Raw genomic sequence first — 224,149 nt, forward strand, 5'->3', positions numbered from 1 at the left:
GCGCAGCGGGGGCACCGCCGCCGCCCCCCCCCGCCCCTCCCCAGCCCCGCGCCGAGCCGTGCCCGCCCGCTCCGCATTGCAGCACCGCGGGACCCGCCGCCGCGGAGCCGGGCGGGGGGGGGCTGGGGGGGGGGGAGGCGGCCCCCGCTGGGTGCCCCCCACCCCAGCGGGGCCGTCGGGGGGGGGGGCCTCGTGGGTAGCCCCCCGCAGCCCCGCCCGCAGGCATCCGGTGCGGATCGGCGCCGAGGGGGGGCTGCCGGCCTTGCGGGGGGAGCAGGGCACGGGCAGGATCAGGCCCCCGGCCCCCCCGCCCGGCGGGGCTGTGCTAGCCGGGCTCCCCCAGCCCCTCTGCACCTCCGCGGGGACCGCCCGGCGGGTCCCGGGGGGGTCTCAGGGGGAGGGGTCCGGGGAGGTCCCAGGGGGGTCCTAGGGGGATCCTAGGGGGCTCCTAGGGGGTCCCAGGGGCCCCAGGGGGGGGGGGTCTCAGGAGGGTCCCGGGGAGGTCCTAGGGGGGGGGGTCCCAGGGGGGGGGGGGTCCAGGAGGGTCCCGGGGGTCCTAGGGGGGTCCCCCAGGGGGTCCCAGGGGCCCCAGGGGGGGTCTCAGGAGGGTCCCGGGGAGGTCCTAGGGGAGTCCCAGGGGGTCCCGGGGGGGTCCCAGGGGGGTCCTGGGCGGGTCCCAGCACACCTAGGCGGGAAGGCACCAGGTGAACAGAGGCCACCAGAGCTCTGTGCCATGGGGACGAGCAGCTGGGGACGCTGCGGGGCTGCACCAGGGCAGGATCCGGCCCCAGGGATCTGTGCCCAGAGGTGCTGAGGCCCCGCAGCGAGCTGCGCGAGGTGCCCAGCTCCAGCCCTTGCCCGTGCCACCGCAGCACCGGTGCAGCAAGGCCATGCTGCTGGCCCGTCTGTGGCTCAGAGCCCCCCAAACGGACTTCAGATGTTTAAAAATACAGAACTAGTTGTGTTAAGGTTATACCGAACACTACAGCTTCCCACGGAAGGACTTTATCATGTTCAAAAATATTTAATCCCAGCAATTTTCACATTGTTCTTATAAAAACAGACATGTATGAAGGGAAATGAAATGCTTAGTACATTTTTGGCACATTTTTTTTTGTTGTTTTTCTTTTTCTTTTTTTTTTTTTTTTAACCTTTACAAATTACAAACACACATTCATCGTTTTTAAAGGAAAAAAACTAAGTCTCGGCTGTACACTGCAGAGATGCACTAACCATCCCTAGCCTAAAACAGACTCCCGAACACTGTCGTGGTCACACTTGCCGTTCTACAAGGACAAAAAAAAAGACACCGGCAGCCCAGGACGTGCCAGGGACACCCAGCTCTGGCTGGGGCAAACGCCCCCATGTCTGCAGTGACGGAGCACGGGGATGCCGAGGCCCCAAGAGCGGCTGTTGCAGGGTTCATTCACGGTCGGAGTGGTGCCGAGGGGCTGATTCTGCCCCCTCTGCCCCCGGGTTGGTTTCCCGTGCCGGAGCCCAGCCCTGCTGCCTGCTTTCTTCCTCCAGCGGACCTCCACCTCCATCCATCCCCTGCCTCTTTCTGCTGCCCGGGCTCTGCCCAGCTGCCAGCCCGGGAGCCACGTGCGAACCTCGAGGGCATCGTGGCAGAGCTCCGGGAGGAGCGTGGAGGCACGGAGGCTCCGCTGCTGCCCCACCGCTGCCCAGCGCCGTGCCTGCACCCCGGGGCAGGCAGCGGCCCCTCTGCCCCTCGTGGGGGCGGCGGTGGGGAGCCCGGTCCGTCGCGCTTACCCTGAGATACTGCCGCGGGGCGAAGGGCCGACCGCAGCCTGCAGCCGGGCTTGGGCTTTCCCGGTGATGGCCACGCAGTGTTTCTGATGAGAAGCAGGGAGCAGAGGTGCTCTGGTGCCCGGGGAGCGCTCCTGCAGCTCCCGGAGGAGCTGGGCCGGGCTGTGGAGAGGCTGCGGGCTGGTGCTTCTCTGCAGAGCTGTGAGTCCTGCTCGTGTCCTCCACGTCATCCAAAGCGAAGGGGCAGATGGAAGCGGCATGTCCCCCGCAGGTGCCGGGCCGTGCCCTGCTCCCCAGGTGTTGTGAGCGGGGCTCCACACCTGGATGCTTTCCTGAGACGTGTCCCGCTCCCCGGCACGGGGACGGTCCCCTCGCCCGGTGCCCGCTGCCACGGGGGGCATGGGACGGGGCCGGCGGGACCCTGCGGCAAACCCTGCGCCTAAGACGGCTCTGAGCAATCAATTGCAGGCTCTTGCAATGGAGACGTTTTTAATTTTTAACAACAAAAGTACTGCAAAACCCCTCTGTGCGTGCATGGCCGGTGCGGGGGGGGGTGCGGCGCACGGGGCTCGGCCCCCCTCTGCCGCTGCTGCCTGCACCGGGGTCCAGGCAGACCCCGGGGCTCTGCAGCACACCTATCGCAGTTTAAATAGAATAAATACAGTGAAGAAAACAGTAAAATCTTCAATAAAGAGGCAAAAGGAAAGACAACAGCAGGTCCAGGGGTCCAACCAAACTCCACGTAGTCTCTGGATTAGTTACTGAGGAAGTTCTATGAGAGCACATTAAGTTCGCAGCTGGAGACTCTCGTAGCGCCGTCTTTATATCGAAACTTCGTATTCTCTGGTTTCCTGAAAAGAAGGAAAAGCCGTTTTAGGGCAGCAGCCGCGTTCTGGGATAAGCACCCCATCCCCGGGGGGCAAGAGGCGCTCCAGGGGTCCCTTTGCTCCCCGGGGTGGTCCCCTCCCTGCCCGGCCCAGGGTTTTTGCAAGCCTCCGGGGCCGCTCATGGTTTGTCCGCTCGCTCCCTGAAGTCCTGATGCTGCACGCGCGGCAAACCCTTTGAAACCCTTTGCTCCCAGCCAGCGGAGCAGCCCCCAGGGGGCGAGGGGCCCAGCAGCACTCACCCCTGTCTCATAGATCGGGTTGTCGAACTCCGTTTCTACCGTGATCTGGCTGTAGGGGTGCGAGTACATGAGGGGCAGGCGGAGGCTGGAGTAGTACCGGCACCTGCGGGGCGATGCCAGAGTCACCCGGCTGCACGGCGCCGGGCAAACCCCAGCCCGCACCCACCCCGTCCTCCCGCGGGACCCCAGGTGACGCTCGACAGCCCCGGGTGGTCCCCGGGGGGGGCCCTGCAGGGCCCTACCTGGTGATGTAGATGTACGCTCCCCCCAGCAGCAGGGAGATGATCAGCACCGGGATGAAGATGGCTAAGGCCATGTTTCCCCCCTCGAGCGATGTCTCCGCAGCAGCTTCTGCTACTAAAAGGATGAGATCTCGCACGCGGGTTTTTGCCCAGCACCCGGTGCCCCCCCTCTGCCTCCGCTCCTGCCCTCGCTCCTCGCCCAGGTGACGTCTGCCTGGGCTGGAGGCACCCGCAGGAGCCCGCTGCTCCTCCCCAGGCAGTCTCGGCGCTTTTTTTGTTTGTTTGTTTTTTTTAATTGGTGGGAACAGAAGTGCTGGGGTACTAATAGGCCACCTCCTGTTCTTACCCCGTCATCAGAGGGGTTCCAAAGAATGTTTATCAATATGCTGATAGGCACCTTATAAATATAAATATAAATATGGATATAAATATGGATGAGATATAGATATAAATATATAGATATAGATATAGATATATAGATATATAGATATATAGATATAGATATAGATATAGATATAGATATAGATATAGATATAGATATAGATATATAGATATAGATATAGATATAGATATAGATATAAATATAAATATAAATATAAATATAAATATAAATATAAATATAAATATAAATATAAATATAAATATAAATATAAATATAAATATAAATATAAATATAAATATAAATGTTCTGCAGGGTTGCACCAGTCCTCCCAGGAGCTCAAGGTGCCAGACAGCCCCCCTCACCAAACGGGGCTGAGGGCACACACCGGGGCGCACTGCTCAGGTCCTTCGGTGCCCCCCACGTGCACGCAGCGCTTACTGCACCGGTTTCAGCCCAAGCACCTCTGCTGGGGTGCCGTGGGGTTTTAGGCTGGGGAGCACCTGGGGGTGCCAGGCGGTTGGAGGGGGGGGCTCAGCTCCCTGCAGGGAGAGCTCTGCACGCTGAGCTGTGCAAGGGGCTCATCCAGCAGGTGTCACTCACCTTCCAGAGCGTGCTCAAAGCTGTCCTGGTTCACTGGAAGAGAAATGGGGAGTTACTGGTAGGGAACTGGGCTTGCACTGCCTGCTGGCTGCTTTCGGTGTTCTACCTGCTGAGGATTCACTGCCCCAGCCTGTGGCTGCCGTGGAAGTTAGAGCCGGGAAAGCACGGGCCTGAGCTCCCCATACCCCGTGGGTCCCAAACTGCTGCAGGCGTTCAGCTTTTAACAAGCAGTCAGTCTGTGTAAGTGCACGCACGGCGACTGAGCAGGCTGTGCAAAAAGACAGCAGCAGGATGGCTCTGCCTGGGCTGCTCTACCCTCCGGAGTGCCACTGCTTGAGAGCATTTCCATGTAATTAGGAATTAAGCAGGAATTAAGAACAACCCATCCCTGCAGCTTAGTGGCAACAGGAGGGCCCTCCACGTCCAGAAGGCACACTGCAACCGGAGCCCGCTCAGACCGGAGCCGAGGGTAGCTCCCAGGGCCGACCTCTCACACCTCAGCCCACGTGGACACCCGGGGGAAGCGTCGCTGCTCAGCCTGGGCAAACGGCTCCGGGGAGAGCAGCACGAGGAAAGCAAGCAGACAGCCCAGTGCACCCCACGTGGTGGCCACGGGCTGGGCTCCCCCTCCCCGGGCCAGCCGAGGGTGCCCGGCACAGACGCAGGTTGCCCCCGCGCCCCCGCTGTGCCGCTACCTTTGCAGATGGGCAGGGGGCCGCTCCAGTGCGACGGCTGGCCCAGGATGCACTTGATGGTGACCTCCCCCATGAGCTCGAAGCCCTCGTAGCACATGAAGGTCAGGGACTCGCCGGGCAGGTAGAGGCGCTTGTAGAGTATTTGGTAGCCGTTTTCCGGCAGTCCCGGGTTGTCGCACGCCAGCGACTCCTCGGCTGGGAGGGAACGACACACCCCGGGTGAGCCCAAGGGCTGGGGAGGCAGCTCCTGAGATCGCACCCAGCCTGCCTGCCAGGTGAAACCCTGCACCACTGCAGGTGGCTGGGCACGGTCTTGGGGCAGGGAAGGTCCCAGAGCCCCTAGGAGTGGAGGAGCCGAGTGGCAAGGCAGGAGGAGAAGCTGCCCCACCGCAGCGGACTTACAGACGCAGTGTGGGAGCCGCGAGGTCCAGATGGGCGTCCCCGTCTCGCGGCTGTAGCAGGTCAGCAGCGAGCTGCCCTCCAGCACGAAGCCGGGATTGCAGGTGTACTGGATGGTGGTCCCCACCAGCAGCACCGGGTCAGAGATGAGGCGGGTCGAGTGCTCCACCTCCCCCGGGTCCGTGCAGTACATAACTGGGGAAAAGAAGCGTCGGGGTCATGAGCTCGGGGCTGCGACCCGGCAGCCGCTGCAAAGGGGACAAGGTGTGGGTCCTGGGGACGTGGTGGGGGTCCTGGGGACGTGGTGCGGGTCCTGGGGACGTGGTGGGGGTCCTGGGGACGTGGTGGGGGTCCTGGGGATGTGGTCGGGATCCTGGGGACGCGGTGGGGACGGCCAGCACATCGCTCAGGGCCGGCGGAGCAGGGCAGGGCAGTGCAAGGGGCACTTACTCTTTTCGCAGAAGGGGGGGTCGCTGCTCCAGCTGAGGTCCCACTGGCAGGTGAGGGTGTCGCTCCCCACGATGTCGTACCCCGGGTCGCACTGGTAGGTGATCTTGGCCCCTCGCACCAGCTCCGTGTGCGACGTGGTCTTCCAGCCGTTCTGGATCTCAGGCAGGTCGGAGCAGGAGTCGTTGCGGGACACCTCTGCAGGCGGACGGAGGTGCCGGCTGCCACCCCTGGAGCTGCTGCCCAGGCTCCTTGCTGGGTGTGCAGCCCTCCCTACAGCTCTGCGGCCCCGTGCACTGCAAGCAGCCCAGCCGGCAGCCCAGGCTGTGCGGGGTATCCTCTGGGCAGGGGGAAGGGGCAGCTGGGGGGGGGGTCTTTGAGTCTCCCCAGCCTCTGACCCTCAAGCCAGGCCAGGGCTGTGCTGATGAAGGCAGTGCCTTCCCTGGGGTCTGTACGAAAAGAGCAACCTGGGAACACCCAGCTCTGTTCTGACTGCAGGCGCATGACACCAGCGGTGCAGCTGCTGCTGGTGAGCTGGGCTGCTCCGGGGAGGGTCTCCTGCAGGCAGAGCCTGGCCAAGCGCTGCAGCGGGGACCCGGGGCCGTGCAGGTGACGCGCGCTGCAGCTCGCTCTGTTTGCTCTAACTGGGGCTGTTGGCAGCAGAAAGGGAACGTGCTTGGAAGAAGCCTGCCGGGGGAAGACAGGTGGGGAGGGAGGCAGGCAGCGAGACTGCAGGCAGCCGGGGCAGGAGAGCCCTTCCAGTCCTTGTCCCTTCCTCGGGCACCCGCTCTGGCAGATGTGGCTGTGCCAAAGGACGAGGTGAACAGACGTCTCCAGGTGTCGTGCAAGCCGTGGCCAGAGCAAGGAGGTGGGGACATCTGGAGCCCACATAGGGACAGGCTTTAGAGACCTCCCCTGGACGGTGCGTCACTGCAGTGCCTCGGTGCCATCGGCTCTGTGCCCGACAGAGTGTGTGTGTGTGTGTGTGTGTGTGCAGGAGTCCTGCACCCCTATTCCCTGCGGTTTTTCTCTCCCTGTTCTGCTCTGCAGTTGCACTGGGCCCAAAATGCCACTGCCCTCTTGCAGAACCAGCCTGGAGCAGCTGCACGTTGCGGTGCCCTGTGCCCACCGCCCCCCTCACCCCTTACCTATGTAGTTCATGATGAATCCTTGCCCCTTCCCGAAGATGAGCCCAGCGGGGTCCGAGTGGAACTGGATGGTGAGGTCGGGGCTGGACGAGTAGAGCTTCTGGGGGCCGCTGCTGCCGACGTACTGCCCCAGGATGCGGGCGGTGAGCTCGTCCCCGTCGTAAATGGTGAGGATGTCGCTGTTGGTGAGGTTCAGGCTGGAAAGCAGAGCTCGGTCAGCTTGGGCAGGCGGTCAGCCGCACGCCGTGGTGCAGGACCGAGGGGCGGCGAGGTGACCTGCTGCCCCAGCGCCACCCACACCCCTTCCTAGGGCTCGGCCCTAGGGCTGCCTGTCCCCAGGGGGTCAGCACCGCTCCTCCAGCGGCAGCCCCACCGCCAGCCCCGGCCCCAGCTCCCTGCTGCGGCTGCTGAGGAGGGTCTGAGCATCCAGCCTCCCAGCATCCCTGGGCCAGCATCCCCAGGGGAGCAGCACCGGCTCCGTGGGGCTGGGGGGACCCCCGCCGTGCCCCAGCCGCAGCAGGGAGCGGTGCGGGGCCGCCCATGGAGCTGGGGGGCTGGGGGCGGCGGGGAGGGCACGGGGGGAGGACAGAGAGGGAGAGAAGGCAGGGAGGGAGGGCAGGGAGGGCACAGAGAGAGGGCAGGGAGGGAGGACAGGCAGGCAGCAAGCCCTGCTCCTGAGCCAGCAGCGCAGCGCCGGCCGCATTCCCCGTCCACCCCGCTTGCAACACGGATGGGGCTGTCCCCAGCTGCCCCCCAAGCAGGAGGGGACAAAAGGCACTGGCAGGGACAGAAGGGCTCTCGCCTCTCTCCCCAGCAAAGGGCACACGAGTCCCCTGCTCCTCGCCATCCTGCCCAGTCCTGCCGGCCAGCAGGGCTCACCAGCACCGGGAGCACACCCAGCGCCCAGCTCACAGAGGGACAGGGGCTGGGCCACCGCGTCCTCCCCTTCCCCGTGGGCAGGGCACAGCACCAGGGTGCTCCGGCCCCACAGGAGACGTCTCCGCCAGGTTTGAGGCTGAAGCAACCTCCCCTGCTAAGCCCGGGCTCCTGCCCATGGATGTCCTGTGCAATGGCTCAAGCAAGCATCCTCGTAGCACCCTGGGGCCAGAGCTGGTGCTGCCCTCACCCAGCCCCGTGCAGGATGGTGCTGGGGTGCTGCAGCCAGGCTCCCGGCAGGATCCGGCCACCTGCATCTGCTCAGTACCCATGGGCCCGGGACGTGTTCGGTCGCCGCAGGACCCCTGCCCTGCACATCCGTCCGTCTAATTCGGCCTTGTTTGGAGACGCCTGAGCTGATCCCCAAACATTTTATTAAGAATGTTCTTGGAAGGCGCCCAGTTAATCCCCATGGCAAGCTGACATTTGTAGTAAATCTCTGCTTTCTGTCAAACATGATTTTCTCGGTGACATTTATGTTTGATGACTTCAAATCGCCTGGCCTCCAGTTCTGCTCAGCCCGAGCGCCCACAAATCCTGAAGAGCTGCGCTGGGAGCTCCGACTTGTGATTTTTACAGAAAGCCTTAAAACCTTTATGACTCTAAGCCCATACTTGAAAAAACGCCCTCCCTCTTGAAAACCCAAAACAGCCCTGGAGGAGATTCCCTTTGCTTGGGCAGCCTTATCACGCCAAAGGCTCCCCCCCGGTGCCAAAACCCACTGCCCTCCGAGCACCCAGAGGTGCGGCGAGGACGCGGTGCCTGCCCCCGCCTGGGCAGAGGCGGCTGGGGGCTGCCCCAACACGAGGAGCTCCTGAGGGGAGGCAGGCAGTCGGAGGGGAACTGGTGCGTTTGGTGAAGCGATGCAGGTCTCACAGGAGCGAGAAGGCAGCACAGGGGAGCTGGGCAGAGCCTCGCCTGCCTCCTCACCCCCCCGTTTGCCTCCCCGCGCCGCCTGCATCACATCAGCCCAGGCACCCAGCTGAGGTTTCCTCCTCGTGGATCTCCCCAGGCTTTCCCAGCCCCGGATGAACCAGCTCACGATGAGGCTGTGCTTTGCTCTGAGCTGCGCGTGGCTGCGTCCTGCTGTGGCGCTGCTCCCACAGGCTTTGCTGGGGAAAGGCCCAGGAGCCATCTCAGGAGCAATTAACTATGGATGGGTGCTGCAAGGCGATGGGTGCTGCGAGGCAATGGGTACTGCAATGTGATGGGTGCTGCAACGCGATGGGTGCTGCAAGGCAATGGAAGCTGCAAGGCGATGGAAGCTGCAAAAGCACTTTGAATTTCTGGAGCAGCACTTGGTGCCTCCCTCTGGGTGCTGAGCACACTGCAGGGGATTAGAGAAGCACCGAGGGGGGAGAACAGAAGCAGAGCTGGCCCCTGGGCGGGGGGATGCTGCAGCGGAGCGGGCTGGGCCGGGCAGCGGCAGGGCAGGGCCATGCAGCGGTGCCCGGGAACTACTCACAGCTGGATGTCCAGGAACAGCCGCTTCTCCTCGCCCACGTGCACCCTCCAGATGCAGTCCTCTCCCTCCGCGTAGGGCTCCGGCCAGTTGGGGGACAGGATCACCCCGGCCACGGCCGTCAGCTCCCCCCCGCACGTGGCTGCAGGAGAGGCAGGCAGGGTCAGACGGTGCCCGTGGCATCGGTGCAGGGCCCGGCGTCGCCCCGTGGCGGGTCACTCACCGCGGCACAGCGGCTCCGTGTCGTTCCAGTAGGGGTCCCGCATGTTGACGCACTCGATGACGGCGGGGCCCTGCTCCAGGGAGTGCCCGGGGTCGCAGGTGAACTCCACGGTGGTGCCCAGGTTGTAGGTGGGGTCGGAGGTGGTGAAGTTCCCGTTCTGAATGTAGGGCTCGTAGCAGTGGCCCCGTTCGAAGGCTGTGAGAGAAACCCCCCGGTAGTGGTGCGGGCACGGAGCCGGCTGGGGACGGCACTGCCTCCCAGCGCCTCGACCCTCCCCGCTCCTGGCTTCGGGGGTGCTGGAGGAGCCCCGGGGCTCTGCCAGGAACCTGGAACCTGTCCCTCTGTCCCCACCACGCACAGCCACGCTGCCACACGAATGGTCTCTCCCACAGTGTACTTCAGGATTAACAACCACTTATCTGTCCTGAGCCACGCAGGCTTAACCAGACCCCGCTTCTTCCTCTGGGAAGGAGTGAGGGCGCTGGGTCCTACCCCCCCGACGCTGAGAGGGCTGTGGGTGGCAGGCACGAGGGGGCCAGCATGGTTTGACGGCTTGCCAGGAGCTTTTGGAAGTGTAAAAGTATAGCTGTTAACTCTGGGCACAGATCATTACACTTCAGAAATGTGGGACTTAAATAACAGCCGGGCGACTCAAACAGCACAAGGAAAGGATTTCGCAGGAGCCATCACAAGAGCTTTTGACACCCAGCGTGACGGATGCGGTGACCACGGGAGGGCAGGCGACGTGCACAGGGCAGGGGTCAGGACAAGCCCGGCCCTGCGTGGCACCAAGGGACGGGGACAGATGGGGCCTTTGGCCGTGGGGGCTGCGCACCTCCCACAGCCTGCCGGCATTTTCGGGTCGGGTTCGGAGGAGCCCTGTGCCAGGCACACAGACACCTCCCACAGGCACTACGCTTACCAACACGGCCCTCTGTTGGAGCAAATGGGATTTCACTATTCCTGTTTCTTGCTAGGGGAACACACTCCCCAAAGCTGCCGCAGCCACAGGAGGTTCGCAGAGCCCTGCGTGCCCAGCGCCACGGGGACGGCAGCGCACGGAGCACGGGGGCTGGGACCCCTCCTGCAGCCCCCACCGCCCGCTGCCCTCGGGTCTGCCGCGACGGGGGGGTCACCTTCGAAGCGGATGTTGAAGGCGGTGGCGGCGGCGGGCTCCTCGGCGAGGAAGTCGATCCGGATGGAGGAGCCGTCGCTGATCACCCCCTCGAAGGGCACGCTGTCGGCTCGCAGCGAGTCGTAGAGCACGGCGGAGCGGTTGGAGTCCCCGCTGTACACCACCATCCTGCGCCAGGACACACGGCGCGTTATGGGGGGGAGATCTGCCAGGTCCCTGCGGGGACAGCACCGCTTCCCTGGCCAGCCCCGGACCTGGCTCCCGGCCCCTGGGACCCGCTCCCAGGGAGGGAGGCACTGGGGGACGCGGTGCCTGCTGGGGATGGGGACACACGGGGCTGCAGGGGACCCAGCCCTTCCTCCTCGCACCAGCGCCTGCTCCCCGGTGCGCCCAGAACACGGCATTTTAAAGAAATCATGCAAACAAAACTTCACCAACCAGAAAAGTCTCTTTTACTGTGCCATAAACAGGAGCTTTATCCTTTGGCTTTACTACAAGCCATAAACCTGCTTTACTGCCTGTTGCCAGACCGGATTCTAACGCTCTTTAAACACAAGCGTCAGTGCCATAAGCATGCGCTTTCTGTTACGGATGCTGACGGCCCGGGACCTGCAGCTTCTCGTGCCCTGGTGAAGAGCCGTGCTGGGCACGGGGTGGTCGGGGGGAGGAGAGGCCGAGCGTGACCCCGCACGCTGCAGCACCCTGCACGTGGCGAGGGCAGGACACCTGCATGACCCCCCAGCACCAGAAGCACGTCCTCAGGACAGCAAGCAGCCCTTTGTGCTCAGAGACCTTGCCTCCTGAGTGCTTGAATGCCTCAGCCAGGACCCTCTTCTCCTGCACCGGGACCTTCCTCTGCCCCTTCCTCACCAGGTCTCCTCCCGGAGCTGCCCCTGGGACACCCACAGCCCTGGCACCAGGAGGGCAGGGGGTGGGGCTGAGCCCAGCCGGGGCTTCCAAGCTTTGGTGATACTTGGGCAGCACCCAAAAAACTCTCTGCTCCTCACCCCAAGCAGAACAAAGCTTGGCACAGACCCCACCGCGGGCTCCCAGCACCTCACCTGTCCTTCTCGGTCAGCAGCAGCTTCTCGAAGTGCAGGTGCAGCTTCTGGCCCGGGGGGGCCCCGATGGTCCACACGCAGTACATGCTGCTCGACTGGTTGCCCGTGTAGCTGGGCGAGAGGACGCGGCCGATGGTGGCGTTGTGCACGGTGCCGCCGCAGGGCGCTGCCAACGCAGAGCACGGGCGAGGTGAGGGCAGGGGCGCGGGGCCGTGCGCTTATTTATGGGGGGGGCTTCTGCACCGCAGAGGGGGGAGACGCCCCGCTGAGCTCAGCGGGGAGCCGACACCCCCCCCAGCCAGCAAGGCTCGCACCTGAGCAGATCGGTTCTGGGCTGCTCCAGTGAGGCCGGGAGGCGTTGATGCACGTGAGCACCTTGGGGCCCTGCAGCTCGTAGCCCAGGTGGCAGTGAAAGTGGGCGATCCCCCCCGAGTGCAGGTCCATGACGGTGACCTCTCCGAAGTCGGGTCTCCGTGGGAAGCTGCAGCTCAGCATGAACACTGGAACGACACCGCACGGCTCGAGGCTGGGCTGCTCCGAGGCACCCCGTGGCCAGGGCTGAGCACCGAGGGCGTGCTGGATGCGCCCGCGGTGCCACGGGCAGCGCCCGCTGCGGGGCCGGCTGCACCCCGCCGCTGCTTTTCCACCTGTTACTGCTTTTGGGCAGACCCAGTTTCTATTTTAGAATAAATTTGCTTGAACACATGCATTTTTTATGGCTTCTCAAGGAAAAAATAGACATTTAGTCAGAGTCTGTGCAGCAAGAGCTGCCGAATGGGGACAGCAATGGGGCGAGGAGCACAACCACCGCGGCGCATGTCAGACCCTCTGCTCCAGGGCACCACGGAGGCTGCTGCTCGCTCCTGCCCTGGCTGGTGCACGGCCTCGGGGGGCAGAGCCCAGCACGTTCCCACCCCGCGGGGCCGAGGAGCCAGCGGGGGGCACCTACCCTGGTAGTGGAGCTGGAAGGTGCCCACCGCCTCGTCCTGGAAGGTGCGGAAGTAGACGGAGATGGTGTTGGTGGGGCTGCGGATCACCTGGCCCTCCACCAGCAGCGTCTGGTTGGCCAGCACCACCAGGCTGTCGTCGTCCACGCCGCGGATGGAGAGCACCTCGCCGTCCGACAGGTTCACGCTCTTCACCTGGTGGGAGCAGAGAGCTGTGAGGCTGCGGGGGCGAAGGCGGCCGTCCCGGGGGGCCGGGAGCACGGCCACGTCCCAGCCCCAGGCACACACAGCTGCCGCGTGTCGTGCTTGCTTGATACGCTTTTTGAGGTCGGATGCACTTGTGCAGCACAAGTGCCACCAGAGCAGGGCTCTTCTGTCGGGCCCAGGGCTTGCCTGCACTCACACCAGGAACCCTCCCCGGGGTCCCGCACCCGGAGCGGGTGGGGAGTCACAGCAAACGTGCCTAAAGAGCAGTCCCCAAAGGCTTTAATTATTATTTGGAAAAAGCTGAAGAAGTAACCTCACATTTGCATTTCACGTCCATTTAGCTTAATAAATGGGCTCACATTTCAGCAGAAAGATGCTCATCAGATCATTTGTTTCCTTAAGTGTGCGAGGACCAGGGCTCTATATTTAGCGCACACCGCAGCCTCAGCCTGTAATTGCACACCCTCCCGGCGATGTTGTGACTGGGAGGGTTTGTTGCTGTTGTCACCAGCGTGCCCGTCTCCCCACCCCGCTGCACGCAGCGCAGATGTGCGGCTGCCGCATGAGCATGGCGCCAGGGCGCTTTGGCGGCGCGTGGCAGGAGCTGCGTGGAGCCGTCCCATGTGCAGCCCCCCCGATCTGCGGGCAGAAGCAAGGCTTCCTCGGGAGGAACGGCACCGAGCCTGCCCCGCTGCTCCCTCCCTGCCCCTGAGCACTACGCGGTGCCAGGAACAGCCCCGGCCTCACCTCGTTGGCTTTGCTGGAGTTGGTGCTGCAGCACAGGGCTGAGCAGGGACAGAGCCAGCCCGGGTCCAGCCTGGGCTGTGCTTCCAACCCAGGAGCTGCCTTTTTTTTTTTTTTTTCAGCAGAGCGCCTCCAGAGTGCAGGCAGAAGACTCGCCCCGGCAGAGGAGGGCAGCCCCGGACCCGACAGCCGCACGCGAGTTCCTCGCCTCCGGGTTTTGTGCTGGGAGCGTGGCTTGCCTGGCACGCCGTGCGCACGCATCACACCTGGCTCAGATGTGCTCGCTAACAAGCGGGGTGAATTATCCATCGCCGGGGATGAGTTATTTGGAGTTTGGGATCCAAGAGCAGCTAAGTGGCTCCGCACCGCGCTAATGACTTCCCTCCAGCTCTCGCTGGGGCAGTTTTGCTTCCTGAGCCTGGTCTGAATCACCGCACAGCCGTTTCCAGGGTTTCTAACACATTTTGTTCTGAAATCAAAGACAAACCTGTTCCCCAGCTAGCTTCCTCCCGTGACGGCTGGCATCAGACAGGCTGCCCAGCTCCGAGCCGCTCCAGCACATCAGGAAGCGGACACTGCGGGGTGCCACCAGAGCACAGCAGCTGGGGACTCCCGGGCAGCTCGGCTCTGCCACCACCTCCTTGCCTCCCTCAACCAGCTCTGCCTTTGGGGAGGGGGGACATGGGGCAGACGGAGCCCAGAGGAGCGGAGGAAGGCGCAGCGTTCCCCTGGAGCCGCGGTGTCCCCAGCCCCTTTGCGGGTGCCACGGGGCGCAGGCACCGCTCCGCCGCCCGCCCAGCCCTGCTCAGCCAGGCTGGGGCATGGGGACATCACGGAGAGAGAGGTGGCAGGGCTGGGTCGCGGACACCCCCAGGGGACCCCTTCCTTTCCGGAGCAGCCGGCAGCTCCAGACGAAGGCGGTGGCCGCGCGCCAGGGACCGTCAGCCGCTGCGAAAGGCTCCATATGCGCCGCTTCCTGCCAGGGGCTGCGGAGGAAAAGTTCCTGCTCCGATCGGAGACGGAACCCGTGTCAGCTCCTGAAAAGTCTGCTGGGAAGCCAGGAGGGATCCTTAACTCAGACTGGCAGGCTTGCTCACCCACTAGAAAATCTCTTTAGGGAAATTCTATTTCCTGCCAAGAAAATTCAAGATTTAAATAAATAAATAAATAAATACAATTTCACAAAATATTCTTGGAGCTGGCAGCTCTGCCACTCGAGCTGCTGCAGGGCCCTGGCCTGGGCAGGGATGGAGCTCGGCGGGGCCCTGCAGGATGCTGTGAGCACCAGTGCAGCGCAGGGATGCTGGCGGTGCTGGGGACACTGCCTGCAACGGCCCTGGCAGCCCCAGCACCGCGCTGACACCCCGCGGGACAGCCAGGCTTTGTGCCCGCTCGTCACCAAAGGCAGATCTCAGCCGTACTCCAGAGGGTTCAGGATCTGCCCTCAGGGAAGCAGAGGGGCCTCGTGCACTGCTCCCAGCGCAGCCGAGGAGCAGCCCAGGGTCGTTCCCAGCCTGCCTCCACGCAGGGCTGCGATGCTGCGGCTGCTTGCGCCAGCACCAGGCTCTCCAGTCCCAGGAGCCCCGTGGCTCCCTGGTGCCCCGCTCCGGGCCGGAGAGCCCTGCCCCACGCCTCCCGCCCTGCACGGCCTCCCCTGCTCATCTCCACTACAGGGGCTGGGAATTTAATCAAAATCACTTAAACATTAACCAGTTATCCCCGGCACTGTGAGGCAGCCGAGGAAGTTGCACCGTGTTACTTCAGCACCTGCCCGATGTAATTAGCCTCGGAGCCGCTGAAGCTCACGGTACGTGGATGTGTAAAGAACCGAAAAGTGATGCAGGAGTCCGGCGGTGCCAGGCGAGGCACGGGCAGCACCAGGGGTGTGGGGGCTGTCTCTGCCGGTGCTGCCCCCCAGCTAGGGATGGGCAGTGGTGCCGACTGCCCTCCAGCCCCTCCAGCCCACCCTTCTAGTGGGAAATAAGGAGTAATTAGGACCACCGACTGCCAGCATGCCCACACTAATTACTCCCCAAAGTGCAAGCAGGAGACGGGCACAGAGCGAGTCCATCCCCCCTGGTACCAGGCAGGAAACTGAGGCAGGGTGTAGGGGTTGTCCCCGGCCCCATCCCCTGCCGTTACCAGCACCGAGCATGGCGTGGGCAGGGCTCGCTCCAGGCAGGCTGTGCCCAGGCAGTGCAGACCCGCTTCCGTGATTTCATTTGTCTGGAAGCCTCAGAAGCAGCAGCAAAACAAAATGTGAGGCTCGGGGGGCGGGGAGGCTAATTTTACGCTCCATTAGAATCTCAGCTTACAACGGGAGCAAGGTCAGGAGCGGTGTCACCCGGTGGGTTATGGACAGCAGCGAGTTTACAGCGGCGCAGGCTGTCCCTAGCACCCTGAGGATTTGGGGAGGCAGGGTTACTGCCACGGGGAAGTGGCTGAGACATGCACAAATGGCAGTGCCTGGCCCCATGCCACCACCATCGCTGCACCGTGCCGCTGGGACCTGGGTAATGTCCCCACTGGGGCTCGACCCGTGGCCACGGCCGCACCACGAGGTCAGCCCCTCGCGTGTGCCAGCCGAGGGGGCGGCACGGACCAGCTCGCTGGAACTGCCGCTCTTTTTAACGCCCGTGCTTGGCTACACAGATTAAAAGTTAATGCATTTTAATTGGATACAAATTGTGACATGGGGAGAACACAGGAACAACAAAAGACGGCAGAGCAGAGCACAGAGCCTGAACCAACGGTGTCTGAAACGTGCCGAGGGTGCTTGGCGGCTTCCCCTGCCCCTCCACGCTGCTCCCCAGCACCCCCCCAGCCTCCTCCAGGCTTTAAGGCATTTGCACAGCGCCTGCTGGGGGGGCCTTGCTGATGGTGTGCCGCAGCTGCATGCTCTGCACTCCCCCGAAAACCAGCCCGTAGCATTTACAGACCCCTTCCCAAGTAAACGTAGCCCTGGTTCCCCAGCTCAGCACGCAGTCTGCACGGTGTGCAACGCCTGCTTGCATGGTGTGCAACGCCCATTTGCACGGTGTGCAATGCCCGTTTGCATGGTGTGCAACGCCTGTTTGCATGGTGTGCAATGCCCGTTTGCATGGTGTGCAACGCCCGTTTGCATGGTGTGCGATGCCTGCTTGCACACGTGGTTTCACTGCCAGCCATCAGGCACGTGGCCCCGCACCAGGGCAGGAGTTTCTCAGAGCCTGTCTGAGCAATGCTGGCTGGGGAGGGGACGTGTCGGCCGCGCTGCTTCGCCCCTTCCCACGAGGGCTGAGCGTCTCTTTTGCAGATCGCCTGGCAGCACCTCATTGCTAAATTAATTGTATGGCATTTTAGCGCTTTGATCATAGCTGACGTTCAGGATGTACCAGTTCCCTCGTACAGTTTATTTATTACAGAGCCTAAGAAAACTATCTATTTTTTTCTCCAGGATGGGCACTTTTAGCAAGCACAGGAGCCCAGGGTGGCTGTGCCTGCTCCTGCCCACAGCCCGCTGAGCCTTTCCTGCCCTGGTGCAGGGGGGCCGAGCCGTGGTGACCCCCCCCCCCCGACGCACTTCTCACCTGCAGCTCCACGCCGTAGCCCGTGTAGACGGTGACGTTGTAGGTGCACTCCAGGTAGCTGTGCAGGGGCAGCGGGGGGTAGTCGGTGGAGTCGATGTAGCCCTCGGGGTCATAGAAGCTCACGCTGCAGCGGACTGGGGGGGGGGGACGCGCGTCAGACACTGCCCTGGGGGCCAGGCTGGCCCCGCCAGCAGCATGCACCCACCCCACCTCTTTTTGAGTGGAAAACCACTGCTAAGGAAGCAACCCTTCTCACCGGAGGCGCTCGGGCACTTCTGCAGGGCAGCTTTTGGGGAAACCCACGCCCCCGAAGCGCGGAAGGTTCCAGGTGGCCCCAGGACGCCAGTGAGCAGAGCTGCCCCCCGCCGCTGCTGGAACCCCCCCGAACCCCCAGCACAGCTTCCCCGTGCCAGTTTACCCGGGGTGGGCTCCGTGGTTATGACGGTGGTGGTGATGATGGTGGAGGTGGTGGTTTCTTGGCTCTCCTCCAGCGTGGAGCCGTTCCCCTCGCTCTCCGCGCTGTCCGTGCGGCCAACAGCAGCCCCCGTGGGAGCCGCGGTCGGGGCCGTGCCGGCATCACTGGGGCCGCTGGGGAAGGGACGAGCGGCCGCCGGCGGCAGGGTGGACGGGGAGATCTGCAGCACGGGGCGGCTGGTCGGGTCCCGGCCCCCCCAGGGCAGCTCGGGAGGGCTCAGCCTCGGTGCGTCCCCCCCAGCCGCTGCCTCTGCCGGCTCCTGGGAGGAAACGGGGAGCCTGGAGCCTGGCACGCTCACAGCCTTGGGGGGCCCCGGCAGGGTGGGCTTGGGCTTCAGGTGCTTCCTGGCTGCGTTTGCTTGCTTTGGAGCCGGCAGCTTTTTCTTGACAGTTTGTTTTGCATCAGCCCCGGGGGCGGCAGCGGGTGCCGGGGGGACGTGGCTCCGCGTGGGCAGCGTGGGTGCCTCTGCCGCCGGCTCAGCGCCGTCCTCCGCCGGGGGCAGCAGGTTGAGGGCTGCGCCGTGCCCCGGCCCCCCGGCGCTGCCCACCGCCTCGTCCGCCGGCTGCTCCGCGCCTGGGGGGTCAGGGCTGGCGGGGAGCAGCGCTGCCTCCGGCCTGCCGTCTGCAAAAGAGGGGGGGGAAAGTGGGAATTCGGCGATTCTGGGCATGAAATTACAGCTGTGCCTGCGGCACAAAATCAGCCCCCCAGAGAGCGGCGGCTGATTGAAAGCCCGCTGCTCTCCCAAACGTGCTTATTACGGGGAAGCAGTAATGAACCTGTGCTGATTCCCTGAAAGCTGGCTTTCTGCTGGGACTTGGTGGCCTTATCGTGCCGTTTCAGAGCTGCTATTTGGTCTCTTTATCTAGAGGTCAGCTGTTCAGAGAGGTTTGCTCGCTCACGCTGAGTTTGTTTCTCTGCCTGGCCGCTACGAAAAGCCTTTATTTTTGCAATTGCCATCAGCAAATACGGTTATTTCAGAGCCTGATTAGCCCGCGGCTCTTCCCTATTGTCTTCCCCCCGCCGCTGCCTGATGGAGGACAGACACGACCGCCTTCCTCCAGCCCCCCACACCAAAGCACCGTCCGGGCCTGCGAAGCCGCTCCTCGGGCAGGGGCAAAGCCGCGTGCGGGAGGTGAGGGCAGGCAGAGCCGTGCCACCGCCGCTGCCTGGCCGGGGAGCTAACTGCCTGAAACGCGGACGTCTGCCCCACCGGTGGGTCTGGCTGGGCTGCAGCCCACAGTGGGAAATAAGCTCTGAGCAGCACCGTGGCTCCGCGAGGTGCTGCAGGAAGCCAGCAGAAGCCGAGCGGCGACATTTCCCATGGAAACTGCAGTTGCCAGGGGATGCGCGCAACGCGATGGGGAGGATGTGCTCGGGCTCCTGAGGGCAGCGCCAAGGGGACACGGGGGCAGCGAGGCTCCGGAGCCCAAAGGGGCAGCGAGTGCAAACCCAGGGAGGTCAAACCCCAGCAGCGGGGCCGCCCGGGGACGTGCAGCCTGGGGTGTAAGCGGGGGTGAAGGTTCTGCCCCCACAGCCCCGTGCCCTGCCCCAGCTGTCCTCCGGGAAGGCACGGTGATCCTCTGGCTCACCCCGGGCATTTCGTCGCAATTGCTATTGCAGTGTCTTCAGACAAAAGCACAACACTTACGTTTAAATTTAACCTGATTTTCTGCATTTCAGGTTCCAGCAATTAGGGTAGGACCGGCATGGAAAGGAAGAAAGGAGCTTTTTGGTGTGAGACCAAGAATGTGGGGACACTTCAGGGTTATTACCACGGGTGGGTGCAGTTTCCCCAGAGTTCAGCCACCATTAACATCGCCTGGTGACTTTAATGCCTTTGAAAGTTTGCTTCTGATGTGTTAGGGCTGCTGGTGCTGTGCTGGCAGCACCAGCACCGGGGCAGAGCAGGACAGCGCGGTCCTGCCGGCTGGTGGCAGTGCTGGCAGCGTGGAGCACCGCGGGGCACCATCGGCGTCTCGTGGCAGCCGGTGGCATGGGCACCAGGACAGGATCAGCACCAGGACCAGGCACCAGGACAGGATCAGCAGAGCACGGGGAAGCCGGCGGGTGCCGACGAGCCTCAGCCCGGCTCTGGGCAGGGCTTGCCCGCAGTGCTGCCCGGGCTGCAGGAGCCTGAGCTGCTCCTGCCCGTGCCACGATGCCTGGAGCACAAGCCCCGCCAGCCTTGCTCCTCCCTGCCCGCCCCGAGGATTTCACCAGGAGGACGCCTGACGGGGAAGAAAGTTGCAGGGACCTTAAACCCGCCGCGGCGGTGACGCTGCAGAGCGCGCGGCGGAGCTGCTTGTTATGCTGTTCATGATCCTCCGGCTGCTCTGCAGCTCCCCCAGCCTGTTTGTTCCAGCCATCTGTTGCCTCTCATTATATATTTAAGTGCTGATCCTGGAAACACTCGGGTACCCGCTCTGCTTTCCGCAGAGGTGCGCGCTCACGCAGAGGTGACTTGCATGTGGAAAGCTCAGTCCCTACTTCCCTGGACTTGCTGGATCGGGGCCTTTGCAGGGCTCGGGCTCATGCACTGCAAGGTGTCAGCACCCACCCGGCTGGACCAGGGACACCAGGCATTGTCACCTGCACACAGGCCAAGGAGAAAAGGGACCCGCAGCGGCAATGGGGTGGCAGGGTCTGGCCCTGAACATCCCAGTGGTCCCTGCCACCCCCCTTTGCCACCAAGCAATCGTTTCTCTTGCTGAGGCTTGCGCAGGGGTAAGCAGCAGGTAGGTGGTCAGCGGGATGCTCTGCGGCAAGAGCAGCCCGGTGCCAGCAGGGGAGGCACCGTGCAGCGGGGGGAACATCCCCAGCTGTGTAACGGGGCGGCTGGGGCCTGCGGGGCAGGCACGCAGACACGGGCAGCTTGGGCAGGGGCAAATGGCCCATGGAAAGTTGACTTTGCTTGGTCTTCTGCTAACCAAAGCAGTTTGTGGTGAGAGCCAAGGGTCCAAAGGTAAGAGAACACAACAAAGAACAGCAAGGGCTGGGAGAGCTATCCTGAAGGATGGAGTTTCTGAAATCCAGCCTTGAAAGGCAGGAGAGGTGCTTCTGAGGTGCAGTGAGCTAACAGCAGCAGCCAGGGGCGTTCCCCACCACAGCCCATGGGCTCCCTGCTCACCTGGCAGGGGCAGGCGCTCCCCAGGGCACTGCCCCCATGGCCCCCAGGCCACTCCTGCCCCCAGGGGGTGCAGAGCCCCTTGCAGGGGCTGCTGGTGCTGCCCCGGGACGGGGGGGGGGTGCCAGTGCCTGCCCCAAGCCCCAAGCCCCAGCCACACCGCAGCCGGCCCCAGCCACCGAGAGCTTTCTCCCCGCTCCTGTTATGCTTTCCACGACTTAAAATATTAATTCCTTAATTAGCAGTGGTTCAGCAAATTCATTAGCCAATTCCCTTAGCACATTAGGAGACATTTCACACACGTCGTCTGCAGCCACTGACTTGTGTCAGCTCTGAATCACGCCCCGTCTCCCCCGGGGCTGGGTGCCACGGTCCCCATGGGCGCTGCTGGGCCCTGCACCCTCCCCTCGCTGCTCCGTGCTCCCCTCCTCATCCCGTTACGGGCTGGTGTTGGTGTCAGGGCGAGACGGGCACCCTGCAGCTGCTCTGCCCTGGCAGCTCTGCCGGGCTCTCCTCTGCTTCCAGCGTCCCCCCCTGGTCCATGGATGGGACTCGCTGCTGGTGGCTGCTCCGGCCGCGGCTCTGCCCGGTGGCCCGTGCTCGGCAGCGGGTTCTCCTTTACGGGACAGGATGGGGTTGTCAGACAAGGAAGAGGCCGCTGGCCCCAGGACGCAGATGGAGGGGGCCTCTGGCAGGGGGACACGGCGGGACAGCCGCGGTGTTCCCGCAGGAACCTGCACCCTTGAAGTCGCCGCGTTAGCAGAAGCAGCAGGAAGCGTCCCCAGGTTATTTGCCGTGTGCTCTTCGATTCTTAATGGATGTCGCCGTTAAGCCGTATTTTATGCTTTCAGAAAGTTGACTAATTTCTTATTAGATCCTTTGCCAGGATGCATTTAAACAGTTCTGTCCTTAACAAAGCATGAAATAAAACACTCTGTGTAGCAGCTCCGTAATGAGATACTTAACAGGCTTTAGTTTGTAAAGGGCAAATGCGTATTTCAGGGAAGCAAATGCCGGCCGGGCTGAAGGGGGGAGATGAAGATGTGGGGGGGCTCTGGAGTCCCTGACGAATTAGGGCATCCTCCTCACTACAAGAAAGAGCAGTAACTAACGATGCCAACTCCTGAGCGCATAGCCTCCAAGCCAGCGCCGCGCTCCGGCACGTCCCCGGGGTGCAGGGGCCAGCTGGGCACGGGGCACAGGTTGGCCTGGGCATCCCCACACCTCATTCCCACCGGCATCTCCGGGTTTGCTGCCTGCAGAAGCCCCCCCTGGGGGCAAGAAGCACGGCTCTGAGCCCTGCCAGCCCCGCCAGCTCTGTCTGGGGTGTCCTGGGCCACATGGGCTCAATGTCTGACTGCTGGTGCAGCACATCTCCTCTGCCCTTGCAGGGCCCTGCGACAGTTTCCACCTGAACTCCGCATTACAGCCTTTTAGATGATGTGTTTGAGCAAGTATTTACAGGAAAAAAAAATATTAAGCTTGCAACTTATGCAAGAAATCTGCTTTTCCCCTTGTGCTTTCGGTCTCTGCAGCCACCACCAGCACGGGCTGAGGCTGTCTGATGTCCCCTGGGTGCTGCAGGATGCCCGTGCCCCTTGCCAGCTGGGAGGCCGGGCTGCGGAGGGGAGGAGCAGCAGGAACCTGCCCGGCTGCCGAAATCCCTTCAGCTCTGCACAATCGATCCGGAGATACCGAGCTGGTGGAAGAGACATGATCGTGTTTGACCTTGATCTAATCTGCTAAACCAGCTCTGCAGAAAGCAGAGCTATCGCAGCGTACAAGGGTTTATGTTGTCACCGGCTCAGTAACGCCCCGGAGGTGGCTGGAGGCTGGGAGGGATGCTCGGAGCCCCGGCAGCGCTTGCAGACGGCCCCGGCAGCCTCCCTGCCCTGGGCACCCTGCTCGCAGGGCACCAGCCGCCTGCCCAGCCAGGGCGGTTTTGTCTCGCGCTTTTGAAGACGTTTGTTTTTCCTGCTGCTCAGAAATAAACCTGCTTTCTGTGCACACGCAGCGACAGATTTCAGGTCGTGGCCTTGGAATTTGCTTTGATGGCCCAAATGAGTGAAATGTCACGTATTAAGCAAAGCAGTGAATGAGATTGTAAGTCCTGGCAACTGAAAAAAACCTAATTAAATGCGAGCCAAAGCTCTCCCCTTTGCCACGATTTCATTTACTACCAGCTCTCGCTCTCCATAAAAGTGAAGCAGCCCTTTCAGCGCTCCCTCACGAAGAGCAGCCTGCACGTGCTGTTCACAAACCAAGGACACATGGATCCCCCGTGTCCCAGCCGGGGTGGCAGGTCCGTGTCCCGCGGCCGGCGGTGGCACGCGCCTGTGCGCTGCTGGAGCCGCGCCGCGCCGCAGAGAGCGGGGAAATCTGATTGCTGCCAGGATCTCAGCTGGAGGGGCTTAGAGGAATTAGGGAACTGCAAAAGCTTGATAAAAGGATGCTGAAATAATCATAAGGCACTCATTTTGCTGCTGTGCTCCTGAAAGAGCTAAACCGTGAGTAGCTGTATCGCCGGGTTCCCATTACTAATACTGATGCTATCGCTGCCTGGCTGCGCGCGCCCCTTCCCAGGCTGCCAGAGGACTGCGGCTTGATTGCTCGAGTTCAGGAGCTGTCGTCCTCAAGGTTTTAGTGAGCTGATTATACCAGAAGCCCTGAGAAGCTTACACGGATGCTGTTAACGATGCTGCTCAGACCCCACGCTCTGTGCGCCGGGCTGGGGGATTGATGGGGCGCTCAGTCTGCAGGCAGCGGGTCTGCACAGGGTGTCCTGCACAAGCCCGTGCCCAAGTGCCAGGAATGGTCCTGCACCCCAGTGCACCCCAGTGCACCCCAGCACTCCCCAGTGAACCCCAGCATACCTCAGTGCACCCCGGCCTCTGCATGCCCCAGCCCCTGCAGAGCTCCCCGGGAAGCAGCCGAGTCCCCCCAGGAGGGGAGGATCGCCGGGCCCTGTGGCTGGGGACGGAGGGGGAAGGTGGCTGCAGCTCCCGCGGGGAAAAGCCAGCCCTTGCCCTTGCCCTTGCCCTTCCCAGCTTTCCGGCTTTTTCTTGAGGGGTTCCTTGGCTTTGCCCAGCAAGGACCACGCTCTGAGCACTGCCAGCACCATTCTCACTCACACGGTCAGATTTCCTGTGCATTGCAATGCTTCAGACGCACACACTGCTGATTAAATCCCAAATATCCTTCTTCCACAAGTTCATGTAGGGCTGGTCCTTATCTCAAATGGAAGCGGGGCATCGAGGAGCATCCCCTGATGCAACCCCTTGCCCGTGTTGCTGGAGGGCAGCACGGGTGGGAAGGAGCACGTTGTGATCCTGGGGGCTGCCACCCCGTGCCCACCTCCAGCGAGCACCGCGGAGGTTTCACCGTCACAGAGAAGAGAAAAAGACAGCTTGAGTGTGAAGCAGGGATCTGAAAAAAAGCAGGTGGGGTCCATCAAAACACGCCGGTGTGATGGCTTGGAAACGTTTTGGTTTGGTTTCAAGTCTTAAAACATTTTTGCCTTAAATCTTGAAGAGCAGAAAAAGCTGAATCAAAACAGTCTTTCATTTTCAAAATGTCAAAACTGAATGATACCGCCTGGATATCCAACAGGAAATGTGAAACCTGCTCTCTCCCGCAGTTACTATTTCAGCAAATTAAGTTTTCCAGTGGAAAAAGAAGTTTCCTTAGCATCCTGACAGTTCAACTTATAAGCAAATAAAATAGTAGCAATCTAATCATCAGTGAGTCATACATGTGGGAGCGCAGATAACTCAGCCAGAGGAGTATCTGCCCCTCGCATCGTGTGGTTCTGATCCAGCGTCATGCGCAAAGGCTATTTTGTGCGGCAGCGAGCCGGTGAGCAGGGACGGGAAGGCTTCGAGATGGGCTTCATCCAAATGTTCATATCGCAATCAGAGAAAATAGAAAATAATTCTCCTATGGCTTGATCTACAGCCAAGAAATGAGCTGCGGCACAGCCGGGGGCTCGGAGCGAGCCGCGGGGTGCCGGAGGTCAGGATTCGCTGCGGTTATCGGGAGTCGGGACAACAAAACCCCCCGACCTGCAGCCCCCCGGGCGGGTGCTGAGGCTGGTGCAGCACCTCTGCTGCCCGACGTGCTGCCACCCCGCAGCTCGGGGCTGTGCTGGCCCTGCCGGCTGCCAGACAGGGCCGTGGTCCCCCGGGGACCGCCGCACGCCACCGGGGCTCGGGTGGCCCCGAGGGGCTTCGGAGCGGCTTTAGGTTGATGGTGAATTAGCCATGCGCAGGGGCTTATTTATGCTCGTAGCACTGTGGTCTGAATATTTCATTTTAAAATTTACATCTGTGTCACTAGCAACGCTCAAATAAGGTTGCCATGGAAACCGCTCATTACAGGCAGAGGATGCTGGCGGCGCGGGGCGGTGGCAGAGCGCCGTGGCCAGGGAGGGCACGAGGACACGGACCTGGCTTCCCTGTGCCGTGGCAGCTCCGTGCTGCCGGTCTGTCCTGCGACCACAGGTGAAATGCAACGTGCAGGGAAAGCAGCACGTTGGGAAGGCAGGGCTCGGCGGGGTGCTGGGGTCCTCCGTGTCCGCAGAGGTGCTGAGCTGGTCCCTACAGACTCCTGTGCCCGTGTCCCTGGGACATCACGTCCCCACGTCCCTGGGACACCACATCCCCAAAACCCTGGGACACCACGTCCCCACGTCCCTGGGACATCACGTCCCCACATACCTGGGACACCACATCCCCAAAACCCTGGGACACCACGTCCCCACGTCCCTGGGACACCACGTCCCCACAGCAGGGAGCGAGCGGCAGAGCTGACCCCAGCTCCTCACCCAAGAGGGGCTGCGGCCGCATCCAGTGGCGGGGCAGGGAAGTGAGGGAGGGCTGGGAGGCTGCAGCTCTTCGGGTCAGAAAGCTGCAGAGCCAGATAAACGGCACCTGAGAAGCGTCAAGAAGAAAATGGGGTGGTGGCAGGAGGATGCTACTGGACGAGGTGCTGGAGAGCTGATGCTGGGGATGAGGGGGGCCGCGGGGGCACCGGCATTGTTCGGGTGCTCCAAGCAGGGAACAGGAGCAGGTGAAGGATGCTGCGGCCACGCGCAGGCTGACAGCTGCAAGAAATCCCGTTCTGAAAGCACTTGGCCTCAGCTCCGGGCTGAAAGGGGCCGAAAAGCCCCGAGGCCTGGCCGTGGGCGAGCAGGGGTTGTGGCAGGGGTTGCTCAGGGGGTGGGGAACATTTTGGCAATGAAACGCTCGTCCAAAAACCCGCTTTAACAGGGGCTATGTACTGCTTGTGCCTGATTTGCTTTACCGCAACAAATACACGAATTAAACTTGCAAACCTCTCCCCCCATGCTCCGGAGAAGCTTGTAACTGCTCTAACGATCCGCGGCCGCCTGACAGATGCCTGGAAATTATACACTTCTCCCAGCTATGAGGAAAATGGATTTTCCTCCCCAGTGCTGCTTCATGGAGCTGGAATCGATACGACTTTGACTCGCAGGCATTTGTTTTGGCCACGCCAGCTCCCGCGGCTCCGGGGGCACTTTGTGACGCTGCAGCCGCTGCCTGCGGTCCCCGTGTCCCCGCGGACCAGCCACGGGCACCCCTCGCCCGTGGTGGCAGGGTGGTGGCACGGAGAATTTCCCCTTCCTAGGGCCGGGCCTCACCCGGTGCAACCAGAAGGCTCCCCGCAGGGTCACCCTGCCCACAAAACCTCCACGCTCAGAGGTGTGCCCCAGGCTGGCCCCTTGCAGCCCCACCACCATGGGACGGGACCTGCCCGGCCCCACACGACCCCCCCCGTGTCACTGCCCCCCTGCGCCCCCAGGTCGCTCACGCAGGGCAGGGGGCGAGGGCAGCGCGATGCGGTGCCGGGGTGCTGGTTCCCCAGCGCCGGCCCGCAGGGATGAAATGGAGCATTCTGGCAGCCTTTCAGGCTACAAATTGAACTGGGGGAAGAGAAGCTCCTTCTTTCTCAACTAATCATCCAGCCTAGTCATCTATATCAGGGTATAAAATTAAATGGGTTCCTAAAGAGAGAGTATATTTAGATACAAAAAGCCCATTCTAGTCAGCTATCTGAGACTAAAATAATTAATCTTCCATCACTATTAAGATGTGCTGTAGCAGATCCTGGGAAGCGAGTGCTGCGATTAACCCTTCGGGAGCAGGTCAGCCCTGCTGAACCACAGCTCAGCTTGCCCCAGCCACGCTCAGCTTCACCCCCGCACAGGGCACACCGGTCCTCTGCCCCTGCAGCCCCTACCGCAGAGCCGTGGTGGTCCTGGGACCCTCCTGAGCTGCCCCACACCGGGAAGGGTCCATACAGCACAGCCAGAAGGGCTTTGCCCCAAAAGCTCTGATGTCCCCAAGGCGCTGGGAGCAGGGTGCCAGACAGGGGCTGTCCATGTGTCCCTTGGCATCCCTCTGTTCAGAGCACCCACGGTGCTGGGCAGTGACCTGGTGGCCACCTTCCCCTGTCCCCTGCTCCCCCCACCGTTGCTTGTGTCCCCTGTCAGCCTCATCCTGGCCCTGGCACGCGTGGCACTGGGCACAGCAGCGCTGCACCGACAACCCTCTGGGTTAGCTGAACCCGCCTGTGTCCGGGCACTGCTGGGAAACAATCACAAACACACAGCCCTAAAACAGCTGGGACACAAAGTTTAGTCTAATTATAACAAATGACTATTTCTCTGCGTAGTTATAAATCATTCATGCTCTCACTCCCAGGCGGTCACATCCGCGGATTATCCGACTATTCAGAATCTCCTGATTTTGTTCTACCTGTCTGGAGCGCGTTCGCTGCTTGGTTTGATTTGATTTCCACTCCGGAAAAGAAAATACGAAATGACAACGCAGCGTTAGGGACCCAGGTGAGCAGAACCGCCCCACGCTCCTCGCCGCAACACCGCAGCCTCGCGAAGGGCTCCTGCCGGAGCTGAGGGCACAGCTCCGTGCGCCGCAGGGCGCGGGGTACAGCCGAGCTGCCTTGGCCAGAGCTGCCTGGCAAGATTTGTATTTCTTTCGCAGCACGGAACAGGAATCCAAATGTGGATCCCGTCCAAGCTGCCGAGAGCAGAACAGACAGGCGGCAACCTCGGGGGGCTCAGGTGGCTCAGGGGGCTGCTGGCAGCGCTGTGTGCCTGCCCGTGGGGGGCTCGGGGCACCCCGAGGCAGCTCTGCTGGGCAGGGCAAGCAGGGGCTGGCCGGGGGAAGGCTGCAGGGGGGTGGCCCTGGGGTGCGGGGGCTTCTCCCACCCCCAGGCTGTGCCCACCTGCATGCCCCTGCCTCCCTGGGGACAAAGCGGGGCTCTGCTCCATCACTTTTCTGGGTGTCGAGGTGGCTCTGTCCCGCTGCACAGGGGTGCTTGTGTCGTCCCCCCCCTTACCTGCCCCTGGGGCACAAACTTTCCCCGAGAAATGCCGTTGTTTGCGTTCCCTCCCCTCTCAGAGGCCGTGCAGAACCTCCCCGCCTGCTGGCTGTCACTGCCTGCTGCCCTTGAAAAGACCCCTGGTGCACTCCTCCGAAATTACGCGGCTCTGGCGCCTAATGATTCCTGACAGATTGCGAACAGTCCCGCTGCTCGCAGTCAGGAAGGCAGGAAAAGTGTTGGGTTACTGATGGCTGTGGTTATCGCAGTTATTGGGCCGCATCGATTACGGGGCTGCCGGAGCTCCGGAGGCCGCCAGCACCGGGGCAGGGCCCAGCACCCCCAGCCCCGTGCCGGTGCCAGGCCCGGCACAGCAGCGGCATCGCCGGCACGAGGCGGCCCACGGGGCAGGGACAGGGCACGTGCTGCTCCCAAACACTGTTTGTCAGCTTGAAACCCCACGGGGGAGACGTGATGCACTTTGTTAGAGTCACCTCCTTCGCCACTTGGCATTTTCCCTCAGAGGAAAGCAACAAAGCACGTCAGCTGCCTGTTCCTCGCCGTGTCACGGCAGTTTGGGATCTGGCTGCACCCCTGTTCCCTCGTCTCATCCAGCACAGCGCGGCTCAGCTCACAGCAGCACCGCAGCACCCGGAGCGCCCAGCACCACTGTGCCACGGATGGGGCCGTGCCCCGCGAGCTGCCTGGGTAGCTGTCCCGGCAAAGCCCCAACCTCCAGAAACGAGCCTGTCTTTAGAAAAGGTTTGGCTAAAGAAATCTAAATTTCAATCTTTTTATTTTGCTTTTTTTCCCGTAAAAAGGCATTCCTCCTGCTGGAGGCAGAGCAGCAGCTCTGGGCTGGCAGGGGGGGCTTCACCCTGCCCTGCCCCGCACGGGGACGGGGCCCCCAGCCCACCCCGGGGCCACCACACCGGGCAGGCGGGCGGCAGCTGCTGCTGCTCCCCACCTTCCTTCACTTCAGTGGCACTGCTTCTTATAAAATTAATTGTCAGCTGTATCAGTCATCGGTGAGCTGTGTTTTAAGTACGGCCTGGCAGAACTAATTCCATTTCTGCACTGTGTCTTGCTGGATGATGATAACCTATGTACGGCTTCTCCCACAGAGCCTAACGACGAGCCGTTGCACTTTATTTTAATTAATACGGATAGCAAAGATATTTCCATTAGCCGTCGCAGCGTCAGCCAAGAAGCAGGGTCCTCCTGCGTGGTGGCAGAGTGGCGGTACCCTCCCCGCCGGAGGCGCAGTGCAGCCCCACGGCACGGCCCCACAGCAAGGCTGCACCCTGACCCAGCCCTGCCCTGCCCGGCAGAGGCATCGGTGCAGCTCCGGGGCGCAGCGTGGCGAGGGCAGCACCGCATCCCTTCTGAGTGAGGAGAGGGGATGCGGCAGCCCTGGGCGCTGCGCCCTGCCCTGCAGAATTCAGCCTGTGCCCGGGGCTCAGCAGCTGGGTGGCACTTGGGAGGCTGGCCCAAGAGTGCTCCCGTCCCAGCCCTTCCGCTCCCAACACCGGTCTGTGGGTCCGTGCTGAATTGCCATGGCACAGAGAAGCTGCTTGCGCCTGCACAGTCGCGGTCCCAGTGGCAGTCAAGCCGTGCTGGACGAGCCCCTGCCCAGCCCCGCTGCCCCAGCAGTGAGGCAGCCTCAGGGGAGCCGCACTGCGGTGCAATGCTGCACCACACCGCACGGCACCGCATGGCACCGCACCCCATCACGCCACGCCGCACGCCTCTTGCACCTTTGCAAACGCACCACAAGCCTTCGGGTGACCTTGGTGCAAAGAGCCATGCCGGGGCAGGCCATGGCGGCCATCCGCTGGGTCCCCCACTTCCCAGGGACAGCTCCGTGTCCTGCCAGCCTGGCTCTTCGGGGAGGGGGCTGCTGCAAGCTCCGCACCCACACGCGCTCAGAGTTTCCTACCAGCCCGGTACCGGTGACATTACCCGTCAGATCTTGGTAAATATTAATCTAGGCATGCTGCTCCATAGGAGCAGCCCCCAGGGCTGTGGGGGAGTGCGGAGGCTGCGGGGCTCCCTCGGTGCCCACCAGGTGAGTTCTGTGGGGCCGGCCTTGGGGCCAGGCAGCGAGCGTGCTCTGAAACAAAGGACTTCTCGGTGGCCTCCTCCCTCCGATACAGGAGGACATGCAATTATAAGGCATGATAGTAATTTCTGAGATTTGGAACAATTAAACTGGCTCCCTGGTATTTCTGACGAAAGCAGTCCCTTATTCCCCAAGGAAGTAAAAGCCTTCCTTGACCTCTGCTCTATTATTCCGTCTGATTGATCTTAATTATAACAGAAAGGATAATGATAGCCTTTGTGGGGGTGCAAGTACATCGGGAACAAAGATGACAAGCTCTTTGTTGAGAGCGCGAGCGCACCAGGGCATAGATGGCAGGCACGGCCGCTCGGAGCAGCCCCTGCGCCCTGCTGACGAGCCTCCCCCTGCTAACGAGCCTCCCGGAGCTCAGCAGCTCCACGTGCCCCGCGAGCCATCACGCAAGACCAGCGCCTGGCCCTCCGCTCGCGGTGCTGCTGCCAGGCCTCTGCTCGCCCCCAGGAGCCCCCATGCTCCCCCGGAATGCCAAGCTGGGGCGAGAAGGCTCTCGTAAAGGGGCAAAGCAGACTTGGTGCTCCCCGGTGGCAGAGAGCAGAGCCCTTCCCTCCGGCAGCACCCACAGCAGCACACCTTGCCCTGCCCGTGCCGTGCGCCCCCGCGCCCCCATCCCACCCAGGTGAGCAGTCCGGGGGGCTCGGGAACGCATCTCCCTCCCTCTCCCCCAGCAGCTCCATACACAGAAGATCAGGAAACAAAATACGTAAACAATTGCTTGTTTTGTTCATTAATCACAGCTGGATTGATTTAAGTGTGAAAGCTCTTATATGCTGGCCCTCGAGGTTGCTCCCAAAGCCATGCCTTGTGCGAGCAGTGCCTGGTGTGTTGGGGGGTGCAGCAGGAGCAGGGCTGGCCCCTGGGTCCCTGCAGGAGGGCAGCGTGGGGGCTCCTCAGGGGCAGCTTTCCAGCTTGCAGCTTTTCTGCTCCCTTCGAAACGAGGATTTGGCAGGTGCCTGACACCGCAGGTTGCTTTACTGCTCCTGTTCTGGGAGAGACCACCACCAACCGAGCCCATCCGCAAATGCTTTGATACCTGAATCGACATGCAGAGGGGGCTTCGTCAGATGTTCCTCGTGTTTTCCTGCATGACACGTATGTCGTATCGCTTGTGCATGTTTCCTGGCTATATCGTTATTTTTGACACACCCTGCTGACTGGGAAACGCAGTGAGAAAATACCTGACTCTGTTCTTCCCAGCAGGTAACAAATCAGCGAATTATAAAAAACCAGTGTGTGGTCCAGCCTGAGTACGTTTCTTTCCTACTACTGCTATTGTTTATGTTCCTACAGGGTAATAGTTGCTTTTAATGTACTTTTGATAGCAGAATAGTATGATTAAGATTGATTTCACAGATACATCTATCTGTTTTTAAGGGTTGTCTCTGACACACGATTGGGAATGCTCAAGGGATGACCGGCAGCTGCCGAAGTGGATCTGGGCCGCCCCTATGTGAGGACAGCCCTCAGGTGCCGCTCTTCACGCTGGCAGCACTGTGTTTAACCCAGGCAGCTGATACCAGGACTCAGAGCCCACCGTCTGCCCCCCGCAAGGCGCTCAGTGTCTCCCCAGCCCTCACCCCCTGGGGACGGTCGCATCCTGCACCCGCCGCTGCAGGAGAGCCGCAGCCCAGGCAGGGTTCCTGGAGCAGCAGCCGGTGAGGGGCAGCGGGGCTGAGCGCAGCGGGCCGGGGCTGGTGCTGGCTGTGCACGTGAAACCCAGCAGCTGACTTCGTGGGAGCAGCAACCGGAGCAGGAAGAGCGGCAGTAGGTTCAACACAGACTCATAACTTGTGCTTTCTGCCGGCAAACGCTCTGGACTGCAGCTGGGAACGGTGCCAGGGGGACTCAGGAAGGAATCTTTCAGAGCTGAATGTCTTTTTCAGAGCAGACTCTAACTCTGGGCTCATAATCCTGAATTCAAGCAGACTGTTGCCTTTGCTATTCTTTCAGGCTCTTTGTTTTGATCAAAGAGGCAATGCTGTATAATTTAAGAAAGACTTTGCTTGCGAGGCCGGTTTGATGCATGTGGAGCAGCAATGTGGAAAAATACAGCCCTTGCCCGTGGAAGCCAGCTTGGATAATTTGAGTCACTTGAGGAGATGTTATTTGCCGTGACTCAATTCGATTTGTGCGGCTGGGTGACAATGTACCGACGCGCGGTAATGAAGTGCAGCCCCCCTGCTCCGCACCCTGATGCCGGAGCAGCTTCCACGGCACGGCCCCAATGCCTGGGGAGGGCTGGGGGGCATGGAAACCTCTGCCTCCGGGGCAGGAGCAGGCAGCAGAAGGCTGAAAGCAGCCAGCACTTGGTGATGCCCAGCAGAGCTGCTCTGGTTGCACCAGGCGGGTCCCTGCCAGGAGACGTGGTGGCCTCTGCCCGCGATGCTGGGGAGCAGCTGCGGCGTGACGGGGGGCTGCAGCCTGCCTCGCGCTGCAGACACTCTAGAAAAGCCCCGGCTAGAGGGATGGGAACGCTTCTGAATGTAGATGCTGCAGAAGACATTTTGCACTGGAAAAAAAACGAAAGGATGTGCCTCTGGGGGGAACAGGCTAATCCTCCCATGTGTCACTGTCAGGAGAACATTAGGCTGTAGCTGTAAGGGCTCCTGTTTTGTTGCACCCTTCCCTCCCTACCTTTCCTAATGAATTCCAAGAAAGCTTCAATGCATTCTTAAATGGGAAACGCCGCGCTATGTCCTTCACAGCCGTCTACACAATAAAGACAGCCATTTCACCGCTGGCAGGCATGGGCTCCTCTGTGGGCTGGAAACAAAAGCTGAAAAGAAGCCTTTATATTTTTTTTTGATCAGATAGCTTGAAAAGTTTGCTTTTAATTGAAATTGCCTCACTGATTTCATCTAAAAGTCTGCTATAAACCCCCTTCTGGGAGAGCAGCTCCAGCTCCTCACCAACGAGATGGCTGCACGGATCCTGCGCCGCCTCCCGCGGGAGGAGCGGCTCCGAGGGCCCAGGAGCAGCAGTAACCCTCGTCCTTCAGGATGCGGCGCTCAGTTTGGAGACCCGAAGCAGGTTTCTCTCTCCACGCAGTGAGCAGTGCTGTTGCCCATCACGCTGGTGAATGGCAGGGAGGCAGGGCTCTGCCTGCAGCATCCCGCCGAGCCCCTGTCCCCCCGCATCCATCCTTGTACAACTGTGCCAAGGAGGGTCAGATTCGGTGCCGGGCCGCGGACACCCGTGCAGCATGCCAACCGGCCCCACGGGACCCGCAGCACCCACGGGCACCTCGTGCCCGCCGATGCGGTGGCTGCGGTGCTGCTCCTTGCGTCTCCTCTGCCCGCTCCGGGCATGTGCGCGAAGAAACTACTTTGAATTTCCTTTTTGAAGGAACGAATGAGGAAGAAAAACTATCAGGGGAAATTTATTTTGGGACAACTCTGAATACAGCACAAAGACAAATTGAAATATTTCCCTGTAACAGCGCAGGCTGGGGACGGAGTCTCGGATAAAAATAAAGTGGGATGCAACAGCACCTTTCCAATGGCATTAGCCCCATTCATCTCCCGGACGATGCCGCAGCCGTTTCGCTGGCAGCGTACAAAGGCATTAGGAGTTACGTTTTCCTTCGCTATTTCTCAACTATATTTATGCTGTGAGATGTTTGTGGAGGTACATTGTGTGCCTCGGGCAGAGGATTAATTCCAAACTGTCACCTCGCTTTTTGATGGGTTTGTAAATTCTGCTCTGTTGATTTGTGCTCTCAGTAAATTGATAAAATCCTCTTCCTACAACCTAATACACCATTTAGAGCTCGCCGGGGCTTTAGACCCCATGGGCTAACGTGTTTATGTAAATATAGTGTCCAACAGCAATTTTGTAAGTGCTGCGTGGATAATCTGGATGGGTGATAAGGGGCAAAGGGAACGAAGCTTTTGGTCAGGGTTTGGTGCGCTTTGGCAAGCCGGGCTCCCACCCCACACCCTTGGGTGCCGGCTGCCCAGGGGTGCAGCAGCAGCGTGGTGCAAGCCGAGGGGCTCCCGTGTCCCACGGCCACCCGGGACAGGTGTCTGCTCCCAGCAGCAACGCAGACCCTGCCTCACCTGCAGCTTTTGGCTACGGGCAAGGAAAAGCTCTGGGAAGGAGGTGCTGGGGGCCGGGGTTTGGGGTGGCTTTGCAGACAGGTGGCTGCTTCAGGGATCTGACCCTCTGCACCAGAGCTGACCAGCCTTGGTGGTGCTGGGAACCATCTGGTGGTGCTGGGGCATGGTCTGGCGGTGCTGGGAACCATCTGACATCTCGGGATGCTCTTGGGGTTGAGAGCAGAGCTCTGCGTCCCACCCCAGGGGACCCACAGAGCAGGAGCACGTCTCAGCAGAGGGGCAGGCAAGCTAATGCCCTGGGACAAGGGATCAGATCTGTAACCACTGCTAGCATCATTTACCTGATTTTAATTCCTTCCCCTGTTTCTACCCGGTGTAAAGGGGGAAAAACTGGAGGTGTGTCCAAGTGGCGATCTGACAAGCTGCACTCGCAGAGCTCCTCGTTGCAGTCAGGATGATGCTGACGTGCTGGGAACTCGGGGAGGCCTTTAGGGATGGCACAAGAGCGGTCTTTCCATTTAGGGACTCGGTATCTTGGCAAATGGAAGTTTATGGCTGTCAGGAATAGTCCGTTTTTTACTGAAATTGACTTTAAATCATCATCAGAAAACGCAAGCCCAATGCCTGTGCATTGTCAGGGAGCCCCATTGTCAGGGGGAAGAGCTGTAGGGCTGCAGGAGTGCGGTGGAAGGGATATCAGAAATGATTTTCTCCTGTATTGTCCCCCAGCCGCCGATCTACTAGAGATGAAGGATCTCATCCACCAAATGTTGACATGCTCCATTAATCCACCCTAAAAAGTCAGATGGAGATTCTCCCTTGAATTTTAAATATTTTCCGCCATTCTGACTAGCTCTGAAATCACCCCGAATTACCTTATTTCCTGAATGTTCTTTCACTGCCCCCGCGTTATTCCCATTCCATTATGCCTGGATGCTCGGACTAATTTACTGCCTTTATCAGCTCACTGCATTGCTCGCAGAACTACGCCAGCCCCAACAGCGACTGCTGCGAGACCTTTGGGGAGCCCCCCCCTGCCGCCCCCTCTCCTTCCTCGCCCTGGGGCTCCTGCAGCAGACTCACCCCGGTGCCCCGATGTGCCCAGCCCCGCGGCAGCCCCCCAGTCACGGCGGCACCGAGCACTTCCCAGCGCCCCGACCGTCCCCTCCCGGTCCCGGGCCCTGCTCCTGGCCCAGGACGTGCGCTCGTGCGAGACGGGCAGACGTGGCAGCCCTTTTGCTGCGCGGATCGCACGGCTCCAGGATCAGCCCCGCACATTTTCCTTCTGTCACAGTTTGAATTTTTGGATGCTTTCGCATTTGGCACCGAATTTCCTTTCTAGACGAAAGCTTTGCATTTCGAATCACACCTCCAGGGCTGCCTGTCCTGGCCAGGCTGCCTGCGCGCTGCCTCCTGCTGCCAGGAGCCGGCTTTCGGCTGCATAAGGCTCCATCGAACCTTCCTCGCGCAGCCATCTGGCTGGGTTTCATCCTGCCCTTTTCCTTTCTGTGCTCCTTGCTCTTCCGGAGAAGCTGCGGAGCCAAGCCCCCGACCTGACTTGCTGACATCGTTCGGCCTTTCCAGGGGCTGAGCGGAAGCCTGGCTCCCGGCCAGAGCCTTTCTACTGCAGACGGTGGGAGTGTGAGGTCAGGAAAATGGAGAAAAGTCTGGACGAACCTGTGCTCGTCCCTGCCCCGCGCAGAGCTGGGAGCTCTGGGCAGAATCTCCTTGCTTTGAACCAGAAAAGCTCCAGGCTCAGGCAGCACTCGGGTCCCATGGGGTCAGCCGCTGTTACGGCCCATAACCAGTGAAAGGAGGAGGAAAAGAAAAAAAAAATAAAATTGCTGTGTCTGGGCTCTGCTCTGTCCGCTGCAGGCCAGGGTTTGGGCCGCCTGGCGAGATTCTTGCTTCTGCAAACCAGTGCAACTCCGCCGGCTTTAGCGGCGTGATGTTAATTCACAGCAACACGCATCGGAGGATTTGCTATCCCACATCCACGTCAGTTAAGGAAGACGCTGGACCAGAAATAGTCTCCTCTGGAAATAGCAGGAGGAACGTCCCCTCCCTTCCTGCGCCAGCCACAGCCCCCCATACCTGAAAGTCCTGCAGTTTCGTGCTGATCGCCCTCACCCCTTTCCCAGGGCCCCTTGGAGGACCCCCCCCCCAGCAATTTGGGAGGGGTGCAGGCACGGACCGGGGCTGTGCAGTCAGCACGGAGCCCGGCTGCTGATGCCAGTGGGAGGTGAGCAGTGCCCATTGCAATGCCCGCAGGGAGCAGAGGGACCGGGAGCTGCAGACCCTGGGGACAAGAGGCCAAGCTGGGACCATCGGGGAACATGAAGCAAGTCAGGGACTGGTGGCGAGGACCTCCCCTAATTTGTGAAATCCCCACGGCTGAAGTCTGTGAGGGAAGGGAGCCGGGCTGCCCAGGGGTCGCTGCATGGCTCAGAAGTTCGGTGTTTCTCTTCTCCACCCTCCCAGCGGCACAGCTCCTGCAGCAACCCCGCCGACGAAGCAGCAGCATGGGGGCAGCCCACGAGCAGCGCTGCTGTCTTTGCAAGAGCAGCAGAAATGTGGGGCTGGGCTGCTGGAGCTGCCCCAGCTCTGCTCCCGGCCCGGTGAGGCTGCAGGAGGCAGGAGGCACAGCGTCACCGGGGCATGACAGGGCTGCTCCCCTGGGCCCTGCACCACCAGCCTTAACATCCTTAACAACCGGGCTATTAGCAAGCTGCAACACCAGACAGGCATCCGGCAGCCTCTCCTGGAAATAAAGGACACTTTCCGTTAGCATCTCGGTGGAAAAGGGCTGCTGCTGCAAAGCCTTTCTCCCTCCTTTCATCCCGGCTGATGCAGGCTGGGGTGGGCTCAGGGCTGCAGAGTGAGCAGCTGAGGGCCGGCACCGTACGGGTGTCCCCAGTGCACCTGGTCCGTGCGTCACCACGTGCTCGCCAGCACGAACACTGAGCTTGGGAAGCAGGCTCTTCTGGGAAGGGCCCTGGAAAGCCACGTAAGGTGGCTGCGAGCAGCAGCTGAACCGCGCGAACCTGAGTCAGAGCGACACGAAATCCCCCCTGGCCCCACGGCAGCCTGCCCAGCGCCATCATCCCTTCGCTTCTTCCTTCCCACCACCTCCGCTCTCCAGGTGCAGCGAATAACCGAGCTCTCCACGCCACCAGGACCCCGCGCTAAGAGCCTCAGCACCCCCTTCCACTGGTGCTCCTGCTGTCCCGAGCACCACGTGCCTGGCGGCCCCAGCGCTACAGACGCAGCACCAGCTCAGCACTGAATTCAGCAATTTCATACTCCTGACAAGAGGGCAAATGCATCCTGATGGACTGGAAAATTGGAAAGCTACTGCTCATGCTTTATTTTCTATAGGCATCTACCCAAACTCCCGCAAGATACATTTATTGGCAGGCTCCAGTTCCAGCCATGTAACTGCGTGTTATGCTAATTAAAATATAGCCTGTGTTTTGTAACAGGATTTCCTTGGAGCATACTTTACTGTTCAGTAATCACTCTCAAATATTTGAAAAATAAAATCCCATCAAGTAAATAACTTTTGGATGGCTCACGGTAGGTTCCTTGTTTTCCAGAACCCCACTGGAACTGGCAGTGCTCATCACCATGACAGAGGATGTAAAACACGCTGATCTGTAAGGCTGCTTGTAGTCTAGATCAAAAGCTGCATGGTATTTAATCATACAGAGCACATTTCATTAAAAAAGAAAATCTGTTTGTACCAAAGGGGATAGAAAAGTGGCACGGAGCTCAGTTCTGTCCCTGAATATCCCCACTGACCAGCTCTGCCCCTACAGAAGGAGGTGGCATTGTCCCCCCATCCATTTTTAACACCCGTGTATAACATAAACACAGTGATGCCTTGCCACACCTCGTGTGTACTGGCTCATCCGTATCTTAGTGTCTATTAATTCCTGAACCTAGCAGAAGCTGACTTACAGCCACAGTGGCTGGGTTACGCACTGATATGCTCTGCACTTCCCTTTTTACAGCGTTTGCTTTTATGAGACCTATACGAGGCATTCTGTACGGCAGGTGAGCACACTTTGCTGAATTAATCCACAGACTGCATCTTCGGGCCCTAATACTTCCATCACATTCCTCACTCAATGAGGAATGCATAGAAAAAGTCATTCGTAACGCTGTAAAATCCAGAGAGTGCACATTTTACGTAGCATCTTTATGCGTTCATGGTAGCTAAAACACGGGAGAAGTAGAGGGCTGAGATGTTAATTCGATTGTATTGCTGCCGCTCCAGACTCTCCCTGTTCTTTCTGTTAAGCAGCAGAGAAGAAAGAAGAGGCAATGACTATGGCCGCTGACACCTCCCCGTGCCTCCACTCCCGCTCTCTGCGGCCCCGCAGCCCGCGGCAGGCTGGGCGCACGCTGTTATCTCCTTCCTTGCGACGGCGCCGCTTGGGGTGCTGCTGGTTGCAGAGGGAGCACGCCGCGAACTTGTTGCAGACCGCGCTCGGCGCTTCTCGCCGCCGGACATGCCGATTTCTGGGCGCATCCTCCCGCAGCGCTGCCCTCGTCCCGCGGCCGGGAGCCGCCGTGCCCTGCCGCTCTGCCGCGACAGCCGTGCACGAACGGGCTGAAGGGGATGAGGAGGGCAAGTGGGGGGGGGGGCACAGCGGAGCCTGGCACTCAGCGCCCCCCCCCCGGTGCTCAGCACCTCCCTCCAGTGCTCAGCACCCCCCTTCTGGTGCTTCTGCTCAGGATCCACGGGTTCTGCTGTGGTCCACCGGGGGTTTTGCTGCTCTGCTTGTGGCCTCTGCGTCACCAGCATCACCTGCGCCACGGTGCTGGGGGTCCCCTGGGGGCCCCACAGGACGGAGCAGCAGCATTCCTGGCCCCCAGCTCCCCCAAACCTCAACCCCTGGCTGCACTGCTCGGGCTGCAGGTGGGCGAGGAGCGATGCTGCCAGGAGCTGCTTCCCCAGCTCCTCGCTGTTGGCCGAGGTGACTCCACAAGTGCCGGGCACCGAAAAGGCACCGGCAGAGCGAGCGATGGGTGCGCGGCGTGTGGCACCGGCGGCTTCTTCAGAGAAGGAGCCGAAAGGTCAGGCAGATGGAGGGCAAGGAACGGTCCCCTGGCAGGGTCCGGTGCTGCCCCCCACCCGCTCACAGCACACAAAGGGTTCCGTTCGGAGCTGGGGCCACGGCCCCGGCAGGCAGCAGGACCCCCCCCGGGGCTGGCGCTGCCTGCGCGGAGCTGGGGCTTGCAGCGGTGACTCACTGAGCCTCGCAAGGGGTCAGCTCTTTATCAGCTCCCTCTCTGCCAACACCGGAGGAGTTCAGTACGCCGCGTTCTCCTACCCTGAGATTGATGACAGATCGTGCTTGCCATAAGGGCCAAATCCTGCTCCTGAGAAGCCGGGCTGTGCCGCTGTTCCCACTGGGAGCTGCCGAGGGGCAGGGGGCCTTCTGCCCCCGGCTGCTGTAAGGCTGGTAGCACCCTGATTGCCCCCGGTTGGCAGCACCCGGACCCCTGGTCCCCCCCAGCCCCCCTGGGCCCCCAGCCGGCGGCTGCCCGGGCACGGCTCCCAGCACAGCTCGCCAGCTGCCTGGGCGAGAGCGTTTGTAGCACGGCGGAGAAACGGGTCCTTCTGTGTGTCCCTGGGCTGAAACAGGATGTCGTCAACTGTGGACAGACCCCAGGTCTGATTCCTTAGCACGTACATGCACGGTCATACAGGGAGCACAAACACATCCAGGTGAGAGGGAAAATGCCACAACCTACACTCATTTCTATTTCGTTACCCAGAAAGAAGGACAGATTCTGTAAACAAAATCTGTGTGGAAGACAGGGTTTCAGACTGAAAAGTCAAAGTCTTTTAGCACAATCTGGAGACGAGAACAGAAATGAAAGCAAGGCAGGAAGCACTGCACGGCACTCCCAACACCGGGAGCTGTTAATCTCTGCTAAAACCATACCGCCAGCCCTGGAGGTCAGCCTCCTGGGCCCTGCACAAGCGCTGCAGCACAGACAGGCACCGGCCTCCCCAGCTCTCCCTCTGCCCGACCCGCGCTGGGAGCAGGAGCCAGCAGCACAGACCCCGCCGCCCTGTCCCCGCAGCCTCCCCGCTACCAGCGACCGGAGCAGGCACCGGATTCGCAATCTGGAGGCTCCGCGCCAGTTTGCAGTGACTTTGTCAAGTCACCCGCGCACGGGTCCCGGAGCCTATTCTTAGGTCTGTCATCGCAGCGGTGGGAGAGGCAGAGGGAGCCGGTTTGTGTGGAAACGGCAAACACGTGGAAAGCACACGCAGCCCCGCAGTAAGCCACCGCCGCCCCACGGCCACCCCCTCCGCGCCCCGGCCAGCGGGACGGGAACACCCGCCGGGCACCCCGGGGTGGCTGGGACCCGACACCGGGACAGGGGGCAGCGGGGGCCCTCCTTGTGGGGGGGAAGCAGAAGCAGGGGGGTCCCCCCACCTCCCACTGCGCTGCTGTGCCCTGGGCCCGCTCCGGAGAGACCACCCCGGGAATGCCAGCCCTGCACCCTGCCCTGCACCGCGCACCCCCGCCGTGGCCCCGCTGCCTCCTGGGGGGGTCTCGGCTCCCGGGGGGGTCCCGGCTCCCGGGGGTTTTCTGGCTCTGGGGGGCCCGGCTCTGGGAGATGTCTCTGCTCCCGGGGGTGTTCCCGGCTCCCGGGGGGGTCCCGGCTCCCCAGGCACAGCCGCCGCTGGGGCCCGGCCCCCCGGCAGGACGCGGCTCCCGACGGCCCCCGGCTGCCCCCCCCCGGGGCTCCCCGCGGCGTCCCGGGAGCTGTCCGCAGGCGCCGTGCTGAGCCGCCGGGACGGGCCGGGCCGGGACGGGACGGGACGGGACGGGACGGGACGGGCCGGGCCGGGACGGGGCCAGGTCCGTGCGCTCCCAGCCGTGCCAGAAGTTTCCTCCCGGCCGGGGAGCAGCAGAAGCGGGGTGGGGGGGTCCCGAGGACCCCGGGCACGGGGGGTCCTGGCCGGTTCCTGCAGCCCCCTCCCCTCTTCGCCCGTCCCCATGCACCCCCCGTCCCCCGTCCCCACGCACATCCCGCGGGGGGCGCAGGGCCCCGCACCCCGGCCGTGCCCCGGGAGCCCCGCTCGGTGCTGCAGCCCCGGCCCGGCCCGGCCCGGCCCGGCCCGGCCCGGCCCGCTTACCTGGGCGCGGGGCCGCGGGGCCGCCCAGCAGCAGGGCGAGCAGGCACAGCCCGCGGGGCCCCGGCATCGTGCGGCGGCGGCGGGCGCGGCGGAGCCTCCGCGCTGCTGCTGCTGCTGCTGCGAGCCGTGCCGAGCCGAGCCGTGCCGAGCCGAGCCGAGCCGGGCCGGGGGCGGGGGGCCGGGGGCTGGGGCTGCCGCTGGTGCCGGTGCCGGCGCGGGGGAGCGAGGAGCGGAGCGAGGAGCGGAGCGGAGCCGAGCCGAGCCGAGCCGAGCGGCGGGGGAGGGCGCCGGCGGCCGCCCCGGCCCCCGCGCAGCGCCGTGCGCTTCGGCCCCGCCCGCGGCTCCCCGGCCCCCCCCCGCCCGTCCTCCCCCGGCTCCCCCCGGCCCCAGCGCTCTGTCCCCTGCCCCCGGCTCCCCGCAGCCCCCCTGCGGCTCCCCCCGGCCGCAGGAGCCTCGGTGCCCCCCAGCCTGGGCAGCGCTCCCACCCCCCCAGCCCGCAGGCTCCATCCCTGCCCGCCCCAGCCTCGCTGCCCCTTGTCCCCAAGCCCCCCCCCAGCACCCCAGGCCCCTCTCACAGCCCTGCTGATGCCCAGCCTTGCCCCCTTCCCTCCCTCAAATGCCGGCCTTGGGGAGGGCAGCGGTGCTAGGGGGGGTGATACGTGCCCCAGTGCCCCCCTTGGGAGCAGTGCTGGAGCCGGGGAAGCTGGGCTGGAAGAGGTCAGTGCAGTAGGACGATGGGCTCCGGCTGCACGGGGGTTGTTTGTGGAAGCAGAGCCCCTTATTGTGGGGCTGGCACGTCGGCCGTGGCTGGGCACTGGCATCCCCTCAGCTCTGCAGCAAAAAAAAAATAACCCACGGGAAGTCCCTGCCGAGCACCCAGCCCCTGGGCCCCGCGACCTCGCTGCTCGCGGGCAGCATCAGGGGCTGGCTGCTGCCGGGACGCCCCTGCCCACCCCATCCCACCCCATCCCACCCGGCCACCGCCAGCGGGGGCAAGCTGGGTGCTCTCAGCAGGCCTCTCCTGCGCCTGCCGGAGCCAGTGGCGGAATTACGCCGGCTTTGGTAGGAACAGAAAGGGAGGCTTCGTTCCCTTGAAGCCACAGATCCAGCCCTGAGATGTTTGCTGTAAGTCACCTTGCAGGGAGAGCTGCCTCGTCCTCCCGGCCCCTTCTGCCTGTCAAACCCAACAGCCAGAACAGTGCCACGAAGAATGACACGCGTGTCAAGTATCACAGGATCAAGGCCAGCCGTTCCCCAGCGTATCTCCTTTGGTGATGCTGCCGCCTGACAAGCCCCTGCTACCTTTCAGAGAGCAATTACACCGATTTGGTTACCTCAGCAACAATAACTGCAACCCGGCATCACCACGAACGCCAGCACGCAGCACGCATCATGCCACGAAACCCTCCAAAACCAGGCTCTGACCCCGCTGCCTCCCCCCCGGGTTGCACGGAGCTGCTTTGCGGGGCGCTGGTGGGGCAGGGGCTGCAGCAGCACGGAGGGAGCAGGCTGCAGGACAGCAGGGCTCTGCATTCCCTCTCACTGCCGGCTGCCGCCAGCTGGGAGCACTTGGGCAGCCGGCGAGAGAAGGACAAAATAAGAACAGCCGAGAAATCACCGAGAGGTGCGGTATATTATTTAACACTGTCATTTTCATATACAACGTGGGATTCGCCTGCCCAGAGGTTTAATTTGGTATAACAACGCTATCCGCAGCAGAGCGAGAGCTGATCCCTCTCTGCTCCAGCCCCGGCCTCCCTCCCGACACGCAGTTATTAAAGATAAAAGTTGTCGCTCGTTTAGCAGTTTTCCTTGAGTGATTTTTATTGTGTTCATTTGCTTTGTAGTAAACTCCTAAGATAGCCAGATAATAACATCAGCGCCATGGTAACAGAGAGGGGAAAAAAAAATAGGTGTATTTATAATGCAAAACTGCCCACTAAGTGGCAAAAGTTGTTGGTGCTGGAGAGAGCCGGCAGTGAGCTCCAGCCCCCCCGAGCAGCTCGCGGCTCCCCAGGGCCCGGGGGTCCCCTGCTGCCTCCCCCGGGACCCGGGGCCGGGACCCAGCCCAGGAGCTGCGAGCGGCCGGGGGCAGCGCTGCTGGGCGCAGCCGGGGTGCCAGGGAGGGCAGAGCCCCAGAGGGGCAAGAAAAGGGAAAATTGTTATTGCTCCTTTGGCAGTGCTCAGGGCTGGAAATGTTTCATGGTCAGGAAACTGGGAATTGGAAAAGAAATAAAGAGGAGCATCTCCTGGGGCCATTTTAGTGGGCATCGCTCTAATTAGCACCGCGCTCATTGGCAGTTACCTCAGACCTTTGATTAACAGTGAAGAAAATCAATAAGCACACTAAAAATTCGGATAAGTTTCACAGCTAATTTTAATTTCACATTTTAATCGCGTATTAATGTCAATCTTAATTACCATAATTAAGTCAGATGTGACTTAGCAAGAGCAGCTGGGAGATAAGGCGTTACGAGAAGGACGGCGCCTGCCCGCGAGGCAGCGAGCGGTGCTCCCCAGGCTTTGGGACGCGGCGGGCGAAGGCGTGGAGCGAGCCACCCTGCCCCGCTGTCCCCAGCCTGGCCTGGCTCCTGCTGGCAGAGTGTCCCCAGCAGTGCCAACAGCAGCACGAGGCCTCCGACCATCTCTGCCCCTGTTTCGGGCTGCCCAGGTCCCCAGCCACCCCATCGCTTCGTCTCCTGGGTGCGCAGCAGCGCAGGGGGGGCTCAGCCCCTCCGTGTCGGCGGTGCCTGCGCTCCGGCTGCCGCAGCCGGTGAGGTCTGCGGGAGCAGCATGGATTCCAAACCGCTCGGAAAATCAATCTCTCATTTATTTTCACGATGGTGATGCAAGAGCCCGGCGATGCTGCGTTTGCTCTGCTGTTGCACCTATCGATCGCAGCCCCCCCCAGCCTCCCGGACCTGGTGGGGCAGGAGCGGCGTGGCTGAGGGCAGGCTTTGTGCTGCCGAGCTCGTGCACCGCCCAAGGAGCCCTTGGACACGTCCGCCCCGCAGAAAGCTTCCTGCAGCCCAGCAGCATCAGCTTCGCGGTGGTTCAGGACCAAATGCAGCCATCAGAGCCCCCCTTCATCCTCAGGCTGCTGTGGCCACACCACTGGCAGGGATGCAGCTGGCGCATGGCACGGACGTGGCTGCGGCCCCGTGGCTCCCACTGGCCGCGCTGAGCCCCGCATGCAGGAACAGGCAGGGCTCAGAGCTGGGGTCTGTGTCTGTGTGCCCCGGGTACGGGCAGGGTGCTGCGGGAGAGTCACCCGCGGTGTCTGCTGCTGCGTGGCACCGTGTGGGCAGGCTGCGGGGGGCTCAGGGTGCCGGCAGACCTTGCTGCCGCCTAATCACGGCACGAACCGCGCCGGGTGCCCAGCCGGGAGGAGCGCTAGCAGGCTGACTCACTGGGTTTGAAGCTTGAGCTGATGCTGAAACCCTTGGCTGCCCCTGGTGAGTTTATGGACAGTGACACATCCCTGCGCGCCTGTCCCCAGCCCTGAAGGCATTGCCTGCAAGGACAGCCAGGGCCTCCCGAGCCCAGGCTGAAGCATCGCTGATGGCTGCTGGGCAGGGTGATGCAGCTGGGGGGGGGGAGCAGAGAGCAAATTGGGGAGCAGAGAGCAAGTTGGGGAGCAGAGAGCAAAGCAGGGAGCAGAGAGCGAAGCAGGGAGCAGAGAGCAAAGGGGGGAGCAGAGAGCAAAGGGGGGAGCAGAGAGCGAAGCAGGGAGCAGAGAGCAAACCCACAGAGGGGCTGGGTAGGGGGCAGCTGTGATGCCAGAGTCTGTGTGCAGCAGTTTCTCCCAGTTTGCTCAGATCTCCGCTTTCTGCTACCAGAAACCTCACTGGAGAGTGTCTCAGGCCTTCAGCGCAAGTTCGGTGCCGCCGCCTCCTGCCAGCACCAGCGCAAAGAGGGCTCCGGTGCCAGGCTCCGGCCCGAGCCCTTGCTGTGCGCATGGGGCCAGCCTCGTCCCTGTGGCTTCCTCGGGAAGCTTCCTCCTCCTCCGCTGTGTGGTGCCCAGGAGGGGCCTTCAATGGCAGGAGGAAGCAAAAAATAACCTCGGCTTCAGATTTGGAAGCTGCTGTCTCCCATAACGACGCTGAATCATGGCTCTGGGGACCGGTCTGCGGGCTTTGCTGACGGGGGGACATCTCTGGTGAGTGGCAATATTGTCCCAGGGCAGAAAAGGCCTTTGTCCCTCAGAAAGAGCAGAGCCACTCCAGCCTTTGGCTTCGGAGTGGGCTGCATCCCTGCTCTGCCTTACAAACACGGGTGCTGAATGGGGGGTTTCAGTCCGAGGCCAGGCTCGGTTCCAGCCCCTTTTAGCGCGTGCCCGCGGGCGCAGCTGGGGGCCCTTTCAGGAGGGAAGTCCTTGTTCCTCGTCGACAGAAGAAGACTTTGCCCAGCTCAAAAATAGGCTCTCTGTTGGTGCTCGGAGGGGGCTGAGAGGAACAAAGCGCCGTGGGGAAGGGGGCAGCGTGGCGGGGGGGACAGGGCTGCTCGGAGGCTCTGTGGCAGCAGCATCACCCCCACCCCGCACGGCCCCCGCGCGGGTGGCAGCGGGGGCCTGGTGCTGCTGCGGTTCCACAGCTGTACCTCGCCGTGTGCCACCGTCCCTGCGTGTCTGAAGGCTTCGTCGCTGCCATTTCCAGTCTCCGGTCCCAGCAGGGCTTGAATTGAGCCCGAGCTCCAGGTCTGAGCTCTTCACTTCCCAGTCTCAAAGGTCTCTCAGTACAGCCCTGCGTCGACAGCGTGCATTCGTTTCAGACCCTGTTTTCTCGAAGCCCCCTCTTTCTCCTGCACCAAGACAAAGCCTCCCACCGCCCTGCAAGGGCAGGCTCCAGGGCTCTGCTCCGAGAGCTGCAGGGCTGGGTCCGTGCGGGGCCAGGCAGTGCTGCGCCACTCCTAGTTCTTGCTGGATGCCGGCCAGCCACGCACCGGCCCTCTCCACGGGTGTGCAAAGAAAGCTGCCTTCTGCGCAGTGCCCACCGACAGCAGATACACGCTCCATTAAGGCTGTCCTGTCTGGGCCTCCTTCCCTCTATTTATTTCAAAATTGGTATTCGTGCCAGGACGCTGCTGGTATTTGCTCATTGCCTGCCATATAAATTGCAAGATAAGTTACTCTGCACCAGATACTGCTACTGACACAGAAAACTAAATCTGTAAATTCATGAGCGCACAGAACTGATGTTGTCCTATCTAGCAATTTTTCCTTAAGAAATAAGAAGAAGTTTTCCTGGAAGTTTTTTGAACAGAGGCAAAATGCAGCAGGTCCGTAGCACCGTGCTCTCAGCCTGCAAGAGATGAGTGACCTCTTTGCCCCTGTGTTATTCCGCAATACTGCATCTAGCCATTACTTCTTCCCAGGAGGGTGTCCCAGACTCCTCGCTCACTCTGGTGTCTCCCCAGGAGGCACAGCACCATCGCTCAGCACCACCAGCAGGCAGGGATGTGCCAGGAGGGCTCAAGGTGCTGGGAGCACAGCACCTTGGGATGGGATGGGATGGGGTGGGGTGGGATGGGATGGGATGGGATGGGATGGGATGGGGATGGGTCCTGCCTGCTCGGCTCAGCCCTCAGCACTGAGCAGAGGACAGCATTCTCAATGCTGCTGCCCCAAATAATTTCCCCACGGGAATCCTAAAAGCGCGCTCTGAGAAGCAGGGCAGGCAGCAGCCCTCCGTGGTGCCGGCTGTGCGTATCCCTGGGTGCCAGAGCGGGGGGACCTGGCCAGCTCTGACACGGCACCAGCATTAGAAGCAGGTGAGTGGAACGGTTTGGCAACGCAGGCTGGCTCGTGGGGAAATTAGAAGACATAGGGAAGTAAAGGAAACAGGAAAAAAAGGAGGAAAGAACAGATTAAAGTTGTCACCAGTAACCATGGCGTTATGAAAAGCAGATTTTGTCAAACAGCTGATTGTGATCTTTGAAGAGAATATAAATATGATGGAGGGAGCGATGCGAGTAGCTGTTACAGGTTGCTGCAGTGTATTTGATGTGGTATCAAGCAGTACTATCGTGAAAAGCAGCGAGACGCAGTATCAGAGCAGTGCATCTCAAGTGGGTTAAGAACAGGCTCATTGACGGATCTCCAAAAACGGCAATGAGGAATCAGCTTCAAATGAAGGAATTATTAATGAATCCTTTAAGAACTGGTGCTTAGCTCTGTCGCTGCTTCACATTTCCGTTTATGATCTGCAGGTAAATATAAAACCGCGGGTGATTACGCTTACAAGGAGGAGATCAGCAGGACAGGGAGCTTGGGCTGAGCCGCGCAGCCACGCAGCGTGACCTGGGTCGCAGTGCAGGATGAATTATTCAGACCGGTGTGTTTGAGAGTGTCCAATGCTAAACTCTGTGCCATGAAACAGGGGGTGCCTGGATGGGGGAGCTGTGCTCTGGGAAGCAGCTGAAAGGTCTCAGAGAGCTGAAGGACTGGCTGATCCTTCAGCAATGGCCAGAAAGGGCCAGCATCTGTACTGAGCCCGGCACACATCGGCACCGCCTTGCCCTGGCTTGCTGCAGACCTCTCCTTCTTCCTTTCCCCTGCTCTCTCGAGGGTTTCAGCACGTTCTCAAGCCTCTCCTCTCCAGTCAGCCCCAGCTCAAGCACTGCGGGGACCCTGCCAGGTGCAGGGCCCCGTTGGGCTCTGGAAGGGAGCTGCACCCCAGGAAATGCCCAGGCAGCAGAGCACGGCGCCTGCAGAGCTGCTCCCACGGGGCCAGCCTGGGGGGCAGCACCCGGCATGGGGCACGATAGCGACAGCACCTCCTGCAGCTCCTGCAGGCGCTGGGAACTTTTCTCCAAAGGGAGCAAGAAGGGGAATAGTTTCCTATTTCAACCAGGGCATCGCAAAGAGGCAGTGGGAACCTTTACGCCCAGCCAGCTCCTGATGGGGCTGTGCCACAGACTGATGGGGACGTTCCTGCTCCTCCCGTTCCTCGGGCGTCACACCAGGAGCCAGCACCCACGAGCTCAGGGGGCAGGGTGGTGGCAATGACCACTGCGAGCAGCTCACAGGGGCCGTGCCTTGCTGGGAGGCTGCAGCCACCTCCCAGCCCTGCCGTGGGGCAGCGGCAGCGGTCGTGGGGCTGCCCCGTGGGTACTCCCCGGTGCCCCGGGGCTGGTTTCTCAGTAGGGGATGTTTGCTCTCTTTGTGGGGGAAAGGGGGACTTGTTCCAAAGCTCTTTTCATGAAAAAAAAAAAATCCATAGTGTTTTGCTTTGCTCTGACCCGTCTCCCAAGCTTTGATGGTTTAATTGATTAGCTTGTAAGAGCTTGGCAGCTGAGCCTGCGCTTTGCTGGTAGCGTTCCTGCAGCTCCTGCAGGTGGGAAGCCATTAACTGCCCCCGGGCTCCTCCCTCCGCCCACAAAGAGCTCTTTGGGCAGGATGCTCTGTGGCTGCTTTTGGAGAAAATCTCCTAAAACACGCCGTCCTTACACTGCAGTCGGGTCAGCCCCCGCGATCCGCCCCGACGGGCGCGGGTCCCACGCACGGCGCTGCCGCGGGTGCCGCCGGTGCCCGCTGTATGCGCACGCTGCACGTCCCGCAGTGCTGGAACGTTACACCGGTACGGGTCTATTTATTACCAGAGATCTTAGCAAAATAATAACATTTCACTTGCACAGAGCTATTATCACGGCTCGCTCTAACTTTATGTTGCTCAGCGTGTCAGGATGATGAGGGGTTGGTACTAAACCTACCAGCAGTCACTAAGTGCTGCCGTATAAATGTCTCTTCTGAAATCACAGTACTTTAACTTGCCGGCACCTGGTTGGAGTCCTGTGAAGAGGGATGTGCTGAAGTTGCAATGTCCAGTGCCGGTTGCCCCATATCGGGTATGGGATCTGGTTTGGGACCCAAGCAGCCCTTCCCCGGTGTCCCTCGGTGCCAGACCCATGGCTCCGTGCCCACTGCAGGGCTGGCAGGATGCGGCCACGGATCCCTGCAGGGATTGCTCTGGGCGACTCAGAAGGGTGGGCTGTGAGCCCTGCTCTGTGCCTGCGGTGGCCGTGGCACGCTGACGAGGGAGCTGGGGGGCGAAGGCAGCGGGTGCCCGGCCCCCAGGGCTGCCTGCACAGGGTGCCAGTGCCTGGGGGACGTGGCGGGGATCCAGGCACACTGCAGGGAGGCGGGAGGGAGGTGCTGCAGGAGGACAGGCAGGCAGGCTGGAGACAACATGTGGGGGGCCCTGGCAGGGCTTCAGCATCGCAGCGTGTGTGCGTGTGCATTCGCACGATGGGAGATGTTGCGCAAGCTGAAATGAGATTAGCTAATGTACTGCAAACACAAACCATCTAGTAAGGAAATCTCGCTCGCCAACAAATGCAAATCTTTATGCCTAGTTTACTGCGTAATGTTCCCCATTAACCCCTGTGCTCTGCCTGCTGGCAAGGAGAGGGAAGGGAGGCAGGAGGCTTTTGGTGAATGTTCGTGCAGCGTAAAGGTCCCTCGGCTGCAGGCAGCCGGGGGGTTCCTGCCGCTCTGACCCGCCACCAGCAGCACGTGAGCTCCGAAGGGAGCTGCCCTCGCCGCCTCTTCACAGCACCCGGGGCCCAGGAGCCGCTGGCTGGCCCCCAGTGCCTCCGTTATCGCCAGCGCGAAGCCACGTGTCTTCAGGTGATGCTCTCGCTGGGCTCAGAGACACTTGGCAGAGAGAAGCAGCGGTGATGGGAGGGGGCTGGTGGGTGCTGCCGGGCTCTTAGCCCCTCGCCGAGAGCAGAGGCGCCTCTTCAGACATGCAGCTGTGCTTGGAGCGTGGGTGAGGGTGGCAACTGCAAAAGGAGGGACTTCTTTCTCTCCCATATACACGTGTGTCCCACAGGAGGACAAGCTCTTGGCAGTGAGCAGTGTGAGCTCCTCCACGCTACGTCGCTGCAAGGCAAGGGGACGGGGCATTGCTGCGGGGCCGGGACGCTCGCCCAGCCAACACACAGAGCCAGCTCCGGGGGAGCCCAGCAGCGGGTTTTAGTCTCAGCTGTCTACGTGAATAATCGCTCCCTGCTGATGTCCGTGTGGCACCACCGCGTCTCTGCCCTGAAGCACAGCCCTGGCTGAGCACTCCTCTCACTGCACACGTCGGGCTGCCCGTAAGCCCTGTGCAGCCCCACGGGGGGCGGGCAGCAGCCCTGCACACCCGCAGGACATGGGGCACAGTGGACATGGCCCATCCGAGCTCCGTGAGTTAACAGGGCTGTGGGGGATTTCAAATGGGAGAAGTCTCCTGACAGCCCACCAGTAGGGCTAATAATTTATTATAACTGCTTTTATGGCAGACAGTAAAAATCCAAAATAAGGCTGGGAATTGTAAGAGAAACCCACATGGAGCTGAATTTCTGCATAACCACAATTTTTTAGGCTCCAGTGCCTTCCTCTGGAAAGCCTGAGCACCCGGGTGTGCCCTGCCCCATGCCGGGACAGTCCCTGCCCTGTGCCCAGACAGTCCCTGCCCTGTGCCCGCCTGCAGATTTTGCTCCAGCAAGTGAAGTTGTGCATCAGCGCTGATGCCCAAACCCCAAGATGTTATATTGGATATTCAGACATTGCTAGTGAGGGCGTTGATTAATGGGGTTACTAATGGGGCCGGAGCTGATCTCAAGAGGCCTCGTCCAACCCGAATTACTCTGTGATTCAGATGCTGCTCGAGGTCTCTGTGTCGGATTTGGGGACCGCAGCCCCGGCCCCTTCGCTGCAGCTCCCCCGCTGCCCTCCTGCAGCCCCAGCCCACGCTGGTCCTGGCACCGTGCCCCTTGGGGGGAGATTGTCTGTCCCCGGAGGGTGACATTAAACACAGAAGTAATTCCGTCTCCTACTGCTCACCCTGAGCAGTCGTTACTGCAATTACCCTGAGTGCCACTGGATGATACTTGGTAATTACAAGGCTCTTTCATCTGGGGATCTCTGAGCACTTACTGATCAATTCATTAAGCTCTGCAGCAGGCTGTAGCCGTAGTGCAGGATGCCACCGATCGATAGCTCTCTCCTGAGATGTGGGGCAGCCACGAGCGTGGGGCTCAGCACCAGGGCTGGGGGCAGGAGAGGGATGGGGGACAGGGAGGAGGGACAGGGAGGGACATCAGCAGCAGCCACAGCCGCGTGCCCCAGCACAGAGTCCTTTCAGGGATGTGTACACCAAGGCTTGGCTTTGGGAGGAGCTGTAGATGCTTGCAGGAAGGATGGGAAGGACGGTGGCTCCGGCACGTGAGCTGCAGGCTGCCCAGGGCTGCCACCAGCTGTGGCAGGACATCTCCACCGTGCCTGTCCGTAGCACTGCTGCTTCCCAGGGGAGGGGAGAGGATGAGGCTGTGAAAAGCTGGTGAGGGAGACGTTCCCCAGGGAGCAGGTCAAGTCCCTGCCTTTGTTCCCAGGCAGGAAGGAAAAAGATTGGAGTTTTGTTGGCTCTTCGACTGCTTGGGCAGCAGCTGCAAGCATCCCCTGACCCTGCAGCACGGTCCTGCCTCGCCGTGCAGCACCACCACTGCAGATCAACCTCTGGACACGTGGCATCGGCTGCTCTGCTGCCTGTGGTCCCCCAGGAGAGGCAGCACCAGCCGGGGGGCCGGGGGGGAGACGGGCAGTGCCGCCCACATCGCCCTCGTGCCCCGAGAGGAGCTGCTTCCTTCGAAGCTTTGGGCACGGCACGAACCTCCGCTGCTCGGAGGAGCCCTGGCAGGAGCCTTGCCATTAGCACCGGCTGTAAATCTCCTTCTAACAAGGAGCCTGGCTGGGCCCAGGCAAGATTTATAAATATGAATGCGATTGAAAGCAGCAATTCCCCTCAGAGCACACAGGACCGCAGACGGTGTGTTCTCCTGCCTGAAAACACACGCTCGCATCAATTACGGGCAGGAGGAGAACACTCCCCTGGCTGGGGGTGCTCGGGGACTGGGGGGGACCTGTTATCCGTGCCGTGGTGCTCGCCCTCCGGGCACTCCGACCACGCAGCCCCCGTCCTGGCAGCCCCGACACGCGGCTGGGGGCCATAAGGACGGGGGCTGCTGGTGGAGAGGCTCCGCAGATGCCTCCCCCCAGGGCTGGGGGTCTCTGGAGGGGAGGACGGCTGCCAGCTCCATCACCCTGGCAACCCCCTCCCTCACCCCGGCGGTAATTAAAAGGACGGCTCTGCAGGGGAGGCGCTGGGCCAGGTGGATAACAGCTTCCTGGGCTCTCGGAGCCAGCTGAGGACAAGGCACGCTGACAAGCCCCCAGAGCTTTTTCCTTCTTACTGCAACGACCTTTTCCTCCCAAAGCTGTCCTCTGATGAGCCAGACAACGGTGGGTTTCTCTCTCCTTAGAAGGATTTTCCCTTGCCTTGCTGCACTGTCAACTCTTCAAAAAGGCAAGCGTGAAAAATAAAGTGAAATGGGTACGGGGGTGATCTCCACGGGGGGGGTGTCAAAGCCGTTTGACACCTTGGATCCAAATTCAAGAACTGCAGCCAGTCCTCGCCGGGGGAGCTGCACGTTGGACCCCTCCCATCTGGAGTCGTTGCCCAAAATCACCAGCTACAGGCTGAGAAACGCGTCCCACCCTGCGGCAGCCGGGGTGCTCTCGCTCCCCTCCTGTTACAGGACAAATACGACGCATCGCCTCTCAGCCCGAGTCCTTCCCTGGCTGCCCTCGGTGGCAGCATCCTCCCCGCTGCGAGGCACAGGGGCTGCCCGGCCACCCCCCCAGCACCACGCTGCCCCCCCAGCTCGTGCCAGCCCCCTCGGGCCCCATGGGGCCGGCACCACGTGCGCAGGGAGCGCGGTGCCGCGGCGGGTGCCCGGCTGGCAGCGGGACTGGTGTCGGTGGTGCCGGCAGGACGCCGTGCGCTTGGCTTGGCCGTCCTTCCTTCCCAGGCAACCTTTCAGCCCAGATGGGAGCGCCATAAGGAGTTTTGTTTCCTTCCCAAAACACACGGCGCACGCTCTGCCTAACGAGGTGTCTGCACAGGGCTCCCCTAAGCACAAGGCGCGACCGCCCGCGCCCCTTTGCCCCGGTCCCTGGGGGCAGCTGGGGGGGAGCTACCTGCCCTGGTGGGCTTTGTGCTCGGCTGCAGCAGAGCTGCACCTTGATGCCCTCTGGTCCTCGTGACATCGCATCCCTGTGCAAAAGGGCTGATGTGATACATGCCAAAATGGAAGAGAAGGTGCAGGCAAGCGCTGCTCTTCAAGCCCCCTGCTATAAAAGCCGAGTTTTGCACCAACACCTTCAATATCCTCGTTGCCCCTCTTGCTGTGCTGGAGCTCGTGTGCTGCCCTGGGCTAGCTCAGGGCTCAGGGGGGCTACGTGCGTTGTCTGCAGTGAGTGCACAGCTCACGTGTGGCTCCAGGGGTTGCTGGGGTTGTTCCGTCTGCATGCAGAGATCATCCCGGAGCATGTCTGTGCTGCTGCCCCCAAAAAGCCCTGGGGATGGGGCAGGGGGGGTCTGTGCACAAGCACAGGAAGGGGACAGCTGTGGCACAGGGATGTGCTGCCTCCGGCCCCGTGGGACGCAGTGAGGAGCTGCCAGCCTGGCTTTCTCAGTGTTTAAAACCTGCCTTCACGTTGTCTGCTATGAAACACAGCCATGGTTTTTGCTTTACAAGTGTGATTGCCTATAACAGCATGAAATTACAGCCAGAACTGATCAGCCTGGCAGCAGATAAGGGAAGCTGTCAAGTGTGGCAGCGTGTTATTACACAGGGGGATCAGAAGGAGGGAGCTGCCAGCCCCAGGCTGAGCCGCCGCTCCAGAAGCAGGAGGGACGTGGGGGTGCTCCCGGGGGGGCGATGGCTCCGCTCGCCCCTGCACGACCAGACCTGGCAGCGAGGGAGATGGGAGGGTCTAGAGGGGGCCGAGCAGGTTGTGTGCTCAGAAGGGCTCAAACATGGTGTAAACCGCCTGCAGAGGCACAAATGAGGCGCATGCAGACCCAGGAGAGCAGCGCTAGAATACAAGCACTGTGTGAGCACGGGCACCACACGTGCCCCATTGCATCCGAACTCGTGCAGCACGCCCCGGCTGCTTGCTGGGCCTGCCCTGGCAGGTCACACATCAGGCTGCGTGTACATGGGTGGGATGGGGCGGTCACTGGGCATGGTATTGCAAAAATTCAGGGCTGCATGTGCCGTTTTCTGGGTCTGAGGATGACGAGACAATGAGCTGCGTGAGCCAAGGGTTTGAGCACACAGAACCCGACGTGCCACTTCTGCAGCCACAGCGATTTTTCTCTTACGGTTCTTCAGAAATGACTTTTGGTGAAGGCTTTGCATTTGTTTCCTGCTCTGTACGTGTGGTGGCAGATTTGTGCAGTGTATGTGCCCCTGCTTAGTGCTGCCTCTTCTGCTCCTGCAAAGCCCTCCATCATCACCAGAGCTCCCCTGGATGTGGTGCTCACCACCACCCTTGCAGAACCCTTCTGTCCGAGGCTCCAGCACCCTGCTCTCTTTCTTCCTGGAGCCCATAAAACACCAGGGGTGGAGGGGAGGCTGGGGGGGTTCCTGCCCTGGGTGCTCAGCTCTGAGCAGGCACAGGAGGGGTCTGCACCCCCCTGCCCCGGCCAGCTCCTAGTGCGCCCAGTTCTGCTTGCCTTCTGGTGCGCTTCCCTGCTTGCAAAGGGGTAACTCGGGGGGGGGGGCACAAAGCCTGGATAGCACCAAGAGGACCCCTTAACCTGGTCCATGGCTCCACAATGCAAGCAGTGTGGGTCCTGCCATAGCCTGCTGGGCTGGGACATGCCCAGGGGCTAGTTCAGGGGCTGAGCAGGGCTGGGCATGGTGGGGCAGGGGCTGCAGCTCCGTGCCTGGGGATGATTCCTGCGAGGCTGCCCCTGCCCGCCCTGGCACGGCCAGGAGCTGCTGTGCGCTCAGCAGCAAACACGCGCCGAACAAATCTCTTTGGGATTACTGAGCCCGTGTTTGAAGGCAGCCGTGGAGGGATCCTTGCATGCTGTCACAAATTGCTATTTACGCACAACCTTGTAATGCCGTGTGCTCCCCGCGGCCGCTCTCGGTGCGGTGGCAGTGCCAGGCTCCCCGCCGGAGAATCCCGCTGGTACCGACACGGCTCCGTGCAAGCTTCCTCCCGGCTCACTGCTGTGTCCCACGCCTCCCTAAAACCAGTCATCCCTGACTCTTCCTGCTTCTGTAAGCTCTTTTCCTCTCTAGAGGAAAGGTCTCAACTTACTCATCGCTGCTCTAAGTCCAGCTGCAGACTGTGGGTGCAGCTCGGGGGTGGGTGAGCAGAGCCCGAGGTCACTGCTGGCAGAAACCCTTGTGTGGTGTCTGCGGGGCCGAATCGAGCACAGAAGAGGAAAGTGGAAGGCTCTGACCAGAGCAGGGGCAAGCCAGAACCCAAGGCAGTGCTGCCCACGCAGCCCCCGAGATGCAGAACGGCACCGGGGCACGCAGGGAGCCCACGGGCTTGGTGCGAGCGGTGTGGGGCAGGGTGAGCGAGTGCTGCCTCACTGTGCTGGGGAGCTGCTCAGGGTCACCTCATACCTGGGTGTTCACAGGGTGCATGGCTGGCCAGCTGATGGTCCCACACACGAGCAGGAGGTATCTTGATTTTCTCCCTGGGATTAAGTTTATTTTCTTGGCACTCTGCAGGAATGGCTGCTGGAGGGGTAGGCAGGGCGAGCAGGCTGTGCTGCTGGGCCTTGAAGCACGGTTAAAGGGAAACGAGAGCCTGAGCAAGGAAAGGTTCTTGGGCACGTTAGAAGGAAGATTTTCCTGTCTCCAGCTGGCTGCTGGATCGAGGACTGCATTAGCATTGACCTCAGGTATGTCGAGCAGCAGAAATTTCCTAACTCAGCACCAGATCATGCTTGACTCTAAATCTCGCCTAGCACTGGGTGCGTCAATAGCACCTGTCTTGCAGGAGTGTTTAGGGGCTAGATTAATCAATGTCTGCAAAAACACATTCATATCCAGAGATGGATGATGCTCCCTCAGCATGAAGCACTATTGTGCTTGCTAATTGTGCGCCGTGTACAAACGTGGCATCTGTAATCATCTCAGGCGGAACAAATGCCCTGCCGAGCAGGATCCCATCCCCTCCGCTCTGAGCCCTGTGAGGGAAGGAGAAGCTCAGGGCCAGGACAGGGGGGAAGAAAGCTGGCCAGCCCCTCAGCCGGGCAGCAGGGGTGCAGCAGGGAAGGAGCAGTGCCGGGCAGCACCTCCCTGCCCTCCCTGCAGCGCTCCCTCGGGCAGCGGCTCGGTGCCCTGGGGTGGGCTGGGACCCTGGGGCTGTGCGGGGCACGTGAGTTGCAAAGTCAAGTTCCTGCCACTTGCAGGAATTAATAACACAGGACAAAAGCAGGCTCTTCCCCTCTGCAGGCTCCCGCACTGCTTTGGCCTTGAGATGCTTTTTCTGCACGTGAGCAAGAGCCAAAATGAACACGAAATCGGAACCGTCCTCTCCCAGGAATTCTTCTTCAGGCTTCACTTGGTGTTATAATGATCCAATCCATCTCAGGAGGCTTCAAATACTTATTAATTAATGCAATGATTGGGTGATTTGGCCATCATTACAGCTGTCTTTCACAGGGAGAAAGAAAAGCATGTTTCTTCCTTGTTTTTCCGATGCCTGGCATTCTGCTGGCATGCTGCTCCTCCGCCGCGGAACACAATGTGAAAGCAGGGTGACTCACAGTCAAGGATTTGTATTCAATATCAGCTCGGATTACATTAGCTTTGCCTAATGCCTTAGCAATAAAGTGACTCTTCATCGTATAGCTGCAATTTATTTCAGCTCCTGGCCTGGTGAAGAACAAACACCAGTCACGCCGCAGCATGTGTGCCCCGCACCGGCAGCGGCTGGGGCAGGGTGCTGGGCCCCGGTGCCACCCAGGAGCGAGCTGGGGGCAGGACCGTGCCTGCTGCTGTGGTACCCGGGGAGCGGAGACACCTGAGTCCCAAACCCTGCTCTCCTGGGTGCAGCAGAGCTGCAGGACCTTGGAGCTGATGGCGGCGAGAACACAGCCTGAATGCCAAGCGCTGTTTGCTGCTGCTGCTCCCCCTCGCCTGGGGATGCCTTCCTCACTGGTGCTGCTCCCCACCTGCAGGAGCCTTTGCGGAGTAAAAGGCAGGCAGAAAGAAGCAGGCAAGGCTGCACAGGCCTGTCTCTGCACTTGGGGAAGGTTTCTCGTGCTGGGGGTATGTGGGCGATGCCCACAAAGTCCGTGTCTGAGGAGTTAGGAGCTCGCTGGTGCCCTGGCAGGGACGAGGACAGGAGGTGTCCCCCCCCCAGGGACACCAACGTGCCCGTCTGCGATGGGAGCTGTGCACAGCTTGCTGCTGTTGGAGATGAGCCTGATGCTTCGGGTAGCACACCCTTGTTCTTCTCACTGCTTTACTGATCTGGGTTACTTGGTAAATTAGGTGCCAGCCAGGAAAAATACATTTTAATACAGTTCAAGGCACTGTAATCTAGAGGCAGAAAATATAGGCCACGCTTACAAACTGGGAGGCCGTGTCCCAGAAAGCATCAGATGTGAAAGTAGTGTTGAGGCTGTAGGAATAAAGCAACCCAACGTGCGCCCATGGAGCTGCGTGGGGCCCTGTGGTTGTGACACCCCCCCCTTGCACTGGGAGGAAGCCTTTCGTGGGCCCTTTAACCCGACAAAAGAATAATGAGAGCTAATGACTGGAAGCTGGAGCTAGGCACATTTAAACGGGAACAAAGGACACGTTTCTAATAGTGAGGGTAATTAATCGCTGGAACAAATTATCAAGGGGACGTGGTGCTTTCTCCAGCTCCTGGAGTCTACAGATTAAGACGGGAAGCTTCTCTTGAGAGGCTTTGCTCAAACACAAATTACTGGGCTCTGCCCAGCAGTAGGACAGGAGGAGTCGAATCGCCTGTGCTGGACAGGCGTCCCGGGCCCTGCAGCATCCCTCTGGCCTTAAAATCAGCGTAGCTGCATTTGGATGAGGGTGGCTGAAGCCTTAGGGCCGGACCCTGTCCATCTGGCTGCCCGGTGCTGTAGAGGACGAGGTCCCAGCCCCGTGCCCAACGAAGCCGGGGGTCCTGGTCCTCCTGTGTCTCGCTGCACCTGAGGGGCCTTCACTTTGCCTTTTGCTCACTGGTGCCCTGTACAACAGTAACTTCTCCTGGGGCTGGGGCACCTCGCTGATGGGCGCTGTGGCAGGGCTGTGTCAGTACAGGCAGCACGGTCAGCACTGGCACGGTTGCAGAGGCCGTGCCTGATGCAAAGCAGTCCCCGGGTGTTTGGGGTCAAACTGCTCAGCCCTCTGCATGAGCTGGGGCTGAGCTGGGCAGCAAAGTCAACCACGGCGCTGCTCCATAAAGCTGTAGTCCTGTAATTGCTGCGTGATTAAATACAGAAGTAATTCCTTCCACACCTCCACACTCCTGCTTTATTGCAGGAGAGCCCACGCAACAAATTAATGTTTAAATAATGGCTTTCCTCCCCAGGCTCCAGATAGGAGTTTCCCGGTGATCTGTATCCGCCTGCCTTCTCTGAGCGTGGCCGAGCGATTTGCTGCGGGCAGAGCTCGTCCCACCGCCCCCTGCACCGTGCACCGCGCACATCGGCACCGCCGCACCCAGCGCCCGGGGCTGGCCCTGCTGCCAGCTGAGCTTGGAGGCGGCCTGGTGCTTTTTGCACTTCAGCTGTAAGTTTTGCAAACAGAGGAATGCGGGGAATTTCAGCACCGATTTTCAAAGTTTTCCATCTCTGTTTATCAGCAGGTTCCAGCTGAGCGTGCCTTTTAACGAACAGTCTCTCCACGCGAAGGGCTGCGCTGTCTGCAACCTCGTTATTAAACAGCACAGTGCCGTGCGATAGCGGCGATGAAGAAAAGCCCCGGTACGTGGGACTCGCCGGTTCCCGAGCCGCCGATCTCCTTGGTTACAGCAGCTCCCCACATCCCACAACGCAGCCGCGGTGCCTGAGCTCAGGCTGCCAGCAGCAGCTCCTCAGCTGGAGAGCTCGGATCCCGGCTTTGAGGGAAGCTCCCCGCCTCGCCGCGAGCAGCTCCCGCTGTCTGGCACCGCCTCGCAGGGCTCCAGGGACGCGTGGCGGCACGGGAAGGCTGCCGTGCGCAGGCAGGTCTCCTGCAGGTGCTCGCACCCGTTTTGCGGAGGCGTCACTTGGCAGCTGCAGCGTTAGCACCGCTGTCGGGGCAGCGCTGACGAGTGCGGCGCGATCCCAATTACCGCGAGCCGTTGTGGCAGGGTGCTGAGCCAGGTCCACTTCGTGCCGCGTCAGGGACGAGGACGGCTTTGGGCAGCCGGCTGTTCTTGCACGCCCGTGCAGAGCCAGCCCCAGGGGTGCCAGCAGGGTGGCTGGGGGGCCGTGGGCTCGGCTCCCAGCCCCGGCAGGGCTGCAGCACCGTGCCTGCACGGCGAGGCTCCTGTGGGGCCCTGCGGCTGCCGGGGCACGGGCAGAGGAACCCGACAGCCTCCCCTGCACACAGCCCGGCCGCAGCAACCCAAACTCCCAGCTCTGTGTGCCAAACCTCGCTTTGTTTCTCCCCCCTTCGCTTCCTGGAGGGTGAAGTCTCTGCCAGGCAGCAGCAGCTCTGACGAGGAACCTTTACACATCCTGCTTTTGCTGCAAACAAAGGGCTCGTTTCCACGCGCTGTCTGTGTGGGGAGACTTCCCCCAGCAAAACCTGCTCTGGTGTGCAGAAGCTGTGCACAGACTCCTCATCTGTAGGCTGGAGCAGGAGAGGAGGTAGATGCAGCACAAGCCAGGAGGGATTTCAGTGCCGAAGCCCTGAGGCAGAGCTCCTTCCCTCCAGCCTGCGCTGCCGGGAAGGGATTTAGGATAAGCCTGGCAGCAAGAGGAGCCAAGGGCTGTCCTGTGACAATTTCTTCAAGGACTCAACAGCAGCAGGAGGCTGCAGACCTGCAAAGTCAAAGTGGTCACCCCTGCACAGCTGCTGTTAATGCTCCTAATCGCTTGGAAATCCCCGGGATTTGCTGGCTAGGCAGAGCCTGCGTGGTGCCCGTGGGGTCGGAGCAGCACCCATGCAGTCGGGGGGAGCCCCGGCCCAGGCCCCGTGCTGCCCACCCTGTGCTGCCCACCCCGCCAGGGTGCGGGGCCGGCTGCTGCCCCCCTGCTGCTCCGTGCGCCGCGGTCGCTGATGGTCGCATCGCTGCGGCCCAGCAGAAATATCAGCCGGCACAGAGGGCAGGAGGCTGTGGCCGTCAAGGATTTCTGTGCATGCTCCCTGGTTAATCTCTGTAAAAGTGAAAGCCAGGATTCGCTCTCACCCTCCCCTACTCACCCACTCCCCTGCCCCAGTGGTACAGCTGTGTTAGCACTGGTTATGAAATCAGCTTGGGGCTGTGGAAACGCGGCTTGAGCAGCTCCTGCGGCACCTGCACACAGAGCAGGATCCGTCTGGAGCCAGGATCTGTCCCTGCTGGGGCTGGCCATGCCCCTCTCATAGCCTGGGCAGGGACAGATCCCACAGTTGGAGGCTCAGCACCACCCAGGGGGCTGGACGGGGCAGCTGGGTTTTCTAGGAGCATTAGAAGAGGCAGTCGGTCCTGCGCAGGGTGCCCAGGACCTCTGCTGTCCGCTGGCTGGAGGAAGGAGGGGGCGCTTCTGGCAGGCCCTCCCAGCATCATCCCTCCCCAGCAGCATCCCCCCCAGCAGCATCCCCCCCCAGCAGCATCCCCCCCCAGCAGCGAGGGGAGCATCTCGCCCTCCCCGTGTAGCCACGTGCTGGGGGGAGGCAGCCGCGCGCAGCATGGGCGCGCAAGCTCCCCTCCATGTCCCGCGTTTCCACTCACCACACTAATTATAATCACTACATAATTCCTGAGCAACCTCCCCGCTGTGCTGTATTATTCATCGGGAAGCAGACAGGCTCTCGCAGCCCAGACAAGCTGCTCTGTGGTATTAACAAGAAAAGGATTAATTGACTGTTGGGAGCTACCAAAGGCTTCACGGAGGATGCGCTGCCCCTTACGCCTGGCACGGGACCAAGCAGACGGGCACAGGGCTTGATTTGCCTTAGCTCTTGCCCAGCACCTCCCTGTGCAGCACAGGGGCTGCTGCCCCATGCTCCCATACGCTGGGAAGGTGCAGCTGCAGCAGGCCCGTGCCAAACCAGTGCTGTGCAAACCAGCCACTTCTCTGCTCTGCCCCCTCCGAGGCTGTGCGGGGCTGGGCACGCTCTTGCTGAGCACCCAGACCAGCGGCTCCCATCCTGTCCCCACATCTCAGTGCGGCCACGGCAGCACCTGCTGGCTGGGAAGCGAGCGTGGGTCCTGGGTTCCCCCAGCCCCTTCCTAAGAACAGCCCCGACGAGAGGGGAGAGCAGCAGGCTGGGGCACCAGGCACAGCTAAAGGCGCCCAGCAGCTCCCTTCGCTGTGTCCCTTGGGGTGTCCCTCATCCCTTGTCCCTCGTCCCCAGCTGCAGGGGCAGGACGGCGCACGGCACTGGCATGTGACAGACATCAGCAAGGCGAGCCGCTGGCTGGCCAAAGCCTCCTGTAGCTATGGTAATGAACTAACATAATTCACAATTATAATGTCAAATTTAAACCTAGGGCTTGAGCAAAAAGATAAAAATATCTCTTTGCTCGTGGGATCTCAGTATTATTTGCTTAGCTATATTGGGAGCGAAACGCACTCTCTAGCATCAAGCAATCTCTCTGAGATTAAACACTTTTCCTCCATTTATGCACGTTTCACCCTTTTATAGTTTTATTAAAACGCTGGCTGCACTTTCAATTAAGTGAATCCCTTTTGTAATTGTAAGCACATTTCACATGAATAAATAATTTAATTTGTGGGGTGTTTTGGGCTCAAAACCGCAATTGGCAGCGTTGATGCAAAACCGTTTCAAGGGTGCACAGCTCAGCCCCGGCGGAGAGGAAGGACGGCTCCATCCCGGGGCTTGCAGGGCTGCTGAGCACCACTTGCTGAGCGTGCTGCTGCTGCTGCCCCGCTGCCTGGCCAGCGGTCGGGGATGTCAGGTGCTCGCTGTGACCTGTGGCTTCCCGTCCCGTGCACGCCCATCCTCTGGCTTTGTCACCAGCCATCTATCAGGTAATAATGCTCGACACCTTTCATCTGAGGAGACCAAAGCCCTCTGTAAATATTAATTAATTATCAAAGCCGCACAGCTTGCGCTCCGTGAAACTGGCAGTCATCTTTTCACTGAATTTCACATGGAAAAATCTGTCTGTTTTCTGCCATGCCTTAACCTCCAAATGTTGCTTTCCTGGCACTTTCCATGAAGCACATGCCCACATTTTCAGCTCAGAGCCCCTTATCCCCGGATGCCAACCCGGCTCCCCCCTCCCCAGGCTCCCCGACCCCCTCCAGGCTCCCTGGGCACAGCAGGGCCAGGGCAGCCCCAGGTCCCTGGGGGCTCCTGCACCCCCCCTGCACGACCCCTACTGCAGCGCCGTGCCCGCCAGCTCCAAGCAGACCCCACCTTGGCGAGAGGAGAGCTGGGGAACTTGTGCAGAGCAGGACGGTTTTGTCCTGTTGGGTGGCAGCTGACAAAGCTTGTGCTGCTGGAAAGTAATGAAAGTGGACAGGTACCAAACCCCACGATCTCTCTCTTCCAGTAACAAGACTTTGAGCTATTTTTAATGTGACAGCAAAACACAGCAGAAGTGTGATCGTCTCCTCTCACAGCTGCAGGGTACAGCGATCTCCACGGGGCCATTTCCCAAGGCACAGTTCTGCCTCAGCCTCTCGAGCCAGCAGCCCCGCAGACGAGAACATTAATATTCATTTTAAAAAACATTTTCAGCATCAACAGTTTGCCCCAGTTTTGGATTTTGCAGTTGTTCCTATAAGTGATGTCTGGGTGGATTGAATTTGTATCGCAATGCTGACGCTCCGCAATAGGAATGCAAATGAACCTCGGGGTAGTTATTTTCTTCTGCTGTTTTTCTTCTTCCCTTTAAAAATCTCCATCTCTTCCAGGGCCCCCTAATGCCAGGACGTTACTCTGGAAAGGTTCCTATTGTGGAAACTTTTCTCACCAGCTGGTTTGCAATGTGCTGCACCAGCACAAGGACCTTTTGCTGTAATTAAGCTCTGGCTGTTCTTCCAGAGCTGCAATTCAAAGAAATACAGCACTTTCAACTCAGACGAGCAGCTTGACAGCGAGCTGTGGAAAAACAGCACTTCTTCACGAGAGCCGTGGCCAGTGTGCTGGGACCAGCGCCCCTCGGCTGCGCCCCAAGGCAGCACGAGGTCGGCAGTGCCCCTCGCATGGGTCCCCACCTGGTTTAGCAGTGGGGAGCCCAGCGGCGGGGGCTGCCTCTGGCACTTCTTGCATGCACACTTCTTGCACAGCTATGCCCTGTTCCCTGGTGAGGAGCCGGTGGGTATAGGGCCCGCTTTGAGGCCGGATCGTGGCACCAGCAGTATCCAAAGCCCTGCAGGGTGCAGGTCAGGGCGCTGCCACTCTGACCCCCCCCCAAACGCCCCAAAAGCCGTGCAAGCCCAGGTCGGTGCTGCGCACCCCTCGCCTCCCCCGGCCCCATCCTGGCACTGGAGGAGGGGCCATGCCCTGCTTTCAGGCATCACAGCATAAAGTAGTAAAGTAGTCAGCACACACGTTCATTAGCACAATGCAAGTTATTAGGAATGACCTCTAACTGCCTGGCAAAACATAATGATATTGAGTTCGCTTTGCAGCCTGCAGTGATTTTGCTCAATGAGCAAGGATGCGTATCGGTGAGGGGATGGTAAACATTCTCTCCCTGGGTACCCATGGGAAAGTCCTGTATGGCACTACATCGAAAAATAAATAAATAAATAAAAATCAATTATAACAACAGCACAGTTCAAGCAAAATTGCCTTTAGTGAGAACTGGAAAATGGCACAAAGATAATCACACTGTTTTTTTCCTAATGTACCAGCCTTCTGATGACACACCAAGCACCTCTGCAATGCATACACTACATGTCATTTGTTCAATACGCACGGCACATTCTGGACCTTCCAAGTTGAGACACACACAGACAGACCCAGCCCCAGCCCCAAGGGAATTGCCCTCCTGCTTGCAGCCCGGCCAGCACGCACAAGGCAGCAGGATGCGAGCACGTGGCAGGGTTTAAATATTCCCCAAATGCGCACCGGGCTCTGCTGGGGTGGCCGGGAGCCCCTCTGGAGCTCCGTGCGCTGCTGCCACCAGCACTGCAGGAGGGGAAGGGCTGGCTCACGCTGATGCAGCAGATCTAGCAGGGCTTCGGGCAGGGTGATGGTCAGCCCTAGCCCTGGCACAACAAAACCCGTCTGACAGATGGCCCGAAATCTGCCGGCAGCTCAGCCCCGACGCACGGAGCAAGGCAAGCAGCGGGGAGCCCTACAGGGTGCATGCGTCCTGCCGCCCCCAGACAGCCTCGTCCCGGGAGCAGGGGGGGCTCTGCAGGGACTGAGCCACTCTCAGCACCCCACACGGTGCGGGGACACCATCCACGGGGTGATGTGGGGGCAGCATCCCCATGCTACCAGGCGGATGCGTGCTCGGAGGAAGGATGGCCACGGCCACACCGCTTCGGAGGGCCCAGGCTACGCTTGTTTCCCACCCAGCTGTGCCACATCAACCCAGCCATGCCCCCACCTCATTGCAAAGCGAATTCCCAAGCCCGTTTGATGGCTACCAATAAATTGCTGTAAGGGATGGGGGCTTGGCTGCTGCCAGAGCTGCCAAGGAGCAGGGCCCTGGAGCGCAAGACCGGCTACAATGGCAGACATTTAGGGTAGAAAGAGGAGGTTTCCATGCCTGTTGAACTGCCTGCAGGAGGAATAATTTCAATTATATCTCCCTTTTGGAAGGGACACGTTTAACTGGCAGAGAGGCTCTGTGCACGCAGCAATTCGGTATTAACTCAGTGCATCCAATAGGCGTGAAATTGAATCCGGTGGCACGCGGGTGGGAGGCGGCGCTGGGCGAGCTGGCAGCCGCCCGGCTGGGGGGGATGCCCCCAGCCCCTCCTCGTGGCTCATGGGGCCACCAGTGAGCAGAACAAGCCTGGCAGCCCCGAGTGTTCCCTTCCCAGGCCCCAGTGGCCATGGCAAGGCGAGGAGATGCCCCTTTGTGATCACATTAACAGTGTTAGGAATCAAAGCGGAGAGATTTCAGTGGGGGCGGGATGCAGGCACGGGGAAAAGCAGCTTATTTGTTCGATCAGCAGCTTACACACTCCGCCCATATATTAGCAAGTGTTAGAAATGTAGATCCTGACTCCCCTAAGAACATTGGCGGGGGCCACGAAGCATCACCCTGCACCCAGCACCTGCTCCTGCTGCTTCTGCACGGAGGTGCTCGGGGTCTGGGGGGCAATGGGGGCAGGGGGAGGACGGGGACCCAGGGGCCAGCCCCAGCCAGGCTGGGCGCTGCATGGAGCAGGGCACGAGCCCGCCCTGCCTGTGTTGTTACCCAGCAGTTATGGGAGGGATGTGCTGAGGAGAGGCTGACAGCACAGGACCAGCCGGGTCCAGCACCCGTCACTGCACCCATTATTGCTGCAGTCAGCAGCAGGGTGGGTTTGGACACTGCCAGTCCTGAAATACGAGCGGCTCACAAAGGAAGGAGCTCTTCACGGAGCTCATTTCCCTGATGGATGCTTGCAGGAAGCACATCCATTGGAAGCAAAGTGCGTGCTTTAATTACATTAATTAGAAACTTGGCGGCCTCTGCTGCTTGGCGCTGCTCTGGCTGATATGCAGCCGTTCCCCCCACGTCTGCACGCGCGGTGGGGAGGCAGCGGGGCTGGCAGTGACCCCCGCTGAGGCTGACGGCACCGGGCAGTCCCCGAGCCCGGGGGCGAAGAGGAGCCCCGCGCTGGGTGGCACAAAGCAGCCCACGGTGTGGGGACACGCGGCCCTCCCAAAGCTGCACGGGTGGCTGAAATACAGGGGCGAAGCGAATGGCTCCTGCCCTCCTGCTGCGGGCCATAAACTGCCGCGCTGCTGAACCCGACTGCTCCGGCCATCGGTTACTTGTCTCCTGTGCTACGGGGAGCGCGTGGCTAACAGGCGTTTTTACACCCCGTGCCGTACAGCGCGGTATTTATTGCCGGCCAGAGCTGCCGATCGCTCGTTCTCGCTGCCTCTCCTGCACCAGGCGTCTCAAGGACAAACAATTCTCTGGACTCAGCCTGAAAGGCTCCAGTCCAAACATCATTTTTCCCTGTGAAAGGATGTGTGCAGCCATTTCAAGCGACAGAGCAATTTCCTTTGTGTCCTGCAAAGCGAAAGCAGAAGGAAAGAAAAAAAAAAAAAAAAGAAAAGGTCTGTATATTATTACACACAAATCTGCTTTCCTTCTGCACGTTTAAATAGTAACAGCTCCATGTTCAGCAACCCCACCGCAGCAGCGTGCTGTAGTAATTCCACACACAAAGCTCAGTGTCAAAGGAATCATCTTTGCAGCTTCCACCAATAATGAGCGGTTTATGTAGCTCTTTCAGATTATTTAGTTATTTGCATGTAGCAATTTTAGATTACAAACGAACTGCAAGCAGACACCTCATCCACCCAATATTGCGGGTCAGACAACAGAGACGGGAGGCAGGATGGTGCCAACCAGGGCCGGACGCCCCGGTGCTGGGTGCTCACCTTTTTGCACTGGATTTGGTGGCCGGTTCCTGCATGAATGTGCCTGGCCCCAGCACCTGGGCCATGCCCAGGAGCGGGGGGAGCTGGGTTTCTAGGAGCAGCAGGGCGATGGGAAGCAGTGGCTCTGAGTCCCTCGTTTCAGCAGCGTGAGCAGAGAGACCCTGAGGCTGTGGGGCCAGGGGGCTGAACCCAAATCCCCCAGACTCTGCTGGCACTGCGGCGCTGGCTGGGGGTGAGAAACTGCTCACAGCGCGCACGAGGCTGAGTAAAGTGCTGACGTGAACCTGGAGACGGAGGCTTCACATTCATCTGTGACAAGGAAAGTGCTTCTTGCTGCAATGGCTTGGTTTAAATTAGAAAGGAATGTGAGGAAGCCAAAAGGCAAGACAAAATGCTGAATGCTGCCCAATTTGCCTTAAAAATGCTGCTCCGAAGGGCGCACGGGGCTGTGCACGCCGGTGTGACCCTTCCAGCCATGCACTGATGGGGAGAGCTGTGCTTGTACCCGTATCGTGCCACAAACACCTGACAAATGAGGCTGTGTCTCCTGTAGGAACGAGGGAAAGGCAAGGCAAGAGGAGGCTGGGGTCAAAGAAGCAAATCCTTTATTGTGTAAAAACCAAGCAGACACGGGAAGGCAGCCTCCCTTCACAACGGGCACCACGTCACTGTCCTTGGTGTCAGGGGGACGTGGGGAGATGTCCCAGCAGGCAGGGGCTGGGGAACCACGGCCATGCCCAGCTTCACATACGAATGGAATTATAAAAGCTTCAGATACAGTCTCAGCTTCTGGAAACTAAAAATAGAAGAAAAACGTACATAGAGAGAGAGATCCTGCAACGTGCTCTTCAACACGCAGCTCGGTTTGACCAGCCCTCATGCTCCGCTCTGCTGTCACTGCGTTTCACACCCAGCCCCAAAAGCATCCTTTGGCTGCTTTGCTTAATTCTGAGCAGTGTACAGTGGGGTGAGACACCTCGGGGGGGGCCGAGCGACTGCAGAAGAAGAAAAGTGCTTCATCCCCATGGCTGACCCTGAGCGCACCCGCAGTGACATGGAATAGACCAGGGGCACACAGAAACCAGAATATAATTAAAACCAAGAGAGTCTAATCAGCTGTAAAACCATCTCATGTCTTTTGGGGAGCCACTTTCAGTCCCTGTTTAAATTACGTTTCCCATCTGATGCCCTTGCGTGGGGCGGTGTTTTGCCTGGTGGCAGCTCCTCACTCGGGTAAGGGGCCGGTGACTGCAGCTTATTGCGACAGAGGCTGTGCTAAGTGGGACATTGCATTATGCAAATTTTGCTTCCTGGAAAGAAATGTTTTATTAACACATGCTCCCTCCTTGTGTTGGCTTAGTCAATTTGGTCACAGCTTGACACCCAATAAGTTCATCTAAAGGCAATGGTTTTACAAAATGTTTTTCTAATCTATTTTAAACACTTAATTACAGTTGTGGTGCATTCATTAGGGACTTTGCTTTCAAACCTGGATTGCAGTAATAAATCCTAATTCTCCAAGTGTCAGTTGTAATCCAAAAATTGGATCCAAGTGGTTGTCAGAGACAATCGCTAACTACAAGACGCGAGCCTGACAAAGCCGAGCTGCCACCTCTGGAGGGGGTGACCTTCGGTGTCGAGGCAAGGCGAATTTCAAGCTCAGCAGACAAGCACAGCCACAGGGCTGAGCTCCCAGACAGCAGGATGTCTCCATGGGGTTGTGTGGCAGGGGTTAGGGGACAGCGGTTTTGGGAAGCCCGGGGGAGCACAGTGGGCACCCCGCGGTGTCAGGGCAGCGTGGGCTGGAGGGCAGCGGCTCGGGGGCGAACCTGCCATCGCTGCTCCATGCTCGGGGCAAGCAGGGGCTGGGTGCAGGCTCACAGATCGGTGCAGTTACCTCACTCTTTTCCAAGGTACTTCCTCATGATGCTGCTCACGTCGTCCTCCTTCCCTTCTGCCTCCGCTCGGAGGCTCTCCACGCTGCTTTCGGCGGTGCCTTTGCCGCTGCAGCCCTCCCCGTCCGGCCTCCGCGGCCGGCGCTTGATGCTGTCGGCGCTCCTAGAGGAGCGGACGGAGCCCGAGGATGAGGAGGAGTCGGAGAGGGTGCCGGCGTCCCCCCCGGGGGCCAGGCCGGGCTGCACCATGCTCCTGCTCCTGGAGGAAGCCGAGCCACCCGCGATGGCCTCGTCCTCGAAGCGGACGGTCAGGGGCCGGTGGCCGTCCCGTCTGTCCCTGCCGGGCTTGGCCAGGCTGCTCGTGGAGCGGGATTTCCGGATGGCCGGGAGGAAGTCGTCCAAGTCGGGGCCAGTTCTCCTCTCGAAGCTGAGGGTGGGCATCTTCCAGCCACTGGGGTCGCCCCCCTGCCCCTCGCCCAGCCCGGGGCTGGACCGCGCGCTCCGACAGCCCAGCGAGGCCCAGCCCGCAGCCTCCCCACCCTCCTCCGCCGACGGCTCCAGGCAGCTCCTCCACGGCCTCAGCCGGGGCGCCCCAAGCGCCTCCATCCCCGCGGCTGCCGAGCTCAGGCCCCGGCCGGAGCTGCCCAGGGAGAGCAGAAGGGAGTCGCAGGAGCCAAACTTGGAGGCTCTTTTCAGCACTGGGGAGCGTGCCGGCTCCCCTGTCTCTGCCGGCTCCCAGGCCATGCTCCGCAGGCTGCTGGAGCGCAGGAGGCTGCTGCCGGCTCCGCCGCTTGCCCCGGGCTGATCCGTGCTCAAGTCTCCCGGGGCCTCGGCCACCTCTGGCTGCAGCCGGCAGCGCCGCAGGGCAGCGGCGCCGGTGGTGCGGTAGATGGGGAGGGCAGAGGCGTCCTCCAGCTGCAGCGGCCCCTGCTCCCGCTCCGCTCCCCTTCTCCTGCGCAGCTCCCCCACATAGTCAGAGAGCGCGGCCGAGGCGCTGGGCAGCGGGGAGCGCACGCTCCTCGGCACCGGCGGAGACGCTGGGCTGGGGGTCCTCCGCTCCAGGGCAGGTGAGAGCCCCCGCCGTGGCACCAGGGGGGACCTTGTTCCTGCTTTATCCACTGGCTGCTTTGGGCCCGCCAGCTCCTCTTCGTCTGCGGGAGTTTTTCCGTATTCCCGTCTTCTAGCACCGAGTAAAGGACTCGCAGCCGACCCCAGGTCCCCAGCATCGACGGACCTCGTGGTGCTCAGTGAAGAGCCCGGCCGGGTGGCTGCTGGCTCTGCTGTGTCTCTGCTCCCCCTAAACAACAGACAGCCACGTTAGTTTAAGCAGCGTGGTTTTTCACTAAGCATAACGTCATTCAGCAAGGCCATGCGTGAGCGGCAAAAAGCTGATATTTGCACGGTAATCTCCGAATAAACTCTCATTGCAGCATCGAGAAGTTCAGCAGTGACCTAAGATTTTATCTTAAATAACTCTGAGCAAACCAAACCAGCTGACTCCGTGGCACAAAGTGTACGGCATCATCGACTTCAACTCTGCCAAAGCAACACACACCTCCAAACATCCTTCCTTCTTGTCAGCTTATAGCAAACTACAGGACTTATTTTATTTCTGCCCAAACCAAAGATTATTCTCAAATTCTATGAAAACAACTCACAGAGCAACCTAAACGCCTCTGAACATTACCGCAGGTCGTGTTGCACCAGCGCTCCTCTGGGAAGGAAAAACCACCAGGAAGTGCAGGAGCAGAACAAACACCCAGCCCCAGGCAGAGCACAGGCAGCACAAGCTGAGGGACGAGCTGCTTTCATATGGGGTCAGAGCAGGATTTGCTTTGCAAAGAGGGGCTCTGAGGAAGAGCCAGGTCGGGCAGGGGCCGGCAGAGCAGCACGGCAGCTCTCTGCCCAGCAGCACACATTTCCTCTCCAAGCAAACGCAGTTTGGGGGAAAATCTGCTCTTTGAAGGGCGGCTGTCAGAAGTGAGTCAAAGTGAGCCTGATGGCGCGGGGCTGGAAGCTCACCCTGCGAGCAGCGGCACTGCGAACGGCAGGAACCGCGGGGGTGCTGCGTGCGCTCAGCGACGACGAGCCATTCCCCCCATTCTGCCCCTGAAACACAGCCCTCACCCCTGCGGGCCCGCGGGGTCGAAAGCAAGAGCGTGGTGCTACCCTGGGAATGGCATCGGCTCGGCACATATGGCTCTGGCAGCTTGCACTGAGCGCAGACGTCAAGCAGCAGAAAGGGCAACACCACCACCCACCGCCACCGCCTCGTGACACGGCACGTCCCCCCATGCCGGGCACGGTGCTGGGACGGGAGCTGGGGAACACCCCCACAGGCACCACGGATGCTGAATTCCTTCTCAAGGGGCCGGATCCTGGTGCCTGCGGGCTGTGAAAGGGCTGCTCTGCACCAAGCCCGCCCCTGTCCTTGCAGACCTGATGCACAGAGATGGGGAGGGGGCTTCGCTCACCGTGGCCTTGGTGTCACCAGTGACACCGAGCCCCAGGTGACACTTTGCACGGTCACTCCATCACCTACGCCGGCATGAAGGGCTGAAGAAACGGATTTTCTGCCTGTGCCACTGCAGGGAAAGGCAAAGGGCTGCTTTGCCAGGGCATGTCTGAAATAAAGCAGACGCTCTGCAGCGCTGCGCAGTGTGTAATTTTAGCTCAATGATAGCCAGTTACTATCTATAGGCTGCTCGCTCTCAGCCGCGTGCCGGTGAGACGAGGAGTGCGGGCGCCCACGAGCACCGCAGGTTGGCAGGGGCTGAGCCCGGTGCTGGGAGCCCCTCAGCACCGCCCGGCCCTCGCTCAGCCAGAAAGCACCCAGGGGAACCTGGACCTGGCTGCGGCGGAAAGGCTTCCTGGGTCCAAGTGTGTCTGGCACCGAAAAGGAGAGAAAAAAGAGAGGGAAGGACGGGGTGAAGCAGCAGAACCTAAATACAAACACACCTCCGGGAGGCGAGCAGGCTCCGATGTGCGGGAGCAGCAGTCAGGTTTTCCATCAGCAGGAGAAAAGCATCCTGCCCAGGGAAAGGCTCGCGTCGCCATGGGAACGGGGTGAGAGGGGATAATCCCAGCGACAACGCCGGACGAGCTGGGCCCGGGCTCTGCTGACCCATGAAATCATTTACACGCCGAGCCAAACTCCGCGGCTGCCAAGGGGAAGGGATTGCAGCCGCTGGAGGGGAACGGAGCCGCTGCGGGTCCCCCGCGCCTGCTGGGCCACGTGCCCACAGCTCGCCAGCGGCCCCACACTGCTCGGTTGTTCCACGTGGAGCGAATTAACCACAGGTCTGATCTCCTGGAAGGAACGCAGCAACCTCCAGGACTCACCGCGCCGCTGCGCCCAACATCGCTGGAGCGGCCGGCTGATTAATGGCTCGAGACGTTTCGGTGATGCTGGTTTTTAGCATCCTGAATTGCATCCTACCTACATAACTGGTGTGATCCTTCCGAGAGAATACGTGTGGAAATTGCTCCAATCACTCCCCGTGTTTCCAAATAGTACCGTAAACTGCCTGCCGTGGCCGGCTTTCATAAATTAAACAGTCAGCTTCGATATTTTCCTTTGTTTTTTAAGACCGAGATAAAAGTGAAGTGAGGAGGTAAGAAGCACTAATGGACTGTGAACACAGCCAGCTCGCACTCGGCAATCTATTGTCCTGCTCAGCGTGATGGGCAGTTCCTATTTTTACGGAGATCCTTCGAGCCCGGAGTGGAGCGAAGGCAGCGAGCAGGAGCCCTGCTCCCAGCCCCAGCACCACGGCGGGGCCAGCGCCGCGCCAGGTCCCTGCGCAGGGGCTGCACCTGCCCCGCGCTCAGACCCCTGCCGCCAGCACAAGGGCTGAAGCCGAAGACCCCCCCCAGGCAGCGATGCAGCGTGCGAGGGGAAAGCGCTGCAGGATTTCTCAGCTTGTGGCGCTTTTCCTCTTTCTTTCCAGCCCCTACAACACTCGAGTCCTTCCAGCAGAAGCTGTTAGCGCTTCCCTCACAGGAAGCAGTGCTGCCAAAACCGGGGGGGTGGGCACCAAAAAGTCTATACTGGGGACCAGAATATCACATTATTCTTCTCTCTGGGAGAACGTGGATGAGGCTGGGGGGCTGTTTTGCAAGGGCTCCCCAGCTTTGTGCCCACTGGAGACCCCCAAGCCCTGGGCACCCAGCTCCTGGCTGCCACCCACCCCTCAGTGCTTTGTCCCCAAGCTTCTGCCCGCAGCATCCGGCTGCAGCCTCCACTGCTGCATGCCCTGGGGTCGCAGAGGCTCTGAAATTACACCTCATTTTCTATTAATTACTTTCTGCGAACGAGAGACACAAATGCACGACAGCCCCGTCCTGCGGCAGCCCTCCTCCGTCCGCTCATCCCAAACCACGGGCTGATGATGTGCCACCAACAGCTCCTAGTGCTCGGGACAGCATCCCTGCGTCCCCCCCCGTTCGTGGTGCTCCCCCCTCATTTTGGGGGCAGGGGGAGACGCCGCGGGAGGCAGGACGGGCGAGCGTGCTGCGAAGCACACACTGCTCGTCGCCCCAGTGCCGGGAAGATGGCTTTCCTAAGGCTCAGGGCCTAATGCAGAACTCTGAAGGCGTCTGTGAGCCAAAAGGAGCTCTGTAATATGCCATTCACACCAAAGCAAATGACATACAACAATAATTAGTGAAGATTACACAGCAATTAACATGATTACAATTATGGTAGTTGAAATAATTTATACAATAAAATCCACACATGCACTGCAACACATGACCAGGGATAAAAGTGGAGCTCGGATGCTTTTCCTGGTAGCTCATAAATAAAGCCAAGACAACTCCATTTCAGGGAGGGAGAAGAAATTGGCCTAATTTCTGACAGAAGAGGATTTTCTCATCACTCCGTCATCTACGGAACAGCTCCCAGTTTTAACATAACAATTTGCTTTGACACCACAGCATTTTCAGACAAGCGTGGCACATCCCAGCAGCCTTGGTACCTGGGGTCCAGGTTTCAGGGATGAGAACAGAAGGGGAAAGGACGCCTGGAGCCTGTGAGCAGAGCTGCCACCTCTCCCCGGGCAATACCAGCCCCACAACGCCCGGGCAGCCCCGCAGGGATAACGGCAGCACCAGGGCACAGCGGGGCTGTGGGTGCTGCAGGGTGCGAGCACCTAAAGGTGCCTGAAGGCCCTTCAATTCCCCTGCCTGCACCTCAGGACCGGCTGCCACGCAGGCCACGGCCTGCCTGGCGAGAGGCAGGATTAATGTATTAAGTTCTGAGTTTGCTTCCTAATAAAAAATGGAAGGTTTATCCAGCTCTGCTGTGTGTCATATTTATTGAGGCTTAGCTCTGCTGTCCAACATTTTGTACAAGCATTTAAATAGCAGAGAATTAAAGAAAATGTTAATCAAATCTCTCGTTTCTGTACACTACGCTGACGATAATAGCCTTATATTCTTTCCTCTGGCTTTTGACAGCTGTTTGTTCAGGAAATATCCCATATGTACTACAGAGAAGCGAGTGCTAGGCAGATTCATTTTTCATTACTGGGTGCTTGTGTAAGACAAAGGAATCTTAATAAGGAAGAGCTCGTTTTGCTGATCTCGTTTTTATTACCTACCAGTCTCATCTTCTGTTTGTTTGCATTTCATACAGCCTCCTCTCTAATGTTTCCATCTTAGATTAGCGAAGCCAAACGCAGCTACCACACTGGGATTTGCAATTTGCCTTTTCACTAACCCCAGGACAGAGCCAGATTGTCACATTATTTCCAGGTCTAGGTACAAATTTCCTTTCTCAATGGCCGTGGTTGGCCCAGTAAGTAATTTTTATTAATCCCCAAGCCTACAAACCTGCCCTTTCACTATAAATCCAGTGCAGTTCAGCTCAGAGACATGATATAAGCCGTAACCCCTGACTCACTGCCATGCACTTACAGTCACGGTTGGGTCACTCGGACCAACAGACCCCAAGTGGTGCTGAGGGATGGAGAGGAACCGCTGCTGGTGGGCGCTGGGGAGCAGCACGGCAGCACAGCACGGCAGCACAGCTGCCTCGGGGCTCCCAGCCATCTCCTGCCCCGCTCCCAGCCCTGCTCCAAGTTCTGCCTTCTCCCAGCACTGGGCAGACTGCTCCAGCCTGTTCAAAGTATCTGCTGCCAGGGGACTTGCTCTTCAGAAAATTAATTCTGGCAATAGTTAGTTATTTTACTGTACAAAGCCACAGCACGCAGCAAGGACAGACCTTTCCGGAATCAGAGCAGTGAGATTAATGCTAACGTCTGCAACGAGCGGCAGCCTGAGAGCTGCATCAACCTGGATCCAGCCTTTTCTCCCCATGAAACCACACACTGATACGGAGTAGACGGGCACCAGGCGGACACCAAGAGCCTTTGCGATGGCTCCTGCCGAGCCCCTGCCACCACGCACCCCTGCTGCGGCGCAGTGCGGGGCCGAGCCCCAGCGCTTTGGCCACGCGAGCGCTCGGGCCACTCTGCAGCTTGCTCACAGCCCGGCAGCATCGCCACCAAAAATTAACATATTTCATATTAAAACTGTATAAATGCATACTGTTTCCTCAGTAGCGAAAAGTGAGCATATGGCATACAAATCCTCAAATAGGCTGCATCGCCTCTTTAAATTACCTCTAGAGAATACATCAAGGGATATTTTACTGCTTGAAGCATGTTTTTGATGTAGTGGCTTTCATCTAGCGTTTCACGGATCCTGGCGTGGCAGCGACTACCTTCCTTGATTTGATGCTGCGACCTCAAGCCCCGCGGTTCCCCCGCTCCCTCCTGCCTGCCGCCGCGGTGCTCCTCGCTGCGCCGCGGGACCTGCCACACCAAACCGCGTTGGTTCCCCTCCCTCCTCTTGCAGCCACCTACACGCCACACCAGGACACCCACAGAAGGAAGAACTGATGGCAGTGTCCACGTGCTGCCTGGCAGTGCCTCTGCCATCTCACGGCGGACGCCCATGCCTGTCCCCAGCCCTTGGGGCTCCTTCGCTGCCCCCCAAGCACCTTCAGAATACTCGGACTTGAAAAATGATTGCAAACGTCGGTCACGGAGCCTTGCAAGCCCTAAGCCAACCAAAGCATTTCTTCAGCTGAAGTGGCCCAAACGCAGGCGTTCTGTGAGACGGCATACATTTTCCTCACAGAGCAAGTATTAAAGAACTAATAACATAAGGCTCTTGCTAAACTGTTTGGGCTGATCCACCAGCAGTGTTTGCAAATTGATTTTTTTTCCCCCCTTAATATCCTTAAAGACATCTTAGCTGGAGGGGAAAATAACGGTGAAATCAACAGATGCCACCAGATGTGTGTGACTGCAAGGTTTACAGAGAGAGATCAGTGCCAGCAGCCCCCCGGCCCCGGGGCCAGGCTGTGCTCTGCATGGGGACGGAGCCACAGGGGACACTGTTGTCACCAATTGCCCAATACTTTGGTCACCGCACTGGGACTGCAACACCCAGCCCTGCTCCCCAGCCACCACCAGCCGGGCTCTGCATGCTGCACACCCCAGGCTCCCTGCCCACGCGCATGGCGCTGCAGGGCGCCGCGCACCCTGACACCAGCCCTCAAGCAGCACCAGCCCAGCGAGCACCCAGAGCCCCGAGAGCCCGCGCCTCACTGCATGGCATTGGCTTTTTCTACCCTCCGCGCATTGCAAGCCGTTGGAGCTGACACCCAGCGCTAGTGGTATCCCCGGAGGAGAGCTGCGTGGGGCTCCCCCCAGGCTGCCGCCGCCCGCTGTGTCCGTGGCAGCCCCTTACCTCGGGCCCTGGGCGCTGCGGCTCCCGACGGACTGCACCGAGAGGCTCCCGGCCACGCTGCCACCCGTCGGGGACGACCAGCCCGCGGCCAAGCCCAGCCAGGAGCGGATGCTTTCTGCAGGCTCCAGGCTCAGAACGGAGCCGACGCTGGAGCAGGCGTCCCTGCGGGGAGAGAAGAGGAGAGAGGAGAGCCCTTGTTAGTGCCGGGAGGGGGCCTGGGGGTCCCTGGCCCCGCTGGGTCCTGCGGTCCATCCGGAGGGGGAAGCGGTGACTCCCTGGGGCCAGAGCTCCCTCTGCCCGCCCGTGCAGCCCCGCTCCAGCTGCGGGCTGGATGGAGCCCTTTGGGGTCTCCATTTCTCTCCCAGTCCGCAGAGCAGCCTAACGTGCCCCACTGCAGTCCAGCAGGCGCAAGCAGAGTGCTCGGGGGGAGCGCAGCAGTCAGGGGCATGTGGGGCACATGGAGCTGGCACAGAAGCCAGTCCGTCCGCACGGGGTAGGAGCGTGGGGCACGCGGTGGCACGTGGTGGCACATGGTGGCACGTGGTGGCACACACGCAGCCTTCACCGACAGCCCTGCGCGGGCACCACGCCTGCGGCCAGCAGCTCCGAGGGCTCACTCACGTCTCCCTCCTGGAGCAGAGCGTGTCCCGCGCCGTCTGCACACTGCAAACAAAGGACAACAGGGTCAGACACAGATCAAAATCTTTCCAGAGGATCCACGTCAGAGCTTGGTGCCAACGCAGTGGAGCAGGGCTGTGCGGAGCCGGGGTACAGCCTCCTGTGCCGGTCGAGCAGGCTGCAAGGCTCAAAACCTGTCCTGCTCCCCGCACCGCACCTCTGGGCTGCTACAGGGACCCTGCAGACATCCCCAGCACCCCCGCAGGGCTGGGGGCTGCTGCAGCAGGTGTGGCAGCTGCATCAGGCTGGGGTGCCTGTGGTCAGGATGGGCAGGGAGCAGCGGGGTCACTGAGCCACCCCCCAGGACAGGGGACAAGCATTGCTGTCCCCACCAGAGCCAGGGAGAGGGTTCCAAGGCCCCTGGGCTGGTGACACTGCAGGCACCCTGCCCGGGGCAGCGGGGATGGTGGCTGCAGGACGTGCCATCAGGACGTGCCATCAGGACGTGCCATCAGGCATCGTGAGCGCTGCTGAAGGGTGAAGCAGAACCCACCGCGTTTCCCAAACGCGGCAGCTGAGGATGTCCCTGCCGGGAAGCGCTTCTCACCTCTCTGTAATGTGTCAATTGTATTGGAAATCTTTTTTTTTTGTTGTTTGTGAAGGAGTGAATTTCTGAGCTCATGGTTTCTAGCTCACCCTTCCTTGGTTTAATCACTACACAAAGAAAAATCTCTTCTCACAGCATGATGACAAGCACATCCCTGCCATTTTTTAAAAATGTATTTATCTACTTTGTCTCCATTTATCATGATGCCCCTTTAGCAGTGTAGCAGAGGGGAAAATTGGAGGGCTGTGGACACAACAGCTGAAAAATTCAATAGAATACTTTTCCCATTTTTTCCTAGTAAATTCTTCCACCTAATGTGCCCAGCCTCATTGATTCCTCCAGCCCCCCCAGCTCCTGTGGCTGAACAAAGCCCAGGTTTTCCGATCGATAAATGCAGTGCCAGGGCACCTGCTGCATGGGCACCGCAGCCTGGGGACACCCGCGGGCCCTGCCGAGCCCTGGAAGGGAAAGGCACGAAGCCCGGGCTGGTTTCTCCACCGCAGGAAGGGGCAGGGGGCACTTCTGCGCCTCCCCGACACGCGAGGCCCGCAGGGAACAGGGGGCTGCTCTGAACGGGGCCTTCTCCATCCTTTCTGCTTCTTTTAAGCTGGGCCACACAAGATGACTTCAGGGGTGACACCTTTTTCACGAGACCCTTTACCAACGTGAAGTTACTTGTTCATAAACACGCCCTCAGCCAAAACGCTGCCTCTCCTGCAGGGCTGCAGCCACCGGCACCCCAGCATCGCCCTTGCTGCATTGCAGCATCCCTCCCCGCCTGGCCCCGCAGCCTCACCTCTCGGCGTCGCTCTCGTCGCTGGCGCGCAGCTCCTCCAGGGCCAGCTGCAGGTCGGCGATGCGCCGGATGGCGGTGCCCAGGTCGGCCTGCAGCCCCTGCCGCGCCGCCGCCACCTCGGCCAGCTGCTGCTCCTGCGGGACCGCAGCGGGTCAGCGCCAGCCCCGACCGCCAGACCCACCGCCAGACCCCGCTGCACGCACCGCGGCTTGCCAAACCTCCAACGCGCGAGTGCCATCTTGCACACGGGGATGGACGAGCAAAGCTGAAGGGACACCCTCGAGGGACACCCCCACCACATCACTGACCACCACCCCCACCACCGGAGAAGGCTAAAGATGATGAGCGAACACTAACGAGCTCGGGGCAGGACGTAAGGAGCGCCCAACAATTAGTGTGCCGAAAGCTGAAGTTATCTCCACACGGGGGGTGCTTTGTTTTAGATGCACGGCAGCACCAGCGCAGCACCAAGTTCTGCAGCCAGCGACCATGAGTGCAGCGATGTCTTCCTGAACAACCAGGCCTGTGTGCGTATGTGCTGCAGCTCAGCATTGAGTATAAAACCTGAACAAGAAATAAAGTCATCTTTGAAGACAGCAGTGGGCTTCAACACACGTATCCCCTCCTGGCAAGCGGGGATGCTCGGCACTGGCAGTGAGCGGGGACCACATCTGCGCAGTGGTTCGGGCGCACATCGCGGCAGCTGGGTTGTGCTCAGGTGGGGATTTCAGCACGTTGCTGTGTCGCTCCAAATCCAAATGTAAGGCCAAATACATCAAATGGCTAAACGTGATATCAAACGGTAACACCTCCCCCTGCGTGGAGCATCCCAAAGGACCGGGACTGGGAGCACCGGGCTCCAGCACCCTCCTGGGACAGCTCGGGGTCAGAGACCGTGGGGGCACAGACCGCAGGGGGCTCCTGGGGCACCCCCTGCTCACACATACCAAGCTCCTGCTTAGAAACAAAGCCCTTTCCAGAAACACTGCCGGTTTATAAGAAAGACGGAAGCTTCATTTATAATTTAAACTGCAGGAGGAGAAGCAGGGAAGCAGCCCAGCCCGGACAGCTCCGCAGGCCAGCAGCGCCTGCAGCCTCGCGGCGCACCAGGGATGCCCGACCCGGTGCTCGCCCGCCTCTGAGCCTACGGGGGCTGAGCAGGCAGAGCATCCCCCCTCTATCTGACTGCAAGGCTTTTCCAAGCGTGGCTACGAGGAAGTCTTCGTGCCGTTTTCTAAACCATCACACGGCAGAGAGAAAAAGAGAGAGAGCGCAAGCTGCAAATTCAACTTGATTGAAGCTGCCAGCTGTAAAATTGCCATCTCAGTGGTGACAAGGTGAGAGATGATTTGCAGCGCAGGCTGCGACAGGCCACGGTGCAGGAGCCAGCAGACTGTCAGAGTAAATAATGAAAGCCCTGGTATCACCGAGCGCCCAGGCCCGAGGGGAAGAGCATTGCAGTTCATAAAAACATGCAAAGAAGGATCCCAGTTATGGTTGTACTGCATCACAGTTGCTTCTGGAAAGGCACCAATTCTGGCAAAAACCTGAACGCTGCCAAGCAGCTTTCTGAAATTCGGTGCTTCCAAGCCTTGTGCTTCCCTCCCTGCCCGTGCAATGCAGAGGCGTGGAAAGCCGAGTTCAGCCACGGAGCTGCTCCGAGGCAGCGGGGTTGCCCCTGCCCAGCAGGGACACTGCCCGTGCTGGGTACTCAGGCGGGGGCACGTGGGGAAAGGCTGGCCCCTGAGCAGAGCCAGCCCCACACAGAGCAAAACCCAAATTTTGGCTAGCGACATGCCTGTATTCAGCTATTTGCAACTGCAAGAGCCGGCAGTAAAACAACTGCTGGGTAAAAAGCCCAAGTCTTCAGACATGCCGATAAGAGCCTCTACTGAACTAATTCCTCAGCTCCACGATACGGCTCCAATTAAATACAGTTCACTGCCTGCATTTAATTCCTCTCCTCCATTCTGCTGCTGTTAACCTGACGGTGGCTGGCGCGGAGGCAGCCCCGCACACGCCGTGCGCCCGCCCGGCCCCCAGCCCCGCTCCTCGGCTGGTGAGGGGCAAAACCCCGCGGCCCTGCAGCTCCTGCCCACGGCCCCACCGGGGGTTCCTGCTCCTAAACGAGAGCGGGCAGTGCTCGAGCACAATGGTGTTGATAAAACACTCCTTCCAGTGGCAGCACTATCGCCATCGCCATCACCGCGGGTACGCGGGCTGACCACACAAAGGGAAGCGCCGTTCATAGTCGGGGAATAATTTGGGATTGCTCCGCACGTGCTTTCTGCTGAGGGACTTGTACGGATCTGCAGCGAGACTACGTGGGGAAGAGAAACCGCTGGATCTCTGTGCCCTGCCTTTCAGCATGGCCTTGGCGCCTCGCAGAGAAGATGCTGGGGCTGGCAGGAGGCCACCAAGGGGACGAGGCAGAGTGGGGGGGGCTGTGACCCCCAGGACCACATCCACAGCTGCCAGCCCCCGGTGGGCGCCCAGCCTTGTGGCACCCACGGCACTCGCTGGTGCTCGCCTACCCACAGTAACACGCTGTCAGCCGGCGTGGGCTGCAGGAAAAGGGCCTTTTTACCCTTCTTAAAATCAAGCACAAAGTAGCTGTACCCTACAATTGTCTCAAGGAAAGGAATAATTATGTCAATATAGTTAAATTTCAAATGCGAAAAATTATCCTCATTATACAAACCGACAATAAACGCCCCAGCATCAGGCCACAGTTATCCCAGCGAGCTATTAGACACCTTTGACATATGTTGTTTCAATCTAAATGTAAATTCAAGAAGCATTTCACTTTTAATACAGTGACTGGTCTGAATGCTAACACCTGCGCTCAGGAAGAGCCTCTGAGCATTGCTGCCTTTTTGTCTCCTCTCAGCAGAAAAGGGAAAAGGGAAAAAAAATAAAATAAAAAAAGGGAATACATTTACTGACAAAAATCCCAGCCTGCCTGCTCGTGAGCCTCTGACGAACCCCTGGCACTGCCCGGGAGAGAAAGCGCAGGTGAACTGAGCAAAAACTGTGGGGCCAGGCGCTGCGGAGAGAGCTGGGAGCTGAAAGGCGGCGTGTGGCCGATCCCGCCCGGTGTTCATCTTTCATGGCCCATTATCCCAGCTCGGAGCTGGTGATGGCTGCGCATCCTGGGCGGGAGCAGCGCTGATGAACGCAAACAGGGCTGGGAGAGGAGGGGGAGCCACGGGGAGGGTCTGCACCCGGCCGGGCTGAAGGCTGGAGCAGCCTGCTGCCGCGCTGCTTCCCGGCTGGGCAGCAAGGCAGCGATTTCCCGACTCTTTACGAGATTTCTCCTGTGCCTATTGACTCTCTGGCAGCCACAGGGATCTAACCCACGTTGCACTGAAGCGGAGGGGGGATTTCATCCCACCCACACGCACACAACTCCCCCACCGGGTGCTCTCACCACCCCACAGCAAACCTGGGCCCGTCAGGGCTGCCACCCGGGAGCTGAGCACCCTGACACCGCGTGAGCTGGGGCTCCGACCACGAGCCTGGGAAGGGCACAGCAGCTTCCCCAACAGCTCCCAGGGCACAGCAGCCTCCTGCGTGGCCGAACCCCGCTCCCCGTTCCCAGCAGGCAGCCCCGAGCCCTTCCACCAAACCGATCTGTCGGAGGCGGCAGGAACCAGCCCACCTGGCTCAGACACACCTGCTTAGTCTGTATTTTGCAATCAGTAAACAAAACGTATTTTCTGCCTGTCTTTGCAGGTATTTCCGTGCTAGATTTTCCCATGCACCATATATCAGCAGATAAAACGCCCCAGTGCACAGCACCAAGTGCCGGGCGGCACTGGGCAGCTGGCAGGTCAGAAGCAGCCACCTTAGAAAGCTGAGGTTAATTTTCCCTGATCAGGAGCATGAATTCAAGGCTCTCTCAGGAAAATGGGGATGAGGAGCGGCTGCACCTCAGGAGAATCGTGCCCAGCACACCAGCGGGATGCCACCTGAGAGCACGGGGACTGGGCACAGCTCCGGGGCTGCTCCCCACCCGCCCCTCCTCACACCCCGGGCTTTGCTTTCCCTGCATCCCTGCAAAAGGGTTTCCCAAACCTCCTTTCTCAAGGATTTCTTTTCCATCTAATTTTGTCTCAGAGGCATTTGAAGATAAGTTAAAAAGAGATGAGCAACAACAGCAGTGAAATATTTATGGGGCCGTGAAGGATGCCGAGCCAGGCACCACCGAGCAGCAGGCGCCGCGTCCTCGCCGCCTGTATTTGTGTTTGAGCTTCTGCTGTCACAACACAACCTTTGCGAGCTCCCATCCACCTGAAGTGTAATCTAATTAGCCCAATTTGGATGGCTGCTATCTGAATAATTTAGCATACACCTGCAGTATTCATCAATCATTATTATTTTTAATTAGGTAATTAACTTTCAGGTTTTCGGAAAGTTTGATGCGACAAGATTTCCGCGGCTGCGGTCTCAAGCGGGACGGGGCGCGCGGCTCTTCCTGCACCCAGCCACCAGCAGCACCTGTAAGTGCTGTTAGCAGCCACAAGTGACGATGATTTCCCGGACAATTTACTTCTTTAATAGCAAAACAGAAATCGCACGCCTGCTGCACGACACAGCTAATTAGCGTGCATGGCAGCGCTCTCACTCCTCCATCACCCAACCTCACCTCGAGGGGCCGGCTCCCTTTGATAATCTCCTCGTCGCACTTAGCCAAAGTGATCAGCACTTAAAGAAAAGAGCAGCGCTGTGAGACCCACAGGGTCCGGGGGGCTGCCGGAGGCCCCGCTGAGAGCTGTGGGTTTGTCTGGGGCAGGGGGGAGGCAGCGTTCTCAGCTGCTATCACAAACAGCTCCTATTTCCCCTCTCAGCTTCACTGGAAATACCAAAAAAAAAAAAATCTGAAGGTTGCAAATAAAAAAATCATAAATATCAGGCTCTACTACGCTACACCACGCTGGATTGCGTGGCGATAGCAGGGCTGCAATTACAAAGGATATCTCCCATCAAAGGAACCATAAAAAGATTATTTACACTGGGACTCTCACCTTCAAAAAAACGAACCAAAACCCCATGCGAAGAATATTTTAACACCTGTACTTTGATTTTCAGTACAAGTAGTTAATTATTATGCTGATGAATTTCACAGCTTCATTAAAGACACCTGACTTTAAGAGGAGGATGGGGGCAGCCCCCCCAGCTCCGGTGCTGTCTCCAGAGCACTGAAGCCGCCAGGCACCATGCCCAGCACCCAGCACCGGGCACCCAGCACCACCCTGCCCAAATCCCGGCCGCAGCGAGGGCAGCTGGTGCCTGTGCCAGCCCCTGCCCCGTCCTTCCCTACACCGCACAAGGCAGCTCACCAGGAGGCTCGTACCAGGAAAAGCACAAATGCGTGTGCATTCGTGATGAGCAGAGAGAGCAGGGTTTGTTTTTACACTCCTCAGGACTTGGAAATCCATCCCCTGCTCCTTGCCATGGCTCAGGCTCTGCCACAGCCCAAGGGTCCGGCAGCTGGGTGCAGCCGTGCGCGCTCCGGGTGTCAGCACAGCAGCTGAGAGACGAGGAGCTGTTGCAGGCTCAGATCCAGGCTGTGTAGGACGAGGAGGTACAGCTCCACGGGAGAAATTCAGGACATGCAACTGAAGCAAAGACGGAGACAACCGGGGCCAAGTACTACCCCCTCCATTAGAAAACATGCATCCCTCCCTGCGATGGCACAGGGCTTGGAAAGTGTTCAAAACCCATTCTTCCTACAAAATTCATAAGGCAGAGCCATCTGCCTGGCAGCCAGCTCTCCAGCTCCCATCCCTGTGCTGTGTTTTCCCTGCTGTCTGTGAATGCCGGGAGCACGAGGCAGCTTCTGCCTCCCAACTGCCCAAAGTGGGTCAAAAACAAGGGAGGAATGGGAGCAGCTGTCCTCAACCCAGCTGGAGGCATGGACTTGGTGGGACAGCAACAGTCCTTGTGGTAATAGGATTTAACATGCTTCCACCTCTGATAAATATTGAAAATATTGAAAAAAGCCATTGGAATAAAAAGCTTATGTACAGGCATCAGTTCTTGGGACCTGGGAAGCAAGACCAGCTCCTAATCCCATCTGAGTAACAAATGCGTCCCGCCCAGTGTTTCTTAATCCCTGGTAGTGCCTGGCAAGTGCACAACCTCACAACTGGTTATTTAAATAAAAAAATCGTTAGGTGCAGACCACGACTTAAGTAATGTTAAGTGAATAATTCATGCAGTATCTATAATAGATGGGGGATTTAGCAGGAGCAGAGCTGGAAGTGGCTCTCTACGAACTATTGATGCTCCCTGCCCGGCGCGGCTGCAATCACAGCTCTCCGCGACGCTTTACGGGACCGCTGGTAGGAGCACGGTCTGAGCAATGCCTCCGCTGCTGGGAGTGTTGCGGGGCCACCAGAGCAGCCAGGGCTGGCCCGAAGCATCCCCAGGACCTCCTCTCCTGCAGGACTTGCTCAGCTCCCCCCTCCCGCAGCCAATGCCAGTAACCCCAATTGCCTGCCTGGCTGGATTCAGTCAGCCCCCCGTTTGCCCCTGAGTGTGTCTGTTTGTGTGGGCTTCTGCGCCATGCTCCTGGGAGGTCCCACAGATTCCCTGCAAACTTCAGCTGGGAGGACAGAAGCATAAGATGACCAAGCATCTTTCTGCACCCGTCATCTACATCCCCATGCAAAACATTCCGAAAGCTTCTAAAGACATATGCACAAATACAAAAGCTCAGTGACAAGCATCCCCCCGTATCCTAACGGACAACACATCTGTGTTTCAAAACACCGTGTGTCTACCAGAGCTGCGATGAACACGCAGCGATCGGCGCAGCTGAAGCCCCATCTCTCGCTCGGCACGAGGAGAGGCAGCAGCAGCAGCAACCCCAGCCCCAGGGCTGGGCACGGGGCAGCAAAACCCAGCCCGCAGCACAGGCAGCAGCGAGCAAAGCCTCTTGTTTTAAAATCTGCAGGTCTGGAGAGCGTGGCTGGCCGCAAAAGCCAGCAGCAGGGCTCCCTCAGTGCCCGTGGAGGAGGGGGGCTCCAGCAGGTCGGGCTCAGGCTGGCAGAGCAGGGACAAAGGCAGTTTGCAGCGTGCACAGCGGCCGTGGAGTGATTCGCACTGATGCAGCGCTCCCTTCAGAAAGGCTCGCAGCCTCAGGGTGAAATAAATGGCGAGCTCTCCTTGATTGTTAAATAAAAGATTATTGATAAAATAACTGCTCCTAATGCGGCTGTCTCGCTAGCAGAAATGCAATATCTTTCAATTACTGCTTGGAAGCAAGACTTTCCTTCTGTTTACTGAAAAATACCAACATGAAAAGAGCTGCCGGGTGAGGACCGCACAGTGAAGGTGAAGCTATTTTTGCCGCACTCCCGCTCTGCTTGGGGCTTTGCGCAGGCAGAGCAGGCTCGCTGTTTGTCCGCGCTGCCTGGCGCTGGCTCGCCGTGCAGAGCAGCACAGCGGGGCTGGGCACGCCGAGGGGCACTGCCCTGTGCCAGGCGCTCCCCCCGCTGCAGCTCTCGCCCAGAAAAGCAGCAGGAGCTGCAGGAAGGCAAGCTGGCAGCGAGCGGCGAGCTGGGGACGTGGTGTGGATTTCCAGCACGCCAAGGCTTTGCCAAGAAGGGTGTCGGGGGTAACCTGGACGCCTGCTCGGCATTTGCTAGAGCTGAGCAGGCGAAGCAGTTTCCCTCTTGGAACAGAACAGAGAGCGGAGGGACTGCCCAGCCCTGCCTGCCCAGCTGGGGAGAAATGGAAAGCGAGGAGCCACAGTAACAGCTTCGGTTGGATGCTTCGGGGCTGCGGGGGATGAGAAGCAATCCTCTGCTCCTGCAGTGAGCACCGGAGCTCCCCAGCTCCACTCGCCACAGCCCAGACCTGGCTTGCTCTGCATCCCTCGGAGGGCTGGGACCATCACTTCCACAGCGCCCTGACCTCCCAGGGGAGCAGGGACGGGAGGACACCACTCGCTCTCCAGCAGCACACGGAGGTGTGCATGGCCCGGGTTTCCCTGAGCCCCCATCCCAGAGCAGCCAAGCTGGGCAAGCCCTGGGCTGGGCGCTGCAGGAGGGCAGGGGGCTGAGGAGGGCCTGCAAAGCGAAGGCTGCCTGAAACTGTGCGTTTTTGGCAGGACAAAGGGCCCATGGGTTAGCACCCCCTTACCAGTTCCACGCGCCGGCGGCTGGACTCCAGCTCCCTCTGCACCAGCTCGTTCATGTCCGCCTTCATCTCCTCCATCCTCCTCTGGTAGTACTTGGTGATCTCCTTCTCCCGTGCCTCCGACTCGGCCGCCTTCTCCAGCTCCTCGCCCATCTTTATGATGCTGTCCCGCAAGCGCAGCACCAGCACCTGGGGAGGCAGCATGGGGTAGGACCAAGGAGATGCAGGTGAGGAGTCAGAAAGCTCTCCGAGAGCACACGGCGACGTGGGGAGCGCTCCCTGCCTGACCCTGATGCCGGTCTGGGGCACCGGAGCCATTTCCTTCACCCCGAGTTATTTTTGGGCAGCGCAACCCGGGGAGGAAGTGACAGCAAAACCACCTCCTGGGGTGCCAGCAGCCACGCTGACTTGTGGGCACAGCGAGGTATTTGGATGGAGCCTGATGCCCTGGGGTCCGGCTGGTGCTCAGGGCAGGGGGTGGCTGTCAGGAGGGTGCTGGGATGGCGTCCGGAGGCAGGGGCCGTATTCTCCTCCGGGTGTTTATAGCAGTGGACCAGTGTTGCTTTTTAATAAACACCACAACAGGTATGAATAATGACAGCAGCATGAAACCTGTGGCCTCTGCAAGCACAGAGCACGGAGCCAAGACCCCACCTGTGAGCGCCGCCCTGTCCCCTCGCCCCTACCCGGGTGCAGAGCGGGCGGTGTCACCGCGTCCACCTCTGGTGCTAAGCCGTGTCCCCGGGGCCCCGCGCCCGGCCGTACCTCGAAGCGCTTCATCTGCACGGCCTGGCAGTCCAGGCGGCTCTCCAGGTCGCGGATGTGGGCCTCCTGCCGGCTGATGACCGCGCGCTCGGCCGGGCGCTGCTCCAAGCGCGCTGCGCTCGCCTGCGCCGCCCGCAGCTGGGGGGACACGCGTCAAAAGTGCCCCTGCCAGCAGCGTGCCCGTCCCCTCCCCTCGCCGTTACCTGCACCGAGACCTCTGCGGCCACCCCAGCTCCCCTCTGAATACACAATGAACGCACGGGGCCTGGCGTGCACTGCCAGGCACGTCGGGAAAATATTGCCTGAAGCTCCCTGAAGGATTCCCTAGTGCTCGCACTGTGCTATAAATGCATGACACTAGCATGTACTTTTGAAAGAAAAATGTTCCAGCAGGATGGCGCTCGTCTGGGTTTCTTTTGCTTTTCTCTTCTCAGCAAATTCTTTGAGGACAGCAGGCATAAAAATTCACAATTTATGTGCAAAGCTGCCTGCACTGAGTTTTTTCTTCAGCCGTTACACCGAGATCTCCTAGGCAAGCTGCTCTCCTTTTAGCAGCCCTGGAACACGCTTGGTTCAGATTTTATATTTGACCTAGAACCAGGGGAATTTGTCATCTGTTATCTGGCCTATCTTTACAGCACAATACTCTCCGCCTCGGAGTGAGCGAGTGCTATCTCCGATTCCTGGGCAGCTTAGCCACGCTCCAGTAAAGCACTTAACTTAATGGGATTACTCATGTGTTTAAAATTAATGCATGCACTCCAGGACAGCGGGGCAGCCGCAGCAGTGAGGCAGAGCAGCACCCAACCACGTAGCCCCCCCGTCAGAAGCCCGCTTCTCCCCCAGCCCCACGGAGGAACTGAAGCTCTCCGCAGGGGAAAACCTTCTTCACCCCCAGGCAGTGGCTGGCAGAGCCCTGCAGCCCCAGCACACGTGGCGTGCCCCAACCCCAGGGGTGCAGCGGTGCAGCAGGCAGGCAGCGGCTCCTGCACCTTGCTGCTCCCGAGGGCACGCACAGGGCATTAGCAAGAGAAGAGGACCCGGCCTGTTTCACAGAGGAGAAATTGCTTTGTGACACCTCGGTGGAGGCTTGGTCTGACTACGGACATGGAGACGGCATCCCCCTGCCTGGTGCCGTGCGGCTCGCTGGGCGCAGGGACCTCGCTGCTGAGCTCAGCGCAGGACAGCTGGGGAGGAATTACCTTCTCCTGGAGGCTCTGCTTTTCCTTCTTTGCGTCCTCCACCTGCGTCTGTAGCTCTTGGATCTGAGCGATGTCTGTTGCAGACTGGGGAAACAGAGAGCCTGGTGGTGGAAGCAGCCCACAGGCACCCGAGGTGCGTGGCTTTGCAGGCTCGTGCCAGCTCCCCGGCAGGGGCTGCCTCTTCCTGCACAGCACTGACTGAACGCAACTTCCCTCATTTTCAGAGCAAATACTGCAGGTCAGGCCAGAACCCTCTTGTCAAGCTCATTTCTGCCCTCGGGGTGCTTCCAGACCCCGTTTCCCAGCTCCGTAACGGCACTGCAGGGTACCAGGCTGTGTACTGTCAGTCTTGCCAGCCTGACCCAACAGCTGCCCTGCCAGGAGCCTTGGGGTCCCTCAGCTCCACTTACAATCCTTTGGGAGAGCCTGCCCTAGTCTGAGCATTATGCAGGGAGCCACAGGGCTGCCTGTCAGCACTTTTTAGGCTCTGCATGAGAAAACGGTGAAGAAAGAATAGAAAAGGAGCCAGAGAGCGATGCTCCAGGATTTCCTGGCTATTGAAACCAGAGCCAAGCCACCTCTTGAAGAGAGTCAAAATGGGGGTGAGAGGAGATAGGGCTGTGAGCCATCCCTTCCTCTCACCCCAGCATCTGGTTCCTGAAGCCCCCACCCTAAGCACCCACAGGGACCGGCAGTTGCTTTGAGCCACGCTGCAGGATTTTCCCTGCCAGGCAGGTGGATGCTGCAGGCTTTTCCCTGCTGGGGAGGGGGATGCCACAAAGCCCCCCCGACCCCAGCTCCTACCTGTGCGATCAGGGCCTTGTGCTTCGCCATGAGCTCGTTCAGATCTTCCTGGTCCTCGTCGACGCGCCGCAGGAGGTCGGCCCTCTCGTGCTGCAGCTGGGACAGCTGCTCGTCCGCCTGCGGGAGCGGAGCGGGGCCTCGTGTCGTGGTGGGGACCCACCTCACGGCACGCCCCGCCGGGGGTCCGCGGCACCCCCTGCCCAGCTCTCACAGCCCGGTGGAGCTGCAGGGGGAGGCGAAGGGATGCTGCGTGCTTTTAGCCCTTTTATCCACCCATTAAGGGGCCCGGGGGCTCTTCACCAAAGCGACGGGGGTGATTTGGGGATTATTGCTATCAAGCATCCCGCGGGGGTGGGATTGTGCCGCTGCCCTGCCCCACGCACCAGGGTCTTGTTCCTGCTGAGGGTCTCCAGCTCCGCGTGCAGGTTCTCCAGCTGCAGGGCTGTCGCCTGCTGGGACCTCTGGGCCTCCGCACACCTCGCTTCGCTCTCTTCCAGCTGTGGCAAACAGAGGGAGGCGATGATTGCACGAGCGCACGGTGCCTGCGGAAACCCCGCCTGTTTGCACTGCACCCCCAGAGCGTGTCCCCTGCTTGCACACGCCAAAACTCAGCCCTTTAAAATCTGCACTGCCGTTCAGACCGCCTGGTTCTGCTTCACAGTGAAAACTTTCCCCAGGCAGCAGCCACAGTGCTGCGAGATGAGAGCTCCCCGCGTGCCCGACCGCACGCAGGCGCCCTTCCTGCTGGGTGCTGGAGCACACACCGCACACCCCCTCCGCCTTGGCGGGGTAGAGCTGGGATCATTAATTTGCAAAATTATGTGAATTACATGTAATTCCTGATTAGAGCAATTCACGATTTGGAGTTTTCAAATGGGCTTTTCACATAGCACAAATTGCATTTGCAAATACACATGAAATATCACATTTATAAATGCTAATTTGCTCTCGGTTTTTATAGCTCAGCCGTTAAAACTACAATGATCTTAAGTGGGCTGGAAACATCTGGAAGATGCAGCATCATCCCCCAAACACACCGCTGAGATGGAGGAACTTACGTGGGTTGTACCTGAACATGCAGTTCCTTCCCTTGCTCACGCAGGTTTCCTTTGTTTATCAGGAAGGAAACTAAAACCCTCCACCTGCTGCTCGTTTCCCCTGCCTGTTCCCCGTTTGCCCAGGGAATGCAGGGCTCAAGTGCAGGTGAGGAATCTGCCACAGTTCGGGCATTTAAAGCCATTTTCTCAGGAAATGTTTCACCTGCCTTTTGCTATTCCCTCCCTTAAAAAAAAAAAAATAAAAAAAATAAAAAAAAAAATGTGGGGGATTATGAAGTTCTGGAGCAATCCTCAGTTCACTTCCCTCAACAGTCTGGGGTGAGACACACTTGGAGAAGTTAAGCAGGTAATTTGCTTCCTCAGAGCTCAATCCGCAGAGGAAATTGAGGTCACTTTTCCCTTCAAGCCACTGAATCTCCTCGCCTAACAGCACCAGGGAGGGCTCCAGACCACTACAAGGCAGCGACAGGACCACTCTGCCCCTCCTCACACAGCACCCTGCCCGCAGCCCCGACCTCCAGGGGGGGGGAACCGGGCAGAGCCTCGCTCGTCCTCCCTGCACCAAGGCGACACGGGCGGGCAGCGACCACCCCGCCACCCCGGGGTGCACAGACCGTCCGCAACGCAACACTCTGGCACGGGGGCTTTGAGCAGCTGCAATCCTGCAGAGTGGCTGCTGGAAATTGCCCCTGTGTCTGGACTCAGCCCACTTGGTTGGGTTGCCCAGGCAGGCCATTCACAGAGCCGCTCTTGCAGGGACACGCGGCGTGCTCCCCGCTCGCCCCCCAGATGAAGAACGGCTTTGTATTTTGCATGAAGGGAGGCAGGGACTGAAATTACCCAAGCGACAGCTTCTAGGAGACGTTAACAGTCAGAGACTTCCAGGGAATGATAGCTTGTGCCACAAAAGGAGCCCCGAGGACAACGACAGCACCTGCCCCGAGCTCCCCTCCTGCAGGACTTTCATTCGCTCATTCACATCATGCACACACGTGTCCTGCAGCGCTCTGCCCTCGAGCTCGCCACGGGAAGACCAGAAACCACCAGCAGCATGGCACTAAGTGCTTCAGCAAACAGAAACACCTGAGATTGTGCCCTGTGTCACCACATGGTGAGCACAGGGAAATCCTGTGGTGTGGGACAGCAGGCGCATCGCAGCCCCCCGGCACACTGAGCCCCCCGTGCCGCCGGGCGCTCAGCTCACACGGCAGCTCTGTGTCCGGGGCTTTCCCACATTTTTCCAGCTTTTCCCTGGACCTGGTCGTTCCCCTGCCCTGATTCTACAAATGCGCCAGACAGTTTAATCAGAGGGATTCATCTCTGGACCTCCCATTAAATTCCAGCTTCTCTTTCACTTCATGCAATGGAATTTTCCCACTTGGGAAGAATAAACTGAAACTCGCCCCAAAATGCATAATGTATGAATGGACGAACAACATTAGTTTGTTGTGCTACACCATCTGTTAAATACCTGCGTAAAATGGATGCTTCAGACTTATTAAGAAACAATGCTCGACTTACAGACCATATGGATTTTGATTAACGGAAATGTAGCATTTTAGCGACATTTTCATTCTTGCAGAGCTTTGTGGGCTGGTGGTAGGATGTATCGGATTCTGAGAACCTCATCATGAATGCCATTAGGAAGCATTTAAATGTAAGGGACGGCATAATCATGAGGCACTTTTAATGCATGCAGAGCCTCGGCGTTGGCAGCACGGCAGACATGAGATGCTCCCAATACTGAGGCTCTCCTCTGCGCTCCTCAAACACGCGAGGCAGCGGGGCAGGTGCCGCCAGGAGGTGACAGCACACGGCCTGCGAGATGCTGCAGCAGCAGACAGGAGCCAGGTCCCGCAGCTGGTGAAGCCCACGCGGGGGCCAGCAATGCCCACGGAGCTGGAGCTGGCAGCAGAAGGGTGCCCTCGGCACCAGCCAGCCCTGGCGCTGGGTGCTGCGCCGGGTCAGAGGGTGACAAATCGCCCAGCTGAGGGCACAAGGGAGTGAGTTCAAACAAGGGACGTGCCCTGGTCATGGCCACCCCCTGCCCCAGCCGCCCCAGCCAGCAGCACAGGCGTGGGCAAGGCAGAAGCCACGGCGCCCAGCTCACCTTCCACGTCTCCCCGGTGCAGGTGGGAACAGCTGCTGCTCACAGCTGTTATTTATGCAGAACTATTATCTCAATTATATTTGTGTGTTGTTGGAATCGCTCATGCCTCCCGATTAGTTTGTTTCCAGGGGTAATGCACAATGGAGATTAATTGCTGTGCGGTTTCGGAGGACTGGCGTCAGTAGCTCAGCCCTGGCGCTCTGCACGTGCCAGCCCAGAGCCGGCGAGCACCGCCTGCCCCTCCATCCCCGAGGGCACAAGGACTTCTGTGCCACCTCCTCCCGGGCTGCACCACAGCCATCTGTCTGTCCGTCCTGCGCAGGGCACAGCAGTGCCCACCCTGCTCACCCCAGCTCCAGCACCAGCATGGGACCCGCGGTGTCCGCGCTTAAAGCCTGGCACAGGAGCCGCGGTCCCTAATCTGGCAGCTTGTGCCTCCTTACAGCCATTTCTATGGCAACATGTCACACAAACAGGGCCTCCGGATCGCGGTATGAGAAGACAGAAAGCATGCTGAACAGAAGGTAATTAACAGGGCTGCCTAAGAAAAAGAAAAAAATACTTAACCGCTGTTGGCTTAATTACAGAGCAGTGCGCCCTGCAAGCCGACCCTGGCGGCACAAGGTGCACTCCTCGTGCTAGCACAGGGCGTGCACAGCACCACAGGTCGCTGCTCGCCTGCGCTGCTGTGGCCCCGAGACCCGCGGGTCTCTCTTGCAGCTTCACCTGGGTCGAGGTACAAAAGTGACGTCCCTGGAGGGGCCGGGGCTGCCGTGAGCACCAGCTCTGCGCTGCTCGCCATGGAGGCGAGGGACAGCATGGGGCAGCCCTGACTGAGGGCTGGGGCCGCTTTGCTGCCTCTCTGCACCTTTTCCATAGTGGATCTGGTGAAAGCCAGCAGGAGGGGTCATGCTCACGCTGCACAGCCTCCAGCCAACGGCACCTGCAGGCTCAGCTTGGCATTCGGACGGCATCGCCACGCGGTACGCAGGCTTCGGTCAAACACCACCTGCGGCACCGCGGGGACGTGCCCAGGGGACGGCGATGATCGCGTGCCCCGGTGCCTCTGGAAGCCTCCCTGGTGCCTACCTGCCTGTGCAGCCGCTCCAGCTCGGCAGCGCTGGCGGCACCGGGCTCGGTGGGGGCGGCCAGCAGCAGCTGCGCATCAGCCAGCAGCGCGCGCGTCCGGCGCAGGTCCCGCCGCAGCCGCTTCTCCACGTCGAGGTCGCGGTGGCCAATCTGGAGGGAGAGGAGCAGCCTGAGGGCGCGCCCTGGGGTGCCAGGGCTTCAGTCCCCAGCCAGAGCCACCCTCAGGCCCACCCCACGTAATAAAACTTCCAAAAGCACCAACTCGGGAACCGGGAGGGATTTGGGTAATCCATTTTGCAAGAAGATATTAAATATCTACGTGTAAACGGGGCAGTTTTCTTTCTTTATCAAATAACACGTAAACACAAGGAAGAAAATAAATTATGCAAACACCAAAACTGTCAGGTTGCAGGAAAACACCTCATTTTTTCTACCAGAAAGCTGTTCCTCTGAAGACGTTTGCTTGCCCCAGCCTCCAAGAGCTGCATGTCCCTACAGCGCCCCATCTCACCAGTCCACAGAGCACCAGCGCCCTGTCCCCGCAGCCACCGAGCGCTGTCACCAGGACTCTTCATGTGGCCAGGCTACGGTGGCAGCAGCCCGAGCTGTGCATCAGGGTTGCACCACGGCCGCTCCTCCCACCCCATGGCCCCAGCAGCCCCAGATTTGGAGGGGGAAGACCCCGGAGTGTGCTGAGAGCCGCTGCAGGGAAAGGCGAAAGTCCTTGCACGAGGGAAACAAAGAGAAAAAAAAAAAACTGCGACTACAGGGAAAATGGTAGGTGGGAGAAACAATGACGAAGGCATGAGGAAGTCAGCCCACAGGGGAAGGGGAAAAAAAAACACAAAATGCTGGTGAGGAAGGCTTCATCAGGAATTATTTACACATCGCTAATGCAAAGCATCTGGAGCCTCCGTCAGCCGCGGAGGTGCGTAACCGATGCTGCAGCCCTCAGTGGGGGAGGCAGCGGCTCCTTGTGCGTGCGTCTCCAGCAGTGCCAGCAGAAAATAACTGCTGGGTTATTTCAGAGGCTCATCACCCGGCAATGCAGTGTCACTGCATCACTCGGAAGCCGTTTAAAGAAGGAAAGTAGGAAGCACCTTAAAAAAACAAACCCTCCACGTCCCCCCCTCAAACAGAGAGCAACCATGGTTACAAGGATAAAAGAATTAGAAAAACACCAAACAAGCAAGGACGTGGTTTCAGTGCTTGATTTCAGACTAATTGAATTGTGGGAGCATTTTCCATTTACTCTCTTTTCCACAGCTCCTCTCGTTTCAGACCTGTTCTCCTATTTTATGTTCACTGGCTAAAATTAATTGTGTGGATTTGACCTTGCAGCCTGTTTCCGAGCTGGCTGGCATTTGCAGAAACCCGCAATCGTTGACATCTCCATTTCCTTAATTAGTTTTCTGGGACAGCATTTTTTTTTTCCCTTTTTAATAAACTGCTCTGAAGCATACTGTCCGCCGTAAGTCAGGCAGTATTTATAATAACACTACAGCAGAGCAGATTTGCTTTTATCCCTGCCATCCCCACAGACCATATCTTGGACGCCGTTCAGCATCATTTTCTGCATAGCTCAGTGTCTGCTGCCATTGCAGGCGATGGATTTTGTATCGTAAATGGGCACAGCAGGCACCCCAGCCTCTGCCTCGGCCTGCCACCATTCCAGCCTGCTGATTCTTGAAGTTATAAGGCAGGGGTTTAACCCAATAGCTGCTTTCCAGGCACTGGTTATATTCCACATACACTCCAGCAACACCCAGGGTTTCTCTTCCCTCTCCCCGTCCCTCGGGAGCGTGAGTGCCCTTTGCAGGACGCGGGGGGGCTGCAGGGGCAGCGATGTGGGTGTCGCCAGCCCCACACTGCTCCAGCTTCCCATCGCACAACCCTGCTTCCTCCGCACCCAGCTCAGTTTTGCTCTACCGAGCAAGAGAAACGCGTCGCACTGAGCAGTAGCAATAATGCGCCCTGCTTTCATGCTGCAAGGTTTATTCCTGCACTTCCCAAAACATTTTACAGGCTCAGAATCAGTGGGACGTTACGGCTGGGCCCCGTCACACCGCGTGGTGTCCGTGGGGAGCACCCTGCTCGTTTCGGTGTCGCAGAGCTCCCTGTTCCCCCTGTTTAATGAACGCCTGCAGGCGCCAGGCTCAGCGGCACCCAGCCCACTTGTGCCAACGGCTGGTGGACGCAGCGTTTCATCACCCCGGCTCCACACAACCAGCTCCTCCTCTGCACGTGCAAAGTGGATCGCGACACGGCACAGAGAAGGGACACCAGCACGAAACCAGCCCCATGGGGCACCTGCGGGGGCAGGAGCAGCGAGAGGGCAGCACTGACCACGTCCCTGCCCCCAGCCGTGCCCCTGTGCTGTCCCCAGACGCTTCCAGCCCGGCTGCTCAGCGATGCCAAGCGATGCCCGAGCTGATAAATGCTGTTCGATGGAGCCGCATTCGGTCCCTTGCTTTCTAATTTAACGTGCAGCAGCTGTGTGCGCTTTTCCCATTACATTCACTTCAATCACTGCCACGGACACATTAGAGAGTGAAAAAGGATTTGTTCAACAAATGCGTCTGGGGCAGAATTCCTCTGCAAATAGCAGAATCTGATAAACTGTTTTTCTGGGCAGATGGAGCTGCTCCAGCGCTAGTTCTGCTTAGTTTGACTCCCGTGAAAGCAGCAGCCTGGCCTCGTCCTTACCTGCTCACACAGGGTGCCGACCAGCCCTTCCAGGTCCTGCTTCTCATGCAGCACCGTCTGCTTCTCCTCGTACTCCTGCTCCAACTGCATCTCCAGCTGGCGGAGCTGTGCGGGGAGAGGGCCCCAGGCTCGGTCAGAGCTGGCCACGGGCCCTGCTCCAAAACAGCGTGCAGAAAGGGAATGGAAGCAGGCTGCTGAACAGTGACTTCCCTCCAGAGAGTCTCAGCCATTTACTCGTTTGGAAAATAATAGTCAGGCCACGCAGGGTAAGGCAGAGGAAGGGTGAGCGACACCCTGTCAGCCAAGAGCAGCCCCGAGGGCTCCCCCTCTCCCTTAATGACGCTGGCAATAAGTTGCCCCCTGCACAGGGCGATTGAAAAGTCTGAGGGGAAGGGCAGAGGTGACCCCGGAGAGGAGCCCCGTGCAATGCACGCTTGAGAGCAGCCTGGAGCTTCAGGGAAAGCTGAAGAGGGGCAGGGGTAAGCACTGGAACCACAGCGAGGGCAGTGCCACGCAGACAAGGGGCGATCGCAGCCAGTTGCGGCCCCACGCAGCAGCACGGCCCCGCCAGGCCTCGGGGCTGGTGACACCCACGTGCTCACAGGAGCAGGAGCAGAGATTGCCTCATTTGACTCCCGACTTGCTCTGCTTGCCTAGAATAGCAAATGCAAAACCCCACGGACTGCTTCATTAAGCCTCAGCAACGTTAATTCACTATCGACAGCCAGGTACGCCCCAGGCCTAATGGGAACTGGCTGCTACCACGCAGCACGGCAGCCCTGAACCAAACACCCCGGGGATTTCAGGGAAATCAGAATGCATGTTTGCAAGCCACCGAACTAGCAGCTTTCTCAGACCTTGTCAAAAGGCTATTTTCTGTTCATTATCACAGAACACAAAACTCTGGCTGTCTGCGGGAGGTGCCCTTGGTGTGACGCTGGTGTTGCTTACGGGGAACGTGGTGCCTGCGTGCGCTGCATCCCACGGGGTCCTGCACCGTCCCCAGCATGGGGGATCCCGGCTGCCCCAGCCCCTGGTTCTGCATCCCAGGCTGTGACCGGGGCTGGTGCCGTGCTGGGAAAGCAGCAATCACCACTCACCTGGGAAGAAGGAGCCCCCCGTGCCCCCCAGCACCGACCTACCCTCCTTTGGCAGGACTGCCGCACGTCCTCCAGCTCCTCGTCCTTGTCCTCCAGCTCCTTCTGGTGGATCTGCTTCATCCGCTCTATCTCCAGTTCCAGCCGCTGGTGGAGCTGAAAGGCCCAGAGGCGAGCACACCCATGGTCGCTCCCCACTCCGGAGCTCTGACTTGACCCACCCATGCGGGGAGGAACGTCCTGAGCACACCAAGCCCAGGCAGGGGCCGCGTTACCTGCTCCAGGTGATCGACGGCGGCCGTTTGCCGCTCCAACTCCTTCTGCTGCTCGGCGGCGCTGGCCTCCAGGTCCCAGAGCTGCTGCCGGAGCGCGGGCACGGCGCGGGCGTCCGGGGCGCCGGGGGCGCTGAGCTCCTGCAGCCGGCCGGCCAGCTGCGCCGCCCGCTGCTCCAGGCTGGCCCCCTCCGCCTGCTTCTGCTGCTCGGGGGCAGAGAGGGGCTCAGCACGCGGCGGGGGCTCACTCATGCACCGCTCTCAAAACCCTGACCATTCCCAACTGCGGCATCAGGAACAGCCCGGCCAGCAGCGGGCAGCCCCGACCGCACCAACTCTCTGAGCAACCCCTTCCCTCTCCGTTTTGCTCCTGATGTCGCTTTCCTCACCCCTGGGCTGCGACCCGTGCTGCCTGGGGTGGCCTGACAGCCCCCCAGCCCCGTGGGATGGGGCTTGTAAGACGTGACAGCCTCTCCTTCTAGCAGAGGATAATGTTATTTGAATATAGGAGGTACCTCCTATAGCTGTGCTAAAAGAAACCAGAGCCACATTGCTGGGTTTGCGTCTAATTGCCTCTGCTGTAATTACAAAGAGGATGGCGTTGCTCTGCGAGCTGCTCCTGGACTGGGATGCGAAGCAGGTCGGCCCTCTCCCGCTTACCTCCAAGCTCTGCTGAAGCTTGCCCATCTCCCACCTGAGGGAGGAGTTCTCCTGGGTCACCTTCTCACGGAGGCTCCTCTCAAACGCAGACTCCCCCAGGGCCTGGGCCAGCTGCAGGTCGAACCTGGGCGCAGAAGCGCACATCACCCCTGCGCGATGCCACGCCGCCCCCCACCACCACCCCCGGCCCCTCCACGTTCCCCCCATCCCCTTCCCACCGGCCTTACTTCTTCTGCCGCTTCTCCAGCTCGTGGTTGCGGCTCTGCTGGCTCTCGGCGAGCGCCCGCGCGTCCTCCAGCTCGCAGGCCAGCCGCCTGCAGCGCCGCTGCAGCTGCTGCGCCGCCGCCCGGGCCGCCCCGCACGCCGCCTGCGCCTCGCCCAGCTGCAGGCAGAGGTGCGTGAGTGACACAGGGGTCCTGGGGCTGGCACCACCACCACCTGGGGACTCAGCAGAACTGGATCTGGACCCCCCCACCCCAGGGCACCCCCTCCCCGGGCAGCTGTTTTGGAGTGAAACGCTCCGTGCAGAAGGGGAGCTTCCCCTAGGGGTTGGCGTCGTGCACGGGGCAGGGAGATGCACAGAGCTCTTGCAAGTCAGGGAGTGGGGTCATTAAGGAATGACTTTAAATAAGCAAAATCTTGCATTAATGGAGCCTGTAATTCCAAACTAACTATCTGAAAGCAAATGGGATGTTTTGCTTTGCCCGAGATCCTAAGGCTGGGCTGCTTCTCTTATTAGTTTTTAATGTAGCATGAACAATACTCATTTCTTTATTTTACCCTTACAGGATCCCAGGCACTGCTCAGGGAAGCACACCACCTCTTCGTCTCCTCATCGCAAAGCTCACGAATTACCATCTCTTTACATTAACAGCTCTTTGTGCAACAGGTCATGCAAGCACAACCCCACCCGTACCCAGGAGCTGCATCAGCATCAGGACCCGTGGCTGAGCCCCTCCACGCCCGGCCAGCAGCAGCCCTGCTCCGAGGCATGACCCCGAGAGCCCCGGGGCCGGCCGGGCAGCACTTGCCTTTTGCTCGAGCCCCGTCCGGGCGCTGAGCTCGGCGCCCAGCCGCTCCTCCAGCTGCGCCAGCCTCTTCTGGAGGAAGGCGATCTCGGTCTGCGCGCAGTCAAACCGCACATGCCACGCGTCCTCTGCAAACACAGCCCCGGGTGCGCCGGGTGCCGCTGCTCAGGGCCGAGCGTGGCTCCCATGGGGCACAGACAGGGCTCCAAGAGCTCTGCTTTCTGCACCCAGGGCTGCCCCAATTTGTGGAACATGCACCCCATCCCATCCCATCCCATCCCATCCCAGCCTCCCCATCACTCCCATAAGTGCTTTAAACACTGAGCTGCTGGGAGCACTGGGCACGTGCCAGCAGCTCCCATAGGCAGAAACCCTGCCTGCCCCCCCATCCACACCCATGAAAGGGCCGTGCAAGGGCACGAGGGTGCTGAACACGGGAGCTGGGCTGCCCAGGGGACCCAACCTCCACCTTCTCTGCTGCCCCACTGGGCTGGCAGCGCTGGCCCCGTGGCTCTGGCTGGCCCCCTGAAGCATGCATGGCCCCAGACGGATGCCCTACCTCCTTCAGAGCCACTGATCTTCATCTCACGCAACTGCACCAGCTGCTGGGCCTCCTCCAGCTGCTTCTGCACTGACTCCAGTTTCTTCTGCACTTGGTCGTGCTTGCTCTGGGGAAGGCCGGGGAAGGGAAGGAGGGAGCAGCTCAACCCGCTCCTGGGGCACTCGGGCAGAGCAACGCTGTGCCAGGACCATGGTGCTGGGGTCTCCTACCTGCAGCTCCTGCAGCTCCCGGGCCCCCCGCAGCCTCTCCGCCCGCTCCCCGTCCAACACCTGGCAGGCGACATCGCCCTTGTGCCGCTCATCCGACAGCTCCATCGTCAGGTCGATGATCTGGGGGGGAAACATGATGTGGGCTGGGCAGCACCAGGCACACCGCCTGGGGGGGCAGCAGCTGCCCACCGACCCAGCGTCCTGAAAGCTCTCACTTGCTGCCTCTCCTCTGGGGAGATGGGAGGTGGGGAGACGGCGTGCACCCTGTCCAGTGCCACCCAGCACTGTGTGAACCCAGCCCTGCCATCGGACGAGGAAAGAGCAAGTGCCAACGAAGTGTGCTCAGCGCTGTGCTGCGCTGCCTGCACTAAGCTCTCTGCACTGCCCTGCCTGCATGGCTCACCAGATCTTTGCACTGTTCTAGCTGATTAACGTTAAATTTCGCTCGAAACGAAAAGCACGTGAATAAACGAGTGAATTATTAATCGGGAGGACGAACCGCACTTTCTGCAAGCAGCCGTGAGCACGGCCTGCCCCGCTAGCCCAGCTCTGTGCGTCCATGCCTGACAGGGGCAGGGCAGCGGGAAGCCCGCAGGCTTCAACTGCTCTTTTTCCACATCTAACAGCATTTTAAGGCACTTCAAAATGCAGGCACGCTACACGAGCTCTCCAGAGGTCCAACAAGTTTAATTTGGGTAAGTACACACAACAGGCTTGCTTTCCCTGGGGAGCTGGTGTTTTCTGGGTCTGTCACAAAGCGTTAGCCTCCCATGGCAGTCCCAGCCCCAAGGGTGCAATTGCATCTCTAACACAGAGCAACAGAGAAATCATCTTTAGCCACTTCCCCTTGAAGAAGAGGGTACTCTGTGAGGGCTGTTGGTATTGCTAAGCAGAGCATTGCACCTCAGATCAGAGAAACAAGTAAATCCAAAGGGGACCAAGGCTGTTACGCTGCAGTGCAATCTGAGACACGCAGGATGTTTCTCCCGCACACTTTCCCCTCATTATCAGCATTCCTCCCATTGAACAAAGCCACTTCTGGTGGCTGCAGAGGTCACCAAGACTGCTGCCTGGAGAGCATAATGAGAATGTGATACATCTGAGCGTGATTTCCGATTCTAATTATAGCCTTTTGTCAGCAGAAGGGGTGACATTTGCACGGCCGCTCCTCGGGCTCCGATGCCTGTGGCTGCGCCAGGTGCCGAGGGTTCCCCCGGGACACGCCGGGATGGGGCCCGGGTGCAGTGTGGGGGGGGTGGCAGCTCCTGATCACATCTTGCACTGCTCCCCCTGCAGCAGCCCCACGGCCCTCGGCTGCAGAAGCATTAAAAAGCAGCCACTGAGCAACTTCTGCAGTCGCGAGGAACGCCGCTGCGCCAGGAACGGCCACCCCGCCTCCGCCAGGAGCTGCTGGCTTCATGCGTGGAAAAACCAGCGCCTTTCACATGTGTTGCCGGATGAAATCCATGGCTGCGTAATGTTTTTTGTCAATTAGAAACAAAAAAGAGCTCTTCACAGAGCACTAAGGCATGCCCAGAGCCAGCTGAGGGCCGACAACCCAGCGCTGGGAAGCCCAGCCTGCAGCACTTCCCTGAGCCACACGGACAGCAGCAGCATTTGGCAACTGCGTCCTTGGTCATATTCATCCTGATAAGTCTTAATTTCCAATGCCAGCAAGCAGGGGTGCTGCAGAGGACCGTCTCAGGCTCTACCTTGCTTTCCAGCTTCTCCGTGTTCTGCCTGAGCTCGCTGCAGGACTGCTCCGATTTCTCCAGCTTTCTTCTGAGCGCCGCCAGCTCCTCCTAGGTAAGATTGCAAGGAAACACACACTGAGAGCTCCAGCAGCCTCAGTTCAGTTATAAATGTCTTGTTTTCTGTTAAAAATAAGTGGGAGAGACATAGCTGCCTTATTAAGAAAATTTACCAGGCAGCTTTGAAGGCTGCACGCTGCAGATCGCTGGGACTACAGCTCCTGACATGAATTTCATTGGAGGGAATGTCAGCTTTGGTCTACGTACAGAGCACATTTCATGAGAAAGGAGCCAACCACAAAAGCTTGGACAAACATCCAAACGTCTGAATCTTGCTCATCAAGTGCTCCTGCGGCCCTGGCAGGCTATCAGAGGGAGCAACCGCAGAGGCGCAGCGTTCTCTGTGACTCCTTTTCAGGCAGCCCGGCCGTAACCACCGAGATCGCCGCTCGCGGCAGCGCTGCCCTGCTTTGATGGCTGGGGCTGTGCAGAGATGTGATAAACCCGAGGTGAGCGGGCAGTGGGGCCTGGGGGCTACCAGCTGGGTTTGGAGAGAGGAGCAGAGATCTGGACAGCTTTTACTTTGAGCTAGCCTGAAAATATCTTGGTAAAGCTTCCCTAAGGCCAGAGGAGGAGCCGGATGTCAGTGAAGACAGGCTAAGAATTCAGCATGGTGCAACGTGAGGAAGGTTTGAACGGTGACGTTCCTGGGCCCCCAGATGCCCGTGGAGGTCTCCCAGCACCGGTTCCATCCCAGGTGGAAGCAGGCACAGCTCTGGCGATAGCACAGAGCACAGTCCCCTGCCTCAAGTTTGGGTGCTCAGCTCATCCATCATCTCCAGGAGCTCAGCTCAGCGGACCCAGCCCCAGTAAGCTCTCCAAGAGCACGAGGCAGAGCTCCTAAAGCACCCCACCCAACCCTGTCCCACCCGCCCCATCCCGTCCCGTCCCCTCCCTTTCCATCCCATCCCATCCCGCTGCCTGGTGCTTACTTCTTTTGCCCGGAGCTGCTCCTCCGCCAGGCTGACGCTGAGCAAGGGCCGCACGCGGCTCAGCAGCTGCCACCAGGGCCAGTGCCTGACCGCCTGGAAGAGCACCAGGTTCTTGTGGATGCAGCGGACAGCGAGGCGCTGGACCTGCGGGGGGACACAGCTGGCAGTGACCCCCCCCGAGCCACAGCAGGCACAGGGAAGGGCCGGGCTGGGGCACGGGCGGGGGGTTTGGCATCCTAAGGGACAGCATCAGGGCAGGTACTGTGCAAAGAAGCAGCCTGCTCCGCTCCGAGGGCTGTGCCCAGCCCCACCGGGATGCTCTGGGCCGTGTCACAGCAGCACGCTGCCCACATGCAGTGGCCCAAGCCTGGGTTTCGGTGGGCACGGGGCGTGACAGCCCAGGGGATGGGTACCTTCAGCCTCTTGAACTTCTGGCGGCTGAGGAAGCCCTTGCAAGCGGCCTGGAGGAGGATTATCTTCTGGGTTATCAGCTTGTCGCGCTGCTTCTCCAGCCTGGGCATCACCCCCGCCTTCAGGAACACCTAACAGCAAGCAGAGGACGTTGTGCACCCCCGGAGGGGCTCCGAGACCCCCGCAGGCAGCAGCCGTGCTTCTGGCTGACCCCAGGCAGCCGAGACCTGCAGGAGACCGAGGGTCCTCGGGCCAGCAGAGACCAGAGGGCACAACCTCAGCACCGGTGCAGAGCACAGGGCTGGGGGACCTGGCTGCCCAGCACCCTTCAGGATTGGCCCCTGCTGTGTGCACACTGGCACTTGCTCTCTCCGTCCCTGCCTCTCCTCTGCCCTCCTTTGACACCAGCATCAAGCACTGCGAGATGCTGCAAGTCCCTGAAGCTTTTCCTTTGGGACACGGCACTTCTCCCACAAGCTGCGTTGGTGACATCGGTTCCTCTGCTGCAATGCCGTTCCCAACAGCGTACACAAATGCACACAGATAACAGCAAAGATGACAGCATACAATGGGAAAAACAAAACGAGCCACGTCATTTTCTTTATCTGAACTTGTTGGAAACACATCGTAAACAACGTAGATTTGCTGATGCCATTGAATTTAATCCGCTACAGATCTCCCAGAGCCTAAGATGTTTCTCGGTCGTTGCCTGGCGAAGCTCTCGGGGTGTGGGACCAGCCACTTCCAAACAATGTGAGCCATTTGCATAATGCGGCTTCAATAAAAAATGAACTGCATTTGTGAACCTGGTGGCACACCTAAAGAGCTGCATTTTAAGGATGCCAAATTGAATCAAAGAACAATCCCAAGGAAGCTCACTTTCTTGAGATAATGCTATGATTGCTTCACCACCTATTTGATTGTCTCATTAATGTCTGTATTAACTTCACAAGCCAGTGAGTTTTAGAAGCTAGTACAAAATCAATGCTCAAAGTGATGGCAATACCAACTCCTATATAACAAGATGTGACTGGAGCTGCTATCGCGCTATTGATTAAGTACAAGGATTTCATAGAAGAGATAATTGCAAACTGCACTGTGTAGGATAAAAGCAAGTTATTTTGCTCCACAGAACCGTTTCATGAATTTCTTCTTTATAGACTCCGAGAGCTGAAGGCAAGCATGCATACAAAATTAATTTTTCTCTGAGATTATCAATTTTAAGTTCAAACACCGTTGCTGTGACAACTCCCGCACCTGCAGCTGCCCAGTTTTAACCCCAGCCCACCAAAGACCACGAGCTGCCCAAGCCCCGTTTACCTCCGTGAGACTCAGAGGTAGGTAGGTACTGACATGCCAGGAGGGGCTGGATTTTGGGAACCAGGCACACCATTTACCTAGGGTAATGCCATCAAATCAGGAGCCTCCCGCTCCGTTTTTTTTTTTGGCAGGGCTTTGTTTCCCAGCCCACCGGGGCATGGTAGGAAGCACGGAGCAGCTTTTTCTCCACCTCGGGAGGCTGCGGGTAGCCGGCAGCGCCTGGCCCGGGGCTGGCTGCGCTGCGTGACCTGACAGCGAGGGAGGAGGAGCTGGTAGCCACCGTACCTGGCTGCGTCCTATCGCCACGCTTTTCTTCTCCAGATCCAGCGCCTGGAAGAGCTCCTCTATGGCCTGTGGGGAAGGAGCACGTCACGGAGCTGCACGCAAGCACCCTGTCCCGCAGCAGGGGACCCATCCATGGGTCAGGGGTGAGAGCCTTGCCTGGGGCCGGCGGTGCTGCAAGCCATTCCCAGGCATCTCCCAGGGCTGGAGGAGCCATTTGGGGCACGGCACCGACCCACAGGGGCAGCAGGTCCTGCTGTCGCTGGGGCCCAGAGCATCCACTCTCCCCTCTCCGCCCTGCACACCCGCCCAGCGCCACGGAGCCCCCGAAAGGCTGCAGGAGGGCGTCCTGCCCCAAGGGGTTTCGGCAGCACGGGCACAGAGCTGTGCTGCTGCTGCCAGTTTTCTGCCTGCCGCTGCTTCCCTCCCGCCCCTTTCACCGCAGGCCTGCCCGCAGAGCACATGCCAGGGTCTGGGGGGCACACGCAGGGACTTTCCTGATCCTTCGGAGAAGCCTGCACTCACCACGCTGAGCTTTAGACTGACACGGGGAAGCAGCAGCCAGAAGTACCGCACGCTTCCCCAGGGCAACAAACACTTTCCGGACAAATGAATGATTTGAAAGCCACGGAGCTACAGGAACTGTAACAAGATCCTCAGCTAACGCTTTGCTCCGTACAACATCCTCCAGCTGCCTCGCGCGTCTCCACAACGCACAAACCCACGAGAGGAGCGTCTCGGAGGGTGCTTGGCGCCAGCAGGCACGGCCCTGGGGCACCTCGCTGCGGCAGAAACCACCCCCAGCCCTCAGCGGTGGCACTGGGTGAGGTGAGGATGCGGCACACGAGTGCACAGGGCCCGGAGCACTGAGATGTGTGCGCTGGAGGCAGGGGAGCACCAGCACCACGGCCGGGTCCTGCTCCAGCGCTGGGCCCTCACCCTGCAGCCATCCCTCAGGCCCCAGCAGCCGAGCTAGCACAGCTTACTGGGAAGCATTCTCCAGCTGGCAAAACCTCGTGGCAGCCACATCCAGAGAGGGTGGGATTTTCCAGAAGCCCTGCTAACACGCTGCTGACGAGGCCCCCTCTGCCTTCTTGCCGTGTTTAATAACAATATTGACCTTTTCCAACTGTCAAACTCGTCTTATTAAATCCTGAGGTCTTTACTGAATTTGCACGCGCTCTCTGGCAGTTTGCACAACAGAGCATGTGTCCATGTATAATTCATCTCCTCCCAGCTCCGCCTGGCGCTCAGCGCTCAGCAGCTCACCCGGAGGTTGTTACAGGGCAGGGTCAGTTCTCCCAAGATTTTGCTACAAGTTTGTTACGGAACTCGTAAATCTGGCAGATCTTCCCCTTCGTTCCTGAGCTACTTTGACTTTCAGGTTTCATAGGCAGCAAGGAGCCACCCCGAGCTAGTACACGTAGCCAGGTGATGCCCAGTCCCCCGGGAATCTCATGCGCCCCAAGCTCCGTTGTGTCCCTGGGGATAATGCCCGGCTTGTCCTTGTCCATCCATTGTTGGGGAGCCAGGGTGAGGGAAGGAGTGCAGCTGTACAGGGCCACTGAAATGCACTCATCCTGCCCTCTGCACATGCCTCTAGTCCCACAGCTCTTGCCCTGCCCTGCAAAATAAAATCTACCAGGCACGCAGCCAGGGCAGGAGACGACCAAGGCACCCACCAGCCCTGAGCCAGCAGGATTTTCAAAGCTGTTTGCTCCTGAGTATTAAAAAGAAGCAATAATAGGCTTCATTTCCAGGCTGATTTCTCCAAGTCCTCTCCACGGTGCAATAACCCTGGCAAATGCAGCCCACGCTAGGAAAGATTACTGCTGCTGCAGAAACACGGCCCTAGGGGGGAGCAGCGCCCGGACCGAGAGCAGAGCGAGCAGAGCGCTGCTGCCGGCCTGGCCGGGGGGCTCACACCCCCTGGCTGCAGGCACACGTGGGCAGGGTGCTGGGGAGCAGGGAGCTCGTCCACCCCACAGCCCCCTCGCTGCCCCCTGCCCACAGGGCTCAGTCCTGGCCGCAGGCAGCCCTGGCAGCCCGCAGCCGAACACACGGGCTGGCTCCGCGCGTTCCCGGACCTCAAGGCCATTTCTCAGCAGCAGGGCAAAAGCTGGCAAGCTGCCCTGAGCCTCGCTGAAGGTGGCTTTTCTCCATCCCCAGCTCCTGGGGATGGTCTCACGGGGAAGAACCCCCCGGTGTGCTCTGACAGCCCTGTGAGCAAAGCTCCGCAGCTGGCAGCTCCCCAGCAGCTCCAGGTGTGTGTCCCCACCCCGGCAGGGTCCTGCAGTGCTGGCTGGGGGCTAAAGGAGCAACAGCCACGGCTGTGGGGAGAGCCGGAGCCCAGCAGACCTGTAGGCAGTGACCCGACAGCCCCAACAGCAGCCCAAGGAACAACATCAGCCCCAAGGAGTGGCTGAGCCAGGCAGGGAACTGCGAAACAGCTCCTGCCCCAGGGCAGGGAGACACTGCCCTGACCCATCTCGCCTGGAGAGAGCTGGGAGCTCCAGTCATCGCCCCTGAGGGCAGAGAGGGCCCTGACTGCACCGGGGAGGGCTCAGAGAGCTCCAGCAGAGCCCAGGATGGGGATCTCAGCCCCGTGCCCCCGGCCCAGGACGCACCTTGCTCTCATCCGGCACCTCGTAGGCAGACGTGTGCTTCTTCATGACGGCCGGAGCCAGCACCTGGAAGCGCCGTCGGAACTGGGTCAGGAGCATGCGGTCCGCGTACCCTGGGGACAGGCAGACACCGCTGGGGGGGATGCACGAGCCGGGGGAGGTTTGCAGGGTTGGCGAGGGAATGAGCTGCAGGGGCTCTGCGGCACGCCGTGCGCACAGCAAACGGGGTGCACCCGGTGGGGACCGGGAGCTGCCCTGAGCACAGCAAAACCCAGGGCAGAGGCAGCAGGAGGAGTGCCGGAGATGTGCTTGAGGGAGCACAAATATGGGATCTGATGAAGTGTGCCCCGCACGGAGCAGGACAGGGCCGTACCAGTGCGGCGGAGGCGCAGGGCGTCCAGGAGCTGGGTGCCCCCCAGCTGGGCTCGCAGGGACGGCATGTCCAGGGCCGCCGGGTCCCCCCCCTCCACTGCTGCTCCCGGGACAAGGCAGTGGATGAAGTGCAGCTGGGACCGCCGCAGCAGGCTGGTGAGTGCGTCCTGGGGGACAAGCAGAGATCAGTGGGGCTGGGGGGGCGCGGGGCGAAGGGACAGCACGTGTGTCGGTGGGTGATTGCTCCTGTGTGCCCGCTGCAGGGTGTCCGGGCACCTCAGGGAGTTATCCTCAGTGCCAAAAGCTGTGTGCGTCCTGGGAGCAGCAGCTCCAGACACAGATGTGAGCCCGAGCTGCAGGACGCAGAGGCTGAGTGGGACCCTTCCTCCCAGTGTCTCAAGCTTTCGGTTGATGGGCTACAGAAAGTTACTAAATGGCCTAATTGCTGCCGGGGTTGGGGTTTTCCAGGCAGAGCCAGGACACTGGAGAGAGTTTAGGCACCCAGTTATGGCTGCGATCAACAGGAGGCTGGTGTGACCTGCCCGCCTGAGCCTTTAACAGGATTAACCAGCGGCACAGCAAGGTGTGCGTGTAATCTGCTTTACGATTCGTTTCCCTCGGACGCTCTCCCTGGGCAGCAGCAGTGCTGGGGGGCTCGCTGGCCACCCGGGACCAGGGCAGCATCCCTGGCCAAGAGCCCCGCAGCGCACGGAGCTCCTGGCACGGGGCTCCCCCCGCTTCCTGGGTGTTCAGGTCTCAGTGCTGCAACGCCCCCGACCCCCCCATAATCACCGTGGTGCCCCCATACCCCACTCACCGCCTGCAGCTTGAGCTGGGCGCACACCGACCTCTTCCTCACAGCTGCCAAGCTGCTGGCGAAGGTCTTCCTGATGCAGGCACTGCGCTGCAGGGCCGCCTGCGAGCATCCCTCCAGCCCCGCCACGGCACGGCAGCCCCGGGGCGCCCGGCGGCGAGGCAGGACCAGCTCCTGCACCGCGCTTCTGGGGGGGCGAGCGAGGAGAGAAGGTGGTGGGGCTGCAGCGGGGCCACGCACAGGGCTCCTCTGCTGCCAACCTGCTCACAGGGGAGGCAGCGCCCAGCACCCATGGGCAAGTGGCGAATTTGGCATCGGTGCACCCATGCTGCTGCCTTGGGGCACACAGGCGCGGAGGAGAGCCGGGCTGCGGCAACACTTCCCACCCCCTCTGCTTCTCCCTGGCTCGAGCACCGAGCTGCTCACCGCTATCAAAACTTCCCTGAACTGAAGCCCAAAACAAAATGAGCTGGAAGGGTTTAAACAGAAGGTTAAAATCATCGTGTGTGTGGAGACACCTGTAGCAGCTTGTTCACATCTCAGTCCCGACGCAGCTCACAGCCTTGCTCCATGCAGCAGAGGAAACGAGGTCGGCTGCTGCATGGGAAGCGGTGCAGGGCTGGCGGTGCCTTGCTGCCCTGACCCCGTGGTGCTGCGGAGCTGAGGACATCGCAGGGTCCCCTGGGACGTGGGACAGCAGCACCCGACGTCCCCCCCCCCCCCCCCCCAGCCTCCCCCACGGGAGGAGGGGAGTCCCGCTGGACGTGCCAGTGATGGGACCTGCTGATTCGGGCAGTTTGGGTGGAAAGCTGTCCACCACCGTGCTATTCCCAGCTCTGTTCAGCACCTACCCCGATCAGAACGCGGACTTCTGGCTGCCAGTCGCCCTGCATCCGCCCCCCACCCTAACGAAACCCTCTGGGCTCCCTCGAAGCTGAGCTAAGTGGCCTTTTTCCCGGCTTTCTCCCTCATCCCGGGCTGCTCCCGCAGGACTGCCGGCAGCGCCGTGGTACTTACAGCCGGGACTGCTGCAGCAGCTGGCTGGCGTTCTCTGCCGACAGGTTCAGCTTGGCTTTGCTCACCCAGCCCGCCAGGTCGTAGCGCACGGGGTCTGTGCCCAGCTGGTGGGGGATCTCAAAGTGCAGCTCCTGCTCGCACTTGCGCACGTAGCCAGGCCCTGCAAGGGCAACAGCACCCCGAGGGGGTCACCAATGCCCCAGGGGGATCACCAGCACCCCGAGGGGGTCACTGGCCTGTTCCCATGGGGCTGCAAGACAGCAGGCAGCAGCAGAGCATTTCAGCTCCCCCTGGCCATTCTTTAATTCCCAAAGCTAAACAGTGATGCTGGAGGCAAAGCAGCTGGGGGTAGGGGGAGCATCTGGACCGACCCCAACTTACCGTCCTGGTCGGGGCCCTTCGGGGCGAAGTAGGAGCACAGGCGGTCAAAGGCAGCACTGTCCCCAGAGCCTGGGACCAGCACCTCCTCGTCCAGGATCCACAGCAGCCCCCTGCGGTCGGCCCCCAGGCTGCCGGGCAGCACCTGCAGCTGCCAAAGGGTGGAGATGTCCCCTGGGTCACCAGGAATGGGACAGGAGCCAGCTCCAGCCAGCGCCTGCCCCGCTCCCCACCGCTTCTGCCCAAAGCTGGGAAGCGCGGGTAGAGCAACCAATTGCCACGGGGGCACGGGGACAGGTTACCTGTGAGGAGTTCAGGTCGATGATGGACAGCGTGGCCAGTGGAGAGTGCTCTGGAAGATCAAAAGACACCTCAACATTTTCCTGGAAAACATCATTTAAAAGCTTGCTTGAGTGATGATCTGGCGTCAGGAATCCAGGAGCAGGCACAGCTGCACAGCAGGGGGGAAGGCGGAGCGGAGCTGCCACCGAGGGCACCGCTATGGCTCAGGACACCGTGCTCAAAGGGCTCCTGCAGCACTCTGTGAATGTCAGACATGCCACATAAATAATGGATATGATAATAATTGAGGACTTAACACGAAAGCACCAAGGAAACGATCAATTATTTAATTTGCAGCTTGCAGGCGTTGCTTCCATTCATTTTCACTCCCGTGTGTGTCGGAGCTGCGTGAGCAATGTGCCACCGGGGCCCGGGCTCGCAGTCGCACTCACCCGGCCACAAAGCCGCGGTGCCCGCGTCCTAGCCAGCAGCCAGCACGAGGCGAGCCCAGCCTGCCGAGCCCTCCTCCATTTCACGCTCGGTCGGAAACCAGCGAAGGGCACAAATATACTTACTTGGTGCAAGTGATGTGTGCTTATTAAGCCACGGGAATTCAACCGTTTTTCCAGAGCTAGAGGTATTAAAGTAACTTCTGCAAACCTAATAAGTTCATCTTTGCCAGTAGATTTTTCAGCCATGTATTTCTGCAATAATTTATCATTTTCCTTTCTATTCTCTATTATTCATCACCTGAGATAATTTAGGAAAAACCCAGCTGCGTCATCAGAAGGGCGCAGAGCCTTCTGAGCAGGTAAAAGCATGCCCAAGGGGACACCCAGCCCAGCCTGGCATTTCCCTCGTGTCACAAATGTCCAAGGGGACCTGTGACGGGGGGGACAAGAGGCTTCAGGCCACCACTCCACACGGAGCCCTCCCTCCTGCAGCACTCCTGCCTTCGCAGCTCCTGGGCGCTCACTGTCACACCGCGCCGGGGCGCAGGGAGCCGTGCCCAGGGGCTGGGAGGCTGCTCCACGGCCGCAGCCCTCGCGCTCACCTCCTTGTACCTCTCCATTTCCGACACAAAGGTTTTCTCGTAGAAGAGGGCCTGCAGCCGCTCGTGCACGTAGTTGTGGCAGAGCTCCTCAAAAGTGGCCGCCCGCTCCCCGCCGTGGTGCCGCGGGTTGTGGAAGCCGGGGGTGTCCACCACCGCGATGGAGCCCATGGAGAGGTGCTGGGACGAGAAGGACCTGGGGGAAGCCAGACACAGCACGGGGCTTTACCCAGGGGCACGTCGTGCTGTGCTCGGGGGGTGACACAGCTTTTCCCCCAGCTGTGCACATCCCTTCGTTAGCACCACCCCACGTGGCAGTGACAGCCCCAGCGCTGACTTCCCCTGCCCGTGGCTCCAGCCAGGAGCACCAACAGCCTCATTTACTTCATCTTCTTGTCCTGTTCGGTCCGAGTTTCACCCACCTCCTCCTTCATCTGCTCCAGCTGAGCGACTTCTGCCAGCCTAGGTGGAGATGCCACCCTTCCCATGCTGCTCCCCACCCTGGCACTCTGGTTATTTAAAGCACGAAATCCTAATCCAACCACGTAAAGTTTGGCGGAGAAGTGGCTAAGATGACACCCACACCAAGGAGTTTCCAAACTCCCAAGTGCTGTGCCGCCCGTGGTGTTGCTGCGGGAGGAGACTGTCCATTGCTCCTGGGGGCATCCCTAACTGGAAGTGATCTGAGAAGCAGACATCGAGGGGGTTCCTTGGAGAAACAGAGATGTTTACTGCTCAGAATGTTGCTTGCAGCCATTTGCAGTATTTCAGATAAGGACAGCAGGGGAGCGTGACCCTGAGAAGTCTCTGGGATTGTTTTTAACCCACGTTTCATGCACTGGTTTAATGCATGGTGCTGCTCCGTGCTTTGCCCGCTGCCATGCTCCCTGTCCCCAGCCCCTGCGCCAGGCAGCCTGCCCTGATTAGAGGAGGTTAGAGAAGACGCGATGCTCCTCGATAGCACGGGGCGCTGAGGGTGCAGCACCTTGATGAAAGCACAGGGTTGGGTGACAAAACCCAAGTGTATTTATAAATTGCTCGCAGAACTGCACAGCAGCACCAGCACGTGGTCTGCATGGGGCTGCGGGAGCTGGAAGGGCTCGGGCTCACCACCAGCTCATGCAGTAAAAGCACATCCCCACGACTGCACTGAAACCTGGCATTGCTCTTGGATCGCCGTGGCAATGGTTTAATAAGCCTTGATGGGCTGCTGTGGAAAAGGAAGCCAGGCAAAACAGTGCTAGCTTTAAAGGGAATAGGGGACGGGGGACACATCCTGATTTAATGCTGTGATTCAAGAGAATCTTCTGCAAGGTCTTAGAGTACCATCAGCAATTTCCCTTCGGAATGTGGTTGCTAGGAATTGGAATAAAAATATTCAACTGCAGGTAAAAATAAACCTGCTGCAACAATACGGAGTATTTTCAAACACCAGCTTTTTTGTGGATGCTGACTTCAACAAATTGACTTGTACACTGGAACCGAGGAAACTGAATGCTTTGGGGGCCTGATCCCTACCCCACTGTAAACTATTCAATTTATCTCAGCAGATCCTTTGGGATTTACACTGGCACGAGGAGGATGTCCTTCCCACCCTGGCTCTCAGATGGAAATGAGAAGAGGAAGGGTTCTGCGGGCAGCGGCAGGCGACTGATGCCTGCCTGGCTCCCACAGCAGCTGGGAGCAGGACGGGAGCACGGAGCACAGCCTCCCCCGGTGCCTCAGCAGCTGCCCTGGTGCCAGCCCCTCTCGTTCCTGACATTTCGATCCTTGCTTGCCATCAAGCTTCCAGCAAGAAGCGATTCCCTAACCCTAACCCTGACCCTAACCCTAACCCTGACCCACCGCAGCTCTCTGTGGGATGCCCTGGCTGTCTCACTGCTCCGCACAGCCCGGTAACCTCGGCTCCTGCCTGCAAAGCCACGTCTGCCACGGGTAAGCGAGCAGCAGCTCCTTGGTGCACAGCGGTGCCCAGGGCTGAGCACCTCCGTACCTGTTGATGAGGGAGACGAGCGCAGCGAAGAGCTCCTCGTAGAGACCCGCAGCCATCCCCTCCACGCACTCCACGCCCGTCATCTTCGGCCCTGCCACACGCAGAGAGAGGAGCAGGCAAAGACGCGCCGTTTATGGCCAGCTGGTTGCCCCGCGTGAAGCAGAGTTGGCAGCAGGCGTTCCCCCTGCTGGCGGGGTCAGACAACCTGCTCTGCTCCCAACCTCTGCCTGCCAGACGCGGCGTCGCTCCGCTCACACGGGCTGTGCGCATCCATCTGCGCGCCTTCAGCTCCTCCAGTGCCCTGTGCCTAACGCGTACGTAGGAGGTGAAACCATCACCGTGCCCAGGGCCACTCCTGCAAGCGCTCGCTTTTACCGCAGTAACTTGCAGAGCCCTGGCTGTAATGGGGCCGCTGAGGATGCGCCGGGCACGGCAGCGCTGACCTTAAAGCCGGGCCGTATCTCATACTGCCCCCCGTGCAGGCTGGATCTGCCTCCATGAATCAGGCCATACGTTAACGTGAAGTTTATGGTGGCTCAGCAGCAATTTGTCAGGCACTAGCACAGCACCCGCACCACTGGATCTGCTCGCAGTGTGGGCACACACAACACGGTGCCAGTGCTGTGTCCTCCGCAGACACAGGGGGAAGCCCACCCTGCTCCCTCTGGGCATTTTTTTTTCCTTTTTTCTCTTCCCATTTCTAGGGAGAGCTCCCACAGCATTTATCCCCATCGCTTATCTTCCAGTGGCGTTACTGAATTCCCTGATCTTCAGGTGTCCTTACCAAGCGACATGCAGGGTCAGCTCTAGAGCTGAGGGCAGTGACATGGCAAGGCACAGTTAATTATTTGATTAATAGTAACGCACTTAAATGGACCTCACTGCCTGAAAAGGAAAGGGCGCACTGCCTGTCCCCACAGCAGAGGCAGGAGCAATGTAGAGCACAGAATTTTGTAGGTAAATAGAAATACCCCATATGGCAGCAGTAATTCCATAAGTAAAGGGAAAAGGAGCATAGCACTCGGGCACCTGAGGGGCTCTCCTCCTCCGGGGGCAGCCGGCCACCCCGCGCCGTCGCCTGCGCGATGATCTGCTTGAGGTGGTGCTTGAAGACGGCGGTGGTGAGCTCCTCCAGCTCGCAGCCCAGCACGTCGGCCGCGCGGTTCGCCCACTCGAACTTCATGAACTGCTTGCGGCCGACTGGCAGGAGGAGGAGCAAGGAGGAACAAGGTCAATTAGAACCTGCTAAATGAGAAGAACCTGCTGAATCAGAAGCACTGCTCCCCGTGCCCCGGCAGCTCCCAGTGCTCAGCACCCAGCAGTGAGCACAGCTGAGCCCCAACACCACCCCATGCTGCCGGGCTCCACGGCTGCTGGAAGCAACCTGCATCCACAGGGGAACGCCAGCGTGCTCCTTAAGGCTTACAGCTAGTTCAACAGCTATCGGTTACTGCAGTATACATTCAGTAACTCAGCGACCATGCACTTCACTAACTCCTTTTATTGTTGTGCTACTCAGCTTCACGCCATTCTTTATAGCCTGCGCTTTTAATTTCGCACAGGTGTGGCTGGGCGCTGACCTCACTCCCTGTCTAACACCACTAACACACCCAACCCACTTTTTCCTCCTTAAAGCCCACTAATTCCTCCTGCAGCCCCCCCGTGTCAGTGACAACCTGCACAGCCCTTGGAGCCCCAGCTCCCCGCCTCGGGCGCTGCCAGCCGTGCTCCCCTCCCTGCGGTGCCCTCTGTCACCCCCTGCACGCACACGCGTTTGCTAACAACAGCTGCGGCGATGTTCTCAGCTTTGCAAGATGCTGAGCATGTTAACGGAAGGCTGGATGACTCGAGAAAGGTTGACAGATTTGGCCCCTGGGTAATCATTCAGACAAGAGGACTCGTTTTTTGCTCGGAGGGTAGCTGAGGGCTCGGGGGATCTCAGAGCAATGCCTTTGGGTCTGCTTGCCCCGCCGCAGGGCTCCCCACGTGCTGCTGCCCCCACGGTGCTCAGTGCACCACATCCAAGCAGCGGGGCTGGGCAGAAACCTGCTCCAGAGACATCCAGGGGCAGCCCAGGGAGGCTGGGAAGCAGGCTGAGTGTGCTGCTGCCAGCCAGGCGTCGGTAGCGCCGCCGGCGTGTACTGAGAGCTTCAGCGGGCCAGCCTGGCAGATGTGGTTATGGAAGCTGATGGGATTACGAGCCAATCCCTCAAAATCCAGGATCGCCTTACTGAGCCCCGGCAATGTTTGCTGTCCCTGTAACCCCGAGAGCAGCACAGCTCTCAGCATCCTCCGCGAGCAGAGCTGGCGTACGCTGGCAGAGGAAATTATTTATATCCAGCAGTAGTGGCTCCAGCTTAATGATTAAAATCAATAGGGAAACAAGCTGCAGGATAAATCCTTTTACAAATCTAGGAATGAAAGATGCTGCAGCAGCAGCCAGCTGGCACAGAAAGCACGGTGGGAACGAGCAGAAATGGAACAAAGTCATCCACAGACCTCTGAGCGGTGTCTTTGGGCAGAGGTAGTGAGGAGCCAGCCCTGGGGCTTGCAGCTAGGATGAGCCCTTAAAATACAGCCGGCAGCAGCCAGCTGGCACGATGCTGCCCACCGTGGCAGCACCCCCAGCTGCCCTGCTCTGCGCACTGGGTCCCCTCCCTGGGCACAGCTACCGGCAGCAAAGGCTCCACTGGTGAGGAGATGTGAGACGCTCCTCGGGCAGCAGCCCCCGGGGCCGGCCCCTGGGGGAAGCCCTGACACCGGTGGTTCGGGTCTGCCCCCCGCAGCAGCCCCCGGTGCCATGAGGGGCCTGCAGCGTTGCACACCTCATAAAATATGAATAGCAGCAGCCCTCCTGCTCCTGATGTGACCGCTGTAAAACATGCCAGCTTTAACACCTGACAGGTAATTACTCCGGCCCATTTAATATTTAAGAGAAGCAGCGGGGCTGTGCAGGGTAAGAGCAGCAAATAAAGCACTGCCAATGAGCCCACAGCAATGCTCAGGGAGTCTGTGGGATCTGGGCACCCTGCTAAGAGAAATAGGGCTGGAGCTCTCCCGAAGTCACCCCAAGCACATCCCGCAGCTGCCGGCACTGCCCCTGCAGCAGGCACAGCCCAGCAGCCCCGCTCAGCCGCCTCCCCTGCTCTGGGCACAGGTTGCCAGCCCGGCCTTTCTCTTCCACTTATTTTGTCATGAAAACGTTTGCGCTGCTAATGGGACAAATAAAAAAGCCTGTTTGTTCCTCTTTATTACCCTGGGTGGGGAAGTGGGGAGAGAGGAGGCTCCTCCTGGCTTGAATGGCTAATTTATTTGTCCTGCACTAAATCCTCCAGTCTATTCTCCATTGACCCGCTGCCTGATGTATGACATATTAAAGCCTATATATAACAAAGGGAAGAGCTGTGTAATAGCATGATTAAAGAAATCTGCCATTCTGGCTGCATTTCCCCAACTGTTTGTAATAAAGATGTCAGGGCGCTGAACGGATAGCGCCATAACTCGCCGCGCGCAGACACAGCCCGCGCGGAGCGGGAGCCGCCGTGAGGATGTCAGGGTACGGCCCCGGGGTGGATCCACTCCTGGCACTGTCCTGGCACCACAAAACGCCCGGCAGAGCAGGGACCTGCTGCTGGTGATGCCTGTGGCCTCGCTGCCGGCACAGGAGGGCTCACGGCACGTCCGTCCTGGCGCAGGCTGCGAGGCCACGGCCTCCGCTCTGGAGGACAGAGGAGCCTGAAAACCTTCCCCTGCACACACAGGCCTGCAGGGGACAGTTACTGCGCTAAGATGCAGACCCTAGAGACTGTCGTCTTGTTTTAGGCCTTTCCCATGAAGGCTGGTGGCTTCGTCAAAACAAAATTATTGCTCTGGAGGGTCGCAACTTATTAAATGCACAGAGCCACCAGCCTGCTGAGAGCAGGAGGTGCCAAACCAGCGCTGCTTCTCCCTGCAGCAGGGAAACCCAGGTGCTGCAGAGCAAAAGGCTCTAACAGCGAGAGAGAAAAATTGGCAGGATGCAGAGGCCAGCCCTAACACAATCTTTTCCAAGAATCATTTTGACGAACGAGGCAAGGCAGCAGAGGAGCGCTCCCCTGCCCACTTCGCTCAGGCAGCACGGAGCCGCAGCAGAGCCGCGGGCGGAGCGAACCCAAACGCTGCCCCTCAGCCTCAGCCCCGGGACGTGCACAGGGCAAGGAAATGCCCAGCCAAGGGAGAGGGAATTCACCACCGGGCTGCAGTCTGCAGGTGCAGCGTAGGTTTTACGAGGGATTAATGAGGAGCACATGCTCTGCCTGAAGCCTGCACACCCGGGTAAGGAAAAGCGCTTCTCGCGTGCCACAGGAGCCGCCCTGCTGCCAGCAGCAGATCCCAGCCGGGCTCTCCTGCAGCAGGGCTCACGTCTCCCCCCGCTCATGGCACGCCGCTGGGAAAGCCGCGCTGGCACCGCCGCTGGCTCCGCTGCATGCCCCGCGCACGGGCACCCAGGGGTAGGTTCCTCTGGCTCAGCCAGCACCGCTGTGCCCGAGCAGCAGCATCTAACGGAAGCAACAGCTGTAGACGTGGCTGTAGAAGAGCCCGGCCTCTCCTCTTTGCCCCTGATACCAACACGGCCCTTGCAGCCAGGTCAGGGGAACGCGTGAGCAGCTCCGAGCTCCACGAACCCAAACAACGCCTGCTAAGCTTCCCTTGCAAACCTGCGTCCTCCACGTCCTCTGCACCTGCAGAAATCCAGGGGAAAGGGGCTGCGGCAGCCCTCCCTGCACAGACGTCGGACCAAACGGCGAGGACTTGCATGTCACACGCGGGTGTGTGAGGGCACTGCGAGGAGGCGCAGCACGCAGGCAGCTCCGTGGCACGGATTTATGCTGGAGGCCGCCCGGCGCCCTCGTGCTGGCAGCGCTGCAGCTCCATCCGCCTGCTGCGCCGGAGCTGCCGGCTCATTTTTCCCTCGGCAGCGGTGGGAAATCCACCCCAGGACAGGTATATTTGTCATAGAAGGGAAGCTCTGACTCAGTGCTAATTACGGGTGTGCTGCTCCCTCATCCTTTTAGCAACAGGCAGTAATGAAAAATTAGGATAAATCTGGGCATCGAGCTCAGCTGGCATTAAGAACAACGCCATTTCCACATCAATTAGGGAAAGGTCACTACGTCTCAGAGGCTGTAAAACAGCAGCAATAATGCAGGGTCAAGGCTTTTTTCGTCCGCTCCCGCCTGCCATCCGCGCTCGCAGGAGGCACACGATGAATGCCCATGGCTCCTGCCAGCTGCTCTCCCTCCTGCGTTTGGTGGATGTCCCCGTTACTGCACGTGGCTAAACGGCTTCCAGTCCTCCTGGAAACTTGCCGTCTCGGAAAGCCAAAGGGGGTGCTCGGGGGGCCTCCAGCTCCAGCCCCATCCACCTGCACCCCCTGGAGAGGTGGTGTCAGGGCACCACATGTCGGCACTCAGCACCCAGGGGCCCTGCTCCAGCCCCTGCACAACCCCTGCAGGATCTCACAAGTCGTTTGGCGCCTCGGTCTCCTGGGTCTGCTCTACTGATCCTCCTCCATCCAAGGGGTTCAGGCCACTGCTCAAGCAGCAGCCTCTGAAATACCAAACCAGCCATCTGGGGCATCCAAACCACCCCGTGCTGCAGTGTCTGGAGCATCTCCATCTCTCAGGCAGATGGCCCCAGGTGGGCTCGTACCCCCTGCACCCCCCCAGGCAACTGCAGCCCTGGGATGCAGATGCAACGCTCAGCACTCCTGAGGCACGGCTCACCCTGCTCCTCCTCCCCAGCACCACCCCGAAGCAATCCAAAGCTTTGTGAGCCACCAGGGCTGGAACCACAGCAAGGAAAACCAGAGAGCACCGGCTGCCTGGGCTCCCGGCCACCGTGTGCACCTGCCAGCTGCTCCAGGAGGGCTTTGGAAACTTGCAGCCACTGGGAACACCCTCGCCTCTATTAAAGCCACCCGGTGGGAAGCCTGCACAAAGCACAGAGCTGTGGTGCTTTATTTCTGTAACAGTCAGCAAAACAGGCAGCTTGAGAGTGAGCTGAATGCTGACCCCCAGCTGCGCCCGAAACCTCCTTCCCGGTTAAAGAGCTAATGAATAAATGAAAATATGTAATATTCTGCAGCACACAAAGGGGACTGAAAGCACTTCGGTGAATTGGTACCTAAGGTGCCCCGCTGGCCTCTGGATGTCAGGCTGGTTTCTCACAAAAAGAACTGCTTTAACGTGTTTCAAAAGCAAGGGGAAACGCTGACACTGGGACAGAGCGAGCTTTTGAAATTCAACCTTTTCTTCCCAGTGTTTTTCTAGCTGCAAATGTATTTTCTCCTCTCAGCCGGAGAGAGACGATGCCTTTCCCTCCTGTTTCATTCCTGGACAAACAGAGTTCGTGACAAGACGATCGCAATCAGCAGAAAAGAAAAAAAGCACCTCTAAGGTGCGCTCGGGGCTCCGCAGCCACGGCGTGCCGGGGATGCTGCCGCGGGGTGAGGGTGGCTGCAGCCTCCGTCCACGCTCCTGAATGCGAGCAAAGAGATGAGGCTTCCTTTGGCGAGATCTCGGGGAGGGATTTTGAATATGTAACTTCAAAGTGCATGAAAGGGGAAGGGAAGAGATGGCTATCAGGAGACAGGTTTAACCACATTAAGAGAGTCATTGCCCCCACTGAGACTTTCGCTCCATCCGGCTTTGATCCATTTTTTATCCATATTTCCTTTCATTTCTCCCCTTTTGTTGACACACGATGGGGGAATCGATACCAGAGCGAGTGATGCTGAGACATGCTCTGATTGTTAATCCTCCACCCGAGTCAGCTCCGGAGCCCCAAGCCCTGCCCGGGCCCATTAAACAACATTCCTAGTCGTGCCGGAATAATTGCTACAAGGCTTTGGGACACAGCACTCAATTGACCCTCGCCTTACAGGATGCTTGGGACAGAAAGACCCCTCTGAACCCATGTTTGAGTAAACCAGCTCAGGTAATTATAAGAGCAGGTTTAAAAGCCTTGCCCATCATTAAGGAAGGGGGTCAGCCCCCCCACCACAGCGCACACCGCACAGTGCCCGGGAGCAGACGGGGGCACCGACGGGACCCGCAGGCACAGCAAAGCCCCCTGCCAGCTCTGGGTGATTTCAAAAAGAGACACGTCTCCAAAATCTGCTCTCCTGAAAACCCTCGAGGCAGAAGGACTTCCATTTTTTCCTAAAAGCCTTATCGCAACACTCCAGCCTGAGACAGCAGGGTCATTTTTAAACAGCTGGAAGGGTGTTAGGGGAGATGGGGAAAGAACATGCCAGAGAGGAGAAAGAGAGAACACACTTTAAGTGACGACAGCATTCATCCTTTTAAAATAATTAATAAATGATTAATGGCATAAATTACCATAAGATGTGTTATGACATGTTGCGGAGACGTTTATAAATGTCTACGGCTGAGTTTATAGCAGCCTTTATGCAGCCCTCATAAATTGAAGTGTGTAAATCAATGTGGCTGTCTCTAAAATGGGTTAGAGCACATCTTAAAATAATTTATAAGGGATAAGGCAATTCCTATATGCCTGTATTAATAAAGTCTTTATAAATACAATCTTCATCCAGAATCATCCTAATATAATTCAGTTACAGCATTAGACACTCAAGAGATGATAAAATTACCGCTACCTGCAGCCGCCCCTTTGCGGTGCCCTTGGGGACGCGGTGGGCCAGCGGCACAAACCAGAGGCGGTCCCCAGGGAGTCAGCAGCCCCGCGCCTCCCCAGAGAGCTGGCAGAAGGTGACGCCTCGCAGACCCCGTCCTGTTTGCAGGCAGCCACGGGACGGCCCCGCTCCTGACCGCCCCGCAGCCGCGCGCGGCATCGCCCCAGCCCGAAGCGCGCGAGAAGAGCTCTTGTGCAGCCGCCCTCCTGCGAGCACCGTGCCTCAACACCTCCGGGGTGCGACGCACCAGCAACACCCCAGCACGCCGGGACCTGCTCCGCCTCCCACCCCTGATCCCAGGCCCCAACGAGGGGTGCAGGGAAATGAGGCGTGAGCCCCCCCTTACCTTTGCAGGCCCCAGCGGCTCCCAGGTGGTAGATGCCGGCCAGCACGTGCCACACGGCCGCCTGCTCCTCCGCCGTGATGCCCAGCACACCCATGGCAGCCTGGAGCTGGGCGAACGCCGCCGAGGCTCTCTGCTTCTCCTCGGGCTGCGGGAGGAAGGGAACAGGAGGGGGAGCATCAGCGGGAGCATCACGGGGATGGGGAACTCTGCTCTGCACCATCAGGGGGTTATTTGGCTTGGATTATGGAAAAATAGCCTCTGGGCACCCCCAGCCAGGCAGAGGAGCTCCCTGTGTCCTGGCTGACATGAATTTTTCTTTTCTTTTTTTTTTTTTTTTATTTTTTGCAGGTGCAGCCCCTCAGCAAGACGAGGCTTTTCCCCCCCCTAAGCTGAGGACTGTCGCTGCAGACATGCAGCCCCGAGGCAAGACACAGCACACGGGGCCAGCAGGCAGCGTCCCCACCTCAGAATGGCCAGCACGCCTCATCCGAAGGATTTCTCCTCCTGCAGGGGCCCAGGAGGCGGCTGCTAATGAGGGAACCCAGCTGAGCCCACAGTTCCTCCAGACTCAGACACCCCAAGTACTTGAGACGCCAGCGTCATGGCAGGGGATCAGTCGGCGCAGAGTTATCCCCGCCAGCCACGAGGACAAACTCTGGGAAGCCGCCAATTAGATTTTCAGTTTAGAAATCCAGAGCAGAGATCAGAAAGGAAATTGGCATTTCAAGGAAACGTATCCCAACCTAAAACAACAAAAGCCAGCCTGGCCCCGCTCAGCTGGGAGGTGTGCAGCACTTTGTCCTTCCCTTGTGCCGGGATGACCCCGCCGGCACCGGCCAAGGTGACCCTGCCCCAGCAAGGGACCGGGCTCTCGGCCAGGTGGCCCCAAGGTGCCATCTGCTCGCCCTGGCGCAGGATGCTCCGAGCCCTTCCAAAGCCACATGGCCGAGCCTGGCTGCCCAGGGACATGTGTGTGCCGTGGGGGACAGGGACCGGTGGCGGGGAGCTGCTGTTTCAGAGGATGGTGTAAAACCCCATCTCTGAACACAAATCTGCCTGCGTTCCTGTGGCACCAGCAGCACGAGGACCTCAGGGTCTCGCCATGCCCTCGGTGGGAGCCGCTGCGGCAGGCACTTCGTGTGGCCCCCGGGCTGGAGCTGCCTAAAGAAGACTGAATATTGAACTCATCGATAGGTGACATAACCGCAGACTGCTGCAATTCATCCCGGTGCTTTGGCTCATTGGCAATCTGCCTAATCCTTGCGAACGGCTCAGACTAATAGGGAGCTGGTTCTGGAAATCAAACGCCATATTTTTCACCCCTAAAAGTAGTATTCTGAGCAGGGGCTCAGCAGCCAGCACGCCCTGGGGAGCTGCAGGGGCGACCCAGCAGCTGGGCACAGAGGGACACGAGCAGGGGGGCAGGCGGCTCCCTCATTGCTCCCTACCTTTGAGAACGGCTTGATCCCAAAGGAGTTGCTCTCAGCCACCTGGTGCAAGTGCAGCGTGGTCCTGGAAGGGGTTAGGGAAAACAAGAACTTAGCCCTGCTTGGTGCCACGTGGCGTGCTCTGAGCCACGCCAGGAGCCCCCGCGCAGAGCTCGGTGCAGGGGAAGGTATTTGGAAACACAACCTTAGCCCAACTGTAGTTTTAGTGAAGAGAGGGAGAGCAGAAAATGCTCCTGCATTCTAGAAAAATCTGTAAAATCTGTCAAACATTAACTTCTAAAAATCCCTGCAGCGTCACTAACGTGATCACCTTCAGAATCTCTTTATCACAGGGGAGGTCTCAGAAAACACATTTTTGGAGCAAATGTGAGTATATATAGTAGGGGAACCCCTTGTGGAGGGGTGTGCAGCTGTGCAGAGAGGCAAGGAGCAGAGCAGCCCAGTGCCATGAGCAGCTCCAGCCAGGAGGAATTGCTTTCACGAGCCGTAGCCAAGCGCACCAGCACCCAGTGTCCCAGGGGCACCCCGGGGTGCTGGGCTCGCACAGCCCCTGCACCCCCGCAGCCCCACGGGGCGCCCAGCCCGGCCCCACGCTCACCTCTGCGCCGCATCCAGGCCCGCCAGCATCAGAGGGAAGACGTTGAAGTTGCTCTCCCCGGGGGGCTGCCGGGCGACTCGGCCCCTCTCCAGCAGCATGGTCTGGGGGGGAACAGAGGCAGGCGTCAGCGGCAGCCCCCAGCCCCAGTCCGCAGCACGGGGGGCTCGGTGCGGGCAGGGTGCCCAGGTGAGCCGGGCACGCAGGGGACAGGGGGGACAGCGGTGCCCAGGGATGGGGAGATGCCACCAGGAGCTACTGAGGAAGCGCCGGGCTCCTGCTTGCAGGGCTGCGGGTGGCCCTGGGGAGTGCTCCGGCCACCCGGGGCTGTGCACAGTGGGTCGTGCAGGCAGGAGCACCCCGGGCATGTGCCAAGGGGCAAAACTCCGGCAGCAAACGTGCACCACCCACGGTACTCCCTGCCTCCGGAGGCCTGGGCAACGCAGCGGCCCTGGCAGGGATGCCGCAGCCTGCGTGTGTCAAGCCCTCTCCTCCTCCAGAGCAGGCCTGGGGGCAGCCCTGTGAAGCAGCTCTGTGCAACAGCCGCGATGGCAATAAAAGCCCCTATATAAGTACTTGACTTTGCCCCAGTTCTGTGCTCCCTCATGTGGAGGGGGTGGCTGGTGCTGGGGACCCAGCGGAGCCTCCAGCAGCGCTCCTGCTCAGCGTGATCTGGGGGCACCCTTGGTGCAGAAGAAGCAGAGCAGAGCACCGCTCCTCCTCCCCCCCCCCGGCACCACAGCAGCTCTCGCCTGGCTTCACCATGACGTGCGGCACTGGGTCTGTCCCCGTCCCTGCTGGATTCAGCAGGCAGCAGGACCCGGGGGGTACCTGGAGGTGAGCGGCGGTTATCCGGCCGGCGGCGCTGAAATCCAGCGAGAGGACCATGGAGAAGCGCGTGGAGCTGCTGCTGTGGCCGGTGGTCACTGACCCGAAGGCTCCCAGGACTGTGAACATCGCCTGGATCTTCTCCACTGAAACCCAGCACCGGCAGCCGCTGAGCAGGCGCCCGGGGCAGCTTCTCCTGGCTGCACCCCAGCTCTACCCGCACACACCAGCGACCCGTCCTGCCCCGTGGCAGCACTTGTGCCGGCGGGAGGGGACGTGCCTTCGTCAGCCCTTGGCAAGAGCGTGCTGCACCCGCAGCTCGCCCAGACCTCGAAGCCCAGAGCCGCTCTCCGGCTGATTGCTTAACAGCGCTTCCCCTCGCGTCGTCGGTAATTTGATCAGAGGGGAGAGGTGCTGCCCATAGCAGGTAAGTAATTCCCTTCTGGTGCTCACTCCGGTGTTTATCAAAATAGCAAATCTGGAGGCTCTGGGAGGCAAAGGGCACACGCAGCCCTGGGGGGGCACCTGCCCGCCGGCCCCGTACCTGAGACCGTGCCGTCCACGCCGCCCGCCGTGCCCACCAGGTACTCCAGGGCGCCCTGGCAGCACGCCGTCCTCCCCGCTCCGCTGCGCCCCAGGGCCACGATGGCCTGGTCCTGCCGCTGCGTGAGCAGGGTCCTGTAGGCTCGCTGCGCCATGGAGCAGGGGTGCGGGGCCCCCCCGTCCCGCCGGCCCTTCACCGTCTGCGTGGAAGGAGAGCACGGGAGGGAGCGTCCAGCGCAGCGCTCAGGGGGCTTCTTGGGGACAGAGGCATGGAGGATTTTCGCATGGGGGGGGGGGGGACGGACGGACGGTTTCTTCCCAGGGCGCAGGACCCCCCCTGAGACTCCGCACCCTGACCTGGTGCCCGGCTCCCCCAGCCTGCTCCCGGCGGCAGCGGCAGCAAGGCAGAGCTTTGCCCCTGGGTGCTGCGAGAACTTCTGGGCTGGCGGCGGTGCGTCCCCAAGGACCCCGACCCCTCACACCTCCCGGAGGACCCCCAGCCCCGCACCCCCCCCGCAGCCCCCCGGCCGTGCGGTGCGGCGGTGCCACGGTGCCCTCTGCCGGTACCGGAGCTCCCGGCTCCTCCACCGCCGTCCCCGGGTGTGGGGGGGGGGTCGGTGCCCGCCTCCCATCACAGCCCCCCCCCCCCCGAGCAGCGGCACCGGGGGAGCCCCCCGAGGGATGCGCCCCCCCCCCCGCGGTCCCCCCCTCACCTTCGCCGGCCGGCTGGCGGCGTTGGGCCCCCCCCCGAGGGCCAGCAGGCTGGGCCCGGCGTACGTGTAGGGCAGCTGGGCGCCGAGCCGGTGGCGCAGGGTGTTGAGGGCGCTGCACTCGTTGAGGCTGACGAGGGCGGCCAGGTCCTCGGCCAGGTCCAGGCCGGGGGGGTTGCTCTGTAGGGAAGGGGCCAGAGCCGTCGGGGAGCAGCCGGCGACCGGGGCCACCGCCCTGGTGGCCACCGTCACCGTGCCCTCGCCGTCCCGCCGGCAGGACGGCGGCCTCCGTGGTCGCATCCTGCCCCGTGCCTGGTGCTGCGGACGGGGCTCCCGGCCCCGTGCCAGCCCCTGCAGAGGCCGAAGGCCGGGCTCACCCGCTGCACGCTGTCCTCGTCCGCCTCAACCACGCTGCCGTCCGCCTCCAGGCGCACCCTCACCCTGCCCGCCGGCAGCTCCGGCGTCCCCACGTCCGGCTTCAGCTGCGTGGCTGCAACGAGACGAGCGTGAGCCCGTGGGCCCTGCCCAGGCAGCACGGGGCAGAGCCGGGGGTGCTGGGGCTGCCAAGGGGCCACCCGGCTCCCGTCCCATGGCCAGACCCCGAAGTCCCCCTGGAGTTGGCTGCAGGAAGGCGAAGGCAGAGCGCGGCGAGTTACCGAGCGTGAAGCCGTCCTGCTGGAGGAGCCAGACCTTCTCCGCCTCGTACCAAACGTCCCTCGGAGCCTGCGGGGTGGAGAGAGGGGAAACGTGCAGGAACGGGCAGGAAACTGAGCAGGAAAAACTGCGTCCCCATCCACAGAGACACTTCCAGCCTACAGCACTGCCCCCCCCCTGCCCTCCTGCCTCCCCCACAGCCCCCAGCCGAGGGCACACGAACGGGAGGAGCTGCACAAAACTGCACCCACACCCCCTGTTATAAATTACGGGACATCACTGGGACATCGCAGGACATCACAGGACACGGGACATCACCTGCAGAAGCATTACCTGGTCCTGGTCTGCGCTGTCTGCCGTCTCCTCTTTGCTCTCCGTGCTTGCTTCTTTGCTCTCTCCCGGTGCCTCCTTACTTCTTTCTGGTGCCTCTTTACTCTTCCCTGACTTTTCCTTTGCCTTCCCTGCCTCCTTTGCCACATCTTCCGGCTTTCCTTGGATGCCTCCCGGCTCCCCCTTAGGTCCCTCGGATTTGTTTGTAGTTTTTCCAGGCTCTTTAATTTCCCTCAGCTCCTTCTTGCCACCTCCCGCATCTTTCCTCATCTTCTCCGGCTCCTTCTTGGCCAGCACCAGCTCCCTTCTGGTCCTCCCCTTGGCTGCGGGCCCCTCACGGATCGCAGGTGCCCCCTTCTTGCTGCCCTCAGGTGCCCCCTTCTTGCTGCCCTCAGGTGCCCCCTTCTCCTTCTTGCTGCCCTCAGGACCCTTCCCCTTGAGCGCGTCCCCCTCCTTCACCGGGCCTTTGCTGCAGCTCTGGGGGCCCTTGCTGGGTGCAGGGGCTGGAGCTGGGGGGCTCCCCCCTGGGTGGGCGTCCTTGGGGCTCTTTTCAGGGCACGACGGCGGCTTCGCTGCCTCGGGAGCCCCCGGGTGGGGGGTCTCTGCCGGTCTGGGGGTGGCCGCTGCGGGGCTGGGTGTGGGGGCCGGGGCTTTGCAGGGGCCAGGGCCCGGTGCAGCCCTCCCGGGTGGCAGCACCGTGTTTGGGGGGGCCGGGGCTCCGTCGCCCCCTTGCCCCTCCACGTGCAGCCCGTTCTGCAGCGGCTGCCCCTTGCCGGCCGCGGCTCCTCCAGCAGTTGGGGTGTCCCCGGTGCAGGCCCCGCCGGCCTCCCCCGCGGGCTGCCAAGAGAAGGAGAGGAGCCCGGGTCCGACAGGGAAGGGGCAGGATCCGGCCCGGCCAGGGAGCATGCACAAACCTGTGCAGTGCGAGCCTGAATCTCCCCATCTGAGCCCCGAGGGGTGACACCAGGGCAGCCCCGAGGGGTGACACCAGGGCAGCCCCGAGGGGTGACACCAGGGCAGCCCTGAGGGGTGACACCAGGGCAGCCGGCCACCCGAGTGCTGCAGGGAGGGCACGCAGGGCAGGGCATGATTCGCTCGGTACTCACGTCCTCTTTCACAGTGGCCTTGGCTTTCTTCTTCAGTCTCGCCTCCTTGGACTCCTTCTCGGTCTCGCGGACGAGCTGCTTGATGAAACCCCCAGGAATGACAGAGAGGAGCAGGGGGGGTGCAGACGGCGGGGGGGCCCGGTCTTCCTCCCGGATCTGTTTGCAGGAGCAGAAGCTGGGTTATGGGGGCAGCACGGGGACACGCGCCCCAGCCCAGCCAGCCCTGCGGGGACATCAGCGGCACGAGCGTGTGGGGGCAGATGAGCCGAGCGCCAAGCCCCGCTCTGCCCGTGCAGGAGTTGTGCAGGTTGCCAGCGAGACCCCCAGGCTGGCACGGGGATGCTGCACCCAACAGGAGGCCAAGTGCTGGAAAGAAAAGCCCCTCGTGCTGCCGAGGGCAGAGCAGCTCCAGCCCGGCCACCCAGGGTGGGCTGCAGGGGGCCGAGGAGCTGCTGACGGCGTGCGGACCCGCAGGGCCCTCCGTGCTGGCCCCGACCGCAGCCCCTCGCAGCACAGGGCTTCCCAAGCTGCTTGCCTTCTGCCACGCCACCACGCAGCAGCAGTGCCCTGCACCAAACCCTGCAGGCTCCCCCCGAGACTCAGCCCTGCAGAGAGCCCCCAGCGGCAGGGGAATTGCTCAGAACGGAAAATTCAGGCTGCCAAGTGCCCCGAGCTGGAAGGCTTGGAAGCAGCGTGAGCTCAGCGACGTGCAGGGCAGGGGCAGGGGGACGTGGCTGGCTGCGGGGCGTCCCCTCCCGCCGGCCCCGACCAACACTTCCCTTCTGCTCCCAGAGCGCGAGGCGCGAGGAGATGGCCATGGCGGCAGCGAGACCGGACGGTGCCTTACGGAGAGCCAGGCGGAGAGAGAGGAGAGAGTTAGCGAGGGGTGCCCACCACCCGGGGCCGTGCCTGGGCCGGGGGGACCCTCCTGGGACATCACCAGTCCCGGCGGGCACAGAGACAGGAGCCTGGCGGCGGCCATGGAGGGTCCGGGTCGTTTTACAGCCCCGGGGAGCGCACGGCCACGTGCAGCCGCCTCCGGCCCCGGCGTGGAGCGGGGCCAGGGGGTGCCGGGAGGCGGCGTCACGGGTGGCGGTGACACCGGGGCGGCGCAGGGTGCAACCGTGCCCGTGCCCCGCTTAGGGCTGATCCCGGCTTCACCTGTCGGGATCATTCAGGCACCGAGCGGGCCGGGGCTCGCCGGGCCCGCGTCGCCTTGTACAGTAAAGGGCAGGAGCGGCCCAGGAGCCCGGCTGAGGAATGTCATTTGCCTTCTTGGGCGACCGCCCTGGGCGCCACGTGTCCCGGCTGCCACCTGCCCCACAGACCCCCTGGGGACTGGTGCTGCCCCCAGACCGACCCCACAGCAGGGCCCTGCAGCCATGGGGGGGTGCAGCCCCTCACTGTGCCGCGTGGAGCCCCCAGCCCACACGGTGCCCCTAGCAGAGACCCCGTGCCTGTGGGCCACAACTGGATCCATGGGGAAACTGAGGCACAGAGGGGGACGTGCCTCAACCAAGCCCACGAACCAGGGCCAGGACCACCATCGACACCTCTTTTTCTCCCCAAGCTGGGGCTCAGGATGCGGCCCCACTTGGGCCACAGCCACGTGGGTCTGGTCCCCAAACCGGAGCTGCCCGGGGGGGCTCGCTCCCACCCCCCTACCTCCCAGGTCCTGGTGGGAGCTGAGGCCACCGAGGGGTCCCCACCACCCTCCAGCACAGGACAGGGAGCGCCCCATCCCCGTCCCCATCCCCGCTCCCACCGCAGCCCTCCGGCACAGACCGGCTGCTGGAAGCCGCCCCCGGAGCCGGGGCTGCTGCTATCGCCCTTCATTCCCACCTAAAAATAGCCCTCCCCACCGAGGGGCCCAGCCTTGGGCTGAAAGCGTGGCCAAAACGCTCCGTCTGGGCCCCGACCTGCCCCCCCCGCCCCCGAAGACCACCCCGCGGGGTGCCCGTTACCTGCGTGCGGTGCCGGGGGCGCGGGGGCTGCTGGCCCACGCCGGTGGCACCGGGCGCTGCCGCGGTGCTGGACCCCAGCGAGCCGGAGAGCAAAAGGCAGCAGGGGCAGGCGTGGCGGTGGGGCTGCTGCCTGCGCCTCCCCCTCCGCCCCTCGCCGCGGTGGCAGCTGAGGTGACACATGTCACTGCTAAAAATACCCCGGCGAGGCGGCTGGTGGCACCGGGGCCTCGGCTGGGAGAAGCGAGGGGGGCAGCGTGGGGCACCCCACTGCCCCCACCCCGCACACGTCTCCGCGCCCGCCTGGCCCCGCTCGGTGCCGCTGCGGCGCTGACACCGAAGTGCCCAGCCCTGGGGCACCCAGGGAGGCGCAGGGAGCCCTGGTGGCAGGGGGCCGCGGGGAGCCCCAGGGTTTCAGCCTCCCCGTGCCCCCAGCGAGAGCGGCCCCACGGCCCCAGCTCCCCGGGGCAGGGGCACACCGGCACTGCTGGCACATCCCAGCGCTGTGCCCAGGGGTTCCTGGGGGGCACAGGATGGGTTTTCAGGCTGCTGCAGCACACCTGAGCTGAGGATCACGCTCAGAGCCCCCCAGACGGTGGCTGGGGGAGCATCGGGGGCCCTCACACGCAGGACCTGCCGCCTCCCACCCTGTGGAGCAGCGCCTTGTGGAAAAAGCCTGAAAAAATACTGTGCCTGCGAGCGATGTCTTCTCTGGTCAGCTAAGGGATTCACCTCCGTGATGGGGATGCTGTGGGAAACAGAGGCACAGGTTTGAAGAAAAATTCAGAGAAATCCATCAAAGGCACCGGCTCTCCCTGTGGGGGGCCGGGCAGCAGCAGGCGCAGGGTGCAGCAGAGCTGCCACCGTGCCCTGTTGTGTGCAACGTGCAAGCCCCGTGCCCAAGGCTCTCGCCACGACATGGTGCTTCCTAAACTCTTCCCACCTTTTTCCACCCCAAGGCTGTTTGTCGGGAAGAACTGCGGTCACCTCGGTTCAGCTCCACGGAGGGTCCGGGAACAGCCACGAGACGGGAAAGGACCAAGCGGCAGCACACACTCAAATGACATTTTTTATTGGGGTTCTCTTTGTATGAGAGCAGTTGACCAACACACAAAAGCAGCTTAGCTGTTCCAAAATAATCCTTTAAAAAAATAATGGCAGAATTAACTAAGTGTGGCACATCACAAGTTGCGGAGGACTGTAAACTCTGAACATAGTCTCTGTGAAAAGTACTACCTCACACGTGCAGTAGTATATACCAGCAAGGGGCAAACCCTCCTCTGCACAATAAATATGAAAAGAGCCAAGTACATAAAACAAATGATGATTCTCATAGATACAATATCTAAAGTTATTTACAGATACTGGCTTTTCTTACCATTAAATTACACATTGAAAACAGGTTCTCTGTCAATATATTTCTTTAAATCACTAGTAGCTATTCATGTGAATCTGCTCCTTTTTTTTTGAAGGACTGAATTTAGTCACTGAAACAGTGCTCATGAAAACACCTCTCATAGGACACTCTCACTTTATTCTGTTTTTCAGACCCATTTGTTGGTTGTCTCACCTGCTGTCTCCCTGTCCTCAACACAAAGAAGCCCGTCACGGCCGGAAAGCCTCCTGCGCCGCTCGGCAGCTACAGCCCGCGTCCGCCTCCTTTTCCAGCCTGGCAGTGCAGCGAGTTACACCGACCCCAGGAACTCCCGGCCTGCTTTCCGAGCCCGTCCTCAGGTTTCCGAACGGCACATGGCTTTGGCACCTGCCAACTCCGCGGCAGCTGCCCCGCGCGAGCACCGCGGGCAGAGCGGCGCAGTGCGGGCGCTCCCGTCCCGACGCAGGAACCAGGGGGGACCGGGTGGGAAGGGGGAAGCAGGGCAAGAGCCAGGGTGGGGGAGAGCAGCCCCCTTGTCCTGCTGCGGGTCCCCCCCCCGGCACCAACGCCGCGTGTCGGCGAGGAGGCGGCTTCGCCGGCAAGGCAGGCGCACAACAGCTCGCCCTCGAGATGCCGCCGTTAAACCCAAACAGGGACCTGCTCCACGCGCCGCAACGGGTGGAAGTTAACAGCGCGTGCTTCGACGCCTAAATGTACTCCTCAAACCGCAGAGACAGCGATGGGAAAGCAGAATTATTTTTAGCAAATGAGTTATCTGATGAATTTAGTGCTATTTTCGTACCCTGCCTGGGACGGGGTGCCTGGCTTTGTTACCTACGGATCCGCAGCAGCGCTCCGGCACAGGTTTTTGGCCGGCCGAGCTCCGGCACTGCCCCAAATCACTCGTGCGCTCCGACTGCGGCTCAGGAGCCCCAGGTGAGCTGCTCCCTGGGGACCTCCGGGGCTGCTGCCCGCGGGGACCATCCCAGCCACGTCCACGACCACCTCTGCCAGACGCCAGCTCGCCCATCCCTGCCCTACAACCCAACCGCTCCGCAGTAGCTGCTCGACGCAAACGGCTCCGAGCTGACGGCTTCCTGCCCTGTCCCGGTGCTTCAAGTTCTACGGCCTCTCCGGGCTCCCTCTCCATTAGTTCATTAACTTCGCAATTAAAGAGCGCTTTAAATATCTGCGCTGACTCTTCCCTGCCCCGATTTAAGGTCATTAATTCTTGTTCCACCCACCGCAGAATGTGCATAAAACGTCACTCACCGGAGCGCTGAGGAATAAAGGGGGATTTATAGCTCCCAAATGTGGGGTTATTTGCAAGGATTTTTCAGACGTTTCTGCATTCGTAAGCCATTGCACCTAGAGATGGTCCTGACAACGCATGAAATTCTGTATGCCTGTAGCAGACGGGTTACTTGGACAGACTGAAACTATTTCCATTTTATTATGAAAAACAGAATAAAGCTGACTGATCCTGTTTGAAAGGAACTGCCGTTTCTTCAGACAAGCTATACATATATGGAGCAGAAATTCTGTGGAATGTCAGAAGTTGGAGAAACATGTATTTAATAAATAATATAAAATGCTTTTTTGTTAAAATAGAATTCTTGGTTTTATACCTACATAGCATAGCAACCTTTACATAAACAAAATAAAGCTGAGTCTGTGATGATTAGTTTAACACAAAATAAAAATACAATTTAACAATAGTATTAAAACAGCCAATGTTCAATCCACACAATATGTACACCATGGAATAGAAATCAACAGAAAACAAAAGTAGATTATCTTGAAATTCCTCAGACATTTGGATATACATATGTTCTCTGTATATTTTAGATATTTTCCTTTTTTTTTTACAATATTAAAATTAATACTATGCTTTTTCAAAATACGTTTTTCAGGTTTTTCCTTTGTAGAACCGACTCATTCCTTATATTAATCAACACAACTAGAACTATTTACTTTCTACTGTACACTTCAAAATAGTCCTTCCTCCATATATATTTAAAGTGTGAGCATTTCAGAGTTAAAGTAACTGTGTCATCGCCATCTGCTGCGTGGGGACCAGTAAAAGCAGTATGGATTTGGTACACAGACAGGTAAGTGATATTCAGGAAGCATCTAGGCCTTAAACCGACCAGCTGCCAGGAAACGGGCAACGCGCAGAGCTGCGGGGACTCCCCTTTCCCCGAACACGCTCCCTGCCACCTGAGACCGAAGCCCCACCGTAACTGTGCAGCACTCAGCCCATCGCTCCCGCGGACGTGAGCCGCAGAGCCGAGCCGCAGAGCCACGCCAGCATCACCAGCGCCACAGCTCGGATCTGTTTAGCACCAAATTCACAACACTTCTATTATCTAAACACCGGACTGCGAACACCTGCATTTATTTTAAAACCAAACCCAACCTGGTGATCCCATTCACCTTTTTTTTTTTCCACCTCAGCAGAAGGAGGAGAAGAAAACTGCTGCTGCTTTTCTGAAGGAGAGCTGCTGGACTCGAGGGATGCCTGCACCACACAGCACAGCGCTACCCGCGTTCCCCAGCCACGTCCCGCGGCCACCAGCGCGCTCAGAGCCTTTGCTCCGGAGCCCGGCGGGGGCACCACACCGGTAACATCAGCACAAACTGGATCGGCTCCAGATCTGCGCCACCAGGCTCATCCCCAAGTGGCGCAACAGGACCGCAGCCTTAGACCTCGCCGGAGCAAAGCTCGAGCATAAATAACATCAAGAGGCTGTAAAACTTAGGGAAGTGGATAGCCTGCAGTTGAATGAAGGATTTTATATAAATATGTTCCTTTAACAGTTGCATAAGTATGCAAAATAATCACCAAATCTGAACAACAGAATTGCCAAATTTACGCCGGCGATGACGGGACACCTCAGCTGGCACGCAGGGAACTGGGAACACTTGGCAGCACCTATCGTGCTCGTGCCCCTGGGGACACACTGCTTGCAGCCCAAATAACCGGTGGGGTGCTTCTCCTGCACTTAAATTTCAATTCATCAAAGTCTGAACCTGGCAAGATTTTGCTGTATCCCCATCTTTAAATGAGCCATTAAATTACAGCAAGTCCCACACATCAGAAATGCCACCACCCTACCTCACAGTGGGGAGAGGAAAAAAAAAAAAAGGAATAGAAAAGAACAAAGAACAGAGCCCCAGCTCTTCTGGAAGTTACTGCGAAGCCCCTGAGTCCAGCTCCCACAGAAATCACACATCTTTTGACAATCACGTCATCCACGCACTTGCTTTCCAGGATCTAGTCTTCCTGCATTTATCAGCTCATACATCGGACACAAAGAACAACTAGAAAATAATCCCTGCAACACAGACAGCATGTGGATACATCAGGGGAGTATTCGATATGGCTTTATCTAACATCTCGTTTTCTATTTTGAAATGTAAGAAACAATTTCCCTACGTGCATAAATCTTCAGTACAGAAGCATTTTTTGTAGGACTTTCAGAAGATTTGTTTAAAAATCTGTGCTTAATCATTCACTTGGTTCTGTTGATGCCTGAAGCTCTAATTTCTTTTATCTTTACTTCCCTGAACTTTAAAAAAAGCCATACCAATGTGGTCAACATGCATAAATTAATGCTGTGCCTTACTTTCTCAGTGTTCAACAAGATTTTCTACACGTACACCTCCTGAAGACCCTCATCGAAAATAAGACCATCAAGCATCTTTGCCCAAGAAAAACCTTTGGAGAATTTAGTACCTAGACCGGGAATGACCAGTTAGGGGTAGTACGGCACACCATGCTTTGGATGGCTGAATTTCAGATTTCTCCCCACACCACGAGATCCAGATCTTTCCGCACAGAATTTCCCTTGTTGCTGGGGCCGTAACGTGGCCAACGCGCGCGGGGTTCTTGCTCCGGTAACCTCTCCTCCTCCCGTACCAGCACGGCCGCGTGTGAGTGACCAGTACAGAACTTCTATACATCACCAAGAAATCAGACTACAGGACAGAAGTGCTGCCTTTCTGCCCCGGCCCCACTCCTGGCCGACGCTCCGGAGCGGTGCCGCGGATGGCACTCGGCTGCCAGCCAGCCCCCAACCACCGCTGACACAGACGAGGCAATCAGGCCCAGGTTAACGAGCGTGTCTTACGGCCCTCCCAACTCCATTACCCTTCAAATACGCCTATTCCCGCAAGTCATGCACAGCCCTCGTTTGTCTAATACCTGTGTTTCTGAGGCACCGTTTCCCAACTGCTGTGGAAAACAACTAAAAAAGGAAAACGGAACCAGTGATGAACTAAGAAAACATGAACAAGTTACAAGAGAGCTAAGAGAAGAGTTTATCGTAACTGGAGTTTTCTTTCCAAATCAACAAGAAAAATAAAAGCATTGCATGGTATTGCAGGAAAACCTTAATGACACCCAGTGCACAGGCAACACCAGTAAGATGAGACATTTTGTATTTCAACTTCAGTAAATACCACAACTTCTCCTGACAGAGGATGCTGAGACACTGAACATCACTTACCAGCAAGAAGGACAGAGACGTCAGTACTCTTTTCACAGAGTAAATCAAAAAATAAATGGGAAAAACTCGCAAAAAGATATCTCCTGACTCACATGGGGTATCTCCCAAAACACATTTTTCCTTTTAAGCTGCACCAGCCTGTACCTAAGAGTTTGCACACTTGTGAAAGCACACGCTATGCAGTTAAGCCACTCTCACTTTTAGAAGCAAATACATCCAACTTTATCACTAGAGTATTCAGAATAAACAAATAACTTTCAAAACAATTCTCCTACTTATGCCAATTTGTAATATTTTTCTACAAAGGACATAAGTCTACAACTCTGTGGTTATCTGCTAGCAACACAAGCGAGACAAACTGTGCACACCAGGTGGACAGAGTATGCTGTTGGTGCAGCTTCTGTTCCCACTTACAGAGATGCAGTTCTCACCATCTTCAGGGACTATGAGAGCTGTACCACTGTAACTGGGCAGAAAATGTTCTCTAAGGCATTTACAGAATCAGAAAAAAAGCTTAAATTCGGCCCTGACAGAACTCTTACAAAACATCACAATGACTCGGGAGAGGCTGACATCACATGCTTAAAGTTGTCTAACAGTTAGGGATTATATCGTTACTTTTGCAAAGAGTTTCCACATGACATGACTGATGTCTCAAGCAGAATTAGTACAAATCTGGCATTTGATCAGCTCGTTTTTATAAGTTCCATCCTCAGTATTCTCAGACTGTTTTCAATGTGGACATTTCGAATTCTCTAGAAAAGAAAATTAAAAACCCTTTTGCAAGCCGAGCCATGTGATGTAAGCACGACCTCCAGAGCTCAGCTACAGTGAAAGTCTGGGATAGCTATGCTATGAGAACACACTTGCTTATGTTTTGTGTACAACAGACAAGGATCCACAAGTCCCGTAACTGAAGAGTGATCCAGAATACGTACCGAGGTACCCAGACATCTTAACCCAGTACATGCACTAGAATGCATTGGATTTGAATAATTTCTTTTTAATTTTTAAAAAGTGCAGTTGACCTGAAATGGAAAAGAACTGTCTTTATATTCACTGTAAACTTGTCAAAAGGAATCTGCTCTTTAAAAACTGTGCTAAAATAGTCAATTTATACAACAGAGCACTAGATGAAGCTACCATAAATTCCTCTTCACCAGTTATTACTCTATTGTGTCAGTTATAGTACTGCATATACGTAGAAGAAGCAAAACGGTGGTAGCTACTATTACTGAGTACAACAAACCAAGTGAATAACTTGAGTTCAATGTTTCCATGAAGTAGCAATAACATTTAAACCACAGGACAGTTAGAATTCAGTACTTTGAAGTGCATAAGAGTCACACTGTTGATCATCAGCAGTATGGAGAAAGGTTATTATAAAGTCAGCAGTAATGGTCGGAAAGAACATGGCAACACGACAGATTAAAGGTTATCCAACATGGCAAGTCTGCAGCTCCTTCCAAAGTTGAGGGATTTGTCGGTATCACACACAAGTGTAATTCTAGCCAGCAGTAACCACTTCAGTTTCCAGGCTTGGTATGCACCAAACAAGGGTATTGCAGAGAAAACAGCATCTTCCTTCCATCAGTAGTTCTAGAGTAACGGACCGTTTCCAGACACCGCCAGGGTGCAGGAATGCATGGGAGCAATATGCAGCCTCTACATGTGATAGTTTCCACCACTGCTAGGAGCATGAATTCACTTGCCATTGTTCCAGTCTTCACCACCTCCAGAGACAGAGTTCTGACATTATCCCATGCTGTAAACATCTAATTCTTCCTCTCCTAAGCACATCCCGCTTCCAGGACTGCACAAAGTAATTCATAAGGATTCTGTGAAACTCAACATGTTCACGCAGTAGCTTTCCCTAAGTGAACTTTGTTCTCCTACAGACCATTGCTATTCCTGTGGCTGAGCGGTGGCTTTGAAAGCTCTACAACTGTTGAGCGAGATTTATTGAGAAACTTTGGAGCCCGGCGCAGCAACCTCTGTGCCTCAGTAAAAGCTTCTGTCAGCTCTTTTTTCCACTGAACAAATTCTGGGTCACTCTGAAAGAGATACAGAAGTAGTTTGGCACTTCATAGTAAAACGGCCAATAGCGTCTTCTCCTTTCGATAGCACTTAGAGCAACTTATTTTAATTTCCTGAGGAAATGAATAACTGGATGTTGAAAATACACAGCCCTTTGCTTCTCCATCGCCCTGCCAAAGCCAGGCACAGCAGCAGCAAGTACAGATGGTCCAAATCCTTTGAGGACTTGTGTACTTCCTCCTTTGCACACACATCAACTACTATGTACCAGCTGCAGTGAATTGCGTGTGCCAACACAGCCTTAGAACTCATGTAGGTTGAGAAGTTTTGAGGTTTTTACTTACTTATTAAACTCAGCTCATTTTGGCCCAAATGCCATTGAAATCCATGACAAAGTGGCACACCTGCAGGTTTCCTACCTTCAGAACTAGAGCGTGATACGAACTTCCTAGTTTCACTTAGGTTAAGGTTTGCTACATAAAGTACACTAGTCGACACACAACGGGAGGTCCTGAAAAAATGCTCTGTTGTTCTATCACATGTAAAACGTCTGACTAAGAGTTATGGAAAAACAAGCGTCTTACCTCACACTGCAGGACAAACTGTTTTCCTCCTTTAATTCTCAGTAAGATGCATTTCTTATCTTTAATTTGTGTTTCTTCAACCGATACTATTTGTTCCATTGTCAAGAGGTTTTGCTGTAGTTATTTACAAAAATAAAGCAGAGAAATCATATGAAAAAAATCTGTTGCCCATCAAATAAAACCAATGGCTATTTTCTTCTGGATCAGACACATGAATGAAGTTATGAACATTAACAGTCATTTACCAACTTAACAGCACTGTCATATCAAACATTCTTTACTTCTGAAGAGTGAGTAGTGAACTAAAAATAGATTATAAGGTAAGAGAGATTTAGCAAGGGGCTTGGTTACTTAAACAGAGACAACAAAATATAAGCTAAAAGAGCCAATAATGACAGTATGAAACAAGAATCTACAAATAGGTGTGTCTACATACAAAATATTCACTATCTTCCCTCAAGAGAGTTGCATATAATTTTATATATCTTCCAAACATTACTGCTGTTTAAAAAAAAAAAAAAAAAACCACCTTACTGACTATACCAAAAAGCTGAAAGGGAATACTTAAGCACCATATACTGACAAAGAAGTAAACATATATAGCAGTTTGCAGCAAAGCTTTCCTTATGGACCGTAAGATGAGAATATTTCAAAACTCCAGACCCTTACTTAACTAAACATACAAGTGATCTGCCTACTACATGATCACAGCTGGACTAAACTAAGGTTACTATAGCATTTTCTTTGAAATAAAATGCTATAGCATTTATGACCTTACCAGTTTATGTTTTTTTGTATAAATAGTCCAGCGGTCCTAAATGAAAAATGACACCATGAACTACCAAATTACTTTAAAAGCACAATAAAACAAAGTAAACAGGTTTCTCAAGACAATTTTATGTTTCCTCAATGCAGTGTAGCTACCCATTAACTAAAGCAAAACTTGAGATAAGTTTCCTTGAGTAGTGACTCAAATCCACTAGGCGATTACTCAGATGAAATTCTCCTTCCGTGGAAGGTATATCTGAGTATGAATTCTCAGATTTGCCTCAAGAGCCACCTGCCTCTCACGCCCCTGGAAGCTGCTGCTCCCTGGAGTAACCTCACTTACCCGTGACTCTCCTTCTCCTCGCCATTCAAGTCTGTTTGGGAAGAGGTAAAAGTAACGACGTTGCCACTGAGTCAAGAATGGGTTCCCCAATTTCAGCATGTATCCATGCATGATACAATCCTTCCCAAGTGCATAATCTGTAACAACAGGAAACATCGGTGTGCAAAACAAGGCGCTGCCTAAAAACACGCTGCGGATGTGCTATGTTGACGAAGGACGTAGCCCGAACGCGTGACTCAGTGTGCTACCAACAGGCGTGCAATCGGGGTTCTGTGTGCACAGGCACACACGGAGCCAATTCTGCCTTAATCATGTGAGCTGATGAGACTGCAGTGGAGTAACTAAGAACTGAATTTGGTTCTTAAAACCTGGCTTCCTATTAAAAGAATTATGTACTGCTAACCAAAGTTCAGAGTTTGCGGTGCAACATTCTCATGCACGCCAGTGAAGTTTGCTGTGAAGGACCTCGTGTTTTATTCCGTCTTCTTTGTAATGATAGCAAATCCCACATACCCTTATCTGAGCACACACCATAAACAAGAACGATGAAAGGCTGTACTTAATAATCTTTAAAAGACACTACAAAAGACTTTCCAAAACATTATGCCATCGTACAGCATTTCAAAACATTAAGAAACATCTTAAGAAACACAATAGTGACTAAATGAATTCTAACAATTACTGGTGAGTGACAGTAATATGAGAGTCTGTTGTGTGGAACTTCAAACACATGAATTACTACTATCTAGCAGTAAAAGATGAAGAGAAGTGTATTTGAAAGATTACCTTCCTCATGGCCAAGCTGCTTATTTTTAGCCCTTTTTCTGGCCTCAATTTTATCTGTGTCTGCATTTACTGCATCATAAACAGTTTCTGCTACTTCTTGCTGCCAACGCTCCGATATTACCAGAGGGAAGTTCTTATACAATTCCTGGTCACTATCAAGCAGCTTGCAAGAGAAAAACATAAAAAAACAGCATTTTAGTAAGTTCTACTATTCTTGTCCCCAGAAGTTAATCGTTTTCCATATAACAGGATTATTTTAAAAGATGCACTGAACTCTAACCTTACCAGAACCGACAGGTGCCAACAAGAGAAAGCAGAGATACTAATTTAAGCATAGATATTAATTTATACGGCAAGAACAAACAACCTGTTCAAAACTTGTTTGGTTTGAAAGCTCTAAAAGCCTTACTTAACCTTGTCCCATTATGTTCTCTAGTTTTTACATTTGGTAATTATTTAAAATGCAAGTAGCGGATTCTTAACTTTGTTGCATAATCAATGTTAACAAAATGCCTAATAGTATTAAAAAGTTTGTCTGCACAAAAACTCCAGTATGACAAATTAAGTATAAATAGATTATGCAGTATTGGGCCTCTAAATTAAACAGTACCTTTTAAACAATGATGCCTTCCATGCTTTCAGAACTTAATTGTACATTCCTAATAATAAACCTCTAAAATTCAGTAATGAATGCTGCAGACCTCATTATTTTCCTGTTATTTGGCTTCTTTCTCCCTTCACCCTTAGCTATATGCAGTACTTGCACTGAACTGCACTGAAGGGACCAAAGTTCAGGGTCTTCAGAAGGGGCACTGCTTGGTACCGCAGTACTCTGGGTTTAGCCACAAGGCACTCTGATGCGGCACAAAAAGCGATCCATGTTCTCAATACACAATTATTGAAGATTTTCATGTGGGGATGGGTCAAAACTCTCCTCCTCACTTGCTTCAGCTTCTGCCGATCAGCAGAGAACTGGACTTTTGTTCACGGCGCTGTGCCAAGGGAAGAGCCAGCCCCCAGGCCGCAGCGACATCCATCCACGGCTGTCCCCCCAGCCTGCCGCCTCCAGGGCACGCGTCCCTCGGGGTGTCACGGGACGCACCATGGGGTAAATATAACCTGCAGCAGTAGCGAGGGGAGCCCAGCACCCAGCACCCGACACTGTCGCACTGAGGAACGCCCGGCGGCAGCTGAGTCGGAGGGATGGGGTTACCGAGCCCCCTCCCAGGGGTGGTGGTGTCCCCGTGAACCTGCACGGCCGGCAGCCGTGCACCGTGTCCCCATCCACTTGTGGCTAAGGACAGATTTACCTTACGGGCAGCCCGAGCAAAGGTTACACAAAGCGATCTGGCTGTACAACTGACAGGTACAAGCCTTGAGGAGAACATCGGATCGATCATCCTAAAGGAATACAAAGACCACCTGGCTTCTTGCGAGGTGTTCTTCTGGAATTGACTTTACAAATTCTGGGGTTAGAGCATTTCAGAACTTCAGGGAGCTGGTAACCTGTTAGTCCAACACTGACACCGAAGATGTGAAATTTTCTGGGATAAAGAACATCTTGGGATCTCTGCATTTCTCTTTAAACACGTAAAATCCTTTCTATGCCAACTTCTGTAATCACAGCAGGTGACGCTGACAGGCAAGTTCCTTTTTTAGGCACAGTGAGTAGCTCACATGTTTTTTTGCTTATCAAGCTTACAGCAATTAGTTTCTCTCCTGACTCACTTCTGTAATAACAAGAATAAAGTTTGATCTGTTGAGGAAACGAATGATAAAAGCAGCAAATGGGACAGACCTAAGAGAAGCAACTGGTGTCCCAAAGCCCCCGGGGAAGGTGCAGGAGAGGGGATGTACCACATGGGTCGGGAATGGGCCAGCAGCTTTAATGCCAGTTTTTATTTTTTCCTTTGTATGGTTTTCCTTAGATTTTTCAATAGTATCAGGACCTGGTAGTTACTCTCATTACTTTTCTAACTTACAAAGATGCTACATTAACATACAGTTTGTTATTTCCAGAATTTTCCACCATACTGTCTGAACATAAGGAAGCACTATTAAAACATGTTTTAGCACAATTTATCCAAGCTTTCACTAGTATTTTTCTCCAAAATAGGTTTTCAGATGACTGGACATTCCTCTGGTAATATACAGCACTGTGGGTACCAGGTTTCAACTGCTAACTGTACAAGAACGTATTCAAAAATACTGCATTTACAGAATGAGAAGTCATTTCCAGAAATAACTTCTAAAAATCCTAGACAACTCTCAAATTATCAACTGCATGTTCTCCAGCATTAAAAAAGAACAAAGGAAAAAAAAAGACCTCCTTCAGAACATCAAGAGGATTCACATTCCTAATGTGTTTTGCAGTTGGAATATGCAACAGGAAGATAATGTTAAATAGTAACACAGGTTAAGAGGATATTTTTTCTCCTTAATTCATTGCCTGAGAGCTGCCTTATACATTCTGTCTTCATGTGCTATTCTCATTTGCTACTGATACCCAAGATGTACATGTAACTAATCCAACAAAGAACTTCACCAACAATGAAAATGTTACTGCGATTCCCAAAAGCATCACCCTAAGAATGTAAGAAATTACAGAATTATTTAGGATTTCTACTGAACGTACATTTAAGTCAAACAATGTTCTAGGAACAGCATTTTTTTTTCACTCCCCATACCAGGAACTAGATACAATTTTTAAAACTGCAAACTATTAAGTATTCCTGAAAACGGAGGATTTCCCAGAATTTGTCTGGCCATTTGAAATATTTGTTTTTATCATATAAACATTTGGATACGAAAGTAGACTTCAGTCAAACTAAAAAATAAAGACTTGACAAGTAAAAAACATGACCACCACCAACAAAAAACAGCCAACCAGCCCAAACTACCACTTCATAAGGGCATGGATTAAGTTTACAAACCTGAAAACAGTTCCTTGCACATTCAGTAGCCCCTGAAGCAAAGGAATGGCATGCCACACAGGAAGAGATGAGTACAAGAGTCAAAGTACCTTTCTTTACATATTGTTTAAAGTTGTATACCTTAATGCCTTTAGTGTCCTCTTCATCAAATGACCCAATATCAAAAGCGTCTGCTGCATTTACTTCTCCCCGGGGAGGGATCAATGGTGGAGGATACTGGAAATTCAAAGCAGCATAATTACTGACAAATTAATGGACATTATTTCAATACAATCTGTAGATATACAAGGCCTTTTAATTCTTTGCACAAAGTACACAGGACTGTGCAACAGAACGTCATTTGAAATTAAACTTCAGCATAAAGAAATTCTCCACTAATTTAGGAAAAGCTTTTGCAAAAACTCTGCAGAAAAAAGAACAAAACAAACAAAAAAAAAACAACAATAATGCATTTTTGAGACAGCCAAGCAGAAGAAACTACATTTTCATTTAACCCCAGTAACATAATAATTCAGTACTACTGATCAGGAAGACTTCTGGCAATGAATTCCCAACAGTTTTCATCAACCATTCTCCGTGCTTTCGCGCAAGTGAGTATCTGTTCTGGTGACAGGAATACACAAGTTTTCTATCCATCACCTGTTCAGGCATACTTTCTTTTTACTGCTTTACCAAGTAAATTATGGTTACTCTCTTAGTCCTTTACCTTTTGTAAATACACTTGCTGCCAATCAATCCCTTTGAAGAAAGCATGTTCTTTTACTTCTTGTGCACTGCAAAATGAAAGTAACTGAAGTCAACAAAACGAAAGGGCCTTCAAATCAAATATCTTTGAGAAATCTAAAGCTTTCAAAGGTCAAGCATTTGTATCACTTGAAAACATCAGTAAAATGCTTTCTCTTTCAAAAAAAAAAAAAGTATTCCTAAGTAAACTACAAAAGAGAAGACTTTAATGTGGAAACATTGGAAAAAGCTGTAACTCTGGCAAACAATCACCGTCATTTTTCTATGGTATTCCATCATTTCTAACAACAAACAGTTCTCTTCCATTGTCAGATCCCATACGTTACTTCTAAATAACAAGCTTACTCTACTCCATTTGATATTATACCTCGTTTATGGCAAAGTAAACAACTGCTCTTGATAGGCCCAAGGATGAAAAGCAATTTCAGACAGGCCATTATCATGGAGGGCTCCATGATACAAAAACGATTACAGCACTTCACTGGAACTACAGCCAGCCTCAATAGGCACTACTAATTACAGGTAGCACACATTGCCAATGATTCCTCAACAGGTCTTTACTCTTCTCATAGTTTTCTTTCCCAGTCTCATAGAAGAAATGCACTGGGTTTTTAAATAGGTGACAACAACAATTTTAGTTAACTAGTCTATAACCAGTCTTTCGTTAACGAGTCTATAAACAAGATAAGCACGGCAGAAGCAAATAGTATTTTGCGATCAGTTAAAAAAAAAAAAAAGAAAGAAAACAGTTTTTTCCTTAGACTTGTTAAATTAAACATTTATATCTGGAAAAAGGCAACCCAAAACGAAAAGGACGTATTCGTGGCTTTCCATGCTTGTTTTGTTGTATTTTTTTTTCCTTTATGTTATATGCTTATATATTGCTAGCTGTGGTGACAGCTGCAATACAAGCAATGAATTTTAGCTATTAATATGACCGAATGACGTATTACAACTTCATCCCAATAAGGCAAAAACAAAAAACAATAAAGGGACAAAAATATGAACATCCGCAATCAAATATATATAAACACCATCTGATATGAGCATGATTGCAGAGAACTTGGGTGGAGAAAAAAAGTGTCTTTAATGACAAGAACTGTCCAAAAATTTGTACAAACCAAGGAAGCTGAAATGTAATTCCATGCAACTGCACTTTTTAATGTTTTCTTAAAAAAAATAAAATCCTCACAACAGGAAGCTGACTTTTACTCGAAACTAATTCATTCACTTACAGAGAAGTGATTTTTAAAGGCAGTGGTCCAAGAAGATAACACCTACCTTCTTCCTTGGCATCCAAGCCTCTTGCTAACATCCCGTTGCAGGAGCCCTTCCAAAAGGGATTTTAGTTCAGGAGAAAACGAATCTGGTAACTCCACATTCTATGAAAAAAGATGTACATAAAGAGAGGTTTCATTACAGAAGTACTGTGATCTGCCTTCTCCGCACAGGAGAGCAGCATTCTTTGACAGTGTTTGTAAACAACTCTTCCATGTGTAAACACAGCTTTCTCAGAAAGCAGGCTATATAGTTCCACTTTTTAGAGGAAATGGGAGTTTAGTAAACAAGAGGAATGTAACTGCAACTGTCACCATGATCCTTACCACGGTGAGCGTCATCCGGTCGATCTCATGCTTATCTTTGGTTTTGTGCTGTCTGAAAGGACTGTGACTGTAGAAATAAGAAAATGCACTAATAAATGTAAAGCCATAACATATCAGGTTATTTCAGCTGTGGCAACCCCAGGAAAGAGTGTAGCATCCTTTTAGTCCCATTCTTCCACCTCATCAATCCTGTCCTGCAGAACAATAAAACAAGTAGTTTTAAAGATGGTGTTTCAAACCCCTTACCAATTAAATCTGTGTCTCCTAAAACACAGAACAGCTCCATCTAACCAAAGAACCCTCAACAGCTATTTTAATACAGATATTTAAGCACATCGATCTGTACAACCTACAGTCTTACAGCTGATCTATACAGGAAAAATGAAGTAAGATCTCAAAGTGGATGAAACAGAAGATATTCATGAACACCACTACATTATTGACTGGGAAGATATTTGATGATGTATGGTAAATTATCAGCTTTATACTTTTCCTCTTTTATTATTCCATTTTTGAGAGTTTGAATGTTTCCTTTTAGCTACAGAAGACCTTAAAATATTATAGATTTAACCATGCAGTACTTAAACAGCAGCGTGAAAGAAAGCAGAAACTTTTCAGTCTGAGATATTTTTATTGGATTTAGGATATATTCCTTATTTCCTAGTTGTCTTCAAAACCTCATGCAAATGCTGTTTTTCAAAACTGAAATATTATTTACCTATCAATACACTTGTTAGCTATTATAAATCATTCTGTGCTGCCACCTGGCAGTGTGTTCTAGCTCATTTCAACTGAGGACCGGCTACTCAGGAGTTACTTCCCATTTATCTTCAAAATCATTACTAAGGAATGGATCTGATGGACTGAGCAGACCTTCAGTTTTGTTTTTAACCATGACAGGTAACAAGGCAAGAGAAAATGGCTTAATATGAGGCCGGATAGCCTCATATACTTTGACAACGAGGTTCTGAGCAGATCAGGGAAACAAATGATTCACTGCAGACTTATGGGCAGGATTTTCTGCCAGATTTAACTTATTAAACACCAAGAAATGGCACCGTGTGCCCAAAACTCGTTTGGGGATGCAAGTTGCTTAATTGGCTTCAGAACAGATTAAGGAGGATAGTTCTCAGTGAATAATGCTCTGGCTTCCAGCCAAGCACTGACAGCACCCCGCACATCCCTGTCAGGAAGAATCGCAGTCCACAAAGACTGAGCTATCCCCACCCTGCAAGCCCAAGTGTTCATGGTAAACTGGATCACTTATCTCTAGGTGCTATTTCTCTCATCAAGCAACTTCAATTACGTGAAGGAAGAATCACGCCAGGGTCAGCCAGATGCCCTAGCCCCCTGTGCCTACACCCTTTCCAAAAGAAAGGCTCAGAAGAAAAGCTGAGGAGTCCACAGTGGTCCTCTGCAAGGCATGCTCTCCTTTCTCCTCCCAGCAAACCCAAACTGTTCGGTGTCTTGCTGCCTACAAAATTCTTCAGTGAGTGATTACAGAGATGGATATTGCTCATAGCTGTGTGATGCCATCTAGACTTATAAATGCTTTATTTTCCAACTTAGATACCGTTGTTTTATTTATTTGCACACCTACATTTAACCTATTTTGTGAACAATTAACATTAACTGATAAGGCCCTCTACTTCCATTCAGAAGTCACAAACTTGTTTTCCTTTATACAGTGTCTGGGATGTATAGAGGTCCAGAGCTTACAATTAATTATGTGCAAGGACACAGTAAAATTTAACTAATGAACAATCTTTATAAAGAAGCATCTGGAAAATCTTTAAAGATTATCTCTGCTTTGCCATTAACACTGAGGATGGTATTTTCAACACATACCTGCCAATCACTGCTCACTGAGTGTTCAGATAAATCCCTTAGTCTTAAATTCTACATACACACACAAAGTTACTGAGAAGGTAGCAGTTGACAAAGCTGTGATTATCTTAACTTTTATATACCAACATGGCCAAATTCTGAAACTGAAAGTATCCACGCAATACAATGTATCCAAAAACTAAAAAAGGAAAGATTGAGTATCATGCTAGAAAGGGAACAATGCAGCAAGGATTTTCACCTTAAAAGAAGGTCTTAAGCCTGTGATGAAGTCCCTAATTCAACAGGGCTGCTAAGTACTTTTAAGCAATGAATCACATATTCATCTAAAATGCTTAGTTACTGTCAACAGATCAGTAAATTGCTATCAGTAGAAGTCAAATCAGATCATCTACCTTCCTCACTGCCCCAAACCTGTACATACTAAAGGAAGCAGGGCTTGAATTTTGTTGGCTTTGGAAGCAAAAAAAGCCTACTTTAATCTCATGTGCAGATGTGATCTAATGTGCAGGGAAGACAGTAAAATATTGTTTTAGATAAAATATACTATATTGCATATCAGTATTTCAGGGGACAGACAGTGATGGGGCCCACGCAATAAAATAAAAAAAAGAAAGAGAAAAGCAGATGTGACATGAAACTTCACTCACCCTCTCAGAAGTTTGAAAAGCATGCAGCCTAACGAGAACCAGTCTGCACTGCTGTCATATGCTGTTCCCTTCTGGAGCACCTCTGGAGCCATGTACCCGTGGGTACCTCTGAGAAGTAGAAGGGAAAATTTTGATTACAAATAAATCTACCATTATAAAAAAAAAAAAAAAAGATGCATTTTTTCATTAAGATAGTCTCATTTAAAAAAATATTGTAAAACGTGATTTTACTTTGCTTTTGCTTTGGCCATACATACTTATGCATGTTTTCTGTTTATATCAATCTCTTGAGGATGTATCTTGAAACAAAACAACAGAAAACAGAAATGATAAGGCAAACTGAAGCAGCTACAGTGAGATGCAAATCTTTTAAGATATGACAGGATGAAGCTTTCCTTTTTGCATAACTCCTGAGACTAAACTGGGGCAAATGAGGACCTAAGAATAAGACATGCCAGATAATCCACACACAACACAAGAAATTCAGTTCCCAGTTACAATCTGATGCCAAGAGGCAGAAAGGAACACAATTTGCCTTCAGATCTAACAAAAATCCAGAAACAGAATGGCAAAACAAATCTTGTTTTTTAGTCGGTTTCAGAATATTTAATTATCCATTTAGGACAATTAAAACAATCTGGTACTTTAACTCAGTCAGGTTCTTATCTTCTCTGAACAATGAATCATCTCGAAATAATGTGTCATCTTCCAGCCATGCCTACACATCAGCTGCTACAACTGTGCAGGAAAACAGAAAGAGGAGTCTGAAAAACCCTATCAGAGTATCCAGCATAGCCGCCTTATAGAGCAAGCCTGTGCCACACAAATGTTATTTTTTTCCTTTAGGCAAAGTTAAATAATGAAGACACATAAAGGATTTATTTAGCAATGATTATATGTGCAGCAAAGCCCCCATACATACTACTTACACACTAGCATGTGGCTTCTTTTTGGAAAAATCACAGGCCAACCCAAGATCTGATATCCTTACATGCCCATGTTCATCCAACAAGATATTTGCAGGCTAGAAATGCATAAACACAGAAAGGTTACTGCTTGATATTTTTCAGACATCAATACATGCTGGTTATTGCTTCTAAAAAAAACAAACACAGAACTTATGAAGTGAACACAACAGACACTTTCTGGATAAAATCTACATTCTAACAGAGTACTACCATCAGCTTCATAGGGATATTACAAAATACTGAAGAATAACAGAAGAGAAAAAAATCAGACAAGGCTTGAAACAGAAGGCATGTGAAAGAATAAAACCATTTTGGCTTCAAGTCTACACTGCTTTTGTTTCTTGACAGAAAGGTCTGTGTGCAGCTCTCAAATCCTTTACTGACAATTTACAATTCTGTTCTTTCTGTGCAAACTTTTTCCCCACTTGCCTTGACACCTGTCCCACGTGCACCTGTCCCAGAAGTCTTCAACTTCCCATTTGCCAGTGAAATGCTCCCCAGCCACTGTCTCCCTAATATTCTCCCATCACACGCTCCCTTTTCTGGGGTTTTACAAACTGAGTATACCTCTAAATTAATGGCATCATTAAGATAGTAAATGAGATGAATAACAGTGCATGGGATTTACTGTGGCACAAGGAAGCATCTCCCAGGCCTGTTAAACTGGATGAGAGCATGGATTAAAACTTTGTTGAGGAATTATTATAAAATTTAGTGAAAGGTAAGCAAATAATTCATATTCTTCCCAGGAACAGATTTCAGATAAGATACTTCACTTCTCAGCAGTCTGGGCTGTTTGCTGCTATCCAGCTACAACCTGTGTGGATGCAGACCCTATGTTAACGATTACCTTTAGGTCTCTGTATACAACAAAGCGATTGTGCATGTGTTCTAAACCCAGGATGATTTCAGTAGCATAAAACCTCATTTCTTTTTCAGAAAATACTCCGTGCTGGGAGAGGTGGTAGTGCAAATCTCCTCCTAAAATTAGAAGAATTGATATGCAATTAGAAGAACTGTAAAACCTTGTTTCACTGGCAGACAGCATACGGGGGGAGCAGCTTAGCATTTGTAGGTTCTAATACCCCATGGAACACAGAGACCAGACCTACACACGGTGACAAAATACCCAAGAAATTTAATAAATAAACTGGATTAATCTGAAGCTCCATTTTAGAAGTGCATTTACTTCATACATATTTGCAGTCAGTGACTAATCTAGCAACTGAGTCTTAAGGCAAGGGATTTCCACAGCAAGTAAAATGCAGTCACACATACAGGTTTCTGGAGAACTGAATAAATTAGCATATGCAAACATTCACGCTGGGATGCTTTTCACGCTTTCCTAATCAAAGAACAGGCACAATGCAACGTCACTCTGTGAGCTAATCCACACCATCAACACATCAAACAGAGAATATTCCCAGAAAACTGTTTCCGATCAAGCTGATTTAAAACAATCAGCTGGAATTTGACCTACTCTTTAGATTTTAGTGAGAATCCTCACTTGCAAAACACCAAAGCCAGTCTGTTACTTGCAGGATCTGAGCTCTATTTCTTAGTTAAATTTCCATCCTTGCAACACGGTAGGTGCCGAGGTGCTCCACCTTCAGGTGTTGACAACAAAACCACAGCCACAGTTCAAGTGTAAGTCCCACAGTAACTCCTCTCTCTCAACACTGCCAATTACTCTCCCTGGGTTTCCTCATAACAGTTATGCTAAAGCTTTTAGATATCTTTTTCCTTCGAGATGAATGCTTCTCCCATCTATCTTCTTTGCAGAGCTCCTTATAACAGTCCTTTTATTTTTATTCTGAAGGCTGTGTCCCTGATCTCCTCATACATTTCTCCACATGACCATCACTTCCTCAAGCTTCCCACCTACTAATTTCTCTGACATCTTTGTTTAAATCTGTTAATGCTATAAAGTAACAGATTTTTCAGTCTGCTCTACACATGCCCTGGTTTAGGTCAGTTTATGCCTCCAGCTCGCAGGCTGATGCTGTGCACCTCAGTTTATTTTCCCCTCATTCTCCTCATGACCTCAGCTAGTCCTCCTGCCAATATTTCTGCAATACTGTCATCGCCTTCATTAACCTTGCTTACCATTCATCAGGTCCAGAATGAAACAGAGTTTGTCAGGGGTGTGGAAGGCATAGGTCATACACACTATAAAGGGACAGTCCTAGAAGAAAAGGAGCAAAGAGTTTTTAATCAGATAATAAGCAAATTACTACTTAGAGAAGCTAAAAGTAAACGTGATATTTTTGCTATGATACTTGCTAATATTCATAATAATTTTCTACAGCCATTTGTTTACTCATCTAGGCACTGTGATGTTTCACTTACAGTACAGAGATCTTAAGATTTTGCTATCTTATTTCAATACGAAAGTAAAAGGGCTATGAGGAGGCGAAGACTTACAAACTGCAGGCAGCATCATCATCTTCTGCAGGTTTCCAACTACAGAAGCTAGGGGTATTCTGGAGGCATTTACCACAGTTTGTGCTAGATACTCAATGAAATATACATTAAAGCTAACAAGCTTCAGACCATGAAGTGTAAAGGATACTGTTTTCCATGCCTGCATGGAGAACGCGCAACCATTGGAACACTGATGGAGAATCTGAGTTGCATCGCGCACAAAATCCCCAAGGAAAGAGAACTTTGTCCTTGCCTATACGTGCAACGCAGCTACGCCGGTAACACTCTGCCCACTCTGCTGAACTTCCCCGAGAGCTGCACAAACGTGACGGTCAGCCTCCTCCCACCGTCTGCTGCCCTTCAGCTCTCCAGCAGAGTTTGCAGCAGATGATTAAAAGGAACGTAAACACGTGAGGAAGGAAATCGCAGCTCTGCTTCGTATGTAATGCGAGGGAAGCAAGAACAACAAGGCTTGCACTATGCACAGAAAGCGAGTACGTGGGGGTGCAGATTTAAGAACGTCCCTGAAGATCAGCCAGGCACAGGGAGGGATGGCATGGATTACACTTCCACTTTTTGATGATTTTTAGCCCACATTCATACAGATGTTTAATACAAGCAGCCATAAAAAATACAGCTGGATAAACATCTCTACTGCAAATCATCTGCTCGGCAAGCTGTACACCTATAATGAAGGCACACTGCAAGAAACCATTGCAGGAAGCTGACAGACCCTCCTCTCTTCATTAGGTCCGTATCTGATGCAAGTGGCTAATTAATAGCGATGGCTATTACCTTGTTGATCCCTTCTCTGAAGCCCTAAGAAGCCAGGGCTGGTCCGACATTCTGTAACAAAAACTTCAAGAACAGCTGTGCTGCCCTGGCAAACTGTACCATAAAACCGATATTTGAAGGTCTGACCCCAAACCACAGAAGCTGACAGGAAGACGAGCTTAACTGCTGACGAGCCGCAATGCCACGCAGGAAGCACGAATTTGACCTAACGTAACTGAAACAATGTGTTAATTATTGCAGTACTGATAGTGAAAGCTCTGGGAATCTCGAACAGGAACCCGCTTCCTTCCAGCCGAGAAGCAGCACAGCGCCGTGGCCTTGGGCCGCTGATAACGGAGCCGCGCGGCAGGATCCCCACCAGCCCCGGGACGGTTCACCTCAGTTCATCCTTTCGTAAGGCAACATCCAGTATATTTAAATAGAAAGCTTTGCACGCTCGTCTTTAATCCCCAGAGATTCCCAGATCTTGTGGGCTGGCCCCGCGGTAACGTTCAAACCAAACTTTGTTCCGTTGCGATTTATTGCTGACTGTGCGAATCCTCGTCCCAAGTACAACGCTGCTGAGCGTGAGCACGCGTTTGGGAAGCCCTGTAGGAAAGTGCAGGGAAAATGCCTGGCTGCTAAATGGTCCCAGAAACAAGCACACTATAGGCAAGACAACATGGCACCTACTAAAAGATATTACTTCTTGTTATAAATGTTGTATTGCTCATAGCTGTAGACTAGCAGCGTTATGACTTAACTTTGGAGCAAAAGCTTTAGCAGAATTATTGTTAGCTTTCTGAATTAACTGGATAATTCAGACACATCCCTAAGCGGGCTTCCTAAACCCTCAGAGCAATCGAATCATCCGAAAGGATTTAGTATTATAATCTAAACAACATAAAACAAGTAAATAAATATATAACTAAAAGGATGTTCCTATCCCTGAAGACGATATGCCTAGATTTTTATGGAATCCATTTTTTTAAAAAAGAAATCTGCAAGCGTAAATGCGACGCATAATTCATTTTTCTGTAAGCTTTCCTAATTTAATCACTAGCCTCTCACTGTTTAACAGAGAAAAAATTGCAGTAGTGCCATATTTTTCTGACAGAAAAGACACTACAAAAAAGTATTTCCCAGCATAAAAATAAAAAACTGTATTTTTAAAAAATGAAACATAAAGCAATAAAGGATATTTCCCAATAAAATAATATTTCAAAGCAGCACTCAAGCTTCTGTTGTGAAAAAATATAAATAACAGTATGACAACATTGTGTAGATTAAAAACAGTGTGGAAACAGTTCTTTATATCTAAACAATTCTGGATTAAGTCCAAAAACCGCAGATGACAAATTTCTGGTAATAAATCACAGGGAAGGCAAAAAAAAAAAAAAAAAAGAGTGTATATCTTAAATTGTAGGTATGTGATCTTTGAAAGACCTTAGCGCACCAGCTTCAGAAGCAAACCTTTGGTTCTGACCCCTGCAGCAGGCAGGCGCAGCCCGCCCGTAGCGCAGAGCGGCGCGGTCAGCAGCAGCGGCTCCGCGCCGTGGTGGCTGCTCTCTCTCAGAGATGTGCAGGTCGGTGCCTCTGGTGCGGGGAGAAGACCTGCATTTCTGACAGGGGGCAGGTCTTTTGGGGGGGGCAGACTGCACATTTGGGGGGCAGATTCCACATTTCGAGCATAATTAAGACTCCCACAAATCTCGGTACATACAAAAATAAGGTACCTCCCCTCACAGGGGGGAAAAAAAAGACTCTCAATCTCAGCTGTTCTATTACTCAGCCTGTCCACTTCTGCTGCACATAACTTATCTTTATCATCGCTTTAACGCTATCTTGAATCCAGCCTTCTTTTTGTCAAATGACCCCCAAAAGAGCTGAAAAAGCTTAACTGGCCCACAGCAGCATGGAGCCCCAGCCCTGCAAGGCTGCTGGTCGTGCCCTGGGCTGCCCGCACCACCACCTTGTGCCCTCCGGCCAAGGATTTTGTGAACAACCCCCTGCTTCCACAAACAGCACCTCTGGCAGGTGGTTCTCCTACAGTCCATCAGCAGTGGTGGTCTCATCGATTTCTATGTTCCTGTTTTTGAATTTTAGGCAAATACTGGGTATTACAGAAACGATTTTTTTCTTAAAACAGGAAGTAAAATATTTTCCTTATTACGCTGTCTTCTAAGAACTTCAACGTGCTTTTCACGCCTCCAGACTGAAAGTCAATATGGGAGAGGAAGACAGGGCCGGTGTCTTGCAGAATAGGAACGAGAAGCCTGAGCAGTTCATCTGCGTTACACCACGGGTCGATGACAAAGCAAATACACCCATGGAGAATCCAAGCAAGGCAGAGCCCCCGTTTTGTGCTGCTAGACAGCTCCTGCGCCCCACAGAGGTGTCCGTCGTGATTCTGGCCGCATGGTTTGAACCATCTCTGTGAGCAGCTACTGTCACAACACGGCCACGACGTACTCGGGTTTGGGAGCTCCCTGTTCAAGAAGTAGTTGTGAACGCCAAAATCTTAGGTGGGTTAACAAAAATGATTACACAGACGTATGTGTAATCTGCACAGCTGCTATTATGTATTTTGCAAAGACATCTGGATTCCCAGTTACGTGACTAATTGTGCTAAAATGAACTTCCCAGTTCCCCGGCTGCTCTGGGCAGCGCTAACTCCTGCCACTGGGGAAGGCGGGCGCCACGCGAACCCGACGGCTTGCGCTTGGGAGAGGAATGAATCATCTTCTTCTACCGTTTTCATAACTATTTAATTCTGCAAATCCAAAATGCTAGAGCATTTCTGGCAAGGGCAGGTGTATCTAATCTGAATTGATGGCATTTTGTATAAAGTCTCTTTTCAAGCTCTCTTTCTGAGAATGTAAAAGAAGTCACTAACGAGCTGCTGATGCTTACCAGAACAAGCTGCTTGTCTTGCTTTTCTGTTGCTAAATGCCTCGCTAGGCGCTCTCCTATCAGCAAATGAGCTCCACCATTATCAGCCTCACAAACCATTTTCTTTGTGAATCGTTAGACATGGAGATTTACATTCGGTACTGGAGCAACAGAGTCACAAATTGAAGTAAGATGATTATTATTAATTTGCCTAAATTTCTTCTCTAGTCTCCACCACAGAATTCCTTCCACCCCACTGGCTCTCAGGGCTGCCAACACCTCTGTACAAGCTGCAATTTATCCCTGGTGACAAAAGTTAACCGGACTAAAAAGTCATACTGATAAACCCAGCTCAGCTCTTACGAAATTGTTCCAACGCTTAATTTCAGAGATAAAAGAACAAATAAATACTCTCCAGTCCTTCTATCTCCATTTTCATACAAAATGTAAATGCCATTCTGTGTGGAAGGAAATGCCTTTTAATGTCAGTGCACGCCTGCCCTTCTCCAGAGCAAGGCCGAGGCAGGGGAGGAGGTTCTAATGTGGGACACGTGAAGAACCACCTCGTCCTTCCTTCGGAGCTTTGCACTGAGGATAAAGCTAACCTCACGATGACACCTTGACGTGTACCTTCCCTAATTTCTGTTTTAGGGTGTGCTGTACCAGAGCGTTTCTAACAGCAGAGGAAAATTATCTGAGGAGTGGCAAGAAAAGTTCAGAAGCTAACCTTCTAGGGACAAAAATGCCATGAGCTCTCCTGTCAGTCTGCACCACAAAGGGCCTCAGGTGCCTACCGCAGGCTGAGAAGCACCAAGCGGTGTCAGATTCACAGCGCTTTTACTTGACAATAATAGGGCACTGTTTAGCAACTAGAATTCTGTATTGATACGCAAACCCAGAAAAACAAGCCTCCATTTTTCAAAGCCAGGTCTGCAGAAGACCAGGGCCACCAGACCAGCGCTCCCTCTGCAGCCGCCAGCAATGGGGGCGCAGGCCCAGGCTCCTGCTGGGGAAGGCACCTGCAGGCCCCACGAGACCCATGGGTTCCCCCAACTTCACAGGACCCCAAGGATGCCGGGCATGCACTTAAAGGTGGACATAAAGGACAACATCAAACTAAGTACATCACAAGTGAGATTTCAAAAAAAAAAAGGAATCAGCATTTACTAATCCTTTGGATAATGCAGAACCCAGATCAGGATTTATATAATCTCCACAAGATACCGATCGTGGCTCTGTGAGTAAAGCAGAATGTTTTCTCTCTGCTGTCTCGTAAAGCGAAGCAGTAATCCTCGGGCACTGCAGACACTATGCCGATTGCACACCTGTTGTCCAACAAGCCTAGAACAAAATCACACGCAATTCCTTCTCGTGCTTCAACTAGGCTGGGAAAAGGGGATGTGTTTACATTAAGCTGCAAACCGAACGCTGAATTCGTACACCACAATAGTTATGAGGAAAATTAACCTTTTTACCAACTTCACAGGTAACCATGGTGATACGAGCTGATTTCAAGTTTTGTTTAATGAGGCCGGTGTACTCAGAAGGCTCTGGCACTTCAAAGCCTGCTCCGAAGCTGTGTGAGCACACTGCTGAACTCCTCTTCTGCGGGCAGCGAGGCGCAGTCTGCTGAAACTACAGCCAGCGGGGCTGCTTTTTATGCACACTAGTAACACAATTTTAAATAGACTCGTATGCTAGATGGGCAGACTTACTTTTTACATCTTGATAGCTACTTGGCTGAAGTAGATAAAAACAAAACGGGCAAACTGGGTAAGATAACATCGGAGACACAGGAAAAGGAGGAAGAACTTGTAACCGAAGTTTTTTTTTTTGTGAAATAGCATCTCATGTTCTACAAAAGTATTATCTAACTACAGCAGAAAAGGAAATTTTATTTACAGACAGAATAATGTTTTGGAAAAGTTTCATATATAAATACTTGCAAAAGGAATGTTAATACATTCAGAAAACTAAGTGATAGAGAGAGAAATGGGAACCTCCTCAAGCCTTCTTCACCTGAGATGCTCATTTCTATAAGCACCCAACGAGGAACACAAGCTTGCTCTTTCATCCTTACTTCAGACACATTGCTAGAATCACTGGGAAGGTTTCCGGGGGGAGGTTAACTTTTGCATGTCACAAAGCTGAATTGATGAAATATGTTTTATACATAACAGTTTTAATATCATATGCAAAAAAATAAGAATAATGAGTACTTACTCCTGTACTGACAAGAGACAGCATAATTCTTTCATTTAAGGCTAATGTTTCTCCTTGCTTCATCTTGATTCTCTTCTTATCTAAACATTTCATTGCATACCTGAAAATATTAACCATTCAGAAAAAGCACCAAAAAAAAAATTCCTCCTATACTCAGTATTATTCACTAGCAATTATGCAATGCTTATTTTAAGTATCCTGCAAGCAGGCTCTTTAAACACTTCAGCATGGTACTAAAAACCCATCGTTACATGGCTAAACAAAAAAAGCTCCAAAATCTCACAGAATTAAAACATTTTCAACAGAAGCCTCCTCACAGACAAATGTGCTCTGACAAATAGTTCTGTGTCCAAACAACCACAGTGATATAGGAATTTCATATGAAATACCCATTTTTCAATACCTACAAGCAAGGATTTGCAGCATGAATTAAGTAACAAAGACCCTATCACAGTTCTATTTAATTCTTACAATTTAAACTTTACCAGGAAAGCAATATCTTGAGTATACACTGAGGTTTTTTTATATGTTTATGTTTTTAAAGTATGTTTTCTACTCCCAAAAATATTAGATATAAGAAAGCAAGCTTTTTAATCTTCTCCTACAATCTATTACAAAAGAAAGGCGATTTTGCTCAAAAACCAATGTTACCTTAACAACTGTCAAACAAGAGTAGGATGCAATACAGTCTGTGGGTATTTTTTCAAAACGTTAGGTGAACCTCCTATCAGCCAACAGCAGAGAAGGACAGGTATGTTCCTCCACGGAACAGTTCTAGACATGGGCAGCCACGGATTTTTAGGGCAGGGCATTCATTTTAAAATAAGCTCAGGAGAATACCACGTTGCAGCACTGCATCAGTGCTACCGACTGCCTACGCTGCGACAGCTCCGCTCAGAACCAGGGCCTCGTATCACCTTCGCTCTGCACTTCGCCACCAGCGCTCCCAAAAAAGCCACATCAGTACTTGCCATGCATGTGTTGTGAGTGGGGAAGGGTGAGAGTGAGCGTACTGGAATCTGGAGTTTCTAAAACAGGGAATTTATTCACAGCACGTGCTCTTGCTGAGAAGTCAGTAGACGAGGACTATAAATAACATTTCACACGCTACCCTTTACTTAGCTTTGACGTCACTGCTCCAAGGGAATGACTGGGGCCGTTTCTGGCTGATGGAAATCAAGTATCTCATTCTTCTATCAGGTTACATGCTCACAAAGCACTGCTGTCCCTCTCCCTTTGGACTGCTTTCTGAATTGTATCTCTGGCCCCTATCTACATGTCCTTGAAGGAGGTGATGTGAAAGAAGCCTCAGGTGTATCTTTGTGGGTTAGTGAAACACCGATGGCATTTACCTTGGAGGGGTGGCTTCCCAAGCTCCTTGCAGGCAGTAAGTGCAGCAGAGGCAGCCATCTAGAGTGGACGGGATCTGGATTAGGGATGGGTAAACAGGTTTGGATTAAGAAAGAACTAAACCAAACCTCTACCCAGAAACCTAATCTAAGGTTTCACTTCAGATTTGAAAAAGGTTGGCTTTCCCACATTTCACTTTCCTTCACTCTATTTATACCTGAGAAAAACTGTCCTTTGCTTCCCCTGCTAGTCCCAAGGTTTATCCACCTCCTGCTATAGCAAAACTTGGCATGAAAATGGCTGGGAACCTGAGAACTACCTCTTCAGGGTGGATGCCTACTCAGTGTGGCTCAAGCTGAGTAAGATGTTTATTTTTGTACATAGACAAATTAATGAATTGTACATGGACCAAAAAAAAAAAGTACCAAAGCAAGAATAAAGACAGTATTGTTAGTAGTAGTATTAATATAAATACTTGAGAGGTCACTGCAAAAATACTGAGCGTGACAGCAACATTAAGATGTCCTCCACTGGTTAATAGCTGAGAATTTTATTATTACCAAGGATGCTAAGCACATACAATTGCCAGTGAAGCCAGCTGTAACTGCAGAGATTTGGTGCTTCAAACATACCATGCTTATGTAGAATAGAAACATATAAGGATGGTCCCTGGACTAAAATTGTTAGGAGAAGAGCAAGATGAAAGAAAAAAAAAAAAACACATCAAGAACAATTTGTTAAATCAATGCCCAGATGTTCAGAACAGGATTTAATAGGACAATAATGTCTAGAAATTGAAATCTGTTGATAAGGAAAAGTGTATGAATGGTAAGACCAGAAAAAGAAAAACAGAGTTGATCTTGGAGTTCCCATCGAGAGCTCTATTAAACAAAATCCAACACTGGAACTATGTTCTTCCAAATGTAATCAAGCATCACTGCTTTTGCCAGTGAAACATGCGCTCATCAGGGCAGAAACTTATGCAATTACACAGATCTAAAGTACCATATTCAGTCCCTGCCCAGACATGACCCTACAGACTGATCAACACTGAGGTCATATTCCTATGTCATCCTCTAACACTATGTTAGCACCAACGAGGTGATAGGATCTGCTGCGAGAACAGCAACCTTCAGCAGATGAGAGATAACACCTCACACAGTCACCACGGTTTCCACAAAAATATCATTCAGCACTGTTAGGCTCTGATCCAGGAAATCATTTAAGCACATACTTAATTTTAAACACATGTGCAGTCTCCATTAATTTTGACAAGACCATTTTAATGAAGGACATGCTTAAGAACTCCACCAGACCGAAGCCCTGCTGCATGGCACATAACAGTATCAAATATCAAACAAAGCTTAAAGATGATCCAGAAATCTGAACCTCTTGGGATAAAATTTAATTAGGAGGAAATATACAGTAATTCGACACTGCTTTGCAGTGATTTTGTAAGAAATGACCGGAAGGATTTCCTTACATAGTTCAGAGTTTACAGCTATCTTTAAAATAAAGTGTGTATGTACTCACATTTTTCCAGTGTCTGCTTTTCTGCAACCATACACTTCACCAAATCCCCCTCTTCCAATTATTCTATGTACACTAAAATCATTCATGGTCAGCTGTAAGCAGGGGAGGAAAAAAAAGAAAAAAAAACAGACCAGTTTTTCAGTAAGAGGCTTAACTAAAGATATTTATATTGCATTTATTGTTTTGGGAAAAGGAGCTCCATTGTTTTTATTTCAACATACTTGCAAGCAACACTGTGTGGAGTACAACAAACAGTAAGGCAAATGAGACTGCTCTTGCTTAAGACTGACAGCCTTATAATGAAGCCTGCAGAAGAGGATGGCTATTCCTACACAGTTGTACAAGAGCAGTGTATAGGGACAAACGCAGAGGCTGAGGTAAGGCATGCTGGGGACAATGCTGGAGCTGCGGGTAACAGGAGACTGGTGGCGTGGTGCCGTGAAGAAGCAATTCAAGCAGTTCAGCTTCTTCCAGCTATTATAAAAATCATAAAGCTATTAACCAAGACAGGCAGGGGGGTTGTCCAGAAAGGAACTGTGAGGACTACACATCTAAGAATAGAACAGCAGATCAGTAACATTCACTGTACTTCTTCATAAGGCCTTTGAAGAAGCAGTATTCAAAACTGATCGTTTTCTTTCTTATATCTGCCTTTGACAAGATAAATATATGTGTAAGTACTTACATGAATATTTAGCTCCACATTTTTCCATTGACAGAATCTAGTAAACTTGTCACTGTAGGAAAAAAAAAAGGTTTAAAAGTTAGAAAAAGTCAGTACTCTGACATTGAAAATAAAATTTGCGATTACATATGTTGTGATCTTTACCAAATGACAGCCTTCCTTTTTAAGGACTGCAATCTTACCCCCACCAAAAAAAGGCAGTACGGATTTAATACTTCACAGCCTTATAAGAGAAAGCTATCAGGTAAGATCATTGCTGTAATTGGAAATGCTCAGTATGTTATACATCTCTCCTTCAGCATGTTTTTAATTTTTTAAAAACAAATAAACTAACTTTGGAACTTACAAACAATCAAATTACATAAAGAGACAGATAATTATAGGAATTGGACCTAACAAACATTTAAATTATATAAAGACAAAGTTAATTATAAGAAAACAGAGGCAGCTCCATTTATGTTAATAAACCTTTATATACTCTGAGGAATGTTTTAAACCCATATTTATCTTAAAATGGGGGGAAAAAATCCCACAAGGTGTCACCAAAAATAGTTTCCTGTTCCTACATAAATAATTCAGTCTTTATTTTCGAAGTAAGAAATAACAGTTCCATGGAGACATTTTTACAGTTACTTCCATTTGACTGCAGAAGACCACCACATCATTTTACACAGTGTGTCTGGCTGCAGCTGGATGAGAGCTGAACTCTGCAGACCCTGCGCACACACTCAGTTCCACCAGCGTCAGAGGGCTGTTCGGCTGACCAAGGTCTATGCCTCTTTTCCTTACCAGACTTTTTCTGCCTAACTGCAAGGTGCTCCAGCACCAAACAGAAATACTGGGCCTTTCGGTCACACACAAGAGATGGCTACTCCTGAGATCGTCCCACAACAACATAGTTCTGTGCTTTTAAAACTTTAAGCTCAGACTGCAATCCATTATTGCTGCTGCACAGAGCAACAGAATTATCTACAAATAAAATTTTGCCACTGATACGTCCTGACATTAATCTTGATATACAACAAAGCTAGTCATCTGCAAAGCCTACTGATAATACACTAAGTAACCAGTACATGAAGGTTACTAAACGTTTTTAGCCTTATTTTACAGCAATACTCAAGGGACCTGACTGCCTGCTACAGCAGGTAGAAAGTTCACATAATAGATCACGTTCATACCTTTCCATGAATTTTTGAAATATTTTTCCTCGGAGGCTATCACAAATTTCTTCTATATATGGCTAAAAAGGATTAAGAAACACATTTAATATTTAAGTAGACAACAAGCTGATTATGCAACCCTATCCAATACACACAATTCACATGCCAAGTTTTGAGAACCTCTGAAGTTCACAAGCCAATGTCTAGCTTGCAAAATCTGCAGTGACTCTAATTCCATACGCTATTAAGAATTCTTCCACGCTGTACATCAGCCCTTTGTAACTACAGCATTTACTGTGTTTGCCTTGAATAAGGCTAAGTGAAGCATTTAAGCTTCATTTAGCTTTCCAAGTCTGAGCAGGTGCTCTGAAGTCAAACACAAAATATTTTCATGAGCTAGAAAACCTTAACCATTTCCCTTGTGGGGAGCTGTATGAACCCTTTGTACAGCACCTATCTACGGACAACAATTTCTACAAAGCAGTCACAGTACAGCTCTTCTTTTCGGTATTTGAACAGAACACCTGGTCACTCCTGTGCAGCCTGTACTTGCCAGAGCTGCTGCCACGCTTCATCTTCCTGGTGCTTCTCTCCTCTCAGACCTTAGAAAGAAGTCAGCACCTTCAGTTCAGAAGTGACTTTTTCTAAGGAGAAATACTTTCTCCTGATGCGTGATGGCATGCAGTGATCTCAAATCCCAACCCAATTAGCAGTGAGAGATAACTCCAGCAATGTAGTTATCAATTTGTCAGTTCACCTAATTGCAACATTAAAAACAGTTCACTGAGCAGAAAGAAAAATCAGGCAGGGGCAATCTGCACATTTTTGCAATATATAAGAATACTTAGGATCTACATCAAAGAAATTGAAGCTTATATGCATCCCGTGATTGATGAGGTTCATTATCTGCACAAACAAACTGGTTTAATGCAACTAACTATAAAAGTTAGCAGAAATCTGAATTTCCTGTTTTGTACCAATCTGTATTAGAGCTGCAACAATTCAAAAAAAAAAAATCACTTCTCATTTCTTCATTTTCTAAAGTAAATAAAATCATAAAACATGAATAATTTTGCAAATAAGCCAGGATAGCATTTCTTCTTGTACACAGAAGAGGATATGCAAATCTTATACTCTCTTAACAATTCAGAATTTTAGAAATATTTTTTTTAAAGCACCAAAATTTTAATGGTAGAGAAACTCCTGTTTTAAAAGGTAACTTTTGATAGGATTTTGTATTGTGGAAAGACCAAAACAAGCAAGTTAGTACGAATGCTTAATTCCTCACTTTAATCAACTATGAATAAATATATCTTTAAATCAAAGAAAGAGGAAAAATGCCTTCAAAGATTTTACATTACTGTAACATTAAGGCAAATTCTCCACTATACAGTTTGGTTTATGCTAACAAGAAGCGTATCTTCCTGATGTAAAGTGACTTACTCTAAATATTTAATGGCTTAAAATTACAGAAATTTGAAAACTATTCTGTTCATACACCAAGGTATAGTAAGCTTTCATAACTGTGCTTACAAATGTTTTAGATACAAAGAAGAGTAATTTATAATTTTTATTCAACATAGAGAAACGTACTAGTATCACTGTTACACAGAATATTTACCAGTACCATTTTATTGTCTTCTTAAGTATTATGCACAAAGTCACTTACTGTCAAATAAGCGAAGAAAACTTCAACAGACTGTCTTAACCTCACCTGAAAAAGGCTGGCTGGCACTTGTTTCTTGGATAAATGTGTTTGTACATGATCTACAGCTTGTTTCGAGAAAGGCTTTTGGAAAAAGAAAAACAAAGATTACCAACACAGTTGGAAATGTTTCATTTACGGTTTACAGCACTGTTCATTTAACCATATGAAAAGATAAATACACATAATTTAGAATGAATGCAATATAGCTTCTCTGAAGTATAGTATTGTAAAATTTGCAAAATGATGCAGGAAAACAATGATTCTAAAGCTGGAAGGCAGGAGTGGGGAAGATGAGAAGAAAGGAGAAGAGAAAAGGCTAAATGATGCTATTTTGACAAATCCATTAAAAAAGAAAAAAAAACATATCCAGGGACAGTTCTAGATAAAAGAGATGAGGTGGACTTTTCACTACTACAGAGCCAAAAACGCATGCTTAACAACAGCACTGCTTAAACCCTTCACCCAAAGAAACCACACGACTAGAGTAAAACACGCTGCAAATTTGTCTTTTAGATAAGAGCAAGTCGAAGTGTTAAATACAGCTCAGTGGGCCAAGGCTTCAGCTGGAGGAAATGCGTGCTTGCCTTGACTCTGTCAAAGCCGGATCTGTCACAACACAGCCCCATGTCTTTAACTTGCCATACTGCAGCTAAAAAGTGCATTGTCTCTAGTTCAGTGTGAAAGACTGCTTATCAAACAAATCCAAAGAGAAAAAGCTCTTGCGTGATCGGTTTTAGACACAATATAAAACTTTGCTCTGAGCTTTCAGGGATATCAGAGATCGACATCTCCACTGCTCTGTAGAGCCTCGCAGCTCACATTTCTTTGAGCTTTGGGGGGCACGGGGATGTTGTGGGTTGGGAGGGACAGGTTAATGCACGCTAAGTGTGCATACACGCACACACCTACACCCACAAACTGTCTGCACTCATTTTGCAATATTTTACAATAGGGGTTTAGTTTAAAGAAATACAAATCTCCAACTAGGTCCTTTGCGTACCACCAAGGTTAAGCAAACTTGGTGGCACACACCACCACTTTACGCTTCGTTGCTGAAAAAAACAAAAACCCACGCTGAATTCAGCCAAACCCAGATCCACGGGCTTCAAACTGAAATCCACAGCATTACTAGCACCTGCAGAAACAATCCATTCTGCAGCACTTTTAATTGTTTTCTGAATGAACTAGCAGTTATTTTGCATTTTCATGGCTGTCAAGCTACTCCAGCCAGCCGAAGAGCAGTGTGAAATTTGGGGATACGCACGTGCGAACAGGACAGGAGCTCCTTCATGATGTAAGTGTCGTAAATCTGCCGACTTCTGGTCAAACGCTCATCCTCAGAATCCAGTTTCTCATATTCTTTTATCTGCAATACCAGAGAGAAGAAGCTGTCAGATGAGCACATTTTTAATGCTTTTCGCTCATTTGGTAAAAACAGGACTTTGCTTCGGCTGAAGTTTTATTTCACTTTATTGTCTTCTTAGGTGAAACTCATAAGGAAAAGCCACGCACAATACCATAGTTACGAGTGACGTTAGATTTCCCTTCTAATTCTTTTTTTTTTATGCAAGGAAACTCATTTGCCTAAAACTCCTACGAAGCTCTGCGTCCTCCACCTGAGCAGGGCCGCGCTGCAGCAGCGAGTTCCCCCCGCTTAGCGTTTGCCCCGCACGCCCCTGCGCAGCTGGGCGAGCAGGCACAGCAGCGTCACCGCAGGTCTTCTTCTCCCCACTGCTCAGCTCGCGGACGGAGGGCACTGGCCTTGCCCCGTAACACTCGGGAGCGTGGACCCTTTCTCAAATGATTTCGCTCGATGCTCTGAATGTCCGCCGCAGAGCAGGACGAGCCCTTCCCAGCTGCGCCCTGCTCCAGGTGCCCACGGCACGCTCGGTGCCGATGCCCGAGAGCAGACAAAGCGTGCTTCAGAGCCTCCCGCGGCTCAGCCACGGGTTGCCCCCGAACCCTGCGCGTGGTGAGAAAGGCGACTTCACAACACACACCACGATTCTGCGGGTGTGACCAGCACTCAGCGCGCCCGTGGGCAGCAGCAGCGGTCCCACGGGGCCAGCTCGCAGAGTCAGGCGGCTGGGACACCGCCACGCTTCCCTAGGGTCAGTAAGGATTTAAAAAAAATGTGTTCTGCCTCCATTTCACAATAAACGTTTCTTGTCGTTGTTGTATCATTCAGAAGCTGCTCCACTTACGGGATGAGCTCTTGAACAGGTCTCCACGTGACAAACTCAGAGCGATCTATCTCTGAAGGTGGAATACCGTAATTAAGCCAGTATTTTTCCAGCTGTAGTCCTCTTGTTTGCTGACAATGATAAGGCAACAGTTCTACCACAATTCGCCATCTGTGACTACTTCCCCCTTGGGATCATTTTATAATTAAAATGATTCAAAACATCTTTGCCAAAGAAATGTGTTTTTTTTTTTTTAATTAATGCAGTGCCTCAAAATAATTAAAAGTACCGGAGAAACCCTGATGCATTTCACGTGAACGCAACCTGCTGCCCTCCAGAGTTCGGCTTTAAGCCAACGGCACCTAACGGCACCTAATGGCACCCCGGCACCCCGCGGCCACGCTGACGCCGTCAGGTTTTATTACAAGCACAGCCTGCCTCTGCTCGCTGCAGCTCCCTCGGCATCGCCCAACCCAGAGGTACCGCACAGTGTCATCGCGGATTTCAGCACCTCCCCAGCGAACTTCAGCTCACCTTCAAGAAGCATCTGACAAAGTATCTTCTGAAATCAGAACGTGTTAGTTTTCAAGCACCTTGAGGCTCTTTTTTTTTTCCTTTTTTTTTTTTTTTTTGAAACCGATCTGGATGAATCACATCCACTTAAATGCCTGATCGTGACTTAAGCTGCAGTAATGTGAAGTCCCTGGAGTACGGAGCCCTTCTACATCAAGTGATTTTTAATGTAGCAATGTACTCAAATTATTTTACATGTAATAAATGCAGTAAGTAAATCAAATATATTAAAAAAAAGTAAAGCTTCTGAATCCAGTATGTCACAGTAGAAAACACAATGAACCCTCTCTTTAAATATCTTTAATGGGATTTTTCTAAAAGTGCATGACAAAGCATTTAAAATCTTTTTAGGCAACACTTTGCTAATAACCTAAAAATACAATTTCAAATTGTTTCAGAGGTAAAGAGGTAGCTAAAAATATCTTGCTAAACAATCTGTTACAACTCGCCTTTTTGATTACTTATGACAGTGATACCTTCAGTGTATAAAAAGATGGAAAAGAAGGAAAAAAAAAGTCCCCCTTTACTGAAAGCAAGTATCTAATTTGAGTGGGGGAACAGCGTATCGCTAAGGATTTATCTCCAAACTGATACCAGCTTACCCTATTTTGTGCTGTTAGCCCAGTAGCAAGAGGTATTTTAAACTCATCAGCTTGATAGCAATCCAGACAAAAGGGTATCTCAGGCAGCACTTCTAATTAATACAGAGCGATACGGGCTGTATTTCAACAGCACGCGTGCGTGTGTTAGCCAGGACCAGCACCCGTGATAGGGTTAGCGACAGCCCTGCCCTGCGCGTGCCGCACAGCCGGCGGGGCGGGAATGGGCCGGGGGGACTCCACCGGTGCCCTGCGTGCCCCCCCCGAGGGGCGCCACGAGCCCTTCCCGTGCCCTGCTGCAGCACCGCCTCCGGCACTCGCGCCTGCCTCGGGCACCCCGCAGGTCGCTCCTCAGGCACCCCGCAGGTCGCTCCTCGGGCAGCAGGTCGCTCCTCGCAGGTGTCCTCTCCCATCTCCCACCTGCAGAACTCGACAGGGCGTTTGTGCTGCCCGGAGGGTGCCCACGAAATGCCAGGAGCTAGCACCAGCCCCCTCGAGCAATGCCACGGGCGGCTGTAGTTTGCTGTCTTTTCTACAGCCAAAAGGGTGCCAGAGGAAGGCGTGAAGCACCTGAGAGTGCACTCCAGTTCCGTTGCCTTCTCTACAAGCCCTGGCAGCCTCTCAAAATCAGCTCCAGACAACAGGGCATCATCTTCCATCCGGAGAGATGCTACAAAGAAAGAGGCATCCCGTGGCCGGGCACAGGGAAGGTTTTTGTAGGTCCAGTCCGACTGCAACTATTCTGCTCTAAAAACTCCAGCAGTAGCTTTTAAAACGCCTTGCTAACTTGTGTTTAATAAAAAGACAAAGTTGCAGAATATGCAGATAAAACCACTGCCAGAAGTTAAGCAATTTTTTCCTGCAAACACTCCATTTTCTGAATCTTGACTATTTGCCCAATAAGACAAAAAAAAATCACCTGCACCACTTTCATAACATAAGCTGGACATACCAAGTGGATGCAATAGTTAGATTACTACTTGTAAGTCTCTTGTACTTGCTTAGAATGATAGTTCTGCTCCTTTCCAAGTGTTACCGTACAGGACACCGTCTCTTGCAAATTGACCATCCCACCGTGAAGCCGGAACAGCCCAGGGCACGGTGCGGCCTCGCGTGCCCCTCCAGCCTCCCTGCCTCCCTCCCAGCCCCGCAGCTCAGCCAAAGGCAGCTTACCTCTTCGTAAAACTTCAGCTGAGGGACAGCTTCATCGATTTCATTCATGCAATAGTCTTTAAAAAGCAAAAATCCTGGAAAAAAAAAAAAAAAAAGATATTTCTTTTTTTCCAGAGAAAAAATGTAACATTACCATGAAAACCTGTAAAAAAGGGTACAGAAACCCCCTGGTAACTTGATGGACTGTATCTACCTGTGTAAATATCCCTAATTGCCACAGCTCAGGGATATTAATTATCAAGCGAGTCTACAGCACTCTGAACAGAACAGGATCGTAAAACTCTCCTCTCCCAGAGGTATATTAAGCACATTCCAATTTCCACCTGCTGAGGACTTTATGAGGTGTTTACATAACGCACGGAAATATTCCATTCCTCTTCACCCGTCAGATCCTGGAGGTTTTTTCGGAGCAAAACCCGGTATTATCCACGGTGGCTTTCCTGTTTGTTTGTTTTTAACGAGAATCACCTACTTCAGTGATAAAAACCAGCTACTTCTCCAGCCTCGTTTTACAATCGCTGGTTAACATTACCGCTAATGGATTTTATGGCACAGTAAGTTGCATCAGCACCTTTACAGCTCCTTCGCAAGGACTTCAACGCACGACCTCTGCAGCCTGCTGATGAATACTTTCCATTTCAAGCGCTGTCCCCTGGAAGCTCTGCCCTTCCGCTCGCCGCGGGGCATCTGCTGCCCCAGCTCTCCTCCCTTTACTGCAGAGGGGTGCCGCTGCCAGCGCTGCCTGCGTGGGGTATCCGCGAGCCCCCTGGAGCTGTGACTGCGCGCGCTTTCAGCCCATTTCAGCAGGCAATGCCTTTCCTTATTTAGCACCACTATGCGCTCCCTCGGGTCGCGCCCAGCTTTTGGAGGTAAGGCCGTAAAGCTGTCAGCCGGAGCACCGGGCAGCAGCAGGATGCGACCGGGGCCGGGCTGGGTGCTGCCGGCCACGTCCTGCTGCCCGCGCCGAGACGCGGTGGGTGCCCGAAGGACCCGAAGACCCGGTTCGCTGCGAGCAGCCCTTCTGTCCCCGAAGGCAGGCTTAACACGGCTAGCTCAGCTTCAGGTTCAGCAAAGTGCCGTCTTATTCCAAGGTATCTTCCAAGCCCTCTGTCTAAACTGGCCGTTTCAAAAGCGTTTCCGAACAGAACCACTTCAGTAAACTTCAAGATATAAAACACCCTTTCCCACTTACAGAGTTATACCCAACAGATTTATTTATTTTTAATTAAACATCGTTGTAATTTAAACTTATGGCAAAATTGTACTTCCAAAAAAGTAGCACATCATTGTGTGGTCAGCTAAGAAATACTACAGCCACCTACAAAACCTTGTGTTTTCCACAGCGTACCATCTTTTAAAAAAAACAGAGCCCACTTCGGCACCACGCAGCAGCTCTGCTGCAGCACACAGGAGGGCATTTAAGGGCCAGCCACAAACATCGTGTCCTTTCTTTCCACTCACCACCATCTGACGCTGTCAGAGACCCGAGTAAAACAAGTAACAAACTGCTCAGAAGCATCAGTCACAGAGGACAAAGAAGCAACACTGATCGGGCAAACAAAAGGTCTAATTTATGCATAATTAAAAGATTTATCGGCTTCTTGGTAGCCCCTCTAGCTATATGTGGATCCCAAGTTAAATTTCCTATTAGCAGAGCTTCTTTTTCCTGGGGACCCCTTGATAATTAGATACCAAACACGGGATTATGGCCAGACAACTCCAATACTCGTTTAGCTGATTAGGATATTTTGAAGATCACACAAACTGGGTTTTCCTCTCTAAATAAGGAAAGAAATCCAATTAAGAGATTCCCTTATGAGATTTTGCAAACTTTCTAATTATTCCCACCGAAAAGAATCATTCTTGAAATTTTTTATACACAATTGAGTACTTCCAAAAACCACAACCAAACCGGTTTGCTACTCCCTGCCAGCCCTTTGCAATGACAGTGCCTGTTTTGTTTGTTCGCTTTCAGCGCCTGTCTCGGTTGCCGTTCGGCTGGCAGGGCTCTCGATGGGGCTGTCCTCCGCCGCGAGCCGCACGTCCCAGCGAGCCGCCCCGCTGCAGCGGGGCACCAGTGCCCGCGGAGTCCCGGAGCATCCCTGCCGCCCGCCTGGAAACCAAGCACACCCCGACCCGCTCGTCGCCGGAGAATGCCACGTTCTGCCCCGAAACGCGCGCAAGTTGTTCTCGCTAGAGAGCACAAATTTTCTGGCATCCCATTGTCTGCACGGGAAACGTGGCACAGACCCGATCTGATGCGAATCCGAGAAGAGAAACTGTGTATTTCTGGATCACGCAGCAGTGCCACTTGTGGACCTCAGCCTAACTCATTAACTCTTATTTGACACATGATCGAAACATAAGCAGCACAGAGCAAAATAGTGCTGAATAGACTGAACTTTTATTTGGACAACGAACCAAAGAAGATTACAGCCGGGTAATTAAGAGGCTGAAGAGTGGCACAAACAGCAATGAATGCAGTGAAAGAAAAATCCCTGGCGTGTTCCCAGCTCCTGGCTCCTTACCAAACAAACCCACAAACAAAATAAACCCACAAAGACAACTGTGGGAGGGGTGTGAAAATATAGCAACACAAATTTTCAACAATGCCATTCCAAACATTTTGGCCCTGTTCAATAGGACAGGGAACAAGGAACAATAATAGGCTTACGCTGGCCGCATTAGACAGACCTCTTCTCACTAAGACATTTATTTTTTTTAATTGCACTGCTATGTTAAAAAAAAAATAGAGACATCCAAAACAAGAAGTTAGAAACCTTTATAGATCATTAATGTATCAGCTACTCACCATTATCTTTTGAGGAAAAATAAGTAAATTCATTCCCAGTAAAGAAGCACTGTTTGATAACAGGTTGACATAAAAAATAGATGTTTCTTCCTTTCAAAAATCTATCAGCTGGGAGCATTTACGCACGTATATATTAAGGCATACTGTACACACAGATGCACATGCACGTTACACAGTCACTAAGAAGTATTTCCCAAGACACACTTCTCATTAAGCAAGGCATGCCGAATGTCACCACGTACGAGTGGCGAACCCAAACCCAGAGCCTTTCTTTGGGGGCCACCAGACAGCAGCAGAACAGGCGCTGCGTCACAGAACCACGTCCCTTCAAAGAAAGGTTGCTGGTTTTTTGGAAGATCTGCTGTAACCAAAGCAGGAGGAGGATCGGGTACCGTAAGCTCGTGACACGCTCAGCTGCGTAGCTGTGGAGGCAGCTGGAGGAGACGAACCCACGGGATGGGATGGGAGGTCAGCAGGAAAACTTCATTTCCAGGGATAACGGGTCAGGGGCTGACGGTTAGGCACAAAGAAGGATCCGGAGACTGCAAAAGACAGACCTGATCCTGATGGAAACTCTTGTGCAGCCTGGAGGACAGGGATATTAAGGAAAAGTCTCTGGGGAAGCCTAGAGGCAAACGGATTGCCAAGCCAGGAGAGCAATTTGTACCGACAGAGAAAAAAAGAATCAGAACCTGCACCACCCAGTCATGAGCACTGCTCAGAGGAACCTAAACCTCCAAATGTTACATGCAGTTCAACAGATCATGGGTAAATTCTTCATGGAAGAAGCCCTATTCCCTGATTTCCATCACTTCTGAACAATTGACCTTAAAATATAACCTCTTTCATGGCATGACTTCAAACGCAAATGTGCTCCCCCTGCCCGTCCCCACAGCCCCGCGTCCTCCCGCTGTCCCGAGCCCAGGCAATCCCATGACAGCTGCACGCTCGACACTACCAGCATTTCTGCTTCTCCTCCCGTTATATCCGTGGATTCTGCACTTCCACTGCAGCATAGAGGATACCTATCTCTTCTTTCACTGATGTTCTGAGATTGAGGGAAAAATTATCAGCCAGAAACCGTCGCTCTCAGATAATAGCAAAACTAATTGACAGAAGCAGCACTGAATAAGTGACAGTAGTTCTAAGAAGTTCAAGCAGAACTGACGAAAAGCACAATAAGCACAGTTAACTAGACACGTAAAAATACGAACAGAAAGCAGGAATTAAAAAAATGATAGCGTTAAGTAACAGATAAAAGGAACCAGCAATTACTTATGAAATAAAGATGTTGACAGCTTTTGGCTTTAAAGATTTCTTCCATACTATATAATTTCTGCAACAACCAGATCGCTAGTAGTAAAGGAAAAATAAATATATTTTTTAAAAGCTTTTTCTGGTAACACCGAGGTGATGGATGAAATCAGTGACACAGACGTGAGAACGAGGCAGCACCCAGCTCCCACCCAGCTCCGGGCATCTGCCTTCCCAGGCTCCGGACAGCAATTTTTTCACATTTTCTTCTGGCGGACGATCCTGTACAGCTAAGCGTGCCAGATGCCGTAATCTGCAGTAAATCTGGTAACAGGCAAGACGTCTTTCAGGAAGGGATAAGGATGGCTCCTGAGGTTTGCAGCTCGGCGTTGGCTCGCGAACCGTGCACTGTGAAGCTGCAGCATGGCCCTCTCCTCTACGGTTTTAATAGGGAAATGCTGCCCTCTCGGCTGGTAGGGGTTAAAGCTGCCCTCCGGTGTTACACGGTTGCTTGTAGTTTTCCTGCCCTGCTACCACTGCTACTAAAGCAGGGTGCACCGGTACATCCCGTGGGCACCGGGATGGCCGTGGTGCTCGCAGCGAGGGCGGCAGCGCCAGCAAAGGGCTGCTCTGCCCGAGGGCTCGTTCCAGCTTCTGCCGTTTGCGACGGTCTGAAGGTCACCTCTGCATTCCTGATCTTCACCAGAATGTCAATTAATCGAGAGCACAGAATAATAATAATAAGATTAATGAGGAACTCTGTAATAAAACAGCCTTGGAAAAAACTACTTATCTAATCCTAGCTGGAATTTCATTAGCATCTGATTCAAATACCCTTTTAACAGGAGTAAACAAAAATCTTATTAAAACAAACAGAAGTGACTAGGTAGGACAGCGGGGCTAAAAATAGGTACATTTAGCCCTGATGTAAGTATTCACAACGCCACTGACTGCAAGGAAGCTGCATCTATTTGCAGCGGACCTGAACGCGGTCCAAAGCGCTGATGTAGACTCTTTCTAGTAAGCAAACTTGCAAATTAGGAAACAAAAATACCGAGCTGTTCCCAAATCCTAGCTAAACGTGCTGTGTATAAACACGGCATAATGAAAAACAAATGGGCAGTGACACGTGCACCGCGCTCGGCAAGGGCTCGCTGCCCGCCGGCTCCCAGCCCTGGCAGGAGCAGCTCCCACCCAAGCCTTCCCGACAGGCTCCCGGGGAGCACGCACGGCCGCTCTCTTCTTCGCGGCGTGCAACATGCAGGTTTGTCCCCGGTTTGGGGCACTTAACAAAGGTCCCTCCCTTGAGTCCCTCCGAGACCTCTCCCGATCGTTGTTTGGCTGAATTTGCACAGCAGACCCAAGGAGCCAGAGGAAGGCGACCAGAGAGGGCCAGAGCCCCGCGACATGGCTGCCAAGGGCACCCAGCGCAGGGCGGCATGCAGGAACAGCCAAACCCAACTAATGCAGCGAAAGCCTTGCACGTTTATTTGTTTTGTAACCACCTGAAATCGCCTTCAGCCGGCGGCAGGTCCCTGTTACGCCCCAAGGCCACGATGCGGACCCGCCGGGTAAGAGCCGTGCTCCAGCCGCTGCCCTGCACCACGCCAGGCCTTCCTGCTGGCAATCACCAGCTCCTCCTTTCGCCCCGGGTGGACTTTTCAGTTTGTCTCAAATAACGCAACCAGCCCGCCATCAGTTCCAGCACCAGATCTGGGTTTCAGACCCAGAAAGTTAGGGACAGAGGTCTATTATCAAAGCACACAAAAACCGTGACTCGAACCAGCCTGCCGTTGTTACACAAGATCCAGTCAAGTTCAAGATCTTGTTCTGTGGGGTACCTGCGCTCAGTTGCCATAGCACAGGAGAATTAAGACCACCTGAAAGCTCCAGAGTTGAGACAACCAAAGATTTCCTTCTTCAGGAACAAAGAGGCTTGCTGCTACCCAGGAAAACTCATCTGCGTAGGAATCACAGCTTTGGCTAGGTACAAAGCCACAAAAAAATCTCACAGCCCAGAAGGCACCACAGATTTCTCTACTATTCTTTCCAATTATGAGCTATTTGCCTTTAACCTGTTTTTTCTATTAGAGCCTAATGTACATTCACTTTTCATTAAAAATAATAGATCATAAATTAAAACATAACTCCGCATAAAAAGCAGGGTAAAAGAACAAATTATATTTTACAAGACAGCACTTGCATACAATGGTGACGAGCACAGAACAATTTTCCTAGAACAGAAGCTAACCGAGCTGAAAGTAGTCTGCAAGCTGCCAGGTAGCTTGTTTAATAACTTCAAAAATCATTATACAAAAATAAATTTTGGCTAAAACGTTTCAAGTGTCCCTAAAGACTATCCTTACTTCTGGGCATGTTTTCCAATGGCCTTAAATCCTGCTTGCGTTCAGCATCGCCTTGCTATCCCTCCAGCACGCCCATTTCAGACACTGAGGAGTATTCCCAGGCTGTCAAACCTCTGTCGATATTGGCTTACAAGGTAGAGGCTCTCGAAGCGCTAATACAGCAACTCATTGGGAGCATTCAGTTCTTATTCTGCTTCAAGCCCAGCAGAGCAGGTCGGAGCACAGCACTGGAGGTGGATTGCAGAGTCTGCATTTCAAATGAGGCCGCCGCAGACTGCCTTCGCCTCCTGGCAGCGGCCCGAGCTCAGCACTTCCAAAGGGCAGGACCGGCAGCTGTCAGGACGTCAAGTGGTGGCACGCCAATTCAAACAATAAAAGGGATTTTAAGGAAAAGGGGAAGATGCTTTATTTTTAACACATAGCTGCAAAATCATTCTAAAAAACTGATGTCTATGCTTCACTCGCTGCAATTGCCTCTGATCTTTGCCTCAATTAAAAAAAAAAAAAAGGCACACATCATCTTGGTAAGAGCTTTGTGAAATGCACCTCTGAATTTTTGAGCATAAAATAGATCGCTTTTCAAAGCCAAGAAAAGAACAGAATGGGCAGAACCTACCTCTGAGCCACATTTAGTACATCTGTTTCACGCTCCGGTCTCCCCAGCACGCAGAATCCCAGCTGACAAAAGGAGACCGACACATACATTGGAGGTGGGGTATCAGAGGCATTGAACACATCAGAGGTGGGGGACAAAATATGGCTGCACAGAACAACAAGTGTCTCTGTAAGACTTCAAACTAATATCCCTAAACAAAGATATGTCAAAACACTCTGATTTTTAAGAGGACCGTGAAATACAGCATTGAAGCATTTCATTTCAGTCGGTTGTTACAAAGAACGTGCTTCAATTCCTTTACTGGAGCTCATCAAGAACAGAGGGCTTGAGTTTTGTTCTTTTTTCACTTGTAAATATAAGAAACTCCCACCACTTTCGCAAGTATGTGGTATTAGCAGCTACCAGCAAGCTATTAGCAGGCTAACAAGTATTAGCAGCTTTAAAATGTCGTGGTTGTTGTTATTTATCAGTTCCTTCCCCGCATCACAAGAATACTCAGTCCCTGTGAAGGATGTGACAGCTATTTTCTTGATCAATATTTTTCCGTGATACAACTTTTAACCACGCTGTAGACAACGCAAGTCAATAGCCCCTTGCTACCGAAAAGCACACCGCTTCTTCTGAAGCGTCCCAAGCCGTGCCCCGATCCCCGCTGTGAATTATTTAACACACCAAGCAGGCTGGGGGTGGGCTTCTGAGAACGGGCCTACACAGGTGGGGCTCTTCTTGAGGGAGGGGCGATCATTTCATGAAGACATGGAACAACTGTAGCATAAAATAATATGGAACAACAAGAGCAAAAGGGTTTTGTCCGGTCTCGGGTGCCAGCTTAGCAAGCCCTGTTCAGGACCTTAACCACTGTAAAGCACCCAACTGTTCCACAACGACATCTAGGAGGACTTACACTGTGGCTGGTATCAAAACACCAAACCAGTGGTGTTTAGTGAGTAAATACAGGCAGCGCTTAGTGAGGTAAGGAGGAGCAAAGCCACTGAAACAACAGTGACAGGGCGCAGATGACTCCCGCATGAATTTCGGAGCCTTCCTCGGCTTCGCCCCGTGCACTCGGAGAGAAGAAAGCTGCTGAGAGCTGGGGAGCCAGAGACAGATGGCTCTCCTCTGCAGACCTTCCCCTTCGAATCAAAGAAGTTACTGACAGAAGCACCCAGAAACGTTCAGAAGCGCTCTGTGCGTGTCTGACCCCAGCTACCCAGCACCCAGACAGGCGTGCGTCGCAGAGCAGGGTATTTCGGCGGCACTGGCTGGACATAACGCTGTCAGTGGAAACGGGCCAGGAAACAGAGAAGCAACTACCCTATAAGGTTACTGTGCTGCTCCCCTCCAGCCCGAGGATTCGGAGGTCCGACGGTGCTCATTACTCACCCCTGACACTGCACCAGTGACGTCCTGCAGCAAGAACCTCGCAGCTCTGGACGAATTCCCTGGGGGCTGCAAGCTGCACTACACACCGTTCTTTTACAGGGCAGATATTCGTATGGAACCATGAAAGCATCTGAAAGGCTTATAGCAAATACCCGTGTCTGTTCCCTGACCCGCAAATGAATTCCTAAGGCAACCGGTGGCCACAGCTCTCCTGTGTGTGTCTGCTCTGCAACTTTCTGGCTGCTGTAATTCTTAAAACCACTGCTGAAAGTTAGAAAACTTAACGGCTTCAGTAATTTATATTCTACTTACTGTATTCTTGGTACCCGAGCTTTTCTCCCCTTACTAATGAGTTATCCCACTGAGATGAATGAGTATTGCTGGCAGGACCAGAGAACCTGCTTCATTATTTGTACAGAGCTATGCAGGTAAATCTCATTAAAGTCGTTATTATGCCACGTTAAAGATGTGGAAAACTAATATTTACCTATTTCACAGTGGTGTTCTGAGGCTTAATTAGTCTGTGAATTGTTTCAAGACACATGGATAAAAACTCCACAGGAGTGCAACTGCTTCTGATTGACTGAGAAATTGCAGGGGGGAGGGAAATCGAGGTTGTGCAGTGTCACCACGTTCTGCACAAATAGGATATTGCATCAGAAGGGGGCTATGGAAGCTTAAGCGAGGGCAAGCGAATAGAAAAAAAAGTATTTAGAAAACACTATCTTTGGTGGGGAAGCAACCCACAAGGACGGGTTTGTAACATCCAAGTTCGAAGCTCTCCGCGTGGGTCTTCAACAGAGCCCCGTGCCCTGCAGACACCTCCCTACAAGCTTGGGGTTTACTCTCTGATGTGCATTTTTGCTGAAAACTTTGAACATCCAAGTGAATTTTCTTGGATAAAATTCAGATAACTTATAATTTGTCATCTATATACATCTACACCCATACATGTACATATTACACTTATCACCTGTCTCCTACAATTCTGCTTCTGGAGTTCCAAGTTCCTAGAGTGCTTAGAATTCTTAATAACCAAACCCCAACACTGTGTAATTGCACTGCTCTCCTGAGACGAAGCCTGGTTTGCCCCATGGCTATAATTTTCCCAGAACTGTACTGTATATAAATGTTAATAAGTATCAGCATGTGTACATCATCTATTACGTGAAGGTCCAGAGGACTATATATATTTTTTTTCTATTTTAAAGCCCTAACTTAATCTACAGTTCCACCAAGAATCAGACAACTGAGTGTCTTCAACACCTCCAAAAAGGAAGACATGGGAGCGTATCAGGCTGCATCCCAACAAAGAAATGCTCAATTATTTATGATCAGAAGAAAAAGAAAAACAAACACATACATTTTTTATAGTGACTTTGGATACTACTTGTCCCCGACACACAAGGCAGACACCTCTGCCTGCAGGCAAAATGCAAATAAAGTCTGCAGCAGGAAGCTTCATCAACATCCCTCTCAACGATCTTCAACATAAGTCATGCAAGTGTCGTATTTATTTTACAATAAAATAAAACAAAAAGCATGCCGAGAGAAATGCAGCTTCCAGTAACATTTAAATTATGAGACAGAAACTAGATCTTAAAGCCAACACTAATTCTGTGAAGAAAACTCATGCAGCAAAGCCGAGGGGCTTGCAGCAAGGCTGTGAGCGTGCGCTTTCTCTCCCTTAGCATTCATGCTCCAGTCCGATGCAAGGGGAGTATCGCTGCGAAAGAACAGCTCCAGTGTGAACCATCTTACATGGATAGTTTCTGTTTCGGTTTACAATCGCACAGTTTCCGATATTTACTTGCGGTTTGGATTTTGCGTTGCTTTTAACCGATCACATGAACTGTCCAAGGAAAGCATGTGCTCAACGGGCTCACAGAAGAATCCTGCGGACCATCCGCAATCCAGGTTTTAGTCTAAACTTGAATTGAAAATAAGAAGTAACAGCAGAAAGAAGAAGATCGGTCTTAACAGTATTTTAAATATCCCTTTTTTGTTCGCCCAGCTACTTCCTGATTTTGACGGAGCCCACTTCTGCGTGGCGGCTGTCCTCTCCAGGTCCGAAAAGGAACCCCAGAAGAAAACCACTTGAATAAACAACCTGCCTCCTCGCTCTTGCAGAAACCCCTGCCAAGCGCGTAACTGTTTTCCCTATTACATGGCTGCCCATTATTTAATATCAATAAACCGGACCAGAGTAAAATAATCTCCGCGATACGAGCCTGGCGTGCACCATTACGAACGAGTCCGAGGCCAGGACGCTCTCAGCCAGCCAAGGCTCTCCCGCAGCCCATGCGTGCCCCTCGACGCTCTGGAAACTCTCCTGCTTTCCCCAGGTGGCTCCGCCAAGGACCCGCAGGGCTCGTGCCCGGCAGCCCCAGCCCGGGGCCTGGAGCGAGGCCTGGGGGCAGCGGCGGCGGCCCCGGCCGTCCAGCAGCCAAAAGCCCAAGTGACTCGCTCTCCCCTCCGCCGAGTTTTATTGCTTTCGTTGTTATTTCCTCGGAGGACTATTTAATTAGTTCAAAATGCCAGCGGCACATGGATCTTACGCTTAAATTAAACAATAGCTTAAATAATGCTCCAGGGAGGTACTTTTCCCAGCCCGTTATTTTTAGGCATCGCGGGGAGCGCAGTGCGCCGTGCTGCCACGCTGCGCCGCAGAAAGAGGAAGAGCAAGAATGTTTTTCTCAACAGATTTTAACTCAAGATCCATCTAATCGTTAGCATCAAAATTCTGAAATAACGAAATATGATGGGTCCCTAACTAGAGAAACAAGCAACAGAAAGCATGATTCATTGCACTAAAAAAAATCTTTAGCTGTTCTCACCCTATTTTTTTTTTTTTTTCAACAGAAAGTTGTCACTGACAAAGCCGGAGGAAACACGAGCCAGAACGGTCAGGAGCGCATTTCCCTCTAACCGCAGAGGGCAGGCAGAAAAGTCCCTCCCCGCAGTTGCAGGTTGTCTGTGCAGAAGTGACTCTAAAATAGACCAAACGCTCATCTGCTCTGAAAACTCAGCTACAAAGCGACCAAAATACACGCTGGCTGTACTCGGCTGCAGCAGTACAAAGGGAGCAGATAAGATGCAGAGGGCCCCTGCCAGGAGCGGGATGTGCAGGCAGCAGCACTGACACAGGCGTGGAGCGCTCGCCCAGGGCTGGGAAGACCTCCAGCTTGGAGCCTGCCAATTTACGGGGACAGAAGAGAAAGTTAACATCACTTCTTGCTATACAACAGCGGATGGCACATAGGAAAAAAAAAATTTAAAACTCATTTTGTCAGTCATAGGTTTGTGTCAGTCAGTTCTTTTTGCAAGTGTTTTATTTCAAGACAATAAAACAGAAATTAGAAGGAGCTTCACGGGGGGGAAACAGCAAGTTATTTACTAAAGAAGGTGAAAAGCTCATACTTGCACATCCTGCGGCATGACCAGCTGCTGGGACAGCTAAAACATGTTCTGTTCTCACCCTGCCCCAGACCCAAACCCCACAGCTCTGTGTAACGGAGGAGAAGCCGAGAACGGTGCAGGCGAAGTGCCGTGTCCCACCACCCTACAAAGGGCCACAAGAGACGCCCTGGCCGAGCCCAGGCCGGGACCCGAGGCTGCAGGATGCCCCGCGCCCCTCTGCCAGCTCTGCCCATCCCCTGCCGGGTCGGTGCGATTTGCCAGAAGGTCCACAGCCAGTCACCCAACTATAACCGGCCAGAAGTTTGCTCCAAGGGATTCCACTTCAATGACCACAATGATCCTAAAGCGGCCGGATGACCTAATTCCCTGCGTTTGGCACTCGGCAGTTACACGTGCAGCAGCTACACCCTCCACGGCTCGTCCCCAAACTGCCCCAAAGGCAGCGTTTTACACCGCCCCCCCGCAGCGTAACCCACGAAGAATTTCGCATACAATTTCCACACGGCCGAGAAGCCGAGTAGATTCCGCATGTAAATTACAGATACTGGGATAGCAGAAAATGTCTTTTTTTTTTTTTTTCTGAAGCAAACACATAATCTGGTGTTGTAGCAAACAGGATGTGGTAAGAAGAGAACCAGCTCGAGGTGGTTACGCACCCCGCTCCGAGACACGCTGTACTTCCCCACGAAGCTTCTGCTGGGGAGGAAGCAGCTTCTGCGGGAGCAGCCGGCTGCGGGGCCATTAAGCGCTGCCAGAGCGTTGTGCTGGGTGGCTCTGTTATCTCCGAGGCCTCTGACTCATTCGGCGATTCTTAGAGAGTTCAAGATCATTCTGGAGAATCATTCCTGCGAACGGCCGTGCCACCTCCCGGGGAAGGGAGCGACCCCTTTGCAGAAAAAGGGGCCAAGAGAGGACAGAGGTGGCTCCGCAAATACCCCGAAGGCATCTCCATCCCCACAGGGGGACTGCCACCGAGTTCCCTGCCCTGGCTTTGGCGCTGGAGGGCAGAGCCCAGGTTTCGGTGCCAAAGCCCCTGCGGTTCCCTGGGGGCGGTGGCAGGGACCGTGGGCCCATCTTCTGCAGCGGGACCTGCAAAGCGCGGGTCCCACCAGGATTTAGGGGCTCACTAAGGATGAACGCTTGCAGCTGGTAAGCCCAGCGCAAGCAGGCTTATTACCAGCAAAGCATCCACCAGGAACGACTCCCTGCTCGGCATCAGGCAGACTCGAACCAGACAGCTGATCAAAGCCCTGTATTTTTTTTATTTTTTTTTTTTTTACATTTGAAAGGCCACTGAAAAACCAGAACAAACACGGAACTGGAGCCGTAAGAACGAACTGTGGTCTGGAAAAAAAAAAAAACAACACAGAAGTCCTCACCCACATCGCTCGCCAAAGAAAAAACGAGGTAGCTTGATGAAGTTTTGTATTCAGTATACGAAGAATGCTGCAGTGGGAGGCTGTCAGTGGGGCCAGCAGGGCAACTGCCGGCTCGCGGGGCCATCTCAGCCCCCAGCCTGCCCCTGTGGGTCCGGCAGGAGCCGAGCCCCCTGCACATCCCCACCACGAAGAGACGGCAGCAAGAGGGAAAAGGTGATTAGACTTTTAATTACCACACCGTATTGATTCTCACAGCATTTTGCAAAATGCTTGCCTAAAATTGAAGGTACTTTACCACAAGCAATTATGCTAATGTCTGGAAACAGAACCAATTTAATGGCAAAGAACAAGCTAGAAAACGCAATAAAATTCAAATGAACAACCACAGTAAGGAAATACAATATTTTCAAGTGCAATGCAAAGTCTTCTGTTGAAGACAGTTGCATGATATCTTTTTTCTTCCCTCCTAAATCCCTTCTCGGAAGAAGCCAGCTTCAGACGTGACCCGGACTGCAGCCCAGCGACCACAGCAGCCCTCCTCGTGTCCAGGCAATGGAGCGTGAGGGCAGCTGGGACCGTAGCCAGGAGAGAGGAGGGGAAAAGCTCTCTGCACATCTATGAGCTAGGCGCCCCAGGATCTGGGAAAAAGCAAATCCGGTAATGAAACCCTAGGCTCTACAATTCTAGGTTTGATAGCTACCAAAGTAGGGAAAATAAGAAGATAAAATCTTTCATTTCTTCCAGAGTCACTGTAATTGCTGTAACTTATCAGAATAACTGCAAGTCTTCACTGTTCTTTGGAACCAACTATTAATGAAAAGTATTCAATTACATAAATACAAATGTGTGTTGCATATAAGCTTTTCCATTCAACTTCAGTTTTTATTTTCAAAAAGACTTCTTCATTTCATTGCCACCACACAGAAGCAAACAGTTCAAGTCAACCTTTATGTGGTTGCTTAAAATTCCACTTATTTTGCAACTGCTGTGCTACAGCAATACATCGGTGATTCAGCACAGACCACTAAACTGAAGTGCATGCTGAAAGATGTCAGCACAAGCATACAAGATACCTACATACATACAATATACAACCTGCGGCCAGAACACAAAGTTGGTTTTTAGGCACAAAGATACAGACTACTCTTCAGTTACCGTAATACACTGGAAAGCTTCATGAGACTTCTATGTACGCATACTTCAGACCCAAGCTTCCACAACCATCTTTGTAAAAAGCTGTGAAACTATTAATGACAACCTACGATACCATAAAAGAATAGCATTTACTTTAACTTGGCAATACTCTGATCACATTCCACAACACTCGCATACCTACCCACCCACACATCTCCCGCTGACCGAGTCCTCGACATTTCTGCTTCTGCCAGAAATAGAGACTGTCCCAAAGGGCACCGGCTTCCCTAGGAGGCAGCGCGCAGCAGCACCTTGCTCCCTGGCATTTGCTTCCACTGCTCGTTACGGTCTCCGTGTCCTTCAGACCAAAGCAGATCCATTGACCTCCTCAAGTCTTTCCAGCCTGTTTTATGATTTTGTCCCCATTTCGCAAGACAAGAGCTGGTGTATTATCCCAGCAGAAGGATGGCAACCCACTCCTAAAATCTACTGGACAAAGATTTCACAAGCCCCTCACGAAATCCCTTCCACTGCTTTACCGCCCATCCTATTATTAAAATACTAAATATTAAGAAAATAACATACTTTTGTATGTATGTAGCCTATAAAACAGGCTAACCTCACCATTTCTGCAACAACTTTTCTGGTTTTTATGACTGTTCGGCCTCACTTCTCTCTTTCATAGCCTACATAATGCCCTATTTCAGTACTTCCTTGTAGGTCGCGCCTAGCAGATGCTAAGTAAGGTCTGCTCACTGCCACTGCTCTTTCCTGGACTCTTTCCAGCAGGTCCATGTACGTTCTGTAGCCCAGTGCCAGGACTGAACGCAGCATTCTGCCAAGGAGGATTACTTTACGTGCCTCATGGGCTGCAATCCTGGTTTTATATTTAGTCGTGTGACCTAGCTGAGACGTCACAGCTTACTGTAACAAGCCGGCCTGTTAGAGATGCCTGCCCCATCAGTGGTTTTCCACCCTGCATTCGTGTCCTTACTCCTGCACAGGTGTAGAGTAGTACCTCTAGTTCATGCAGATCTTTTGTAGCCCTACCCTTGCCCTCAGTGTGGTTACAGTCGTCCTCGGCGTGCAAGCTGAACACGGAGGTTCCTCACCCCGGCACTGCACTGTTAACTACAGCACTGCGCAGAAGCTGTGCAGACTCACTGGATCCAGCCCTCTGTTCTCACCCCGAACCACTGTAACTGTTCCTCGGGTCAGCTTTCCCAGCAGCTCTGCCCCCGCACGCAGCAGTTTCACCCAGGCTCCCTTTCCCTGCTGCCAGCAAGAACACACGTCAGACAGGCAGGACAACACGCGTGGTATTTTTGCACAGCCGCTCCCTGACCAACAAGGCTTATTACCCTGTAGAAAAAAAGTCAAACTGATGTGACACATTATATTGTTGACAAGCCCATACCAAGTAATATAATTTTCTCCTACATGTTTCCAAGTAATTCAATTATTTTTCCAGTAGTTTTCCAGAACATGAAGTTAAGTTGACAAATTGCCTTGCTTCACTTTCTACCCTTTCGCAACATTTCATTCTCCTGAAGGCCTCTGTTTTACCCAGTCCTGTCCGTATTCCAGTATTCTTCAGACCACCTACCACACAAATTTCCTGCAACCGTTACAGAGAAGTGGCAGACAAGTCAACCTTAAAATTTTACAGGAGTAGCGTTTTATTGAAACACGACTTACCAATTTTCTGATGGAAGATCTTGTCGAAGGTTAATTCACCCCTTTCTTCAAGGTATTTCTGCATAACACTGCGGATACTGAAAGGGAAAAGAAAAAAAAGTTACTTGAAACTGCTTCTTTCAAACAAAACAGTCAACATACTTCGGGAAAAGGGATCGCTGCAAAGAAATGCCCACGTAGGAGACCCACGCCAAGAGCAGTGCCGCTGCCGAGCCGTTGCCCCGACCGCCGCACCGCCAGCCCTCCACCGAGCCGCAGCCCCTGTCGCTGCTGGACTCACGGAGTTCAATGCTGCCACCGATTCCATGACAATTCAACCTTTGCCTAGGAATAGCTTTCCAAACATCACCTTACTAGCCTGAAATCAGAAATGGATTCTCAATACTATGATTTTATTAAGGTGGGTTTTTTTTAAGGTTCTTGAAGTTTGAGGTAACGCACACAGAAAGGCACTCTGTGCCCACTGTAAATACTAACGCCGGCACTTACTGATTGCAGAAGAGACACAGCCTACATCACGCAGCGTGATGTTCCTGGAGTTCCCATTCAACAATCTATATTTACCTACGAAGGTTTGAAAATGCCGTAAGTGACCATAAATTGGACAAAAAAGCCACCAGAGGCTGCGCGTAGTTCCTGTGCTGTGTGCCACCACACTGCCGGGGGCACAGCGGCTAGGGAGGCTTTCCCTGGGTTCGCTTTTATCCCGGTGAGGAACTTGTGGCTGAACAGGAGGGGAGCACAGGACTGCCCCGGGGCTGGAGCACCAAACGCTGGCTGATTTCCCTCAAAAAGCGCGAGGTGAGCCCGGGGACGGGGCGGGCAGGAGAAGGCAGGGGGTCGCTGCACGTCCCGGGGAGCTGCTGGGCACCGCTTCGCCTTCCTTCTCGCACCAAGTTTTGGCTTGCATCACGTAAAATGAATGTTCAAGGCAATTGAATCTACATCAGGCCGTTAACACTGCTATTGCCATCTATCATTTAGAAAATTAGCCAACAGGCTCCATTAGGGCCCCAGCTTGGCTGCAGTGCACTTAACATCTACTTTGCCTAATTTATAATGTCACCATCACTCATTTAAACCACATTAAAGATGATTTTCTTTATTTGCCAAGAAACGTCAATATTCATTTTAATATAATGGCCATAAAAATTTCATATGGGCAACGATACAGGTACATAAATTTTAAAATCAATGTGGCACGGCAGCGCTGTGTCTTGATAGAACAACTATATTGTGACAGTACTCAGCCAAAGGTACCCAACATTTTTGCTTCCCATTTTAAAATTGATATTTTCATTCATACTTGGTATTTTTATAAAACTAACCACCAACAGCCTGTACAACGTACTCACGCCCTAAATAAGGTTATTGAAATCACTCGCATTTCTACAAAACTAAGAGTGAGCACCCACTCCTTGTGAAATGCAGATTCTGAAACTGACCGAGGGCCAGACACAAGCCTACAGCAAAAGGCAATGCACTCCGAGGCCCTAAAGCCCAACCGAGGAAATAATTCTGCTGATAGTTCCCATGCATACCTCGAAGCCCCACATGAAGCACAGGCCCATGAACACCCTGACCCCCAGAGGCTGACCTCCACACCACGTTAACCAAGGACTGGGGGGGTTAAGCCCCGTTCATGGGCTCTGAGATTATGAATTATCCAGCGAAGAGCTTCCTAGCCATCTTTATTTGTTCATAAAAAAACTAGATCTGGTTTCTGAGTATTTTCACAACGTATAGAAAATACCGACTTCAAGTGAGCCCCGTTCCACGCTCAGAAAAAGCAAGGCAGTAAGAGAAAATGTATAACTGGCAGAACTACAGCCTTTGGCCCGTTCCATAGGTGAATTTTTGGAACACGCGTCCCAGCTTAGGCTGCTTACAAGGACGACCATAAACCTGCCATCCCGGCCCGCCCAGCCCCGGCTGCAGCACCAGGCGCCTCTCGTCGCTCGGCCCCAACGTCCTGTTCCCAGCTGCTCACCAGACCGTTCCTAACAGAATGAGCCCTTCCAATAACAAGGCCATGGGGCAAGCTTTCCTCCGCCGCAGCAAGTGCACGGCGAGAAATCACACCAGCATAGCCGAGCCCAGGCAGCGTGTGAGCGAAGCGTCCAGGAAAACACCGCGTAACGAGCAGACCGCTCCAGCACCTTTCCTTCTCTCCTTTGACATCCCGTGCTCCTGCCCTGATGGATAACATGTCAAAGGAACAAAACGTTTCCTCAACTAAAAAATCGGAACAAATCTGTAAAGCGCTCGCAGGCTCCAGGAGCCCGCGCTGCATTTCAGCTTCTAAACAACAGACGCTCACCCCCTCAGAAGCATTTCTCCTTCTCCATATGAATAAATATGAATAAATTACATGGAATTGATTGCGATGATCCAAAACAATGACCTTCTAATTCTCTCGCAGAAATTCAAAGTAAAAATCTTAACGAGTTCAAGAGAAACGAAGCAGAGCCCACACATCCTTCGGATGGATGGAAAATTTTAAAATAGAGCCGAGCCCACTCCACAGACAGGAAGGAAGGTGAAGGTTCCTTCTCTGCGTTGCGTATTGACCCATTAGTTGCCCTACGGGTAAACAATCTGGGATTAAAAGCCGCATTCCACAGAAAAGTAGCCATTTCTAAAAGGCTTTCCAGATCCAAATATGCTTTCAGCGCAAGCAGAGCACTAATGTGACAAGGCGACTTTCTTCAGTTCATCCCAGTTCACCGCACGATCTGCCTTAACAGCAACACTCAAAATAAGCAGAAACGAAAGCTGGCTAAAAACGAAATCCAGGGAGACTCCGAGAAACAAAAGCATATCCGACTCTGCCGGAGAAAATCCTTTGGTCCATATATTTTATTTTTTTTATTTCAGAGAGGAAGAAAACAACACACAACAAAAAAAAATTGGGAATGCTCAGTTTGCTGTCCACACGCCACGAGAAAGCTGGAGTAACAGGACAAGTACAAGGGGAAATTGAAAGACGGGCTTGAAGCGCAGTGCGAAATGCCACCCTGGACACCTCAGCCCCAGCACCAGGACCCAGCACCGCAGCTTCCGCGCCGAGCCGTGCGCCTGGGCACAACCTGCCCTGCTCCCGAGGAGCCGCACCGGGGCCTAGCGTGAGATAGCACAGAGCACGGCCTGGGGAGGACGTCTGGGGACAGGTTTTTTTATTATTTTATTATAATCCATTCCGCATCTTGATCGCTCGCAACGCGAACGGTCCCACGTGCGCCGACGGGCGCTCCGCAGCTGGACCGCGGGCTCGCGGCAGAAAGCTGCGCTCACAGAGGGGCACGCGGACAGCCCGCTCGGGTCTGCACGGCAGCCCAGGGAGCACGGGCCGCCCAGGGGCAGGCGGTACGACGGCCATCTGCGGCGTGACCAAGCTGTAAGCTCGGCGAGCAGAACAGGTCGGCCTCACCCAGCCGCCCCCCTGCCTCCCTGGCATAGGCGCGAGCCGAGGAACCCGGTGCGGGGAGCCCCAGGTGGCACCTGGGAGCCCTGGCACGGCGGCCAGCATCCCAGTCTGTCACGGCTTGATCAAAGACATCCTCCGAAAAGCAATCCCCGCCGTTCAAATATCTTCTATAATTAAAGAGCTCTCGCTGCCTACAGGCTCGCGGGATGGCGAGCTGAACGGGTGTGGACCCAGCGCGGCGCCACGGCAGCGGCACGGCACACAACGCCCACTGGGAAACACATCTGGAGAACTCAGAAGAACAAACAAAAAAAAAGAACGATGTGCTTTTTAACACGGAAAAGAACACGAGTATGGCAGGAGGACCACGTGCCCACCGTGCTCCCCCTCCGACAAGCAACACCGGACGCAGCAGAGCAGCGCGGGGCTGTGCCCCCCAGCCGCCCCCTGCCCGTGCCTGCAGCCAGAAGCACCAGCGGTGCCGCAGCAGCAGTCACGTCCACCTGCGACCCCCATAACAGACCAGTAACATCTGGCAGCTCCACCTGCACCCACAGCGACCAAACCCCAGCCCTTGTCGGGCTCGTGGCCACCGGCATCGGCCCAGCCCCGAGGGCTGAACCCTGCAGCACTCCCGCAGGAGCCAGCACGGCCAGCCAGCCGGGGGCACGACGGCCACGGGTGCGGGCGTAGGCAGAAACTAGAAGCTCCAGAGCAGAGTAAAATAAACAGCATTCACTTTGATAATTTCCTAAAAGTTCTGCTATTAATTTCGAAGATGCATGGATTCTGTCCCCGCAGGTTTGTCGCACTAAATTATGCAGGAGTTCTTCTGAAAGCATCTCGCGCCTCGGAAATGGGAAGGGTGAAGAAAGATGCGGCGGTATGTATACACATGCATACTCTTTCTATTGGAACTAGATCAAGAAGCTACTTACCGTTGACCTTCTTACTACTGTGTCTTACAGGAGCTTTTAATTATTTATCATAATAGCGCATTATTTTTTCTTGCAAATCAATACGAGTTCAGATCGGTGGGATATTATCCAGAGCAGAAATGCCCACACCAGAGCTTGAAAAAAAAAAAAAAATCCAGCCTTACTGCAAGCATTAAAGAATCATACCGACATTAAGAATGCAGTTATACTCCCTAATATATTCACTTATAAGGTGAAACAGAAAAAGGAGAACAAGAAACCAAAACAAGATGAAATGGCAGCTCTACAGGGACTGTCCTGCGGGGAGCACAGCTCAATGCTGAACTCTGCCAACATTTCCTGTATCATCTCGGGCAAGTCATAAACATCATCGGCCTCAGTTCCCCAGCCCGTAAAATGAAGCAGTGTTTCCTTTGCCCCTCTCTTTGCCAGTGCAGAGCGTGCATTCTTCAGGGCAGGTATCATCCCTCTGCCAGGTGCCCCGGCACACCGAGCTCCTGGCACACCAAGAACTGCTCTAGCGCTAATAAATGCTGCAGGAAAAGCGCTCGGTACTCAGCAGCTAAGCTCCCACTGCCTTCACCAACCTGTTGCACGCTCCCTTAGCACCCTCCTGCTCCCCTTTCAGCTCCCCACGGTGCCCCCGAGCCCACCCAAGAGCCAGACTTGCTCAGACCTCACCTCAGGCGAGAAGAAAGTCTGTAAGCCCCAAGTGTAAGGCTACCAGCGCATCACAAGTAACAGTTTCTCCTCAAACAGATTTGTACCAGTGTTTTGCAGAGCAGGCAGGAAAAAAGTCACCTAAGAGAAGGCAACAGGGAGAAGGAAGGAGGCGTCCCGACATAAAACCTGCACGATGGATTGCTAAAGGTGCTCGGATTTCCTCGTCGCATGCGCGCCCCAAAGCAGCCCCCAGCAGCAGAGCAGCCCCTGGCAAGCTCGGGGTGGCCCCCCCGAGCTGGGGGGCAGGCACAGGGGGGTAAGCATAGGGGGGGCAGACACGGGGGGGCAGGCACTGCCTGCTGCCTACGGGAAAGCCGTCAATGCCCCGCGGACACGCAGCCCGCTTCATTTGGCTTCCTCTCGGACTTGCACCCAGTTCGAAGTTCATTACGGGTTAATGCTGCTCCAAATGGTTTTGTTCTCAGTCACTGTAAAATGTGTTTTACACATCGCAACTTCTGGTCAAGCAATTCACCAGGCAAAGTAAATTCCCAGCCTATAATGCCAGCAAAGACTGCTACGGTGTCTAATCTGATCTACTTATCTATTACTTGTAAAATTCCCTATTTGAGGAGGAAACAAATCATTGGAAGACCATGAAGACGTTTTTGGACAACAATGAAATAACACGGAAAATATATAATCCTTTCATTCCTTTCCTTCCTAGCATCCACTACTACAATAACCCTGGCAGCAACGCAATATCCAATTGACTTAATTATTCTAACAGAGAAATCAAAGTGATCATTGGTACTAAATTAATTAGCGCACATGCTCGTTCTATTCTTCGTCTCCTCAGCTGATGAACAGAGCAGCAAGGAGTGAAAGGAAGCCGCCTCCTCCGTCCCCGTGCACACAGCACACACCCGCGCCCCAGACCTCACACAGGACTAGGGCCGGGCTCTGCCTTTTGCTGTCCCAGTTGCACCCGCCTCTATCCCATTTCCCGTCTTTGCACGCTCTGTAAAGTCTATGCTAAGCACGCTCCTGAATCACTTAACTGCAGCGAACTACTGCTCTTACAGTTGTCAAGGGTGATTAACAACATTTCCTACCCAAGAACCCTGTTTGCAGGGGAAGGGATTAAAGCAGGGAACGTTCTGCCACCACCCGCCTCTGGTGTGTGCATCTCATCCAAGAGCCGAGGCAGCTTCACTTATGCAAATGGTATTAATGGAGAAAGTTTACAGCCAGGGAGCCAAAAGCAAGAGCTGTGTAGCTATGATTTCAAATTACACACTCGTGTTCCTTAAGGATCATCTACATTATCACTGCTGAAATCTGAAACTAATATAAAAGCTTCTAAGCACATGCATTTTTCAGGAATAATTACACTGAATTGTAATGTCAAGGACTTGCCCTTCCACCAGAACGCTGCCACTGAGAAACTGCAAGAGAGAGAAATTGGAATGAAATCACATCTCCTCGCTCCAACGGCAATTAAGCTATTTGTCAATCATAATGTTTGGCTTTTTTCAAAAACAAATACAAAATTATTCATGTGCCAATTTTTTAAAAAAAACTTTTCCATGCCTATAAAATGTTTTAAATTTTCTTTAGAAGTAGCATTCAAGCATAAAGATTGACTGACCTACCTAAACTACAGCCCACGCTGGCTGAAACACACTGCACCTGACTGATTTATTTATTTATCATCTCAGGATGCGATTTTACAGAGACTTAAATGTTTATCTGCGCTACCCAAATTCATCCTGAAGTTGCCAAAATTGACCCAAAGATGCCAACCCGAAGGCCGCTGAACTATGACCATGCCAGAGTCAGCAAGTACATTGCGAAGCAACGACAGAATGGCACAACGCCATTATGGACAACCGTTTTTTCTTTAATAAGTGCATTAGAAAAATTTAGCAATGTTAAGACGTATCAAAGGTGAAAAGGTCAAGAAATATCTGGCCCGAGAACCAGATCTTTCAAGAACTTTTTTAAACCAGTTAGAACTAACAGAAACGTTCCTGTATTTCTTCTCCCCCAGAGGAAACAACCCTCTTTAAACAAGCGAGCATCCCTCCAGAGTCCTGCATCCCAAGCACCACAGCAGAACAAAACAAAAAAGCGTTAAATTGTCTTCACCGAGTTTTTGCACTTCGTCATGTGTTTTAAGCTCACGGTTATTCTTAGGTTCCAAAAGTAAGGGAGATGCAAGCGAAGGAACCACGTTAAAATTGATCATCGGAACAACTAGGAAAGGAGACGGGAAAAAGCTGGGGTGACAAAATGAAGACAGAGAGAGATGCAGAAGCATTTAAATAAGAACACAAACAGAATCTGAAGGAGAAGACGTGGGGAAGCCAGGCAGGGGATTTAAGAAAACAGCAGGCATAAGGAGGCTCAGAAAGGAAAGTCACCTCCCCGGCATGAACTCGGACACCCCGATAATCCAACAAGGGCTGGGAACCAAAACCAGCAAAGCCAGAGCGCTGAGCAGGAGGGCACAGCAGCAGGAGCGACGAGGTCGCCGATCTCAGAGGCCATGGAGAAGGTGGCAGCTTGATGGCACGGAAAGTGACGCTGGGGAAAGGCAGGAACCACCACGGTGTGACCAAAGGGCTGGCACGGGACAGGGGACAGGCAGGCTGGGACAGCGGGACAGTCACCCGTGCCTCGCACCACACTGACGAGACACCTTCAGGGCTACTTCAGTCAATGTAAAAGATCAGGAAAGATGACATTTTCTGCATGGAAGTGAGCCCCAAGGAAGGAGCAAGACCAGAGGTGTCCTGCAGGACTCCTGTCACAAGAGACGGGACAAGTGGCACTGGCAGAGAGACGTGGGCAACGTGTGGCAGTGAGGTAGCGTGGGTGGGCACCCGTCGGCATGGGACAGACCGACTGACCGACCGCTGTCCTTGCATGGGACTGACGGACAGACCGACCGACTGCCATCCCCCACCTCTGCCCCACAGCCAGCGCAGGGGGCAGCTGAACGCGGCTGCTCCTGACCGTGCCCCGAGCCCACAGCAGGCCCCTTCCAGCAGGCCCTGACGCTCAGGAGCACAGCTCCCCCGGAACCAAGACCCACGTTCCTCACACAGCTCCCCCGGAACCAAGACCCACGATCCTCACACAGCTCCCCCAGAACCAAGACCCACGATCCTCACACAGCTCCCCCAGAGCCAAGACCCACGATCCTCACACAGCTCCCCCAGAGCCAAGACCCACGTTCCTCACACAGCTCCCCCGGAACCAAGACCCACGTTCCTCACACGGCTCCCCCCGAAACCAAGACCTGCATTCCTCACACAGCTCCCCCCAAAACCCAGACTCGCGTTCCTCAGCGCACACTTTCCCTTCGGAAGGGAAGGCAGGGATGCAGTAACCACAACAGCAGCTGCACGGAGCTGGAGGCTGCGCTCGGTGCCTTCGTACGGGGCGTCTCCTCCGGGGTCTGCAGCGTTCAGGATTTTATCGGATTTCAGGGCAGGGAAAGGATGCTGGGGGCTCCTCGCTCAGCAGTGCCACGGGCCGAGGTAGCAGCTCCCAGAGGGGCACCAGCACCGCTCACCCTGCACAGCACCACCAGGCCCCGCAGCCGGGCACCCTGCCCCTTCCCGTCCTTCCCCAACAGGACACAACACGCTGCGAGGGCAAATTCCTGCACATGGACTGGGGGATCTGGATGGAAGCAGCTTCTCCTAACGCTCTCAGATTTTATATCTTTATGCAAGGTGTGTTTGTATGGGTGTTTATTTGGTACTGGAACGATTTCCTTGGAGAAACGAGTAGGCATGGGGTGAAGCTCTTCACATGGAAAACAGCTGTATTTTCTAAGGCCAGAAACTGCTGCTGTTACGTCAATTTAATTCAACTAAATTATGTGATTCGCTTAATGCACCTGACAGGTTCTGATAGGCTATTTTCTAATTTTATTAATCACCCAAAAAACATTATTATCGATAAGAAGCTTAATCCAGCCCATTCCACATGACTTCACCAGAACAGAAGCTAAGTTAGGGCTGCATACATTCATGTCCTGATGCCAACGTCCCAGCGTTTCGCTGAGAGCACCCCGCACTGAAAGGGCCCTGCGCAGCACCCACACGGGAGCAGGACCCCCGGCCAGCCCTCCGCTCGTCCCTCAGGTTTCAGCAAGGGAGCAGGAGCCTGAGCGCCGATCTCTTCCCACATTGCCCTCGTTTACCTTTTTTCTTAATTAAAGCAACAACACCCGAGGGAGGGTCCGTGATTAGAAGCACACGCCTCAGGTCTCAGCAGCCCCGCAGGGGACGAAGCCAGAACACCTCCGGGCAGGTCCCTGCGCTGTGCCCCACGCTGAGCCCGCCGGGGCCTCCCCGTCTACCTGAGCCTCGTGAAACCCGCCTTCAGCTCCTGCACCTGCCGCACAGGCTCTGCACGAGCACAGGTCCATCGTTTGTCTTCTAACAGGCTTAGCTTCTGCTCCACATGCTACAGATAGCACTGGTGCCCTTCTTCTAGGCTATTATCTGTTGCCTATCAGAGCTGCAAGAGGCAGGACCCCCCCTCACCGTGCACTGCATGGGCCCCATCCTTCAGCCAGGCCCGGACCCTGCAGGTCCCACTCCTCACCGCCACCGTGAGACGTGCCCACGCGGGGCAGCGAGAGGCAGGCACGGCCAGCAGCAGCCCTTCTACGTGGGCTCCATCCCCACCGCCGTCCTAGGAGCCCTACTGCTGCCCAAATCCTGCAGTCCAAGGCCAGCTCGAGAGAAAAAGCGATCGGGCTTTCTCAGCAGCCCTCGGTTCCCGTGCGTACACCAAACTACGCCAAGAAAGCCATCTTTTCACTGCCTCCTCCACCGAGCTTCTACTGACAAAGTTCGGAGGTTGAATTTCTGAACAAAACAGTTTTTAGCTACCCTCCCCCTGGACAGTTCACCGTACTCCACAACAAACACACACGTTCAGCCTTTCTCATAACGGTACTTCAGCACAACCCCAGTTTTCCCCCTCCTCAAACAGTCACCTATGAATATTCAAGCACGCCTTTTCGCCCAAGCAATACACAGATTCCAAGACAGAAGATAAGCTCCAGCCTGCGTATTTCATCATTTCTGAATATGTAAACTAGCCTTTCAAATACATCCATTACTGTGAATTGCACTAGACTAAATGCAAAATGGCTTTCTTCATCGTAACCAGCAATAGTAATTCAATGCTTTAAGAAAATAAGGAGATAAAAAACGCCGGGATAATCCAGGATACAACACAAGCCTAAGGGGCAAGTGCTGCTCTCTGAAATCCTGCTGGACAGCGCTGGCACCGGGGGGGCAGGGGCACGAAAGGCACGCACAAGTATCTCAAAAGCAACAGGTATTTTTAGCACCTAAAATCTGAGCAGATGCTCTGCTGTCTTACTGAGGTGAGAAGACACTCGCCATCCCAGAAATACTAGCTGCAGTGCGTTAGGAAGTGCGGTGCCATGGAACACACTCAGGAAGCAGCCGTCCGTTTCAAGCAGACACCTAGAGAACTCCTGGATGCTCCGCTGAGCTGGGACGCTCTGACCTTGGCACGTACAAACCCACAGCGCTCGTCCCAGGTACATGTTCACGTTGGGATCACCTCCGGCACCGATCCTCATTCCCCAAACGCTTGCCTGGTATACACCACGTGTTCAGGCATCTTCAGCTCTGAGCCAGTTTTACTTCCTTTATGCCTCGCTCAAATGTTCAGTTCAAACGGTGGGGTACCGTATAGCTGCAAAATATTAAATTGGTTTACAGCTGGAATATAAAACCGTCTAGTTCAAATCCTTTTTCCTCTACAGTTTCACAAATTACATGTCAATGAGGCTACTTTGAGCTGTTTAAGTGTCCAGAATGCTCTTTTAATTTCTTACTTCAGCTTCAAATTTTTCAATTAAATGTTTAGGAAGTATTGGAAATGGTATAACAATACCAAGAAACGGTCTTGCTTGACAGTAAAAAAAAAAAACATCTAAACATCAAGCAAAAGCCTAAGCTGTTTTGAAATTTCAGAGAACCAAGCTTCAGAAGTGCTAGTAAAATGAATCACAGCCACCACCGCTCCAAGCAGACGGAGCGAGCCTCAGTGAAGCACCACCGCCTTGCACAGCCGAAGTCACCGCGGCACAAATTCATCCGAATTAACCATCAGGCCCCTAATCCTCCCCACCGTCAACTATTCAATTCCGCGTTCAGCGGCAGCATTTCTGCGTACAGACCAGCAAACGCACGAGCCTTTGCAAAATCTGGGCCTAGCACTGCTGTGAAAACAGGAAAGCAGCACTTCTGAAGACTGCATTCACATGGCGAGGGAGACACACAGCACTTCCTGGAAGCGCCGCGCTCTCTGCACAAGCCGCATGTAAAGCAGGGTTTCTCTGGCGTCAGCACCACCCAGGGCACGCTGTTAGCCCCCCGCTGTGCCGCGGCACAACAAGGAGGCATTCCGGTCCCATGCCTGCCATCCTCCTGGCTGAGCGAATGCAAACGGATGGAGAAAGACAGACGGGAAACAATACCGGCAAACACGACGGCGCCACACCAACACGCCGGGCACTGGCAGATTAATCACAGTCAGATTTCATCAGCTTCAAAACAGACGAGCGTTTTCGTGAGGGATGCAGGGGAGAAGTTTGGCAGACCCGACACAACCGGGCAGCGTGGGCCAAAGCAGGAGCGAGGGGAGGTGGCAGCAACCGGCCGCTGCAGCCCTCGGACACCCCGACGGGAAGCCGGAGACGCCGGGTGATCCGGGTGCTACCTGCAGAGCCCCGCCACCCAACACACGCAGCTGATGCTTGAAGCCCCACAGACAAAGCAGCACCTAAAAAGATGCAAACAAAGGGATGACATGAGCGTAGTAGCAACAAATGCGAAAATTACACGAACAATTGTCAGGAAAATTTTCCCAGAGACAGCACTCTAAATGAATAAGCATAACAAGAAGGCGTTAGACAAAGCCGGAGAAAATAACGTCAAAGTAACCGAGACTGGCAGCGGAGCGGCAGGGAGGAGTTCTAGCCTTTAACTTGGAGATGCCGCAGAAGTTTGAGGAGGCTCAAGAATACGCTGAAGGACACATCAAGGAAACAACTGAAACCCAGAGAAAGAAGATGGTAACGCCAAGAGAACAAAACTGAAAAAGCGGAAGCAGTACAGGGCCGAGCAATGACTCCTCACTCCTAGTGGGAGGACATCGCTTGGGTTTTGATAACGCTCAGCACTGCAACAGGAAGAAAGCAAATCACAAACAGCTCAGGGTGGAATTGGAAAAGGAAAAACAACCCCTGTGCATTCAATAAACCTCCAAAACAAGGTAGTTGGGATAACACTAGGTAAGAAAGCAAAGAGCACAGGGGTCCCATTCTTTGGCGTGGAAAATACCTCTAGAGATAAATCGAAGATGGGACGGTAATGAGGAAAAATATCACAGTTAGAAGCGTGACTTCAGAGAAGGAAGCATCTGCAACATGTTTTTTTTTCTCCTTTTCCCAGAGGGGCAGGATTCAGAGGAAGGTAGGAGACCAAATAAGAGATCCGTGAGAAAAATAAGAATTCACGGGAAAGAGCGGTAATTACTGAAGCAGCAGGTTAGGAGAGGAGAGACGAGACGAGAAACATCTACCACACAGCGAGAGAAGTGGGAGAGAAGCCTGGAGAGATGCATGGTCTGTTTTGTTACCATGCCCTTGGTATTTGTACACCGAAAGCACCCGAAGCTCAAGTGACGTTTATAGCAAGGAAGCTTTTAACGTTAACTATCTAATTTCCTGGACTATTTTTCTCTACCTCACAATATGCAAATCCTTTTTTCAGAACAAAGAAGCTGTTGGCAAATAAGAAGAGCTATTATCGTTTTCTTCCACACCCTTTGACCAAAATAAGGGAAATCAAAATTGCGCATGGAAAAGGGAAAGAGTTCAGAAGGCTGCTGAAGAACCTAAAAAATAAGAGCGCAGTTCATTGACTCCTTTCCTCCCAAACCTAAAATGTTTGACAGCAACTCTGCAGAAAAGATTAGAGCTTGGTATTTGCTTGTCTTTCAGTATCTACGTCTTCCTTCTCATTTTAGGTCCTGTTTCTGCAGGTCATTCTGCCTTTGAGAGCCCTTCTGTCCACCCATGCAGATCAGCTGGCAAAAGGATCTTACAGGAATGTGAAATGAAAAGATACCGCAGCTCTTCCAGCTCTTGGCAGGGCTCTCAAGGAGGAAAGGAGGAAACACAGAAAGGAAGGAAAAGCAGATGACAGAGGATGGAAAAGGGGTTGTTTTGGTGTTTAAAAACAAAACAACAAAAAAAGAAACAAAAAAAAAACACCACCACTAAGCCTCTTCCTAGGCACGCTTGTCTCATTAGCGTTTTCTGCCCTCCTTCTTCCCAAGCCACCACATTTAACAGTTTCGGTGCACAAACAGCCTGAGGATGCTTCGTGTAAACTCACCAGCAACCAGCCCCTCGGCCAATAAACTCTTCACCCTCGGAGTTTATTTGCTGCTAAGCCTTGGCCTGCAGCCCCGGAATTTATCCCGCCTGCACTACAGTTACTGCCTCAGGAACAGAAAGACCCCCCCCCAAACCTCCACCGCGGTGAGCTCCCTTACTTCTTTTAGCATCTCGGCGAGACAAAACGGTGCCAGCAGGTGCACGGGGCTCCAGCACAACAGCCGCCGGCGGCGGGGCGGTGAAACCTGTGCAACTGCTGCTGGAGGAGACAACGCCGGGGCACGCGGCGCTGCCTGCCGGGGATAAACCGACCCCTCGCGTCCCTGCAAGGCGAGCGCTGCCCTCGGGCCGAGACCTTTGCACGCCGGGCACAGCAGCTCAGGGCCCCCCCCGTGTCCCACGACAGCCCCCAGCCCCAGCCCTCAGCCCGGCACTACGAGCGGCTCTAACACAGGCACAGAGAAATGAAAAATCCACTTGGAGAAAGCGTTTGACTTCAAGCCCGTGTGAGAGGAGACCTTCTGTGCGTGGTGGTGCTTTTCTACTGTTACTATATCAACCTGCATTTAAGCAGCTGATTTATATAATTTTAAAAGGATCCGCTTGCCAGTAACACACAACATTTAAGTGTACCCGACACACCACGTCTTTTTTAATGAGAGATTGAGGAAAAAAAAAAAAACGAGCAGAAACCAGCCCGAAGACATCTGACACCAGAATAACGGTCACAATTTCCTACTGTGTGAGGAAATCCCTGCTTTCAGTTAGACGCTGAGAAGTTCAGTCATTTCAAGCAACCTCGAGCCGTTTGTGGTCCCAGGCTTAGGTAAGGCTCTGTTCTCATTTCTGCCGGCGCTTCCTCCCGTTCGGCAGCCGGGGGGCCCGGCGCGGCCCCTGCCCCAGCACCACGTACAGCTCCGAGCCTCCCCCTGGGTCCAGGCTCCCGCATCCCTCACGACACATCAGTCCGGGGGGACTGCAAGCAATCATTTTCTTTCAATACTTCGCGCAATTTGCAAACGGGTTCTTCCACACGCAGCTCCGGGAGCCGCCACACGAACGTTTCAGCCCCACAACCCCTCACCTTCCTCCTACTCCACAAAACTTCCCGTTGCACCTGGCTGCCGCTGCCCTCCCTGCGGAGCCCGACGCCACCGAGGCACCCCACGGGGCGCGGGGAAACCGCCTGGGCTCTCCCAAACGCAGACCCCGGGGAAGGAGAGCAGCAGGGTGCAGGCTCCCCAGGCCTCGCGCCGTGCCACGAGGCTGTGCCCGGGCAGCCGGGTGCCCGCTGCAACAGGCAGCACCACCAGCACCGAGCGAAGCACCGCGAGCAGCCAAAGCACCGGCACGCGTAGAGCTGCGAGCGCTCCACGTACAGCGTGCTGCACCTAGGGTTAACTGCAGAGGTTACATTACACAGACATCGATTATCTTCACCAATATTTACACACGCCAGGAGAAAAACAGGCACCTTCACCTGCCCAGGAAGCCGCCTCTAACTGGGTTTGCAAACCCAACTTCCTCGGCCGAGGTTTCGAAGCCTCTGCAAGCACCGCGGAACCTGCACGCCACCCACGACCCCTGCCCCTCCGCTGCCCCCGCGCCGCAGCCTCACGGCACCGCCGCGAATCCAAGCAGCAGGGCAGAGAAACGAGCGAACAAGTGGGAAGAGGGCTTCGGCAATCCCTCGCTCGCGGCAGGCAGCTAGGCCACCGTCAGGCTTGCAAACTGCCCACACATCCTGCAGTAAATTTTGTTTTAGGATTTTTCTGTCGTAGCGCCTTGCTTGCTGACCAAATATCGAGTTTAAACGCATATACGTACGTGCACACACACAGCCACAAAAGGGGAGAGAAAGCCTCCTTTGAGGCTGAGGAACAAACAAGCGAGGCTCAGGTGATTTTATAACGTGTGGAAACCGGGGACCGTCGCGCAGAAGGGAGGCCGGTTTCACCACCGGACCCCGCGGAGACCCCGGCCCCGGGGACACCCGCGGAGCCCCGGGGACGGAGCCGGCCACCAGCCGAGCCCCGCGCTCGCCGCCGACACCTCTGCTCCGTGAGCTGCTTGCTAAGAGCCGAGCCCGTCCTTCCCCGCGCCTCGCCGCTCTGCTGTCACACCTCATGAAGCATCAAAAATAATAGCTCTGCAGAGCAAAGCGGCGAGAAGCGCCCCGTTCGGCTCCCGTTCTCTTCGGCCCCACCGTCGGACACCTCCTCACCCGCCGGGCGAGGCGTGAGGACCAAATCAGCACCGGGATTTGGGCTTTTTTTTGGGGGGGGGGGGGGGAGAAGCAGGATCCTGCACATCTTCCCATCCACGTACCGAAATAAATAAATAAGCGGCTAGACAGAGAGGTAAATAAATAAATACCCCGCCCCACAACTTGCTTCCCATACGCGCCCCAGGCCGGACCCCCAGCCCCTGACCCCGACCCCAACGGGGGGGCTGCGGCGGCGGCCCCGGGCACGGCGCGGCCGGGCTCCAGCGGCCCGGTACCGGCACCGGGGGCTCCCCGCGGGCTGCGAGCGGCACCGGGGGCTCCGCAGGGCCGGCACCGGGGGCTCCGCAGGGCCGGCACCGAGGGGTCCGGCGGGGGGGGGAGAGCCGCGGCCGGGCCCCCTCCAGCCTCGCCGGGGGGCGTCCGCGTCGGGGGCCGTGCGGGCGGTACCTGGGCTCGGGCAGGGTGATCTTCTTGCTGGCCCTGGCCGCCGGGGTGCTCTTGCTCTTCTCCATCGCCATCAGGTAGCTGACATCGGCCAGCACCGCCTCCAGGTCCGCCATGTTCCCGCTCCCGCCGCCGGGCTGCAGATGGAGGCTCCGCCGGGGGCAGCCGCCCCCGGGGCGGGGGGTGGCGGCGGGCGGGCGGGCGGGCGGGCGGCGGCGGCTCCGCCGAGCGCCTCCCGTGTGCGAGCGCGAGTGTGCGAGCGGGTGTGTGTGGTGTGTGTGTGTGTGTGTGTGTGGGAGCGCGGGGGGGCCGCCCTGCGCACCCGGGGCTCGCCGCCGGCCCTGCGCGCCCTCAGCCCGCGGCCGCCGCGGCGGGCGGGCGGAAACCCCCCCCCCCCCCCTCCGCGGGCCGGGCCGCGCCGCCCCAGCCGGGCCGCGCCGAGCCGAGCCGAGCCGCAGCGCCCCCCCCGGCCCCGCCGCGGCCGCGGGGCCCCCTCAGCGCCCGCCCGCCCCCGCCGAGCCCATGGCGGCAGCGGGGCAGCCCGGCGCGGCCGCCCCCCCCCGCGCCCCGGTCGCAGCCCTACGCGGCCGCCGGGCCCCCGCGGCTGGGCCCCGCGGCGCCGTGCGGGCAGCTCGGGGCAGGGCCGCGGGGCTGCGCGGCCATGGGGCTGCGGCGGCGGAGCGGGGGGAGCCCGGCGGGAGGGGGGGGGGGGGGGGGGGGCTGCGGCGGCGGCGGCGCCTGCGAAAATCCGGACCTGGAACCGGCGGCGGTGGCCGGGGCGGGGAGGGGGCAGCGCCGCCCGCGGGGGGGCGCCGGGAGCGGGGCCGGGGGGGGGGGGCTGCGGGCACGGCGGGCACGGCTGGGGTAGAGCAGCCCCCGTGGGGCCGCACCGCACCGAGGGGCTCTGGGGGGGGTGGGGGGTGGGCCGGGGGGGGTCCCGGGGCAGGCCGTGCCCAGCAGGGCCTGCAGGCCCCGCGGCCCCCCCGGCCGCTGCCCGAAGCGCGGCGTGAGGGAGAGCCGCCGGGGGTGGCCCCGAGACCCCCCCCCCGGGCAGGTGACGGAGCGAAGGGGGGCACCGGGGGGCTCCCAGCGCCACCCGGCCCCGGGCACAGCCCCCCCCGGCACGGTACCTCGGCTGCAGTCAGGCAGATATGCAGATCCGACCTCCTCTCTTTTCTGACTTTCTTCAAATATGTCACAAATAATTGGCTCAATGAAAGGCTAAGTCAATGACAAGTCTGAAGTTTAAAGCTCAGCTTGTTTTGAGCTCTTTTCAAGTGCCGCCACTCCTCCTTCCTACATCTTTATGAAAGTTAATGATCTGATTAAAGCAAGGTAAAGTATACAGCCGGGAGGATTTCGCCGTGCGCCTCATTACGAACCGTCTGGGAACGGCTTTTTGTTGGAAACGTTAATTTACGCCGGCACTTTTCACCGGAGGCGACCCGCAGGGGAGGTTTCTGCTCGGCTGGGCACGGCGCGGGGCGACGAGCAGCGGCTGGGGCTGGGGCACGGCGCGGCCCTCCTGTGCCCCCCGCGCCCCCCGGGTCCCCGTCCCTCCGCTGCCCCGGAGCCGTCACCCCTCGGGGTCCCGCAGGGCAGGGCTGGGAGCTCTGAGCCCCGCATCCTATTTTCACCTGGCCCAGATGCGGGACGAGAAGGTGTGCGCCTCTTCTCGTCACTGCACGCGGCTGGGGGCTTCGTGCCAAACCCTCCGCACGGGAGCAGCCCCGTGGCCGTGAAGCCATCCAGGCACGGGAGCCGCGTGCCCTCGTTGATGCTTGCAGAGCATTGTCGAGTTGTAAATGCACTAGAATACATGACACCCCTTGCTGGAAAGCGTCAGTCTACCAACCAGGACAAAAACCACAGCCCACGCCTCGTGCGCGGCATCACTTCGTAGCTTTAAAGTGCTTGAGTTCTGATGGGAAAGGCTGGCGCTGTCCAATGGTGCAAAGCAGCTTGGATCCGCGGCCATGAGGCGTGTTCCCGTTTCCCCAGGCAGGAGCAAGCACAGGTGCCCCTCACCGTGTCTGCACCCATGGGCGCGAGTGGCTCCCGCAGGCTGGCGGCCCCGCTGCAGCCCCTGCGCCCGGCCAGCTGCGGGAGGCCGCCCGGGGCAGAACGGCTCTGGCTTCCTGCACCGGGAGCGTGCGAAAGAAGCAGGAGAAGTGCAGCGAGTTGCCGTCGCTGACCTGAGCGTGTTGCTAAACAGCACCAGCGCCACGCAGTCACTCGGAGGGGAGGCAGAGCAAACCGAAACCCATTAATGCCTGCCTCGCGCTGCCGATGAAGAAGGCCCTTCTGTTTCCTAAAATATTTAAATGACTCTGCAACGATGATGATTGCAATAATGGCCAAGAAAACGCCACTTAGGGTTCATAATGCTCTCCTTTTTATTTCTGAACCATGTTTTTGCCATTATTATCTGGGTATTATTCTAATGCACGCTTCAAAACCATTCCTTGTGACAATTTCCAGGAAGTCACACTGGAGAAGGGCTACTACAGAAACCCAGCTAAGAAGCTGCTCTCCTCGTGCTGCTGTTGCGTTTTGGTTGGTGCTAGCCAGCAGGGTAGCAGCAGCTGGAACCGAAACGTTGGTGGGGCTTGTAAGAAATGGTGCTCTCTTCAACACTTGTTTAAAAAAGTGTATTTCTTACTCGTCATTCTCTAGCAGCATGTAATACACGTACATTTTGCAGCGTTATATTCGGCGGTTTTGAAGGTCACTGGGATGGGCATTTTCTTGGTTACAGACTGGAAATAAAGCTAATTATTTCCTGAAGCTGAAGAACAGGCAGCAGAACGCGCGGTGCTAACAGGCATCGCAGGGACATTCAATTCCCCAGCTCCCCAGGTGCGAGGCTGCAGCCCCTCTGGGCGTCCGTGTGAATCCCGTGTTCGTGTTTGCGTGTGTCCTGCAGCGGTTTGGTAGTGCTTAGCGTTACGTGTTGTGTGCTGGCTTCGGTATCTGTACGTGGTGTTTGTGTGTGTTTATAAACAGTGCGCTGAGTGTGTATTCCCCTGGCTGAAGGAAACCCTGAATTAATCGATGCCACGGTTAACAGAGGTCAGAATATGATACACTCGTGCACGGCCTGAATGCGCTGAAGTACCTCCTGACATTTCTGTGGATGCTGACTGATACCGTTCGATCAATTTGACCGTGCCACGGGGCCGCCGGGCCGGAGAGCAGGGCCCTGTGTGCATCCCCTGCCACAGCCAAGAAAGCCCGGCTCGTGTCCGGTGCTCCTTCCTCCCGAGCAGCGAGTTTCTCCTGCCATCTGTGTAGGATTTAAATGTTTAATTTTGCACGGCTCCACTGCGCAGGATGATGGATGATATCACAGAGTAACAAGTCGAAAGCAGATTTATCGGTGCATCCTACACTAACTCCATCACTTGGAGATAATGGTGCAAAACGGCACTACAGGATGGAGGCACGCTCGTCCTGCTGTCCTTCAGCCTGTGGAAAATCTGATAATTGCAGGATCTCTGCTGGTATGCATGGCCAGCACAAGCTATACACCCTTTGAGGGGAGTGCTCACATGGATGATTATTAAACTCATTTTTTTAATATTTCCTTTTTTTTTTTTTTTAAATATTTCCAGAAATGCACGTCGTTTTGGAATTAGGAATATTAGGCATTGATTACCTTAGTTGCCTCCATGGGATGCGAACAAGCACAAACCCACCTCGTTCCTCGGCAGCGCTGGTAGGGGATAATGCGTGTGCTGGGGATGGATCCAGCTGGGCTCCGACTCTCGGCGGTTTGCTTGTGTAATAGCCAAGCAGCGAGCTTGTCTTCTGCTGCTTGCTCTGCTGGCAGCGTTATCTGGAGTGCGATTGCTCACGTGGCTGCAAGGGGGGAGAGGAAATCTGCGCCCCACCTGCGCTCGCTGCCCTCTGCTCTCCCAAATGTCTTTGGACGGCTTCCTGCAGCGGGGCTGCCTGGGGGTAAATCAGGAACGGGAGCATCGCCCTAATGAGGTTGTGCGGGGATTCATTAGTGAGCAACCGTAAGGTGCCCAAAGGACCGCAAGGGATAAATAAATGCAAACAGTTCTTGCTAAAAATTAAGAAAACTGGAGCTGGCAAGGCAGGCGTTCTCCCAGCACTCACCTCACCCAGCACAACGTGCAGCCCACGGCTGCTGGGCTCCCCCTGGGCCACCACTGCTCTTAGCCCAGAGTCAGCGCTTTGGGGACACCAGCACAGGTAAGATGAGACCTCTCATTGCCAGCTCCCATTTGCTTTCCTTTCACTGAAAGGCCCCCCCTCCCCTTTAGCAAACAGTAAGTTCAGAGTTGCACAGCAGGTGAAGCGTGCTGCAAAGTATTGCTTAGGGGACCAGACTCACAGCTCCGCTAGTTCTCTCCTCTGGGCGAAGCAGGTTTGCAAAAGCTTGCGGCACCTCTCCAGGAGCAGGCTGAGCTTTGCGGGGGCTCCGGGGCAGCTTTGCCCCTCTGCCCACCGCACTGGTACGGGTCTGAGCAGGGGCACAGCCAGGCGGGGTGCCCCGGGCGTTCCCGTGCAGCACCGAGGCTGGGACACATCCTTAACGCACTTCTTCAGGCTGCACAAGTAAGCAGCAAGAGGCAAAATGGAAAACAACTGGAACGATTAATGGCCGTGCCTGCCGCCGCCTGTGTTCACCAACTGCACCAGAAGGAGCAGTTCCAGAGAAGGCAGCCCTGCCTTCGCTGTGCCCCTGCATCAGGCACCGGAGCCGCGGGACGGGAGCTCCCTGCCCTGATGGGGATGCGCGAGGGCTCCTCTGCAGCCCCGCCAGCTCCCCCAGCTTTCTCCTGAACACTCTTGACGAAGGTGCTGCGACCGCCTCTGACATGGAACTCACCATCATCACATTCCTTTCTGAAACTGGCTGACATTATGACGAGGCCAAGTTCTAATTAGGAAACAAAAGGTAATTAAACTATCAGAAATATTATTCACCATCAAACATTTGTGCTTGAATAGTCTGAGCAGAAATAACGACGTCCTCTGGGGACAGAGATAAGAAGGGAATGGAAAGTCACGCCGTGTCTTCAGTCTTGCATGAGGAAGCACAGGCAAGAGAGGTGGGCGCTGCGGTGTTCACATGCATCACACCATTTCTCTAACCAGCAGAAACACCCATTAGGCATTGTCCTCTCCAGATCGTCTTGAACTGACACCCCCACACAAACATCCTGCTTCCAGCCTCTCTTCGCTCTGCCGGTCCCACCTGGGCTGGGGGCTGCTCACCCACGTCTGCCGCCCACGAGGGACCTGCAGGTGAGGCTGCGAACCTCTGCCCCACGGCTCCACGCAGCCTCCCCCGGTGGGACCTCGACTTCCCCTGGTCCCACAGGGCAGCTTGGAAGAGCCCAGCGGCCCGGGGCCGGGGCAGCAGCTCGGGGAGGCTGTGTTGAGGACAGCAGGAAATCCAGTCCTTTCTGCTTTGTTTAGCGGCAATGCCTGGCTGGACTCCTGGCTCTGCTTAATACTCCAGGAGGAAATATTTGTTCCTTTGAAATTGACTGGAATGATTTAAGCAGTACTTTTTTTATCAAAATAAATTGTAAAGAAATAATGAATCTAATTCAGATGATGGCAACATCAGAATGCATTCTTCTGGCCCCTCGCTAATTAGATTGCCAACCACACAGGACATTCTCCAGTACAGATCGTCTCCTAAGAACTGGGGCCCGCAGCCTGAGCAGATGCTGGTTGTGCGGCTGTGCTGGGCACAAACCCGCACCCACACTGGGCACCCGCACCTCGTGCCGTGCTGGTTGCACCGGGCTGGCTCCCCAAAAGCTGGGAGCCGGTGGCTTGTGATGCTGCAGCCGGACTTGGTGCTCCCATTCCTTGTCCTTCCCACTCATGGGAACAGAAAGAAACCAGGAAGCATCTCTGCCCATTTCCTTTTTTCCCCCCAAAAAGAGCGGTCCGTGTACACCAGCACTAATTGCAGTAACTATCGTCAGGCAGCCTGGACTGCAGGACACTCGGAGTCCAGCTCTGACACGCGCGGACAGCCCGGCCCCCGGGCTGCAGCAGGCGGCTCTGGGGCACGCAGCCCCTCAGGTGCCTCTGCTGCAGTCCCCAGCAGCGTGCCGGTGGCACATCCATGCTACGCACCCCCAGCCAGCTGGTTGCTTTACGCCTCAGCAGGGCTGGCACCTGGGCAGCCTTGCTCTCGTTAATAGCTAGTAACGGTCATTAACAGCAGTAGTAGGCTTCTATTTCATGACTGAGCCCAAACGCCCCGCCGGAGCCGAGCTGCGGCCGCGGCGGTCCCTGCACCACTCGTGCCGCGGGTTGCCCATCACGCCCCTGGAGCCCCACGGGACTTCTGGCACCGTGCGGATTATTATTCGCCAGATTATTGCAGATTGAGCCTTTCCTCCAGACATTTGGCTAAGCGGGTGCTCAGCCAAGGTCACCTCAAAGTTACAGCTCAAGTATTCAGTGGTGAAACCTTGAATGATTAATTTCACTAAGTTAGTCTGCAGGTCCCAATTAAGCACAGAAGTAATTTCTTAATTCCGAGCGATAAAAGCATTCCCCTCCCAGCGTCAGCTGGCGGGCAGCTCGGCTCAGGGAGAGGCAGAAAGCAGCGAGTGAATTTTTCAGCTGTCTTCCTCTCCGTGCAGCAATTTAAACATGAACTTTCCACAAAGCCTAAATAAATTGTCATGTGATGCAGGAATTCCTGCATTATTAAGATATTTTGAAACATGGCTGAATACGAAGCCATCAAATTTAAGTAGTTCAAAGTTACAAAGAGACTTTTTCTTTTTTTAAAAAAGAGAAAAAGGGCGCTCTCTTTCTCTCTTTAAATAAGCATTATGTTCCCTCCTTTGGAACGACTCTAAATTTTTAAGACAGCCTCTACTATTTATTTCCCTTCATTTCCTTTCAGTGAAGGAATGGAAACAGGCGTGAATGAAACCCTGAACACCGAGAAGAAAATACAGAGTTTTAAAGACGGAAGAAAGTTGCTGGCAGGTGCCCGCTCACTGGCACCGCGCCTCCCTGCAGAGCACCAGGTAACGGGGAGGATTTTTCCGGCTCAGGTGCAATTTGGTGGCAAATGAGCACGGAAGGAGCGGGGCTTCTGCTTCCCTCCCGCCTCGGTTCAGCTTCCTCCGCGCAGTAATTCTGACCAGCACTGGGCTGCAATTTCCCGCAGCTCACACAAGTATCTCAATTACTGCCTAATGAGATCAGCCCTTCCTCTGCCTAGCAAATCGAGTGCGCCAGCCCCGGCGAGGCACAGAGGAAACCGAAGCACCAGGCACGGCTGAGCAGCCAGTAGCGCCTCGCGGGTCCCTCCTGCGTGTTTTTGTGCGTGGCTGAATGGGAAAAAGGCAGCACAAGGGACAGGGAAGGCAGCCGGAAGGCCGTGGCTCTGCCGTCCCCGGGTGGGACGGGTGCTGGGGCGGAGGTGGCCCATGCCAGGATCTCCACGGCACGAGCTCACCGCTGCCCGCTTCTAGCTGGAACGAGGAGGCCTTCGGATGGCTCCTCAGCAGAGTTCAGGTCCAAGCATCATGGCTGAGCCACATCTTCAGTGGGCAGAAAGGTAACTAAAGACAAATTACCTACTCGCTTACAAATGGGGACATTTGTGCGCTGAAAGACGCCCTCACCTGAGGCCATCCGCAGAGCTCGGGCATAACCACAGCCTCAGCACCCGAACGGCCACCGCGGCTCAGCAGGCACGGCCAAAACCCAAAGCTCTTCCCCGGAGGAGCAGCACCAGGAGCCTCTCTCCCCACGGGCTGGGTCTGGCTCCATCCCTTGCACAGCCCGGGCTGGACGCGGCCTCCCGGCCGTACGCACAGCAACGCTGCTAAACCCAAGCACGGTGTGAAACAGCTTCCTTCCCACCGCGCACGTGTCCGCAGAGAGAAGCGTGCCTGCGGCCAGCACGAGCCCGCCGTCACGGAGCAGAGCAAGGAGCCTGAGCTCACGTTACAAGAGACCCCCCTGTGATCCTCCCTGCGGCCCCGCCACGCCGTGGGCACGGCATCCTGCCTGGACTGTGCACCCAAAGATCATCGCAGCCCTGCCCCGTGGGACGTCCTGCAGCGAGACGGAGCAGGGGGGACCCCCAGAGCCCCCCAGGCAGCACAGCCCCAGGGGTCCCCCTGCCTGTGCCCTCCCTCAGCATCCTCAGGGATGGCGTGGTTTACAAACAGCAGTTATCACCAACGATTGGTAGCGGGTGAGGACTGTAACAGCAAACACCTAACAACTGTAAAAAGAATCCCTCTCGAGCACCGTGTGAGAGCCCATCTCAGCCGGCATTGAAGGAGCTTTTCCACTGCGCAGACTGATCAGGCAAACAGATGTCAAGAGGGAACCGTAGAGCATTTGCTGTTCCACGGTCTGGTTTGAATGTAACTTGATAAAGAAAACCAAAATCAATAACTGACTAATTCAGCTATAAATTTTGAGGGATAGAAGGAGAAAACCAACGATCGCTCAGACGATAGCGAAACGGCACAAGTTAATTTAGATTCTGTCACTACATCATATGGAAAGTAAGCCATGCAATGCCGAAAATAAGAGACTGGGTCTGCAGGGTGGCTTTGCCACCCGAGGCTGGGTCCGTCACAGGGACGGGACGGGCCCTGGTGGGGGTGGGACTGGCTCGGAGCGCTGCAGGCAGGAGCCAGCTGGGCACGGGGCTCCAAGCCGCCCCGCCGTGCCAGCAAGGCTGCGGGCACCCAGCCCGCCTGCTGGAAAACCTTCACAATATGCTCCTTGGAAACAATTCTAGCTGCGTGTGAAACGCTTTCTAGTTATTTCTCTTCCCTGGCTCTTCATACTCAAAGTCTATTTGCACAGAAATTGGCGTTCACCGCCCTGGCTGATCATTCACCCAAATCCAATACCGTGCATCTGGCCCCCGCCGCCCGACAGCACCCACGGGTGCCTGACGTCAGCTGCAGGCAAACAGCAGCCGGAGCCGGGGCTGGGCAGCGCACGCCCCGTGGGGCTGTCACCGCCTCCCTCCTGGGTGCCAGCGGCTGCGCCCCCCCCGTCCCACCGGCTGGAGGCACGAACGCCTCCCCCTGCAGCACCCATCGTCGCGCCCAAAAATGAGGGGCGTGGAAGGAGGCTCATTGCCGAGAGCTGAGGGCGGAGGAACAGGGAGCCAGGCTGCCGTGCCCCTCGCTGCCCGCGTCGCAGCCGCCTCTCCTAGCTGGGCTCCGTGTTGGAGGCGTACGTGGGAGAAGCCCTCCCGCTGAGGCTGCTCACGGCACGCGAAGGAAAGCTGCGCCTGCTGCCAGAGCGAGCCACCACGCTGTTCCCTTTTCTACGTGGCTGCATCGTGCTCTGTTTCAGAGAAAGAAATCTCTGCAAAACGGAGCCTGGTGCTGCCGGTGTCCCCAGGGAGCCGCCGTGGCTGGGGATCGCGGGCTGCCCTTCGCCTTGGCCACCCCATCCCGGGGCACGTGGCTCCGAGCCCTCGCACAGGCACAGCGGCAGGAACCCGCTGCCAGCTCGGGAACAAAACGGCACCACGTTTATTTGCACTTCCATCACATCAAAGGGGCCCTTGTCTGAAACCGTCTGTCTTTAGCCTAGAGGAGAAGGGGAAAGATTGGTTCCTATTAATAGCCTCGCATCCCACAAGATCCAAGCCTTGCAAGAAGCCATGAAAGACGGCGGCATCTGATCCTCTCAATAAATGAGGTAATTTTGGAAGAAATGTGTGTGCTCGGCAGCCTTAATTACTGCCTTCTCCATTTGGGTAGGAGACGAGAGCGATGACTCCTTTCTGTGTTGGTGGCACCCGAGTCCCAGAGGTGCTCAGTGCCAGGAGAGCCACCAGCACACGGGCAGGCGTGCTGCCTCTCCCCCAGCTCTGATCTTGCAGCAAACATCGCCAGGACTCGCGTGGGGTGAGAAGGAGAGCCCCAGCGAGGGGATGGCCGGCAATGGGGCAAAGAGAGGCAGAAGCAGGAGCGGCTTGACGCCAACCTGAGGAGGGGTCCCCTCCACTGCACCCCGATGGGCACCCAGCCAGCAGCGATGCTGCAGGAGGGGCCCAGCGCCATGGGGCAAAGCAGGGCCCCTGCCACAGGGTGCACGGCAGCTGAGCACGAGGCTTTGCAGGAACACAGCCCGTCGGACCTGCCGGCCCCATATGCCAAACGACTCGCCTACCCTCTCAGTGCCCTCGGAAAGCGATCCAGTAAATTATCTTCATTTCACAGCTGAGGAAGCACGGCTCCTGAGCATCCGCCGTGCCTGGGGGCCTGCCGGTCAGGAACACTGCGCAGAGAGGTCCGTGGGTCACAGACAGCAAATACATGGGCACGGGCCTCAAAAGCGTCGTTCTTCTAAAACACATCTGGCACCTTCCCACGCTGAACCCAGAGCGAGCAGTTCACGTGGATTTAGCATCTTTGGCTCAGCTTCACCTGCGGTGCTGCTGAAAGCATCTCCCCTAAAGGACAGCTTAGTTCGCCCTCCAAAAGCAGCTGGCATCGCCGTGCACTGTACTAAGAGCAAGTCAGCCCCAGCTGGGATGTAGAAATGGTATTTGTTCCAATTAAACGCTAAAAGCAACTTGCTCCTTTCTGCTCGGGTAGGGCGGGGAGGGACTGAATGCCTCCGAACCGCGCACGGAGTGCAGGATATTAATTACCGCGCCGTGTGGGCGCACGCAGCACACGCGGCACAGAACACCTCACGTCTCGCTTGCTCCGGGTGAGCGCTTCGGCGTGGTGGGCACGTTGCACACAACAGGCGCCCGGCGCCGAAGCGAAGCGTCCCAGCCACACGTGCTCATATCCCTTGTGCCGTGATAAGAGAATCGGCCTTAACTCGGGTACCGCAATGCCATCGCCGTGTGGTCTGAGGGAGGGGCATGGTCCAGCACGGGGGATGACCGAGGAGCTCTGCGAAGGTACCGAAGACACGGCAGTGAGAAGCTGCTGTTTATTTCCTATCACACGCGGCTGCGTGACATTAACTGGCTGCGGGATTATGTCACCTACTCTGAAGAGCCAGAAGCTTGACTGAAGTGATTCCCATGGCCCTCTCCTGCTCCGTTCCCCTGGTGCCACTCTTGGGGCACTCCTGCAGGTGCCCTGCGGCCCCGACACAGAGGTTGGGAAAAATCCCAGGCGCTTTCAGAGCCCCGAGAGAGGCGTGAGCCGCTCCTGGAGGCACTGGAGCAGATCAGGAGCGGGGCCTGGCCCCAGCACTCTCCCTGAGATGCCAACGGGGGGGACCCAAGCCCTTGGTGGGTCCCTTCCCAGCCTGGTCCCATCTCGCAGCCCCCCATGCCTCCCTGCAGCCCAGGCAGGAGCGCTCTGCCCCCCGGGTACGAGCAGGATGGGCTCCACCAGCCAAAACGCCCTGCCCCCAGCCACGGGCCTCATCGCTGGAGCTCCTCTGGGCAGATAATGGACTTTGCCTTCGGACTTAATCTGCTGTAAATCTCTCTCTTAATTGCTTATCATCCGGAAACCTCGGAGTGAGCCAGGGCAGGCACTCCCCCTTCATGTGATGGGCTGTTCTCTCCCTCCCTGCCACGGTCCTGTTGCTGGTACACCCCCAGGGCACCCAGCGCACCCCCAGGGCACCCGGCGCACCCCCAGGGCACCCGGCGCACCCCCCATGTGGCACGGTGCAGCCCAAATCCACAGCAGCACAAGCTGGCAGGGAGCAGGGGCTGCCTTCCCATCTGCTTCTCTGCAGAAGCGTTTCACAAACAAAATGCCAGGAGAGTTTTTACAGCCGTGCTTCCCATCAGCAGTGCCGCTGGGTTTGCCATCAGCCATTTTAATGCTGTCAGATGCCTTAGTGGGTCTCGGCAGGACCTGAAAGCACAGCTCCCCCTCCCAGCCCCCCAGGTGGGAGCACTTTCGGCAGCACATCACGAGGCCCCCCCAAGGACCCCACACCCCGCTGGCACTGCCCTCGCAGCCCCCACCAAGCAGCGGCAGCATCCTCAGCCGCAGCGGGCAGCGCGAAGGTTACCCAGGGGCTAACCCGGGGCACAATCTGGGGTCAAAGATTTGATTTCAGCGGGAGCTGGTCGGCGTCTTTCCGCTGAGAACGGCTCCTAAGGCAGAGCGAGCAGAGCTCTGTCCTCCTGCCTGCTGAAGGAGCAATCCCGTCCTGCAGAGGGAAGACGTCATGCGACGGGAAGGTTGCTAAGCGAGCGGCTCCCTCCTTGTGATGCACAACTTCATTACTCGGCTCCCTAAATGGATGTTACATACATACGACATTTGCCTTGGAGCATATGAGCATCCCAAAATAGCACGCGTTTCAGCGCTGTTTGTACGGTTTGCTGAAGAACGTCCCTGCGTCTGCCGGGCTCGCTGCGCGTGCTGCCTGCACGGACCCACGGGGGCACGGGACAGGAGGGTTCGGGGGGGTGCAAACGCCAAGAGGTGCAGGTTTCCCTTCACTCGGGTCCTTTCTCTCCCTGCCTTGCATTGCTGCTTTCTCAGTGCTTTGCTTGGTGTTGTGCTACAGGCCAAATGTCAGGCTGGGGGGGGCAAACCCCGCGGGGAGAAGCCCTTAAACTCAGCCCAGCTCAGGCAGTTCTTTTAGATGCACCGAACCGCACAGAGACCAGGTATGGCAGCAGCTCCTGCACCTTACGTAAGACACAAATTAAGGAATAAAATAAAGAGGGACTGTCCTGAGGAGAGAAATAAAGAAATTTGTTTTCCATTTTTCCCCCTGATTTCATAAGAACTTCCCCAGCAGCTGATCTTTGCGGCACTAACACAATCCGGTGCTATATTTTAATCCCATTACGTTGCCATGCGGCTGCTCGCAGGCCGCCTGGCCCACGAGGAACAGATGTTTCCTAATTGGCCCTTCTGCTGCCCAGGGGTTTACATCACTGAGAACGGTTCCTTTGCCTTTTGTGTTGACGTTGAAAGCGAGACCCCACCGCCGCGTTTTACAGCCTAAGGTTACGCAACGGAGCTGGCTGCTGGCTCTCCAATTACCCACCTTGAGCTGCTGTTTGCTGCGCAAAGGCGGCCGCGGTAATGTCAGGTCGGGGCGCTTCGGCGCAGCGGCTGGGTCAGGCAGGGTTTGCTGGCGATCGCCGGGGTTTAATTGCCGGCTGCGGCGGCCGAGGAAGCAATCCGGGCTGCCCTGGCCGCCTGCCCGCGGGGAGCGGCGACGTTGCCTTCTTGCAGATGCCTTCGGGTAGAGCCGTTGGAGGCGAAGCCCCAGCTAGCAGCAGAAGGCAGCACGGAGGCGTCTGGAGGGTTTCCAGCGGGGCTCCTGGCCTCAGGGCAAGCAGCAACCCGTGGCCACCCAAATGTGGGCTGGGGGGGGCCGAGTGATGGCTGCTGGCCAGCCTGGGGCCGGGCTGCGGGCACTCTGCGGGGTCGTGGGCTCTCAGCACAACCCACCCCACCGCGCAGCATCCCTGCCCCTCAGCACCGAAAGGAAGCAACTTCAGGCAAAGCCAGGCTCCCACACGCAGCTGCAGGCAGGTGCCTGCTCCTGCAGCCAAACCCTGGCTTTGCCCCTCCCCAAAATATCCCCCCCACCCCGCCCCAGCACAGCTGCCTCTAATCTGCCCAGGGCTGAGGGTGCACAGGGTGCTCCCCACCTCTGGGCACAGCTGGGTAACAACGGGCGCCTTTGGCTTTTCAGATCGCCGCTGACTTGGTCTTGTCCCAGGTGTTTCATAATCAAGCCTTGGGAGAGCCATGCTGAGAGACTACAGAGCGCGGGGCAGGAGCAGCGCCGCTAAATCCTCACCGCTGTTATAATCCCCTGATACGTTTTAATCCCATTATGTCTCCATGTGGCTGTTTCCAATTCTGGCCTTTGAAGAAGTGATGTTTCTTAATTAGCATTTCAGCTGGACGGGACTTTTATTTGCTGGAGGAAGCCTAGGAAGCTGTAAAGCTTTCATTTCTCCCTTTTATCTCCCTCTTTGCGCTAACACTGGGAATAAAGAGGAGCAGAACACAAGCAAACGAGCGCCCAGGGCTCTGCGCGAGAGCATCGACCGGCTCCGGTGCTGGGGGCACTGGGGGCTGGCTGCGGTGTGTGTGCCGGCCGGCTGCGGCCAGGGCAAGCAGCTGCCACTTGGCCCCGGGCATTTCCCTCACCAGAGCATGGGAAGAACCCGGGGGGCCGCCAGCCCACGGCCCTGCTGCAAACCCACATCCCCAGCAGGGCGGCAGGAGCCGGCGTCACCCCCGTGCACCCAGAGCCTCCCAGCAGGCAGGGAGGCTGGAGGAAAAACTGCAGGTGATTTCCTTCTTGCACCAGCCAGAGCAGAGGCAGCACCTTCTTATCCCACACGCCAAAGCTGAGCACTGAAAAATCACTAATCTGCCCTGAAAACCACAACGTTTCAATAATATATGCTGGGCTCCTTCATGTTTTCCCTTTCTTCCTTCAGCCTTTGTTATTTGTGGCTGGGGTTTGTGTGTGTGCATGCAAACATGAGGCTAGAGGCTCAATGTAATTTCAAGGGGAAAAAAAAATCAAAGCTAAGATCTCATGTAGTCATGTGGTTCCAGAAGCTGGAGAATTAAACAAAATAGTCATTAGAATTTTAAAAGGACAAAAATCTGTGAAACCCGCAGTACACCCCTGGAAGCTGGCAAGGCGCGCTGAATGCCCAAAGCATCCAGGCTGCAGACAAGATAAAATTCACCCCGCTATGATGGAGAACAAACATTTCATATTTCCAAGACTCTTGGTTTGTAGCCAATTATTTCCCTGCCCTTGGCACGTCTCCCAGCGCCTCAGCACAATGGGCACGGGGGGAGCCGCGCGCAGCCGCCGCCGCGGAAGACAATGGGAAGGCGAACGAAAGGCAGTGCCGGCACGCTGGCGGTTCCACGTTGCTCTTCGTTGCACTTGCTTCCTCCCCAACAGGCAGCCCATCCTGCCTCAGATGAGATCCCGCACGAATGCACATCTCGGGGACAGACAATGGCTGATGCTCGAGTGGGAAAGGAAAAGAAAACAGGGAACAAGCAAGGGGACGGTTGTCCCCCGTGTGGGCGCAGCCAGGGTCGCTTTGGTGCACCAGGCTCTGCTCCGTCTTTGCGGGGTTTGGGGTGGTGGGGCCACTGCCTCCCCATGGCACCACTGCAGAGAACGCCCCAAAACACCAAAAGTGCCTCAGCAACCACTGGAGCCGGAGGAAATGTCCGTCTGATGGAGAGGGAGCCAGCTCCCAGGGGTGGCAGTGGGATTGCAGTCCCCCATACTATTTGCCTGGTGAAAAAGAAAAAAAAAAAAAAATAAGAATTAGTTTGACAGCCTGGAGAACAGCTTTAGCTCCAGTCTATTGGCATGGCAGCAAAACCACCCACTAGCAGGGAGAGCCGTGGGACCGCTGAAATATCACCAGCCAGCGCCGCTGACAAGCGCCTGTTGTTCTCCGGCGGCCGCCGCGCGGGCGGGCAGCGGGCGGGGAGCGGGCGCAGGGGACACCGCCCGCGGCAGGGGATGCAGGCACCCCCTCACCGGGGTGGGACGGGGGCAACCTCGTAAAAGGGGGCTTTTTGATAAAGTTCAGTTAAAATAAAAGAAAGCTGCGATGCCGCAGTCCTGCCCGGCACATCCAGCGCTGGCAGCGGCACGGGGTGCGAAGGGTCTGCCATCCGTGTGCCCAGGCCCCGTCTCCCTCGCGGTGACTCGTGCTGCTCTGGAGGAGACATTTCGGAGAGATGCTCAGCTCGGCGGTGGGGTTTCCCATGGTGGCAAGCCCACCAGGAGCCGAGGGAGCCTGTCGCAAAGACAAATTGCCCTCAGCCTTCAAAGGCAGCACACGCTCCCCACCTCAGCCAGGCTTCAAGCGCCGATCGGCGGCTCCTGCTCCTTGGTCTCCTGCTGAGCCACGCAGCCTCCAGCCCCGCGGTTCTGCTCCCCCCCGGGGCCTGGCATTTCTACGGTTACACCAGCAGGAACAGAGGAAGGAGCAGGGGGAGGAAGCATCCCGGGGGAAGACGGGGCCGGACGGCACAGCCCACATGGCCTCCTCCCACCCCGTGTTCTGCGCGCTGGATCCAAATTTCTGGGAAAGCTGCAAGCAGCTGAAAAGCAAGCCTCGGGCAAGGAGGACGAGCGACCTGCCAGCGGCGTGCCCCAGTGCCTGGCCCCATGAAGCTGCCCAGCTGCTGGCCCCATGGGGATCGGGGGACGTGGTGCTCCACTCCCTGCACAGCCCCTCTCCCACCAGGCCAGGGCGCGATGGGATGCGACGTTTTTCGGCAAGCACAGGTGACGGGGCCGGGGTTACCGACGAGCAACGGTGAGTCAGAACAGGAGCAACTGCAAAATAACAGAACCACTTGCTCAGCGCGTTACACTCAGCCAGGAAAACACACCTCCTCCTACGTGAGCCCCCGCGGGAACCGCCAGCTCCGGTGTGCTGCTGCAGCTCTGCAGCAAGCGGGGTGCTGCCCACCCCAAAGGAGCAAAGCGCCCGGCCGGGGGGCCTGGTCCTGCTCGCACCCTGGCTGCTCCGTTTCCTCCCACCTCTGGCTCAGGCCACAAAACCTCGGGGCCAGGCGCCAGAGGGGACAAATCCCCGTGCCATTGGCACCTGGGGCAGCCCGGTGGTTCCTGATGCTCCGAGGTGCTCGGACCCATCTCCCCACCCAGCTGGGCCAGGGGAGGGCAATGCTCACCATGCGCAGCGGTCCGGGGTGCAGCCTGGGGTGGGCTGCGTGAAGCTGCTGTTTCTACCGCGGGGGGCATGAGAGCGGGGGCCAGTGGAAAACCCGACCTCAGCGGAGCCAAATCGTGTCTGAGTCACCCCAGGGCGCCCACCGGAGCGCAGCCAGCTGCCAGCGAGGGAAATTCCCTTGACAAGTCAAGGGTGAACCTCCTCTGAGCTCATTCACATTTTCCCCTTCTGCTTTTGTCGCTTCTCCCCCGAGACCCCCTGCCCCTCCTCGTGCCCGTCCCAAGGCCCCTTGCAGCGGCTGCTGCGAACCCGGGGACAGCAACCGCGGGTCCCCGCGCGCCCCCCGCCTCTCGCGGTGCCACTTCCCCCCCAGGCACTGCGGTTTGCCACTGACAGCTCAAACCCAAATGCCAAGACGAGGCAGCCTTCCCCCAGCAGCAGCAGACAGGCGGGTGTCACTACTCTCATTAAAACCCCATTTTTTCACAGCTTGTCTTGGGCAGAAATGTTCAGGTCTGGGATCGTTTGGGATTTTTCCCTCGGAGGAAGAGGCACAGATTTTCACAGGAAGCCGGCTCCATTGAGCCGACGCGGCGAAGCGCTGCCAAGGCACGACTCGCAGAAGGGCTGACATTTCAGAGCAACATTTGGCGAATGATTAATTCAGAATATCGCCCCGCTGAGCTGGGCTTTGCCAAAACCGGTGATGGATGCCGGGCACAGTCACTCGGAGCAAGAGGCTCTGCAGCACAGAGGATTCGCGGGGCTAAAAACCACCTGTGGGGGCCCTCGTGCGTGGGAGCTGATGGGGGGGATACGGACGGGGGGAGCGTGTATCCGGATCTCCCCGCAGTTCCTGGTTTGGCTGGCGTCTATCCCAGAGTACCCCAGCCAACAAGCCCAGCAGCTTTCTGCTCTCCAGGTGCATGGCAAAGGGGTGCGGCAGAGGTTGGGGTGGGGACAGCCAGGGTGCCCCCATCCCGCCACCAAACCCCACTAGTGCCCACCTTCGGGTGACACGCCAGCCCTGCGCGGGCGCACCGCGACACAGCGCTGCCCCGCACGGCCACACCGACCCGCAGCGGCTGCCGCCGGCCGCGTCCTGCAGGGAGGGACTGGGGCAGCAGCAGGCTCAGCACCAGCCCCACAAAGCCCCCCCAGAGCTGTGCTGTAGCCCCCAGGCTCGCTCACGGCACAGCCAGGAGCAGAACGGGCTTTCCTCTGCTGGAGCCATCACTTGACAGCTTCATTTGCTCAACTTAGAGTGCAAATAATTAAAGCATTATTTAGCGATATTAATGCTAAATTAAAGCATTGTTGCTGGGTGAAGCAGTTATTAAGCAATGCTGTTAAGCACTGACAGTGCTTAATAATTGCTTTATTAAGCTCTGAGGTGTCTGTCCCGACACCAGGGCCCTCTGGGGACACCTTTGCTGCCTGCAGCGGGACGTGGGGCTGCAGAGGAGCCGTGCACCCCCCTCCGTACCCCCCGCAGGCGCAGCGGCCGGACCCCCGGTGCACAGGCTGTGGGGGCACGGACATCTCCAGCCCTGCTGCCAAAACCCACTGCACAGCCCCCTCTCAGTGGAGCAGTTTTGGGGTCTATCGGTGCTGGCAGCGACCACCATGACGCCGCTGGTGAGGGGCACTTGGGTGCGGGACGGCAATGACCCCCCCCCGCCCCCGTTGGGTGCCGGAGGTCGGGATGGGCTGCGCCCCGCCGGGAAGGAAGGGGCCACACCGGGGACTTTGAAACTCCAAGCTTTATTCGGTTGCTTTGGCAGCGGCGTGGCTCACACGGGGGGAGGCGGGAGGTGAGGCCGTGGGGGCAGCGGCGGGCGAGGGGAGCTTGCTGGGCTCCCTGCTCCCGGCGGGGCCGGGGGCTTTAGTTGGAGGGGTGGTAGGCGCCGCGCTGGTGCCACTGCATGTCCCGGATGCGCCTGACCGACTGGATCTGGGGGTGCTGGGCGCCGAACTCTGAGCTGTCTTTGTAGTCCCCCTTCTCAAACAGGTACTGGTAGCCCCTGTAGCCGGGGTACTGGTAGCCCACCCACCTGCAAGGCAAGCACGGGGAGGGGGGGGGGGTCACGGCTGTCCATGGGGCGAGGAGGGAGCATCGCCCGGTCCCACGGCCCCGTACTCACGTGCCGCTCTGCACCCGCACGGACGAGACCTTCTCCTGGTAGCCGTGCGCGTGGAAGCTGGGCACATCGTCGTCGATGATTTCGATCTTCTTGCCGGTGAAGCTGGGGTTCTCGTACAGCACGATCTTGTGCTCCTGGCTGTCCTGCAGCGGGAGCGAGCGGAGACGTGGGGTCAGCACCCGCTGGTCCTGGGGCTGGGCGGGGGGCAAAGCCCCGGGGGCTGCGGGGAAACCGAGGCAAGGGAGCAGCACCGCGCGCCGTGCCTCCCTCTGATGCCAGGGCCGCTCTGTGTCCCCCCAGCTCAGAGACCCAGCACCCTCCGTGGGCACTCCCGGACTTACCAGCAGACGTCCTGCGCTCCTGTGCCACCGGTCCCCATCCCCGTGCTCCCACCGACCCCCCCGGGGGCTCCCCTGGGGCCCCGGCGAGCTGGGGCAGGGTGCACGGGAGGGGTGCTCCTCTGCCCGCGGGGCTGGGGGCCCGGGGGAAGGCGGGGGAAGAGTTGTGGCTGCAGACCTTGGTCTGGCGGGTGGGTAGTGGCTGTCTGGGTGCTCTCACCACTTTGATGGGTCTCAGGGAGGTGATGCTGTCGCTTCTCCGGCTGTTGGTCCAGGAGTCCCAGCGGGGGTACTCCCCCTTCTCAAACACAAACTGCTCTCCCTTGCAGCTGGCCTGCTCGTAGCCCACCCAGCTGCGAGAGAGCAGAGGACGAGCTTCAGGCGGGGCGTCCCTCCCTTCCCAGAGCAGGGCTGCTCCGGCGCGGTGGCCGCCCGTCCCCTCTCCGAGAGCACACGTGGGGAGAAAGGCGGCAGCACCAAGCGACGGGCACCCTCCGTGCCTGTCCCTGCTCTGGAAAGGAAGGCGGCCAAAGGGTGGGCGATGCCACCATCAGTGCCCAAGCCCCCCCAGCTCCCCTCCCACAGAGCAGAGGGTGGCAGCACTGCGGGATTCACCCCAGGTACAGGAAACCCTGGAGGCCACTCGCTGCCCTCCCCAGCACCGCGACACAGCCCCAGGTGGGCCGGGCTGGCTGCTGGGGCTCAGCACCGTGGGGACCCCAAAACCTCGCGCCCAGACCCCGCAGCACCAGCTGTGGGAAACCCACGGGGTGCCAGCAGGGGGGGGGGCTCCCCAGGACCCTCCCTCCTGGGGTCCCCCCCGCCGAGACGTACGGTCCGGAGTGCACGAGGATGGAGCCCACTTTGTCCACGCCGGCGTCCTTCAGGTTGGGGCAGGCGCCGCTGAGCTCATGGCAGCGGCCCTGGAAGTTCTCCTGCTCGAAGATGGCAATCTGCAGGAGAGCGGGGCCGTGAGCAGGGCACAGCCCACACCCTGCGCTGCCCCCCGAAACTTCCCTCGCTTCTACAGACCGCGAGCACCGTCCCAGCAGCTCCCACTCCCAGGGGCTGCGAGTCCCTGCCGGTGCCTCGCAGCACGCTGGTGCCTCTCGCAGAGGGATCCCTGCACTGACGCCACACCGAGCAGCCCCGGCTCTCCCCTGGGCATCGCGGCACGGCCGGGACACAGACCCCGCAGGGCCCACAACCACAGCGGGCACATCCGTGCAGCCCCATGAGCCGAGCGCCACCAGCTCAGCGCGGATTTCACGGCTCAGTGGGGCGGAGGGAGGCAAACGTGTTGTGTCTGCTCCGTGGCTGGGGACTGGGAGCCGATCCCTTCCCACCGGGCCCCCGGGGGCCTGCAGCAGCAGAGGGGGCCGAGGGGGCACAAGCAGAGGTGTCCCTGCGGGCAGGGGGAGAGGAGATTTGGGCGCTCGGTGAGGCTGAGCCCCGGCCCCGCTGCGGGGCGGCCGCGCACTGACCTTGGAGCTGGCTGGCTGCTGCTTGGAAGCTGGCATCTGGTGTTCGGAAGCCATCCTCAGCCGGGCCGTCTGCTTCTGCGGGAGGAAAGCTCAGGCTGAGGGTACACCTGGCACTGTGCTCACGGCCCCGGGCCCGTGCCCCACGCCCGCACCCCGTTCCCGCTGCTGAACCGCACCGGGGGGCACGGCGAACAGAGCAGCGCAGCCCCAGGCTCCTGCACGTCTCCCCAGGTGCTGCAGCAGCCCCAGGCCCCGGCCTGGCTTCGCCTGTGATGGGGCTGAGGAGGGGCAGAGCCTGGAGCGAGGGCACGCGTGAGCCTGGGGGTGGTCCCAGGACGCTCACAGAGCATCCCGACTGCTACTTGCGCGGCTTTTCCCTCGGTTCCTACTCAGCGAGCTACAGCCGAGGCTTCCCCGTCCCTCGTGGGGTCAGGAAAAAGGCAGCAGGGCACCCGCTGGCAGCCCCACCATGTGTGTGTGCACGTGGCGGTGTACATGCGTGTGTAAATGTGTGCATACGTGTGTGCGCATGGTGCCCACTGCAGAGCCCCGGCCCCCTCGCCCCCCGCACAGCCGCCCCGAGAAGGACTCGCGTTCCCCAGAGCGTGGGATGGGGTTTGGCTTCCCCACAAACCAGAGCCTGGTCTGGCACAGAACAGCCCCGCGGCTCCGAGCTGCACGCAGGTGGGAGCAGCTCTGCGGCAGGCCAGGGTGGAAACAAATAAAAACAAAAAAATGCGAGGACAAAAACAGAGAGCTCTTACCAGTTGTACCAGTACCCGCTTGAGCCAGTGAAGGGCTGGGACCGAGAGGGGCAATTTATACTGCGCCGCAGGAGAACGGTGCCCGAGCTATTTACAGAATAGTTAGAGCATGATTCAAAGCGGGAATGCAGGATTAAACCCAATGAAAACCGGGGTCAGCTGACGCGCCGCGGCCATTGTCTCCCCAAACCCCAAGTCGCGGAGTTATTTCATTAGCTTTCACATTCGAGTCGCCCGCTTTGTTGGGTTTGCTGGCAAGGAGATTTGGAGTTTGCCTGCATCAGCCGAATGCATGCCAAGACCCAGCCCGGCCCTTGCAAACAAAGCCCCCGCCGGCCCTGCTTCAGGAGTTTTGGAGCCAGGGACTTTATCCCTCCAACCAGCTGACACGCTGCCCCGGCGCTGGAAGCACCGAAAACTGCTGAGGTTGGCTCTTTCCTTGCGCGATAAAACTGCCCGGAGCTTTCAAACAGCCCCTAAACACCTGGGTCTGCCCGTCTGCGCCTCCCCAGCCAGGGAAAGCCCCCGGCACAGCGGAGGGGGCCCTGAGGGGTCCCTGGGCATGGGGACACAATGGGAGGGAACAACAGGGGAGCAGGGCAGCCCCGGGACCCTGGGGGCACAGCACCAGTGCCAGCTGGTGCCAGGTATCGGGGTCCCCTTCCATTAGCCCCCTGCCCTTTTTGGGCCCCCCATGCAGTGGCTGAGCCCCGCCGTCCCACCAGCACGTGGGGACAAAGCCAAGGCCGGCAACGGGGGCTGGCAGCCTGGGACATGGCCCGGCCACAGCAGGGCATGCCCCTGCTGGGGGTCCCCGCTGCTGTGCAGCGCCCACAGCCACCCCCGGAGGAGGGGGACCTTCCCTTGTCACCCCAGCAAGTGTCACACAGCACCAGAGGGGCCCGGACCTGCTCCCTTCCGCACACGGCATGTCCTGGGGGGGCCTGCAGCGGCTGCGCAGCCAGCCCCAGCAAAGTGCTGCAGCCCCCCCAGTGGCATCCCCGGCTGCTCCTCCTGGCCCAGGATCCGGGGGTGACTGCAGGGCTCCTCCACCGGGTGACTCCCATCAGAGCCTGCCCCGATGCACGCGCAGCCCGAGGGCAGCATCGCGCAGGGGTCAGTCCCCGCAGCCTGCAGCCACCGTGGACGCTCGGGGAGCCCCAGCCACGCACCGCCGGGCCACACGGAGCTGCGGACGCTGCAGGTGACCGTGCAGCTCTGCAAGAAGTCGCTTCACACAACGGCCTGGTTTTGGCAGGTCTGGTTTGTGACCGAGTGCCCACCACAGCCGCCAGCCCTGCTGCAGGACCCTGCTCCATCCCCGGTGCCTGGGGGCTGCGCAGCCTCGTGTCTCCCCCCAGCTCCGCGGCTGGTTCATGGGCCCCAGGGCCCAGCACAGGGCACGCACAGCCCCACGGCTGCCCCCTTGCGTGTCCCATCCAAGCTTGGAGGGAGCTTGGGCAGCCTCGTGCCCATCTCCTGTCCCTGCCAATGGCCCCAGAAGGTGCCCGTCTCCCAGCCCTGTCCGGGGAGCTCACAGCACCCACCACCGGTGGGACACAGGCCCAGGGACAAAGGTCAGGGCACGGCTCCCACCCCATCCCCAAATGCCAGGGTTTGGGCAGGGACTGCCCCAAGGCTCTGCCCTGCTGCCTGGCCCAGCCCACGGCAGCCCCATCCCAGCCAACTGGGACCAGTATGGGAGGAAGCTGGGGGTGCCCCTGGTGCTCTCTGGCAGGGCCCTGCCGGTGCCTGGCTGGCACTGGGGCCACGTGTGCCCCCACGGCTGAGGCTGCTCGAGGCCGTGCCGTGCCCGACTCCCTGCCGGCACCCCAGGGGCTGTGCTGGCTCCACGTGTGAAATGCTGCAAGTGGTGGGTGCGAGGTGCTGGAGCAGCCTCAGGCTGGGTTAGGGACTGCGCAGGGTGCCGGGCTCAGCCCTGCCTGCGGGACAAGCCACCCTCGGGGGCGTGCGGGCCCGGCCCTATCCAGGGACAGGCGCTCTCATCCCCCGGGACCCCCAGACACCGCCGTGCCCCTTGTGTTGGAGGTGAGCCTGCAGCCAGAGGCAGCGGGGAGGGAGCCTTTGCCCCGTGCCCAAAGCACACAAGCAGCGCTCCCATGGCCCAGGCAGATGTTTTGAGAAGGGGAAAAAACAAAATCCCAGCAACTGCCCTTGGCAAGCCCCAGAGGACGGGCTCGGGGGCGCTGCGGGTGCCCCTGGCGCAGGGCCGGCTCCGCGCTGCCCTGCACACCCCGCACCCCC

General features: G+C 55.8%; 4 protein-coding genes and 1 long non-coding RNA gene across 12 annotated transcripts; 1 reads left to right on the plus strand and 4 right to left on the minus strand.

Moving 5' to 3' along the window:
• Positions 1-955: 955 nt before the first annotated feature.
• SEZ6L (seizure related 6 homolog like) lies at positions 956-41,667 on the minus strand. 2 transcript variants are annotated; one of them, XM_066978963.1, is made up of 17 exons: positions 41,412-41,667; positions 17,509-18,186; positions 17,091-17,224; positions 12,573-12,765; positions 11,938-12,123; positions 11,624-11,789; positions 10,564-10,730; positions 9,428-9,622; positions 9,208-9,346; positions 6,807-7,003; positions 5,662-5,856; positions 5,215-5,406; positions 4,813-5,007; positions 4,118-4,150; positions 3,136-3,247; positions 2,894-2,996; positions 956-2,618 (listed from the first exon to the last, which is right to left on the minus strand). In XM_066978963.1, exons 1-17 carry the CDS (start codon positions 41,476-41,478, stop codon positions 2,589-2,591), a joined length of 2,982 nt encoding a protein of 993 aa, XP_066835064.1. In that variant the 5' UTR covers positions 41,479-41,667; the 3' UTR covers positions 956-2,588. The 2 variants fall into 2 exon arrangements, with proteins under 2 accessions (XP_066835064.1, XP_066835063.1); XM_066978962.1 differs by having other exon boundaries at positions 3,136-3,250; positions 41,412-41,666.
• Positions 19,611-31,167, plus strand: LOC125183978 (uncharacterized). The gene is made up of 4 exons (XR_007166922.2): positions 19,611-20,300; positions 22,225-25,188; positions 27,412-27,554; positions 28,575-31,167. It is a non-coding gene; the product is annotated as an uncharacterized lncRNA (long non-coding RNA).
• A 25,877-nt stretch (positions 41,668-67,544) lies between the features above and the next one.
• MYO18B (myosin XVIIIB) lies at positions 67,545-130,045 on the minus strand. Of its 6 annotated transcripts, none has more exons than XM_066979313.1 (44): positions 129,851-130,045; positions 128,666-128,728; positions 127,887-128,042; positions 126,784-127,617; positions 126,453-126,519; positions 126,174-126,286; positions 125,800-125,976; positions 125,088-125,286; positions 124,547-124,689; positions 123,719-123,819; positions 123,121-123,184; positions 121,673-121,817; positions 114,660-114,830; positions 113,631-113,721; positions 111,641-111,833; positions 110,607-110,687; positions 110,308-110,449; positions 109,927-110,086; positions 108,913-109,096; positions 108,097-108,262; positions 107,727-107,836; positions 105,103-105,168; positions 103,500-103,628; positions 103,087-103,230; positions 102,056-102,145; positions 100,344-100,463; positions 100,132-100,240; positions 99,576-99,700; positions 98,772-98,926; positions 98,545-98,668; positions 97,888-98,088; positions 97,658-97,768; positions 96,516-96,620; positions 93,810-93,959; positions 89,936-90,049; positions 89,553-89,669; positions 88,749-88,832; positions 87,547-87,684; positions 86,785-86,970; positions 78,634-78,767; positions 77,234-77,275; positions 76,613-76,774; positions 68,854-70,148; positions 67,545-67,752 (listed from the first exon to the last, which is right to left on the minus strand). In XM_066979313.1, the coding sequence occupies exons 1-43, from the start codon at positions 130,028-130,030 to the stop codon at positions 68,855-68,857; spliced, it is 7,440 nt and encodes a 2,479-aa protein (XP_066835414.1). In that variant the 5' UTR covers positions 130,031-130,045; the 3' UTR covers positions 67,545-67,752; position 68,854. The 6 variants fall into 6 exon arrangements, with proteins under 6 accessions (XP_066835414.1, XP_066835412.1, XP_066835410.1 ...); XM_066979311.1 differs by having other exon boundaries at positions 110,308-110,455; XM_066979309.1 differs by having other exon boundaries at positions 110,308-110,455; positions 125,088-125,337.
• Positions 130,046-130,898: 853 nt separating this feature from the next.
• GRK3 (G protein-coupled receptor kinase 3) lies at positions 130,899-200,882 on the minus strand. Its single transcript, XM_066979315.1, has 21 exons — positions 200,507-200,882; positions 184,335-184,411; positions 168,273-168,346; positions 165,009-165,110; positions 163,751-163,825; positions 162,055-162,116; positions 160,877-160,928; positions 160,192-160,283; positions 157,309-157,408; positions 151,102-151,180; positions 149,846-149,976; positions 148,957-149,051; positions 148,028-148,135; positions 145,533-145,599; positions 145,210-145,310; positions 143,891-143,957; positions 143,305-143,400; positions 140,252-140,414; positions 139,466-139,602; positions 138,355-138,468; positions 130,899-137,787 (listed from the first exon to the last, which is right to left on the minus strand). Exons 1-21 carry the CDS (start codon positions 200,617-200,619, stop codon positions 137,626-137,628), a joined length of 2,067 nt encoding a protein of 688 aa, XP_066835416.1. The 5' UTR covers positions 200,620-200,882; the 3' UTR covers positions 130,899-137,625.
• Positions 200,883-218,916: 18,034 nt separating this feature from the next.
• CRYBB2 (crystallin beta B2) lies at positions 218,917-222,209 on the minus strand. Of its 2 annotated transcripts, none has more exons than XM_048073693.2 (6): positions 221,885-222,209; positions 221,121-221,195; positions 220,471-220,589; positions 219,815-219,989; positions 219,299-219,441; positions 218,917-219,208 (listed from the first exon to the last, which is right to left on the minus strand). In XM_048073693.2, exons 2-6 carry the CDS (start codon positions 221,172-221,174, stop codon positions 219,040-219,042), a joined length of 660 nt encoding a protein of 219 aa, XP_047929650.1. In that variant the 5' UTR covers positions 221,175-221,195; positions 221,885-222,209; the 3' UTR covers positions 218,917-219,039. The 2 variants fall into 2 exon arrangements, with proteins under 2 accessions (XP_047929650.1, XP_047929651.1); XM_048073694.2 differs by having other exon boundaries at positions 219,857-219,989; positions 221,885-222,203.
• Between the last annotated feature and the right edge of the window lie 1,940 nt (positions 222,210-224,149).

The sequence above is a fragment of the Anser cygnoides genome, chromosome 17 (genome assembly GCF_040182565.1).
Source record: "Anser cygnoides isolate HZ-2024a breed goose chromosome 17, Taihu_goose_T2T_genome, whole genome shotgun sequence".
In the NCBI taxonomy this organism is placed as follows: domain Eukaryota; kingdom Metazoa; phylum Chordata; class Aves; order Anseriformes; family Anatidae; genus Anser; species Anser cygnoides.

Bases quoted from the DNA above. Each gene is read 5' to 3' on its own strand.
- SEZ6L (XM_066978962.1), bottom strand. From the start codon at position 41,478: ATGCCGGGGCCCCGCGGGCTGTGCCTGCTCGCCCTGCTGCTGGGCGGC. The intron at 5,857-6,806 runs GTAAGGGGTGAG...GTCCGCCTGCAG, and splicing joins ATTCATCATGAACTACATAG to AGGTGTCCCGCAACGACTCC. The intron at 5,008-5,214 runs GTAAGTCCGCTG...GTTCCCTCCCAG, and splicing joins GCGGCTCCCACACTGCGTCT to CCGAGGAGTCGCTGGCGTGC.
- GRK3 (XM_066979315.1), bottom strand. From the start codon at position 200,619: ATGGCGGACCTGGAGGCGGTGCTGGCCGATGTCAGCTACCTGATGGCG. The intron at 163,826-165,008 runs GTGCGTATCCCC...TTTTTCCAAAAG, and splicing joins AGCTCCTGTCCTGTTCGCAC to CCTTTCTCGAAACAAGCTGT. The intron at 145,600-148,027 runs GTGAGTGAAGTT...TTATTTCTACAG, and splicing joins CTTTTCAAACTTCTGAGAGG to TCACAGTCCTTTCAGACAGC.
- MYO18B (XM_066979308.1), bottom strand. From the start codon at position 130,030: ATGTGTCACCTCAGCTGCCACCGCGGCGAGGGGCGGAGGGGGAGGCGC. The intron at 126,520-126,783 runs GTAATGCTTCTG...TCCACCCCGCAG, and splicing joins ACAGCGCAGACCAGGACCAG to GCTCCGAGGGACGTTTGGTA. The intron at 98,089-98,544 runs GTAAGCGGGAGA...GCCCCCGAGCAG, and splicing joins AGCTTCAGCAGAGCTTGGAG to CAGAAGCAGGCGGAGGGGGC.
- CRYBB2 (XM_048073693.2), bottom strand. From the start codon at position 221,174: ATGGCTTCCGAACACCAGATGCCAGCTTCCAAGCAGCAGCCAGCCAGC. The intron at 220,590-221,120 runs GTCAGTGCGCGG...GCTCTCCTGCAG, and splicing joins AGCAGCCAGCCAGCTCCAAG to ATTGCCATCTTCGAGCAGGA. The intron at 219,990-220,470 runs GTACGTCTCGGC...GCTCTCTCGCAG, and splicing joins ATCCTCGTGCACTCCGGACC to CTGGGTGGGCTACGAGCAGG.